This window comes from Stegostoma tigrinum, chromosome 17 (genome assembly GCF_030684315.1).
Source record: "Stegostoma tigrinum isolate sSteTig4 chromosome 17, sSteTig4.hap1, whole genome shotgun sequence".
Lineage (NCBI taxonomy): Eukaryota > Metazoa > Chordata > Chondrichthyes > Orectolobiformes > Stegostomatidae > Stegostoma > Stegostoma tigrinum.
In genome coordinates, this window is record NC_081370.1 from 50,516,606 (window position 1) to 50,801,736 (window position 285,131).

General features: G+C 40.8%; 2 protein-coding genes and 1 long non-coding RNA gene across 13 annotated transcripts; all 3 read left to right on the forward strand.

Moving 5' to 3' along the window:
- Positions 1 to 45,497: 45,497 nt before the first annotated feature.
- LOC125459358 (uncharacterized) lies at positions 45,498 to 50,958 on the forward strand. The gene is made up of 3 exons (XR_007249001.2): positions 45,498 to 45,947; positions 46,263 to 46,373; positions 47,241 to 50,958. It is a non-coding gene; the product is annotated as an uncharacterized LOC125459358 (long non-coding RNA).
- A 1,869-nt stretch (positions 50,959 to 52,827) lies between these two features.
- On the forward strand, positions 52,828 to 218,458 carry LOC125459355 (very-long-chain 3-oxoacyl-CoA reductase-A-like). Of its 4 annotated transcripts, none has more exons than XM_048545730.1 (12): positions 52,828 to 52,948; positions 64,821 to 64,964; positions 115,383 to 115,429; positions 115,732 to 115,807; positions 136,511 to 136,621; positions 143,701 to 143,765; positions 161,071 to 161,115; positions 202,067 to 202,101; positions 205,330 to 205,411; positions 210,969 to 211,034; positions 215,677 to 215,826; positions 218,157 to 218,458. In XM_048545730.1, exons 2-12 carry the CDS (start codon positions 64,916 to 64,918, stop codon positions 218,268 to 218,270), a joined length of 840 nt encoding a protein of 279 aa, XP_048401687.1. In that variant the 5' UTR covers positions 52,828 to 52,948; positions 64,821 to 64,915; the 3' UTR covers positions 218,271 to 218,458. The 4 variants fall into 4 exon arrangements, with proteins under 4 accessions (XP_048401687.1, XP_048401688.1, XP_048401685.1 ...); XM_048545731.2 differs by lacking the exon at positions 52,828 to 52,948 and adding an exon at positions 55,132 to 55,248; XM_048545728.1 differs by lacking the exons at positions 52,828 to 52,948; positions 64,821 to 64,964 and adding an exon at positions 71,486 to 71,692.
- Positions 218,459 to 227,192: 8,734 nt separating this feature from the next.
- alkbh3 (alkB homolog 3, alpha-ketoglutarate dependent dioxygenase) lies at positions 227,193 to 282,392 on the forward strand. Of its 8 annotated transcripts, none has more exons than XM_048545779.2 (12): positions 227,193 to 227,381; positions 229,506 to 229,628; positions 231,321 to 231,437; positions 236,496 to 236,593; positions 239,801 to 239,956; positions 242,944 to 242,978; positions 249,237 to 249,284; positions 252,636 to 252,739; positions 255,473 to 255,561; positions 255,656 to 255,865; positions 275,177 to 275,275; positions 280,316 to 282,392. In XM_048545779.2, the coding sequence occupies exons 3-12, from the start codon at positions 231,359 to 231,361 to the stop codon at positions 280,400 to 280,402; spliced, it is 1,005 nt and encodes a 334-aa protein (XP_048401736.1). In that variant the 5' UTR covers positions 227,193 to 227,381; positions 229,506 to 229,628; positions 231,321 to 231,358; the 3' UTR covers positions 280,403 to 282,392. The 8 variants fall into 8 exon arrangements, with proteins under 8 accessions (XP_048401736.1, XP_048401737.1, XP_048401735.1 ...); XM_048545778.2 differs by lacking the exon at positions 227,193 to 227,381 and adding an exon at positions 227,388 to 227,854; XM_048545781.2 differs by lacking the exon at positions 227,193 to 227,381 and adding an exon at positions 227,388 to 227,854 and having other exon boundaries at positions 229,506 to 229,615.
- Positions 282,393 to 285,131: the final 2,739 nt, after the last annotated feature.

A 285,131-nucleotide genomic window follows, 5' to 3' on the forward strand; every position in this document is an offset into this window, starting at 1 on the left:
AATTTACTTAAGGAAAGTCCAAATTTCTCAAACTTCAACAAATGCATGATAGTTATTATTTAGTAACTTGTGCTGTAAGTTTGGTGTGGTAGTAGTTGAATAGAATCAATCTAATTTTTTTTTATTCCTGTGGTTGCCTGAACAGTAATCATGTTAGCTTGAGGCAACAAACATTGTTACTGATGACACTTAATAGGCAGTGCAATGTTTAATTTTTCCTTATTGACTTCACTCCAAATGCTCTCTCCTTCAGATTGTACTCTTAAACTTCTCTTAAAAGTGCACAGTATTCTATCAAGCTTTATTTAGGAATAAATGAATTCAGTTTTCCCTTCCATTCATTTTGATTTTACCATAAAGCAACTTATTTTCTTATTTTTAAAATCTGTCATGTTAGTAGTAAATCATTGTTGCTTTCCCCATGTGAATACATTAAGAAAAAAACATGCAGAAAAATTTCCCATATTTCATGGATGTGTGTTGTCACCTGCAGGTAAAGGGAACTGGTTGAGAGACAAGAGAACTACTTAGGTCATAAAAACTTTCTCATCTAGAGATTGTAGATAATTATTCCTAAGGTGAAAAGAGAGGCATGTTGCCAAAGCTTTTTCTTTTGCGCTCATCAAGACTAATGCAAAAATGCCAAAATTTCAAACAACCACATCGTCTCCTGGAATAGGTACTGTCGTGATGATCTTTGCATTCTTGTATTTATCACTGATGTGCTTCAGCAAAATTATTGAATTGCTGATTCCCAGCTTCCATCCCACCCCCCGCAACACCCAAAACAATGTATATCACCACCTGTTAATCTCTAAGTCAGAAGGAATTTTGTATTCCTTGAAGGAAAAGGAACAATCGAACAAACCTATTAATGTCAAAAACAGAAATTGCTGGAAAAGCTCAGCAGGTCTGGCAACGTCTGTGGGGAGAAATCAGAGTTAACGCTTCGAGTCGAGTGAACCTTTCTTAAGATTGATGAGGAAGGGTCACTTGACCCAAAATGTTAATTGTGATTTCTCTCCACAGATGCTGCCAAACCCACAAGGCTTTCCAGCTATTTCTGTTTTTCTTTCTGATTTACAGCATCTGCAGTTCTTTTCAGTTTTTAAACCTGTTTTTTTTTGAGGTACTTTTTATTTTTGATACAATTATACAACCAAAATCACAAATGCTTCTCCCACAAATTAACTAACAATATGTACAGAGAATTGAAATTAGGAGGAAATAATTACCGGAGATTCTAGATGAGTGGCTCGTTGAATGACATCTTGGTATTAACATTTATTTTCGCAGCAAATCCTAAGAAATTGAGTTTAATGTGCATGCCATTAGACCTGTATTCAGAATGATGTAGTTCTGATGAAGAGAAATGCTAAGTTGCAAGTTGCCGAATGGTTTCCACCATTCCAATTTTATTTTAATCCAAGTAATTTGGGCTTTGCAGGCTTGGGCAGTATTTGTTGCCCACCACAAATTGATCTGCAGAAGGTGGTGGTGAGCTACTTTCTTGAACTGCGGCAGTCCATTTCATCTAGGTAGATCCACAGTGCTTTTAGGGAGGGAATTCTCAGACATTGACCCAGTGACGGTGAAGGGGCAGCAAGATATTTCCATATCAGGATAGTGAGTGGCTTGAAGGCTAGCTTACAATCACATAAACATGAACAACAGTAGGTCACTCGGTCCTTTGAGTTTGCTTTGCCATTCAATCAGTTATGGTAAGTCTAATTTTAACCCGAATTCTGCATTACTGTGTATCCCTGATGATCTTTCATCGCCTCACTCATCTCAAATCTATCTACCTCTACCTTAAAGATTTTTAATAGTTCTGAATCCACTGTCTCGAGGAAGGGAATTCCAAGGAATTTTAACCCTTTTGCAAGTGGGTGGAATATTCCCTTGTATCTGCTGCCCTCTCCTTCCAGATAGTGCTGGTTGTTGGTTTGGAAGGTGCTGTCCAGGGAGCAATGGTGAATTTCAACATTTTGTACATCATAGCAGTGAGTGCTGAATATCAGTGGTGGCGAAAGTGAATGTTTGTGGATGATGAAGTGGGTTGCTTTGCCTTGGATGATGTCAAGCTTCTTACATGTTGTTGGAGCAAGTTCAGTTACACTCCTGATTGTGCCTTGTGGAAAGTGAACAGGCTTGGAAAATCAGGGTGAGTTGTTCATTACAAAATTTGCTCTCAGCCACAATGTTTACAGGGTTTAGTTTTTGGTCAATTGTAAGCCCCATAATATTGAAAGTGGGGGATTCAGTTTCAAGGTGCACTGGTTAGATTCTCTCTTACTGGAGATGATCATTACCTGACACTTTGTGGTGCAAATTTTACTTCCTACACATCAGCCCAAACCAGAATACCATCTACGTCTTGCTATGTTTGATCAAGGACTGCTTTAGGCAGAGTTGCAAATGGTGCTGAACATGGTGCAATCAGTGAATATCCTCATTTCTGACCTTATGATGGAGGGAAAGTCATTGAAGAAGCAGCTGAAGATCCCTGCAGAGATGTCCTGGAGCTGAGAGGACAGACCTCCAACAGACACAATGACTTTCCTTTGTGCTCAATGGTGGAGAGCTTTCCTCCTTGAAATGGAAGAATGCCTTCAATCTCACTATAAGTTTCATTAAATTGCTGCATTTATGCTGTTAACACAGATTAAAATTAAAAATTTCAAAATTAGCACTTCTCACTCCAGTCTTATTCTTAACAGCAGGATGAGAGAAAACAAGCCTAACTATTATGTTAAGCCATGAATGTCCGCTTTAGAAAAGTTAAGGACAGTAACATGAAGGGGGAATATCTTGATACGACTATTATTTCTCAGAGCTTTGTACTCTGGACCTGCCACAGAGATGAAGTGATAAAGGTTCTACATATTTTTCCAGAAATATTTTGGAAATCCTATTGCAGTAGACTTAAATTCATAGTATAATTTAGATGGACAGTAAGTGATTACTGAACCAAATGCAAAGGGATGCTTCAATCAAAAAATAATTAAAAGGACTATATGCTAGTTCAGTGGTTCACAAATTGGGGTCTACACGTTCCTTTGGTCTGACTCAGACATCTCTTTTACAGGGTCTTCAAAAGAACCTCCTCGAAGATGAGAGTGAGGGAACTCAAGGGGGACATAGAAAAGGAAAAGAGGCCAAAGTGGCCACTTAGTATGAATTAATGTTAATCATTCCCATTTTTAGGCATGTTTTGGCTGTAGAACTGTCAATTGAAATAGAACATTGCCCAGAAACTAATCCTGTTCACAAACTTCACATATTGATTAAACTGATAGGCACATCTTTTGTTGAGACAGAATGCTCAACTGATCTTTTTAAAAAATATTTCTAATAATGAATTTTTGGATGTAATAATGTAGTACTTTTCTGAGAACTTTGACCTGTTGGAAATTAAATAAGCCACAAATGAGATTTATAAACCAACTTCAATCCATATTGTTTGTTTTCTCCAATAAAAGTGAGTCGTGACTTTTATACCAAATCTGTTCATTTTTTAAAAGTATCTGTGTAATTTGAATGGTGAGATTGGTTGACTGTAGACTTACCAAAAAAAACTAACATATTAAGCCAGTGTCAATCCTCCACTTATGAGTGACCCTATTTCAATTACTGATAATGACCACTGTTGTTGGGTAGTGATCAGTTTTGTAGTGTGTTATATTTGTTAAAAAAAAGTCAAGGCCATTGAAGATATGCTTACTAGAATCCTCATGCTCAGTAGTTCCAGCTTCATTTTTATAGCATTCCTGCAGGACTGCAAATGATCAAATTAGTGGAAACTCTTGATTCATCTGGGGTGGAGACTGCTGTAAGTGTGGTAATGTTACAAACTAGTGTAAAAGATTACTGAAACTCAAGTTATGCTGAGTTATGTACACAAGTTGTGCTTAAATTTCTGTCACCTTTTTACCAGTCATTGCTGATGTCAGGGACATTGTGGCATTGAAAAACAATACAATTAAGTGGGAACTCCAGGCCTTGTTCTTGTACTGCAGATACTAATATATTTTCTTCCACTTGATGTTAAACGAGTAAGTTGCTCATACCTGGATTCAGCCTAAATCCTTTCTTGAAGCAGAATCTGCTCCCTACCAATCTCCTGGTAGAAAGAAGGGAGAAAAAAAAAACTTCTTTTATTCTTCATTTATGCCTAAACTCAATGATGAACAGTAGTGATATTTGTTTGACCCCACTGCTACAATCTTAGTACGGTGGCTCAGTGGTTAGCACTGCAGCCTCACAGCACCTGGGACCCGGGTTCGATTCCAGCCTCCGGCAACTGTCTGTGTGGAGTTTGCACATTCTCCCCATGTCTGCGTGGGTGTCCTCCAGGTGCTCCGGTTTCCTCCCACAGTCCAAAGATGTGCAGGCTGGGTGGATCAACCATGCTGAATTGCCCGTAGTGTTCAGGGGTGTGTGGGTTATAGGGGGATGGGTCTGGGTGGGATGCTCCAAGGGGCGGTGTGGACTTGTTGGGCCAAAGATCCTGTTTCCACACTGTAGGGGATCTAATCTAATCAATTCCTTAAGCTTTCCATTTTGATACAAACCAAATTTATGCAATGAAGATTCAATCCCAAACAGTTAAAGGCCATAGAATAGTCTATAAATTGGCTATCCCAATGAAAAACCACAGAAAACCCAGTACAAAAATGAGGAGCTAAAATTACACTGGGTGTAATTTATTCACTTATGTTTGTTTTAATAATAAGGTCTTGTGCAGTAGATAGCAACCACCTTCTGGGTGACAAATTCCAAGTTTGTATCTCACTCCAGGACTTGGTAGCTTTGGAAGATATGTTTGGAACACGAGCAAACAGGTTGATCAACGTGCAACTTCTTCCAATTTTCCTATGGCAGGCAGGGGGAGTGTTTCCTTGGCAGCAATACATGATGTGAAGTGGTGCCCTCATGTTATAACCTCTGACAACAGTCTGTGACCTGTTCCAGTCAAAACTAGCTACTGAAACAGAGATAAGATTAGCCTACCTCATGGCACAAGACATGGTACAGCCTGGAAGTATGCCAACGCTTGTGGTTGTAAACTCATGAGGATGAACAGGGGAGAGTGGAAACTCAGTTAACTAAGATGCATTTCCAGAAAGCAACCTGAAGCAGGCATACGGAAAATCAGTCATGAGGTGCCCATGATGGAGCACTTCCAAGTAGTGCTTAACTTTATGAATATTAAAATTTGCCATGAAACACAGGTTTAAGAAAACAGAGATAATGGGAACTGCAGATGAGGAGAATCCAAGATAATAAAGTGTGAAGCTGGATGAACGCAGTAGGCCCAGGAGCATAAAAGCTGACGTTTCGGGCCTAGACCCTTCATCAGAGAGGGGGATGGGGTGAGAGTTCTGGAATAAATAGGGAGAGAGTGGGAGGCGGACCGAAGATGGAGAGAAAAGAAGATAGGTGGAGAGGAGAGCATAGGTGGGGAGGTAGGGAGGGGATAGGTCAGTCCAGGGAAGATGGACAGGTCAAGGAGGTGGGATGAGGTTAGTAGGTAGGAGTTGGAGGTGCGGCTTGGGGTGGGAGGAAGGGATGGGTGAGAGGAAGAACAGGTTAGGGAGGCAGAGACAGGCCGGGCTGGTTTTGGGATGCAGTGGGGGGAGGGGATGAACTGGGCTGGTTGTGTGATGCAGTGGGGGGAGGGGACGAAGTGGGCTGGTTTTGGGATGCGGTGGGGGAAGGGGAGATTTTGAAGCTGGTGAAGTCCACATTGATACCATTGGGCTGCAGGGTTCCCAAGCGGAATATGAGTTGCTGTTTCTGCAACCTTCGGGTGGCATCATTGTTGCACTGCAGGAGGCCCATGATGGACATGTCATCTAAAGAATGGGAGGGGGAGTTGAAATGGTTCGCGACTGGGAGGTGCAGTTGTTTATTGCGAACCGAGCAGAGGTGTTCTGCAAAGCGGAGGTTTCCCCAATGTAGAGGAAGCCACCCCGGGTACAATGGATACAGTATACCACATTGGCAGATGTGCAGGTGAACATCTGCTTAATATGGAAAGTCATCTTGGGGCCTGGAATAGGGGTGAGGGAGGAGGTGTGGGGGCAATTGTAGCACTTCCTGCGGTTGCAGGGGAAGGTGCCGGGTGTGGTGGGGTTGGAGGGCAGTGTGGAGCGAACAAGGGAGTCACGGAGACAGTGGTCTCTCCGGAAAGCAGACAAGGGTGGGGATGGAAAAATGTCTTGGGTGGTGGGGTCGGATTGTAGAGGGCGGAAGTGTCGGAGGATGATGCGTTGTATCCGGAGGTTGGTGGGGTGGTGTGTGAGAACGAGGGGGATCCTCTTTGGGTGGTTGTAGCGGGGGCGGGGTGTGAGGGATGTGTTGCGGGATATGCGGGAGACATCGTCAAGGGCGTTCTCGACCACTGTGAAGGGAAAGTTGTGGTCCTTGAAGAACTTGGACATCTGGGATGTGCGGGAGTGGAATGCCTCATCCTGGGAGCAGATGCGGCGAAGGCGGAGGAATTGGGATTGGGGATGGTATTTTTCAGGAGGGTGGGTGGGAGAAGGTGTATTCTACGTAGCTGTGGGAGTCGGTGGGCTTGAAATGGACATCAGTTACAAGCTGGTTGCCTGAGATGGAGACTGAGAGGTCCAGGAAGGTGAGGGATGTGTTGGAGATGACCCAGGTGAACTTGAGGTTGGGGTGGAAGATGTTGGTGAAGTGGATGAACTGTTTGAGTTCCTCTGGGGAGCAAGAGGCGGCATCGATACAGTCATCAATGTAAAGGAGGAAGAGGTGGGGTTTGGAGCCTGTGTAGGTGCGGAAGAGGGACTGTTCCACGTAACCTACAAAGAGGCAGGCATAGCTAAGCCCATGCGGGTGCCCAGGGCCACCCCCTTTGTCTGTAGGAAGTGGAAGGAATCGAAAGAGAAAGCAGCCTGACTGTGAATGTCAAAAAAAATTCTGGGGACTGTTTCCTCAAGAAACATTTTGCAACATTAGGAAATTATTCTGCACTGAACTGTCTCCTGCTTTATTTTAAGCCTTCACTGTAAACTGCTGTTTGACAAACTTAGAAGCTATAACTTGACAGAAATAAAAATGTATTGACTTAATATTCTCTTGGTCCACTAATACTGAAAGGACCATTATGCTTTTAGTAATAACAAACAGTATTAATTACTGCAATGGCCATATCCAGATCACAAGGCTATTTATGGTTATGTTTTGCACAGACTTAATGACTACCAAAGAGGCTTTGTCCTTAAAAGTCTCCAGTCTGAAACTAAATTCTGAAAGAAACCTCATTCATCATCTTCAATTAGAAAATTGGTGATTTTGAGAAAGGTTCATTAAGTACTCTCATTTTATCAATTACTATGAATCTGCCATTGTAACGGGTGGAGGTGTAGTAAACGAGGATAAGGACACACAAGACTATGCATTAAAGTGACTGCAACATTGAGAATTTGCTGTTCATACGTCTTTATTTCTGCATTAAAGTGGGTGGAGCAACTTGGTTCGGGTCATTTCAGATATTTTTGTTTATAATGGCATGGTAAGTGACACCACTCTCAAACAACTGCTCTGTTTTGAAAAAAAAAGTAAGTTTAGAAATGTAAAGTATCACTTGCTCCTAGAAGCTTGTTTTTTCCAAAAAAAAAGTGATTTTTTTTATAATCAGTTTTCCTGTCTGGCCATAATTCCATCTGTGTTTTCATAAGAAATAGGAGCAGGAGTAGATGAATCAGCCGCCAAAACCAGTCTTACCATTCACTCTCCATTCACTCCCGGCTAATCTCATTTTGGCCTCCACTGCACTTTCTTCAACATTTCTCATTATCCTTCAACCTATTACTAATTAAAAAGGTGGTCTATCTCCTTCTTAAATTTATTCAATGCCTAGCATCTATCATACTTGGTGGGAGGGGTAGTGAATTCCACAGATTCAGGACTCTTACAGAAGTAATTTCATTTCATCTCAGTTCTAATTTTCTCACCCCTTCTAAAACTGTGACTTCTTGTTCTAGATTGCCCCACATAGGTAACATCTGCTCTAAGTTTACTTTTTCAATCTTGTATACTGTATCTCGTATGTTATATCTCACATTCTTATAAACTCTGTAGAGGCAGTGTAGGCCTAAACTGCTCACTTTCTCTTTTGAGGACAAATGCCTCACCTCTGGAATCAATCTAGTGAATCTCTTCTGAACTGTGCCCAGTACAATTACATTTTCCAAAAATTTACTTGTGGATATGGGTGTCAGTGACAGGGCCAACATTTACTGCCCGTTCCTAGTATTATGAACCACACCAAACCCTCAAAACCAATCAAGGAGATAATCTTGACCCAACCTTTTATTTAAAGGTACCGTATTCCAGATGTGATTTGATAGGTCAAACCACTGGGCTTTAAGCAAAAGTGTATCAGTGATAATGGGAACTGCAGATGCTGGAGAATCCAAGATAATAAAATGTGAGGCTGCCCCTCCACCCACTGCATCCCAAAACCAGTCCAACCTGTCTCTGCCTCTCTAACCTGTTCTTCCAGTCACCCATCCCTTCCTCCCACCCGAAGCCGCACCTCCAACTCCTACCTACTAACCTCATCCCACCTCCTTGACCTGTCCGTCTTCCCTGGACTGACCTATCCCCTCCCTACCTCCCCACCTATACTCTCCTCTCCACCTATCTTCTTTTCTCTCCATCTTCGGTCCACCTCCCCCTCTCTCCCTATTTATTCCAGAATCCTCACCCCATCCCCCTCTCTGATGAAGGGTCCAGGCCCGAAACGTCAGCTTTTGTGCTCCTGAGATGCTGCTGGGCCTGCTGTCTTCATCCAGCCTCACATTTTATTATCTAGGCTTTAAGCAAAGCTCACTTCGTTCTTATACCACAGTTAAAACACACAAAAAGGGCACAATTTTCACTCTATCAAAAATACTTCACAAAACAGCGTATTATTTAACCACTACTCATCAACTATTCCAATATGACCGCATTCCAGAAACACACCGCTGGCAAAGGCAAATTCAGCAAAATAGGTGTCCCTTGTGCTATTTCTGGTCCAGAAGAAAAGATAAACTAAAGAATGAATCTAACAACAGAGAGACAGCTGTATCTAGCAGCTTTAACAAACATTCCCTGCTTAAAAAAAATGAACCATCATTATACAAAGATAGCCTCATTTTAAAATCCTTTAGTCTTACGCTATTAATACTGTGTGTACATAGCATGCAAGCATTTGATACTACAGTCCATCTCAGTCAGTTTCTACTGCCAGTGAACACCTCCATCTTCTTCCTTCAAAGTCGTGACAACATGTCAGCAATTATGTTCTCTTGTCATACAATGTGTGTCGTTTTCAACTTGAATGACTGTGACAATAAACTCCATCTAAATAATCTGGACTTACGTGTCATTCAAATTTTTCCAAAGACGTTAAGGGGTTATGATCAGCATACATTGTTTCATACTTTACTGGCAACACAAATGTTGAAACACTGCAATGCCAATACTCAATTCAAGATTAAAAACAAAGTTGCTGGAAAAGCTCAGCAGGTCTGGCAGCATCTGTGGAGGAGAAAACAGAGTTAATGTTTCAGATCCGGTGACCTTTCCTCAGAACTTCTGCAGAAGGATCACCGGACCCGAAACGTTAACTCTGTTTTCTCCTCCACAGATACTGCCAGACCTGCTGAGCTTTTCCAGCAACTTTGTTTTTGTTGCTGATTTTCAGCATCCGCAGTTCTTTTGGTTTTTACTCAATTCAAGATCACTTTCTCAATGATGGAATATTTATTTTGATGAATATTTAACATTTGGGTGAAGTACCCAATACGTCTTTCCGTTCTCTTGTGAGAGCACAGCTCCAACAACCACATCAATAGCCTCCTTGAATGGCTTTGCGTGGTCAGGTGTTGCTAACTCTCGAGTAGTAACCAGCACAACTTTCAGGCTGTCAAATGCCTTCGACATTCTGTCCACTGAAATTTTCTGCACTTCTTCAGCAGGCCAGTCAGTGGAGCAACTACACTATTAAAATTTGGCACAAATTGTCAATGAAAACCACTCAGTCCCAGGAATAATAATATTTCTCTCTTTGCCAATGGTAAGGAATACTCCCAAGTAAGTTTTGTTTTTGCATCCTGTTGGGACCATTTGTCCGTGTCCCAGGAATGCAACTTAGGAACGTGACATGGACTTTTGCAAACTCACTTCTAGCCAGATTTACCTCTAAGCCAGCCTTGATCAAATAATTCTGCTAGATGCTCCAGATGTTCCTTCCAAGTGCGACTAAAAATCATCAGATCATCTATGTACACCACACAATTGGTAACCCCTGAATATTGTTTTATTGGTTGATCTACAAAATGTGTCTGGTGTATTTTTCACACCAAATGAATGACCTTAAACTGGTAATTTCCATTCAGTGTCATGAAAGCCGAAATTTCCTTTGCTGTTTCAGATAAGATACCTGCCATAACTCTCTCAATAAGTCTAACTTCGAAACATAAGTTGCTTGTCCCGTCTTCTCAGTGTAGTGAGTTCCACATAAAGAGAAACAGTGGTTTCCCTAACTCAATCTAGATTGGAAACTCACTTTAATGGAAACTGGAAACAGTTCAAGAAATAGGATAGAAATTTCACTTCATAACTGCATTAATTTTGCAACTGTCCACAACAATTGTTAGGTACTATCTGGTTTCAGCAATATTACTATAGGTGAGCTCCATTTGCTGAAACTCACTTTGATTGTATCGCCTTTGAGCATGGGTTTCATTTCTTTTTGAATGTCAATCAATTTTAGAGGTTTAAGCTATAAGGATGTTGCTTAATTAGGACAGCATTTCCGAAGTATACATCATGTGTAATCAGTTTAGTATGTCCTAGCTTATTCCCACATTTCTCTCCATGTAATCGTAGTAACTCTTTCAGGTCATTTTTGTAGCATCCTCCTAGCTGCTAAAACACAGATTACTAACTTGGCCAAACAGCAGGGAATGCTAGGTACATTGGCCAAGTGAAACTCTGAAGTCACAAAACCAACACACCAGACACACTGCAAATACAACAAGCAGGTGCTAAAGATATTAACATAATGTAAAAGGCAACAGTTATTCTTGACAGACATACCCCAGCAATTTATCCACAAAACAAAGGAGAGCCCAGACTGAAGAAAACCTGGTCCTGTTATGCTAAGAAACTAACAGTAGTCTGCCATCTAAATGATTGACTCTGTTTCAAACTATTAAGTGTATCTTCCTGATTGCCTAGAACGATAGAAAGTTCCAGAAAACCATGTAACCATGTATCAAAACAGAGTTCACCTGCAGACCTTAGAAGATCTTGGACTCTCTTGAATTGTCTGAGGCCTTCTGAAGAGAGCAGCATGGCAAGTGGTAGAGACCTACTGACCATCCAGAGGAAGAGATGAAGAAAGCTGTGTTACAGATCCAGGGACAGAGCTACAGTGAGAGCAACTGCGTAAATTTACAGGTCGGGAAGTATTGTAACTTTAAGAGGCCAAATAGGATTAGGGATCATGTGTCCAGTATTAGAGATTATTATAATTTTGTTCTGACTAAAGTTACACTGTTTTGCTTTGGTACTGGCTAGTGTTCATGTTGATTTGGCTGCTTTGCAATTGTAGGACATCTGGGTAAATTCATTCATAACATTTTGGTTGAAGTTGTCTAAATTGTTTTAAAGAGACTCTAGATAACATTTTGATATTCCTCTGGAACGTAACTCAATAATTTATCCCAATTTTTGAGAACTTCCTTATTGTCCAATTTAATTTGAGGAATGTCCAATTCACAATCATCTTGAACTTGGTTCTTCACTCTGTGTTGTAACCGGTAACACATTCTCCTTTTGCTTTCCTTCTCTGTCAAAATACCATTTAAACATTTTCACATGACACACACAGCTTTCCTTCTAGCCGGTGATCTTATCAAATAATTCACCTCACTCAATCTCCTTTCAATTTGATAAGGCTCACTAAACCCTGCCTTTAAAGGTTCGCCTTCCACAGCTAGTAACACCAACACTTTAGCTCCCATAGTGAAACTATGGATTTTGATCTCGTCTGCTTCTTGTTTAATCACATGCTGTGCTACTTTTAAGTGCTGTCTAGCCGACTTGCCCTGCTCTATTTAATCTCTCCCTAAAATTTGATACATTATCCAAATATGTATTCTCTGAGCTCTTACTCACCAATTTCTCCTTAATTTATTGAATTGGTCCTTTTTTATCATGCCCAATGAACTGAATTTAGTTGACTCATTAGGTGTATCCATAACTGCAAAAAATGTGCAAATGGAACTTTATTCCAATCCTCTGGATAGTCTTGACTATAGGCCTTCAACATAGCCTTTAAAGTTTGATGCCACCATTCTAATGCTCCCTGTGATTCTGGATGGTATGCAGTTGATTTAACTTGATTTATTCCCCAGCAATCCATAACTTCTTTGAAAAAAATTCAACTAAAATTTGATCCTTGATCTGATTGCATCTCTGCAAGTAATCTGTATCGAGTGAAAAAAACTCAATATTTCTTCTATTTCTTTTTCGCCGTGATTCTGTGTAATAGAATGGCCTTTGGAAACACATGTATGCACATCCATTCCGATCAACAAATTATCTAATGGAACACTGCTCTTCTCAACATGAATTCCACCTTTTCTGGCAACACTTCTTCTGAATTATATACCTCTTCGTCTCACCGAAGATTGACTTGCTCCCGCATCTCTTAAAATCTTAATTTCTTCACCTACCCCTCCTGGCATACATGAGCAAACCTTACCCATGCAAGTAATTTACTTAAAAAGATCTACGACTTTCTTCTCAACCAACCCCTAACCAGGCAGTACATATTTTTGCAGGCTTTTTAGTGTCCACTGTGCTTTCCTTTACCAATTTAACAAAACCCACAGGCTTAGCTTGTTATCCCACATCAGTTTTCCCAGTGCTTTTTCTTAAACCCCAACACTGATTTCATGTGATGTGATAATGCGAATTGCAGATGCTGGAGAATCCAAGATAATAAAATGTGAGGCTGGATGAACACAGCAGGCCAAGCAGCATCTCAGGAGCACAAAAGCTGACATTTCGGGCTAGACCCTCTCTCTGATGACTGTGATAATCTGTGGTAAACTGTCTTTACCATCTTCAAAGAAATCACATTTTCCCTTACCACCTGAGAACTTTTCTCCAATTTCTATGCCCCCCCAAATTGAAATTGATGTTGGAGGCCAAACTTTGATTTGTGAACCAACTCACAATCATCTGCCATTTCAGCTTCTATTCTTGCAGTTGTAACTCTCTGCTCTTCCACACAAGTTCTCATTATGTCGGGAAGTGATTTTTTAAACTCTTTTATTTCAAGTCAATTTTCACTTTTCAGTTCCAATACCAAAGTTCAAAATTTCTCTCTTTCTCCCTTCTGCTTTTAATGACAATACAAAACCATTTCATTTCTTTTTCATATTCAAGTGTTTTAATTACTTTGATCTTTGTTCCACTGCAATTATCTCTCTCCCCCTCTTTTGCCTCCCTTTCTTTTTCTTTTTGTCTAATTTAAGCTGCTTCATTTGCAATTGAATTTTAGCTGTTCCTAGAGATTCCGATCGCATTTCTGGCAATTGTAAATGCTAAGCTGTTGGTGCAACTGTCTCCCTTCTCCTCATAGGCACAGGCAACCTCAAATTCAGCTTGTCTGCCAATTCTGAAAGCCTTGCCTTACCTTCTGTAAACCAACCCAAGGGACTTCTTCCACACCCAGGAAACTCAGCCTTTGAAAGAGTCATTATTATAAAAGACACACCCCATTTAAATCAACTAAATGCATCACCTGAAAAGAGAAACACCAGCACTCACCACTCACCACTCATTGTCTTTGAATTCAATAACTCTAAACACAAACTGCAATTTGATTCCAACAAGAGCCCCAGTTTGTTATGGGCCAGACCAAACCCTCTCAAAACATATCAAGGAGATAACCTAGACCCTAACTTTATCTTATTTAAAGGCAAGTGTAAAGTACTGCATTCCAAATGTGATTCAATTGCTTAAACTACCTGGGTTTAAGCAAAACACCCTTTATTCTTACACTACAATTAAAATACAAACAAACAAACAAAAAAAGTAACACAACTATAGCTTTATCAAAATACTTAACAAAATTTATATTATTTAACTGCTATTCATCAACTGCTCCAATATAGCAGCATCCCATAAACACACCCTTGGCAAAGGGAAATGCAGCAAAACACATTCATTCACTTGCTATCTCCAGTCCAGAAGAAAGGAAAAACTGAAAGAATGAACATAGCAGCAGAGAGAGAGAGCTATATCTAGCAGCTTCAAATCCAGAACCCCCAACTTTAATAGCTGAAAGCAAAACTAACACCCTGGGTCTGTGTGAGCCTGACTCCATCTACTCATGCTTCTTTTGTGTAACGAAAACAAAGTCAAAGCTATTTACTCTGCTTTCTATGGAGCAGACACCTCCGTACCAGGCTTATAATGCCCTTCTTCAAGAGAAATGGGATAGAATAAATCCCTCTTAAAAGGCACATATCGTGACACTAGTTCTCCTTCAGAAGGCGGTGGTCTTACTAATGCTTTGCACAGTTGCAGCTGGCTATCTAACATTGGCTATCTAATGTTTGTTAAATTATTGCACACCTAAAATTAATTACACATAGAATACCACAACCCAAGGGATCTTTCAATGAGTTTCCTCTTCACAGAAGCACCCTTGTGTGCATTTTACAATCTTCTGGTTGATAGAAATAAATATTTTGAGGAAAGAATTTTCATATACATTCAAGAAGCTTGGTTTATTTTTTTCAGAACAATGTAACTAAATAGAGTTGAAGGGTAATGTTTCCCATGATACACAAATAATCGAACAATTCAGGCAGTCAGAAGTTTACTTTCCAATTTTCATTTATTTCTCGTCTGTCTGTAATTGAGAAAAATAAATCCACTCTCATTTGATATTCAGTCCAACTCAGGGCCTGTTTCTTGGTAGAACTGACCAGAGCTAAAATTAGGTCCTGTCTCCAATGGATGTAAAAATGCCCTTTTAAAGGAGAGTGGATGGGTTCTCTTTAGCATCCTGGCCAATATTTATCTTAAAAATAACAGCACATTGCAGTCTGGGGGAGCTTTCTATCTGCAAATTGGCTGCCATGTCTATTACATTTCCATAGTCAAACACTTTGGAATATCTAGAGTTTGTGAAAAATCACTATATAAAGAACTCCTCCTTTTCTGTTATGGATTACTCCAACTGGCTTTGACCTATGCTAAAGTACAGTGTGTTTTATTGGATTTTAGAAGAGAGTAGAATAGAAAGGAATCTCTTTAGGGTGGAAACAGCCCAACAAATCCACACTGACTCTCCAAAGTTGCCACCCAGGTGGATAAGGTTGTTAAGAATGCATATGGTGTTTTGGCTTTCATTAACAGTGGGATCGGGTTTAAGAGCCGCGAGGTTATGCTGCAGCTCTACAAAACCCTGGTGAGACCACACTTGGAATATTGTGTCCAGTTCTGGTCGTCCTATTATAGGAAAGATGTGGAGGCTTTGGAGAGGGTGCAAAGGAGGTTTACCAGGATGCTGCCTGGACTGGAGGGCTTGTCTTATGAGGACAGTTTGACTGGGCTCGGACTTTTCTCTCTGGAGAGAAGGAGGAAGAGAGGTGACCTGATCAAGGTGTACAAGGTAATGAGAGGTATGGATAGAGTCGATAGCCAGAGACTTTTCCCCAGGGCAGGATTGACTGCCACAAAGGGTTCATAGTTTTAAGGTGTTAGGAGAAAGGTATAGAGGAGACATCAGAGGGAGGTTCTTCACCCAGAGAGTTGTGGACGCATGGAATAGTTTACCAGTGGTAGTCGTGGAAGCGGAGTCATTAGTGACATTTAAGTGACTGCTGGACATGCACATGGACAGCAGTGAATTGAGGGCAATGTAGGTTAGGCTATTTTATTTATGGATTAGGATTATTCCACGGCACAACATCATGGGCTGAAGGGCCTGTACTGTGCAGTACTTTTCTATGTTCTATGTTCTAAAGAGCATTCCATCCAGACTCACACCCTCTACCCTATCCTTGTAACCTTGCATTTTGCATGGCTAATCCACCTAAATTACACATACCTGGACACTATGGGCAATTTAGCACATCCAATCCACCTAATGGGAGCTGAAAATAAATACTGTGTTTAAAACATGAGCAAGGCAATCTATGGTTGGTTCACTCGCCGAGCTGGTCCATTAGTTCACAGACCATTCATTACCCTTCTGCATTCAATAAGGTCATGGTTGATGTTTACGTGCACTCGGTTCCACTTACCTACCCTCTCACCATAACCCTTAATACATTTATTGCTTAAAAATCCATCTTTTCCTTAAAAACATCCAATGAGGTAGCCTCAACTGCTTCACTGGGCAGGGAATTCCACAGATTCACAACACTTTGGGTGAAGAAGTTCCTCCTCAACTCAGTCCTAAACCTGCTCCCACTTATTTAGAGGCTAAGACCCTAGTCCTAGTTTCACCCACCAGTGGAAACAACCTCCCTTCTTCTACCTTATCTATCCCCTTCCTTATTTTATGTGTTTCTCTAAGATACCTATTTCTCTAAGACTTTTCTGCTGAAATTATTGTGTACTTAATAAAGATACAAAAAGACACAAAAAGATGAAAGATACAAAACTGATGAGTGGAATTCACAAAGTCTGCGATCGGTTATTCAAAGAACTGGTTAGGAACCAATGGAACGACTATTTGGGGTGTTTGTCAGTTTAATTTTACTGTGTTGCAAATACAGGGGGTAGAAATTCTGATTTGCTTTGGCTGCCTGCCTTCACGATGTAACACAATTGGGGGCTCAAGTCCGGGATCTTAAAATGCTGGAAGTGTTGGAATTGGTTGTTGGTACTTAGAGCGGGTAATCAGACACCAGGTTTGTACTCAGACTTATGATGGCGCTGGAAATTGCTGAGGGCATTTTGAACATATCGGAAGCTTTTCAGGCACAGGTCCAGGGTATGACTGAAGCTAAAAGAGCAGAGTTAGCCAGCAGACTGCAATAACAGGTAACAAGGTGCAAAGCTGGATGAACACAGCAGGCCAAGCAGCATCTTAGGAGCACAAAAGCTAATGTTTCGGGCCTAGACCCTTCATCCCAGCTCTACACTTTGTTATCTCAGATTCTCCAGCATCTGCAGTTCCCATTATCTCTGATGCAATAACAGGTGCCTGAGCAAGTTAAGCAGGCAAACATTATAGATTTAACAATGAAACAGTTGGTCATAGTGGAAATACAGCACTACATCAGATGAATCAGCGGACATTGAGTTTGCAGTTCAGGCAATGAAAGTGAGAAAATTGGAGATGGAATTCCAAAGGCCGAAAAAGAAAATGAAATTCAGAAGAGATTTAAACCCTAAAAAGCTGGAATTCCAAGAAAGAGAAAGAAAAAAAAGGGACGAAAGAGAGCGAGGAAGAAAATAGGGATTAAGATTAAAAGCGATACAGTTTCAGCAAGCTAAACCACAGATTTGGGAAAACATGGAAGAGCTTGATTCTAGTCACAAACTATGGATCAGACAGGAGATAAAGTTTAAGATTGTGCAGACTTGGCAAAATTTGAAAAGGGGGATATGAAAGCATTTTTCATTTGTTTGAGAAGAAAGCAACATAAATGAGGTCACCAAAAGCAGATTGGACCCTGCCCATGCAAAGTAAATTAACTGGTAAACGACAGAAGATTTATGCGACCCTGTCAGAGGAATGTTCTAGTGGTTATGACGAGGTGGAAAAAAGACATCTAAGCGCATTTGAGTTGGTCCAGAAACTGTACAGGAACAGTTTTGGGAACTTATGGAAAGAGCCTGGACAAACTAACTATTTTTTTTCTTTTATTCTTTATTCATTCACAGGATCGGGCATTGCTGGCCAGGCAACATTTATTGCCCATCCCTAATTGCCCAGAGGGTAGTTCAGAGTCAACCACATTACAGTGGGTATGGAGTCACATGGAGGCCAGACCAGGTAACGATGTCAGTTTCCTTCCCTAAAGGACATTAGTGAACCAGATGTGATTTTCCGACAATTGACAATGGATTCACCGTCTTCATTAGATTTTTAATTCCAGATACTTGTTGAATTTGAATTCCACCATCTGCCATGGTGGGATTCAAACCGGGTCACCAGAATATTATCCGGGTATCTGGGTTAACAGTCCAGCGATAATACCACTAGGCCACCAGCTCCACCTAATTTTGATAGGCGAATAAGGGCATTTAAGCCTCAGAATAGCTACAATACTATTGGAGAAATTATTCTTTCTGAAGAATTTAGAACATCTTTACCTTCCTTAATCAGAATTCATTTGAAGGCCACAAGGTAGCAATGGCAAGACAAGCAACTATGACGGCTGATGATTATGAACTGATCTGTACGCCTATTTTCCAGAAATTTGGGAAGAATAAAATGTGGGAGATTGAAAGGAAAGCAGGCAGCCAGGGTAGGGCATAGACAATTAGGGAACACCCAGAGAACTCCTCTTCGGTTTACAAAGGAATTTGCTGAGGGTGGAGATGAAGATCAGAAACTTAAAGTTTCTATGGTAATAAGTCAGGCCATGTGCATTCCAAATGTTGGGAGTTGAGAGGCAGATTCGTGGGAACTACAACAGTCAGTAAAAATGAGAAGAGATGATAGCATTGGAGGGACCTCTTCCTGGACCTCTCAGTCTCCATCTCAGGCAACCAGCTTGTAACTGATGTCCATTTCAAGCCCACCGACTCCCACAGCTACCTAGAATACACCTCCTCCCACCCACCCTCCTGCAAAAATTCCATCCCCTATTCCCAATTCCTCCGCCTCCGCCGCATCTGCTCCCACGATAAGACATTCCACTCCCGCACATCCCAGATGTCCAAGTTCTTTAAGGACCGCAACTTTCCCCCCACGGTGATTGAGAACGCCCTTGACCGCGTCTCCCGTATTTCCCGCAACACATCCCTCACACCCCGCCCCCACCACAACCGCCCCAAGAGGATCCCCCTCGTTCTCTCACACCACCCCACCAACCTCCGGATACAACGCATTATCCTCCGACACTTCTGCCATCTACAATCCGACCCCACCACCCAAGACATTTTTCCATCCCCTCCCCTGTCTGCTTTCCGGAGAGACCACTCTCTCTGTGACTCCCTTGTTCGCTCCACACTGCCCTCCAACCCCACCACACCCGGCACCTTCCCCTGCAACCGCAGGAAATGCTACACTTGCCCCCACACCTCCTCCCTCACCCCTATCCCAGGCCCCAAGATGACATTCCACATTAAGCAGAGGTTCACCTGCACATCTGCCAATGTGGTATACTGCATCCACTGTACCCGGTGCGGCTTCCTCTACATTGGGGAAACCAAGCGGAGGCTTGGGGACTGCTTTGCAGAACACCTCCGCTCAGTCCGCAACAAACAACTGCACCTCCCAGTCGCAAACCATTTCCACTCCCCCTCCCATTCTTTAGATGACATGTCCATCATGGGCCTCCTGCACTGCCACAATGATGCCACCCGAAGGTTGCAGGAACAGCAACTCATATTCCGCCTGGGAACCCTGCAGCCATATGGTATCAATGTGGACTTCACCAGTTTCAAAATCTCCCCTTCCCCTACTGCATCCCTAAACCAGCCCAGTTCATCCCCTCCCCCCACTGCACCACACAACCAGCCCAGCTCTTCCCCCCCACCCACTGCATCCCAAAACCAGTCCAACCTGTCTCTGCCTCCCTAATCGGTTCTTCCTCTCACCCATCCCTTCCTCCCACCCCAAGTCGCACCCCCAGCTACCTACTAACCTCATCCCACCTCCTTGACCTGTCCGTCTTCCCTGGACTGACCTATCCCCTCCCTACCTCCCCACCTATACTCTCTCCACCTATCTTCTTTACTCTCCATCTTCGGTCCGCCTCCCCCTCTCTCCCTATTTATTCCAGTTCCCTCTCCCCATCCCCCTCTCTGATGAAGGGTCTAGGCCCGAAACGTCAGCTTTTGTGCTCCTGAGATGCTGCTTGGCCTGCTGTGTTCATCCAGCCTCACATTTTATTATTATAGATGATAGCATGGAGCAGGCTGTAGCTTGAACTTTAACAAAAAGGCCGGAGGTGAATTCTGACATTAGTAAAGAATGTTGTAAGGTAGATGACAGGAATGCAGGATTTTTATCAAAACAGCTACTTTTCTTCAGATGAGATAGCTAAACTCGTAACCATACCAGGAAATACACAACTATTTTTACTGGAGAAAGAATTGAGAGTTTGATGGGAGCTGTGGTATCGATTAATGGTTTGGTGGAGAATATATTCCAGTTTCCTTATATAAAGTACAAATAGAATGTGATTCGTTATCACAAAAAGTCATTGCTAAAGTAGTAAGAGCATTACTTGTTGAGGGAGTGGATTTACTTCTGGGTAAAGGTTTGGCAGGACTAAAGGTAGTAGCTTCATCAATAATTACAGGACGCCCGAAGGGTAACAAGAAACAGAACAATGACAGGAACAGGTTCCTGGCATCTTTCTTTCATGTGTGCTAACAAGGGAAATGTTTAAACAAAATCCATCAATAAGGGTCGACGTGGCACCACAAGCAAGTGAAAGGATCACTGAAACTTTCCAAAAAGGGTGAGGATAATCCAAAGGGAATGTTTGATATGACATTCTAAATGCAGCACAAAAAGCAGAGACTGAATTAAATACATCAGTGCAGTCAGCTCATGCTGAGGCAGAGGCAAAAGGAGTTTCAGAGTGCTATTATCTTAACAACAGAGTGCTTATCATGAGGGGTATGGACAGGGTGGATAGCAAGAAGATTTTTCCCAGAATGGGGGACTCAATTACTAGGGGTCATGAGTTCAGAGTGAGAGCAGGAAAGTATAAGGGAGATATGCGTGGAAAGTTCTTTACACAGAGGGTGGTGGGTGCCTGGAATGCATTGCCAGCGGAGGTGGTAGACACAGACACGATAGTGTCTTTTAAGGTGTATCTAGACAGGTACATGGATGGGCGGGGAGCAAAGGGATACAGACCCTTAGAAAATAGATGACAGGTTGAGACATAGGATCTATCGGCACAGGCTTGGAGGGCCGAAGAGCCTGTTCCTGTGCTGTAATTTGCTTTGTTCTTTGTTCTTTGCTCTTATGAGGAGGTGGAGACCTCTCACAAACTTGCAGTTGGAGAACTGTCGGTTGTACATCAGGTAGTGGTGTGTGAACAACTATCATTCGTAGATGAGAGATAATGGGAACTGCAGATGCTGGAGCTACCTACTAACCTCATCCCACCTCCTTGACCTGTCCGTCTTCCCTGGACTGACCTATCCCCTCCCTACCTCCCCACCTATACTCTCTCCACCTATCTTCTTTACTCTCCATCTTCGGTCCGCCTCCCCCTCTCTCCCTATTTATTCCAGTTCCCTCCCCCCATCCCCCTCTCTGATGAAGGGTCTAGGCCCGAAACGTCAGCTTTTGTGCTCCTGAGATGCTGCTTGGCCTGCTGTGTTCATCCAGCCTCACATTTTATTATCATAGGTAGATGTTGCAAACTGCCCGAGATTCCTATGGCAGAATACACAGGGATTCAGAAAACTCAGACATCCAAAAACAGGTACTTTACTAGGTCAAACTTGTAACAGGAAGTGATGCAGTGTCGATACGGTGTGGAGCTGGAGGAACACAGTAGGTCAGGCAGTATCAGAGGAGTAGGAGAGTTGACATTTTGGGCCTAGGCCCTTCACCAGGGTCCTAATGGAGGGTCTAGGCCCGAACCATTGACTCACCTGCTCCTCCGATGCTGCCTGACCTGCTGTATTCCTCTAGCTCCACACTGTGTCGACTCTGACTCCAGCATTAGCACTTCTTGCTATCTCAAGATGTGGTGCAGTCTTGTAAAATGTGTCGTACTTGTCAAGTTGTAGGTAAACCTCAACATGTGATTAAACGCCACCCTTCCAACAGTTTTTGAGGAAAACCATTCAAATGTGTACTAGTGATTGTGAGGCACCATTCCTAAAACGAAGGCCAAAATTACCATTTCCAGAGGCTATTCCCTTAAGAACAATCAAAGCTAAAGTGGTGATGGAAAGACTCCCAATTTTTCACCTGTTATGGTCTACCAGTGGAATATGGTCTGATCAAAGATCAAACTTTATGACAATACCAATGATACCTTGAAAAGGTTGTGTGGGGACTAAACAATTGAAACCCACTGTGTACCATCCACCAAACTCTCACAATGACGATGAAAGCCTATTGTTAAGGGTGTCCAGAGGATTCGGTCATGGATTAGATTGCAACGAGAGATTCTGCAAAACATATCTACTGACACCAGCCCATTCAAGTTAGTTTATGGCCATGAAATAGAGGATGAGAAGAGATAAATTGCTAAGCCAGAAAAGGTGACATTTGATGTTACAGCTTGTGCCCATATTTCTCAGAAAGATTAGTAGGAACATGCATGGGAACATCTAAAAACTACACAAAATGAAATGAAAGAGTGGGCAGATAGGCACACATTAACCAGAATTTTCAAACCAGGAGATGAAGTTTTGGCACTGTTGCCTTCTCAAGATGAGCCAGTAAAAGCAAAATTTAATGGTCCCTACAAAGTAATTTCAAGGGTTAAATGAGTAACATATTTAATTGATTCCCCCCATTGTAGGAAATAGAATCAGTCACATCATGGGAACATGTTAAAACAGTTCAATCATCGAGAAGACGATGAGAATGGAAAGGCGTGTCAAGTAGTTAACAGTTGGTAAGAAGGTAAGAAGATAAAAATGGATGAGAGCCAAAGAGAATTGAACAATTCCCAAAGTGAACATCCTATTATTAAATTAACAGTTTCAGGGACAGAAGAGAATCTAGATGCTGTATTTTTGTATGTGGAAAAAGATCAACAAGAGATATAGTGAGATTGCTCAGAAATACCAAGACATTTGCTAATTTTTGGATGTACCACATTAACCAAACATGACGTGGATACACAAACCTAGATAACAAAGTGTGGAGCTGGATGGACACAGCAGGCCAAGCAGCATCTTAGGAGCACAAAAGCTGATGTTTAAAGCAAAATCCAGGCCCAAAACATCAGCTTTTGTGCTCCTAAGATGCTGCTTGGCCTGCTGTGTCCATCCAGCTCCGCACTTTATTATCTTGGATTCTCCAGCATCTGCAGTTCCCATTAGCTCTGATACACAAACCTATTTCAGTTATACCCAGGGACACAGGCCAAAGTAAAAGAGGAAATTCAATACATAATGGAGAATCAATTGATTGAACCAAGTCAGAGTCATTGGAGTTCTCCTGTAGTATTGGTCCTAAACCAGACGGTTCGATTAGATTATGCATAGACTATAAGAAAGTGAATACAGTTATAAAAATGGATTCATACTTTATTCTCCAATGACAGAATTGTATTGATAGGGTTGGAAACGCATCAATCCCATCAGAAATTGATTTGTTAAAAAGGACTAGTATCATTGACAATACAAACTAAGGGAATTTCCAGATTTATCACACCTAATGGACTAATGTCAAGTTATACCATTTGGATTTAAGAACTCTCCAACCACATTTCAACGATTCATGAACAGCGTTATAGCTGAAGTGCCTAACATTATCGTTTCCACTACTACATGTTAGGAATACATAGAACAGTCCTGAACCTTTTTTTTACAGAGTTACAGTCAGTCAGGCTGGTGTTAAATCTAGCGATAAGTGAATGTGCAAAAGTCAAGGTGATGTACTTAGAACGTGTTGTTGTGGGACAAGGACAGGTGTCACCCAGAATGGCAAAAATAATGGCTATATTTGACTTTTCCTCCCCTAAAGCAAAACAGTAAATAATGGTGTTTTTGCGAATTTGCAGAATGTATGATAAGTTTGTACCCAATTTTATTACAGTAGCCACACTTTTGACTGACTTGCTACAAAAACAAACAGACGATTTAGTCTGCAGGATGCCAGGCAGACTTCAAAATTGCTTTTAGCTTTTCAATGAATGAACTAGTATTAACTGCAAGATAACAAAGTGTGGAGCCGGATGAACACAGCAGGCCAAGCAGCATCTCAGGAGCACAAAAGCTGACGTTTCGGGCCTAGACCCTTCATCAGAGAGGGGGATGGGGAGAGGGTTCTGAAATAAATAGGGAGAGAGGGGGAGGCGGACCGAAGATGGAGAGAAAAGAAGATAGGTGGAGAGGAGAGTATAAGTGGGGAGGTGGGGAGGGGATAGGTCAGTCCAAGGAGGACAGACAGGTCAAGGAGGTGGGATGAGGTTGGCAGGTGGGAAATGGAGGTGCACCTTAAGGTGGGAGGAGGGGATGGGTCCCCCTCTCTCCCTATTTATTTCAGAACCGTCTCCCCATCCCCCTCTCTGATGAAGGGTCTAGACCCGAAACGTCAGCTTTTGTGCTCCTGAGATGCTGCTGGGCCTGCTGTGTTCATCCAGCTTCACACTTTGTTATCTTGGATTCTCCAGCATCTGCAGTTCACATTATCTCTGATGATAGTATTGACTGCAACTAACTTTAACAAACCATTCAAATTTGCTGTAGATACTAGTGAGTTTGGAATTGGAGCAGTTCTCTTACAGGGTGATAAGGCTGGAATGGAAAGGCACATGGCTTATTTTTGAAATAAATTAAACAGACATCAACAGAAGAGTTCCATGATTGAAAAGGAAGTGTTAATGGGGTTAACAGCTCTTCAACACTTCAAAGTTTATGTACAAAATAAAGACTTTGAAACTGTTGCTTTTATGGACCATAATCTCCTAAGATTCGTGGGACGATTTTAAAATATGTTTCCAAGATTGTTCAGATGGAGATTAGATCTGCAATTGGTGAACATAACAGGATAAACTGACCATAATTAACCAAGGAAGTTCAGAATAACATCAAACTAAAAGAAAAAACACACAATTTGGCACTAATATGTAGTGAACTCAAGGATTGGTTAAGTTTCAAAAGCCAATAAAAGATTATCAAAAAATAACAGAGTGAGACAGAAACCATGATGTCAAATTAACAGGTGACATTAAAAACAAGCAGTCAGAATGTCTTTAAGTATATAGAAAGGAAAAGTGAAGCCAATGTGAATATTGGCCCCTTACAAAATGTGGATTGGAGAAATAATATTGGGAAACCAGGAAATGGCAGAGGAGTTGTATAAATATTTTTCATCAGTCATCACCATAGAGAATTCTAATAGATTTCCAAAAGTACAAAATAAGCCATGCATTGGGGATGGGGGAGGAAGTCAACTCAATGGCTATTTTTAAGAGAAAAATACAAAGGAAACTAATGGGGCTAGAGGTCAATAGGTCCCCGGCCCTGATGGGCTGCATCATCAACTTTTGGGGGAGGTAGCTGTAGATGTAGTGAATGTACTCTTAGTAATCTTCCGAGAATCCCCAGGTTCGGAAAAATCCAAAATGTTTTTGAAAAAGAAAATAAGGCAAAAAATCGGTAGGTACAGCTTAATGTCTGTTGCTGGGCTAATATTAGAGTCCATTGAAAAGGGTATAACTGTAAAGCAATTATAAATACAGAACATAACCAAGTAGAGTCAATATAGCTTCATGAAGGGGAAATTGCGCTATTCATTAGAATTCTTTGGTAACAGGCAGGATGGATAAAGTAAACCAGTTAATGAGGTATAACAAAATGTGAGGCTGGATGAACACAGCAGGCCAAGCAGCATCTCAGGAGCACAAAAGCTGACGTTTCGGGCCTGGACCCTTCATCAGAGAGAGGGTCTAGGCCCAAAACATAATCTCAGTTGATGTAATATGTTTGGTCCCCTCCCCCCACTGCATCACACAACCAGCCCAGCTCTTCCCCTCCCTAACCTGTTCTTCCTCTCACCCATCCTTTCCTACCAGCTCAAGCCGCACCTCCATTTCCGACCCACTAACCTCATCCCACCTCCTTGACCTGTCCGTCTTCCCTGGACTGACCTATCCCCTCCCTACCTCCCCACCTATACTCTCCTCTCCACCTATCTTCTTTTCTCTCCATCTTCGGTCCACCTCCCCCTCTCTCCCTATTTATTCCAGAGCCCTCACCCCATCCCCCTCTCTGATGAAGGGTCTAGGCCTGAAACATCAGCTTTTGTGCTCCTAAGATGCTGCTTGGCCTGCTGTGTTCATCCAGCTTCACACTTCGTTATCTTGGATTCTCCAGCATCTGCAGTTTCCATTACCTCTGATTCAATAAGACCTTACAAGTAAGGTTACACAATATGATAAAAGCCCATGGTGTTGGAGATAGTCAATCTTATATCCAGGTAATAACAAATACAAGATGGAGAATTGGGATAAAAGGGCCATTTTCAGGATGGCAACCTACAACTAGTGGTCTGCCAGAGAGATCAGTGCTGGGGCCACAATTATTTAGAATATAAATGACTTGGGTGAGAGAAGTGAATGCACTGTAACAAGTTTGCAATGACACAAAAATAGATAGGAAGGCAAGTAGTTCCGATAACACAGACAGCTTGGGTACGTGTGGGTGAAAATTTTGCAGATAGAATGCAATGTGGGAAAATATAAGGTCTTGCATGGTGGGAAAAATAGAGGAGCTGCCTGTTATCTAGATAGGGATAGTCTACAGAAATGTGCAACTCAGGGGCCTTAGGAATCCTCATGAATGGATCACAATAAACTAGAATCCACATTCACTGTGTAACAGGGAAGCAAATAGACTGTTGGCCTTTATTTCCAAGGGACTGGAGAAAAAATAGCGGGGGGGTCTTGTTTAAAAACAATGCAAGGTCCTGGTCAGGCCACAATTGGAATACCAAGAATAGTTTCAGCCCTCTTATAGAAGGAAAGATATTTTGGCATTGGAGGCAGTCAGAGAAGTTTGACACAGTTGATTCAGATATGGAGGTATTTTCTCATGAGGAGAATTGGAATATGTTGGGCTTGTACTCATTGAAGTTTAGAAGAACAAGAGGAGACCTCATTGAAACACATAAGATTCGCAGTGGACTTGCCACGGTATATGTGGAGTGGTCATTCTCCCTTGTGGGAGGTCTAGGACGGGGTGTATGATTTCAGATTAAGGTGTTGCCCATTTAAGACAGAAATGAGGAGGAATTTCTTCTCTCAGACATTAGGGAATTTGTGGAATTCTTTACTGCAGAGGACTGTTGAGCCTGGGTGAAGGCTGAAATAGTCGGATTTTTAATCAGTAAATGCATGAAGCATTATGGGGATAAGACAAGGAATTTGAATTGAGCCTTATCAGGTCAGCCATGATTTCATTCAACAGTGAAGCAGACTTGACGTGCCACATTGCCTAGTTCTGCTCCTACTTCTTGTAGTCAGTAAAATGCCTTTTGTCTGCTCAGTGCTGCTGTCTTCTCAGCCTCCACCTTCTGTGTTATGCAGCATTGCAAAATCCCTTGTTACTCTGTTTAGGATAATTGATTGCATAATCATATTTCTAATCATATGAAATACATCTTGACAATTTCTAAGGTATTCCTGGGATCATTTTTGCCTTCTGTCATAACTGTCAAAGGTGTCTCTATCAATACCCCTTTTGGTTAACGATCTTTCTTACACAACCACGTGCCTCATGTCTGGACAATCTCAAAATGTTATGACCATTGAATTCTCTATTTCAGTGTTAATATCAAATGTCCTTCTTGATCCTCAAAGATATTGGAAATGAATGTTCCCCCGGAAATGTTAAGGAATAAGGATTATTCCCAGAAAGTGTTTCTTTCTGGGAATCTAACTCCAGTTCATACTATGAGTTATGTTCAACACCTTCACATAATTAAAGGCAAGTGCTGAATAATAAATTTCTAAATAGAATTTTTATATTCTTGTTTATTGTCTGTTAAGTTCCATTGTATGCTCTTCAGCAGAATAATGACACTGCTTTCTATTTTTATTAAAGTCTGGCTGCCCCATATGCATTTAAAAGGTCATCTGTTTTATAAACATTGTCCAAAAATTTGAATAAAATTTTCAAACCTTCTCTCATGTCCAATTGTTGAACCTCTAGCTCTGCGATTACTTCACACCAGATCTTATTTCTAGTAGGAAGCAACAGGCAATGGAATGCCTTCCTTTTCATCAGCTTTTTAAGTTATAACCTGATTTTTACAAGGTTTCCTGGACCCGGGGGAAACCGTGTAGTTAAAAGGAGGCGAGAAGGGACAAATCCTTGAAACAAGGGTTCTTCTGGAGGCTGCTTGAAACTGACCAACTTCACTCTCCATTCACTAACAAAGCAGAATGCCTGCAATCTCTGAACCTCAATTTCCTCTCGATCTATCACTGACTTTCCCTGAGTGCAGCCTCACCTCCAAATCGCCAATGCCCCATCCCAATGTTCCTCCACTTCCATGTTCTCCTCTGATGATTATTTCGCCCCTCCATGATATCCCCTTCTCGCACTCTCTTTCAGCCCCCTTCAGCCTCCCCCTATTAACTAAGAATTCCTTTTCCTTCCTGCTGCTAAGTTGTACGCTGTTGCCACAGTCCTTTCTGTCCAAATTTCAATCAGCTGGGTAACGGCATAAATCCTGACCTTTAAAAAGTTAAAAATGTATTTCCAGAAAATACATTATTCCAGATTTCCCATACCAAATCCCTACTTACCTCCCCATAAATTAATTATAATACCTATTTTAATTAGAATCTGGATTTCACATCATTTTTAATTAAATGGAAATTCATAATTTATTCTTAGTACAGTATATACATGATGTATATCTGTGCGTGTGTTGAGCATTTCCTCTAAATATCACATTTATATGGAGCTAGAATTTATTTTTGCCCTTAATTTTGTTTCTTAACTTAAATACAATCACTATGGCTGTGTAAGTAATGAAATATATATTGCGCACTATTACCAATAATATTCCAGATATAATACAAAAATGCTGCATATATAAATCTTCTCACGCAATACATTTGCAATGAGAAACACCTTCATCTGAATGCTACTGTAATGCTTCAAAGCATATACAATATTCCTTTATATGGAGATAATGTTACCGAGTTCCACATATGCTCAGCTGCACACATCTTGCATCAACACATTCTGAGAATCACTTATTGTATTATCTAATGGCTTTCTTGTAACATCAGCCTAGTTTTTTTCTATCTTGGTGTACACTGGTTGGAGTGCTATTGAGCTATTTATAGATGTTTCTATATCCAGCTGCTTCTTTGTAAGAATTGCAACCAACCTGAGTGCATTGCAGAAGTGAATGGCAATGAATATGTATAGCAATGAGAGAGAACAATGACCAATTAGTCACTGCATTAAAATTTTACTCCTGGTAATTTAGTGCATAATATAAAGGACTTCTTCTGTAACCTTTGTTGAAAATCGAAGCAAACACTTAAGACAAAGGACATTTGTTGAAAAGCAGATTTGTAGTGAAGATTTCTGTAATGTTTTAAAAATGTGCAGCTACTTTCAACTGTTTTTCAATTTAGTTTCATCAGAAGACAGTTTTCAAACCAACTCAAAAGAGGATGGATCTCAGCTCACTTTCTGTTCATTATCATTGCAACAAGTGAGTAGTGCCTCGTATTGACTGAGGAATATCTTGGGACAAAGTGTGAACTTACGAATTGTAAACCAAACACTTCCAGGTGCTTTGTTTGGGGAGCAACAACAACAACTTGAATTTATATTGTGGCAGTAATGAAGAAAATCATCACAAAATACTTCACAGAGGTTCCTTCTCAAAGTCGATGACTGCATTCAGCACTGACTGCTCCAGTCACCTTTGATATAGAGGAGGAGCAAGAAGGCGCAGGACTCAGTGATAATGGGAACTGCAGATCCCGGAGAATCCAAGATAACAAAGTGTGAAGCTGGATGAACACACAGAGAGGCTCTCTGATGAAGGGTCTAGGCCCGAAACATCAGCTTTATGCTCCTGAGATGCTGCTTGGCCTGCTGTGTTCATCCAGCAGGACTCAGTGGTGTCTGCTTTGTCTGGGGTCTCCTCTCAATCAACTGAGATTTTTGTTTCTGATCCCGTCATTAGGACATGAAGGATTGGAAGAGGCAATGGAAGGGAACTGAAATTAAGGCCACATCAGGTCACCCATGACCTCATTGACAGCCAGAGCAGGCTGAATAGCATCAACTCACTACAATTTCTTATATTTAATGTTCTTAATTTGTCTTCCAAAGGCTTTCTATCCAGTCAGTCTCTAGAGGTCTTGGCCATCAGCATATGCTCCACAGGCCTCTCAGTATTTTGTAAATTTCAATGAGTGTTCCCCCTCGTGCTTCTAAGTTCCATCATATACAGATCCAGACTCTCCATCTACTCCTCGTATGACAAGACCTTCAACCCCAGGATCATTCTTGTAAACTTCCTCTGGACCCCCTTCAAAGCCAGCACAACCTTCCTTAGGTGCAGGGCCCAAAAATGCTCACAAATTCTACCGCCAGATCGTAAATGTACAGTGTGAATATTTGTAGTCCCAACATTGGCATCTGCAGAAATTCACTAGCCATCCTGAAAAAAGATCCCTTTATCTGTGGTTTCTGCCATCTTCCAGTCAGCCAATCCTCTACATATTCTAGTATCTTGTTCTTAACACCATGTGCTTTTATTTGACAAAATGCCAGACAGGACGCAGCTTTTGTGCTCCTAAGATGCTGCTTGGCCTGTTGTGTTCATCCAGCTCCACACTTTGTTATCTCAGACGCAAAGGCTTTCTGGATATCCAAATTGATCACGTCCACTGGCTCTCCTTTGTCTCAATTGCCCACTACCTCCTCAGAGAATAACCGATGTGTCAGACATGACCTCCCCTGATAAAGCTGTCCTAATTCAGTCCTATTTTACCATGCACTTCCAAGTACTCTGCAGCCTCATCTTGAATAAGAGTCTAAAATCTTACCAACAGCCAAGGTCAGTCTAAGAAGACAATAATTTCCCCATTTCCTGCCTCACCTTTCTTAAACAAGGGCATGATATCAGTCATTTTCCAATACTCTGGGGCCCTCCCTGACTCCGGTCATTCCTGAAAAAACACCAATGCCTCCACAATCTCCTCAGCTGTCTCCTTCAGAACCATTGGGTACAGTTCATCTAGTCCAGGTTGTTTATTCACTTTCAGATTTGTCAGCTTCCCCAGTATTTTTTCCTTTATGATGATGACTGCACTCACCTCTTGAAGTTCTGATGAATGGCAAGTGTCTTCCACTGTGAAAAGTGATGTGAGTTACCTAGTCAGTGCATCTGCCCTTCACTACTTTTCCAGCCTCATATTGCAGCTGTCCAATGTCCACTTCTGGCTTTCTCTTATCTTTTTATTTGTCTAAAATTTATGTATCTTGCAATCCAATTTTATATTACTCATGAGCTTACCCTCCTATTTCATCTTCTTCCCCTTTACTTTTTTTCAGTCATCCTCCATGATTTTTAAAGACTTTCCAATTTTCTGGCTTCCCACTGATCTTTATTATATTGTATGCTTTTTCTTATGCTTTTATGCTGCCCCTGACTCCCTACAGTATGTTTTTTCTTCCTTGGAATGATTTTCTTGCTGTGCCTCCTGAATTACCCCCAGAAACTCTTCCCATTTCTGCTCCATCATTTTCCCTGCTAGGCTCCCCTTCCAATGAATTCTGGCCAGTTCCTCATTCATGTCTTCGCGCTTATCTTTACATAATTGTAATGCTGTTATGTCTGATTCCAGCTTCTCCCTCTAAAACGACAGGGTGAAAAGGTGGGCTCTCTTTCAGCTATATCTTTTATTCTTTTTATTATTAGACTACTCAAAACGGTGACGGTTTGTGGCAACAGTTGAAGCTTTTCACTGTATTTTACTGCATTATTTACTGTAAAATACAAGTGACAATAAATCATCATTCATTCATATTATGGCCACAGTCCCCAGGGGCTCTTTCACCTTAAGCGCTCTAATCAAGCCTGTCTTGTTACCCATCACCAAATCCAGAATTACCTGTTCCCTAGTGGTGTCTACCACAAGCTGCTCCAGAAAAAACAACTCGTAGACATTCCACAAATTCCTTCTTTTTGGGATCTGCTACCAAACCGATTTTTCCAATACATTTCCATATTGAGGTTCCCCATGATTATTGTAATAAAGCATTTCTTAAATATCTTTTCTATCTCCTACAGTGCAGTAATCGGCCAACTGATCCAAAAAGTCTGCACTGTCCCTCCAAACAGCACTCCACCCAGACCTACCCCCATAACCCTGCATTTCCCATGGCTACTCCATACACCCCTGGACATTACAGGCAATTCAGCAAGGCCAAACTATCTAACCTGCACACTTTTTGACTGTGGGAGGAAACCGGAGCACCTGGAGGAAACCCACGCAGACAACATGCAAACTCCACACAGACAGCTGCCCAAGGGTGGAATCAGACCCGGATCCCTGGTGTTGTGAGGAAGCAGTTCTACTATCCACTGAGCCACTGTTCTGCCCACAGGGGACTTTGCAGATTGGCTGCCTCACTCTACTAAATTTTCAATCTAAACTAAGCCACAATGAGAAAGTGTCACCCGAATAATCTCACAGTCCCCCCTTAAACTGCCTTCAAAAATCAATAAAAGATGGTATTGCCAAATGGGAAGATGTAGTGTGGTGGTAATCTCATTGGACAATTATTTCAGGGGCCCAAGTTAATGCACTGGGTATATGGGTTTAAATCCAATGGCTACTAGTAATTCACATTCAATTAACAAAATCTGAAACTGCCTTGGTAGTGACCACTAAGTTACATTGCTTTTTTTTTGGAAAATCACATTTGGTTCGCAAATGCTCTTTTGGGGAAAATAATTTGCCACATTTATCAATCTGGCCAAACACATGGCAACTTGGTTGAAATTTAAGTGTCCTAGGAAAGTCACTCAGTTCAAGAACAATTGTGTGCACTGCCCACATCCATAAGAAAATAAATTAAAAGCGAGGAAGCCTGGGCAATGTCTGATTTATAGAGACATACATAACACTAACAGACCCTTTAGTCCAACTTGTCCATGCTGACCAGATGTCCCAACCTGACCTGGCCAAACGTGCCAACATTTGGCCTCTACTCCTCTAAATCCTTGCTATTCATATACCCATCCAGGTGCCTTTTAAATATTGTAATTGCACCAGCCTCCACCACTTCCTCTGGCCACTTGTCCCATATGCGCACTACCCTCTTCATGTCATTTTAAATCTGTGCCCTCTAGTTTTGGGGAAAGACCTTGGCTAGTCACCCTTTCACTGCCTCTCATGGTTTTATAAACTGCTATAAGTTCAACCCTCAGCCTCCAACATTCCAGGGGGAAAAAGGTTTATTTAGCCTCTCCCTATAGCTCAAACCATCTAGTGCCAGCAACATCCTCATAAATATTTTCTGCATCCTCTTGAGTTTAACAACATCATTTCATAGAAGGGCAGTCAGAATTGAATGCAGTATTCTAAAAGTGGCCTCAGCAATGTCCTGTACAGCCGCAATATGACATCCCAACTCCCTTACTCAATGTGATGACCATTGAAGGCAAGTGTGTCAAATGTCTTTTTCACCGCCCTGTGTACCTGCGGCTCCACTTTCAAGGAGCTATGCCCCTGCACCCTTCGGTCCCTTTGTTCAACAACACTTCCCAGGGCCCTACCATTAACTGTATAAATCCTGCCCTGGTTTGCCCATGCACAAGGATATTTTTTCTGATTTACGTCTCAGATTTACTATTTGAGCCTGTCTTATTGTGAAACAGTTTAATTTTAAAGTGGTTAATTTGAATTCTAAAGCCACATGGCCTTTTCCTTGAGGCCTGTTTCTATTAACAGGTTGATCAATGACAGGCATTAGAACAGAATGACAATGTCTGCAGTTTAACATTGTAAATTTACTGTAGGTCTCTCGCCCTCTGACATAACATTCCTTTCTTCCAAGAGCAACTCCCTGAAATTTCAAGTTTGTTTAAAATGTACTTTTCCTTTTCCAAGTGATTTTTCTGGTTTACTATTTCCTGCTTATAGATTGTAGCATGAAAATTATACACAGGCACAAGAAAAAATGACCAGAAAAGGTGACTGGTTGTTCTCAACCCAAAACAGCGCTTCATTTTGTTTATAGACTTAACAGGATCCAAGAGAGATTTGGCAGCAAAATTTACTATCTGTTTACTAATGAATTTACCATTGTACTGTTAGCTAATCATAATGGAAGAAGATTTTAAGTTTGCGTTTCAGAAGAGACAAATTCCATGTGATTTCATTAGATGCGATTCCAAATTAATAAATCCACTCCTCCTGCAAATTGATTTTATTATTTAAAAAATTGAGAACCTTGTATTTCAATTAAATTTATGGAAAATGTATAATCTATTTTGTGAAATTTCACTGACTTTACTAAGGAAGTGATTTAATGCGTATGATTTTCCGAATGAATACAGACTGTTCTCAATGGAAATGTTGTGATTCTACTTTGAGCTTAAAAAGACATCCAGTGTTATTCTTTAATGAGTTGACTGAAGAAACAACTGATTGACTCCCAATTTACGTCACGCCCTACTTGATTTTTAACAATGTTTTCAGAAGAAAATCATATGCGCAAAGGCTCTGATAATCAATCAAAATGGAATAAAATCGAATGACAGCTTTAAAAAATGCCTTATGTGTAGTTACCACTGGCTGTAGACACCCTAGTGGTCAGATTTGAACTCAGTCAAAGCATATTCACTTGAACAGAATTAAAATTCGATTTGGGGTGTATGTTAGCTTGATGCACCTTCTTCCATTATGGGCAGCTAACAGTACAATGCTAAATTCATTAATGAACTGATAATAAAATGGTCTGCTAATTCCCTCTTGAATTCTGTTAAATGTATCTCAGATCTCTTAAACAAAATGATATGTTGTTTTAGAAAGTGATAATGGGAACTGCAGATGCTGGAGAATCCAAGATTACAAAGTGTGGAGCTGGATGAACACAGCAGGCCAAGCAGCATCTCAGGAGCACAAAAGCTGACGTTTCGGGCCGAGACCCTTCATCAGGGATGGGCAGAGGGAACTGGAATATATAGGTAGAGAGGGGAAGGTGGACCGAAGATGGAGAGAAAACAAGATAGGTAGAGAGGACAGTATAGGTGAGGAGGTAGAGAGGGGATAGCTCAGTCCAGGGGAGATGGACAGGTCAAGGAGGCAGGATGAGGTAGGAGGTAGGAAATGGAGGTGCGGCTTGAGGTGGGAGGAAGGGGTGGTTGAGAGGAAGAACAGGTTAGGGAGGCAGAGACAGGCTGGGTTGGTTTTGGGATGCAGTGGGGGGAGGGGAAGAACTGGGCTGGTTTTGGGATGCAGTGGGGGAAGGGGAGATTTTGAAGCTGGTGATGTCCACACTGATACCATTGGGCTGCAGGGTTCCCAAGCGGAACATGAGTTGCTGTTCTTGCAACTTTCGGGTGGCATCATTGTGGCACTGCAGGAGGCACATGATGGACATGTCGTCTGAGGAATGGGAGGGGGAGTTGAAATGGTTCGCAACTGAGAGGTGCAGTTGTTTGTTGCGAACCGAGCGGAGGTGTTCTGCAAAGCGGTCCCCAAGCCTCCGCTTGGTTTCCCCAATGTAGAGGAAGCCACACCGGGTGCAGTGGATACAATGTACCACATTGGCAGATGCTCAGGTGAACATCTGCTTGATATGGAAGGTCATCTTGGGGCCTGGGATAGTTTTCGGGATTTAGGAGGTGCAGGAATTGTCTTGTGGGTGGCAGGAGCCAGTGAGTTTGTTGTACTTACAATCTACGATTACACCCTGCCCACAGCCGACGACCACATCGCTCCACCCACAACCTCCACAGCCAGCAACCCCAGAGAAGACAGCCACACTGAGCCCTGCCGCATCTTCACCATCCCCCCAGACCTCCCACTGACTGAGGACGAATGGTCAGTCCAAAGCAAGGGGCTCACCTTTGTCACCCTCTACCCACACATCAACGAATACTAGTCACTTTTGGGCATCAAGCAGTTTTTCTGCCACCTTTGCCTCCACACTTACTTCTTTAACCGGGAGCCTAACCCTCCCTCCATTGACCCCTTCACCCGCCTCCAACACAGGTCCTCTTCCTGGACACCACCCCCAGGCCTCCTACCCTCCCTTGACCTCTTCATCTCCAACTGCCGTTGAGACATCAACCGCCTCAACCGCTCCACCCCCCTCACCCACTCCAACCTCTCCCCCACAGAATGGGCAGCCCTCTGCTCCCTCCGCACCAACCCCAACCTCACCATCAAACCCGCAGACAAGTGTGGCACAGTGGTAGTATGGCGCACTGACCTCTACATCGCCGAGGCCAAATGCCAACTCTCCGACACCTCCTCCTACCGGCCCACCTCCAAGCACCAAACCATCATCTCCAACAACATCCATGACCTCATCACCTCAGGGGACCTCCCACCCACAGCCTCCAACCTCACTGTTCCCCAATCCCGCACAGCCCGTTTCTATCTCCTTCTCAAAATCCACAAACCTGCTTGCCCTGGTCGACCCATTGTCTCAGCCTGTTCCTGCCCCACCAAACTCATCTCCACCTATCTGGACTCCATTTTCTCCCCTTTGGTCCAGGAACTCCCCACCTACGTCCGTGACACCACCCATGCCCTCCAACTCTTCCAGAACTTCCAATTCCCTGGCCCCCAACACCTCATTTTCGCCATGGACGTCCAGTCCCTATACACCTGTATTCCTTGTGCAGATGGCCTCAAGGCCCTCCACTTCTTCCTGTCCCGCAGGCCTGACCAATCCCCCTCCACCGACACCCTCATCCGCCTAGCCGAACTCGTCCTCACCCTCAACAACTTCTCTTTCGATTCCTCCCACTTCCTACAGACAAAGGGGGTGGCCATGGGTACCCGCATGGGCCCAAGCTATGCCTGTCTCTTTGTAGGTTATGTGGAACAGTCCCTCTTCCGCACCTAAACAGGCCCTAACCCCCACCTCTTCCTCCTTTACATTGATGACTGTATCGGCACTGCCTCTTGCTCCCCAGTGGAGCTCGAACAGTTCATCCACTTCACCAACACCCTCCACCCCAACCTCAAGTTCACCTGGGCCATCTCCAACTCATCCCTCACCTTCCTGGACCTCTCAGTCTCCATCTCAGGTAACCAGCTAGAAACTGATGTCCACTTCAAGCCCACTGACTCCCACAGCTACCTAGAATACACCTCCTCCCACCCACCCTCCTGCAAAAATTCCATCCCCTATTCCCAATTCCTCCGCCTCCACCGCATCTGCTCCCAGGATGCGGCATTCCACTCCCGCAAATTCCAGATGTCCATGTTCTTCCAGGACCGCAACTTTCCCCCCACAGTGGTTGAGAACGCCCTTGACTGCGTCTCCCGCATTTCCCGCAACACATCCCTCACACTCCGCCCCTGCCACAACCGCCCCCAGAGGATCCCCCTCGTTCTCACATACCACCCCACCAACCTCCGGATACAATGTATCATCCTCCGACACTTCCGCCATCTACAATCCAACCCCACCACCCAAGCTATTTTTCCATCCCCACCCTTGTCTGCCTTCTGGAGAGACCACTCTCTCCGTGACTCCCTTGTCCGCTCCACACTCCCCTCCAACCCCACCACATCCGGCACCTTCCCCTGCAACTGCAGGAAGTGCTACACTTGCCCCCACACCTCCTCCCTCACCCCTATCCCCCAAGATGACCTTCCAAATCAAGCAGATGTTCACCTGCACATCTGCCACCGTGGTATATTGTATCCATTGTACACGGTGTGGCTTCCTCTACATTGGGGAAACCAAGCGGAGGCTTGGGGACCGCTGTGCAGAACACCTCCGCTCAGTTCGCAACAAACAACTGCACCTCCCAGTCGAAGACCATTTCAACTCTCCTTCCCATTCCTCAGACGACGTGTCCATCATGGGCCTCCTGCAGTGTCACAATGATCCCACCCGAAGGTTGCAAGAACAGCAACTCATATTCCACTTGGGAACCCTGCAGCCCAATGGTATCAATGTGGACTTCACAAGCTTCAAAATCTCCCCTTCCCCCACCGCATCACAAAACCAGCCCAGCTCGTCCCCTCCCCCCACTGCATCCCAAAACCAGCCCAGCCTGTCTCTTCTTCCCTAACCTGTTCTTCCTCTCACCCATCACTTCCTTCCACCTCAAGCTGCACCTCCATTTCCTACCTACTACCTCATCCCGCCTCCTTGACCTGTCCATTTTCCCTGGGCTGACCTATCCCCTCCCTACCTCCTCACCTATACTCTCCTCTCCACCTATCTTATTTTCTCTCCATCTTCGGTCCGCCTCCCCCTCTCTCCCTATTTATTCCAGTTCCCTCACCCCATCCCCCTCTCTGATGAAGGGTCTCGGCCCGAAACATCAGCTTTTGTGCTCCTGAGATGCTGCTTGGCCTGCTCTGTTCATCCAGCTTCACACTTTATTCTCCACACTTTGTTATTTTGTTTTAGAAACTTCAGTTTTAAATGACTACAGAAATATTAAATCATAAACATTACAGAGATGGAGGTGCATCATTAAGATTCAGCAATATTCTTAAAAATTACAGTTTCATAGATGTAAGAATGATACAAGTGTAATTGGCCTTGATCCATAATAGTTGCACCAGTAAACTAACCAATATTTGGATTTGTATGTTTCATATTAAACATTCAGTCTACCTCCATGTATTTTGAACCCAACTTAGAACATAGAACAATACAGCGCAGAACAGGCCCTTCGGCCCTCGTTGTTGCGCCAACCTGTGAACTAATCTAAGCCCCTCTCCCTACACTATCCCATCATCATCCATATGCTTATCCAAAGACGGTTTAAATGCCCCTAATGTGGCTGAGTTAACTGCATTGGCAGGCAGGGCGTTCCACGCCCTTACCACTCTCTGAGTAAAGAACCTGTCTCTGACATCTGTCTTAAATCTATCACCTGTCAATTTGCAGCTATGCCCCCTCTTACAAGCTGATGTCATCATCTTCGGAAAAAGACTCTCACTGTCCACCCTATCTAATCCTCTGATCATCTTGTATGTCTCTATTAAATCCCCTCTTCGCCTTCTTCTCTCCAATGAGAACAGACCCAAGTCCCTCAGCTTTTCTTCATAATACCTTCGCTCCAGACCAGGCAACATCCTGGTAAATCTCCTCTGCACCTTTTCCAATGCTTACACATCCTTCCTGTAATGGGGCGACCAGAACTGCACGCAATATTCCAAGTGAGGCCGCACTAGCGTTTTGTACAGTTGCAGCATGACATCACAGCTCTGGAACTCAATCCCTCTACCAAAAAAACCTAACACACTGTATGTCTTCTTAACAGCACTATCAATCTACTTATAAAATACTTATAAAGTAAGCTTATAAAGTAAGCTTTGAAGTTGAGATCTTTTTTTGGACAGACAGTGAAACAGCTCCACAGAGGATTATACTGTCACCTAGTCATCCTTTATTTACATGTTGAGAAGCCTTGGGACTGACCCAGCTCTCCCAGAGACAGCTCTCAGAGTGAATAGAACTCCTGACACTCCTGTTTATATCTGTCAGCCAGGGCTCCCTGATGGGATCAGGTTAACTGCCCCAATTAGGGAACTCATATCCTTTGAGGTCTACCTGGCTGACCTCGTTACTATCGTGAAATTCCTCCCCCGCTAAGTCTGGGGATGTAGACGTGTTCTTTATCCTGTAGCCTCGCCTGCTATATTTTTACACTGGGTCTGGTTCCGTTGACTCAGCCTTAGATACTGAGGGCATATACCAGACTATGGTTCATCTCTTGCTCATGGAGAATCTCAAAAGAAATTCATCCTCATCTTCAGGCGGTAGAGGCATCAAGGCTATGATATCTGCCATGTCCATCTCAGACACTGAGGTTTCTTCGATGCTAGGTAGAGGGGGTAAACCCAGGGAATCTGCCAGCCATTCTGATTGTTCTGTTCCTGCCCTGTTTGAGAGTTTGCAGCTGGTCCACATGCCTAATCAGGACACCCGCACCTACCCAAACTTTGTATGTCACAGACCTGACCTTGTGACAACCAGGCCTGTTCCCCATGCAAAGCCATTTTTCTGGTTTCGGAACAAACTTCATCCCCTGCAATAAACTGTCCGTCTCGCTTACAGGAGTTTTATGTATGGCACTGGCATTCCTGATGCCAACTCACCCTCTCCCAGGTCCGGGAAAATCAGATTTAACCTGGTGCAGAATCTTCTCCCCATTAGCATCTCTGCTGGAGTTATCCCTGTAGTTGTACGAGGAGTGGTCCGATAATCAAGTTAGAACTGGGACAGTTTGGTGTGGAGTGAAGCTAAAGGCTCTTTCTTTAAGCCTGTCTTCAAAGTTGGCACTGCTTCTTCTGACAGACCATTGAATGATGGATGGTATGGAGAGCTGTTTTGACATGCCAAGTGCCATTCGATGTTAGGAAGTACTTGAATTCCCAGCTGGCAAATGATGGCCTATTGCCTGTGACGAACACTTCTCAGACCCCATGTATTACAAAAGATGCTCACAGCTTTTCTATCATTGCCCATGTTTGACAAATGAACACTATGCACATCCAACCACTTTGAATGGGCATCCACGAAGATTAAGAATGTTGAGACCATGAAAGAACCAACGTAGTTGACATGCAACTCAGTCCAGGGTTTACCCGACAATTCCCCTGAATATGATGGAGTTGCTGATGGTAATTTCTGTCCTTGCTGACACTCTGGGCATTGCCCCATTGACGCGGCTATGTCAGCATTCAATCCTGGTCACCAGACATAACTTCTCACCAACATCTTCATTTTGGAGACTCCTGGATGACCCTGGTCATGTTCAGCCAGTATCTGGAAGCAACCTTTGCTCGGGACAACCACGCTTGCTCCCCATAGTAAAATGCCATCCTCTACGGTGATCAGGTTTCGCCAGGTCCAGAAATATTTCAATTCTGGTTGTGATGGCCCTTTTGTTTCCTCCATCATCACGAAGTGTTTTAGTTTTGCCAGGACAAGATCTCTACATGTACACAGTCTGATATTGTTGACAGTGACCAGAACTGACTCTTTCAGGGGAAGCACCACTGGTGATGTATCTGCCAGTGGGAGGTGGCTCAAGGCATTTGGGACTTGACCTCCTGAACAGTGTTCCAACTTGTAATTGTATGCACTCAGAATAAGAGCCTACCACTGATTTCAACCAGAAGCTATGGGCAGCACAGCCTTTTTTTCATTACAGGGGTTTGAGGTCCACTACTATTACAAATTTACATCCATAAAGGTATTGGTGTACTTTCTCACACCAAAGATGACCACCAAGCCTTCCTTCTCTATCTGAGAATATTGGTGCTCTGCATCAGCCAAAGTCCAGGTATTCCTCTCCATTGGGCCATCTGTGAGCCAACGCTACCCGAAACTGAATGGGAGACATTGCATGTCAGCACCACATTTCGCTTGGGATCATAGTGTGCCAATGCCTTAGACAATGATAGCTGTTTCTTTACTTTCCAAAAGGAAATGTCTTAGCTACGAGACCATTTCCAACGCTGGACCTTTTTCAACAGCAGATGCAGAGGTGCCAGGATGGAGGCCAGGTTACACATGAACTTTCCGTAATAATTCACCAATCCAAGGAAATACCTAATCTCCGATACAGATGTGGGAACCAGGGCACCTTCGATAGCCTTCACTTTATGTTCATATGGGTGTAGGTCACTTGGCTCACCTCGAACACACATTTTTCCCCTCAGAACCAGATCTCAGTGTGAGCAGAACTCCTGGCACTCCTGTTTATATCTGTCATCCAGGGATCCCTGATTGGACCAAGATGATAGCCCCATTCATGGAACTCATATGCTGTGATGTCTACCTTGTTACAATCACGACAGAAAGATTTTGAGAATGCTTGGAGGACGTTGTCTGCATAATGAAGTAGTTTGACAAAGTTCATTTAAATACTCTCCTTGCCCAGCAGAAACGTCAAACACAAATTAAATATCATAAAGCTAAGACCAGTAGGGGAGGCAAGGGATTCTTCTTTTCAAATCATAACGAGCTTATAGGAAAAGTTCCCCAGGGAACCATTGCTGCATAATAAGTTGAGATGATCCAGAAGTGTTTTTTTGGGGAAGAGATTGACAGATGTAATGAGAAAAACAAGCAGGTTGGATCTGATGTCATCAGGAAGGGTAAGATGCTATTGCATGAGTGAAACACCTCAGGGTTAACTTGATGGAAAGAAGAGAATAGATGGTGAAATGCAATGGACAAGTGAAATCAACATATTAACTTCATAAAGAAGGTGCAAATTGCAAGGAAATGGTCTGTAACGTGCAAACAATGGGAGATAATTTATGTGACTTTTAGATAAGTTAAAAAATGTACTAAGAATCCAGGCAATAACTTACACTTATGGAGTGCAACCTGAAGAGGAGCAGGTTTCATCCCAGTGACGTTAGCCAATATATGTACTTCAGTTGACACCACTGAGGCAGATTGCTTTGTCATTATCTCATTGTAGTCTGTGAAAGCTTGCTGTGTACAATTTATTTGCCACATTTCTCTATATTATAATGGAGACTGTATGGTGCTCTATGTTCATAGGAAATAGCAGCAAAAGCAGACTTTTGCCCATTTAGCCCACTCTATTCAATATGATTATTGCTAATTATCCATCTCAATGCCATACTCTTGTTCTCTCCTGATTCCCATGCTCACAGCCTCCTGTGGTAAAGAATTCCAGAGTATTATTAGTCTCAATGAAAACATTTCTCTTCAACTCAGTCTGAAATGGATTACTAATGGGTCCTGAGATTGTGGCTCGTTCTTCCTGGCCACAAAAACATTATTCCTGTATCTTGTCCATACAGTTCTGTTAGGATTTTGTACATTTCAATTAATTTTTCTTCTCATTTTTCTAAACTCCAGTGAATGGAGATCCAGTCTACACAATCTCTGCTCATATGACAAACCTGCCATCGCAGGAAACAGTCAGGTGAACCTTCACTCTACTCGTTCTGTGGCAAGTGTATATTTTCTTAGGTAGGCCTTCATGGCAAGTGGATTTGAGTGCAGGAGTAGGAATGTCTTGCTGCAATTATACCTTGGTTAGACCACACCGGAATATTGCAAGCAGGTTTGGTCTCCTTACCAGAGGAAGAATGTTCTTGCTATAGAGGATTGCGGTGAATATCTGTAAACTGCCATTCTGTTTGTCCTACCTAAATGGAAAACTTCACCTTTATCCATGCTATACTGTATGTGCCACATATTGTCTCAATCATTTGACTTGTTTAAATTACCCTGAAGCCTCAAAATGAGGAAAGCAAAAATGGAAATTACAGATAGAAAAGTAGAAACAAAAGTGGAAGGAAGAGGGAACAAAGGAATGCAGCAAGTGGGGTTGGAGTACAAAAAAAAGTTACAACGTCATTAAGGCAAGTATAAGTGCATGGAGCATTTGCGATAAAAAGACAAATTAACAGCACAAATAGTTATAAATGGCAAAGATATGAATGCAACTATGGAGATATGTCTGCAGAGCAACCAAGGCAGGGAACGGAATTGGGTGGGATGCTCTTTGGAGAGGTCAGTGTGAACTTAATGGGCTGAATGGCCTGCTTCCACTCTGTGGGGATTCTCTGAATCCACATTAGCAACATTTCTGTGGTGGATGAATACCTGTCAGCGGGCATAAAGAGATGGGTCATGAAAGGTGCTATCGTAATGCAAGTTTTTCTTTCTTACCTATGAGTCATCTTGATGTTTTACTTAAAGAATTGCAGGTGCCAAAGAAGGTGGAAGTAAAGTGAAGTAAGGCCATACAAAAATCATAAGTTATCATTTGAGGTGAAGAGATTTAGGAAAAGAATTTCCTAGGTGCAGGAGTGAAGTACAGTAGAAAATAGGAAGGATAGGAAATCTGAAGTTCATTGGATCTTGTGATGTCTGATCAATTCACATGTCTAGCACAACCCACTGTGTCCTATTGCAAGGAGGTGAAAGAATTGATGCCAATCCACACCATGTGGATGTAACTGAAGCATTTTCAATGAGTTGGTCATCAGCCATGATCTCATTAAATAACAGTGAGCTCGAGGGCTGAATGGCCTACTCCTGCACCTATTCCTGATGAAATTTACAAACATTTTCCCAGTTGTTAGATAATGGAATTATTGTACAATATTCAAATATTGGTAATATTATATTGTTAAATTAAAGTTCTTAACATTGCCATTGGTTTCTGGCTTCTATTTGGCGTAGAAATTGGGCTTCACTGTAGATAAATTTCTGCAGCATACACTTCTCCGTGACAAAGATTGTCAGCAGGTTTACAGTGCGGGGCGTGTTTCAGTTGGAAAGGAATATTGGATCATCTGGTTAGACCTATAGGGGCCCCAGTTTATTTTTAGAAACAGATTGCAAGATATTCACCATCTTGTGGTCATTCTTGCTAAATAAATATCTGCTCCTTTGAGAAAGGCTGATTCTTTTTTGTGCAAGAATAGCAAGGAAGAATTTTAACTCCTGTGATTATTTGTTTGTGGATTACCGTAACCGTTACCTGTTGCACTGCTAACACCAAGAAGCATCGTGTTCAGCCTCCGTCTGGGATCGGTCAATAATCTTTCCCAATATTCCCCCCTCCCACACCACACCAACCCCAACCAAACACCCCCAGAAAGCGTGGGCACAGTCCCGTTTGCACCATTCACGGGACTTCCTGCAAATCGAGCTTTCTCCCTCGGCGTCAGGCTATTGATAAATTTCTGGCGTTGAGACAGGGAAACTGCACGGGACACAAGGAGCTCCATTTCTCAATGTATGTCTGCGCAAATCATTAATGGACCGCTTCACAGACTTTTCTGTGAATGAGCCGGAGCTGCTGCCAGATATAGACACGTGAGGCACGTGCTGTGCATTTTAGTTTTTTTTTATTAAGAAACAAAAGACAAAAGGAAAAGTAAAATCAGTTTTTTTCACAGTGGGAGAGATGATGTTGCATTGAAAGGAAATTTGCCACAGTGTAACCTTTTAATTGGTGACCCTCCTGCCGCCAAATTTGTATGTGGGTGTGTTCTACTTTGTCCTTTTCGATAATTCATTCATATTCTTGGTGGATCCCTACAGAGGTGAGCAAAGCCAGTGACGGGTATGCAGTCACTGACTGCATGTGCTATTCTTAGACCAGCAAAAAGGGGGAGGTCTTTCTTCAACAGGTATTTTTGGGCGAAAAAAAATCGATTTATTTTTGTTAAATATTCCTCTCTCGGCAGTCCGTTAGGGAAGTGGGTAGAGGGTTTTATGTCTGCTTCCAATTGCAGATGCGTGCAGCCTTTCTTCGCCCCTGAATTAATTTGATACTATTTTTGAAACTCACAGTGTTTCTAAGGGAGACCTAATGACGCAATGACGTCAGTGCAGGTCAGGAACACACTGGAAGAGCCGAGCAGATTGGCCAGGGCAAGGCTATTTGTGAAAAAAAAACAAGCCCCCACCACCCCCAAAATCCAGACACACACAGCACCACTGAGTATGGTTGTAATCTAGAAAATAGAATAGCTAACCCGGAGGTTGCTCTGAATCTGTTATTTGTTTATTTGCAGTTGTCGTCAACATGTCAGCAGCTCCTTCTAGTCAGAAATATCCCTGATTATTTATTAGTTAGCTCTCTCTCTCTCTCTCTCACTCACTCGAATCTGGCACCGATCACCAAATGTTCTGTCACTGTTAATTCAGAATACAGACTCTCACGTGAAGTGCAGAGCGTTTGGCTCTTTGCGCATAGAATATGGTATCTGGTGTATTTAAAGAAATATATATATGAAAGGTTGTGTAGAATTCGCATCGTCTGAACAGAACGCAGCTGCAAGAGAGAATTGAGTTAGTAAAAGGTAAGACACTTGATACATCGGGTGTAAGTGAGTGAGTGTGTGTTTCCTTGTGTTTTTTTTGTTTCTTCCCTACTCGAAAAGCCAAGAATGGCAGAGCGGTAGGTTACTTGCTTGCTGGTAATGTTTGGTGCATTCATTTTCTCTGTTTTGCTATTTCTTAAAATGACATTTGTGGATAATTTGGCATCAAGCAGTTTCGGTCTTATCCTCTGATGAGTGATTATTTTCTTTGCCAGTTATTGAATATCTGTGTCGTATCCTTGCTAAAGACTATTGGTTCACAGCTGTCTTTTGAAAATGTAATGTTAATGCTAGGTCGACGCTTGAATCATACCAGGGAAATGGGGTGGACATGAAGCACAAGCCAAGCTAAGGGTCCTTCAGCTAAATCCTCGATAGGATTGCAGCACAGCCATCCTGTTAGAGGTATGTAAATAGTTATTTTGTTTTTCCAGCCATTTGCAGCTTTAACAAGGATGCTGACTGGGCTCAATGTAAGCAGAACAGTCTCCATTGCCCGTGACTCACTGAAAGATGCCTTTGCTTAACACCCCCTCATGTGTTTAAGGATACCATACTCCTGCAGGCGATACTGCCTGGATAGAGTCCGAACACACTCAGAACATAACATGCCACACATTGATGTACTTTGTAAAGCACAAACAAACAAAGCATCCAAAACCTTTATGAAAACAATACAGAAAAGACAGGGCATAAAAAATGGGCAGAATTTAGGATATCTGCAAAAATCAGTTCAACACAATCTGTCATAAATTCTAGCCTAAACATGAACATCTCATGAGGCTGTGTGTTCTATTTAATCTAAAACAAACTTGCTCTAGTGTTAAATCTGCCTTTAATTGATATTCTGCTCTCTGCCACTTGTGAGGCCAACGTGCTTTTCATCAGACAGTGTCCCAAAATGCAACAAATTCCCTCGAGGTTTTGCCCTAAACTCTGTTTATCACCTTGACTATGGTTATCCATTGATATTGCTCTTGTGCTGTTTTCTCTACGTGCCAACTTAAGTATTACTACAGCTGGCAGAACCAGCCACAGTATTCCACTCAATGCTATTTAGATTGGAAAGAGCAGACGATTACATCAATGCTTTTCAATCGGAACAAAATTTGAGGTTAGTTTTTTTTTGTTTTCTACAGTCTGAGTGCACACATGTATTGACATCTGCTATATTTTTCACACCCTCTCTCCATTTTTGCAAATGTGTTCTATATTTATGTATCTATATATATATATATATTATGTATCTTTTCTTTTCTACTTTCCGTCCAGGGATAGATCTACGCAAGAAGACCTCAACAGACTCTTATCACATGTAAGGGCATCTGTAACAAAAGAATCTTGAGATGTTTTATAAGTTACACTGAAAATAGGCAGCACAACATTTAAATTTTGAAAATGTTATCTCTGTCAAAAATACACACACTTATTTGAGTCTAGATTGGTGTGAAACACAATCTATGGCATTTTCTTTCAACAGAGCTTTAGCCTATTAATATATATAGATAAGAGTTGCGATTCTTCTTATTTAAGAGCAACATTTGCATTTTTATAGCACTTGTAACAAGCAAAATATCCCAAAGTGCTTAAGATGTGTGTTATCAATTCATAAAAAGGTAGAGAGCCACAGAATGAGATATCAAATGATAAACAGCGTGTTCAAAAAGATAAATTCCAAGGAATGACTTAAAGAAGAATAGCTAGAGGGGAGTGAATTTAGAAGCAAATTCCTGAGCATGGAGTTTTAGCAACTGAATGTATACCTATCAATATTGGAGTGATTAATATCAAGGTTGTGCAAGATGCAAGAATTGGAAGAATGTAAACATTGAAACATAGATAATTGGAGCAGTCGTGGGGCATTTGGCTCTTTGAGCCTGCTCTGCCATTCAGTATGATCATGACAGATCATCCAATTTACTTTCTTGTTCCCACTTCCTCCTCATATCCTTTGATATGATTGAAGTTTGGATGTTTAGTGGTGGTTACAAAAATAGGAAGGGGTGAGGCCATGGAGAGATTTGAAAACAAAGGTGCTGATTTTTAAGTTATGTTGTTACCAGAATGAGAACGACTATAGGTTAGAAAATCATTGATAGGTAAAATAAATCAGATGTGAATTGACATATGTTTTTCCTGTTTCGAAGTTTTTGATGGACGCAGGTTTATGTGAGGTGGAAGATCACTTCCCAGGATGTGAATTATAATAGTCAAATCTAGAGGTAACAAAGAAATGGAGGACGGTTTCAACAGCAGATGAGAAGAAGCAGAGTAGGAAACCAGCCAATGCTAGAGGCGAAAGTAGGCAATCGTGATGATGTAGCGTATATGTGATCAGACACTGAGCTCAAGCTCAAAGATGACATCAATATTGCAAATGATCAAGCTTGTTATGTCTACTTTGTAGCAAGAAAGAATGGGCAAAGGCAAAGGGAGAAAGTTATGTTAAATTATCTCTTGATAGAACAGAATTTTGCTGAAAAGAGAGGCCTGTTGCAAAAGACAAAAATAGAAATTGCTGGAAAAGCCAACCTGAAACGTTAACTCCGATTTCTGTCCACAGATGCTGGCAGACCTACTGAGCTTTTCCAGCAACTTCTATTCTTGTTTCTGATTTACAGCATCCACCATTCTTCTGGTTTTTACATGTTGCCAAAACCTTTAATCTTGCGCTCATTAGGATATCTCCAAGAGTAACAATTTTCAAACAAACATGACAATTTTGATGTCAGGACTAAAGGGATCAAGTTGGCTGGCCAATCAAGTAGCATACCCTTTCTCTTGTGGCTTAAATTGTTGTGATAATTTGAAGTTAGGCATTTTTGCACTTGTCCAAATTAGCTTCAACATCATGCTTCCCTTATGCTGATCATTTATAAATCACTGGTTAGGCATCAGTTTGAATATTTTGGCTGATTCTGCATCCCACTCCTTTTTAAGAAGGAAGAATCTGTGAAGGTGATTTACTAGAATTATACCAGAGGTAAGATACTTCAGTCACAGAGAAAGACAAGAAAATTTGAGATTATTCTCCTAAAGCCGAGAAAGTTAAGAAGAAAATTGTGAAGGATTTTGAGAGCATATATCATGAAAATGTGTTTTCACTGCCAATAACCATTGGACATAAATTTAAGATAATTAATCAAAAATAGAATAAAAATCACTTTATACAGTGTCTTTAATATAAGACATCCCAAGTTGTTTTACAGGAGAATGAGACCAAGCTGCATAAGGACTTACTAGGTCAGATGACCAAAAGCTTGGGCAAAGAGTTTTAAGAAATATCTTAGAGGAGGAATGTGAGCTTATGATACAGAGGTGAAGGAAGGTTATTCCAGAACATAGGGTCTTAGATACTGAAGGCTGAACCACCAGTAATGGAACTCAAGGATGGTCAAGGGGCCAGAATTATTGGAGCACAGATATCTGGGACGGTTGTGGGTGGGAGGAGATTACAATAATGAGTGGGGTTGATAAGAATAGCGTATTTTAGAGTGTGTTATTATGGCCTTAAATGCATTGTCTGAGTCGGTTGAAAGAGTAGTACAATGAAGAGAGAGCAAGACTATGGGACCAACTGTACTTTCAAAGAACCACAAACACAATGAACTGAATAGACTTTAAGATCGAGCTGGATGAACACAGCAGGCCAAGTGGCATCAGAGGAGCAGGAAAGCTGATGTTTCGGGTCAAGAGATAGTAGGAACTGCAGATGCTGGAGAATCTGAGATGACAAGGTGTAGAGCTGGATGAACGCACACAGCAGGCCAGGCAGCATCAGAGGAGCAGGAAGGCTGACGTTTCAGGTCTAGAAATAGTAGGAACTGCAGATACAAGGTGTAGAGCTGGATGAACACAGCAGGCCAAGCAGCATCACAGGAGCAGGAAAGCTGACGTTTTGGGTCTAGAGATAGTAGGAACTGCAGATGCTGGAGAATCTGAGACAACAAGGTGTAGAGCTGGAGGAACACAGCAGGCCAAGCAGCATCAGAGGAGCAGGAAGGCTGACGTTTCGGGTCTAGACCATTTTCAGAAATCTATAACCTTGTGATGTATGGTATGCCCAGAGATCATCATTTTGTTATAATTGCCTTTATCACATGGAAAATTTTAGTGTATATGATGCACAAGTTATTATCTGCGCTGTTTACCCTCTCTCCCGTACGAGAAAACTGCGTAGATAGTTCTGCATTGAACTGCCTTGCTGGCAGTTATATTCTGAGCGAGTTTACAAAGTGGATTTGAAGATTTCAGCACCACGAACAGCTACCACGCTGCTGTCGAGCCTTTTCGAAACGGGCTCACATGCAAACAACAGCGGGCCGGCGGATCCTATCTCAGCACGAATCAACTGTTGGCTCAGTACAGAACGCCAACAAGACAATATTAAAAGTTTGCAAAGATTCAGCTTTGCTGGAAGTATAGTACTATCACGTTACTGACAGTAAGGATATATCGGCGTGACTGCATCTTCTACTGCTGAGTTGCAACCAGATAGGGATGACAAGAATTAAGAAATGATTTATAATAAATGAAAAACAGAATTGTTGGCATTTGGAAAAAAAATCTTAAAGTTCACTTTGTATTCATTTTGCATAAAAGCACGGGAGTTTGGTGACTGTCTGGATTCATTTGAAAATAATTCATCTTTCATGCAAGGACCATCATCGTTTCCACCCATTGAGACATGTTTGTGTTCCATGCATTGCGATCTTTGTTACTGGGATATAGGGATATACAGCTGGACCCAGGCATTTCAGCAAATGAGAGTTAATAAGGTAGCATTTCTCAAGATATGCTGCGCTGTCCAGGGAAGAAAAACGTCCTGATGTTGTATACACATTAGTAAAATTGATTGCAAACCAGCACAGGCATGTCAGTGTTGTGTGCACCTGTATGTGCTGTGGGTGTTCCTCTCAACAACACAGTCGGAGAATAATGGGGATTTTTTCTCTTTTTGCATTCATGTTTTTGCTTAGCTTTGCTTTAGAGTTTTCAAGAAGCAGTTTAGCTTGTGTCCATTTGGAGTAAGTAATGTAAAGTGCCTATAATTCAGGCAGCATCATTGCGTCTGTGTGGATTTTTTTTAATGTTTAAGTGTGATTCTGCAGTTTTTTTATCAACACTGATATGAATGTAAATGAATGATCTCATTCATCAAAGATCGTGCCTTCTGTCTGTTCCATTTTCCTTCAATGCGAATCTAAACTCCTGTAAAATGAAATGACCAAAACATACCGCCTGGTTCTCTGGAAATATCTGTTTCCGTGGTAGTTGCTTTTTCGTCTGCTGTAACTTTGCTCTGTCAGAACAAGGATTTCAGGTCCACTTGAGTAGCCGTAATTCCTCTTCCCAAGTTACCCTGAACTGTTTATTAGCAGTTGTGTATTTTCCCAACTGATCCAAAGATTGACGTGATAATGTGCTCTTTATATTTGTGAACGAGAAACAGATTTGGTGATGTAGCTATTGCTCGATTGAAGGCACTGCATTCAGTTTTCGGGAAACACATCAGTGTGTTTTATCCATGGTTTGCAAAGCCTTCTTCAATTACTGCACAGAAGGGAGACTTCAAAAAATAGCAAAGCGTGAGAGAATAGCTTTTTTAAAAGGTGCAGGAATCAATTCGAACGGTCAAACTGCACGTTGAGGAACACGACTGATGCAAACAGGAACATTTGTGTCTTTTTTTTTCAGAATTGTGTCTCCTGTTTCACTGGGATTGGAAGAGTAATGCTGGCCTGCTCCTTCCTCAGAGTGGACAGTTCAATGGGGTTTATTTCAATCACGGTGTAGTTTTAATTCTGGGTCTTTTCTGTGCAAAGCTGCACAAACTGATTCCGTGGGAGACCAGGCAGAGTGCGTGGGCACTCAAACTAGGAAGCCAGAGCCAGAGATTCTTGTTATTTGCGTCACTGCAGGAGACGGGGCTGTTTGCCTGACAAACAGAGAGAATTAACCACGCTTTATCAATATCTGGCTCTAGTTCGACGGGTAAGTACAAGGGGGAGAACGTGCTCCTGGCACAGGCTGGTTTCTGCAGTGTGTAAACCGTGCGTGGGTACACACAAGCCACAGCACTCCCCTGCTTTACACCCGTGCCTGATTACTAGAGGTTAATGCAATTGTTTTGGCTTTGGAGAACAGCCTTCTCCAAAATATAAAAAAAATCCTCATTCGGATTACCCCCGAGACTCTTAAGGAGACTGTGAACGTGACGTCAATGGAATAAGACTGACGCTTACAAACTCACCATTTCCACTCAAGCTGGAGACGATAGCTACAGTTTCCCTTATTCCTTTCCATTTCTAGCTCCAACCCCACTGCTGAAAAAGCCACCCTTTGCTCCTAATTCCTTAATTGCAGAGAAAACAGAAATAACATTTTAAAAAGAAAGGCCCCGGGGCAAGAAAAACACCCACATAATAGTGAGTGGCGTGTTAGAAAGCTGGGGCTGTATTATTTTTCTGTAAAACGTGTTGCTGCCCAGAAGTGCTTTGAAAGGATCTCTGCGTATTATCCAGAAGTGCGAAATTCCTCGCAAATAAAATGAAAGGTGGACCGCTCAACATATTTGAAAGCTGCTGGCACACGGGCAAAGACCCCCACACACATGCAACTGAGGAGATCTGTAATAAGATCGGAGAGTGTAGAAAGGTTTGAAATCTCTGCGATGATGTAACTAAAAGCCAGCTAGATACGAGTGGTGCAGAGATGGTGAGGGAACAAAATCTCAGTGTTCATTTCACGGTTTGTACGTCACGTTGCAGCAAAATGCCTTTGTGAGTAGTTTTTTTTGAGACCGCAAGCTAAAAATAGCACGGGGTTTGATCGCACTCCAGAAATAGAAGGAGGGATTTACTTGCATAAAAAGAGAGCGCGGGTGGAGGAGAACCTGATTTCGACTGCTATATTTGCAACTCAGTCAGAAAATTAATAGGACACTTTTGTTTTACCGAGAAGAGGAATCCTAAGCGACGGTAGGTTATATTTGTGTCTACAATGATACGAAGTTTTACTGTGCGTTTTATTTACAAATTGTCTCTCTGAATGTGCCCTCAAGTAGATCGCTTTGCGTGTGTTTTTTTTGTTTTTCTAAGGGGTACACATTGCGAAGAGTAGGCAGCAGGTGGATGGGGAATCACCCTGAGCCTTTATATTTCTGAATCAATACCAGTTGGAACCCGCTCTCTGTCGGCGGTGCTGACACTCTCAGCAAAAGTGATCCCGAAGACAAGCCAGTTTTAACGTGGCACTGTGTTATTACATCGGGGGCAAAGCAGATTCTGAGACAAGACGGATGGAGCTGTGAGAGTAAAAACATCGTAAAAATGTAATCCGTCCTTCATACACGCTGTGTAAGTCCATGCTTTAGAATCGCTGTATGGCCGCAAAGCCAACAACAATATTCATTTTTCACTTCCACTATTGACAGTCGATTATATCACCCATTCTGATTGGAATCCCCAATGCTACTGGGTGTGTTGGTAGATATTTGTATTTGGGAGGAGGGGGAGCAATGTCTGGGGAAATTCTGTACTAAAAGAGGTACTTGCAGAAACTTTGTGAACAGTTCTGAGCTCTTCTGAAGTTTTAAAAGCAATATTAACATACAAGGTGACTGAAGACTTTCCAGCTAAGCTGTTGCAGTACTCTCGTGTTTCCTTTACACCGGTTAAAGATAAACATCTAATGCAGCCTCTTGGAACTTCCGTTTACATTATAACCACTGTACTCATTGATACACGCGTGTATTTTTCAGCTCTTCCCGCCTGTTATTCCGGGTTTCCTACTGGATGAGTTCTGTAGAGTGAGAGGTTATAGGACGCTTTCCTATGCTGTTCTCCCACACATGCCTCTTTTTTTGCCATTTCGCTGCCCTTACCACGATCATCACATACTCCCTCTCTCACTTTTCTGCTCTTAGTCATGCTCCGTTTGGATGAGTAGGTGGAATCTCTATTTCAATTGTGTTGCTTTGGGAAAGCGGTGTGCGCTATGTTGAATAGTGCCGCCCCGGCTGACACTGCACCTGACCCGATATTCTGTCTGGGTAACGGTGCTCCGAGCAACACTGAAATGCATTATTGATATACATTGCAGAATGCATCACGTGGATACCGGCAATGTCAACAAATAGAACATAAAATAACTCTACCTTTCACCAAGAGGACATTCACTTTGCCAGCACGCTGTCAACATCCTACCGGGGTGAGGAAGATATACGGGGGATTGATGTAATGTCCCAAATACTTCTAAGTTAATTGCTTCGACATACACAACTTCGTACTGTGTGTTTAGACTAGATGAGTTCTGCGACTGATGGATGAAGATCTATCTGGATGTCAAACCTATACACGAATTTGTAGAGGCGACAGATGATGCGCATTCTGCATAGGTGCAAGCTTAAGATAGGCTCCTGTTTGTTTCCACTTTATCCAGTATCAGCAGCAGCCTTGCAATTAGGCACAGCGAGCAGGAACGTAGATAGGAGGATGATGAGATAGATGCGTCGGAGAAACACAAATCGAGCCGTCAGGCACACGCACACAGAAACATAGATACGCACGAGCAGACAGTATCAAGTTCGGTAAATAAACACGTGTCGATTAACCCTGTACCAACACCCACCTTTTAAAACAGACCTGCCACGTTTGCAAAGCACCAAGTGTGCGCCAAAGCTCATCAGTCGGTATCTGTGGGTTCCGTTGCCGAGGGCGCTGTGTTTACAATGCGACGGTGCAGACTGAAAATAAAACACGTGCAATAAAACTGGTATCCCCTCCAACTCAGAGCGCCGCTTTCCAAAGACACACCAAAAAAAGGTAGCTTTCCCCAGTTTTTGGCTTACTCCATGGCGAGATTGCGAGTCTCGCCTAGGATTCTGAGTGAATTAACTAATTCGGAGTGGCGATGTAATTTTTCCACAGCATGGCTTCAAAGTCGTGACTGTGAAGTGAGTAATCTGCGTGGATGCGTCATGGGTCCAGTCACAGTTCACTCGCAACTGAGGAAAATCGTGACTTACTCGCTACATCCCCAAATGAAAGACTCCCAATCAGAACTTTGCAAACAAGACTGCTGTGCAACCGGGCGATCCGCTCGCGTTTCTTTTATTATCCTCTATAGAACCAGAAGATTGGTCCTAGAATACCTAATTATCAAGATCGTGACCCTCCCACACAATATACTAACTTATATACTTTCTGTGGGTGAGAGGAATTTTAGTTTACAATTGTTGCCGAACGTGCGAAATCCAGGAGTGAAAGCGGAAACAGAGGTAAGTCAGATCAAGACTTTTCAAAACAATTACCCTATGTGCTCATTACCGTTTGAGGTGCAAATGTTAAAGGCTCACAGTCCACAGTTATATTATCATAATTATCTCGACAGTCGTAATTAACTGCGAAGATGTATTTGTATTGATTTGTTGTTAATATTCCTGTGGTTGCTTTGATGGATACACCTTGCACTATTTAGTGCTTTTACAAGCCTCCTAAAGTATTTTGGCGCTACACATGCTACCATTTTATTTGCTAAAGAAACAAATTATTAATACACCATTACCCAATCATGAAGTGAAAGGACAGCGTCCCGCAGCAAAGAGGATTCTTGCAAACTTCACCTTCTGTCCTGGTTATGACCATTGCTGCAGAAGATGCAGAGTTCCAGCAGGGGAACAAAACGCTGTTCCTCGACGGATCATAACAGGAAACTGAGAGAGCTCTCTCTGTACAATCAGTGACATCAGGCAGTTTTTCTGGTTGCACCCCGTTCCCTACCCTTCCCCAGATGCTACTGTGTGTGGGGATGAGGGTAGTTGGGGAAGGCAGAACGTAGTGGCCATGAATGCGAGCCAGGCAAATGTATTGGTTCTGGGGAAGGCGGGCTCCCTCACCAGGAGCTGTGAGGGGGCTTGTTTTTGGAAGGGGGGGGGCGGTGGCATATGTAATTCGAGTTTGGCCTGGAGACCTGTTTCATTGGGAATATGTCTTTCTCTGTCCATGTCTTTGCTACGTGTGTGTGTGTGTGTGTGTGTGTCTGTCTATGTCTGGTCTGTAGGTGTTTGTCTATGAGACTCTTTGTGTGTGTGTGTGTGTGTGTCTGTCTATGTCTGGTCTGTAGGTGTTTGTCTATGAGACTCTTTGTGTGTGTGTGTGTGTGTGTGTGTGTCTATATGTGTGCCTGTGTCTATGTGTGTGTTTCTGTTTGTGTCTGTGAGCCTGTTGAATGTGTCTGTCTGATCAGGTGCCTGTGTGTGTGTGTCTCTCTCTGTGTGTGTGCCTGTATCTATGTCTGTGTGGGTGTCTGCCTATGTGTCTCTTTGTGTGTGTGTGTGTGTGTGTTTTGAAAGGGGGGCCCCTGAAATGAGCTCTTTCGGGATTGGACGGTGACGATTCGATGGACACCAATAAGCTTGCGCGCCGGTTCTCTATTTATTTACTGGTCAGGTCAGCGTTGCCTCCTTTACGCGGCGACACCAAGTCTGCAGCACAGAATACTGTTGGAAACAGATCGTGAGGATTCAAGTCCGTCTCTCCATCACTCTCTGTAGAAACACCTTTCTCTCTCTCTTCCTCCCGTTCTCTTATCTACCCTTCCTCCCTTTCTCTCTCTATCTGTTCCAAACACCAGGACCCTGTTCCTGCCCCAGCACTGAGCGCAATGGATGAGCGGAAGCAGTGCTTCGGAGAAGATTTGTCGGAGGGAGGGATGGTGGGGGTGTATGGGGAAGGGGGAACCTGGATCTTTTCAGTAAGGCGATGGATGAGGGGGGAGCTCCAGACGCTTCGTGGAAGGAGGGAGGAGAATGGAAGGGGTGGGGTGGGGGGGTTGTTGGGGAGGGTGGCAGGCAGGACCTGTGTTGAGCGCCAAGGAACGGCTCCATCTGAAGATCGAGAGGACCATCTACAAAAAGCCCAAGATCTTCGTTTGCCTGCTGGACACCCTGGAGCATTGATCTTGTTACTGTGTCGGCAGATTCCCTCTCAACACGCCCCTTCCCAGCTGATTTTTGTTCTGTCTTCCTCGAATCTTTTTGCGGTCTGGGCTTGCTGTATGTGACTGTGTAACCGGGAAGCCCTTACCCCAAAAAGCATTTGCGGAGGACGCTTTCATCGAGAAAGAGACGTTCTGGAACTAAGGATGACCGCCGTACACTGGGAACGGGAGCGGCTTGTATCCGGCTCCTTATGGATCAACCGGCAGCCTCCTTACCCAGCTCCAGCGGGAAGCCATTGCAAATAGCACCCCCCCCCCCCCGCTTCGTCTCTCAATGCTGCCTGACTCCCAACCACAGCCCCGCCTCACCAACTTCTCACTAACTACCTCCTCCAGGCCTCACTCAACATGCACAACCCCGCTTTCCAAAATACAAACTTTCCTAATTCTACCATTCCCTTCAGTCACTGGGACTCTCGCAATAAATGAGAACGCATTTCTTCATTTTCAAGGTGGGGTGAGGGGAAGAAGCATACATAAAGTTCATGCAAACCCCGTCAATTCTGCTTCACGGCACCAATAAATACTCTGCGTTCAGTGTGTGTGAACTACGAATGAAAAGCCGACAAAATGGCTGTGTGAAGCATAAGAGTTGCGTCCTTTACTGTCAGCACTGCACGATAGTCTAAGTTTCTTTATTTTTGAAGCCTTTCTTTTTAGTCTTTTTTAAAAAAACATCGAGGAATGCAAAATAGAGTAATGCGAGAAAGGGCCCAAACTTTCTCAATAAATAGACGAAAGAAAGCGCCCGAGTAAACGTGGATACAGAGGCAGCGTGCGCGGCTATGTCTATAACACTCGATCATATTCCAGCCGTATTTCTTCTTAAAACTCCTCAGTAACTGTTACAGTGACGTGTTTCCCGGTTCCATTCTGCCTCAGTAGAGATAAAGGGACAAAATTAAAATATATTGAAACACGGTCCAGGTAAAGCAGGAGCAGAAGTATGCCCATTTCCAATTCACAACTCGCTTCGAGGGCAGCAACAGCGAGAAATCGTTCGCGTTTTTACCGGCAGTGCTATCTTAAAAGATCTGTGTGTGTGTGTGTGTGTGTGTGTGTGTACATGTTGTACACGCTTTGGCGGAGAAAACTTTCTTCCCGGTGGCGTTTCATTTTTAAATACTTGGAAAAGTCGAATTAGGAAGTTAAACAAGTGAGGCCATTGACCAATTGTTTCTTTTTCGCTCAAAGGAGATTAAAATTATGTACACGGAAAAGCAGATGTACGTGTTAGCCGGCTAACTAACAAGATGTGTGTTATTCCCGAAAATTAGCATTGAGTGCAGTGCTGAGATGTACCTGTTTCTGAAGTTCAGTAATATTACTTGTAAGAGATATAGACATTGCCAGACCTTCAACTGAATATCAAGCAGGGAACTGTATACGAAGGATCTAAAACAAAGAGTTTGGATGCAAGATGCATGAAATTGAGGAAAATGTTGTACCCTTCATTCGTTCCAAAATCCAACAGAAGGTGTATGATGAAGATTATTGGTAAATCTGATTTGGGAATAAATTACCAGATTTAGCAACAAACTTTATTTCAAATTGAATTGTGGCAAGTAAACATCTTTAAGATCACTCATTGTCCTCAGTCATTCTTGTAGCAAATCATTGCTTTTTCCAAGACCTTTCGACTTTACCACAATAAAGTTAACCATTGTAGATTCTGAAACTTTACATACATTAACATCACCAAGGTCCATAATTATGTGCACAAGGGCTGTGATTGCTCTTAAAATAAACCTTTACTTTCAAAATAAAGCTTTCTCTTTACAGCTTAGAGAGATTGGTTCCTAAGTAAGGCCATTTGATGAAGACCACATTAATAAAATAATCAAAATAATGCAGGAAGCGAGGTTAATATGACATAAAATGCTTTGCTCCTGGTACCTACCTTGTATCCATACCTGCAGTGAATTTCTCAACATTTATTTATTTGGTCTTATGACTTGAGTGTTTCTGGCTAGGTCATGATTTTGTTACTACCTCTGAGTGGCACTTTCTTCAACTATTGTCTATGTAATATGGTAAACCAAATGATTTAAATTTACCACAGCAAATACAAAGATGTGTTTTCCAGAAAATATAGTGAACATCTACCTCTGCATAGTCAATACAAACATCTTGATTACTTGACAAGAGATTATGTGCCAGTCATGATCAGACATTGAGTTTTGCATTCGTATAGCACTTTTTTAAACCATCTTGTGACATCCCTAAGGGGGTAACAACTAACGGAGTAATATTGAAGTTTGGGCATTGTTGCAGTGTAGGAATTGCATAAATATATAAAATAATCTCAAGCATATGTAAGCATGAATACAGTCTATTATGTTGTTTGTGTCAATTGTTTACAAGATATCACCCATAATCATCTAAAGAAAGATATTTAGCATTTATTTGAATACCAACAACCTTTATAGCCCTGTTCTGATGTGCTTGCTGGCCTGCTTTGGTTGCCTATTTTGAAATTTTTATCCTCGCTTTCAAATGCATTACATGGCTTTCCTTTGCTATTTTTGCAATCTTATTCAGTACACAACCCTCCACCAAGCCTAATTCTGGCCTCTCGTGCACTCCTAGTTATCATTGTTCCACCAATGGTAGCCATGTCTTCACTTATCCGGGCCTGATTCCTTCCCTACACCTCTCTGCCTCGCTACTTCATTCTCCTCCTTTAACAGTCCTTAAAACAAGCTTTTGATCATTTGACCTAATGTCTCATTTTGCGACTTGCTGTCTTTGTTTATAAGCCGCCTGTAAAGTGCCTTGGGATGTTTCATCCATTAGAGGAGCTACATTAAAAGTACATTAATTGAGGTATGTGAGATGTTAAAGACGATTGACAAAGTAAGCATAGGAAGGATAATTCCTCACTAGGGGCAATCTGGAATAAGACGTCATACTTTTAGGATAAGAGACAGCAGATGTAAAACAGAGATGAGGAGAATTTGTTTCTCTCAGATCGTCATGGGTCTGTCGAATTCACTATCCAAAAGTGTGGTAGATAGTACGATATTGGGTAAATTTAAGGAGAAAATAGATTTTTAATTTAGTTTTAACTTTAATGGGCTGAAGTGTTATGGAGAAAGTGCAGAAAAGTAGATTTGAGGCTGAGATGATGTCAGCCATGATGGTATTAAATGGCGGAACTGCCTGCTCCTGCTCCTAGCTCTCATGTTCTGAGAGGCACTCTATAAATACAGCTTTGTGAGGTGGTGGCACAGTGGTTTTGTCAGTGGACTAGTAATCCAGAGATACAAGCTATTGCTTTTGAGACAGGAGATTGAATCAGACCATGGCAAATGGTAAAATTTAAAACAATGAATATCTGTAATTAAGAGCTAGTGGAATGGTGACCATGTAACCATTGTCAGTTGTTGGAAAAATTCATCTGGTTCATTAATTTTTTTTTATTCATTCACAGGATGAGCATGTTTGTGGTTAGGCCAGCACTTACTGTTCATCCTTAATTGCCCAGCGAGAGCAGTTAAGAGTCTAGTACATGGCTTTGAGTTTATCCACAACCCTTCAACATATTACTTATTAAAAGTCTATCACTTCCCTAAATTTACTGAATGTCCCAATATCCATTGCACCATGGGGTAGTGATTCCGCAGATTCACGTCCATTTGAGAGAAATAATGTCTCCTCATCTTTGTTTTAAATCTGCTGCCCCTTGTCCTAAAACATGACCTTTTGTTCCAGATTTCCCTATACGAGGAGTTATCCTTTCTATGTTGTGTTTATCACGTAGTCACATGTAGGCCAGGCTCGGTAAGGATGGCAGTTTTCTTCCCTAAAGGACCTTAAAGAACCAAATGGATTTTTTTTCTGTCAATCGACAATGGATTTGTGGTCATCATTAGACTTTAACTCCACAATTTTAATGAATTCTGCCATTTTCCATGGTGGGATTTGAACCCGGGTTCCCAGAACGTTACCTGGGTCTCTGGATTAACAGCCCAGCAATAATGCGACTGGACTGTCACTACCCTCTTTCAGGAAGAAAATCTGTTGCCCTTATCCGGCCTTTTTGCTCATGATAAGAACTAGAGAGCGTAGATTTAAAATGATGTGCAAAAGAAGCAATGTTGATGTGTGCAAAAATTTTTTTCTTTTAGTGAATGAATGTCCGGAAATGTGACGGAGGCAGGTTCAATTGAGGCATTCAAGAAGGCCTTGGATGACGATTTAAATAAAAATGATGTTAAGGGATATGGAGATAAAGCAGGAGATTGACATTAAATAATGATGCTCATTTGAAAAGTCAGTGTAGGTATGATACACAATATGGCCTCCTTCTGCACCATGATGATTCTGTGATTCTGCAAGAATGAGAGTCCCGGACCACAGCAATGTGTGTGACTCTTAACTGCCCTCTGAAATGGCACTAACGAGCCTGTTAGATGAAGGGTCAGTTAGGGATAAGCATTAAATGCGGGGCCAGCCAGCAATGCCCACATCCAATTTATTATCGGAAATAAAATCCAACTTGTTTTAAAACAAATGCATCATGCAATGTTTGTTGCAAATATTGTGTTAAAGCTAATCATTTATATGTTTATATTTACTGAGGTAATATTTGAAAATAATAAATTTGAAACTGTTTTATGATCTTCTTAGATCTAGGTAAAATATATTTTATGATGACAGATCACAGTTATGAAACATTAACTCACTTTTTCTCTTAATGTTGCAGTCTGACCTGCTGAGTATTTTCAGAATTTTCTGTTTTCCTTTCAGATTTTCAAGATCCAGCAGTATTTAGATTGTGCTAAAGGATATAATGCTGCATTTTCATTGATGTCACAGTTCCATGATTTTTGAATTTCTAAACGATAATATGTAACATTTCAGTTTCTCTTTCTTTCGTATGAGGATGGGCTCATATTTTTAGAAATGGCATGGCATAGCTGCCGCAGGATATAATATCTGGTTCTGGTCAGGTCAGCTTTCAGAATATTGAAACAGTTGCCACTGCCACATTTCCAATTCTGTTTCCTGCACTGTCCAAAAATCCTTAGATTTTAGATTCAAAATGCTTGAAATTATGCAGGAATGATAACATGTCCCAACATTCTTTCTAAATTGGGCTCAGTTTTCTAGACCCTACAAATGATCTCTTCATGGTCCAAGTTTGTTTTTTAACTGTATACATTATACATCAAATTTTGCAGTTTTTAAAAATCCAGACTGTACGTTAAGTTTCTTTGACTGAGCTTTTTGAGGAGGTGACAAGAATGATTGGTGAGAGAAGGGCAATGGATGTTATCTGCATGGACTTCAGTAAGGCATTTGATATGATACCTCATGGCAGTTTGGTACAGAAGGTACAGACTCATGGAATCTAGGGTGAGCTGGCTAGATGGATACGTAACTATAAGATAGAGAGTAGCATCGGAAGGGTGCTTTTCAGAATGGATATCGGTAACTGGTGGTTTTCTTTGAGGATCGTGCTGGGACCTTTGTTGTTTGTAATATGTATAAATGGCCTGGAGGAAAATATAGGTGATCTCATTAGTAAGCTTATGGATGGCACCAAAATTAGCAGAGTTGCAGGTAGTAAGGAGTACTGTCAAATGATAGAGCAGGTTATAGATAGATTGTAGATTTGGGAAGAGAAATGGCAGACGGAGCTTAATCTGGACAAATGTGAAGTGATGCATTTCAGAAGATCAAATTCAGATGCAAATTATACTACAAATGAGAGAACCCCCAAGGAGCATTGACATACAGAGGAATCTGGGCACACAGGTTCACAGACCTCTGAAAGCGGCAACAAAGCTGGATAAGATGGTCAAGAAGGCATGTAGCATGCTTGTCTTCATTGGCCAGGGCAATGAATATAAAAGTTGGCAAGTTATGTGACAGCTGTGCAAAACTTCAGTTAAGCCATATTGGGAGTATTGCATGCAGTTCTGGTCACCATACTAACAGAATGATGTGGATACTTTGTAGAGGGTGCAGGGAAGGTTTACCGAGATGTTGCCAGGGCTGGAGAATTTTAGTTTTGAGGTGGGGTTGGATAAATGGGGATTGTTTTCACTGGTTATTCAGAGGATGAAAGGCAATCTGTTAGAGGTCTACAAAACTATGTGAGGCATAGGGAGGGTGGATAGTCAGAGGTTTTTGTCCAGGGTAGAGAGACAGCACAGCTTCAAGGTGAGAAAGGGAAAGCTTTGGAAAGCAATGCGTGGAAGAATTTTCACACAATGGATGGTGGGTGCCTGGAACCCACTGCCAGTGAAGGTAATAGAACCTCGCATGGTAGCAATATTTAGGGCATACCTTGGTAAACACATGAACAGGAGGTGAATAGAACTACACATGGGCAATAAGTAGTGGGTCTAAATAAGAAATAGGAATCAGCACAGGCTTGGTGGGCTGAATGGCCTGTTCCTGTGCTATATTTTATTGCATTATAAAATTTATGAAATTAATGCAGTACCTATCAGTCTTTTGTCTTTAACAATTCTTAATATTCAAGCTAACATTATTTACAGTCTGTGTTGACTAACTCTGAATGTTAGTGAAGTGGCCAGATATTATACCAGTTTTCAAAAGATACATGCTCACATGAATTAATATTGGATAAACATAATATACGTTGAATAATCATATTTCTGTCCAATGACCAGTCTAACCTGTACTGTATTTAATTATTAAGATCTAAAGAATATGATATTTGCCACTATTCATTCATGTCATAGTCCTGTAAACAATAACTTTCTATCCTAGTATTATCTCTGCATGCACCACAGGCTACCTTGGTAATACTCCATTTTGTTATTTTCCCTAATCTACACAATGGTGTACACATATTTACAAAGTTAGCATATCTGGAAGCTAATTCAAGGCATAAACATTGTGTGTTGTATTTAAACAATAATATTGGAGAAAGCTCTACCCAACTGAAATGTAACAGTTAATGCAATCTTATTTTCCAAACTGGATTGATCAAACAGTATAAACTATTTGCATGCAATAAAATAGATTGTATGACTTATCATTGTCAGAAGCTTTAGTTATGTTAATATACTGTAGAATTTCCTAAATTATTTCTTCTTCCCCATTTTATCCAACAGCATTTGAAGCAATATCTATTATATTATATGCATGTTATTACAATAAGATAGAAATAGAATTTTGAGGACCTAAATATGCAAAGATAATGGCAGAATGATAGTCTTAATTTAAGTTGAATTCATAAAGTAGTTTTTATTTGTACAAATGATTTACACTTTTTCAACTGGATAGTTCAAGTGATCAAGCAAATGTGGTGAGTGCATTAATACGTTGTATTTTCGAACCACCTGATGAGATCTATAAAATGTCAAGGATCATAGTACAGTATATGAATGGAAAATTAGTTCAAAACTGTAGCAAGTTGCTACTTCCTAATTCAGCCGGAATAATGCACTTTAGCATATTTTGTCAAAACTATGATACACACTCGCCACAAAAGGTAATGGAGTAACTGTGATAGTAAACATCTGATTGACTCCCCATGCAAAGGTAATGATAAAAATAAAATAACATGAACAATTAAAACCATTTCCTCATTTAGGCTACAAAGGGCTTACATTTGAAGTTTGTTGTTAATTTCACCAGAATAGGCACATCCTGAAGATAAATGTATCACCTTTTCTTGTTAGGTTATACATGTTAAAATCTTCTATTTTAAGTAAATCTATCAGAGAGTTTGCATTTTGAAACAAAACATCTCAAATCTGATTACATATTTTTGAAAGTAATTCTGTTAAGGTTTTATGTAGTATAGTTTATCTTGAACATTTGCTTTACTTTTCTGTTAACTAATAAATCTTCCCTTTTTCCATGCAGGATATTTATTTTTATCTAGCCATCTTCGATAGTTTCTTCAGATATCCCATATAATGACTTACATTAACTAATAGAAGAAAGGTTCTTACCTGTGCATGATGTGTTGTGACAACTTTAAAAGCAGAACATTGCTGGAAAATTCAGGTATGGTCAACTTCTAAAAAGAACGTGGTGTTTACGTGTTAAAATATAGCTATTTCTCATACAGTAAACAAAACAGAAACTAATTGGCACATTCCTGCCCTTGAGTAAAATGAAGAACAGTCCCCAGTTAGCCAAGTAATATCTAAATTGCTATCAAATATATTTTCTCGAATGAACCACAATTAAATACTAATTTTAACAGGACAGGAGCCTTGTTTTGTTTGCAAACTTTAGATGTTTGTATGAAATGAAGTAATTAGGATCAGGAAGATATTATAACACCTTGCTTAGAGTTGAGAAAAGTAGGACATATTTTAAAGTAGAGTTTTCTACAACTCTGCACCTATGATTGTTTTATGTTGTGAAAGGTGTTGATATATGAATAATGCCAAGACATAAATACTAACAATATATACGATAGACATAATTGAAATACATTTTTAAGATCAATTTGAATTTTTGAGGTATCTCAAGGAGTTAGAATATATTGACTGCTTTTTTTTCCCATTCAAATAGTTATTGTAAAAAAACTTTTCAGGAACGAATAAATGTAATGTTCTGCATTGCATTTGTTCTGCACATTTGTAGATTAGACAAGTTAGCTATTCTGTGCAGGAGTACGATTATTACCAGAGTAAATAATTAGTAATAAAATAATTTGTGTCAATGTATTAAAAATGATACAACTCAAAATCTATTTACAATGAATGCGTTGTTCTATTATGAATTATATAAATGCACTATTTAGCTAGAAGTTAGTAATTTATTAAGTACTTAATCCAGTAGTGTTAAATTTGACCACAACACAAACCAGAGAAAGAAAGAATGGTAAATTCATCTGCATTTTACAAAGTCCTGATTCAAAGGGCATATATTCAAGTCATAAGTCTAACAAACTACTTTGAATTAGAGAATGTTGGCTACTACCAAACATTGTGCTAGATAAAGAAGAAAACATCAAATTACAATAAAATGACAGATAATAAATGGCTACATTTTGCAATATCGGTGCTAGTTGTGTGGTGAACAGGAGGAAAAATTAAAGGTGAAACTAAAGCAGGGAGAATATAGGCTAGAATTCAGCCATATCACCAAATTGCATGTTTAACTTATATGATTTGAAAAGTCAAAGGAAGTATTAGTTAAGTAATATGTGGGGCCATGCCCAGCAAAGTTTGGTAGTAGTTTGAAGTTACTGTGTAGGTATTTATGACATTATTTAAAAAGTTCTACAGTGTAATCCTCCCGATAGGCATCAAATATATTGTTCAGAAATGATGTAATAATTAAGTCTCTGTCAATTATTGGTCTGGAATGCAAAACGGAAGATTGGTCAAAGACAATTCTTATAAAGTAGATAAAGCGGCTTTATTATATCTAATAATTGGTCATCCCAAACCTGCCCCAATTGTATGTTCAACCAAACCTGAAAAGCAAATGCATTCATTTTTGGATTACAAGTTCTTCAGAAACATGTCACTCCAAATTAGTTCTTCTTTGGCCTCAAGTAATCTCATATCAATTATAAACATCATGTTTGAGAGAATAAAGATACTTGCCCTCCAGCTGTAAAAATATACAAATAGTAGATATTGTTTTTTGAGAAGTACTTTTTGTTTACATCACAATCTGGCAATTGCGATCACATTCTTTCGAGGTAGGATATTTAGAGAGCATCCAGAGTGTATCAAAAATGATATAACTTATATTCTGCTGACAATAAAAGCTGTGCTGTCTTCTGGAATAAAAAAAACTAATTTGTTAAATTATTAATTCCGCAATGTTACTTTTTGGTCACAATACAAACCAGGGTCAGGAAAAAAATAGGGGATAGTATATTACTTTTTATGTGATCCTGGTTCTAAGACAATAATTTCTAACCATAAGGCCAGAAAATTGCTTGGAATTTTAAAAAGTCAGCCATGACCAAATATCATGCTAATCAAAAGAAGAAAATAACTTGAATCTGTCTGTCTCTCTATCTATCTATCTATCCATCCATCTATTGACTTATTTATCTTGGTTTGGTGCTGTTTGAGATGGTTTTGATTCTTAAATCTAACATTTCCGAGCACAACATGCACTTTTTAACACAACATGACATAATTTCCTTTCTAAATCTCGTTTGATAAATTTTCAGTGAATGCCAATCCTACATTATTTATCTTGATTTTTTGCCATCATTAGACGACGTTCTTTCCTTCAATACCCATTGTATAATTAACACTTTTGGTTGACAATGACATCAGCTGAAGTATTCTCATATGTCTTGAAAAAGAAATATTGTAAAAGTAAACATACGATGCAAAATACCTTAATATCCCACATAATGTCATGATAATACTTAACTGAATGGTATAAGAAATCAAATAATAAGCTGCACACCTTCTACTTGACTTTTGCATTGATTTGTTTCAACAAACCACATTGTATATCTGTGAATATCATTTTTTTTGGTGATAACCAGACTGTGAATGTCAATTCTGTACAAATTAATCTTTAGATAAAGTTACGTTAGAATTAATGCATAAACAAAGTGTCAACTTCAATAAACGTAACAGGAACTCCTCAAATCTAATTAAATATTCTAATATTGCAAAAAGAATAATTTCAAATACCTGTAGATAGGTGACAATAGGACAGATGTGTATTATAAGTATTGCAACATATATATTGCAGTGTTACTGTTTAAATTATTGTATTTAAAATAATGTTTAATCAGTAATTATCTTAAACATGATATTGCTAACCTCTGTAATTGATGAGAAGCCAACAACATCATATAGCTTGTTAATAAACTATGCAGAGCAGGAAGATCCCACCTATATATTTGTGTCCAGTTCGGAGTTGGCTGACCTTACAAAAAACCTAATGTTCAGATTGTCTCTAGTATGCCTGAAGTAGTGATGTGAATATTCAAATGAGGGCCTTACTGTTGATCATTGCCCATGAACCCCCACAAAATAATATTGTAAGTTTATAACGACAAAGTTCAATACAGGATATACATGTAATATTCCTTCTCATGGTCAAATGATCTCCTGGTGTTCACTGTCTTGAATCATGTACGGAGAATGACCCTTTGAAGGGGTTCTGAAAGGCTGGTAATATCCAACAAATGATACTTTAAAAAAAGACCATTTTAAAGAGACTAAATGAGAAGTTAGGATAAAACTGGAAAAGAAAATATTGAAATTTCCTCCTTTCTTCATCCTTTGAGTTTTATAAGTATGCAAATTATCATGAACGTCTTTATAAACAAAGAGATTTGAGCCTGGTACTACCAACCATCTTAAAAATGAATTTAAGAACAGATATTGTTAAAATGGCTTTCAATCCACGTGAGCCATGCACTTAATCTATCTAACCCGTTTGCGTTATTTTTTCTCTAAATATAGCTTGTTTAAAAATAACAAACATATGAAAGACTTCAAAAGATGGAATGAAAATATCACATACCATACTTAGCTCTAAGATAGGATAAAAGATTTTGACTTACATGTTAAAAGCATTTTTTTGTAAACTGTTTTCATCAAATATTTGGCTAAACAAATGATCAGTGTTTGTTTGTCCTCTTTACTAACTGACAAAAGCAAACAATTATGACTTCATAGGAATTTGTCAACTGTTTGGATATCCACTTCATTTATTAGTAAATTTAATACCCAATATTCATCTCCAGTAATAAAGATACTTTAATATTGGCCATATATACAGTATAAAAAACCCATACAGGATATAATTTATAAGCGTGTAATTTATGTGTAACATAATAATGTCTACTTCCTAAAATGAGATATGAATTTTGACTCACTACAGAAGTATTATGTTAAAGTGAAATTATTTCCTATTTAGCAGCAACAGAAAAAATGCACTTTCTTTTACCTCTCTCTTTATATAAACAGCTCAGATTAAAAAAACAATTTCAGCTGTTTGTTTTCCTTTGTACATGTGGATACCTTTTTCCTACTCCTGGCTAGATTTCATACTGTAAAAAATACACATTCATAAATGAAAACAGTGTGTGTCCTATAACAGAAAGACGTTTCTCTTTTATTGAACAAAGATTACAATGTCAAATTAGAATTTAAGTAACATTGCAGATTAAAGCAAAAGATCTGTAGACAATTGATTATATTTGAGCTGAGCATCTGACTCAAGCTGTAGATAAATATATTTGGTTCTAAATACTGAAATAATGACAGTAAAAAGCTATCAGCTTTAAATGAGGATCTGACTATTTATTCTACTGTAGCTTAAGGTTAAAATATGTTTAAACTAAATGGTTTATTGGGGTTGTAAAACAATAGTGTGAGTTACAACTATGAATAATGCTAAAATATTTGCTGTGATCAAATGGTAAATGAACTGCGTAATTTTCCAAATCTGGTGATTGTAAATGTTTAATAAAAAAGGCCTCACAGTAAAAGAAAGTACAAGAATTTAGAAAATGCAGGTAGAATATGGGCTTTGGGGTATACTCAACTACGTGTATTCAAAAAATGGAAATCTTCATTTGTTACTTTCAATTGCAAATAGAATACTAGAAGAGATTAAATACGATATTTATTAATGAAGTTGAGGTATGAAGCAATAATTAGCTACATTTTTCATTTATATTTCTTGCATGAACCACCATGAGGTATCAGAAATAGTTATTTCTGTTTTGGTTAGATGTGTTATGTTATCTGGAGAAAATGGAAAGAGACAGATTGAAAAACAAACTAGACATTTGATATAAAAGAGAGTACGTGTACGACAATGTTTGAGGTAAATTTTGGCAGGTATTTTCCTAAAAGTGGAATATACTTTTACGTATTTGTGGTTAACAGAAACATTTTGAAATGTTTTATTTTAGAAGTAAACAAATGTAATTGGACTGTTGGGCAACAGTTACTTTAAATTATTACTGTGAATTTTACACATGCAGGTTTTGATAAACAATACAGAACCATAACAGATGCAGTAAAATTCGATATTGTTCTGAATGTTACATTCCACATTGTTTAAAATATTTAAAAATTGCAGAATATGTCTTTGAGCCTATTTTCATTCAAAAGAATATGAACAATATTCTTGTCAAAAATCAAATCTATAAACCTTTTCATTAATAAGTTAATCAAATATACAGAATCAGTTTACTGTACACAGACAGGATTGCACTATATTAATTGGCAATTAAGAAAAGTACGCAATTTTTAAAAATTGTATAAACTATCTATATTTGATAAATTCTTGCCAATATTACTCTTTTGATAATATTAGTGAAAAATGGATGGCATACAGCTTGTGCTACATTTGATTAAATGCTGTGTATTAGTTGTTCTCAAAGTGCATAGATATTAAAAGTAGGACAAATTTATATAAAGCAGGATAATCTTGATCAATTAAATGTACATTTCTTTGTTACTTTAATCTTCATTTGTTAAATATAACGTAAACAAAAACTGGGTAGCTCAAAACTAATGAAAGTAAAAAAGCTCAGGCAGCATTTGGTTTCTGTTTTGGTAGTTTCAGAGCATTGTTTGTGGCAGTTGTGTTATTCTAATATTTAGTGAAAGAAATATAATTTACATAGAAACAAATAAAATTGCAAACAAACTATTTGAGTTTCTGTTGAATTAGAAAGATGATGAAACTCAAAAATGGAGATATATTTTCTGTAATGTCTTGCAATATCATGAAATGCACTAGAATAGAAGATATAACAAATGATATCAGAAAATAGGCTTCAAGGTATATTATAAATAATTATTTACTGTTTTAGAGCACATTATTTATGTCTCAACAAGTGCCCATGTTACAAAAAGCAGACAGGCGTTTTTCCACTAAAAAATAACATTTCACACATTATTTTTCTTTTGTTTTAGGTAGAATAGTAAGATCAGTGTATTGTTTGTTATAAAAGATTACATTTTAAATTTATACTGCAACTTTTTAAAATACTTGTAGTAACAGATAGTTGTAAAAATTAGTTTAAAATTATACCCTACACTTTCCAGACGATAAAATGTACTTCGTAAATCCAACAATAAACTTTCTAATTAAATAATAGTATTAATACTGTCTACAATTACTGTTGCAAAGCAATGTTTTTAAAGTGTGCTTGAATACGAAGGACAGATTGTTGGGCAAAATGACATTTATTGTGAAACGAAAATTGTTGACAAAAAATAATTTCTGACATGACCCCACATTTTTAGCCCAATTCTTTTGTGTGTATTTTAAATATTTTTCGTGAATGTAGCACATGTTGTGATTAAGACTGTCACTTCCGCGTTTCTGGGCTCGTGAAGTCTCGCGAGAGGATTGTTGGAGGTGTGTGAGTTGCTCTTTTCCTGGGATTGTGGGATTTGTAGTTTCCAGGAGCCACGTGGTCACGGTAACAAAACTGTAAATCCCAGGATGCATCGGCGGAGGTGGTGTTTACGCGAAATCATGCGCCGATTGATTCGCCTTCCAACCAATATGGTGCGTGAAATAAATCAGCCAATGGGAGCATGCCGGAAGTTGGGCGTGTGTTTCCGGTCGGTGCCAGGAGCAGCTCTTTGAGATGATGGTTTCGCCGGTGCTTCTCGGGTTGTTGCCGGCTGCTCAGGTATTTTACTGGCTCGGTGTGGCCACTCTGACCTGGCTGTCACTGAAGGCCATCTGTAGGCTCCTGAGTGGGGCCCAGGCCTTCGTGTTTGGAACAGGAATCAGGCTGCGAGAGTACGGTCGCTGGGCAGGTGAGTGAAGCTGAGGGAGACCCGGGAGGGGGCGGGGGAGTCAGGCCGCCTGAGTGGGGGAGTGGAAAAGTAGGGGGTAGGGGTCAGGCTCGGGGTGAGGGAGATAATGGGGTAAGGCTGGGGTAGGTAATTTGCATCTGGCTGGGCTGGGAAGGAGAGCGGATATTAGGCTAAGGGAGAAGTTAGGATAGGGATGAAAGGGAAATTTGGGCAGGCTCAAATATTTGGGGTGTGTGCAGTTAGAAGATCAGATCAGACCAGACCAGACTTGGGACTATGTGTATGGAGGGCAGGCTGCAATGGAAGTGGGTGGGTGGTTGGGGAAGGGAAGGTGTGGTAACAATGTTTGGCTGGTTTGCAAGTGAGGTGATCAAACTGATGTTTTTGGGGTGGGTAGTGAGAATGGAGGGAGCAGATCGACAGGCTCGTGCCTCGGAGCCCTTGTGAAGAAGTGTATTGTGCCTGGGGGTTTCTACAGCTGTTATCTGGCTGGTGAACTGCAGCCCATTTGGGGCACCTTGTCCCTAGAATGTATCCAAACCACTTACAGAAGTGCAGCTGCCCCAGCCATCCTGCTTACTGTTCAGTAATTTCATTCTGTGTTCATTCTTTCTGACTTCATAAATCTCCACTGATCCCATGTTATCTGAAAGTGGTGAACTATCAATGCAACTTGATGTCAGATTTTTTGGGGGTTGAAGGTAGAATTGGGCAGATGTCACTTGCAGGTTGTTGCAGGCTTGGATTTTTAGTTTAATAAGAAACAGCCAGTGTGAATTTTTAAAAGACCAACTTTGTCTGATTCTGTTCTTTAAGGTACCAGAAGGTAAATGATTTTTAGTGCAATAGGTGTAGTGCATAACTTGGACTTTCAAAAAACATTGTGGGTACTACCTAATAGCAATATGGTGCTAAAGTGATGGATGTAATTTGGGTGTCTGATTTGCTCAGGGATTTTGGGCAGAGTTTAGTGCTAAATGGAAACCCAAAGAACTGCCAGTGCTGTAAATTGGGAGCAAAAAAAGAAGTTGCTGGAAAAACTCAGCAGGTCTGGCAGCATCTGTTAAGAAAAAAATCAGTTAATGTTTCAGGCCTGAGATCCCTTCCTCACAACAGTTCTGACCTGCTGAGCTTTTCTAGCAACTTCTGTTTTTGTTTGTGGTAAATGGATATCCTCTTAACTGGAGACAAGTATGTAGTGGCTCATCTTAATATTAGAATAATTGCTATTGTTGTAATCTAATAATTTGAGTTTATGGAATGCAGTTTCCAACTTGAATGTTAAAAACTTGGTTATATTTAAGTCAGGAGCAAGTGGGTGCAGACATTTAGACACTGACGCTTTGTGTGGATAAGTGTGGAGTACTTTGGACTAAACAGACTGTACTGAGGGTGCATGAAGATGAGTGAGTTGTGTAAGTGGTAAAGGAAGAATGTGATATTTGACTCTAAAGTAGGGCATTGAATACCAAAAAAGGAAGTCGAGAAGCATTAATCAATTGGTATCCACTGGAGTATTTTATACAATTTTCGAAGATATGGCAGGCTTGGAGAGAGTACAGGGTAGGTTTGAGGATACCAGGGACGAAGCACTTGAGTGGAGAGTTGTTACTTTTTTTTTAAATAGTTGCATTTAAAAGTGAGGGTCTGTTTGCGTGACTAGGGAGAAACTGTACCCAAGGTGAGTGGATCAGTAATAAGAGATCACAGATTTAAAATAAGATTAAACATCTCTTATTTGTGATCAAAGATAATGGGAACTGTAGATGCTGGGGAATCTGAGAAAACAAAGTGTGGAGCTGGATGAACACAGCAGGCCAAGCAGCATAATAGCTGACATTTTGGGCCTGGACCCTTCATCAGAAAAGGGGGATGGGGAGAGAATTCTGAAATAAATAGGGAGAGAGGGGGAGGCAGACTGAAGATGGATAGAGGAGAAGATAGATGGAGAGGAGAGTATGGGCGGGGAGGTAGGGAAGGGATAAATCAGTCTGTGGAGGATGGATAGGTCAAAGGGGCGGGATGAGGTTAGTACGTAGGAAATGGAGGTAGAATTAGATATAGAACACTCTACCCACTCGTCCCAAAAAGACACCGTTTGTAAATTGAAGTGTATCCTACTTCAGATGCACTGTCACAGTATAGAAAAAAACATTTGATTTTTCCAACTGTGTGGGTGTTTCCTTCACGTGAGCCAAATCTAGTTGCTGCATCTATTAATTCTGTATAGTTAATACTGTTTCTTTGAAGCAACCCTCTAATTCTGGTTTAAAATGAATTTATGGGATCTTTTTCCACAACAGTTCAGATAAGAAACTGAAATTTTTAATCACCACTGTCTGCCGACTGACTTCTAATCTTTTCCTTTTCCTTGAATGTTTTTAAACCTCTTCTCACTGCTTTGCAGAAGGGTGAAAACAGTTAGTTTATTTTGATCTTAACTCCCACATCTATAAAGACTCTCAGTTGATGGCTTGTCCTTTCCTTGACTCTGTTAAAAAGCTCTAATATTTTTGGAGAAGAGTAACCTCTACTTCCAGCAAGATCTGTGACCTTGCACAACATGTACTGCCCTTTCTGTGGGTATGTGAAACTAAGCAATGTTCCAACTATCTGTTTTAATGTGTTGAATCCTGGGTGTTGCTGACAAGGTCAATATTTGTTATCTCTCCCAAGTGTCCTTGATAAAATCAACGAGAATATATTCCACATGCTGGAAGTCTGAAGTTATAAACAGAAATTACTGAAAAATGCAGCAGGTTTTGCAACGTTGAGACAGACCGAGAGAGAGAAAAGTTAACATTTCAAATCAATGAGTTATGGACAGAATAGTCGAAAGTTGTGGTGAGCTGCCTTGAACTACTGCAATCTGTGGTCGAGGAAATTCCACAATGCTGTTAATAAGTTCCAAAGTTAGCATGAACGAAACAGACTTCTGTTTGTGTTTTCTTTCCTCTAGATGTAAGTTAAAGGATTCAGTTTAACTTTTATGGCATGAAACTACTATGTCCAATTTTGATTGGCCTGCATACCAGTTCATTCTCCAGTTTTATCGATTAAGGCGTATGTACACTTCTGTTCTGAGTTCAAAATGTATTGTTCCTCTTTGTTTTACATTAGCCCACAACTTCCACCTTTCTACTCCGCTTGCCAGTTTATGCTTTGATTCATTTTTTCCCTCCCAGAATGCTGCCACTATGTTCCATCCCAGAGTCGTAGTCATACAGCATGGAAAACAGGCCATTCTGTCCAACTCGTCCACGCCGATCATATTCCCAAACTAAACTAGATTCACTTGCCTCCATTTGGCCTATATCCCTCCAAACCTTTCCTACTCAGAACTTATCGAAATGTCTTTGAAGTGTTGTAACTGTGTCTGTATCCACCGTTTCCTCTGGCAGTTCATTCCATGCACGAACCGCTGTGCTTTTCAAAAAAAAAAGTTGCCCCCCACCCCCCAAGTCCTTTTCAAAACTTCCTTCCCCTAAAAATGTGCTCCCTGATTTTTGAATTTTCCCCACCTTAGGGAAAGGCCCTTTAGTATTCATCCTATCTATGTCCCTCATGACCTTTATAAACCTCTTAGGTCATCCTCAACCTCCTACACTCCAGTGAAAAAAGTCCTACCTTATCCAGCGCCTCTGTATAAATCAAACCAACCTTTCCTGGCGGCAACATGTTAAGTGTTTTCCAAATTCACTCCACATTAACAATATCCTTCCTGTAGCAGGGCAACTAGAACTGAACACAACCCTCCAGAAGAGGCCTCACTGATGTCCTGTACAAATTCAACATGACATTCGCACTCCTATACTCAAAGGTCTGAGCAATGAAAGCAAGCACGCTAATACCACCTTAACCATCTTGTTTATCTGTAATGTAAAGAATTATCTACCAGAGCTCCTAAGTCTGTGTTTGACAGCACTATGCAGGGTCCTATCATTAATTGTATACGTCCTGCTGTTTTACCAAAATGTAATACCTCCCACTTCTCCAAATTAAACTCCATCTGCCACTCCTCAGCACATTTGTTTCCTTTGTGAACCCTTCCAGCTCATCACTTAGGTTCGTCAGCAGACTTCAATTTTGCATGCCCAGTTCTTAAGATTGATTTTATTATAGCTGCGTGCACTGTAGTCCAATGAAAAATGTTGTCTTGCATGTTTACAGACAGACCATACTATACAAGTGCATCAGGGTAACAGAACAGAGTGCAGGATACATTGTTACAGCTGCTGACAAAGTGCAGGGAGAGATCAACATTAACATTGTACAGCCCTATTTGAAAGTCTGGTAACAGCAGGGAAGAATTTGTTCGTGTATGCAAACTTTCTATATCTTCTGCCCAATGATAGAGGTTAGAAGAGAGTATAATTGGGATGGGAGGGGTCTTTGATTATGTTGAGATCGTAAGAACTGCAGATGCTGGAGTCAGAGAGAACACATTGTGGAGCTGGAGGAACACTGCAGGACAGGCAACATCAGAGGAGCAGGAAAGCTGACGTTTCGGGCTGGACTCTTCTTAAGGGTCCCAACCCGAAACATCAGCTTTCCTGCTCCTCTGATGCTGCCTGGCCGGCTTTGATTATGTTGGTTGCTTTCCCAAGGCCGCAGGAAGTACAGAAGGAGTCAACAAATGGGTTGCTAGTTTGTATGATGGATTGGCTGTGCTTACAAGTCTCTGTAGTTTCTTTGGCCTTGGGAAGAGCAGTTGCTATATTGCACTGAGATGCATCCAGTTAGGGTGCTTTCTATGGTGCATCTATAAAAACAAGTTTTTATGGCCATGTGAATTTCCTTAGCCTCCAGTGGAAAGAGCAGCATTGTTATGCTTTCTTGACTGTAGTTTCAATGTGCGTGAACCAGAGCAGGAGTTGGTAATTGTCACTCACAGGAACTTGAAGCTCTTGACCATCTCCACCTCAGCACCATTGATGTAGATTGGGGCGTGCCCTCCACTCCACTTCCTGAAGTCAATGACCAACTCCTTTTATTTTACTGACGTTGATAGAGATTGTTGTCTTTATGCAATGTCTTTCAGCACTGTCTCCTTCTTGTACTCCATCGACTTCCTGTTTAAGATCCAATCGTGTGTGTGTTTTTGTGGGGCACTGATATTGACAATCGTCATGGAGGAGACGTTATTGCCTTGCCTTACCAACGCTGGTATGTTGGTCAGGAATTTGAGAATCCAATTACAGAAGAGGAAGCAGAGACCTAGGTCCCAGAGTTGAGATGAGTTTGTTTGGAATTATGGCGTTGAAGGCAGCTCTGTGATCAATATATTGGAGTAGGTACTCTTGTTACCTGCATGTTCCATGGATAAGTGTAGGGCCAAGGAGATGGTGTCGGTTGTGAACCTGTTGCTGTGACAGGTGAATTGCAAGGGAACAAGGCAATCTAGGAGGTTCGAGTTGATGTGAGCCATAACCAAGCTCTTGAAGCAATCCATAATTATGGAAATCAGAGTCACTGGGTGGTTATCATTTGAGGCACGCTGCATGATTTTCCTTTGGCAATGGGATGATGGCAGTCTTCTTGAAGCAGGTGAGGACTTGAGATTGTAGTAATGAGTGGTTAAAGATGTCTGTGAATACTTCCACCCAGGGTCCGAGTGCATGGCTGGGGTCTCCAAGGAGGCCAATCACTTTCCGTGGGTTCTCTCTTAAGAAGGCCGATGTAATGTCTGTGGTGGTGACCGAGGGTATGGGTGCATCTGAGGCTGTTGAGACAGGCAATACCATTTCACTGATCTTCTGTTTAAAGTGAGCATAAAATGCATTGGGCTCATCAGGTAGGGACAATCCATTCCCCTTGATTTCTGTTCAACTTCACTTTATAGCCCATGATGTCATGTAAGCCTTGCCACAAACACGTGTCCATGTGATTAGTCTCCGTCTCAAGCTGAGTTTGATAATGCCTTTGGGCATCTCTGGCCTTGCAGTGGTCATACCTGGATTTCCTATATAGGTCATGGCTGCGCAACTTGAAAGCCTCAGGCCTGGACTTTGTTAAGGAGTGGATTTCGAGGTTCATCCATGGTTTTACTTTGGGGAACATTTCAGATTAAACTGTTTGGCACACAGTCATCTACACACTTACTCAAGTCTGTAATAGTAGTGGCAGAATCTATACATCGTATTGTAAATATGAGTATCACAACTTTGGGTTTTGCCCAATGCTATTCATCCGAATATGTAGCCTGAAACTTCTCTTCAACCATACATTATGTTTGTTTTGTAACAATCACTTTATCATGTCCAAATCCTTCTGCAGCCTGCCCACCACCTCAATACCACCTGTCCCTCCACTTTGCATCATCTGCAAACTGAGCCATAACGTCCATAGTTCCTTCATCTAGATGATTAATGTATAAAGTGAAAAGTTGTGGTCCCAACACTGACCATTGTGGAACACCACTTGTCACTGGCTGTCACCCTGAGAAAGACCCTTTTATCTCTGCATTATGCCATGTATGTTTATTGACAATCACTTTGTATTTGTGTTCAGTAGTTTCTGTGCACACTGTAGATTTTAGCATTGTTTTGTTGCGTTTGCGACAGAGATCCCCTGAATTTATGCTGGTGTTTGTTCCACGTGAGTCTCTTCCCGACCCATTTCTACTCACTTGCTCAACAAATTCTCTTCACTTGGTGCATCCTCTATTTCACGTACTCTAAGTGGTTACAGTGTTCTAATATTGAATTCTACATTTTAACAGTGAGTGAAGAAGTTTCTCTGGAATTTCTTATTGAATTTATTAGTTACTACTTTATATTTATTGCCTCAAGTTCTCATCTGTTGAAGCATCTTCCTTGTTTATGAGTACATACTTCTCTAGTTTACTAATAAATCTGCATTCATTTAAATATGAAGTCAAGAACTGCACAGTATTTTCAAGTCTGATCTCAACAAAATTTTGTAAGTTTAACCTAATTTCTGTTTTTGAATACAGCTTAACTGCTAAATCAAGGCCGTGTCACCAATAAATTACCTAGTTTATCCCTGCTTTTTGCTTTTAAACAAGCTGACATTTTCTCTATTCCAATTTTTCTTTGGTAGAGTTTCATAAAATTGTAGTTAGGATCTCTATTATTTCAGCTCAAGCTATTTCTGCATTACCCCACCATGTTCTTGTGACTTGTCTACTTTAACCTTAGTGTCACCCCTTGTGAAATCTATTCTTGACTGAATTTATTGTTCATAATCATGTAGACAGCTTTTAAGGCCACCACATCCATATCTATTTGGAGGTCAGTTTAGCTCAGTTGACTGTGTTGTGATGTTGGGTAGAGTACTTGTAGGAGGCAGGCAGTTAGAATTTGGCATTAGTGATAATGTTGGGGAGGGGGAAGGATTGCGTGGTCCCTTTAAAGGATAATGTGCTTTTTCTGTGCTTAGAGATTTAAAAGGGATGTCTGTGAGCAGCTGGAAAGTTTTGCAAAAACACAGCTACCAAATTGAAACATTTATATGAAAAGGTCATGCATTTAGCTGGCCAAGCAGCAGCTTTTTTTAACATGACAAATTTGAATTTAGCTAATCAATCCGAACCAGGCACTTGGATACCAAAAACCAATTAAGTTTAAATCTGATGGTTTTGACAACAGGACCAATCCTATGTAAGAAATTGATATGGCATCAAGGGTATAAAAGAGGTGTCTTAGAGAAAGCACCATCTAAAGAACAGAGGTACCCATGGCACAATTAGTAATATTCTTGATGGAAAAATTGATGGAGAAGGTCTTTCTGATAGAACAATCAATGGAAAAGGCACAGAACATTCCAGAAGGCATGAAGCTTGGCTGTAATTTTGACAGACTAAATCCTACTTTCTTAAAATAAAACTGAGACTTGTATTTATTGGAATACCATTAGTATGTTAGATTCCTTAGTGTGGAAACAGGCCCTTTGGCCCAACATGTCCACACCGCCCTTGCAGCATCCCACCCAGACCCATCCCCATAACCCCCACACCCCTGATCACAACAGGCAATTTAGCATGGCCGATCCACCTAACCTGCACATCTTTGGACTATGGGAGGAAACCGGAGCACCCGGAGGAAACCCACGCAGACGCGGGGAGAACGTGCAAACTCCACACAGTTACCTGAGGCTGGAATCGAACTCTGGTCCCTGGTGCTGTGAGGTTGCAGTGCTAACCACTGAGCCACTCTGCCATTTTATTTAGGAATAGTAGTTAAGGGGTTTATTCAATTTATTAATGGTTTAGTTAATTTGTTCACTGTTAGTTAAATAAATTGTTACTTGTTGATATTAAAGTGAGAGTTAGGGACTTATTTTGTTTAACAAGAAGTTGCTGAAAGGCAGATTGTACCACTTTTCACTCCTTTTACAGATTATAGGGTGAGTTACCCCTCTTTGGGTGTTTTGGTTTTAGCTCATGGGAGTGGGACACCTCAGCTCTAAAACAGGTGAGTTGGTGATACAGTGATCAGCGTTGTGGGTTCTATTCCTGCATCTACTGTGAAAGATTCTCCTCAACCTTTCCATTCACCTGTAGCATCGTAACCGTCTGGTTAAACCACCACCAGTCACTGCTCCCTAATGAGAGAACAGCCCTCTGGTTTGCTGACTTTACCTTGCCTTATTTGTATCCACTCAGCTGGTGCCCTTTTCTTTTTGAGTGGCAAGATGTTTAACACTGAATTTGTTATTAATATTGACAACGAAGTGTGGAGCTTGAGGAACACAGTAGGCCAGGCAGCATCAGAGGAGCAGGAAAGCAGACATTTTGGTTCGGGACCCTTTCCGAAGCCTAGTGAAAAAAGACAAAGAACAATTCATCACAGGAACAGGCCCTTCGGGCATGAAAGTCTTTGAGTGAAGAAAGGCTGGATCGGCTGGGACTTCTTTCACAGGAGCGTAGGAGATTGAGGGGTAACCCATAGAAGTTTATAAAATAATGAAGGATATAGGTAATTAATGACAGTTGTCTTTTCCCTTGGATGGAGGTTTCAAGACCAGGGGACACATATTTTAAGTGAGGGGAGACGTTTTAGAAAAAGACACGATGGGCAAATTTTTTAGAGGGTAGTTCGTGTGGAATGAACATCCTGAGGAAGTGGTGGATGTGGTGAACCGTTTAAAAGACATTTGGATAGGTGCAGGAATAGGAAAGGTTAGGAGGGATATGAGCCAGCAGTAGCCAGGTGCTACTTGTTTATTTTGAGATTGTTCAGCATGGACTGGTTTAACTGAAGGATCTGTTTCCATGCTGTGACTCTAAGACTGCACTGTCACGTCATGCCTTTCCAAGCTCGAACCTGTAGCCTCTACTAGGTATATTCACTGCCTATTCACTTATCTGTCAAGGTGTCTCTTAAATGTTGCTACTGTATCTACCTCCACCACCACCTCTGAGAGCGCATTACACCCTCCCAAAATTCTTCCCCACTACAGTTGGTCACCTAAGTGGGCTCATTCCCCAAAACCTGGTTAAGTGTGGCCTCATTCTCTAATTGGACTATTTGCAAATTGCTTCAAAAAGACCATCCTGGATACGCTAAACAGCCCACCCTTGTCCCGACTCCCAGTCCAAGCCCCAGACACTAAGCAAGTCCTAGCCAATATAGGGGATATTAAAATTGCCCACCAGAACAACCATGCTGTTTTTACATTTTTTTCCATAACCTGTCCACATATCTGCTAATCTAACACTTAACTGGCTGTTGGGAGGCCAAGAAGACAATCCCACAAGTGTTTTCACCCTTCCTATTCTTGAGTTCTGCCCTTGTAGTTTGCTGGATGAGTCCTCCAGAGAATCCTCCCTTAGTACAGCTGGTATTCTACCTTACCAGTACTGCAACTCCCCCATCTCTTTTGCATCCCCCTCTCTTTTTTTTGTTTTGTTTTGCTGAAACACCTAAATCCTGGAATGTTAAGCTGCCAGTCTTGCATTCCCTCAACAGTCTGTGTTAACTGCAACATTGTAGTTACGTGTATTAATCTGAACTCTAGTTCATCCACATTATCTGTTATACACTTTGATTTAAAATACATACATCTTAGATGGCCAGTCCTGGTGTGTTCAGTAATCTCTCCCTGTCTGTTGTTCTTCTTAGTAAGTGACTTCTCCTTGGCTATCTTACTTGCTGACCTACTGCTCTGGTTCTCAGTCCCTTGCCGTACTAGTTTAAACCCCCGAATGGTGTTAGAATTCCTCCCTGCCAGGGTATTGGTGCCCTTCCAGTTTAGATATGACCAGTCCTCCTTTGCCAGTCCCAGCAGACCTCCCAATGATCCACATACCTGAAGCTCTCATTCCCACACCAGCTATTTAGTCATATATTTTACTGTGCTATCTTCCTATTTCCTAACCTCGTTGACATAGCACAGGAGGTAATCTGGAGATTTCAGCCCTGGTATGAGCTCTTCCTTTAATTTGTTTAAAATTTGTTTTGTTGAATCACTTCATGATTTGATGTTTACCACAAGGGTTTTCTGATATTATTTCATATTTTATATACCAAAGAGTTTGCAGTTAAATATTTCTTTTTCCACTTACTGTGCTCTGATTGAGAGAAAATGTTTAAGCTTTTCTGGTTTGCAGGCACCTGTATTTGTGATGCTGAACTTTTAATATTTTATATTTTAACAGCTTAAGTTACCACTTCGGCTTAATATTTTTATGTACGTTTTAGTTTTTGGCTTTTAGTTTGCATCCTAACTTTTCATTTCATGAATTTGCCTATTTAACTTCCTTCAACCTTTACATCTCATTAATATCGACTTAGTTGTTTTTCTTTTCCATCTGTCTAGTGTATTGTTACTTGTGCACTCATTCTAATCAACCACCCACCCCAATCATTTAAATCTCATTCAAAATTTAAAATTGGTTTCAACACCATGTATTTTTGCAGATTATTCTGACCCAGGAATCTGAATTTTTCCTTTCATCCTGATACCTTTAGCCATATGTAAGGTAATGTTTCTATGTGGACAGTGTTGTGATGCCACTTATCCTTATTGTGAAAAATATTGTAAGATTTTGAGAATTTTTATGAACATTAGGGCGTGGTGTCTAATTTTTTAAATGAAACAGGTTATGAATTTGTCTTGGGTAGAAGGAAATATAAACAACAGCAATTCAATAGTTTTGCACTGCATGTGATGAAAATTGGGCTGCTAATTTGCTACTGGCTACAACTTGACTAATTTATACCCTACGTGTCTATGAGGTTATTAACTGTGTGTTTGGAGAATGAAGTATGTGTTTAAATGTTGATGAGTTATTTTTAAACATTTATAGGATGAAATTAGGTTACAGGTTACCAAAGGTATTGTTTGTGACAAGCAAACAGTTTTCCCCTCAACTTGGCTTTCATAATACATATCTGCCATCAATTTTTTTTTACAGGCCAACAATTGAAAGTATAGCTTTAACAAGCTGTCTTTCATTAGATGTTATAAGAGCCAATTATAGCTGTAATAACTTGTCCTTGGATGAGAAATTAAAACTCATTTTAACCAAACACACGAGCTTGTAATGCAAACCAAGAATTATGACCTGCTGTTAAGTGTTATTCACTAAGAGTGCAAAAGATAAGGTAAATGAGGATGAAGGGGTTAAGTTATGCCTGTACCAGCTGTGGCAAGGTTCTAGTTGTAAAGGCTGAGGGAAACATTCCAGTCAGAATAAGTGAATTTTCATCTTAACAGAATGACACAGAAGATGATGTGCAATCTGCTTGTGAAGGAACAAGGATGATTTTTAAGTTACTTAAGCGAAGATGTGATTTTCAAGGCTATTAGTATGAGCTGGATTTTCAATCATGACAAGCTTTAGTGGAACAGATTTTGGAGCCTTCCCTTAGCCTCATCCGTGTCATGTTTATACAGAGAGACAAGAATGGTTGATTAAACTTTAAAACTAAACTTTGGAATTCTATGGAAGCGTCACAATTTTTAGGAACTTTATAAATGGTATCAATTGGTGTCTACTTTTTAGTGAAACAAGCTATAAGTTCATCTTGGGTGGAAGATGATATAAATAAGTGAATCAATAGTTTTGCATTGTGTGAGATGAAAATTGGGCTGCTAATTTGCTGTTGGCTGCAACTTGAGACTAATTTACACCCTCTGGTCTGGATTCTGCAGGCAGTGGGTGCTGAGACAGTATGGACTTTGAACAGACTTTTTCTTGAAATTGACACCTCAACATCTGGGGAGCTCATCTTTGCTTGTTCGTGGAAGTTGTGGTGCATTTGAGCTTTGAGGCAGCCCATGTTGCCGACCTACAAGCTGAGGCAGGGTTTGAGATGGTAGGAGGTACATTAATAAAAATTAAAAGTAGAACAAATCTTAAGAAATTTATGTCAGAGAAGGCACCTACCTGTTGAATTGAGAATAGATCTGTGGGATAGGTCTGCCTTTAGTTTGTGACATTAGAGGGACGATGTCTTCAGGATTTAACAATGCCGCAAGTAACTTCATACTTCAGTCAACAAAGAAAGTAGGCACATCATTTTAAATGCAGTCAGCAGCCTACACCTTGGTTTACACTACTGATTGTGTGATCCCCCCCTCCGCCATTCTGTCTTGTGAACCAGATGGAACCTTTGCATTGTCTGAACCAGGAACTGCAAATTAGAATATTCAATTCCATGTTATATCATGTGTAGAATGTGGATTAGAGGAAAGATAGGATGTGGGAGAGATTAAAAACAAATGTTCTTTGAATTTTAAAAATAAATTCTGTATCAATAACCTGAAGACGCATGCCTCCGTTGTCAGATATTGTCTGGCAGTAATTAAGAACATAAAAAATGGGACCTATAACCCCTCAAATCAGTGATTTCATTCAGTAAGTTCATGGCTGATCTGATCTTGGCCTAATGCCTGTTCCCATGTGTTCACTATGACTTCCCAATCCCCTTAGTTCAAGAACCTGTCTGTCTCTGATTTGAAAATATTCAGTGATGTTGTCTCCACTGCCTTCTGGAGTAGAAAGTTCTAGAGATTTACAGCCCTCTGAGAGTGAATTCTGTTTCTGTCTTAAATAGTTAATTCCTTGTCCTAAGATTATATTCCCCAATTCTAGATTTCACTATCCACCCTTGAGAATTAACATTTAAGTAAGTTCATCTCTCATTCTTCTAAACTCCAATGAATATGACTCCAACCAACCTGAATTGAACTGCCCACATTGCAAGTGTATTCTTCCTCCAGTAAAAAGACTAGTTTAAATTAGATTCCCTACAGTGTGGAATCCAAGCTCAATGCAGTAAACTAGGTGTGGCCTCAATGCTCTATATTTATATCCCATTCTTTTTGTAATAAAGACCATTCTATTTAATTTCCTAGGCTCTTGTTTAATCTACATGCTACTGTTTTGTGTTTCACAAAAAAGAACATCCAAATTCCACTGCACAGCAACCTTTATTTTTTTTCCATTTAAATAAACAGTTTTTCTAGTAAAGTGAACATTCTGATGTTTTCTAAAATTGTATTTCATCTGCCACATATTTTGCACTTGCCTAACCTATCTGCATCCATTTGTAGACTTTGTCTTCCCAACATGTGTTTCCCAGCATAATTTGGATTTGTTGGCAAATTTGGCTGCAATATCCTTGGCACCTATATCCAAGGTTAAGATTGTAGACTTCTCTTTCCCTTGATCCCTTTCCCAACTGATTTTCACTGGGTGGTGTCTCCATCTCACCATCAACCCACTCACTCAGCAGTTCCTCTTTCGAAGCTCCCTCATCTCAAACTACTCACTTAGCTTCTTCCACCCTCCTCAAATTGCTCTCAATCAGCAGTTCCTCTACGTTGCCCTCTTCGGACTAGTTGCCAGTGCCTATTAAAGAAACGTTTACTATCCCCAAGTGTGAAGCCTGTTAAAACAGGCATGTAGGAACAATAACATAGTGAAGTGCTGATCTATTCTGTCTGAGCCTTATGGCTGCTTGGTTTTCCTGCACTTATTGCATGAGCTAATCTCTGCTTGTATTAACTTAATGGACAAACGTCCTAGGCCCCCTCAACGTTTGCTTCTCGGGTGAAAGGGATCCAGTGAGTTCTGGACTGCCCCGCCTGTGTCTTTATTCCATAGTTACATTATTGTTTTGGAGCGGAGGGAGCTTGTGGTCCCAGATGTTGTTTTCCTGTGGGAAAATTGTAACTTGACTTTGGATCTCCTGGCTTAATTGAAAGGTGAGGGTCTATACCTTGACTGTGTGTTGAGCTTAATTATCCTACAGCTGTGCTCCAAAGATAGAGGTCAAAGTCAAATAAATGTGGAAAACTAAAATAACAGGCTCCCTAAAGCTTGGGCCTTAAACTTGCAGACTGAATGAAGGTGTTTCATTAGGTGTTACCTAATCTGCATTTAAATATTCGAACCAGTTTTCCAGGTGAAACACTGATGTATGTCTGCTTTGAATTTAGTATACTGAATTTGATACTCTGTTTGCTTTACATTGATTAAACAATGACATTTAAATATTGAGAAAGACCAGGGAAGGACTGAGGAGGATGAATAAGAGTTGATTTTGGTGTCAAATATGTAGAGAAAGTAATTTTTTTTCCTATAGTGTAGCGATCAGAACTGCTCACTACTCCCAAGGTAGTTAAATTAAACTTTTATGTAGCTACAACATGATTTGCCAACTTTTATATTCAATGCCCTGACCAATGAAGGCAAACATGCTGCGCACTTTCTTTATTACCTTCTCCAGTTGTGTTGCCTCTTTCATGTAGCAATAGGCTTCTACCCAAGATAGTCTGTATATTGATGCTGTGATTAAAAAATAATTTACTTTCTTCTTTCATTTGACCTCCCAAAACACACGACCTCTCACCTGAATGGATCAAACTCTGCCATTTCTCTGCCTAACTTTCCATCTGATCTACACCCTGTTGATCCTTTGACAGCTGCCTTCTCTATCCACAACCTCACTGAATTTTGTCATCTGCACACTTGCCAATCAGACCAGTTGCATTTTCATCCAAATCTTTTTAAATATACTGCAAACAAGAGGTCTTGGCACTGCCTCTCAGACCACCATTGGCCCCTCATCTCCAATCAGAAATCTTTAGTCTATGACCAAGCTAATTTTGTATCTAACTACCAAGGATTCTCATGTGACTTAATCTTCTGGACCAGTCTACCATATTGGTCCTTGTCTACACAGAATTTCCTAAATTATTTGACAACAGCTACTGCCTTACCCTTATTAATATCTTCTTCGCTTCAGCAAAAAAACCAACCACATTTGAGACTAGATCTCCTTTGCATAAAGCCATGCTGACTATCCCTAATGAGTCCACTCTTTTCCATAGGTCAGTAAATCCTGTCCCCAAGAAGCTTCTCCACTCATTTCCTGACCACTAATTTGAGGTTTACCTACCTATAATTTCCTGGGCTAGTCATGTTGCCCTTCTTAAAGTCACAACATTGGAAATTCTCCAGTTTCTGGAACCTCACTTGTGGCTAAAGAGGATGCAAAGATCTCCCCCAGCACACTCCTTCCCTGCCACCTTCAGTATTCTGGGATCGATCCTACCAGGCCCTGGGAAGCTATCTGCCTTAATGTATTTAAAGACACCCAGCACCAACACCACTACCTCCTTAATATCAACATGTCCTAGAATGTCAACTTACCCCTCTGCAGTCTTCATGTAATTCTCGTTGAACACTGATCTGAAATACTCATTAAGGACCTCATCCACGCCTTAAGTAGATCTACCCTTTTCCTAGCTACTGCCTTGTTACTTTTTGTATAAAATGCCTTAGGATTTTCCTTGGTCCAACTTGTTAAGCACATTTCATGGCCCCTTTTAGTTCTCTAACTTGTTTAAGTTCTTTGTTTCCTTTATACTCAAGGGACTTGATTTGCATTCAGTTCCCTAAACCCTACATTTTTTTTTCTTTTTGACTTAACTTCCACTATCTCTTGTCATCCAAGGTTCATGAATTTTGCTATCCTTATCATTCATCCTTACTGGAACATGCTGGTCCTGAAATCTGGTCAACTGACCTTCTCTTCAAATAAAAAAACTCGCTCATATCAGGCATGGATTTACCCTCAAACAGATGTGCCCAAATATTATCTCCATTTCCTGCCTAAATTGTTAATGTTAGCCTTCTCCCAGTTTAGCAGTTTCACTTGTGGACCAGTCTTGTCTTTATCGATAACTGTCTTGAAACTTATGGGAGTATCATCACTGTTCCAAAAATGCTCCTCTGCTAAAACTTCAATCATATTGCCAGGCTAATTCCCCAGTACAGCCTCTTCCTTAATTAGACTATTTACATATTGTTTCAGGAACTCCTCCTGGATGCACTTAAATTCTGCCTCACCCAAGTCTGTGGCTGTAAGGTAATCGCTGTCGATATTGGGGAAGTTAAATTCATGCTACAACAATCTGTTTCTTTTGCATCTTTCCATGATCTGTTTACATAAGTTTCTCTTTCTCTGCCGTCTGTTGCGTGCGCTATAGTGTAACCCCAGCATAGTGATTGAGACTTGTATTATTCCTAAATTCTAACTAGGTGGCCTCTCTTGGTGAGCCCTCCAAGATCTCCTTTCTTAGTGTAGTTTAGACATTGTCTTTTGATCACTAGTGCAACTTTGACTTTCCAATAATGTTGTGGTGACTCAGGGTGTTAGTGAATCAATTGTCAAAGTTTTCACAGCCAAGTTGAGATGTCATTGCAAATGATAACAGGCTATTTAGAAGAACAAGTATTTAATTCTGAACACTACCAGGGATACAGAATTTGAGAAGTCAGAATCTGAGTACAAAAGTTTTTCAAAAGTGTGTTCAAGAGTATTAGAAAAATGTGTGGCAATATCAACATGTACTAACGTGTAACTTTATAGGAGTGTTAAGCTCTTTGCATTATAGTATACCTAATATGCTTCAGTGTTTTTAAGTCTGAGTCCTTGAGACTTGGTGTGATGTGTTCATATGTTAAACAGTATTAGAAATAGCTGGAATATGTTTTTTATCGGAAGTCATTTTGCTCTTTTGAGTACAAACCTTCATTAACAAAGAACAATTTCTATCATGGCACGTTGTAATTCAGCCTGCTGTGTCCATGTGAGAGAGGGGTACCTTATCTCTAAGGATTGCTTTCTCAGTCATGGTTGGTCCATTTGTACACCACCATGCCCACCCTTCTCTTCCTTGAGGAAGCAACACTGTTGAAATCTGAAACTCCATAACTTGTAGTTTGAGCTCATCTAGCATATGAGAAGTTTCTTCGAGTTCAGGATGAAGCAGGATGTACATAAGACTCAGGTTCTTGCTTTGTTTATTATTTGAAATAACTTCACCAGAAATTAACAATGTATTTAAAAAGAAGCTCACTATCTTCCACACCCAGTGCAGCTTTAGGTCCGGACTTGTCACCCGTAGACTGCTTGTGCAACTCTCTCGCTGAGGGTTTAATTTTAAAGTATTCACATCATGTATTTTCAAATGGGAAAACTGCATTTCAACTACACTTTGGAATGTACATAGTGTTACTGTTACTACTTAGAAATTCTGCTTTAAATCTCATTTTTTAAAATACGTTGAACGGCACATTTTCTATGTTTTTATCTGAAGACTGGAACATTTTATGTCCACGAGATTATAATGGGGTCCTGTTTTAACATCTGGTCCAAATAACACTTATGACAGTGTAGCACTTCCTGTATATTGCGCTGCATTGTTGACCTGTATTGAGGTGTGACTTGGACATATTATCTTGTCACTCAGGCAAATATGCTCCTACAGCATTTGGATGAAAACACTAGAGGAAATGTATGTGTGGTGGTCAACACTCTCTTTTTTTTTATTTTAAACCAGTCATTGACTTTACTGATGTGGTGCTCTAATATGTGCGGAGGAACCCTTGGTTTTTCACGCAACTTGTTCCTCCTGAATATTTTAGATACCTATAAATTATGCTGCAGAAGTGGAAGGGAAGATCTCACATCGCTAATGACTTTCTTTGAGGCAACTTCAGTTCAGTCAGTAGTGAATCTTCACTTTTGGAAACATTGAATGAGGTTCTTTACTCAGAAGATCTTGGCTGAAACCTTTGGATTTTAATTCTGTAAATTTCAGAAATTCCTGTAAAGAATTCTTAAGTATGGAAAACAGGGTTGGAAGGAAATTAATATTAAATGGGTTTGGAGTAAGTTGAATCAAATGTTTGGAGCAGTGGCACGTGCAATTGGTATTTCTACATTGAAATTCTGGATTGTGTAGATTGCCAATTATGGATTAGTAAAACCAGGTAACCAGTTAGACAAAAAGTTTTATTAGTGTAAAAAAGAGGTGACAGTTTAGGTCAGACAATGCATGTTAGGTGTGAGGCCTTGTTTAGAATCTGCTTTGGGTTGGAGTCAGACTGGTTTTATTTCTAAGGTAGGAATTTATAAAAGGCCACACTGACTGTATAAAATAGAACATTTCTGCATGTACAAATTCACCGTTTGTGCGCCTTTAGTTCTCTCAGGACAGTGACTTCAAAGGAGTTCAGGGATTTACATGTACATATAAATCAATTAAAACCTTCTAGCTGATTAAAGATTAAATGGCATCTTAGGTTTATCTATACATCCTCAAAGTTGTGACCCTTTTGATCTTTTACGTACAAATTCTGTCAGATCCTCCCTCCCTCCCTCCCTCCCTTGAAGAAGGAGTAAGACTCCAAAAGCTTGTATTGCTAAATAAACCTGTTGGGCTATAACCTGGCATTCTGATTGCTGACTTTGTCCACCCTAGTCCAACACCACTACCTCCCCATCATGGTTTCCAGATTTGTAAATGCAGTGTATATACCTTTTTCTGTGGTGATTTATGCACATTTTCGCTGCATTCTTATGGAATAGTTTAAATTGGTACCTTGGGCACAGTATTTAGAATGCATAGTGATGGAGATGCAGTTGAGAATGTATTGATGTGTATTATAGTTTTGAAGAAGAAGCTTGGTAATCATAAACTCCACTCTTATCTGCAACCTAGGATTGCACAGCTGAATTCTAGAATGAGACAGCAATGTATCAAAGGTCAAGGAGGTAGTCCAAGGATAGTTTTATGCAAACCCAAACCAATATGTATATAGATACCCTTGGTATCTCCCTCATACAAATTTGAAAAATGTTATTTGACTATAAAGATTTCTGCTCTACTTTTTACAATTCACATTTTTCAAATAATTACTACATTATAAACCCCTTTCAAATGAAGTGTTGAATGTATACAATTTACTTTAGAAGTTAGATTTTAAAATTAATACTTGTTTGACTTTCTCCTTTTAGCATTTTTGGATCATCTTGTACAATGGTCTGCAATGTCTCATTTTATCTGCACCTTTAAATTGCTGCAAAATTTTAAATAGGTTGCAATTAAATACAAACTGTTAAGCTTGAATTTACACTAGAGGACGATTAAGTTTTTTTAGGGAAAACCCCCAATATTTACACTGCACATTTTTGTAGTGCAATCTGTCCATTTCTTTTTGTTTCATAAACTGCTCAGCATTTTAGCTATAAAAATCCCATGACTATTGACTTCAAATATAACTGACTTTTCGTAGTTTTATTGTTCCCCATAATCTTCGAGTAGCTCTAAACTTGTTGAAATGTTGGTTGATTTGGCTTGTTGGAAATCAATCTTTGGAAAACCTAGACACAGCAATGTTCTGAAAAAGGCTTGCCTTGTTAATATTTACAATGCTGATTTTTGAAAATGGTTAACAGAATATTAGGCTATTCTGACAGCCTCCTATGTTTCAGGAGCACAAAAGCTGACATTTCGGGCTAACCCTAACCCTATCGCAGGCCCAAAACGTCAGCTTTTGTGCTCCTGAGATGCTGTTTGGCCTGCTGTGTTCAGCCAGTTTCACACTTTGTTATCTTGGATTCATGCTGTCTCTTCCCAGCCTCCCATGTTTGTACAGTTTTTTCCAGTGCACTAGTGTCCAGCCAACATAACGTGATCTTACTGCAAATGGTCAAAGCTTTAAGTCATTCCTCAATCTACATTGTTAAAGGAGGTAAGAGAATTACAGAACATTATGGAGGGAATGCCAGAACTTTGGATCTTGGCAGCTGAAGGCTGGCAACAGTAGAGCAATTAAAATTAGGTGTGCTCAGGAGGGCAGTGTTGGATGAATGAACCTCTATTCCTGAGGTTTGTGGTTCTAGATGTGATTAGAGCAGAAAGAGGAAGGGGCAAGGCTGTGGGAAAAATCTGAAAATAAGGATGAGAATTTTAATTTTGAGGCATTGCTTATTGGAGTCAGATGTACTGCCCGGAACCAGACCTTTGGTCCATCTCATCCATGTCAATGAGATATCTTAATTTAATAGATTCCCATTTGACCTGTATCCCTATCCTTCCCAATTCACATACCTATCCAAATGCCTTTTTAAACGTTGTTGTAATTGTATCAGCCTCCTCCAACTCCTGTGGCAGCTTGTTCCATACATGCTGCACCCTCTGCATGAAAAAGTAGCCCCTTATGTCGTTTTTAAATTTTACCCCCTTGCCATAAACCTATACCCTCTAGTTCTGGGCCCCCGCTGTCGCTGCTGGTCACCCTATCCATGGCCCTTATGATTTTATAAACCTCTAAGGTCACCCTTCAGCCTCTTGCACTCCAAGGACAATAGCCCCAGCCTATTTAGCGCCTCCCAACAGCTCAAACTAGTAAGTAATGGCAGCATCCTTGTAAATCTTTTCTGTACCCTTTCAGGTTTAACAACATCTTGCTAATAGGGAGATGAGAAGTGAAAGCAGCATTCCAAGAGTAGCCTAACTAATCTTCTTCACAGCTGCAACATGATGTCCAACGCCTATACTCAATGCACTGACCAATAAAGGTAAATGTGCCAAACGCTGCCTTCACTACCCTGTCTAGCTGTGACTTCTCCTTCAAAGAATTATGAACCTGCACCCCAGGGTCTCCTTGTTCAGCATCATTCCCCAGGAAGTGTACAAGTCCTGCCCTGATTTGTCTTACCAAAATACAACACCTCACCTGTATCCCAATTAAACACCATTTGATCAAGTCCTGTTGTTCTTTAAGATAACCTCCTTCATTGTCCACCACAGCATCAATTTTGGTGTCATCTGCAAACTTACAAATGATATCTCTTCTGTTCACCTCCAAATCACTTTTATATAAATGGCAAAAAGCAGTGAACCCAGCTCCAATCCTTGTGGCACTCCACTGTCACGGGCCTCTGGTCTGGAAAAACAGCCCTCTACCAACACCCTGCCTCTTATCTTCAAGCTATTTTTGTATCCGAAAGACTAGTTCTCCCTATAATCCGTGTGATCTAACCTTGCCAACCAGCCTATTTTGTGAAACCTTGTCAAATGCCTTACCGAAGTCCATGTAGAAAACGTCCACTGCTCCACCTTCATTAAGGTTCTTTGTCACTTCTTTAAAAAACTCAAGTTCATGAGACATGACTTCTCATTCACAAAGCAATGTTGACTCTCCCTAAGATAATAAAATGTGAGGCTGGATGAACACAGCAGGCCAAGCAGCATCTCGGGAGCACAAAAGCTGACGTTTCAGGCCTAGACCCTTCATCAGAGAGGGGGATGGGGTGAGGGTTCTGGAATAAATAGGGAGAGGGGGAGGCGGACCGAAGATGGAGAGAAAAGAAGATAGGTAGGGAGGCGATGGGTCAGTCCAGGGAAGACGGACAGGTCAAGGAGGTGGGATGAGGTTAGTAGGTAGATGGGGGTGCGGCTTGGGGTGGGAGGAAGGGATGGGTGAGAGGAAGAACAGGTTAGGGAGGCAGAGACAGGTTGGACTGGTTTTGGGATGCAGTGGGTGGAGGGGAAGAGCTGGGCTGGTTGTGTGGTGCAGTGGGGGGGAGGGGATGAACTGGGCTGGTTTAGGGATGCGGTGGGGGAAGGGGAAATTTTGAAACTGGTGAAGTCCACATTGATACCATATGGCTGCAGGGTTCCCAGGCGGAATATGAGTTGCTGTTCCTGCAACCTTTGGTTGCAGATGCTGGAGAATCCAAGATAATATGCAGATGCTTTATTATCTTGGATTCTCCAGCATCTGCAGTTCCCATTATCTCTTGACTCTCCCTAATCTATTCTTGCCTTTCTAAATACATGTCAATCCTGTCCCTGAGTCTGTTCCAAGAGCTTACCCACCACTAACGCCAGACTCGCTGTCTATAGTTCCCTGGCTTTTCTCTACCACTTTTCTTCAAGAAAGTTACCATATTAGTCAACCTCCAGTCTTCTGGCACCTTGCCTGTGGCTATTGATGATGCAGATATCTCAGTAAAGGGCACAGCAGCTGCTTCTCCAGTTTCCCACAAAGTTCTGGGATACACCTGATCATGTCCTATGGATTTATCCACGTTCATGTATTTTGAGATGGCAGGCATCACCATCTTTTTGTAATATGGATACTTTTCAAGATGTCATTGTTTATTTCTCTCAGTTCTCTAGCTTCCATATCCTCCTTCATGATAAATACTGACCCAAAATACTTGTCTAGTATCTCACCCATCTGATGCAGTTTCACACGTTATAAATCCTTGCCGATCTTTTAAGGGACCCCATTCTCTCCCTTGTTACTCTTTTGCCCTTCATGTATTTGTAGAATCTCTTTGGCAAAAAGGATTAGCAGAATCCAAAGGTATTTCACTTGCCCTCCTGATTTCCCTGTTAATTATACTCCTACGTTCCTTGTACTCCTCGGGATTCATGGTATCAGTTGTCCATTTGTTGATTGTTTTTGTTCGTTCCTTTGCAAGGTGGAGATCTAGTATGTACTGTCAACTTGTTTATTGGAATCATATGTACGGTGTTGCAAGAGAAAATAGCAACAAATCTAAATGGTCTTTTGTGGGTAAAACATGATGTGTTGAATGCAAAAGAATGCAGCAGCTATGAATGGTAATTTAAAATGGAAGTAACGTTAAAAAAGATCCATTTTAGAAATGTATAAAATGCTAGAAATTAAATTTTGAATGGAGAAATTTGTCTGCTGTAGCATGTATGTTTTTGTGAGTCGCAAACAATGCCATTCATGCAACAAGCCTTTGGCATGAATATGGACCTGCTGTGAGCTGCAGGTTTAATTTCTGTCACTCCAGTCTTTCTGACTGGAGCAGAGGCTTAGACACGTGCTGCTGTCAGGACTGGTGAATGTAGCATGCTGATGTTAGGCCAGTGCCCATGGACATCTCATGTCACTGCCCTTCCATTGTGGATGAAGTGAATTTTCTGTCAGGTTTGGATTCTTTGATAAATAAGGTGATTTCTAAATAAAGGTAGAATTTTTATCCTGGTACATCATTTTAGAGGCTTCTGTCCTATTGTAGTGCCTTCAAAAAAGTCTAAATTTGGCAAGTAAATTTTCTCCTAGATTGCTGGTTATGTTACTAAGCTAACACTTAATTTTGTACATAAGAACAAGGAGCAGAAGTAGGCAATTTAACCCGTCAAGCCTAATCCTGTAATTTGACTCAGTCATTGCTGATGTCGTGTTTAGTCTCAACACCATTTTCCTGATTGCTCTTCATAACCCTTCAAACCATTACTAACTAAACATGTATCCATCTTGAATTTATTCAACGTCCAGAAATTGATTGCACTCCGGGGCAGTGAATTCTGCATAAATTCATTTCTCTATCTGTTTTTAAATCTGCTACCTGTTGTCCTGAAACAATGACTTTCACTCTGGCTTACCTCATGTGAAAGCATCCTTTCTACATTTGCTTTGTCATTTCCCTTTAACATCCAGTGTACTTCAGCTAGGTCTCCTCTCATTCTTCCGAACTGCAGACTGTATAGGCCTAAATTGCTCAATGTGTCTTAAGACAAACGTCTCATCTTTGGAATCAATTTAGTGAACCTACTCTGAACTGCCTGCAACTACCTCCCTCCTCAGTTAAGGACCAAGCGGCAGCAGGAGGTGGTCATTTGAATCTGCTCACAATTGAATAAAATTATCACTGAATTTGTATGGAAACCCTATCGTCTTGTATTATTCAATTATTGCTTCATTTGCTTTGAATCCAAGAATCTGACTTGAATGTACTGAGCATTCACAGCTGTCTGGCGTAGAGAATCCCAAACATTTGTAAATGTTTTGATTTAGAGTATTGAATCTCATCACTAAATGATTGACCTATTATTCTGAGGTTTGATTTTCTAAACTCCCCAGCAACAGCCACCTATTGAGCCCCTTTAAATGCGTTTCTCTTGCCTAAATCTTGGGGAATATAGGCCCAAATGGTTTGTTGTTCCTTGTAAGGTATTATCATTATTTCAAGTCTGTACTCCCTTAAGGTAATATCTCTTTGCGGAAGCAAACTCAAGTTGTACACGCTGTTCCAGGTAAGATCTCACAGAGGTGCTGTGCAGTTGATGTAAAATGTCTTAACACTCATGCTTAGAGCGGTAATGTACAGTTTATTTCCTAATTGTTTGTTGCACATATTTCCTGTGATTCATGCACAAGGACACCAGGACTGCTGAGAAGGAACATTCCCCAGTTTCTCTTCTCTGATCTGATCTATTCAGATTGGTTAAAATGGAAAGCCCTGCCAAGAGATATACACAGGCTAATTGAGTGGGGAAAGAGATGCTAGATGGTGTACATAATGTGGGGAAAGCGCAGAGTAATCCACTTCAGGATGAACTGGAAAACAGAATCCTGTTTTACATTTTTTTTCCTTATTTAATTGTGGGATGAGGGCATCACTGGCTCAGCAGCATTTATTGTTCATCGCTAATTGCCCAGAGGACAGTTCAGAGTCAGCCATATTGCTGTGGGCCTGGAGTCACGATTAGGCCAGACCAGGTAAGGATGGCAGTTTCCTTCCCTAAAGGACATTGTTGAGAAACCCAACTGGTTCACCAATCAACAATGGATTCATGGTCATTATTAGATCCTTAATTCCAGATATTTCATTGAATTCAAATTCCACTGCTGTGACTGGTTTCAAACACTGGTTCCCAGAACATTGCCTGGGTCTCTGCATAACAGTCCATGGTAATACCACTAGGTCATTGCCTCCCCCGTGGAGAGAGACAACAGAATGTTGCAGTATTTAGATTAGATTCCCTACAGTGTGGAACAAGTCCACACTGCCGCTTGGAGCATCCCACCCAGACCCATTCCCATTCCCATCCCCATCCCCCTATAACCCACACATCCCTGAACACTATGGGCAATTTAGCATGGCCAATCCACCTAGCCTACTCACCTTTGGACCGTGGGAGGAAACCCACACAAACACGGGGAGAATGTGCAAACTCCACACAGTTACCTGAGGCTGGAATTGAACCCGGGTCCCTGGCACTGAGGCTGCAGTGAGCATCCCAAATCTGTTCCATTGTGTTGCTGGGAGAGAATGGATCTTCAGGTACTGCGGATGGCACTTCTCTAATGCTTTGAGATGCCTGTGATTGGTCCAAGTATTTGAAGCATAAAGGAGGGCAGGGGTCGCTGTTGTCTAGTGTCTCAGTCTCTGGTTTGACTTCCAGGTCCTGAGGTATTTTCCTCAGTTATTCAGTCAAAGGCTGAGCCCCAACATTGAGTGAAGAATTTTCTCCTTTGTTCGGACAAGATTCTCAAGGAATGGAAAATGGTCCATCTTTTACAGAATTCTGCTGTTGGTGATGGTTGCATTGTGGGAGCGTGTGTGTGCGTGCGCACACGATCTCATCTGAATCATGGAACTCAGTAATGAAGTTCAAGTGAGGAATTTCTCAACACACTATCTTTGATTTCAATATCCTTAACTGCATTCCCCCAGCAGGAACGGATTTAGCTTCACCCCATCTTGGAGCCAAGTTGAAACAGCAGTTTGGCATGTGATAAACATCAGCAGCCACTGGAGCATGTGGAATTCTTGCTGAAGTTCTGAAAAACAGCAAAGAATATACTCTTGGTACACCTCATCCCTCATCTGAAAAGTGTGTGCAGGGGTGCTTTCAGTGCTCACTGATCAAGGCCCTACTTGGTGTGGGGGGGGGGGTGCTGTTCTGGTATAATGTGATAGCTGCGTTACAGCACACCATCGTGTTTAAGAAAATTGGAGTATAGAAATAACAGGGTCTATGAGAAAAGCAGGGCGAGGGGCACAAAGGACACACTACAATTATATTTTTCACAAATTCTTCCTCCTCTGTGTAGCTTAATTCTTAAACTGTCATAACTGCAGCTATATCAGACAGGTGATCCTGCAAAGAGGTAATAAGTTTACAAATCTGACCATGTATTTGCAATAAAGTGACACCTGGGCTTTAAGTAGAGTGCTTGAATTTCCAGTGGTGGAAATGATCAGTACTTCATGATAGTGTGAATGTAAGTGCAAAATTGAGAGATAGACCTCACAACCAGCAATCCTCCATAAAGCTCTCCTGAAATTGAGACACTGGCAATTTTTGGTAAAACTTCCTACTCCATTTAAATGCTGATCTGATGTTCCATTGGTGCAGACTTCTGGATAGATTTTCAGATAAGTGAAAATCTGACCTTTCTTCCTATGCAGCCTGTTGGCATTGAAATTACAGGATTAAAATGCATTATAAACCTGAGTAAGAGTTCCTCATGCAGATGGCCTCAAGGCCCTCCGCTTCTTCCTGTCCTGCAGGCCCGACCAGTCCCCCTCCACCGACACCCTCGTCCGCCTAGCCGAACTCATCCTCACCCTCAACAACTTCTCTTTCGATTCCTCCCACTTCCTACAGACAAAGGGGGTGGCCAAGGGCACCTGTATGGGCCCAAGCTATGCCTGTCTCTTTGTAGGTTATGTGGAACAGCCCCTCTTCTGCACCCCCGCAGGCCCCAAACCCCACCTCTTCCTCCATTACATTGACTGTATCGGTGCCGCCTCTTCCTCCCCAGAGGAGCTCGAACAGTTCATCCATTTCACCAACACCTTCTATCCCAACCTCAAGTTCACCTGGGCCATCTCCAACACATCCTCACCTTCCTGGACCTCTCAGCCTCCATCCCAAGTAACCAGCTAGTAACTGATGTCCATTTCAAGCCCACCGACTCCCACAGCTACCTAGAATACACCACCTCCCACCCAATCTCCTGCAAAAATTCCATCCCCTATTCCCAATTCCTCCGCCTCTGCTGCATCTGCTCCCAGGATGAGGCATTCCACTCCCGCACGTCCCAGATGTCCAATTTCTTCAAGGACCGCAACTTCCCCCTCACAGTGGTCGAGAACGCCCTTGACCGCATTTCCTGCAACACATCCCTCACACCCTGCCCCCATCACAACTGCCCCAAGAGGATCCCCCTCATTCTCTCTCACCACCCCACCAACCTAAGAATACAACACATCTTGCTCCGAAACTTCAGCCATCTACAATCCGACCCCACCACCCAAGCCATTTTTCCATCCCCACCCTTGTCTGCCTTCCAGAGAGACCACTCTCTCCGTGACTCCCTTGTTCGCTCCACACTCCCCTCCAACCCCACCACACCTGGCACCTTCCCCTGCAACCGCAGGAAGTGCTACACTTGCCCCCACACCTCACCCCTATCCCAGGCCCCAAGATGACTTTCCATATTAAGCAGAGATTCACCTGCATGTCTGCCAATGTGGTATATTGTATCTATTGTGTGGCTACCTGTACATTGGGGAAACCAAGCGGAGGCTTGGGCACCGCTGTGCAGAACACCTCTGCTTGGTTCACAATAAACAACTGCACCTCCCAGTCGTGAACCATTTCAACTCCCCCTCCCATTCTTTAGATGACATGTCCATCATGGGCCTCCTGCAGAGTCACAATGATGCCACCCGAAGGTTGCAGGAACAGCAATTCATATTTCGCTTGGGAACCCTGCAGCCCAGTGGTATCAATGTGGACTTCACCAGCTTCAAAATCTCCCCTTCCCCCACCGCATCCCAAAACCAGCACAGCTCTTCCCCCTCCCCCCACTGCATCCCAAAACCAGCCCAGCCTGCCTCTGCCTCCCTAACCTGTTCTTCCTCTCACCTCAAGCTGCACCTCCATTTCCTACCTACTAACCTCATCCCACCTCCTTGACCTGTCCATCTTCCCTGGGCTGACCTATCCCCTCCCTACCTCCCCACCTATACTCTCCTCTCTACCTATCTTCTTTTCTCTCCATCTTTGGTCCGCTTCCCCCTCTCTCCCTATTTATTCCAGTTCCCTCACCCCATCCCCCTCTCTGATGAAGGGCCTAGGCCCGAAACATCAGCTTTTGTGCTCCTGAGATGCTGCTTGTCTTGCTGTGTTCATTCAACTTCACACTTTTTATTATTATAAACCTGAGTAACATTGTATTCAAAATAGAGCTGCAAAAAAGCAGGTTGTAACACAGACAATTTGGTATAAATGATATACATGAGCCAGTTCAAAAATTCTTGCACGTTAAATATGTAACAAAATCCAGGCAAAAACACTATGCACAAAGGTGTTTTACCAACTCATTTTAAACATGCTTCATTTTTTACTTGTACTATCAATTTAACACAGGAGTCCATTCTTTGATTTTTAAATGAGCTGAGTTTTTAAATAATGCTGAATTGTGTTTTAGCTTGCACTTGTTTGCTTTTTAGATGTAGCATTCCTCTCATTTGTCAATTGTTATCGCTGATTCACATTTTCAAAACACATGTTAAAGGAAAACCTCTGTATTCCAGAAGAGCGAGTAATCAACTTGCAGCAACTATCTGCCTGCCACAATGAACATTTTTTACAGGGTTTACACTCACTCCTGGTGAGTGAGGACCTCCTTCCCAATCTGGGGTGTATTTTCCACCCATAAAGAAGCACTGCAGAAAAGCTTTCCACTCTGACAAGTCCATGAGCATTGAAAGAAACATCTACTGCTGTATGTGCACTTTTTTGACTGTATGAAAGCCTGTGACTATTTCATCATGAAGGTTTATGAAGTGTGTGCCTTGAATTCGGCTTGCTATGAAATTTGTCACTATCTTCTACCCCACAATAAACCACAGGTCTTGTCTCAGTGCAGTCTGTGGTCAAATAGTGCTGTGTCATTTGCACCATCTGTTTTCTATATCTTGGATGCTGCAATACTGTACCTCACTTCCAGCAAGCCATCACAATTGTGAAGATAATCCGCAAAAATGATAGCAAACTCTTTAACCTGTGCCACCATCAATTTCAGACCAAAATTGCTTCAAAGTTAATACTTCATAAATTAATTGTGGTGATCTTAAAAGTAGCCTTATATATAGAAAAGGAATACAAGTCAGGGATGTTTTATGATAACTATCTGGAACACGATCTTTTTTTTTGCACCATGATGTACTGTGTTCTAATGAAGTTATTTGTAAAGGTATGACTATACATCCAAGTTTTAGACAACTGGGAGTAATTCACTTTGTGTTGTTTCTGGTGTAATACTTGAAATAATGTAGGTGAAACATACATATGTTAGCACAAGTACTGCAAGCAAGAAGTTTCTTTCACTTATTTGCTGTAACTGGATCAGAGTATGTTTCCCGCTCCCAACCCTCATCATATGAGTGTGAAATTCTTGACGTTCTGTGTCAATATACATTTTGGGGAGGGCAGCACTGCAATGTCATCGGGCATGCAATACACAGCCTAGACTAACATACTGGGAACATGGTTTTGAATTTTAGCGGTGGCAAAGTTTGAATTCAGTGAAAATTTGAAATTAAAATTTTATTGCACCTATGTCACCACTGTAAATTGCCATCTGATTTACTCGAGTCCTGCAGGGATGCAAATCTGTGCCTCTTACCTGGTCTGGCCTAAGTTTGAATCCAGATCATAGCAATGAGGTTGACTCCTAACTGTTTTCTGCATCTCTGGGCCATTTCGATCAGTTGAAAAGCAGCTGGGGATGGATAGCAAACTGCCAGCACTGCCTTTGTCCCATGAAAAAAATGAAAACAAACAATATTAAAACTGCACCATTAGTTTTCCTTCAGAATTTAAGATTGCCGTCAAGTTTTTCACTTCATTAATCAGGACCTATTTAGGTCTTCAGTTCAGTAAGAGTGGGATTTCTGTATCCTATGAATACAGATCTTTGCACTTTATCTAATCTGTATTACATTTCAGTAGATGTTGAATACCTTTTTAAATAAAAGTAAAATCCACTTGTAATAAAGAGTTCCAAGTGAGAGAGCATAGAAATTTTACCAAAGCATGTCAAAGCTTCCTTCGAGGCACTCAATCAGATCCTGTGTCCAATTTTCCTTTGTTCATCTTGTCCTTGGTAAATGTCTTCTGTGGTTTTGTTTTCATCTCTTCATTTTCTGCCCGACTGTGGGTTGTTGCCTAAGCTGAGATGAAATAGTGCATCTTCTCTTAACTATCTAGTATTGTGAAGTGCTAGGGGATATTATAAAGGCTGTTACACATTACATCCTATAAGTGAAAGGGCTCAATTAAAATATGAACTATATTTTTCCCCTAGTCTTTAGAGTAGTGCTGCTTCAGTTGCTAATTCCCTACAGTGCAGTGTTTGAAATAGGAACCTTATTGTGTGGGCAATTACAAACACAAACCTATGCCCCTACTATTGCAGCTTTCCTGAGTGGCCCTTGAGGAAGCTGTAATGAGACTTTGGCTTTTGACACAAACTTAGCAGTAATGTCAATAGGTTGGTAGCTGTTTGTATGGCTGTGTGGAATTGATGGTCCAATATTATAGAAATATACAGTATTGAAAGGGCTGGTTCACATTTGTTATGCCCGTACCAATACTTGGAAAGCCCCACTCCTCCTTGGAATATTTTCCTTTTTAAAGTTTTTCTTATCCCATTCTAATTTGTGTTACTGTTGAAATGGTGTCCACTATGTTTTCAAAGTATTTCAGATCATGTAACTTGCTTTTCAAATTCTCATGTTATGTCACTTAGTGCCTTTGTGAATAATCTGAAATTTGTCTTCTGATCATCAGTCCTCATACTACTGGAAGCAGTTATCATTCAATTGATCAATACTGCTTATGATTTCAAACAGCTATCAAACCTTCAGAGAAGTGTCCACTCCTAAAGAGAACAACCTCACTTCTCTAATCTTATTGTTTCAAATTGATGTTAGGTTTTGCCGGCCAAGTTTGATTTGCTGTTTGTCTCGCACCGCTGCTATATCTAGGCAGGAGTGAAAGGGTATGGCCAGAGCCCTTTATAATTTGCACCTTTTACTTCTGTCAGCAATTTCATTATATTCCATCCAGATCAGGTGATCAACTTTGCTCATCTTTTAAGTGCAGTACCTCTGCTTTTTTTAAATTCTGTTTCTCTTCTAGACCCTCACTTACTATTTGGGCAGCATCCTCTTGAGTGAAAAAGCTTTATCCGATGTCCAGAATTTTTAGTATTGTTTCCTATTGCACCAGCAAAGGGTTGTAATAGACAATGATGGTACCAATAGTTGAACTTTTACCAACATTGCATTTGAGGCTTGCTTACAGTTTTCATGAATAGATTTTGAATTGAAATCTTAAGTCACTGTTCATGGAAGCAGGCCATTCAGCTCATAGAGGCCACACCAGGGTAAATTTTACTCCCCACACAGTTGCCTGAGGGTGGAATTCAACCCGGGTTTCTGGCACTGAGACACCACTGCTAACTGCAGCCTTTGAATTATTAAATCCTCTTTTAACAGTTTATATCTAAATTGTGGTCAAATGTTTGCAGAAGAATGCATGTGAAATATACCACATTTTGCCTCTGAAGATGGAAGAATGTAACTAGGCTAACATGTACCATCTAATACTGTAGTTGAATTTAATTGCAAATCATAGATCATTAGAATCCCTGTAGTGCGGAAACAGGCCCTTCAGCCCAACAAGTTCATACCGACCCTCCGAGCATCCCCGCCAGACCCGTGGCCCTATACCCCATCTGTTCTATACATCCCAGAACATTACAGGCAATTTAGCATGGCCAGCCCATCTTGCCTGCACGCCTTCAGACAGTTGTGGGGGGTGGGGAGAGGAACTGGGGCACCTGGAGGAAACCTTTGCAGACATGGGAAGAATGTATGGTGTTTACCCTGGCAGTTGCCAGAGGGTGGAACTGAACCCAGCTCCCTGGTGCTGTGAGGCAAGTGCTAACCACTGAGCCACTGTGTTGCTCTAGATGAAATGGCATAATAGAGCAAAGTACACAGCAACCAAACCGTGGGTGCTATCTTAGTTTTCAGAAACTAGAACTTACCTTGAATTTTGGCTTGCTTTTTCTTCGGTAAGTTCTTACATTTGCCATTGAGTTTTAGACTAATAATTTGAGAGCAAAACCTGACTGCTTCATCTTGGACAGTCATCAGCAGCACATTTGAGTTTTCTAAAGAACTACCTGATTCCACCTGAAGTTGGCAGCACTAAACCATTTTTGAAACCATCTTTGGGGAGAAATTTTTTTTACAATTAGCATTGTTCTGCAACAAGCATTTCCAAACATCTTTAATATGTGATCCAAGATGGTAACAGCCAATACTGATAGATGCTTTTAACTAAGCCTCAATATCGAGACTTGTTTCGTATATGCACATGTATATAGCATACATAAAGCCATTGACCAAAATCTTGGTTAAAGATAGCTTTCAGGCAACATCTTGAAAGAGAGCAGAGAGAATTACAGAACGAATTCTAGAACTTGGGATCATTGCAGCTAAAAACCTTTCTGCCAGTGGTTGAAAAATTTAAAATTGGAGGTATACAAGATCAGAACTGAAAAAATCCAGAGATCTGACAAGAAAGAAGGCTATTTGGTCCCATTATCCTGTTCAGCTGTTAGAGGTTCTGCATACAGTTCTGGTTGCCCTGCTATAGGAAGGATATCATTAAATTGGAGAGGTTTTAGAAAAGATTTACCAGGATATTGCCAGGACTGGAGGGTTTGCCTTATGAGGATATGCTGGGATTGCCTCCTTTTGGAGTATAGGAGGTTGTGGGGTGACCTCCAGAGGTTTATAAAATCATCAGGGGTATAGATAAGGTGAATAGCAAAGGTCTTTTCAAGGGTGGGGGATATCCAAAACTAGACGGCGTTGTTTTAAGGTGAGAGGAGAAAGGTTTTAAGAGACTTTCAGGGCGACACTTCCAGACAGTTTGATTTGATGTGGAATGAACTGCCAGAGGAAGTGGTCGATGCAGGAACAGTTGCAATGTTTAAAAGACATTTTGGACAGATACATGATTAGGAAAGGTTCATTGGGATATGGGCCAAATGCAGGCAAACATCTTGGGAATGGCAAACCTGGTCAGCCTGAATGAGTTGGGCCAAAGGATCTGTTCCATGCTGTATGACTCATGACTGTTCTGACTGTAACTGTTACTCCACTTGCCTGTCTGCAACTCTTAAATTCCATTCTAGATGGAGAATCAGCCTATTTGAGCCTTTCACGTAATCTGTTACCCAACCCCCATTGCGTTCTGTGGAAGAGAATATCAAACACTCTCGATGGTGGAATAGAATTCATCCTCAGTCTTGAATAAGAGGCCCCTTATTTTGAAACTCCCTTCAGATTCCTGGTTGTCCTACGTGGTGAAACGCTGTACCTCATCAAGCCCCTTGAATACTTTGTTCCCACAAGATCAGTGCTCATTCTTCTGGTGTTCTGTTAGGATTTGAAAAAAGTTTTTTATACTATCTATCACATATAACATTATAAGCTATTAGAATTGTAGAATTCCTAGAATGCGGAAGAATGGCCCATTGAGTCTGCACTGATTTCCTCAGTGTTCTCCCCAGATCCAGCCCCCATTGTACTCCCATAACCCCACAATTGACAACACTAAACCACCTAGCCTACACATCATTGGACACTATGGGCAATACAGCATAGCCAGTACACCTAACCTGCATATCTTTGGACTGTGCAAGAAAACCAGAGCATCTGACCAGAAACCCATGCAGCCATGGGGAGAATCTGTGAACTCCACACAGACATTTACCTAAAGCAGGAACCAAACCCAAGTCCTTGGCACTGAGCCACCTGTGATCTCACTGGCAGGCATGGCAAATGCATGCAGCCAATTGGAACCCTCACATAGCAGAGGATAGGTTTGATCCGTTGACCTGTAGGTAATGGGCTCTGCACACTCTTCTGGTGCAATTGTGCTAGTGTAAGGGGAGATTGTGCCTGACAAACCTGTTAGAATTCTTTGAAGAGGTAACAGGTAGGTGAGACCAGGGAAACCCAGTGGATGTTATCTATCTAGACTTCCAAAAGGCCTTTGATAAGGTGCCTCACGGGAGGCTGCTGATTAAGGTGAGGGCCCGTGGTGTTCGAGGTGAACTACTGGCTTAGATTTGAGGGTTGGCTGACTGACAGTGGGGTTAAAAGGCTCTTTTTCGGAATGGCAAGTGGTGACCTGCAGGGCCCGGTGTTGGGGCTGCAGCTGTTCACTTTTTATATATTAATGATCTGGATGAAGGGACTGGGGGCATCCTGGTGAAGTTTGCCGATGATAGGAAGATAGGTGAACAGACAGATAGCACTGAGGAGATGGGGAGGCTGAAGAAAGATCGACAGTTTAGGAGAGTGGTCCATGAAATGGCTGATGAAATTCCATGTGAGCAAATGCGAGGTTTTGCATTTTGGGGCAAAAGAATACAGGCATGGACTATTTTCTGAACGGGAGAACATTTGTAAAGCAGAAGTACAAAGGGATCTGGCAGTGTTGGTCCAGGATTCTCTAAAGGTTAACTTGCAGGTAGAGTCTGTGATTAAGAAAGTGAATGTAATGTTGTCGTTTATCTCAAGAGGGTTGGAATATAAAAGCAGTGATGTACTTCTGAGACTTTATAAAGCTCTAGGCCCCATTTTAGAATACTGTCCAATTTTGGGCCCCACACCTCAGGAAGGGCTTACTAGCCCTGGAGCATGTCCAGCGGATATTCATACTGATGATCCCTGGAATGGTAGGCTTAACGTATGATGAACGGCTAAGAATCCTGGGATTGTACTCATTAGAGTTTAGAAGGTTGAGGGGAGGTCTGATAGAAACTTGCAAGGTAACATATGGCTTAGAAAGGCTGGATACTGGGAAGTTGTTTCCTTTAGGCAGGGAGACTAGGACCTGTGGGCACAACCTTAGAATTAGAGGGGGTAAATTTAAAACCGAAATGAGGAGACGTTTCTTCAGCCAGAGTGTTGGGCCTGTGGAATTCATTGCCACGGAGTGCAGTGGAGGCTGGGATATTAAATGCCTTCAAGGCAGAGATTGATAAATTCTTGATCTGACGGAGGGCTATGGGGGGAGTGCAGGGAAGTGGGGTTGACATGCCCATCAGCAATGATTTAAATGGTGGAGTGGACTCGATGGGCCGAATGGCCTTACACCATAAGACATAGGAGTGGAAGTATCGTATCCAGGAGGAGTTAAAACATCACGTGAAATTATCAAATTTCTTTTGCTTTCATCTGTGCTTTGTCTGAAGGCAGGTCCTTGGCTTACTGCCAGCCTATGCTTCATCCTGAGGTCTTTTTTCTTCTTGGCAAACTTTTCTGTAATGGTTCCTATTGCTTTTCACTGTCAGGAACAGGGTAGGGAGGTAGGTCCCAAGACTCTTGACTGGAAACCAAGTTTGAATTTGTCCACAAAATGTGAGGCTGGATGAACACAGCAGGCCCAGCAGCATCTCAGAGCACAAAAGCTGACGTTTTGGGAAGGGTCTCGGCCCGAAACATCAGCTTTTGTGCTCCTGAGATGCTGCTGGGCCTGCTGTGTTCATCCAGCCTCACATTTTGTCTTGGATTCTCCAGCATCTGCAGTTCCCATTATCATTGAATTTGTCCAGTTCACATTAATCTGAACCATGTGCCTACCCAACTGAGCCAAGTGCTTCAGAAATCCAAGTACACCAGAACTGTAGAATCTCCTTTATCCTATTAATTTCTTAAAAACCGAATAAATTAATCAAATATGATTTCCCTTTAACAAGGCAATGTTGTCTTTGATTTAGAAATTCATAACACAGTGCAGGTTTATGCCAACAGTGTGGGTTCAGTTCCCACACTAAGCTTATCATAAAGGATTATCCTGCTTAACCTTTCACCTCGCCTTTCCCCAAATCATCACCAGTCAGCTGTCTGTAATGCGAGCACAGCCCCATGTTCTGAAGCAGTGGTGACTTTACTATCTTTGGATTCTAGCATTTTTTTCTAACATGAGATGCAAGCTAACCGGCCTACATTTTCTTGCTTTGTCTCCCATTGCAATGCATCTTCTGTAAGGGCAGAGTTGAAAGTTTAATATCTCATGTCTGTCACTCCCTCTTTAACATTTTTTTCCCCCAAGGCTACTTCAGTTACTTATCCTCGTAATCATCTTAATTTTTATGACCGCAGTATAGGTTTTATGTCTTCAGACAGAATGTGAAATTTGCATTTTATGATCACTCCTTTGTTCTAAAAGATTACTTGCAGTGAAGTAATCAATTAATCCTGTTTCATCACAAACTTCCAGGTCTCAAATAGCATGCTGTCTAATTGGTTCCAGAACTTATTTGCTCTTTTAAAAGAAAATTCTTGCATAGTCTCTGTCAGAGGTTGTCTGGAGGATAAGTTCACAATGTGATTTATCCAATTCAGATCAAGATTGAAATGGTGCATGAGTTTTATAATGTTTTTCTTCCAAACCCCATTTTATGGAGGGAATTGTTGTAAAGATGAGAATTTTTAAAATTGAGGCATGACTAGACTGAACCACAGTAGGTCAGCAAGAGTGAATATGCATGAATTGAACTTAAGTGTTTTAGGTATAGGCTGCGGAGCTTTGGATAGGTGTAGAATGAACAGCAGATCATGGTTACCTTTGGGCATGTGACATGAATCAGTTTTAGCAGCAGCTTAGCTGACCTGAGGCAGTGTTTGAACTGGGTGAGGTTATACAGGTGAAAGTCCTGGTTCCTGGCAGGAATGTCATTGGAAGTGTCATGTGGTTGAACACTTGATTTGAAGTTGTGGTCAGTCTAATTCTGCTTCAAACAGTTGCTGGGGATGGAGTTTATGAATAGGAATGGAAAACAATAGATTGTTATCCTCCATTTTCAATACTTTTGAATGAAGTCCTTACCCAGTATTGGATGGTAAACAGTCATTAATCAGACTGGGAGGAATTCTGAGGGAGTGGTTGGATAAGTGATCAGCGTATCCTTGGCTTCCATTTGGTAGTTAACCTGTTTTTGAATAACATCATTAAAATATACCAATAGAACAAATAGGAGTAGAAGTTGGCCCATTGGGCCTGCTGAACCATTCTGAGATTTTGGGGGGGCCTCTCCCCGTTTGTTTATAACTGCATTTCCAAAATCCCAAATGCCTAGAGTTTGGCCCTTCATTCACTGACTCTGTTGCAGCTACTGAGCTCCTGGTCCTGCTCCCATGACTCTTTCCACAAAATATTTGAGACAACACGTCTCTTCTTTCTCTTTCTTCCCTCCACCACCTTTCACGACACTCCTGTTAGCAGTTATTAATGTTTCTTGCTCGTCCAGGTACTTTCCACTTTTCCCTTTCAAAACCACTTTAAAACCTCTCAAAAAATACCCTGGATGTCCTCTACCCCATCTCTAATTTCCCTTTCAAGTCCTTGAACAGCACTTGCTGATCAAATCCAAACTTGTCTTTCCAGTACCTCCCTTGTTTGAACGCCATCAATCGAGTTTCCATTGTACCAAAGTAACCAATTTTTATCGAAGTCACATGCTTCACTATTTTACTACAAAAGAGTAAACAATCCCATCTCAATTTTATATCCTGTCAACCTGAGACAGCCTTTAACGCCCTTGGCCATGAAGTCCTCTTCCACCACTTTGCGACTATTACTCATCTCTTTGGTACAGAACTTGTTTGTAGTCATAGCCAGCACACTACCTGTAATGGGCTCTCTTCTTGCTTCTATATTATTACATTGTCCTCCAAGAGCCCTTTTGCATATTTCTGATATTGGATGTGATCTTCAGCGATATTTACAATGGCACCTATTTTTGCAAGTGTGCTGATTAATCACAGCTCTACCCCACCATGCCCTTTGTAACCGTTACCCCTCAACACCACCACTTCCTTTTTGCTTGTCTTTTAGAAAGTGAAAGAACTGCAGGTAGAATCATCAAGTGTACATCATGGAAACAGACCCTTTGGTCCAACCTGTCCACGCTGACCAGATATCCTAAATAAATCTAGTCCTGTTTGCCAGCATTTGGGCCATGTCCATCTAAATCTTTGCTTTTCATGTGCCCATCCAGAAACCTTTTAAATGTTGAAATTGTACCAGCCTCTACCACTTCCTCTGGCAGCTCATTCCATACATGCACCACCCTCCTGAGTAAGTTGCTTCTTCCACCTCCTCTACTCTCTGTCTTCTGTGAGCCAGTTCTGTATCCAAATAGTTAGTTCTCTCTGTATTTCATGTGATCTAACCTTGCTAACCCAGTATACCTCGTGGATCCTTGTCAAATGCCTTCTTGAAGTCTGTATAGATCGTGTCCACCGCTCTGTCCTTGTCAATCCTCTTCATTACTACTTCAAAAAACTCAATCAAGTTAGAGACATGATTTCTTGTGCATAAAGTCATGTTGATTTACCCTAACCCATCTTGCCTTTCCAAATACATGTAAATCCTGTCCCTGAGGATTCCCTCCAACTTGCCCAGCACATATGTTAGGCTCACTGGTTAATAATTCCCTGGCGTTTCCTTACCACCTTTGTTATAAATGAGAAACAGATTGCCGGAAAAGCTCATTTTTGTTTGGCAGCATTTGTGGGGAAGAAATCAGACCTAATGTTTCAGGTCGAGTGACACTTCCTCAAGTCATTTGGAGGAATTATCACTTGACCCAAAATATTAACTGATTTCTCTCTACATGTGCTGCCAGCCCAGGCCGAGGTTTTCCAGCAATTTCTCTTTTCGTTTGCCTTTTAATATTGACAAAAAGACACTTTTTGGCTCAAGTTTGACCAAAATGAATTCCTTGTCATAGGAAGTTAGGGAGGGATGATAATTGCTGTCTAGCCAGTGATGCCTTCATCCTGTGAATAAATAAAGAAAACAAGTCACTGCCATAAGCTTTAGTTCCTGAGCCACTGACTCCCTTGCATCTCTGACAATGAGCAATGTGTTACGTTTCACCATGAATTGTGTTTCAGACATGCATCCATGCTATTACCAAGTCTTCCTATTTCTTCCTCCATAACATTTTATCTAAAACCACCACTGTCTCAGCTCATCTTCTGAAACACCGATCTCAGGACTTGACTATTCTCACAATGGCCACCCTTGTGCATTTTGTTTCCCTTTTACTTGTGAGCGTACAAAGCCCTGCTCCCTCTAACCTCACATGGACCAAGACCTCATAGAATTATACAGCATGGAAACAGACTCTTCAGTCCAACTCCTCCGTGCTAACAAGGCATCCCAATTTGGCCTAGTCTCATTTGTCAGCATTTGGCCCAAATTGCTGTAAACCCGTCTTATTCGTATATGCATCCAGATGCCTTTTAAATACTGTGACTACAAACCTTCACCACTTCCTCTGGCAGCTCATTCCATACACTTGATCCTGCAAAAAACAAGGATTTGGGACCGAAATGTCAGCCTTCCTGCTCCTTGGCCTGCTGCGTTCATCCAGCTCTACTCCTTGTTATCTAAGTTACCCATCAGGTCCCTTTTTTAAATCACCCCCTCTCACTGTAAACTTGTGCCCTCTCCTAGTTTTGGACTTGCCCTAGGAAGAAGACCTTGGCTCATGCCCCTCATGGTTTTATAAACCCCTGTAAGGTCACCCCTCAGCTTCTGACACTCTAGGGGGAGCCCAGTGTATCCCTGCCACCCAAACCTTCCTGTCCCATTCACATGTTACCCTGTGTTCACTGTTCTATATTGCATAATCAAAAGCAAATACCTCAACTTTTACATTTTCACTCTTGTTCTCTCATCTTTTTCAGACCCTGACTCTATTCACATGCTGCCTTATTATGGTGGCTTGTATTGTCTCTGATTCTGACATTTTGAGCAGCTCTGGTTTTAATTACTGTATGATTTGTTTTCCATGGTTTTAACACTTTTAGTCCTAAACTTTGGAATTTCCTCCCAAAACGTCTCTTTCCCAACTTCTCTTACCTCCTTTTTAGGTTGAGGCTTAGGTTTTGCCATGTGTACTCCAGTATTGGGGCACAGGAGTACAGTGAAAAGTGTGCTGTGTTGCTAGATATAAGAACTTAGTTGCAGAAGTAGGAAAATAGAGATAAATTAAGAAGTTTGATCCATCTCTCACCCCATTTCTAATCAATGCCTTTATATCTCTTTCTTTTATTCGTTTGTTCGTGGGATGTTGGTTGTCTCTGGTTTGTTGCCCATGCCTGTTTGCTCAAATGATAATTAAGTTTCAACCACGTTGTTGTAATCCTGGAGTGGCATGCAAGCCAGACTAGTTCGGGATGGCAGATTTCCCTTCCCTCAAGGATGTTCGTGAATCGGCTGGATTTTCCTGACAGACAATGGTTTTGTGGCTGTCATTAAATTCTTAATTCCTTATGTGGCTGTTTCGAATTTTGTTCAACAATGTTCCCGTGAAGTGCTTTGGACTGTTTAAAACTTATATTAAAGTTGCTCATTTTATGAGCAGGCACTTGTACGTTTCGATAGCTGAAAACTTTCATAGGACAAAATTCTGCTGAAGTGTTTTGTTTTCTTTTAATCGATACAGGGTTTTATATATAGACTGGCATAAAAATTTCTAAACTGCAGCGGAGGCATGCTAAGGTATTCCAGTCCAGCTCGCAGCCCCATCTGACAGGTCTGCAGTGGAAGCTATTTTTAGGCACATGAATGCCGTTTTTAACTCATAAAATATACATCCGCATCTAGCTGGCAAACCATCAATTTCTATAAATGTGACGGGGGCAAGATTTTTCTTTGTCTCTCTCCATTTCTTTATGGAAGTGGAACGTTTTGACATGCCACTGGTGAAACGAAAACCTTGATTTGCAGATCCTCACTGCGTCCCTTCACGCTCCTCTGCGCAACGGCTTACGCACCGTTTATTGTCGTCTGTCACGGATGGCTTGTACCTTTTGCGTCTGCTATTCACACGTGAGGGGAAAAGGGAGGGCATGGAGCAGTGAAAAATGGCTTGATTTTTCTCTTCGTGTTCTTTTCCTTCACTTTTCCTCTGGGAGGAGGATGCAGCAGGGCTTGTACTACTAGTCAGACCGTCCTTCCTTCTTTACATTTTGGAAACCTGATTTTTCTTGTTAGGAAATCGTACCTGTAGCTGGCGTATCGAAGTGGTTTTGTGACTTTTTTCAAACAAAATTAAAGATGCGGCAACACATGCCGGGCTGCGTTAGCGTGCGCGCCAGAGACTTGAGCAGTTTCTAAATCCAGCATTGAGAGAGGGCTTGTTTTGCTTGGTTTGATGGAATCAATCGGGATGTTCTATTTTTAGAAGCAGAGAGATTGAAATAGCAACTTGGTTTTTCATGAAACAGTTCGCCCCCTCCTCCCCTGCGGCAGACGTGCTGCTGAAGCCCTTGTCAGTCAGACCTTTGCTCTTGGATGGGTTGCATCTGTCACGATTGCAGTGGTATTAGCCGTTAATCAATGGCGTGTTACTGCACAGATAAAGGTCACCAGGACCTGCCCAGAATAACTAAACTCTCAGGCGTGGGCATTGCAGTCACAATTCAGGCGGGCGATGTCAGAAATAAAAACACAGGAGCTAAAAATATCCCAAAAACACACCGAGCTGTTAAAATATATATTTTCTTTCCATTTATAGTTTGAACAGATAAGATTAGCGCTGAAAATAGGACTGCTGCTAGCAGGTTGCAGAAACATTTTCTTTCTTCATTCATTCAAGTAGGAATATCTCCTGGTAGCAAATGTTAACAATTTGTCACTAACCTCTCAGTTAGTTAAAATAACTTGGTTTAAGTTTGTAGTTTGGCAGATTTTTTGAGAATCTCAGATTACAGGTTTACTTTTCAAAATGAAAACATTTTCATTTTTCTAGCTGGGTTCTTGGAAGTGCAAGATGCTGAATTTTCATTTTTAGAAGAAAATTACTCGCAGGGCTACAGGGGATTGGCAGGAGGTAAATGGCTCATGCGGAGACTGGGCACAGACATGGCCTGAATGGCCTCCTTTGTTGTAACAATTCTATTTGTAATGACGCTTGCCTGTTACAATCTATCATGTACATTAAGGAATGTTCTTTTACTTGGTGTTCTGCATGTGGATGGTACAAATATGACTGTGCTTGATAACAATTCTACATTGCCCTGCAAAACTGATAATGGATCATCCTTGCAATTTTGTTAACGGTTGAGGAAGTCATTTGACAATCAGACAGCATTAGGAGTTGAATACGGGATTTGCATGGAGTCACATGGACAAACCTGAATTGAGATGACGGGTTCCTTTTCACTATCGACGTGGAGCAAATAAATTGGGTGTTTCCGGCAAAGAGGCAGTTTGACGTTGGTGTCAATCCAGAAAATCAAATCTCTGAATAACAAAATCAATTCGATTTTTCACAAATTGGCGTGAGTTTTGAGTTTGCAAGGTTCTGGTTCATCCGATGCCAGAATCAAAGCCCTGCGAGTACTTAAGATGTCTGTCAATGATTTGTAGTGATTATAATGGATGTTATAAGGCATCTCTAGAGTACACAGGACTCAAACTTCGGCCTCCTGGTTCAGAGGTAGGGACGCTGCCACTGCATTAGATGTGTCCTCCCTTTTTCATCTTGTCCCATTCATTAAGTTAAACTTGGTGCTAGTTAACAGAACGTTTATCCAAGCAATTATTGTCTAAAGGCGCAATAGGAAGTGACATTTTAATTGTAACACCATTTATTGTCTCTCAATGTTCATGTTCCAACCAAGTTGTTGTTACAGTTTTGAGGAAGGGTCACCGGACCCACAATGTTAACTCTGATCTTTTCTTCACTGCTGCCAGACCTGCTGAGCCTTTCCAGCAACTTCTATTTTTGTTGTTATTCCAAGTTCAGATTCTTTTAAGAGATGGACCTTCTGTAATTTTCATTTCAGCAACTATGCAGCAGATGTCTCCTGCCTAGTTTGATGACCTAGATTCTACACAAATCCGTCCCAGTGCTTCCAGGCATGATCTGAGCACAACAGGCTCCCTACCAGCCACAGGTCCTATTGAAATAATGCTTTTATGTGATAAATCGAATATTTTAGTTCTCCTTACGCTCTATAAGCAAAGCCGGACTTAACAATGTTCCATCTTTTTGGTAGTTTCCAAATTCTGGAAGAGTCAAACCTCAATCATAGATTAGTAGAGCACAGGAGGAGCTGATTTTTGAATGTGTTCCTGCTCTTTGGTGCATTGTTTCAGTAAATCCCGCTTTCCCACTATTTTTACCCCATTGCCATACCAATTATTTTCCTTTGTGTTTATCAAATTCTCTTGAAAGTTGTTATTGACACTGTTTGTTTGCATGACCCTTTCAGCTAATGTATTCCAGATCACAACATGCTATTTGTATTTGAAGCATTCTTGAAAAAAAATTTATTTTTGGAATAATTGTGGAGGGAGCTAAATTGGCCATTTTACGTAAACTGTGGAGGAAAAGAACAAAAGTATTGTTATAAAATATTTCTTGGTATATTGTATTTTGATTTATCAATACTTATCTTATATTGATAGTGCATAGCAGATTCTTTAAGTTGTTAAATATGAACTCTTTTTGTTGCAGTTGTTACAGGAGCGACTGATGGAATTGGGAAGGCTTATGCGAAGGAGGTATGTCAGAAAATTAGTCACATTTTTAATTGATTTCTTTTCTGCACACTTTTAAGAAAATCAAAATCTTCACTTTGATCAGGATAAAATTTTGCAATTTTTTGCTAATTGACAGTCTTGGAACAAATGTGTCTATGTAAATATATATAATTTCTGTTGTATTTCTGCTCAGCCAGAAAGCATTTTAAGTAGGGTTCCTGAAAAGACTGAAGCAAGATTATATAGTTTGATTTCTTAAAATATTGTTTACCTGTAACCTTTTGACTTTGCTTGATTTTTGACATCTTCTCTCCACATGCTAGCTCGCCAAACATGGTATGAGTATTGTCCTTATCAGCAGATCCCAAGAAAAATTGGATCAAGTTGCTAATGAAATAAGTAAGTCCATATCTTATCTTCTGTCTTTTTTTCCTCCTTTTTCTGACCACTTCCTCCTGGATTACCAAATATTATCCATGAGCATACGCTTTCTGCAGTCATATTGGAATAAGTTCTGACCCCTATTTCAGAAAAATATAAATTAAGTTATATTTCTGCCAAGCAAAAACAAAACATTGATGTTAATGTATCAGAGATAATGGATTCTCCAGCATCTGCAGTTCCCAAGATAATAAAATGTGAGGCTGGATGAACACAGCAGGCCAAGCAGCATCTCAGGAGCACAAAAGCTGACGTTTCAGGCCTAGACCCTTCGTCAGATGAAGGGTCTGGGCCCGGAACGTCAGCTTTTGTGCTCCTGAAATGCTGCTTGGCCTGCTGTGTTCATCCAGCCTCACATTTTATTATCTTGATGTTAATGTAACTCTGTTTGGGGAAGGAATCTGAGGTGGAAACAAAAGGAGAATCTGGCTGTTGACTGAATAGCATTGACACATTCATTATAAATGAAGGATGAATTGTTTGAGAGCAGGTTATTAGGGTTGGTCAAAAGTACTCCAGCCTTAAGCTAATTACATTGGCTGAAATCAGCATTGAAAAGGTACTAACCTGGTGACGCACAACTAACAGTCTGTGAGGTAAAGATTTATGTAAATGTTAGTGGTGAAATTTTCTTACAGTAATGCATCAGAAATCAACTTTTTGCATTCAGCAGGTATGTTGGCTGTGGACTATTTTTACCTCCATTTTGTAAAAAAAGAGTTGAACCTAATTCACTTCCAAGACAGTACTCAAGGCAGAACGTTAGCTACATTTTCCTTCAACTGAGTTGATAACTAGAAATCTAAAGATACTTGCAGCTAATTTAGGGTCAAATTTGTGTTGTGCAGATTATAGGCATTTCCTCATCCAAACACACTGTTAAAGCCAGCAGTTGTTACTCACTCCTAATTGCTTTTGAACAGGTTGCTCGCTTCAGAGAACAGTTAAGAATCAGAAAAGTTGCTGTGGGTCTGGAGAAATATTTAGGGCAGACTAAATAGGGACAGGAGAATCCCAGAGATAGTAGGTACTGCCGATGCTGGAGTCTGAGATGAAAAGGTGTACAGCTGAATGAGCACAGCTGGTCAGGCAGCATCAGAGGAGCAGGAAATTTCTGAGGAAGCGTCCAGAACCAAAATGTCAGTTTTCCTGCTCCTCTGCCTGGCCTGCTGTACTCATCCAGCTCTACACCTTGTCATCTCAGGAGAATCCCAGGTAGTGTTTTGTTTTATTGCACCCTCAGTTTCATGGGGACATTACTCGTCAAGGTTTCAATTCCAGATTTGTTTTTCATTGGATTTGAATTCTACCAATTGCTTGATGTTGGCAACGGCATTCCAGAGTTCTGAACCAGTGGATTGATTGACTGAGAAATACATTGCCATTCTATGTGGTGAGTCGCTTGGAAGGGGATTGCAAGTGGTGGGTGTACCTATGTGTCTGCTGTTCTTGTCCTTTTTTTAGATGGTAGCGGTCATATGTTTGGGAAGCGCTCTCTAAGAATCAACGGTCATAGAATCCCTACAGTGTGGCAACAGGCCTTTGGCCCAACAAGTCCACACCGACCCTTGGAGCGTCCCGACCAGATCCATCCCCCATACCTCGCCTAAGCTATGCATCCCAGAACATTACAGACAATTTAGCATGGCCAATCAACTTAGCCTGCACGTCTTTGGATTGGGAGAGGAAACTGGAGCATTCAGAGGAAACCATGCAGACACTGGGAGAATGTACAAAAACCACAGTTTCCTGAGGGTGGAGTTGAACCCGGGCCCCTGGCGCTGTGGCAGTTATGCTAACTACTGTGCCACCCTGCATGAAATGGCATGATTTGAATCCATGACCTGACAGCAGTAGCTGGAGTCTCTGGATTACAAATTTAGTGTCATTACCACTGTGTCACCCTCTCTAAACCTTGTTGAATTTCTCCAATGCAACTTGGTACTGAGTTGGTACTGAGCATTGTTGCTGGTGGGATTAGATGTTGTGGTTCAGGTACCAGTCGAGTGAGATGCTTTGTCTTGGATGGTGTCAGAAACCTTCAAATGTTGTCGCGGCTACTCTCAGGCAAATGGTGTTTATTCCATTACACTGCTGACTTGCCTTTATAGATGATAGACAGCCTTTGGGGAGTCAGGACATCAGTTACTCAAGTCCTAACCTTTGACCTGATCTTGTATCCACAATATTTGTATGGCTAGTCCAGTTCAGGTTCTGGTCAATTGTAACTCCCACGATGTTAATAGTGGGGGTTTCAAAGCTGGTAATGCCATCAAATATTGAGGGGTGATAGTTGGATACCCTTTTGAAGATGGTCATTGCCTGGCAGTTGTGGTCCATGCCTGGATATTGTCCAGGTCTTAGTTGCGTTTGGACGTGGATTGTGTCAGTATCTGAGGAATTGCGAATGTTGCTGAATTTTGTGCAATCAGTAAATATCCCCACATGATGAGAATCAAATTGATTGACCCTAGGACACTACCCTGAGGGACCCCTGCAGAGATGACTTGGAGATGATTTGAGCTCCAACAACCACAACTGTCTTTTTGTGCTCAATAAGTCTCCAAGCATACTGGATTAGAAGGCATTGCCACCACCTTGAGGGCAATTAGGGATGGGCTGTAAATGCCTGTTGCTGTTAATGTTCACAATCCCCAATAAAAGGTTTAAAAAAAAACTGCCAGGCCTTGTGGTTACCATTGATCAGAAACTGAAATAGAACAACCAATTAATTGCTGTGACTACTGAGTTTTAAGTGGCCCCGTTGCTCACTCCCTAAATCTTTTCTGCTGCCTACAAAGCATAAAGTTGTCTGGTTGTTGGAATTGCACCTATCCAGCAACTATGTTGAAAAATTGAGTCTGCGTCACAGTGGATTGCTTTTTTGCATCCCATCCACCGACAGAACAGCCATTCGTTTCAGTAACCAACGTCACTGGTAATGGGTGCACTTTACAGGATTCACTGCAGCAATTCACTTTTTAAAAAAAATTTTTTGGCAATAATTCCCAAACCAAACGCTGGCATCACTGAATAACAAGTCTAGTGGAATAACATCGGTCTCTAAGTATTGCTGCTTCTAAACTGGTCGTGTCATTGCTTTTGGTTATTGAGGGGTTATTTATAATCTTGGAGATCCCTACCTAATGGGACAGTTGATATCACTTTGCTACATGGCCAATGCAAAAACAGACTCCACTCCCTTCTCAAGGCAGTCAGGGACGGGCAATATTTGTCAATGTTTACATCCAGAGAAGGATTAAATGGAAAAGGAAAGTTCTGTGCAGTTTGACTTTTGAATCCAAGTCTTTTCTATGCAAGGCCAGCTTCAGTCTGCATCCTGACAGACTTGCATAATTGTATCAGAGATAATGGGAACTGCAGATGCTGGAGAATCCAAGATAACAAAGTGTGGAGCTGGATGAACACAGCAGGCCAAGCAGCATCTCAGGAGCACAAAAGCTGACGTTTCGGGCCTAGACCCTTCATTGGAGCTGGATGAACACAGCTCTGCACTTTGTTATCTTAGACTTGCATAATTTACCACATTATAGGTAGCAGCATAGTTGTAATGATTGATTTTGGAAATGTTTACATTGGTTCAGAGCACTGTTGTAGCATATAGTTGGAGCAGAAAAGGAGTTTTATTTAAAGATAACTGTCTTATGCTGAATAAATATTAATGGGAAAGAAAGATTCATTGCCTGTATCTCAATTTTGGTGTGGAAAAATAGAGGGAAGGAAGGAATGTTTACACTCTGAATTGTAATATGTATGCAAGACTGAGAAAAAGTTACATGATTTGTGTGTGTGTGTGTGTATGTATATATAAATAAATAATCCTTTTGGCCTGGATTGAAGTAATATCCTTGTGAATGGTATTTAAACATTGTCATGATCTTACTTGCTCTAGCTTTAAATCTGCTCCAGCATTTGAAGTATGAGTTTCTATGCCTTTGTTATTGAGTTGATTTCAAACTGCTGGAAAGATAAGTCATTTTAACTGTTCCCTGTACTGTGCACATTGCTGCTATTCAGGCCCTGCAGTCAGGATGTGAATACAGTTTAACAAAACGTGTTCAAGCTATTAACTTTAATTGTTTAAACAGTTTGTGAGCAGGTACACTTATTACTAAAACACCAATGTATTTTTATCAGCTCTGCAGTGTAAATTATCTACCCCAAATATGAAAAAGAGCAATAGGTAAATCTACAGAACAGCTGTAGGAACATATTGCATAATATCCACAAACACGCAATGCTTTTCTAAAATGGTAACTTCCCTGTGCTCTTTCAGTCTTGTATGCAATGATCAGTGTTGGAAAACTTGCAGAAACTCAGCAGCAACAAGTAGAACTACAAACAGAATTATAAACAAAAAAGGTGGTATTCATGCTGATGGAGCTTTGGAAGGGGGTATAGCTGACCAGAGTTGCTGACAGAGCCTGTGGTGGGAAAGGGGGAAGACAGGAAAGAAAAAAAACCAGGGTAGGCAGACAAATGGATTGTTGTTGTTAAGCTCTGTCACATCACCAACTGACCATAGTTTAGGACCTAAGGGCATAGTCTGAGAATAAATGCATACCATTTTAAGACTGAGATGAGGAATTTCTTCTCCCAGGATTGACAGTCTTTGGAACTTCTTACCACAAAGAGCAGTGGGCACAGATTCCTTGCACAGGTTGAAGGCTGAGATAGATTCTCGATCAGCATGGACATTGAATGTGAGCATTGTTGGATTAGCCATGATCCTGTCGAATGGCAGTGAGAACTTAAGGGGTTGAATGGCCTACTCTTGTGGCCTAATTTCAGGTGGCTAAGATATGTTGCTTGATTTAAGACCCAAATGATGGAAAAAGATTTGGGTGAAGCTAAGTCCCAATTTTTATGCAGACAGTAAAATCAATAAAACTAATTTTTATTGATCTGAAAAGAAACTAGGTTACTTTTGTTAACAACCAACCATGACTGTGTGTGAATCCTGAGAAAGGAACAGTAGAGTAGGAACAGGCCCTTCAGCTCATAGGGTAGTAGTAGAGGGATTGTTTTTTGGGCTGGAGGCCTGTGACCAGTGGTGTGCTGCAAGGGTCAATGCGATTCTACTGTTGTCATTTATAAATGATTTGGATGCGAATATAGGAGGCATGGTTAGTAAGTTTGCAGTTGACTCCAAAATAGATGGTGTGATGGACAGTGAAGACTCTCATCTCAGTACAAGGGATTTTGATTGAGTGGGCCAAGGAGTAGCAGATGGAGTTTAATTCAATTAAGTGCAAGGTGTTGCATTTTAGTAAGGCAAACCAAGGCACGACTTGTATGCTTTAATGATAAGGCCCAGAGGAGTGTTGCTGAGCAGAAAGAACTTGGTGTACGTGAGTAGTTCCTTGAAAGTGGGTTCGCAGTTAGACAGCGTGGTGCAGGTGGTGTTTGGTGTTTGCCTTCATTGTTAGTGCATAGAGTATAGGAGTTGGGAGGTCCTGTTGCGGCTGTGCAGGATGTTAGTGAGGCCACTTTTGGAATATTGCGTACATAAGGTTTTGGAGTAGATTGTGGAACAACAAACCAGCTCAGCGAGCCAACCAACCTCCATTACTGCATACAGTTTTGGTCTCCCTGCTATAGGAAGGATGTTCCGAAACTCAAGGGTTCAGAAAAGCTTTGCGGGCATGTTGTTTAGTCCGCAGAGGATTTGAGTTATCAGGAGAGGCTGAAAAGGCTGGGCTTTGTTCCCTGGAGTGTCAGAGGCTGAGGTGAATTTATAGAGGTTGATGAAGGCATGAGGAGCATGGACATGTTTAATACCAAGGTCTTTTTCCTAGGGTGGGAGAATCCAAACCGAAAGGGCATGGGTTTATGGGGAAAGATTTAAAAAGGACCTGAGGGGTAACTTTTTCTCAAGTGGTGTGTGTCTGGAATGAGCTGCCAGAGGAGGTGGTGGAGGGAATATAATTACAACGTTTTAAAATGCATCTGGATGGGTGTATGAATAGAAGGATAAGAGGGATATGGGCCAATTGCTGGCAAATGGGACTAGGTCAGATCAGGATGTTGGATTGAAGGGTCTGTTGCCATGCTCTGACTGTGCCAACCACGATGCCGTTCTAAACTAGTCCCATCTGCGTGCACAAGGTCTGTATCCCCCTGTTCCCTGCCTGTCATGTGTCTGTCTAAATGCCTCGTAAATGCTATCATATCTGCTTCTACCACCTCCCTGGCAATGTGTTCCGCGCACCTTCCCACCCCTCTGTTTGGAGGGGGGAGAAAAAAAGACTTGCTTCACACAACCTTATACTTGCCCCTCCCACCTTAAACCTGCGTCCCCTGGTATTTGACATTTCCATCCTGACAAGGTGCTGCCTCTCAACGTCTGTCATGAATTTTATAAGCTTCTATCAGGTCCCCCTCAGCCTCTGACACTCTAGCGAAAACAATCCAATCTCTCCTTTTTAGATATTGTACTTCCAAACCAGGCAACTTCCTGGTAAGCATTCTGATTGTCTGTCCAACTGCTCTTCTCGCTTTGGGCTCTAGCCCCACCTATTGCTTACTCCTTTTTGCCCCCCTCCCCCACTCTATCTTCTACATGTGAACTAACCTTTTCCTGGTTACCATCAGTTCTGAGGAAGGGTCACTGTTAACTCTGATTTCTCTCTGCAGATGCTGCCAGACCAGTGGTAAACCGCTTTTTTCTTTGTTTAAAGAACAAAGAACGACAGAGCGCAGGAACTGGCCCTTTAGCCCTCACCCTGTCATTACATTTTTCTCTTCCATACTAAAACAGTGTTCACTTTTGCACCCTCTGAAAATCCTCCACATCCTTCCTATAATGTAGCAACCAAAACTGCGCAAAATATTCCAAATCTGGCTGAACTAAAGGTTTATACAACTGACTACAAAGCAGGTTGAATCAATCTGCATTATTTTTGAAATTTTAAAAGCTATAACTATCATCTTAATGTTTTCTTTTTGCCTAGTGAGAACACAGCACACTTTCATGTAATCATTCATCAACACCCAAGCTTTATATCTTTCAACTTTCCGGTTACCCATTATCTGAGACATTTTTTGGCAATTCTGCAACATCATCATTTTACGTGACCAGAACTGTACATGGCATGATCACTTTTGAAACATTTTTAAAAGATAGACTCAATGTTGACTTTTTAATGCATTTCAACACCTGATTTGGCTTACATTTTGCCACTGATCAGTGTCGTGATTTTCCCCTATTAGCCAGGACCATAGATATTTTCTCCTCTTTTCATTAAACTACTAGTCACTTCAGTTTTTGAGAAATATGTTTGTGTTCCATTGAATTCTATTTGACATCTGGTTACTCAATTGAATTATCAAATCCTCTCATTGCTTATCCTGTTTAGTTTTGCAGTCTACCAGCTTCATGAGCTTTGTAACGTCTGTGCATTTAACTATTGGGTTTGGGAAACTTCACTTCAGATTAGTTTGGAAGTGATGCTGAACAAAGATGGTCAACAAATGACATCCTTGCATGAATCTATATTGCCTTTACTATGATAAAAATTTTCCACTGCACAGATTCTGAGGTTTATGTTGTATTGTATAATGAAGCATGAGTAATAACCAATTACAATGTTCTCTGCACCCCAGTTATTTACTTGGTATTGAAGACTTAAGAGTTGATTTGTCAGCTTCAATTTCTGTTTGGTAGAGATATTTATGTCACCACCAGTACATGTACGCACATTGAGAAATTATTTATGATGGTAAAGTCATAGCTTACATTTGAGTTCTACATTTATTAAGTAAGTAGCAGAAAATAATTCATTTTTAAAAACCTCTTAAACAAGTTCACAATTCTCTTTTCCCCCCCAAATAATTTTTAATAGTCAAAGGCTTTTGTTAAATGAAGAGAAGTTCCACGTTCTCAGTTGTTTCAAAGTGCTGCACAATCAATGACCCATTTGTCATGAAGTGTTCTCACAAGTACCTGGTCAGCTTAAAAGTCATAAGAGTAGTTGGTGTACTGAGATGGGTATTCACTCCTCTCTCTCCTGTTCCTGTGTTGCTGCAGCCAACAGACTGTTGACAGGGTTGAGGAAAAGTCTGAAATGGAAACTCCTGTGTCCATGTCAGACAAGAGCTCCCAAGGTGGGTCAGCTCACAGATTAATTTGAAAACTGTGATAAGCTGAGATTTAGGAATATATTTTAAATGTCATTTATTGCAAATTTGACTCTTTGTAATTAGTTTAGAGACATGAGTTTTTGTGTTTGAAATTTATAGTTAACTTCTGAGTGTTGCTTTTAAAATGGTTTTTGAGGCCTGACTTTAGAATGAAATAGGCTTTCTGTGCACTGCTAATATTCTAGTGTTAATTTTGGATTGTTCTGTAACCTAACCAGGTAAATAGCAGGGCCTAAAAGTTTGCTAGAAGGAAAACTGCTTTAGAGAAGAGAGCTTTTGACTTCATGTTGAGTTTTGAGAAGTCCTGTAAAGTGCTTGTAATAGGATAGCTTTAAAAAGCCAGTGCTTCTGAGAAAGGAAGGATATGTCATGGACTAGGTTGGCTTAGTGAGGAATTAGTACTCTAAGACTGTAAGTGTTGGGATAAAACCCTGAAGAGGTTATTGGAGTACATTTAGCATGTGTATAATAGATCCAGGAAGAAGCTATTTGTTAGTCTAAAAGTTGAAGTCGCAACAAGTATGATTCCAGCAGGTAACAGGAGGGCTAATGGAATATTGGCCCTCATTTCAAGATAGAGTATAATAACAGGGAACTCTTACAGCAGCCTTCAAGATGCTGCTGATGACACTACATCTGGAGAGCGAAATAGTGTTAGACCCCTTATTTAAGGAAAGATACCATTTCACTTGAAGACAGTGCCAAGAAATTTGACCAGGATGAGCCATAGTATACAAGGATTGTCTCCTGACCAAGAGCTAAGAAGGTGGGGAATGTACTTGCTGGAGTTCAGAAGAATGAGAAATTATTTCATTGCAACAAATAAGATGCTTAAAGGGTTTGACTGCATAAATGTTGAAACAAAGTTTTCCCCTCATGGGAGAGTTCAGGACCAGTGAGCAGAGTCTCGGAATGAAGCAGTGCCGGTTTAAGACTGAAGAGTTTCTTCAAGGTAAGAGCCTTTGGGACTCCTTGCCACAAACAGCAGTGGAGGCACAGTCCTTGTGTATATTTAAGGCTGCGATAGATCCTTGGTCAGTAAGCGAACAGAGGGTTAGGGGGAAAATGCAGGAAAGTGGATGTGGAATATTGGATCTGCCGTGAACCTGTTGAATGGTGGAGAAAGTTTGAGAAGCTGAACAGCTTACTCTTGTTCACAGAACAGAGTAATAAGGCCTTATTTCAGGTGGCAAAGTCGGCAGCCTTGTAAGCTTCTGTTCTACTGAGAGACCACTTCATTAAAACTGAAATCAAAATACAATCTCATGTGAAGTATATGTCTGGGATCTGTTTTGTCTGGTCATATCACCTGGGATCATAATATGGGTTAAGCTTTTAACCCACCTGCCCTTATTTATGTATAGTTGAATTAATTTCATTTAGCACAGTAGCCTTTGTGAAAGCATGAGAATTTTTAAACCAGGGACAGATGTGTGCCCTTTAAACTTCTATTTGAATTGAATTGAGATTGTAAAGATTGTGTGCATTCTTTCACCTCCTGTCTCTCTAATTGTATGAGGGCTCCATAAATACATAGATTTAATTGTTTAATCCACTCAAGAGTTGAGACACAGTCTTAAACTTACTTTGCTGGAAACAAACCCTTTTAAGCCAGGTGATTTAGATTTATTGGTTTTATCATTCTTGGATTTATGATTCCATTGGTTCTTCTGCAATTGAATTTTTTTAAGTGTAGCCAGTGCTAGAAGGCTCTGTGTACTGTTTGGTTTCACACTTGTAATGTAAAAGGGACTTAACAGAATGACCTTTATGGTCTTCCATTGCAGTGCTATGTTACAGATCAGAACAAACTCTCTTGCAAAATATATCAAGGAGATAGGCTCCAGCCTAACTGTTATTTTATTTATGGGCAAGTGTAAGGCGCTGTGTTGCAGATGTCATTGATTAGTCGTCTGCTAGATTTTAAGCAAAGCACACTTTGTATTTTAACTGTGTTGTAAGAATAAACAAAGAGCTGACACAGCTTTATTGAAATGCTTAAAATAATATTTAACTATTCATCATCAACTGTTCCAATATAGCAGCAAACCATAAACACACCCTTGGCAAAGGCAAATTTGGCAAAACAGATTCTTCTGTGCTATTGCTAGTCCAGGAGAAAGGAACACCAAGAGAAACAGCCTAGCAGCAGAGAGAACTCAAGGTTTTTGCTGTAGCAGAGAGAGACCTTTATCAATCAGCTTCAACTCCAAAAACCCAACTTCATCTGAAAGCAAAACTAAAACTCTGGGACTTCGAGCCTGACACCACCAACTCATGCTGCTTTTGTCTAATCTAAGCAAAATGTTCAAGGAGCTTAAAGCTGTTCAGCCACTATTTCTGAAGCAGCACTGGCAACACTTCTCACTGCAAGAGAAACAGTACAGGACAAACCTCTGTTAAAGGCATAATACAGTCACACCTTGAATGTACTGAGTATCTGCTATAGCTGAACCCAATTCCCAGTGGAATTTGTGACACTTTGATTTTTGTGACAGGTTTCTGAGGATTTTTTGCTTATTGCAGTGTGCAAAGTGATAGAATAATAGCATTTTATAATACAAATGGAAGCCATTTGCCCCATGTCTGTACCAGGTACTGAAAGAGCTACCCAGCCAGGCCCATTCTTTAGCCTTCTCTCTGTAGCCCTCAAATTCATTACATTCAAATATATATCCAGTTCTCTTTTGAAACCATCTATGGAACCACCTCCACCACTCTACCAGGAAGCACATTCCAAATCCTGACAACTGAGTACTGTTCCTTCTCTTCTAACTCTTGGCTCTCTCGCTGATAATCTTGAAATTGTGACCCCTAGTTACTGATGTACCAATTAGTGGAAACAGAATATCCCCTTACCACCTCGATTATTCATAATTTTGAACATCTTAAGGTCATCTCTTAATCTTCTCTGCTCCCAGAAAAATAAGCCCAATTTCTCATCTTTCCTTGTATCTAAAATCCCTCATACCTGATATCATTCTCATAAATTTTCTTTCAACTTTCTCGAGAGTTTTAACATCCTTCTTTAAATGAGGTGCCCAAAACTGAATACAAATCCAAATGTGCTTATAAAGTGTAACATCTCTTCCTCGCTTTCATACACGCTCCCTCTAGTTATAAACTCAAGGATCCTATAAGCCACTTTAACAACTCTTTTAGCTTGCTTAGCCTCCTTTGGACAATTATGCACATGAACTCTGAGGTCCCTCTCCTCTTCTCAAAGTTGAGGATGTGTTGTCTCTGTCTTTCTTCACAGAAAATGCATCTATTCATATTTCTCTGCATTAAAATTAAGCTTCCGGGTGTCTGCCCATTTCATCTACTTGTCAATATCCCTCTGAAGTTGCTCGGTGTCATCCTTACAATTCACTATTCTCAGTCACTTTGCATCCTCTGCAAATTTTGGATTTTGCCCTTGGCACCCAACTGATGCAATTGATGCTGAAAATATACCAGGTGTTAATTCAGTTATACATAGACAAAATATTAAATTTAAGATATATTTTAATTGATTTAAATAGACATTGCCAAAACATTTTCCTACATTCCATATATTGGACCATTGCATGTTGAAGCAGCCATTGGGTGTGAAATGTTAAATGTTTCTCTCTCCACAGATGCTGCCGGATTTGACTTTTCTCCAGCACTCTCTTTTTTAAATTTTAGGATGTCCCTTGTGTTAAAAAACTTTATCAAATTTGGACAAATTTTATTGTAATTATTAACTTCTGTTGTAATTCTTTGATTAGAAGACCTCAGTTTTAAAATATGTATCGTGACAAGTGATTTTTGTTTTGTGCGCTGGATGACCATTTTGAAGAGACTAGCAAGCAAACAACCTGGTACCATGTAGGTTATTTACTCTTTGTTAACAATAGAATTTGTAATTGGTTTCTTGTAATTTTGTAATTGTTTTGCATTTGGTTTATAGTCTACACTTTTACTTTTGTTGACCCTATTGTAAGAGGAATTAAAACTCTCTCAAAATGTCACGATGCTGTCTATTTCAAGTAAGTTGTAATTTAACAACTGAGTAGATGATTCACCAATAGTATTCAATGTGGAACACTAATGCGTATGGCAGTATTTTAAATATAGAAAATCTATTTATAAATTAGAAGTAATTAGATAACAAGCTTGGAAAACAAATTTTATCAGGAAGAGTTGATCAGTCATTTGATGCCTTTGTTAACAGGCAAAAAGACAAATAAAATGTTACAAAACAATGGTACATGCACAGAATGGAGCCAGAAAGTGCTTTTTGAACTCTTGGGTGCTTTTAATGTTCTGCATTTACTGCTATACATGAAAGGAAAACAATGGAAAACAAACAGGGAAGTGTAGCAAGTGGATTTTAGTTCATTCATGAATTGGAAGTTAAATGAGAGACATCAGGTGAAATAAAAACAAGGCTGCCCTGAAGAAGAATCATGTTGGGCTTTACATTAACTTTTATTTCTCTCTAGGTGCTGCCAGACCTACTGAGTTCTTCTAGCTATTTCAATTTTTATTTCAGAGTTCTAGCATCTTTAGTATTTTGCTTATGTTTGAGAAATGTGATGTTCATAAGGTGAAGGGACATGATTTGGATCAGTTAAATTTTTTCTGTGGTAAAACGTTTTACAGACATGCTGCTTGAATCCATGAAAAAATAAACTGCCATGAAAAAATAATTAAGCAATGCTTCAATGTTAAGTTCTCCTATTTGACTGCATACTCCTCTATTACTTGCCACATCTTATCATTTATAATCTCTTCCTATATCATTACTCTGTTTTCCTCTGATTTCAAACTGCTCCTCCATTGGTGGCCATCTTTAACTGCAAGATCCTTAGATTTGGAATCCCTTGCTAAATTTCCACTTTGAAATGTCTTGAAAAGAAATAGCGTCGAACCTGTCTTTGGTCGAGCTTTTGGTTTTCTGCTCTGATATCTCCTTAAGTGGTTCAGTGTTGTACTCTTTTTGATAATGCCCCTGTGGAAGTGTCTTAGAATATTCTATTCTTGTAAAGGCACTGGCACTTTTTAAATGTTAATAGGCTTAATGATAATGACAATGTCATTGGTTTGACATGGCACAATGATTCAAATTGCACCATTCCTTCAGTTACAGATTTACTTATGAAAGCCAATTAATTGAATCTCTCAGCACAGAAACATACCATTTTAAGTCTATTCTAGAGTTTTTGCTTGACTTGAGATACTTGGCACTTCATCTCAGCCTATCAACATATATCCATCTATCACTTGCTCAGTTGTATGCTTGTATAACTTCCCCTTAAATACGTTGAGGATTCCTTGACAGTTCTGGCCATTTGTTTCTTGCAAATTAGCAATTTAGTAAGAATTTTAATGATGTGTTACTATGTTATGTTTCATTTTCTCTTATGCTTTGAAACTAGTCCTCAAAAAAGCAGTCTGAAAGAGTTGTGTGTGCATACGGAGTGTGGAATGCAAAAATATTTTCTTTTGTTGATTTAGATTCTGATTATATATGGAGGGTAGCTTCAGTGAGCAAGTATTTCTCAGCTAAAACTCCATTTGTTTTAATATTGTGACTGTGTAATGCCCTGGCCAAACTTCAGGGGACAGGTGAGAATAGGACTTGACTTTTTTAAGAAATATTTCAGCACCCATACATTTTCTAGAGAGCCTTCTAGCCAACATATCAGCATTGAGGGCTGGAGGCAGGAGCTCCAGGTGAGGCTGTATAAGAAACTGCCTACTGTAAAATCCCCAAGATTACAGAAAAAGGATGTATAATTTCATAAATGTGAAGATATTTTGATTGATAAAACTTTTTAAGTGTCATTGTAGTTTACAGGTCCTAGCTGCCCTAAACTAAATGCAACTCTTTTAGAATTTCATTTGTTACTTTATTTCTGCAAATAGCTCTTTCACAGTATAAAGCAACACTTAATGTTTAATTTTGCACTCAGTCGTTTCCACTGTAACCTTGAGAATCATGTATGAAAGAATGTGCAACTTGAAATTATCTCATTGACTACAAAGTTTGTGTATACTTTATGCTTTCAGTTTCAGTACAGATCTTTTCTCTGTTCCAAACTAATTAGTTGAGGAGAATGGATGTTTTGTTTCATTATATACTGAGCATATTTTGACTAACTTTACCATAAGCAACCATTTACTGCTTAAATTGTAGTAACAAATATGAAAGAATACACAACAAGATTTTAAGCTTGGCAATCAGTGAATGAGTTAGTACTGTTTTAGGGTTATGCATGTCATACTGATTGCATGAAATGAAGGTGTGAATGTAAATCTATTTGAATATCTCCGTGTCAGAAGATAAGGTGGAACAGAGGCTGGCAGTTGACCCATCATGCCAGTGCTGGCTTTTTGACGTGACTGCTTAGTCTCGCTCTTTTCACACAGACCTGCAATTTTCTCCTGTTCTGCGTGATGTCTCTATTCAATGAACTGTAATTTTGCTTTCCATGCAATAGTTGGCGAATAGTAATCCTTTGTTTTCCTTGCATTAGATACCTTTTAAACGATGTATTTGTATCCTTGGTTTTCTGTGTTCTTATCTGATTATGTACTACTTGCACACGTTGTAAATTTTTTGTGCATTTTTGACACATTTTATTTGTTTTAGGTTTATATTTTAGGCATTTTGAAGAATTCACTCAAGATGCCATCAAAATAAAACCAATCCCAAAATACATAACATCCTAAAAAATGATTCTTTCCAATTGTTTTTCCATGACATTCCTTCTGTGGTCAGAAACTGAAAATAATTTGAGGAATTGTTACTTAAAAAGGAACCTCTTAAGGTTACAGATCAGTTACTTTTTTATTATTGAAGCAAATCACTGCCTAAATTTTAGGCGTAGTCTGGTTTACTTGAAGTTTTGACTCTCAAGAATTACTTAATGTACCATCAATCTTATTTATAGAATCGCAAACTTTGCCTAGGTAACTTGAATAGCAACCCCTCATGATGTAACAGGTTTTTCAACTCTGGACAGCACCAAGATCAGGTTCACTCTAGGTTTGATTTCTTTCTCAATTTCTTTTTGACTTGGTGCTAGTGTTGCATTTCATTGGTCTTTAATAGCCTTGGGCTCTGCATTTAAGGGTGGATGCTGTGGTCTGGGAAGTGGTCCAGAGGAGATTTACAAGAATGACCTCAAGTATGAAGGGCTTGTCATATGAGGGGTTGTTGAGGACACTGGGCCTGTACTTGATGAGTTTAAAAAGATGAGAGTTGGAGGGGTGGGAGAGATTCTCATTGAAACTTGCAGAATACTTGGAGACCCAGATAGAGTGGATGTGGAAAGGATGTCTCCACTGGTGGGAGAGACTATGACCCAAGGGCATTGCCTCAGTGTGAAGGGAGTGAAGACCCTTTAGAACTGAAATGAGGCAGTTCTTCAGCCAGAGGGTGGTGAATCTGTGGAACTTGTTGACACAAGACTGTGGAGGCCAGTCGTTGAGTGTCTTTCTTTCAGCAATTCTTAAGTAGTAAAGGGATCAAGTGTTTGGGAGAGAAGGTATACAAGTAAGATGAGACATCTCAGCCTAAATCAAATGATGGAGCAGATTTGATGGGCTGAATGGCCTAATTCTGCTCTCTTATCTTACATCCTGGTTTGCAGGGTGAGGAGAAAGAAGTGACTAATGCTGAAACCACTCATTGTTATACTCCATCTTGATTCATAGAATTAAAAGTCACAAAGAGACAGTTTATGCCATAATAGCTGTGTTAACCCTTTGAGATTCATCCCATTTGTCTGGTTTTCCTCTGAAAAAACATCCCTGTTCAAATCTTAATTCAGTTGTCTCTTAAAAGTCATTTTTTTGATAATGCTTGTACTACTCTCTCTTGCTTTGCATGCCATGACGTTATAACTCTGTAAAAGTTTTTCCCCTTGTCCTTCTGTCTTTTTGCCAATCATCTTAAGCCAATGGAAATAACTAAAATAGAAAAATAAAACTATGCAAGACCTTCAAGATTTTGAACATCTTTTAAGTCTTCCCTTTCCTTTCTCAAGTGAAAGGAATACACTAATCTCGTAACATGTTGCAACACTATCTTTCTTCATACCGTTTTAATAAATTTTCTTTATGCCCTCGATAAGACCTCACCATCCTGCATGTCGTGGGATGATTGAAGTTAACTTGGTAACCCTGAAGCCTAATCTGAGAGTTACGTAATGCTTGGACATTGGTTCCTGTTTTATATTCTATATCTGTATTTGTAAACCAAGGAGATCCCATAGACCTTTTAAGTGGCCATGTCACTTGTACTGTCCCCTTCAAAATTTCTGTACATGGTGCCCAGGCCTCTGCCCATTTCGTCAGTGTTTTTCTGAAGCCTGGCCCTGTATCATCTTGCCCGGCTCTTACTGGGCTTGAGCTTTGCAGATTTTGAGATTATACTGTGAATCAGTCTAAGTCGCAATGTAAATGACAAAACAACAGTTCCATTGCTGTGATTTGATGCACAACAACACACTTCTTTCAGCTTTGATAAACAACCATTCACTACCACACACTGTTTCTTGACTTGAGCCAGTTTTGTACTCCTGTAATAAGTGCCCCATTAATTCCATGGCTTCAACCTCCGCTTGATTTGTTGTGTTGCTGTAATTGTCTCCTCCTATCCTCCCACTGTCCTAAAGTTGGTTATCCAAGTTGCCACTGTTTGATCCATGTATGAAAAATTCTGCAAATTCATCTGACATCAGCCACCAGAGAATTAAGCCCACTATGAAATGATGGCTTCACAAGAATGGAGAGAATATTTAAACAAATTTAAGTCTTTTGATTTCTTTTTGACTTTTGCCACTCATATCTAGCATCTGGGTATACATTGTTCAAACCTGTAACTATTTGAATGTGAGACATTTTTGAATCTTTCGTTTACATTTACATTTCAATAAAGACCTGAAGTATTGGTTTTCTTAACATGTAATGATATTTTTGATTGAACCTTTCAGCTAAAGGTGAAACAGTCCTGAGTAGTTCAATTGCATTTTGAAAATCAGCCGTTTTATTACGTCAAACTTATTGTATTGATTTAAATGTAAAGCTTTTTATGTAGGTGACTGCTTTGACTAGCTTTTAAAAACAAATGTTTTACATTCTGTTCTTCCAACTGAATGACTGATCACCACAGGAAACAGTCGAAAATTAATTTCTACATCTTGAAGCTAGCTTTGTTTAGTTCAGAAGTGCATAAAGCATAATCAAGAGAAGAATAAATATCTAGTTCTTTTTAACACAAACAAAGATTGTGCAAGGTTTTTGCTCCATTGTAACTTAAATCTTTAGTGGCTTCTGTGATCATTATGGTATCTGGTCCCTGGATGGAAGCTTGTATAGTAACATCTTTATCCCTTGCAAAATGCGCCTTTGGAATTCTGAAGATGAATTAATTCACCTAAATGGGTGCTTCATATGCACCTTAGACTTTAATACCAATGATTAGTTAAAACCAGGTATTTTGCAGTGCAGTGTAGTTAATGCAAGATTTTTTAAACCAGTAGGGCTACTGATTCTCCCCCCCCCCGCCAACGCACCCTCAATGTTGCACTCTAGCTGTAAATGCACAACATGATTTGTATTTATAGACTGTTGCAACTTTCCAGTGTACACTTTGTATTCTCTACAATGTAATTAACTAGTTTTCAGTTGCTAATTTCACCAAGTAAACCCACCGCATTTTAGATGTGGTGGATCATTTTTATCTTGAGCTGATTAAGATTGACCAGCATGGGTCTGGGTGCTGCTGGGGGAAAAAAAACACCAGCTTGTGACATAGCTGACCCTCTGCTCATTTCAAAATGTTTAATATAATTGAACCAGCTTCATAAGTTTATAGAAGCATTTTCCCTCCTTTTGGCAACAGTCTGCATTTCTATTTGCATCTCCACCTTTTCTGACACCACTGTTACAATTTTGAAAAACGTTAATATCAGGTATGATCTAGTCCTCTAGAATTATTTTCAGAATTTTGCACTAACTTGTTGCCTACTTGTGACTGTTGCAAACATATGCACTAGGTAATGGAATGATGAGAGTAGTAAAGTTTTTGGCTTTTTTTGAATTTTGTGGTATTTAATTTGTCATGTTCAAACTGAATATTAATATATTTAATTTCATGAATATCTGAATGCTTCTGGGTTATGAATTTCTCTGGAGTTATCCCTCCCTGAAGTCAAACATTGAGTATATTTAAAATACCAGACCTTGAATAACACCCAATGTCTGCTGTCCCTCGCAGGTTCTTAACTCCATCCAAACAGATCTCTCACGTTATTCTTCCAATCTGAGATCTTTGCTTCCTGATTGTAATGATTCCATCCCTCCTTATTAGCATGACTTACCTCTTCTGCCTGGTCTGGCTTTCCTAAACATCAAATATCTTTGAATAATTGCTTTCCAGTCCTGGTCACCATGTAGCCATGTTTCTGTCAATGCCGTTAGATATATTGCATATCTACTGGTTCCTTTAGAACATCTACCTTTATTGCAAATGATTATTCAGGTAGCGTGCCCTTAACTTGGACTTTTTGACATTATTCTGTTTTCAAGGCAGACTATATCTTCAAGTCTCTCTGGAGGTTATTTGACTTCCTGTTACCAACTTCCTTCTAATTTACCCCTGAGGTTATCCCCTCAGGTTCCTCCCCACCACAAACTGAATTTGAAAAACAGCACTAGAAAATCTGTGTAGGTATCCGTTCCAGTCCTGTGGAGGTCTCAACTGCCCCAGAACAGGTCAAATTCTACAAATCTGGTGCCCCTCCCCACCCTGTCCAGTTGCTTATTAAATAAATCAAACCACCTACTTTTAAAGCTCGCTAGAATGTGGCATTGGGAGCAATCCTGAGGTTACTGCTGTTGTCCCACTTAATTTCCCTACTAACTCCCTGAAATATGCTTTCAGGACTTCATCGCTGTTCGTTCCTATGCTGGTCATGCCAATGTGAACTATGATTTTTGGCTAATTCTCCCCCTTCCCTGAAGGATGACCAGGTGTTCCATGACCAGTTTAAACCTAGCGCTAGGGAGGCAACATAGTCACATTTGCCATGGAAATGCTTGTCTGATGTCTCTGTGGTATCCTCTGTTGTTCTTCCATCCTTTGTTGTCCTCCCCAACTAAGTAGTCCATTAGTGACATGGGCTTGACTTTAGCACTATGAATCTGACTCAGTACTTGACAATGACCCTACGAGAGCTTTCTTGTAATTTTGACTTGTTTAATCTTTCTTTAGTCCTTTTGTATAAATGGTATATCAGTAAATTAATTCCTGGAATTATTTTCCTATGAAACATGTTATATTTAAATGATGAAATATCCCAATATATTCTGGTCTACTAACTTAGCATTGGTAAGACCACATTTGGAGTAATGTATACAGTTCTGATTATCCTGCTGTAGGAAGGATGTTAAACTGGAAAGGTGAAAAAAGGATTTGCAAAGATGTCACCAAGAGTGGTCAGTTTGAATTGTAAGGAGAGGCGAAACAGGCTGCAACATTTTTCCCTGGAGTTTAGGAGACGGGTGACCTTAGGGGTTTGTAAAGCTGTTGAGGGGTATAGATAAGGTGAGAATAGCCGAGGTCTTTTCTCCAGGGCAGAAAAGTCCAAAACTAGAGGACATAGGTTTAAGCTGAGAGGGGAAAGATATAAAAGGCACTTAAGGGGCAGCTTTTTCAAAGAGGATGGCGTATATATGGAATGAGCTGTCAGAAGTAGACGCAAGTACAATTGCAACATTTTAAGAGGTACGCTGGTGGATAGGAAAGTTTCAGTTTTAGGAAATCTGTTCAGCATAGATGAGTTGAACTGCAGGGCCTGTTTCCATGCTGTCTGACTCTAAATTGAGTTCCGATTTGCCACTTGCTCTATACAGATTGACCTATGAAGGGATTTGAACCTGTTCGCAACCCAGGGACTGCCTATTCCATGTATCGTTCTAGGATTCATATTCTAGCAAGGATTTGAACACATTAGAGAGAGAGTGCAAGAGCAATTTGCAAGAATGGTTCCAGGGTTGGTGGATTTCAATTTGGGTAGATGCAAGAGGTTTAGACTGTTTGCTCCTGAGTGAAGGCTAAGTGGAGATCTAATAGAAGATTTCAAAATCATAAACAGACTTGATAGAGTAGATCAGTAGAAACTATCCCAAAGTGTTAAGAACCAGGTGGCACAGATTTAAATGGATTTGTAAAAGAAGCGAAATGTGAAGCAAGAAGATCCTTTTCTCTGAATCCAGAAGGTCTTGAATAGAGTGTTTGGAAGATGGGAAAGGCAAGTTCATTTGAGATATTTGGGGTGTATTGGATGATTTGGCTACAAATGGGAGAGGTTATAGGGAAAGAACAGGAAATTAGCACTAGATGGTTGCCTGCGCTGTAACACTTGACTATGTGGTTAATGCACCTTGAAACTGGTTCCATGCATGACTTTAAAGAGCCGTGGACTAACTTGTAATATGGACAAACATTCTCTTTTCTAGGGGAGCAGTTCAAAGTTGAAACGAAAACGCTTGCACTGGATTTTGGAGAAGGAACTGAAATTTACAAGGTTATTGAGGCTGGCCTGGATGGACTGGAAATTGGCATTCTTGGTAGGTACCCTTGAATAAAGTAGGTAGAATTCCTGCTTACAATCCTCGAGCCTCAACTTGCACTATTGCATGTACTTAAAAACAAATGTTTTCTGACTTCTGAAAAGCAGAATGCTGCTCTAATTCTGTAAGAGGGAGGGATTTAACATTGGATATTATGCATGCTCGTGAATCTTGTCTGTTTGTTTGCTCTGGGGTACAGCAAGCCTCCACACAGCAGATACTCGTTTGTTTCACTGAAAATTGGTGTTGCAATTCCCTACATTCCCTTGCTTTGAACTTTTTTGAAAAAAAATTACTACTTTTTAATGCCAGCTAAGTAATGTTTACTGAGTCCTACCTCCCATTTAGTCATCCTCTGACTCCAGTTGAACTACATTTCCTTTGAAATTTTCACTATAAAATATTGGTTGTTGCACTGATTTACCACTTTACTTGCAGAGACTTAGTTTGCAAAGGATTTGATGCAGCAGTTTTATTCACTTTTGTTTTTCATGGGTGTAAGACAATTTAGTTGGTATGTTTTTGTTTTGTTACTTAAGGTCTAGGTGGAGGAAATCTGTACAGGGAAGGGAGAAAAGAGAATAGAGTGGAAAGAGGTTGTTTTTGAGGAATGCAGTTGAGAAATAAACGGATGATCACTCCACCTGGGGGCTATTCCTTTGATACAATTTAAGGAGTCAAAAAGAGCTAATTTGCAGTGAACCTGAACATGTAAGACCAGTGTTCTGAGATAACAAAGTGTGGAGCTGGATGAACACAGCAGGCCAAGCAGCATCTTCGGAGCACAAAACCTGACGTTTCGGGCTTCGACCCTTCATCAGGAAACGCTTTTTCTTCTGGAAGGTCTAGGCCCAAAACGTCAGCTTTTGTACTCTGAAGATGCTGCTTGGCCTGCTGTGTTCATCCAGCTCCACACTTTGTTATCTCAGATTCTCCAGCACCTGCAGTTTCCATTAACTGAGAGCAGTGTAATGAGAAGGCTTTATCCCCATTGAAATTCAGGTAATTGATGTTAGTGTGAAGGGAAAAGAGAAGGGAAGAAACGGGTATAGGAGAACTTTGGTGACCTGTATGGTCTTGGTTTTGCTAGGAAGGAGACTTTGCTGGATGTGGTGCTGGTGGAAATGATCAAGGTGGTCTAAGTATCTTTGAGGGGATACTTGGATAAGAGTGATCATGCATCAAAATTTGTTTTTTGATTAAAAACAAGTGCAAGGAACGATTAAAGTAGAAATTCTAAGTTGGTAGAGGGCTTGCTTCAATGGGATAAAAAATTAACTAGGGTAACTGCAATCAGACTGATGGGAGTGAGGTGTGATATCAGTAGAATAGTGGGTAATTTTAAGGTTTTTCAGTTGCACCTAGTTACTTTCCAGCAACTAAAACCAGGGTTTTGTTGATGACTAGATGCAGAATATGAAGAAATGGAAAAAAGGTGCATGATGCATGCAGGGTGAATTTTTCAAGTGAAAACCAGGCTAAATATAACAAGTTGAGGGAGGTGAAGTTGAAATTAAGGTTGGCAGAAATAGAATATTTGAATGGAATCACAGTTAAAAAGAAAGTCAAAAATTTTCAACTGGCTTAAATAGTGAATGTGTAGGAAGAAATAGATCCTATTAGGGAGAAAGGATAATGTATGCTTAGAGGTGCAGGGCAAGACGAGATTTATGTTTACTAGGGAGTGATCCCTGGAATGATCTCTGCAGAAGCTGAAAGGGAGTGGAGAGAAACCTGTCTGGCGATGGCATCTCCACTGGACTAGTCCGCTTAGGATCATTTGAATGCAGAGGCTGGTGGGCTGGGAAGTGAGGAACAGAAAGGAGGACACTATGATTTGGGGGTGGGGGGGTTTGATCCTGACCTGCGTTTATTAATGCCCATGGGTCATTCTAGCTTTGCTGATTAATGCCATGAGTAGCAGGGCAGGAGACTAAAGTAAAAGTGGGGGGGGGACAGACTGTGTCTAGCAGTCACAAATCAATTAGTTTCAAAATGATTATGGTAAAGGATAAGCCTTCCATAATATTTTTTAATTGGAGTAAGGCAAATTTTAATGGTATGAGACAAGAGCTTTCAAGAGTTGGTTGGAGTACACTGCAGGTAAAATGTCTGACAAGTGGAAGGCTTCTAAGACCATGATAATGAGAGGTCAGAGACATTATGTTCCTGATACAGTGAAGTGTAAGGCCGGTAAGATTTAAGGAACAATGGATAAATAAGGATATTGAGGCTCTAATCAAAAATGAAAGACAACCTTATTTTAGGTATAGATGACTTGGTTCAATTGACTCTCAATCATAAGAGTGTAGGGGCATTCTTAACAAAGAAGTCAGAGAGGGGATATGACATAGCATTGATAGATAAGGTTATCGATCATCAAAAAAGGTTCTACAAATACACTCCGAGCGGGAGGGTAACGAGAGAGGGAGTATGGTTTCTTAAAATTCCTTTTAAAAGTCCTTTTTGTGTTGAACCCCGGGGTTTGGGAGGGATACTAAATGAATACGTTTAGCATCAGATTTTGCTGTGGAGAAAGAAGTGGAGTTTAGAGAATGCAGAGAAAGAAATTTTTGATGTTTTAAAAACAGTTCACATTACAGAAGAGGTGGTTTGGGAGGTCTTAGAATATAAAGTTGGATAAATCTCCAGGACGTGATCTAATGAAAATTGTAAGGAGGAGGGGAGTAAATTGTGAGACCTCTTGCAGAAATATTTGCATCATCTATAACTATAGGTGAGGTGTCTGACACTGGAGGATGGCTAACATTGTACCTTTGTTTAAGAAAGGTTGTCAGGTAAAGCCAGGGAAGTATAGACTTGTCTGACTTTGGTTGTGAGTAAATTGTGGGAGGTGATTATAAAAGATTTAAAGGAAAAAATTGCTTCGGGATAATGGATTTGTGAGGAAAATTGTCTCAAACACAATTGAGTATTTTTGAGGAAGTAATTAAAATTGACGGCAGAGCAATAGATGTTCATTTGGATTTTGGTAAGCCTTTGACAAGGTTCTACGTGGTAGACTAATGAGTAACGTTAGGTCATGGGATTCAGGGTAGGCTTGCCAACTGGATACATAATTGGGTTTAACAGCAGGAGACAGATTGGTGATAGAGGGTTGCTTTTCAGTCTGGAGGTCTATCACCAGTGGTGTTCCACAGGGATTGAATCTGGAATCTCGTTTCTCAGTTATATATCATGATTTGGATGACAGTGTAGAAGGCATGGATAATAAGTTTGCAGAAGATGCCAGAATGGTGGCATTGTAGTCAAGAAAGAAGGTTTTCTAAGATTACAAAGGGACCTTGATCAAATGGGTCAACGGGCTGAAAAATGGCAGATGAGTTCAATCTGGATAAATGAGGCATTGCATTGTAATGCAACGAACAAATGTAGGGCTTATACAATAAATGATAGGGTGTTGGGTGTCGTGGAACTGACCGGTGCAGGTGCATAATTATTTTGAAGTTTGCATCACATTTCGAAAGGATGGTTGAAAAGGCATTTAGCACACTCTCATTTATTACTCAGTCCTTTGAGTTTAGAACTTGGGAAATCATGTTAAGGTTGTACAGGACGTTGGTGAGGCCTCTCCCTGAATACTGTGTCCAGTTATAAGCAGAATGTTTTTTAGCTGAAGAAGGTTCAGAAGAGATTTATCAGGATGTTGCTGGATATGGAAGGCTTCAGTTATAAAGAAAGGCTGAATGGGTTGAGACTTTAACTGGAATATGAGGATGAGAGGCGACCTTAAAAGTTTACAAGATAATGAGTTTACAAGAGTTAATGATGGTATTCTTTTCCCCAGGATAGGGGATTTCAAGACTAGGGGCACGTTTTTAAGGTGAGAGGAGAGAGACTTTAAAAAAGACATGAGGCAAATGCTTTAAAGATGGTTCTTGTGTGGAATGAACTTTGAGGAAGTGGTGGGCAATGGATACAATTGCAACATTTTAAAAAAACATTTTGGTAAGTATATGTAAAGGAAAGTTTTGGAGGGATATGTTGAAGGTGGTGGATGGAATTTCAGTCAAATGGGCTGCTCTGCCCTGCATTATTTTTTGTTGGAGCTACGCTTATAGACCACATCAAACCCCGCTTCAGATTTGATGATGACATAGGGTCTAAGCTAACTTTTATCTTAAAGACAAGTGTAAGATGCTGTGTTCCAGATGTAACTTGATTGGTTACACTATTTGGCTTTAAGCAAAGCACACTTTATTCTTATCACCAATTAAAATACAAACAAAAGAAAGAAGAATTGGTATAGCTTTAACTCTATTGGAAAATATAACAGAAAAATAGATTATTGAACTACTAAAGAGCAATTGTTCCAAGTTGTTAACATCCCACAAATATACCCTTGGCAAAGGCAAATTGGGTAACATATTGTCTTAGATATGCACTGTTTCTCCATTCGAGGAGGAAAAACACCTAAACCTCTGGTAGAAGCAGAGGTATGGCTGCTTCCACAACCAACTTCAAAGCCCTAACAGCTACTGAAAGCTTAACTTAAAACCCTGGTTCTGTGACAGCCTGAAACACCCATGCTGCTTCTACTGTTCCAACTTTTAAAAAAACGAAATAAATCAATGACCCTCAAGCTCTTTACTACTTTGGCTTAGAGATGGCTTGGCACTTTTGGCTGAAAACTGCTGTTCAAACAAAAACCCAGGACAAAATACACTTCCAAAGCTGTAGTGCTGTTGCAACCAACAAACGGGGAAATATTCTGTCACATACCTGTGAATGTGCTTCTGCACGATGGAAGAATGGAGAGGTGAGTTAGTACTTTGTTAGTCCTTTCACTACTTTTTTTTCTTAGTTTAATCTACAACCTTATGTGAGCTGCAAGTTTGTGCAGCATGGTGGGGGGGGGGTGAGACTGATGTGGCGGTGAGAAAGGTCCCTGACATCGATGGTAGCTATCCTGAGTGGAGGGAGACCAGGGACATGCAACTTGACAAGGGGCCATGACAGCTGGTGGTGAGGGTGGGAACGTGCAGCCCGAGGTGGCTGGCGGTGGCGAGGGCAAATCCTTGTGAGGAGCGCAAGTGCAGCATGGCCAGGAGCTTATGGACTGTGGTGTTGAACTTTTAACAGTTTCTTTTTAACCTGGCTTCTTTACTTTCTGCTTTATACCCAGGAATCTGTACCCAGATACCTTTGTACCTAAGATGTACACTAAGTGGAGACTTGTAAACTTTTCACTGTATTCATGTGAGTACATGTGACAAAGCTAATTCTAATTGTCGCATAATTCCTAGCCTCTGACCTGACCTCCTGTTGGAGTCGCAATATTTGTATGGCTGGTCCAGTTTGGTTTCTTGTCAATGCTGACCCCTTGGGGCTTCAGAGATGGAAACAGCATTGAACGTAATGGGATTGATAACCAGATTCTGTCTTGGAGATGGTTATTGGCTGGCACTTCTCTGGCATGCACGTTACTTGCCACTAATTAGCTCAAGTTGGAATGTTGCTCAGTTCTTGGTGCATTTGGATATCAACCGCCTTACTATCTGAGGAGTCACAGCTGGTGCTGAACATTGTGTTCACCACCTCTATCATAGAGTGAAGGTCATTGATGAAGCAGCTGGAAATGATTGGCCTTGAATATTTATCTTGAGGAGTTCCTACAGAGATGCCCTGGAGCTGAGATGGTTTACTCTCTAGCTGTGAATATTAATTCTGAATAAGATTACTTTAATTTTGACTCGACTGCTCATAATCGGTGATTCCTGATTGTGCAAATTGCACTTAATTTTCAGAAATGAAAGTCCTAGCTTCATTTAAATATTTATTGAAAGACCTATACCAGCTTCAATGCCTGGAGCCTTATTTAAAAAGGATTTGTAATCTAACTGGCATAAGTAGTTCTCCTTTATCATCTTTTGTAGAATCATAAAATCCTAAGTGTGGGAGCAGACTGTTTGGCTCTCCGAGTCTGCACTGATCCTCCAAAGAATGTCCAAGCTGGACCCACTGTGTATTCTTGCATTTCCCACTGTGCCTGCACATCCCTGGACACTGGGCAATTTAACATGGCTAATCCACCTAACCCACCCACCTTTGGACTGAGAGGAAACTGGAGCACCCAGAGGAGGCCCCCACAGATGTGGAAAATGTGCAAACTGAACGTATATGGATAGTTGCCCAAAGGTGGATTTGAACCTGGGTCCCTGGTGCTCTGGGGCAGCAGTGCTAACTGGTGAGCCACCATGGTGCCCTTTCCTTCTCTTGTTTGTTTTCTTACATCACCTCAACCTACTAATTTTTTTGACTTTCCATATGGAATCTTTTTTCTTTTTTCCTTTTTCCCATTTGCATGGGGTCATTTCTTTTGCATACCCTACTAGTTTGATGCTTTTGTCATATGTCATTTTGGGAGGGGAAAAAAATTATGCTTTTTGCCCAGATGGCCACTGGGGGTAGCAGCTTATATTGAACTCTGACTTTGTGAGAGGTAGGTACAGTGCATCTTTCAAAGTTGAAAATGTTAATTGTAATAAAGCCAATTATCACCAGGATCCCTTTATTTAAATTTTATGGTACTGAGAACATCCTGCTAACCCATATGCACAGCTTTTATTGCTATGGGTGTACACCAGTAAGGAAATATTTATTACTAAGTTGTATATCTTCATAGAAATTCCCCATTCTTGCAAATATTGTTGAACTAATGAATAACTATAAACAAGTCCATGATTTTCTTCCTGCCTGTTAACAATGCATAGAGCTTAAAAACAAAAGTCAATTTATTTGTATTAATTCAATTAAATCTTTATTTCTGAAAAAGAGAAACATGCTGTTGAAGATTTTTGTCTTGCACACCTCAGGACAAACAACAATAACATTTCAAAGGGAACAGCAATTTTACACTGAGGGAATTGGGTTCAAAGTCTAGCATTCTGGCATCAATCCTGATTGAGTGCAAGTGTAGAATGCTTGTCTCCTTTCCTTTATTCCTCTTTTTTTCTACATTACCAAGCATCAGTTTGAATCTTTAGTAAAATTTTGCATTAGGAAACTATGATGGAGTTCAATGTAGTCTAATATGCTGTTTTAATTTTCTGCAGTGAACAATGTGGGAATTTCTTACAACTACCCAGAATATTTCCTGGATGTTCCTGATCTCGACAACGTAAGTATTCTAATTTTAATTGGTTTTTTTTTGCTCTTGCCTTGTCCTCAAATGAGAGTTAGAGACTGAATGACCCATTGGATCACTTTCTATAGAACAGTACAGTACAGCACAGTACAAGCCCTTCGGCCCATGTTGTGCCAACCTTCTATCCTGCATACCCAATGTTTTGCTATCTTCCATGTGCCTACCCAAGAGTTGTTTAAGTCTCAAGTATCTGACTCTGTTACCACTGCTGGCAGCACATTCCACATGCCCACCATGCTCTGTGTGAAGAACCTACCTCTGACATCTCCCCTGTACCTTCCTCCAATCAACTTAAAATTATGCCCCCTCACAATAGTCATTTCTGCCCTGGAAAAGATTTTCTTTATCTTTTGGGGTGCATTCAAGTCCATTTCAAATTGATGCATTACAAACTTGCTCTCCATACCACCCCACAGCATGGACATAACTGAGGTTAGTATTTGTCTTTGTATCTTGTGTTACCTATTCACTTAACTCGATGTTTATTTCTACTATATGGTTAAGTTCTGGACAAAACATTTACATCTTTTGCATCATAGGGCGGCTCAGCGGTTAGCACTGCTGCCTCACAGCACCAGGGACCCAGGTTTGATTCCACCCTCTGGCAACTGTCTGTTTGGAGTTTGCACGTTCTCCTTGTGTCTGTGTGGGTTTCCTCTGGGTGCTCTGGTTTCCTCCCCCAGTCCAAAGACGTGTAGGCTAGGTGAATTGGCCCTGCTTAAAATGCACATAGTATAAGGGATGTGTGGATTAGGTGGGTTACAGGGGGATGCTCTGAGGTTCAGTGTGGACTTGTTGGGCCAAAGGGCTTGTTTCCACACTCTAGGGATTCTATGATGTATTTCTTAACCTCCCCCAAAGTGCAACAGAAAAATACCTTTGAAAAGCAAAACACTGGATCCTGTAAATCTAGTAGTAAAGGCTCAGCCTATCAGGCGGTATCACTGGGGCAAAAGACGTAATGTTTCAGATTGACCATTCATCAAAACTGTTTACCTCTACAGATGGCGATGGATTGCTAAAATTTTCCAGCATATTTTTTGTACTTAACTTGAAGTACTTGCTCACTGAGGTGGAACAGAATATGAATTTCAACTGCTTTATTCCCATTGGGTGAACATACACAACTTTCAACCAGAACTTTTTTTCTCAATGTGGCTTTCATCTTATAAAATTGATGGTGGGGCCCAAGGGAATGTTGCTGAACAAACAGACCTAGGGCTGTGGAAGTGTAGTTTCTTAAAAGTGGAGTTGAAGTTAGGCAGGATACTGAGGCAGCGTTTGGCATGCTTGCCTTTATTGGTCAGTGCATTGAGTATATGTGTTGGGATGTTATGTTGTGGCTGAATGGGACATTTGTCCCTGTTATGGGAAAGATGTTGTTAAACTTGAACAATTCAGAAAAGACTTAGAAGGATGTTGCCAGGATTAGAGGGCTTGAGCTGTAGGGAAGAGCTGAATAGGCTGGGAGCTTATTCTGGAGCATCAGAGGCTGAGGGGTGACCTTAGACGTTTATAAAATCATGAGGGGCGTGGATAGGGTGAATAGCCAAAGTCTTTCTCCTAGGCTAGGGGAGTCTAAAGCTAGAGGGCATAGGTTTAAGGTGAGAAGGGGAAAGATTTAAAAGGTACCTGAGGGGCAACATTCTCATGTTTTATGGAATGAGCTGCCTCACGAGGTGGTGAGGCGGTGCAATTAGACATTTAAAAGGCATCTGCATAGGTATGTGAACAAGAGGAGTTTAGCGGGATAGGGACTAAATGCTGGCAAATGAAACTAGATTTACGTAGGATAGCTGGTTGGCATGGGCGAGTTGGATTGAAGGGCCTGCTTCCTTGCTCTATAACTCTGACTCTCTGGCTCTATTTGTGTAATAGAGAAAACAATGAATGTTTTGTACCCACTTCACTGTCATATTGTTCTGCCATATTTTGTCCCTATCACGGCTTTTTGATACTCACTGCTTTTGTTACTGTTTAGTTTTTAAAAAAAAAACTGTACTCATTTATCCAGACTTCGCTATCTTTTTACATATAGACCAGCAGCTTACGAAAACTACAGATGAGATATTTTTCAGTACCCAGGAAAGCTTAAAAGATTATTGGGGAGGAAAGAGGGCATTCCAAGAGCAGGGCCAATCAATCTTAAAATGAGATGTCAACCTCCTGCAGCTGCAACATGGCGATTTGCCTACAAATCAGCAGAAGCAGTTTGCAACAAACAGGGCTAAACAATCGCATTATCCAAAAGGTCAAATTTAAGCTCTGTAGTCCTGCCACATCCAGTTGTGAATGATCATGGGCTGTTACACAATAGAAGGACAAGGTTCCACAAATATCCCCATCCTCCGTAATGAGGAAGACCAGCACCACTAAGGTAGAAGCATTTCCATCCATCTTCCAGCCTGAGTGCTGAGTGATTTATCTCGGTCCCCGTCCTGATGACCCCAGCATCGCAGATGCCAGTCTTCTAATTTTAATTCATTTCACATGATTGTAAGTAATGGTTAAAGGCACTGGACACTACAAAGGTTAGGACTTGACAGCATTCCAGCAATAGTATGAAAGACTTGTGCTCTTGAACTAGCAGTACCAGTCGCCGAGTTGTTCCAGTACAGCTGTAACACTGGGATCTCCTGATATTGTAGAAAATTGCCCAGTTAAGACCAGTAAGAGATAGGAACAGAAGTAACCTATTCAACCCATTGTCTGTTCCATCACTTAATGAGATCATGGTTGATCTGAAGATCCTGAACTCCTCCTCCTTCCTGCCTTTTCCCCATAACCTTTGATTTGCTTACTAATTAAAATTCTGCCTCTAACCTTGAATATACTTAACCAAGTCTCAACAGCCCTCTGTGGTAAAGAATACCTCAGATCATAACCCACCGGAAACAGGACAAAGCTAACTCAGCCAATTACTGCTGTATAGTTTTTTACTTTCGATCATTAAGCAGCACTTGCTCAAGAATAAGCTGCTTGCTAACCTAGTTTGGGTTTGACCAGGGTCACAAAGCACCTGACCTCTCAATGGCCTTCGTCCAGGCAATGACGAGCTGATTTTCAGAGCTGAGATAAGCGTGATTGCACTTGACCAAGCATGGGATCAAGAAGCACAGTAAAATTGGAATCAATAGGAATTTAATGGGGAGGTGATGGCCTAGTAATACTGGACTATTAGTCCAGAAACACTTATGTTCTGGAAGCTGAGGTTTAAATCCCATCACGGCAGATGCCGGAATTTGAATTCAGTTTTAAAAAAAGATCTGGAATTAGGAATCCATGCTGATAATTGGGAAAAACCCATCTGGCTCACTTTCAGGGAGACAAATTTGCCATCCTCACCTGGTCTGGCCTTCATGTGACTTTAGACTCACAGCAATGTGGTTGACTCTCAATTGCCCTCTAAAATGATGTAGCCAACTCAGCTCAAGGGCAGTGAGGGATGAGCCAATAAATGCTGGCCGGCCAGGGATGCCCAAGCTCCGTGAGACAGTTTAAAAATTGGGGGGAAATGCTCCACAACTCTAAGTTGCTCCAAACCTGTTGCAAAGGATGTTGGGGGCTGTGGATGTTGGAGGTCAGTCACCTGAACTCCAGTATGTTGCTGCTATCTTCAGTTGCTTCATCAATAACGTTTGCTCCATCAGAAGATCGGAAGTGAAGCTGGTGACCGGTCCTTGTGTTTCATTCTTGGTGTCTCAAATATTGAAGCAGTGTCCATATGAGTCTTGATCTGGATGACATCAGGCTTGGGCTGATAAATGGTAAATGTCTATATCATGTGTCAGGAAAGGACCGTCTCCCCAAAGAGAATTTAAGTGGCACTGCCATTGAATAGTGGCACAGTGATATCACTGGATCAGTAATCCAGAATGCTAAATGAATTTTTGGGGATGCTGGCACTGGTTTAGATCCTACATGGGCAGCTGCTAGAATTTAAATTCAATGAAGAAAATGCTGGATTTGAAAATTGGTGTCAAGTATTTTGACCATTTAGAAATATTTTTGTTTTTGATTTTGTTATTTATTATAATAATGGAGGTTGACCCCCCCCCCCCACAACTAAAATCAAAACAGAGGAGCAGTTTGCCTACAATCTGTAAAAGGAATGTGAAAAGTGGTATAACCTGCTTTTCAGCAACTTCATTGGGGAAACCAAGCGGAGGCTTGGGGACCGCTTTGCAGAACACCTCCGCTCAGTTCGCAACAAACAACTGCACCTCCCAGTCGCAAACCATTTCCACTCCCCCTCCCATTCTCTTGATGACATGTCCATCATGGGCCTCCTGCACTGCCACAATGATGCCACCCGAAGGTTGCAGGAACAGCAACTCATATTCCGCCTGGGAACCCTGCAGCCATATGGTATCAATGTGGACTTCACCAGTTTCAAAATCTCCCCTTCCCCCACTGCATCCCTAAACCAGCCCAGTTCATCCCCTCCCCCCACTGCACCACACAACCAGCCCAGCTCTTCCCCCCCCACCCACTGCATCCCAAAACCAGTCCAACCTGTCTCTGCCTCCCTAACCGGTTCTTCCCCTCACCCATCCCTTCCTCCCACCCCAAGCCGCACCCCCAGCTACCTACTAACCTCATCCCACCTCCTTGACCTGTCCGTCTTCCCTGGACTGACCTATCCCCTCCCTACCTCCCCACCTACACCCTCTCCACCTATCTTCTTTACTCTCCATCTTCGGTCCGCCTCCCCCTCTCTCCCTATTTATTCCAGTTCCCTCCCCCATCCCCCTCTCTGATGAAGGGTCTAGGCCCGAAACGTCAGCTTTTGTGCTCCTGAGATGCTGCTTGGCCTGCTGTGTTCATCCAGCCTCACATTTTATTATTTCAGCAACTTCTGGTGGGCAAATAAAATAAATCCCTGACACTCAATCTAAAATCCACAAGTAACTATTTATCTATCTAACTGTGTAAAAGTGAACAAATTGATTAACTAAACTATTAACAAACAGAATAAATCCCTTTTAACACTAACCGTTACCAAATACAGCAAGGTTCTAGTGGTATGCTGTTCCAGTAAATAGAAGCCACCCAATCGTATTTAGTCTCTGGAAATTACAACCAGGTTACATTCCTTTCAGAACATGTTTTGCCTTCTCCGCTGATTTCTTCTGTCAGGACATTAACTAGCTGTGCCAGTGTTACCATTGTTATTTAGATAGTACTTTCTGTAAGACAGAGGAGGCTGAGAGAGCCAGCACTTCTCTCTGGAAAGCCAAGGACCATCAGCTCTGGCGGATGACAGCTAGCTTTGGGGATCTTCATCCGATTGTCCCCTTTTTATATTCTTGATGTATCAATATTTCTTTGAATAGGATTGGTTCTACGTTGTCAAAACCATCAGTTTTAAATTTAATATGTTTGTGGTATCTAAGTACCTGATTCAAATTGATTTGGCTAAATTCAAAAGCCTATTGTCTCGGCCTGCTAACTGTATGGCCGTTTGATACAGTTGTTTCAATTTGTGTGCTCTGTGTACTTGCAAGCTTTCAAATTGCTGCTCGACGACATCCATTTTAAATCTCCTAAGCACAGAAAAAGTGCATTATTTTTTAAAGGGATCATGCAATCCTCCATTGCTTCAGCTTTTTGCCAACACCAAATTCTAGCTTCCTGCCTCCCAATCTACGAGTACTCAAGAACAAAAACAAAATTGCTGGAAAAGCTCAGCAGGTCTGGCCGCATCTGTGAAGGAAAAAACTGCGTTAACGTTTTGGGTCCGGTGACACTTCCTCAGAACTGTTGAGGGTCACCAGACCCAAAACATTAACTCTGTTTTTTTCCTTCACAGATGCTGTCAGACCTGCTGAGCTTTTCCAGCAATTTTGTTTTTGTTTCTGATTTACAGCATCTGCAGTTATTTCAGCTTTTATCCACATGTACTCTACCCAACTTCACAACATTATTAAAAACCCATCTGATTCATTACTACCTTTATTAGGGAAGGAATCTGTCATCCTCATCTGGTCAGGCCTACATGTGACTGATTTGGTTGATTCTTAACTGCCCTCAAATGGCCCTAGCAAGTTACTCAGTTCAAGGAGCAGTGACACGCTGACCTTGCCAATGCCACTGAGAACCCAAACAATACAGGAATATAGAAACATACAATATAAAATGCACCCCCTGTATCAACATCTGAAGGTAGCCATTAACTAGAAACTGAACTGGACCAGCCATATAAGCATTTCCAATGGAAGAACAAGTTAAAGGTTCAGAATTCTGAGTGAGTAATGCACTTCCAGTCTCCCCAGTGCCACTTCACCACCTGGAAGGCACATATCAGGAGTGTGATGGGCAACTGTCTCCTTTTCTGGATGACAACCGCCCCAACAGCACTCAAAGCTTGGCAGAATCCAGGTCAAAGCAACCCATTGGTTGTCAGACTATTCATCGCCTTCAATGCTCACTACTTTTACCAACGAGCAATGAAACCATTGTATATAACTTAAAAGATAATGTTGCATTAACTCACCAAGGCTCCTTCAACACCTTCCATTGTGGAGGGCAAGGGCAGTAGAAACAAGGGAATACTGCCACCTGCAAGTTCCCCTCCCAGCCACTCACCTTTCCAACTTGGAAATTTATTGCTGTTTTTTTCACTGTCACTGAATCATGTTGGATCTCCCAACACAAGGACTGCAGCCATACAAGAGGGTAGCTCATTACCACCACCTCTAAAGCAACTAAGGACAGGCAATAAAAGCTGCCCAGCCAGTAGTGTCCACATCCTATGAAAGAGTAAAAGCAAAAAATCTTCTATTTGCTGTGTTGTAGTAAGGTGCACGTTACATTCTTTATTCTCTCTTCCTCAATGTATTTGAGAGATTTTCCAAGTTTAATTCTTTCACGGTGCAATTGAGGGAAATACAGAACTATTGTAAACCTAACTATAAGTCTCCTTATGTGAGAAGGTTAAATTACTGCGTGCCTTCAGTTTGACTGTCATAAATGTGTTCTGTTTGAGCTGCTTTTTTACTTAATGTTTGCTTTCCCAGAAATAATTTTTGATTTGTACATTAGTTTTGATGCTTCCTGAACATAGAATAGTGAAACCCACTTAGAAGGCGCAGCTGATGAAATGGCCAGTTTATCTCTGATGGTCCAGCTGGTGGAACACATTCTGCTGGATGTGACAAATTGCATCCTTCTCTAGTGACAAAGTGGGGTTCTCCCCCGCCGATCCATCATTGCGGCTGTTGGTTGCATTCTAATTATAATTAGAGAATTACTGAGCGCTCTGGAGTTTTTTCTTGGAAACTCCTCCAGTAGTAACTGGCATCCTACCTCCTACACTTTGACTCATGATTGCAGACCATGACCACCCTATCTTCCCCTCCGATTTAAAGAACAAAGACAAAACAGCTGTCAGCCTGAATCGACTGAATTAGGCCTGAATTGTCAGTGCAAACACTTGGCATCCAAAGAAAGTCTAGATGCACTGTTCTTTAAAACAGTATACAATTGAAATGCACAACAGCTTCATAAAAATCGAACCACAACTGTACACGATGTATAACAGACCAACTTGTCTCCCTTTTGTTGGACTTTTGCTATGTAGGGAAATTAAGTAGGAGCAACTAATGGAGGTGCTGACATCCTGTAGAAGAATTTTATAAAAAAAAAATTACCCATCTTATCAAGAGTTCACCTTGATCTCTCAGCTTGTTCCATTAGTCTACAGCAGCAGCATTGGGGCAGACATCAGTGCATAAAGACATCAAGGGCAGCAGAAGCAATTGCAAAAATCAATGCCTATTTGGTGCTTTCTTTGTAAACTGGCTGTTATGCTCATTGTGCTGAACTTTATTCTGGACAGAATTCAGACGAGAATTTGTGTGTAACAGCACCCTCAAGTGGCAAAAATACAGAAACATGGCAGAAGAAGGTCGTAGCAAAACAACTACACTGCAGAACCTTCCTAAGATTCATAGTACAGCAATTTATCTTGCATTTTTTTGCTTACTATTTATCAAGTGTTGTTTCTGCAGAAATGTTCAGCTATTCAAAATTGTGAATTAACAAGTAAAACTAGAAGCTGTGTATTTTAGAGTTTGATTTTGCATTTACAAATGACAGGCATGTATTTCACATGACAAGAACTGATACTGTAACCAGTGAGAGCCTGGTCTGAGATGGCAATCTCCCACAATAAAAGCATCTCTGACCTGTTAGCAGAAGTTGTGGTTATTGCCTTATTTCAATTCTCCATAGACATGTCATCCATCAGAGTACCAGTGGCAGGGGAGGTTTGAATTGCCTTGAAGACTGTTCTGAGAGGGCTCACCAGTGCTGTTGCAGAATTGCCACGGAGTTTCAGGGTCTTCCAGGAGCAGGTAGTGTAATGTTGTAATTTGACACAATTCACATGGTCATTAAGAGCCCCCTTTGGGGTTGAGAGTTCATACCACTTGCTGCTTGGGAACCCTCCCCATTTCCCCCTCTGCTTGGAGAGACTCCTTATATATTTATAAGGTCCTGAGGCCAACACGCTGTACTGATCTTTCCTTGGACTTGCATTTTGAGAGGACAAGTAAAACATTACAGGAATGTACTGTTGAGGCTGCATAAAGCTCTAGTTTGACAGCATTTGAAATATTGAGCAGTTTTGGGCCCTATATCTACAGAAGAAAATGCTGGCTTTGGAGGGGTGTCCAAAATGGTGATCGTGGGAATGAAGGGCTTGCCATATAAGGAACGGTTGAGGACTCTGAGCTGTACTCAATGGAGTTTAGAAAGATGAGGTGGAAGCTCACTTAACTTGAGTTCAATGGACATTTTCAAAATTTGAAGTGGAACAAAACTGGGAACATAATCTGTGAGAAGGATAGTTTGGAACTTAAAAAAGGGCATTGACTAGTTGTTGAGGGTGTATAGGTAGCAGGTGAATTTCATTGTGGAGAAATGTAAAGTGATGCATTTTGGTAGAAGGTAAATAGATGACAAAAAACAGGTACTGTCCTAAAGGTTTGCATGAGTTGAGAGACCTAGTTGTAACTTTGCATTAATCATCACTGTGGAGGAAACAGGACAAAATGTTCATGCTTATAAAGGATCAAGAAAGAGGGCATAGATTTAAAATGATTTGCAGAGGAATTAGTGATAAAACATCTACACATGTTGAGTGGTTTGAACTTGGAGTGTACAGCCTGGAAATGTGGTGGGAGCAGGCTCAGTTGAGGCATTGAAGAAGGCACTACGTGATTATTAAATAGAAAGAAAAGGAGGGGAGAACAGCATAAATGATCATCCAGAGAGCTGGTGCAAGCACAATGGGCTGAATTATCACTGTGCGTAACAATTGAGACTTTGATTTTTTATTTCCTTAATGCATATTGTGAATCTCTTTGCTTTCTTCCACTTGTTTAGGAAACACTCTCTTGACTAGGCCTGGGGGTGCCCATTTCTTTTAAGATCTGTTGCTAACAATAAAGTATTTTCTATTCTATTATCCTGGATGAAATACATATGTTGGTCATTGATGATCAGGTCTTGACCAGGATTATTTGGGTTGGACAACTGTTTGTCTTGGCTCTATAGGGGCTAGTTTACCATTGAAAAGGGACAGAACCAATATAATCTTGTCTGTTTCTCCTGGTGGGTGAGCCAGAAATGATGTTCTTCACACCTCCCATGTTTTCCCTTTCCTGGGTTAGTTTGGCTCTGTCCAATTTTTTTTCTGACTGACCCATTCTTAGGTAGCACTGACATAAGATAGTGCTTTTCTTTCTGTCTTGACTGATTCCTCACCACTCCTTGTGTCTGTCTGGGGCCCCTGATATGTCCCAGCTTGCCTTAATAATTTTGACCATGACCATCTTGTCCTTTAGAGGATAAGACGTGGGAGCAGAAGTAGGCTGTTTGGCCTATTGACTCTACTCCACCATTCAATGAAATCATGGCTGATCTGATCAACCTCAATTCTGCTCTTCCTGTCATATACCCACAGCCCTTGATCCTCTTGCTAATTAAAAATTGTAATGTCTGCCAGAAGTTCATTGAGTGATCCTTTGAGTCTCCGCTTTGAATCTTGGTCTGCCATAACTGAAGTTCCCAGTTGATAGATTTTTTGCGTTTCAGTGGGAAGCAGGCCTTTCTGTTTTACTGTACCATTTCCAGTGGAAAATGAGGGACTCTGTCTTGTTTTACACTCATTGTCTAGTTCACCTGGTTTGCTCTAGGATCAATACCACTCCCGTTTAACGACAAGCCTGTGATCCGCATTCTGCGCTACCTTTGATTAATTCACTTGCAAAATCCTTCTTTGTTTCGGAACCCCAAATTGGCCTACCAGCTTCCTGTCTGAAATACTGATCTCATTATCTCGTGAGGAATGAAGTAAATGCATTTGCCGCCTGATATTAGATCTGGTACTAGCCCCATGGATGCTGACAACCAAACCAACTGTTGAAAGTTGAAAAATCCTGCAAAATTTAAGGAGTTCAAGTAGGCAAAGATTTTATTCATTCGCATGCAAGGGAGCAGATGTTAGTTGCCTGAGAGTAAGGTACACAGTAAATGGTAGAACCCTTGGTAGCATCAACATACAGAAGGATCTAGACGTACAGGCCTACAATTCCCTGAAAGTGACAACATGAGTGGATAGGATGCTCAAGAAAGCTTATGGCATGCTTGCCTTTTGTTGGTCAGGGCATAGAGTATAAAAATTGGCAAGTCCTGTTGCAGATGTATCGAACTTTTAGGCCATATTTGGAATATTTTGTACAGTTCTAGTTGTCACACTACCAGAAGGATGTGGAGACTTTGGAGAGTGCAGAAATGATTTGCCAGAATGTTGCCTGGTTTGGAGGGTATTAGCTGTGAGGTGTGACTGGACAAACTTGGTTTGTTTTCAACTGTTGAGGGGTGACCTGTTAGTTTACAAAATTGAGAGGCATGGGTAGAATGGCTAGCCAGCATTCCTCCCCCCACCCCGGCCAGTCTAGAAATCAGTTATTAGGAGACATCGGTTTAAGGTAAGAGCGGATAAGTTTAAAGGAGATGACAGGTGGCTTTTTGTTTTGCACAGTGTAGTAAGTGCCTGGAATCTGTGGCCAGAGGTGATGGCTTAGGCAGGTACATTGGCAACGTTTAAGAGGCATCCTGACAGATCTGAAGACGGGGAGTGGAGGAACACAGACTATGTCGGCATGTCTTGGCGGGCCGAAGGGCCTGTTCCTGTGCTGCACTGTTCTTTGTTCTTTTTACATCCCAATTACAGCTGAACATGCACGTACTGATGGATCAATGTGGTTGTATTCAGCTTGGGAGCATATAGCCACTTCTTTAAAAAGAAAATTCATGTTTAAACAAAAAACTGAATCAAAAACTATCATCAGGGATGAGATATCCATGTCTCAATGTCAAATATATTTAATCTGTGCTTGATTTATCTATTCATAGAAATCTCTTCATTCTGTTACATCCGTGTTTCACTTCAGAGTACATCACATTTGCACCTAATTGGCTGATATCATTTTCATAAATTTTTGAAGAATCAATTCAGAGCACATTAGTTGACATACAGCAAGCAGGAACAAAATGTTCAAAAAATGCACCAATCGAGGAAAGGAAACAATGTACTACATCAGAACTTGCATTAAATAGAACAAAAATGATGGAAATAGGACTTGTAATAAAAACAGGTGGATGGATATAATCGTTGTAGATAGAGTCATTGTGTTTAAACATGTTTAGAAGCCTGCAACATCAAATTGTGACTTTCTAGATATTTAGACAGGATCCTTTTGCCTAAAACAATGAATTAATATTTAGCATAATTACTCAACAGAAGCTCATTTCATTGGAGACCAAGCAAGGGGAGCTTTCTACAACTAATTTGTTAAAGCAGCCATCTGTTTAAGGTTGTAAGACCATAAGATGTAAGAATGGAAGTAAGGCTATTCGGTCAATTGAGTCCACCCCGCCATTTAAATCATGGCTGATGGGCATTTCAGCTCCACTTCCCTGCACTCTCCCCGTGGCCCTTGATTCCTTGAGATCAAGAATTTATCGATCTTTGCCTTGAAGACATTTCACGTCCTGCGCTCCATGGCAATGAATTCCACAGGCCCACCACTCTCTGGCTGAAGAAATGTCTCCTCATTTCCGTTTTAAGTTTACCCCCTCTAATTCTAAGGCTGTGTCCACGAGTCCTAGTCTCCCCGCCTGTCTAGATCTGAGATACACTGTTGGATTTCAATGTAGTAATAATTGAGTATTTGCTCTGAGACAGTTTTGGAGCGCAGGTCCAGGATTGAGAGACAAACCAGGAAATTGTAGGATGTATTGGTGCTGGTGCAGTGGTTATGGACTGCTAAACTGGAGAGCAACTGGAGAAGAAATGCTTGAACAATTGCTGAAAACTATATATTGGTGTCACTTGGATTACTTTGTTTCTAACAATGGTACCTTTTAATCTGCATCTTTGTAATTTTTTTTAACGTTTCACCCTCTTTCTCTCATTCTCTTATTACCAAGTTCATGCTGCTTTTTTGTTTTGTCCTGGTGCCACCTTTTTGCATCTGCTTAATGCTGCCAGCTCTTTTTGTCCCATGAACCTAAAGATTGGGCATGCAGTTTGTAATACAAGCGTTTGGTTCATCTTTGCTTTCTCAAGCAGATTTGCATTGATCTCAATCTACACTTTATCCTGTGCTCTGCATCCAATCACATCAACAGGGCTTTGTGCACCATTTGAAAAAGATGGTGCAATTCAGAAACACTGGACGGAAAGCAATTTGCTGATGTCCGTTTAAAGCATTTTAGGAGAGCCATGGGCATTGTGGATCATGTGGCAAATAGCAGAGCCTGATGCTTAGCTTACTATTGAACATTTAGATTTCATTGGATGCTGTATTTTTAAAATAGTCGTTGAGCATTGTCCATTGAACGGAGCCAACTTTGCAGATAGAAAGCAGCTAATGCTAATGTGCAGATGATTGCCCCTTTTGAAGGTTTTAGCATTTTTTTGGCAAGAGAAACCAGTAAGTGATACTTAAAAGCAAATGCTCCTCAGGAAATACTGCTGTATTCTACGTAACAACGCTCAGCTATGAGCTGAGGGCAACACTTGTTTTTGTGAACATTAGCTTTCAAAATATTCATGTGAATGAAGTCTGAATGAAAGCAAACTTGGTGTTTTTGAAGTAACCAGATGCGATCTATCTTGTTTACGGTGAGTTGACTGGGTTACAGCGGGCAATTAAAGAGACTCACTTGATGCATGAGTAGTGCATAGCATGTAACACATAGGCTGGACGCTTTGCTTATTGCTGTTTTCTCCTCCTGTTTAAATAATAGCTGTACTTGAGAAAGGGGAGCACAATTTGGGGTCAGCAAAATAAAAATAAAGTAGTTTAAAAAAATCCAGGTTCATGTGTGCTAATCGATGTAGTCTAGAGGCCACTTAATAACACATGAGAGGTGGGGGAAGAAATATGTAAACAAGCCAGCGAATTGAGTAGGAGGAAAGGAGTGACACTCGTGGGAATTTTGACTACCCTGCTATTGGACAGAAAAAGGTAGGTTATAAGAGAATGAAGTTTGTACAGTGAGCCTAGGACTTTCTTTTTATTCACTCAATGGATGTGGGCTTCATTGGTGGACCTAGCATTTATTGTCCAGCTCTAGTTGCCCTTGAAGGTGGTCGTGAGCTGTGCATTGAACCACTGCACTCCATTTGGTGTAGGTAGATGCACGATGACGCAAGGGAAGGAATTCCAGGATTTTGACCCAGTGACGCTGAAGGAAAGGTGATATATTTTTCAAGTCAGAATATTGAATGACTTGGAGTGGAACTGAAACAATGTTAAGGCATAAAGGAAGATTTGCAATTGGATGTAATAAACAGGAATGAACTCGATCTCACAATAGATGTAAATGTGGGAAACCAGTCACCACAATATTCTTCAAGATTATTACTTGGGTTCCTAACTCAACAACATGCTTAGAAAAAATCTCTTTAAAATTTGAAGATAAGTTTATTTTTGACGGGCTGAGGTAGAACTAGTGTAAACTAATATATGCAGCAATATTAACTAACATTGCTAAACAATGAGATTTAAAATGATGTTCATCAGAGTGGAGGAACAACATTTTCTGCTGAAAAGGAAAGTACAAACAAAACACCAGTGGGACTCTGTGGATGACTATAAAAATAAGTTGCCATAGTCTCAAAGGACACTTTTATTTTCCTGAAGAAGGGTCCAGATCTGAAATAATCAGCTTTCCTGTTCCTCTGCTGCTTGCCCTGCAGTGTTCATCCAGCTCTACACCTTGCTATCTCAGACTCCAGCATCGGCAGTTCCTACTATCTCATACTTTGAGTATGTCGACTGCTAAGGAATGTATAATAGATATTATGATGAGATTAGAGTATCAATATGATTAGGAAAGCAAAGAGGAGCTGTAAAATTGTCAAGTAACATATGACAGTAGTATTTACAGCCGCATTAATAAAGGAAGCTGAACAGGAATATGACCGTTACGCTCAGACTGGATGATACCACCCATTGTGGTAGCTGGTCAAAATATTACATTTCACTGTTTACTGAGGAATTGGAACAAATATACATGATGCTTTTGTAATGAAGTAAATACATGGAAAGTCAGAACAAGATGATCTGTTGATTTAAGTTGAAACTCAGACACTAAGGCCTGCAATCCAGATGGATTACATGTAATTTAAGGATCTATGGGAGAGATGTCAGAGGCATTACAGCACTTTGTAATTAACATGTAAGAATCAAGGTATAGTGTGAGCGGTCTGACAAATGTAATTCCTATATTTAAAACAAGGGGAACAGAATTGTCCAAGGAACCAGTCAGCTTACAATTTGTGTGAAATAGACTCTCACTCCTACTAAAGGAAAAAATTAAAAATGTCTAGACAAAACAGTATATCAGTCAGCGTGGATTTGGAACATTTGTAAACTTAGCCATCTTGACTGGTGCAGAAACACAGAGCAGCAAGACTTATTTGTGAAATTTAATTCATCAAGTTAAAGTTACAATAGGTTTATTAAGTTTATCATAAACCCGAGCAGTAATTTCTAGCTTAATGCAGGCTCTACCACCCATACTTAGTCAGAACAGAAAAACTTGCATTTGTTGCTGCATTGGTCTTCAGGTTTTATTCTCTTTCCTTACATCTGTTGTTTCTGACCTTTTGGCTCTTCTCACTGCTGCATAGACCCAAGGGGAGCGTCTTTAGCGTCCTGGCTTTTACCTGTTATCCTCTTTTTATTGCCTGTCATTCTCGCACCTTTGCGGTGGTCATATCCTGGGCATCTTTTTCTAGAGCAGCCATGTAAATTCCACTATACCTGTGGTGACATGGCCATATAATTCCCTTACTTCAAGCTGCTGCAGCCCATATTCTCATTTCTAAATCTTCAATGCGTCTGCTCTTTTAGGTTGTACAATCAAATTGAAGTTGCTACAAAGACTTGGCTTTTTAATAGTTTATGCAAAAACTTTTGGAAATTAGAGGTAACCCAAGAGTGTTGATAAGGGCAATGCTGTTGATGTGTTACATGTGGACTTCAAAAAGCCATTGATTCATTGTCAGACAACAGAATTGTGGGCTGTATTATAATTTGTGGAACAGAAGGGACAGCAATTGCATCAGCACCAAGAGTAGCTGTCAATAGATGTTTTTAGGCCGGAGGAGGGTTTGTAGTGAAAAGGATTGTTGTTGGGATCCATGCTCCCTTCCTAATACGTATTAATAACCTAGACTGTGAGGAACACCAACAGGATTGATCACTGGATCGGATGCACAGGAGATTTAGTGATGATAAAAATGTTGGATATACCTGTCAAGAAAGGATTGATAGACTGGATAATGTCTCATTGGGGGGAAAAAGGAAGGCTGAAGGGTGACCTAATGGAAGCATTTCAAATTGTGTGAGAATGTTTTCAAACTGTGGGGATAATGCAAAGCTTAGGAACATAGTGAACAATGAGTTAGTGTAGACCAAAAGGACAGAGACATGTTGGTGGGTTAGCTGGACCGAGAGCAGATATGGAATTCGATGTGGAGAAATGTAAAATGATTTTTTTAGAATGTAGAGAGAGAACATTAGCTGAAAAGTGTAACTCTAAAGGATGTGCTGGAACAAAAGGACTTGGGCATGTATGTGCATAAAGCACTGGTAGCAGAATGGGTTGTTCTCTGGCTTCAAGACAAAGCTGAGAGTAAATGTTAGTTGTTCAGAGTGGCAGAAAGTGAGAATTGGTTCATTGCTGGAATCGCTGCTGTTCATAATTTGCACAAGCAGTTTTGATTTTGGAATTAAAAACACCAAATTGCAAGAGATACCTGTAGTTGATATTAAGGAGGACTGCAACAAAGCATAGGGCATCAATGAACTTGCAAATCGATTAAGTTCACAACAAGCATGAGTTAGTTTTCTTACCGAAGTACTAAGTAGGTTAGTCAATATGACTCGAGTTACAAATCTAGGTGAGGTAGAGGAACAAAGGGATGTCAAAACAAATATGCTATTTGCTAAAAGCTGTAAAACAAGTTAGCAAAGCCATTTAAATAAGTCAGTACTTGATTTTGTTTCTGGGGGAATAAAATTTAAAAAGTAGTGATTTTCCTAAGCTATGATGAATGTTTGTTAGACAACAAATGGTTCTGGTTGCAGTATTATAAAAAGGATTGACCACTGGATCGGATGCACAGGAGATTAAGTGATGATAAAAATGTTGGATATACCTGTCAAGAAAGGATTGACAGACTGGATAATATCTTATTGGGGGGGAAAAAAGGAAGGCCGAAGGGTGGCCTAATGGAAGCATTTCAAATTGTGGTGCATGTTTTATAACAAACAGAATGCTTCCACGTCCAGGGAATAGTGTACCAAAGTTTACCAATATAAGCTAGTCGCCAAAAAATTTAAGAATTGAGAAGAATTTTTTTAATCCAAACAGTGGTGAGCATGTGAAGCTTGATATCAAGAGGAGTGTTTTGAAGTGAAATCACATTTAAGGGGAAGTTAGGCAAACATATGAATAATAGAAAAAGGATAGATTTTAGATAATGAAGAATGGGTGAATGCCCAAATGGAGCATAAATGTAATATGTGACCTTTGGGCTGAATGCTCTGATCTGTATTCTGTGTCCTATGTAGCAAATAGAGTCCACCTCTTGTTAGTGCAAATGTCTCCCCCACCTCATTGTCGTAACATTGTGTGTAGAGGCTGAATTACCACAATAAGCTTTTAACAGATCAATTTTTTCTCTCAGGTTGTCAACAAGATGATAAACATCAACATCGTGTCAGTTTGTAAGGTAAAACCAGTTCATTTAATAATTTCTGTAAAAGTTTTAATTCTTTACATGATTATCCTGTTTATAGATGAGTTATACTACATTATTAGTTTAAGCTCTGTCCTTAAAAGTGAACTTATTACAGTGCATTATCAGTTGGCGACACAAATCAAGTTATTTCATGGCCTGTTACACTTACCCCTGAGTTTTTTCTTCAATTTCTTTCCCCACAGACATATGCAAGTAGGGTGTGGTTTCCTAGTGTTAGCAACACCTCACCACTGCTACTTTACTTGTGAGCCTACACATGGAAACAGAACTGCTTTTTGTTCATTGCATGCGAAACCTAATGCTGATTTCAAGCAGCGTCCAGACCTCTGGTTGATTTTCACCTTTCTCTAACTGAAGTCATTTACAGTTTCTGCATCCCTTTGCCAGCTCAGGTTGTAGAACCATAAAATGGTCACACCACAGAAGGTCACTATTTGGGGCAGCATGTCTTTTCTGGCTGTCTGCAATGGCAAGTCAGCTAGTTCTATTCTCCTCCACATTTCCTGTAGCCCTGCAAGGCTTTCCTCTTCTGGTGCTTACCTGGTTCAATTTTGAAATTTATAATTGAATCTTTCACAACAATCTTCTTCTGCAAGTGCTTTCAAAATTCTAACTCTCTTGTGCAATTTCAATCACTACATAAAACCTTTAAGTCTAAAGTCTTCCTGATGTGGTGTAATTGTAAACAATGTCTCTTTGTGGTTAGGAAGTCTTGAGCTAGAGCACTGTTCATGAATAGAGATGTTTTGAGAAAGGATGTTAAATTCAATATTAAAGCAACACGCTTGTTCTTTCTTTATATATTTCTTAGAAAAGTGCACTTTTTACAACATTACTGTTATTTAGTAAATCTGCTTTTGAAGGATTAATTTCCAATGTTACTAAACCTGACTTTATTTTCCTCTGCACTTTTGTAACTTAGGCTCAAACTCCCTATTATTGGCAGCCAATTCTTAGCCACGTTCTGTCACTAGTAAGGCTCTACATACATATGAGGACTGAAATTCCCATTTGTGGAGTTGTGACCTTAGCACTGATTTTCGGATCTGTTTGTTTCATCATGGTCAGCACTGAGCTTGGCTGCTCTCTTGTCCAGAGGATCCCAAAGATCAGACTATCCTGCAGGCAATCCACAAACTCTGGTGTGCAGAGTCTCATCGTACCCAGACCTGAACCCCAGCAGTCCCAATTGTCGCACTGAGCGTCGTGCCAACCTGAACCTGAGTGCCATCACTCATCCAGTGCTGCCTGTTGCTGACATTTTGGTGGAGCCGTGTGCTTCGGGAGGTTGGAGAGGGGTACAATAAGAAGAGCGAGCAGCGCAACTCCGGTCTTGACTGGTTGCTGTGAATAGGTTAGAGAGGTAGTAGGAACTGCTGATGCTGAAGAATCTGAGATAACACGGTGTGAAGCCGGATGAACGCAGCAGGCCAAGCAGCCTCGGAAGCAGGAAAGCTTGACATTTCAGGTCGAGACCCTTCTTCAGAAATGTGAATAGGTGCTGGTTTTCACTCAGTGACCTGACCATGAATGCACCTGTGTGGCTGCAAGGCTGGTTGGTGTTACTGTAAGGCTGTTGACTGAGTGGGAAGGTGCACACAGTGATGGTGTCATGAGTGAGTCGTTAGGAGGGATGTTCGGAAGAGGTCCTGCCAACTATGTATAGGGAGAGACCTTCGGAAGGCGGTGCACTCGGAATGTGTGCGCATGCATATCAGGAAGAGGCAGCACAGAGTGGGTGGAAGCGGGGGAGTAGGATTAAGGGCTGTCGAGTGAAAGCAAGTTAAGGCTTGTACTTGGGGTGGGTGTGGAGGCACTGATGAGAGACTGCATAAGTGAGTCAAAGACTTCAGAGGGCTCTTAATCATTCACGTTAATAGAGAGCCAAGAATGGTTAGAGGTAGTAAAACCTGTAGTACGTATAAAGCTGGATATGTAAAACTATTCAAAACCAGATGAATAGAAGCTTCCTCTGATTTTAATTATTAGTATGACTTTTCACTCACACTTAGTATGATTCTTTTCACTCCCTGCTCTAAACTTCACTTCCCACGTAGCAACTCGGTCTCTCTCCCTGACAGTAGCCCAAGATTAGGTAGGTTTTTGTTTTTGTTGAGTTAGTTCATCTGGTATCATCCCAAACTCTGCTTATGTATTGTCGCACTCGTTTGTGTCTTTTAGCTCTAGTCTAGACTATGAAAATCCATGCCAAGCTTGTCACTCATTTTACCCTCAAAATTGATCTTCAGAATCTCTGCTCGTGTCTTCACTCATACCATGTCCTGCTATCGGTCAGCCCTGTACTTAGTGAACTGTTTTTACCAGGCCATGCAATGATTTTAAAATACTTGTCCATTATTTCCAAAATCCTCCATGCTTGCTTCTACCTCAGATCCTTGAGATATCAACACTCCAGTAATCCTAGACTCTTGAGCATCCCTGATTTTTAATTTCTCATCCATTGGTGAAAGGGTCTAGGCAACTAGAAGCCTCAAGTTCACGAATTCCCTTCCTTATGTCTCTTACTCTTTTATACCTCTCTCTGTTCCTTTTTTTAAATACTTTTTTTAACCTCTTTAACAGCTTTGGGACATCTGACCTATTAGCTCCTCGTGTGGTTTGATATGTTCTGTTTCTTATCCATTCCGAAAAGCACTTTGGGCCATTTTTACTTTGGCGATGCACGTGAATGGCCAGTGCTATGGACATTGTGGTGCGAACTTGTCAGTTTCGTTGGTGTGTTGGCGGTGAATGCTAACATGAGATTCGGGAGATAAGCTTAAGCAGAATATTGTGCAAATCCACAAGCTGCTGTCACTGATTTTTGCCCCTCCTCTGGGTCCACTGTTGAAGTCCTGTCAAGAGTGCAATTTCTTAAGTTGTCAGTGAAGTAATGAAAAGTTCCGGTATTTCATTTGGTCCCGTTGCAAAACCCTTGAATCTTGTTGAATGATGTGTAACTACATAGTACTAACTTCAGAATTGAGGCGGAACGCCTTCACTAGCCCTGAAAAGATCATTTACAGTCAGGGAATGTTGGAATTCTGCAGCGATAAATTTCACACTTCTAACATAGTGTCTTGAAATTTGTTTTTATACTGATTGTATGTGGAATTTTAAATTGCAAGTAAAGGAGGGTTTTTAACTTGCTGGTTTAACCTGAGAATACCCGTGATTTCCCTGTTTGCTGATTATTGCTACTGCTGCTGTACACCAGAGCATCTCCTTGACTTGGTGTCAGATTTTAAACTGTTGCCAACAAGAGGGCTGTTGATGCCATGGCATCAACATTGAGGGCAGCAGCCCCCCCCCCCTCCCCCACCAAGTTAGTTGTCTGTACTACCACTGACTGAAAAATTTGCGCCAGTGTGTTTTTATATTAAGAACGAGAGAGATTATGAAAATGAAGATACTGAGATTACCAGCAGCAGAGAGGTTTACCCCTAATCAGCCGAGCTGGCTGGCTAACCGGCAACCATAACCAGAAGCATTGTAGGGCTCTTTTAGTTTGGATGTTTGACCACCAAATCTGTTGGTTCATTGACATAGTTTCTGAATTCCTCTATTGCTAGGGTGTGTAATCATGGAGGCACTCCAACACATAGCCTGTTTTTTAACTTGCTTCCCCAGTCCCTGGAGTGGATGGTAACCAGTTGGTCATTGGCTTGCTGACTAATGTGAATTTAAGTCCTTAATTTAAATACGCCAGGTACCAAGCATTGATTATAAATGGCACGAAGATCAATACAACCCAAGATATGGTAGCCATTTTTGAGCAAACCATGGTAGTGCATCACACTCCATTGGTGGCTGGTTCCTTGAATTGGATTTGCTGAATTTTACTTGATTTGCCTTCTGCAACTTCAGATAAAACCTAGCAACGACTGTTATCCAGTTTGTTTCTTAACTCTGATTCTCCATTTTTGGTAAAAGGGTTGCTGTAGTAACCTTTGCCTTACAAATGGTTCCTAAGCCAAACGGTGACATTTGCCCACCTTACAGCGAGTCAAATCCCCCCCTGCCCCCCCATTAGAAACTAATCAACAGATTGATGACAAGGCAAGATGCTTTGCTCTGTCTGCCTGTGTGCACTATTTTCTGCAATGCCTGAAAAACATTCTTCTGTTGAAGGTTTGAGTTCTGAACTGCATCTTTGTCACAAGCTTTAGAGGCAGTGTTAAGTGGGTTTCCCTGGGGTTTTACATAATCTTGTACAAAGCCACAACCTGTCTCAACACTTTTCTCTGGCAGAATGCAACTTTTTTTGATGTAATTTGTAGGTCCACGAAATGTTTGTATGCTTCACCACCCAAAGAAATGTCGTATTAGCCACAGACACTAGCAAAATTTATCAGTAGTTTTTGGTCATTGTTTCTATATTTTAGAAATGTAGTAACCATGTTGAGAGTTGCAACATCTTTCAAGCAGATTAATTAATTAATTTTTTTCCTCCATTGTGAAGAATGTTAAATGATTCCACAATTCCTGGATTAGTGCTATGTGACGCAGCCAGGGAAGAGAGGCAATTTGAACTTTCTAAATTCATTGCCATCCGTCTGTAAAGAGTAGTTTTCTTTGTTTAAAAAAAAACTGCAGTGTTTTTTTTCACAAATGTGTGTTTTGGTAAAGTCAATTGAGTGAATGTGACATGCTCCCCTGAGAGAAAATAAGAATTTGTTCAGACCTTCAAATCCAGAGCAGTTATTGTGTCCCCTCTCTTTTGCATGCACTCCTGCAAGAAAAATAGAGGAAAGAAAAAGGGTTTACTTGTCCAAATATCAAAACTAAACATGTAATTATCAAGTCACTGGTATTAGTGTCCAGTGAAGGTTCCTTCACTCGGAAGGTAGTGTTCAGATGATTTCATGTGGCTGAAGACCTGAGTCGCAGATTTTCTTTGAAGTTGTTGATGATATGCCAAGGTGATGCTTATAGACTGGAAACCAATTTACTTTGGAAATCTTTACAGCAAGCAAGTTTCAAGGACAGTGCAGCTTTCAGAATTCACTTTTTGGCTTTGAATTGTCCTGATGCTGTTGGAATCAGGCAAGTCAAGACTTACCCAACGTATAATTATTAGTAAAAGCAATGCTAGAGAAACATAGCAAGACTGACAGCATCTGTGGAGAAAGAAATAGCTATGTTTTGAGTTCAGTACAAATTGTTTATGGAGTCTAGGTGTTCTCAAGATTCATATTGTAACACAAGCTTTCTCTCACTTCAGATCCTGTCAGACCTGCTGAGATTCTCTGGCAGCACAGTTTTTATTTCAGATCTTCAATGCCTGCAATTTTTCTGTTTCAATTATAATTAAACCCTTTAAAATGCAGAGGAGGTTTGATCCTGTGGCATTAGCTATTGTTATGTCGTTTAGTTAGTGTTGCTTTTGCTGTGGCTAAAATCCATTTAAAATTGGGGATAGATTTTTGGCACCTCTGCAGCCGTACTGAGTTTTAAGTTGCCCATCTACATCTTGTTATTGGTCTAGGTCCAGAGGTGGAGTTTAAAGTTTTTTAGCCAAGACTTGTAGCTTGGGTTGTGGGTGAGGTTGTTGACTTGCTCACTGAGCTGGCTTGTTCTCGTTCACACGTTTCATCATCATGGCAGCTGATGACATCAGTGAGGCCTCTGAAGGGATGTTGTTCTATTCCACTTGGATTTATACTGTCTGGTCCGCTATGGTGGGTAGTGTCACTTCTGTTTTTGATCTGTATGGGTTTGTATATGGGGTCCAATTCTATATGTTCGATTGTATTTTGGGTGGAGAACCATGCTTGTAGGAATTCTTGTGTGTTTATGTTTGGCTTGGGCTACTATGGTTACCTTGTCCCAGTTAAACTGATGGCCTTCATTGTCTGAGTGTACCGATATTCAGGAGAGTTTGTTGTGCTGCTTTAAAAGGTGGAATGTCTATGTTCTGCTGTCCCCTTTGTTTTTTACAGTGTCCAGGAAGTTAATATTTGAGAAATTCCACCATGGTGATCAGGTTTGCCTTGCCCTTTAGTTATGCTGCTGAAAGTTTCTGAACTGTGACCAGCATGCGAATCATATGATCTGTAGCCATTCTAAAGTTCAACAGTATAATAAAATGTGAGGCTGGATGAACACAGCAGGCCAAGCAGCATCTCAGGAGCACAAAAGCTGACGTTTCGGGCCTAGACCCTGGGTCTAGGCCCGAAACGTCAGCTTTTGTGCTCCTGAGATGCTGCTTGGCCTGCTGTGTTCATCCAGCCTCACATTTTATTATCTTGGAATCTCCAGCATCTGCAGTTCCCATTATCTCTAAAGTTCAACAGTGTCTGGATTCGTAGCCATGTAGCACAGAAGCAGATCTTTCTGTCCAACTCATCTGTGCCAACGAAGTTTCCCAAACTAAACTAGTTCCATTTGCCTGCATTTGGCCCATATCCCTCTAAACCTTTACAATTCGTGTACCTGTCCGAAAGTCTTTCGAATGTTGTAACCGTACCTGTATTTTCCACTTGCTCTGGTAGTTCATTCCACATACAAACCACCCTGAGTGGAAGAAGTTGCCCCTGGGGACCTTTTTTAAATCTTTTCCCTTTTCACCTTAAACCTATGCCTTCTAGTTTTGAACTCCCTAGGTAAGGGACAATGTCTGAGGAAGGGTCACTGGACCCAAAAGATTAACTGTTTTCTCCTCCACAGATGCTGCCAGACCTGCTGAGCTTTTCTAACAACTTTGTTTTTTTTGTTCCAAGGGACAATACCTTTTGTTATTTACCTTATTGATGCCCCTCATAATTTAATAAATCTCTAAGAGGCCAACCCACAACTTCCTACTTGAACAATCTTTAAATTTTGTGGCTCATGGATATAACACTGATTCTTTTACCTTCCATCTTGCATCTCAATTTGTTGCAGAACTCCCAAAATTCCACGCTGAGGTTTTATCCAATATTATTTGTCCTAATCTTAGAACTGGGTGTTGCGCAGTTTTTGGATTAAAATACTGTTACCAGCAAAGCCCATATGAATCAGTAAATATATTATAGAACACCTTGGATCACAGTTGCTTGGTAAGAGTTTGAGTATTGCTTGAAATCTTCAGTTTTCACTTCATTCATCTTAGTTTATTAGAACAGATGCAAGAATGCCAAATTTCCAACAGAATACACTGTAACAGTTAATGTTGCATGAGAAATGAGCACTGATTAGTTGGCAAGTCGACTGTTTGAGGCTTTGCCATGTAGATTGCACCAAGGAGCTATTATTACCTATGCTTTTATTTGATTCAAATGAGCCACAGTGCCTGGGCATGTTCCTTTCCCCTGCAGAACTCCTTTCTGTACTTGTACAGCTCTCTCCATTGAAATGCCATGACCAATCAAAGTTGACTTGCCAACTAGTGAGTGCTTTTTCCTCATGCAAGATAAATTATTGTTCCCTTTGAAAACTGGTACTCTTGCATCTGACCTGATGAGCGCATGATGGAACAACATGTCTCATCTTAGTATTAATTTGGGAAATATCTTCCTCTATAAGAATTCTAAGCCATGGAAGGAAAAATCATATTGAATTGATAGTTCCTGGAATCTCTTCAATACTCTTTGAACAATGTATTCATCCCTTTCCACTCCTGAACATTATGTAACAACTCCTACTTTTCTTCTTGCCTTCTCACTGTATGCCACTATTTGTGAAGGTGCCAATCGGTATCGTTTGCTTAGTCATAAAGTGGAATTAACAAATTGAGATTGACAAAAACCTGAGGTAGTGTGCAGTGAGCTTGAAGATGAGGAGGACATAAGTAGAAAGCATGATGTTGGCTGAAATATTAAAAATATGTACTTGAAAATAAATGTTTTGAAGCGCTTCTCATTTTAGTGTTTAGAGGTAACAACAATTCTTTTTGTTCTCATCAAATATATGAACACATCAATATCTGTTTCATGGTTAAAAAGTCATCAAAATGTACAGTTTCTAAATAGACTTACTTTGCATAAATTGCTCAGTTTTGCAGCTTCAATTTTATTAAGAGCCTGTATTTAAAGTCCGTCAATTTACAATCTGAGGGAAGTAGTTGTAACATATTTTGCACTCCAACTTTAAATCTAATTGAGAGTTATGCTTCAGCCAACAGGAAACACGCTGTTAGATTCATGGATTTGCCCATGATTCCGGAAACAAATGGAATCCTTCACTGCATGGGAGATAGAAAATACTTCCTTAGAAAGATAGGAAGGGATGTAAATGATTTCAAAACAATAACATTACAGCCAGTCTTGTATTTTTTGACATTCTTTGCTGCTTTTATTTGCATTCTGTCTTATTTTTCTGACTGGTCACTCATGGAATTTCATACCTGTTCTTTCAATTTCGTACCACTGAAAACCAACATAGTTAAGTAGTAGATGTTGTTTCCTATCCTTAATTTTACCTTTTGAACAGAATCTGTCTTTGGGTATGAAATAGCTCCTTAAATGCCTGCATGTTTACTGACTATCCCATAACTTAATTTCCCAGTTCCTTTGTAGCCAGCACTATTTTCATGCTCTCAATCATTCTTATTTAAGTTTAAACAAAATAGTCTTAGACTCTGTCTTGTCTCCCTCAACTGGATGCAAAATTAAATCTTATTAAATCTTTGTTTCTTTCTCTGCTTCCTTCTCCCTATCTTACATGCACAGTGGCTTTCCGCCTCCCACATTTTATTTTCACATGCTTGGCCCTTTATTTGTAGCTGCATATTAGCTGAAGGGTGTATCTCTTTTTGTAAGAAGGTCCTATCTTCTGTTCCTGTCATTTTTGAATGTTTTTACATGTTTTTTTGGTTTGGGTGAAGACCCTTCAGCCTGTTGTAACTTGCTGTTTTCAGGGGTTCTGAATGCATAGAAGGGTGGTGAATATTTCGTCTTTGAATCCGTTGAAGTATGGGTAGACTGATAATTGGTGTGTTGGGGACTTGAAGGATTTGAGGAGCAGACTGGAATGTGGGTTCCAGTTATAATCAAGTTGAATCATAGAGCAGTTTCAATGGGGTATGGACAATTACTGCTCATGTTTCTTACCTCTTGTGTTTTAGAAAATTGGCCTTTCCATCTTCACAACATCTAGTTGCTGATCATCAGTGTAAATGTTTCAGTACTTGGAAAATTGAAAAAGCTTGGGGGAGGGGGGCAAAGATAAGTCTTGGTCTCCTCTTCCAGCCCTCCCACTTTCTCCCTTTGCACAGTTCTGTCTTTTTCCTAAGTGCAGTTGTTTTCAAGTCTTGGTAGTCCATTAAAAATTTGGCTGGGTGGGAATATTTACTACCATTTTTCTTCCCCTGATAAGAAATAGGGAAGGAATTATTTAGAATGCTGTGTTCTGTTTGAAACTAGTTATGCAGATTGTGAATTGGTATTATAAATTTGCTAGTTGTATACCTGAAATAACTGGTTTCAAGCAATTTGGGTTGAATGTTGACTAAAGGTTTCCATGGTGCAAGCTAATTGAGTGGGTGGACTGACAGCTTTCTTGCTGCTTCCTTTGGTTTATCTTTAGCTGTGGGACACTACAAAAGTTGACGTGCATCACAATTCTGCTGGAGCATTGCCAGGGTGCTCTCCTCATCACCTGACTCATGTACTGTTTAATGATTTGCTTCCCCACAGTTCTTTATCCATGTAAGCATCTTGAACTAAGAAGCAAAATAACATTCAGAGATTACAAAAATTAAGTTGCAAGGCATGTTAAAATAGCAAGCTTGTAGAAAGTGCAGCCTCATGTATGAGAGAATGAAATTGTGTATATATAATTTTCTGAATATAGCAGATTTATGCTAACTAGTCCCCCAAGGAAGTACATATCCATCTGTTTTGTTTTGATTTCCATTTACTCTGGGTTGAAAGCAACTCGGTGGTATTGGGATTTACTTCATGGAGCCTCCATTTTGTTGGATGTTCATAATCAAAGTTCTATAGGCCAAAATCAGGGTGTTAATGCAGGGCTTTAAACTTTTTAAACTGCCTAGTCATGGGCCGTTTAATCTGCTTGTGACGAACCTGGGAGGTTAAAGGTTTTGGTGTGAGATGGGTTGGACCTGGTTGACCCCTGTTGACGATGGTGCCGGGGAATCTTCGGTTGAGGAGGAAGGTGGATATTTTGGAGGCTCCCTTGTTGAAGGTGGCCTCATCTGAATGTATGCGATGGAGACGATGGGCTGAGAGAATGGGATCTTTACAGGAAGCAGGGTGCAAGGGTGTATAGTCCAAGAAGCGGAAAGTTAGTGGGTTTGTAGTGGATATTAGTGGCCAGTCTATCCCCAGAAATAGAAACATGTCGGGGAAGGGAAGGGAAGAATCGGAGACCAGGTGAAAAGCAAGGCAAGGTGGAAAATGAAAGCTAAATCTATGAACTTTCCATTTCTGGATGAGAGGGAGGCAGCACCGATGTATTGGAGACAATGTTGTGGGTGGGGGTGGAATAGGACTGGAATAAGGAATGTTCCACATACTCCACGAAGTGACATGCATAACTGGGGCCCATGTGGGTTCCCATGGCCACCCCGCTGACCTGAAGAAAATGAGAGGAGTTAAGAGAAGTTGTTGAGGCTGAGGACGAGCTTGGTCAAGCAGAGGTGGTGGGTGGGGACGGATCAGGTCTTTGCTCCAGAAAGAAGCGGAGAGCCCCAAGACCCTCCTGGTGGGGAATGAATGTGTGAAGGGTTTGGAGGGTGGGGGGTGTGTAGATCCACAGATGAAATGAGACCAGTTACCGTAGTTGATACAATGGCCTGAAGGAGATCTTGTACAAAGTCTTTGTATCGTTGTCTGTCACAAGAAGCCCTAAAGGACAGGAGGAGAGCCATTGTTCCTTTGCTTAAGAAGGACAATAATTATAATCCAGGAAATTACATGCTAGCAAGCCTTAGGTCAGTGGTAGGGGAAACTATTGGAAAAAGCTCTTGGGATTTACTCACATTTGAAAAAATATGGACGTATTAGCAATTGGCAGCAAAGCTTTGTGCAGGAAACGTAGTGTGTCTGAAACTTAATTGAGTTTTTTGAGGAAATGAAGGCAGGGTGATGGAAGTTGTCTGCTTGGACCTTAGCAAGGCTTTTGAAGGGGTCCCTTGTGGTAGGTGGATACAAAAGGTGAAGTTACATGAGATTTGCTGTGAGCTGGTAAGATGGATACAGAACTGGATTAGTCGTAGACTCGACAGCAGTGGAAGGAGGTTTTTTCATGGATGTGAGTTTGCTCGCTGAGCTGGAAGGTTAGTTTTCAGACGTTTCGTCACCATTCTAGATAACATCAGTGAGCCTCCGAAGGCTGCTTCGGAGGCTCACTGTTACCTAGAATGGTGACGAAACGTCTGAAAACTAACCTTCCAGCTCAGTGAGCAAACTCACATCCAGAACCTCAACCTGAGCTACAAATCTTCTCAAAACTCGCTAGGGAGTTTTTCACATTGGAGGTTTGTGATCAGGGTATTCTGCAGTAAGCAGTGCTGGGAGGAGAATGTCGGTGGCTTGATTAACTTTGTGGATGACAAAATTTGGGGGAGCTGTGGATAGTGAGTATTACCCAGAGGATGCAGCAAGATATAGATAGGCTGGAGACTTCAAAGTGGAGAAATAGCAAATCGAGTTTAATCTGGACAAGTGTGACATTTTGGGAAATCTAATGGAGGAGGGAAGTATACAATAAATGGCAGAACTCTTTAAAAGCATCAACATATAGAGGGATCTAGATGCACAACATCTAGTGGCAACACAAGTGGATAAGGTGGTCTAGGTGGCGTGTGGCATGCTTGCCCTCATTGGTCAGTGCATAGAGTATAAAAATTGACAAGTCATGTTGAACTTGTTAGGCTGCTTTGGAATATTGTGTGTGTGGTTCTGCTTGCTACAATACCCAAAGGATGTGGAGGCTTTGGACAGGGTACAGAAGTGGTTTGCCAGGATTTTGCCTGGTTTGGAGGGTACTAGCTAATGAGAGTGGACAATCTTGGTTTGCTTTCACTTGTGTGTTGAAGGATAAGGGGCAGTCTGAGAAGTTTACAAAATTGAGGGGTATGGATAGTCAGACAGTTCTCCCCTGCCCAGTGTCATTTACTAGGTGATAAAGGCTTAAAGCAAAAGGGAATAAGTTTTTAAAGAAGATGAGAGGCAGTTTTTCTTTTACACGAATGGTAAAAGGATGTGGTGAGGATGGATGTGATAGTAAGGTTTAAGATACATCCTGACAGATACCCGAACAGGTATACGGACTATGGAGGCAAAAAGTTTTTTAAGTTTAGGAAGACATACTGTTGCTGCAGTTTTGGTGGGTTGAAGGAACTTTTCCTGTGCTATACTGTTCTTTGTTCTTTTGTCTTTTTAATTCAAAAATAGTTGAGGCTGGACAATGACGCTGGCCTAACCAGTAACATCCAGATCCCAAATATAGTAAATATTTTAAGAGAAGACTTGCCGTGGAGAATAAATAACAGCATGATTGGTTGGGTTGAATGGCTTGTCTCTGTGCTGTATGATGATTTGTGCCATTCATAGTTCACAGCTTCTAAAATACAAAGCGGTGAAATTGCAAGCAGCATTCAGTTGTTGGGTTTTGATTTTATATGCAGTGGAGTATTGAGCCATAAAATCAAATTTTAAAACATAATTCACAAAAATGTTTACACTTAACAATACCATTTAGTTGACTGTCAAAAATCTCTTTGGTGATCTTCCTGTATTTCAAGGTCTGGAATTAAGATTTTTTATCTTTTCTGGTTCTTGAATTCTTCAGCAAGGCTTTATTATTATCAGAGCCATCAGTCATCAGCCAATCAAGTACGATTGGGGCCCGAAAATATATTTAACTTTTTTTACTAATCTGATCGTGATGAACTTAACCCAGGAATTCCCCACCAATTTTTAAATTCAGATGTTCATTTTGCGTTATTTTCTTGTCTTGTTCTATTTCTACGTTAATACTGCTTGTTTCAATAAAATATTGAAATTGGAATCATAGAATCTCTGCAGTGTGGAAGCAGGCCATTCAGCCCATCGAGTTTACATTAACCCTTCAAAGAGCAGCCTGCCCAGACCCAACCCCCTACCCTGTCCCTGTAATCCAATATTTCCCATGGCTAATCTGTCTAGCCTGCACTTCCCTGGACTGTATGGGCAATTTAGTGTGGCCAATCAACCTAACCTGCACATCTTTCGACTATGGGAGGAAACCCGAGCACTGAGAGGAAACCCACAGAGATGCAGGGAGAATGTGCAAACTTCACACAGACAGTCGCCCGAGGGTGGAATTGAACCTGGATCCCTGGTGCTGAGGTAAGTGCTAACCACTGAGCCACCATGCTGTCCTGGTAGAAGTATATTTGCGCAAAGTCATCAGTGTTTTTTAGGAAGCTTTTGATGGTTTTGGCCCATTGCAAGTTTTGACATTTATAATTCTTTGACAGTTAATTGTTTAACACTTTGCATGATATAAGGATGGTTAGTGAATGGTGCATTTTGCGACTTGAAGCTCTGAGTGTGGTCATGGGATTACAATTTGTAAATATTGTGATTTTATATTGAATATAATGTTTTAGGAAACTTCAGCTTGTTGGTGCATGTAACTGGGATGATGGGGTAAGACTGGCAGATATTCATAAGACCTCTTTAATTCTTTTGGTATTCTTAGGCATGCCAAATGGTTTCCCTGCCCAGTTCTTCTTTCTTTTGCATTGTGCCCTAATACAGAACAGGAAAATCTGTCACCTATCGTTTATTTTTTTTGTTTTCAAGCTGTGGTACAGACTAACACCAGTATTCCTGAACTACTGAAGTAGCTAATATTGTCCTCTTTTTAGCTCTCCATAATGGCAAGACATGCCTTGTGTGCTTTCCCAACTGCAATGTAGATTCTAACCAGTGATCAATGAGTGGATTTTTTATTCTGACTGCATCATAATTCTGCTGAAACACTTGAAATTGTACAGGCAGTGCTTGTGTGTAAATTCTAGATATTTTCCTTCAGTGCTAAGCGTTATTTATACAGTCCTTTTTAGTCTCCAGAAAATGCATTCTATAACCAAAGGGCTGATGACATTTTGTGTCCTTTTTTGTTTTTTGTCCCATGATTAAGCTTTTAAACAAACTGAGGCTGATGATGTTGGTTTACCTGGCATGGTAGTGGTGAACGTGAGCTCAAACTATTACCTTAAATTGAGGCAAGCAGCATTTACAGATGTCAGTGTTTACTCCAGTACAGAGGGTAATGTGCCACCTTTTGAAAACCAGGATTAAATGTGATTAGAACAATTTCATCACATGGAGAGTAACCCTGCATGCTGGCTGGGTCAAATGACCTGTTCTAATGTTAAAATATATATCTTACTTGCAATTCAAATTTATGTAGAATGCTGTTGGTTAAAATTAAGTATAGATGGTTTTTCTCTTCGAATGAATGTTTTTATTTCTCTGAAGTCTTAACAGGATTCATTTTCTTCAAATCTGTTTGCAGCTGCTTCTTTGACAAATATTACTTGATGTGAATGTTTCAATACCATTTATCTGAGCATTATTGTTGCTAACTTCCTGTTTTGAAACAAAATAGGGAGTATGAAATGACGTTTCTTCATCTTTTTAAAAAAAAAGTTTCATGGATTCTTGTTTTTTGGGTTTTTCTACAATGCAGTGATGTGGTGTGATTTTAATGTCTGGATATGTTGTATGTTTGGCAATTTTATTTTGTTAGTCCTAGTTTGATTTCCCTCATGCAGTGCAATAAATTGGGAGACCATTTCTGCACAGGAGCACAGTTTCTGATGTACTCAAAGTCAGTATGCAAAGGCAAAAATAAGGATTGAGAATGACTGACAGATTCTGAAATCCACATTTAGAGATGGTCTAAAATTCAACTGAACTCAAAGTTCAGGTTCTATATGTTTCAGTTCACTTCAGACATTTTGAGGTGTGTTGTAGTTATTGTTCTCATCTGCATTTGCAGAATGTTGAAGATGTATTGAACACAAAACTGAAAACATTGGTACTGTACAGGGTGGTCTTGGATGGGTTCTCTTTCATTTTATATATCTAGTGAGTGGTTCTGAATCCATGAGGTAAATGGTACCAAACGAAGAAAGGATGGCCAGATTATTGCAGACTAGGGTTGGACTACTCACTGGCCAGTAAACAAATTTCACCTTGCCCAGTTTCTTCAGTAATGTTAACACTATGTGGATCTATACAATGGAGGAAAGCGACTTTAAATTAAGCTTGCTAATTCACCTTGCATCAATGTAATTTCATTAGCTTTACTGCAAAAATACTCCTGGATATGTCCTTCAACCTCTGAGGAATGTGGTTAAATTTCAACAGTTACGTTGGTTTCTTTGTTTCGTCAGTCATTCATTGTTTTTGACACATAAGCAAATATATCTTACACATTAGGCACCTGCGTATTGGAGGGGCCTTCCTTTGTCTATGTATTGTGAACAATGAATGTGCTTAGCTGGGAATGCTGATTGGTTGTGTGTAATAATATGGACTATACATTGAAAGACTACTTTGAATGAAAAGCCATTCCCTTAACGTGAATGGCATCTCCATGACATTGCATTTGAAAGCCCTTAATAACTCATTCAGGCTTGCGTTGGCTTTGAGTTGTAGATATTTTGCATTCAAAAAACGAGCAATTCCAGGTTGACAAGAATAGGAACCTGTTCAAAATTAATTAAAAATACAGTGCAAATTCTAAGTGTGTTGTTTCAGTAGAATAATTCCACAAATAATGCCAAAGCGTGTAGTGTTAGCAAATCATTTGGTGGATGTTGCTTATAGTTTCTCACAATTGTAGGATAAGAGAGCACAGAAGGATGCCATTCCTTTCATCAAGTCTGCACTGGCTCTTTTTAAAGAACAATCCATTTAATCCACCTCACCTTTGCTGTCCCCATGTCTCTGCAATGTCTTCCCAAAACAAACAAAATGATGTTCCACATTGTAGAATCCATTGTGTTGTGTTGACACCTGACTTTGATCATTTCACACGTACCACTCCATGCAAGTCTGTTGCTTGTTGTTGTGCTTTGTTTTGATTAGTGAATCAAAATGCACGCAGGAACAGTGTTCTCATCGGTGCCTTGCAGCTATGTTTGTAAGTATGTTTGTTTTCTTCAACTATTTATTTTTATGCAACACTCCCTCCACCGCCTCTCCCTTAGAGTTTGTGACCTGGTTTTGGGTAGGGTCCCATTGGCTCTCACACCAGATCCCTGACCACAAGTTTATATGTGGATTGTAGGTAGGTTATTGATTTAGGCATTTGAAGTATAATAGAGATGTTGAATGCAAGAATACTAGGTTAATAATAATAGATTAGAGTCAGTATAAAACTATGACAAATCTTCTGGAATTAGTGGTAATTTATTGTGCTGAATTGAGATTTGGCTGACTGTAGATTTAAGAATTGATGATTTAGGTGTTTGGAATCCAAGGATGATTTACAGAATTTCATGTTGGCAACTTGTCAAATTAGTAATTTCATTATGGGTTTAGATGTAGACAGCGTGAAAATGTGTTACAAGTTCATGGGCAATATTTTAAAAATGTAAGTGACCACTTCACAGTCCTTGTGGAGATGAAGTCCTGTCTTCACATTGAAAATAACTTCCATTGTATTGTATGCCAGTCACCATGCTAAATAGGACAGACTTCAAACAGATCTAGCAACTCAAGAATGGGCATTCATAAGGCACTGTGGGCCATCAACAGTAGCAAAATTGTACTCCAGCACAATCTGTAATCTCATGGCCCAACATTTCTCCCACTCAACCATTACCGCCAAGCCAGGGGATGAACCCTGGTCCAATGTAGAGTGCAGGAGTACATGCCAGGAGCAGCACCAGGCATACCTGAAGATGAGGTGTCAACCTGGTGAAGCCACCATGTAGGACTACTTGCACACCAAACAGTGTAAACGGCAAGTGATAGACAGAGTTAAGTGATCCCACAACCAATGGATCAGATCATAACTAAGCTATGGAGTCCTGCCACATTCAGTCGTGAATGGTGGTGGACAGTTAAACAACTCACTGTAGAAGGCCCCACAAATATCTCCATCCTGAATAATGGAAGGACCCAGTACATCAATGCAAAAGGTAAAGCTGAAGCTTTCACAGCAGTTTTCAACCAGAAGTGCCAAGGGTATAATCCATCGCCAGTGGTCCCCAACGTTACAGTCTTCAGCAAATTCAATTCACTCCACGTGATATGAAGAAATAATTGGAGATACTGGATACTGCAAACACTATGGGCTCTGACAACATTCCAGCAATAATACTGAAGACCTGTCCTCCAGAAATTGATGTTCCCCAAGCCAAGCTGTTCCAGTACAGTTACAACACTAGTATCTACTTGACAATGTAGGAAATTGCCCAAGTATGTCCTGTACACAGAAAGCAGGACACATCCATCCTGGCCAATTTCTGCCCATCAGTCTGCTGTCAGTCGTCAGTAAAGTGATGGAAGGTGTCATCAACAGTGCTTTCAAGCAGCATCTGCTCAGCAATAAACTGCTCAGTGACACCCAGTTTAGTTCCACCAGGGCTACTCAGCTTTGTACATCATTACAGCCTTGATCCAAACATGGACAAAAGAGCTGTACTCCAGAGGTGACGTGAGACTGACAGCCCTTAACATCGAGGCCGCATTCAACAGTGCGGGGCATCAGGGAGCCAGAGCACAACTGGAGTCAGTGGGTATAGGGGGCAAACACTCTGGTGGTTGGAGTATTACCTGACAAATAGGAAGATCATCATCACCATGGTTGTTGGACTTCAGTTATCTCAGCTCCAAGATATCTCTGCAGGAGTTCCTCAAGGTAATGACCTTGGCCCATCCATCTTTAGCTACTTCATTTTAACAACATTCCCTCCACTGTAAGGTCAGAAGTGAGGATATTCGCTGATAACTGCACAATGTTCAGAACCATTCGCATCTCCTCAGATACCAAAGCAACCCATGTTCAAATGCGTCAACATCTGGGTGATAACCAGACTTGGGCTGACAAGTGGCAAGTAACATTTGTGCCGTACAAATGGCAAGCTATGACCATCAAAAATAAGAGACAATCCAGCCACTGCCCCTTAGCATTCAACGGTGTTACAATCACTGAATCCCTCACTATCAACATCCTGAGAGTCGTCATTGGCCAGAAACTCACTGGACTCCCTACATTTAACACAGTAGCTACAAGAACAGGTTAGAAACAAGGCATATTCTGGGAGTAACTCACCACTTGACCCCTCAAAGCCTGAGCACCATCTACAAGGTACAGGTTAGGAGTGCAATGGAATGTTCCCCACTTGCCTATTTGAGTGCAGCCCCAACAACATTCAAGAAGCTTGACTCATCCAGGACAAAGCAGCCTCATGGGCAGTACATCCAAAGAAGTGGCAGATGGCATTCAACCCAGAAAAATGTGAAGTGATTCATTTCGGAAGGTCAAATTTAAATGCAGAATACAGGGTTAATGGCAGGATTCTTGGCAGTGTGGAGGAACAGAGGGATCCTGGGGTCTACATCCACAGATCACTCAAAGTTGTGACCCAAGTTGATAGGGTTCTAAAGAAGGCGAATGGTGTGTTGGCTTTCTTTGGCAGGGAAATTGAGTTGAAGAGCTGTGAGATTATGCTGCAGCTCAAAAACTCTGGTTGGACCACACTTCTTGGAATATTGTATTCAGTTCTGGTTGCCTCATTATAGGAAAGATGTGGAAGTTTTAGAGAGGGTGCAGAGAAGATTTACCTGGATGCTGCCTGGAGTGAAGGGTCTTACAAGGACAGGTTGAGGGAGCTAGGGCTTTTCTCGTTGGAGCGAAGACAGATGAGAAGTGACTCGATAGAAGTTTACAAGATGATGAGAGGTATAGATGAAGTGGATAGTCAGACTTTTTCCCCCAGGGCAGAAATGACTATTAGAGGGGGCATAATTTTAAGGTGATTGGAGGAAGGTGTAGGGGAGATGTCAGAGGTAGGTTCTTGAGAGAGAGTGATGGTGCGTGGAATGTTCTGCCACTAGTGGAAGTGGAATCAATACTTCAGATACTTAAGCAACTCTTGTGTAGGCGCATGGAGGATAGTAAAATGTAGGGTAACAAAGTGTGGGGCTGGATGAACACAGCAGGCCAAGCAGCATCTCAGGGCACAAAAGCTGACGTTTCAGGCCTAGACACTTCATCAGAGGGGGGGGATGGGGAGAAGGAACTGGAATATATAGGGAGAGAGGGGGAGGTGGACTGAAGATGGAGAGAAAAGAAGATAGGTGGAGAGGAGAGTATAGGTGGGGAGGTAGGGAGGGAATAGGTCAGGCCAGGGAAGACGGACAGATCTAGGAGGTGGGATGAGGTTAGTAGGTAGGAAATGGAGGTGTGGTTTGTGGCGCAGTGGTAGTATGGCGCACTGACCTCTACATTGCCGAGGCCAAACGCCAACTCTCCGACACCACCTCCTACCGCCCCCTTGATCATGACCCCACCCCCAAGCACCAAACCATCATCTCCAACACCATCCATGACCTCATCACTTCAGGGGACCTCCCACCCACAGCCTCCGACCTCATTGTTCCCCTACTCCGCACAGCCCGTTTCTATCTCCTTCCCAAAATCCACAAACCTGCCTGCCCTGGCCGACCCATCGTCTCAGCCTGCTCCTGCCCCACCAAACTCATCTCCACCTATCTGGATTCCATTTTCTCCCCTTTGGTCCAGGAACTCCCTACCTACGTCCATGACACCACCCACTCCCTCCTCCACCTTCAGGACTTCCAATTCCCTGGCCCCCAACACCTCATTATCACCACGGACGTCCAGTCCCCATACACCTGTATTCCTCATGCAGATGGCCTCAAGACCCTCCGCTTCTTCCTGTCCCGCAGGCCCGACCAATCCCCCTCCGACACCCTCATCCGCCTAGCCGAACTCGTCCTTACCCTCAACAACTTCTCTTTTGATTTCTCCCACTTCCTGCAGACAGAGGGGGTGGCCATGGGTACCCACATGGGCCCAAGCTATGCCTGCCTGCCTCTTTGTAGGTTACGTGGAACGGTTCCTCTTCCGCACCTACACAGGCCTCAAACCCCGCCTCTTCCTCCGTTACATTGATGACTGTATCGGCGCTGCCTCTTGCTTCCCAGAGGAGCTCGAACAGTTCATCCTCTTCACCAACACCTTCCACCCCAACCTCAAGTTCACCTGGACCATCTCCAACACATCCCTCACCTTCCTGGACCCCTCAGTCTCCATCCCAGGTAACCAGCTAGAAACTGATGTCCACTTCAACCCCACTGACTCCCACAGCTACCTAGAATACTACACCTCCCACCCACACACCGTCCTGCAAAAATTCCATCCCCAATTCCTCTGCCTCATCTGCTCCCCGGATGAGGCATTCCACTCCTGCACATCCCAGATGTCCACGTTCTTCCAGGACCGCAACCCCCCCCCCCCCCCCCCCACACACCCCCCACCCCTCACACCCCAGACACTGGTTGGGAACGCCCTTGACTGCATCTCCCACATTTCTTGCAACACATCCCTCACACACCCACCCCTGCCACAGCTGCCCCCAGAGGATCCCCCTCGTTCTCCCTCACCACCCCACCAACCTCCGGATACAATGCATCATCCTCCAACACTTCCGCCATCTACGATCCGACCCCACCACCCAAGCCATTTTTCCATCCCCACCCTTGTCTGCCTTCCAGAGAGACCACACTCTCCGCGACTCCCTTGTCTGCTCCACACTTCCCTCCAACCCCACCACACCTGGCACCTTACCCTGCAACCACAGGAAGTGCTACACTTGCCCCCACACTACCTCCCTCACCACTATGCCAGGCCCCCAGATGATGATCCATATCAAGCAGAGGTTCACCTGCACATCTGCCAATGTGGCATATTGTATCCATTGTACCCGGTGTGGCTTCCTCTACATTGGGGAAACCAAGTGGAGGCTTGGTGATCGCTTTGCAGAACACCTCTGCTCGATTTGCAACAAACAATTGCACCTCCCAGTCGTGAACCATTTCAACTCCCCCTTCCGTTCTTTAGATGACATGTCCATCATGGGCCTCCTGCAGTGCCACAATGATGGCACCCGAAGGTTGCAGGAACAGCAACTCATATTCTGCCTGGGAACCCTGCAGCCTAATGGTATCAATGTGGACCTCATCAGCTTCAAAATCTCCCCTCCCCCACTGCATCACGAAACCAGCCCAGTTCGTCCCCTCCCCCCCACTGCATCCCAAAACCAGCCTAGCCTGTCTCTGCTTCCCGAACCTGTTCTTCCTTTCACCCGTCCCTTCCTCCCACCTCAAGCCGCACCTCCATTTCCTACCTACCACCTCATCCCACCTCCTAGACCTGTCTGTCTTCCCTGGCCTGACCTATCCCCTTCCTACCTCTCCACCTATACTCTCCTCTCCACCTATCTTCTTTTCTCTCCATCTTCGGTCCACCTCCCCCTCTCTCCCTATTTATTCCAGTTCCCCCTCCCCATCCCCCTCTCTGAAGGGTCTAGGCCCGAAACGTCAGCTTTTGTGCTCCTGAGATGCTGCTTGGCCTGCTGTGTTCATCCAGCCCCACACTTTGTTATCTTGGATTCTACAGCATCTGCAGTTCCCGTTATCACTGAGAAAATGTTGGGTATGCTGGGTAGACCGATCTTAGGTTAATAAGTCCGCACAGCATCTTGGGCCGAAGGGTCAATACAGTGCTGTACTGTTCTATGTTCTGTGTTCACTGCCTTCCACCACTGATGCTCTGTAGCAGCAGTATGTACTAGCTACAAGATGTACTGCAGAAATTAACCAAAGAGTCTCAGACAGCACCTTCCAAACCCAGAACCACTTCCATCTAGAAGGACAAGGGCAGCAGATATATGGTAACTCCACCTTCAAGTTGGTCTCCAAGCTGCTACCATCATCCTGATTTGGAAATATATCGCTGTTCCCTCACTGTCGCTGGACCAAAATCCTTGCCTTCTCTCCCGAATGGCATTGTGGGTCAACGCACAGCAGGTGGACTTCAGTGGTTCAAGGTGGTAGCTCATCACCACCTTCTCAAGGACACGCCCAAATTATTTATGTAAAAGATGAAAAGCAGTGGACCTAGCATTGATCCTTGTGGCACGCTGCTGGTCACGGACCTCCAGTCTGAAAAGCTACCCTCCACCACCACCACGACCCTGTCTCTTGTACCTTCAAGCCAGTTCTGTATCCAAATGAGATAACATTGTGAAACTGGATGAACACAACAGGTCAAGCAGTATCGGAGGAGCAGGCAAGTTTGACGTTTCGGGTCGAGACCCTTCTTCAGAAATGGGGGAGGGAAAGGAGATTCTGAAATAAATAGAGAGACGGGGAGGTGGATAAAAGATGGATAAAGGAAAAGGTCGGGTGAGAGGAGACAGACAGGTCAAAGAGGTGGGGTTAGAGCCAGTGATGGTGAATGGTGGGGAGTTAGGGACGGGATCGGTCGGTCCAGGGAGGACGGACATGTCAAGGAGGTGGGATGAGGTTAGTGGGTAAGAGATGGGGGTGGGCCTTGAGGTGGGAGAAATGTTTAGGGAAGCAGGGACTAGCTGGGCTGGTTTTGGGATGTGGTTAGAGGAGGGGAGATTTTGAAGCTTGTGAAGTCCACTACTTTATCCATTTTCTATCCGCCTCCCTCTGTCTCCCTATTTATTTTAGAATCCCTTCCCCTCCCCCATTTCTGAAAGAAGGTCTCGACCCAAAACGTCAAGCTTTCCTGCTCCTCTGTTGCTTGGCCTGCTGTTTGTCCAACTTCACACCGTGTTATCTCAGATTTTCCAGCAACAGCAGTTTCTACTATCTCTGCATCCAAATGGACTTTTTCCCTTTGTATTCCATGTGATCTAACCTTGCTAACCAGTCTACTATGAGGAACCATGTCGACTGCTTTGCTGAAGTCATTATAGATCATGTCCACTGCTCTGCCCTTGTCAATATCTGAGTTTTTTTGGAGAAGTAACAATCAAGTTACTGAGACACAGTGATAATGGGAACTGCAGATGCTGGAGAATCCAAGATAATAAAATGAGAGGCTGGTTGAACACAGCAGGCCCAGCAGCATCTCAGGAGCACAAAAGCTGATGTTTCGGGCCTAGACCCTTCTTCAGCTCTCTGAGACACATTTTCCCATGCACAAATCCATGTTGACTATCCCTAATCAATCCTTGCCTTTCCTAAAACACACACACATCAGTCCCTGAGGATTCCCTCCACACTTTGCCTCCATTATATGGACGTTTTTCAAAAGGTTTCTACTTAATTCCCCATATCCGTCTCCACAGTAAACACTGATGCCAAGTACTCATTAAGTATCTCCCCATTTCTTGCAGTTCCACACATAGGTGGCCTTGTAGATCTTTAGAGGCCCTATTCTCTCCCCAGTTACCCTTTTGTCATTCGCGCATTTACAGAATCCCTTTGAATTCGGCTTAACCCTATTTGCCAAAGTTATCGCACTTCCCCTTTATTGCCCTCTTGGTTTCCTTGTTTGGTATATTCCTACTGCCTCTACACTGTCCTGGGGAAGCACTTAATTTCTGCTGTCAACGTCTGACATGTTTCCTTTTTTATTCTTGACCAAAGCCTTAATTTCTGTGGTCATCCAGCATTCCCTACACCAACCAGCCTTGCCCTTTTGCCCTAACAGGAATGTACTTCTTTGGGCTCTTGTTATCTCATTTTTGAAGGCTTCCCATTCTCTTGCCGTCCCTTTACCTGCAAACATTCGCCAAGCAACTTTTGAAAGCTCTTGCCCGATACAGTCAAAATTGGTCTTTCTCTGATTTAGAACTTCAACTTTTAGATCTGGTTTATCCTTTTTCATTGTTAATTTAAAACTAATAGGATTATTTTCACTGGCCCCAAAGTGCTTCCCCACTGACACCTCAGTCACCTGCCCTGCCTTATTTCCCAAGAGTTGGTCAAGTTTTCCACCTTCTCTAGTAGGTACATCCACTTGCTGAATCAGAACTTTCCTATATACACTTAAATTCTTCTTCGTCCAAGCCCTTAACAGTATGGCAGTCCCTGTCTGTTTCTAAAGTTACAATCCCCTACCATAACCACGCTGCTATTCTTACAGATAATGGAGATCTCCATACAAATTTTGTTTCCCACCAACTCTTGGGAGGTCTATTGGAGATTCCCAATAAGGTGATCGTCCCTTTCTTATTTCTCAATTCCACTCAAGTACTTCCCTGGATGTATTCCCAGGAATATCATCCTCCCTGAATACTGCCATTGTTATCCCTAAACACCACCACCACCCCCACCCCCCCCCCCCCCCCAAACCAACCCAAATCCATCCTATTGCATGATGCCCTGGAACATTAAGCTGCCAGTCCTGTCCATCCCTGAGCCATGTCTCTGTAATGGCTATGATATCCCAGTTTCATGTTCCTAACCATGCCCCGAGTTCATCTGCCTTGCCTGTTAGGCCACCTTTTGATAAAATACTGCATTTATTTCAATACATCGTATCCCTTTCTCTGCTTTGTTCCTGCCTGCCCTGTCTGTTTAACTTACGCCTTTCCCCAACTGTACCAATCTTAGTAATTTCTTTCCTCACTATCTCCCTGGGTGAATCGCTGCCCATGTGGTCACTGCCTTTTGCCTGTCTTCCTCCTTTTAAGTGTCGTTGTTTAGATCTTACTGCGTGCCCCCTCAAAGTTCTAAAACAATGCAACAGCTTATAAAACAGCAATTACTGCTCCTAGAATTCAAAGAAATCAGCTCCAACACTGAAAATATCTCAAGGAGCAGCTGTTACAGCTACAATTTTTCATGCTCTCCATTTTGAATGCCCAGAATCCAAGCAGTGGAAGGCCATTCAGCCCATCATAATGCACCAGCTTTCTTCACTTATCATTCTCCCATTTTCTCCCTATCACCCTCTCCACTTACTTTTGAAATAAAAGTACAATTCCTTTTTCAGTCCCATAATTGATTCTGCTCTATGGTGTGATTGATCTGCAGCAAAGGCTGCAGAAAGATTCCACATCCCCAGCTCCAAAAGATGGTGGACACAGCAAACAGTCCCATTTTCAGATGGGATGACTTAATATGGTGTACCTTTGCTGATGGAAGTGGTGAAACTTGGAGAGACAGGTTCTACCGCAAGTACCATGTGTAAAGTTATCAAGTTTTGGCGGTTGTTTTTGGCATCTGTTACCAGGTGTTATAGCCACTGGTTGTGATACATGCCAACCCACAGGAAGTGTCACTATTTACCTCTATTAGCTAATGATTCATGGATGTGATCGTCAATGTCTTGAGCCTTCACATCACACTTTTATAGGGTTGCTTAGGCAAATGAAGCTGCTTCTGTTTGAATGTTAACAAAGTTGGGTGTTCTGCCATACTACACTTATGATTTTGCCCTGCCAGGAAAATGGCGATGTGCTGCTAACAGCAAATATGGAAATTTGTTTTTTCCTTCAAAATGATTTGTAAGTCCAAATCCAAAATGATTTGTTGTAAGTCATTCATGTTACGCAGTCAAACAGCAAGCTGCTGAGAATACAGGCCTTTTTAATCATAGTCACTAAAAAAAAACTCCAGGTGCTGACTGTCCCATGGAGAGAGCATGTAACTTGTTCTCCCTGATTAAGTGTCAAGAAAACTCCTGTCATGAAACAATGCATTGTATATTAGCTGCTGATCTTGCTCATCCTAATGGGACTGGTTAGCAAATTCCGCTGCCTTGGGTTTGCGGTGCTGGACAATCTGTTTCTTGCTGCAGAACATGATACAAGCAACTAGCATCTTGGCCAACTTGCAAAATATCAAGCTCACCGTTAGGACCAAGCTGGTAGTTTATAACACTTGAGTTCTCAGCATGTACTCTTGGTTATGATTCTGAAACTTGCTCCTCTTGCAACCCAAGCAGCAAGAATGAGGAATGACGCAGCAGTCACAAGGATGTCATTTCGGATTTTGATTTGGATCTTGTCATCACTCTGGCAATATAGAAACCCACTTGGAGAGGTTAAAGCAAGAAAATTAGCTACTCTTCCTTGGCAAGCAAAGAGGAAAAGGAAATGTAAACACGTTCTCAGCGTATTTTTGAATTATAATGAGCAAACTCAAAAACATATGCATTTGATTGTATTGCATTTTATATATACCAAATGTCTCCTTTTACTTCCTAATAGGCACATGTGGTATGATACTGAATTTTTTTAAAAAATCCATTACGTTCATCCAATTATGTTTTTGTAACAATAGTTTTCCAGCATTAAGCTATGGTATAGACTCTATTAAAAGTAACCTGTGTAAATTCAGTTTTGAGAAAGGCAGACAATGCAGTCTAACAGTGTTTTCCCAACGATATGTTCAATTAATAAGGCATTCTGTAAAGAAAATTTTGGGACTACATTCTGTTGGCGAAATCCAAACAAATTGCTGTTTCACAAATTAGCAGCATGGGGAATCATTCTCAACTATGTGTCTGCAGATAAATATACTCAATAGGTCGTGCTAGGTGAAGCCGCAGAGAAAGAGCGTGTGCCTGAGAGAGACTGTGTGGGTGTGTGTGTGTGGATGAACAGAGTCTGTGGGCGTTGGTAAGCGTGCTGCAGGGAACAGATGCCATGCATTCAAGATTTTATGCAACATACAAAATTAAAGTTTTTGCTCGTGCAGAAGAATGAAATTTCAAGACCAATTCATATTTTTTTGACCAGTTTTTGATGCGTTCACATTCCGGTTCAGATTCTTGACTGTTTCAATTATTCAATCTTTAATACTGCCAGCCACTATAAAACAATTATGAAGTCTGCTTTTAATTTAACTTAATAATTTGCAATAATGTACTATTAACAATTTGGTAAGTGAGTGATTATGGAAATTGCAAGCAAACTGTCTGGTGCGTAATGTTATTTAGAACATGTTATGTAGAATTGGTAAAATTGTTAGGTTATATGTGCCACTTATTTCTTTTATTTGTATCATCTAACAATCTCAAGTTTATTTTCTAGTCACAAAACAGGGATTTGAAAGATGTGCGAAAAATCAACAGCTTTTTTTTCCTGGCTAGTGTTTCGTGCCCGTTAAGATGACACATGTCCATGCGTAGGAGCTGGAACATTTAGTACTTTTGGAACTCAGTGTGCACATAAAGCATTGCCTGGTAGCATCACAGAGCACAGGCCATATTTAGACACAGTTCCATCTAATTTCTCAGTGTTTCCAAGTTCAGAGCGCACATTCTATTTTCTACTTTCGTAACCACTTTGTAGCACTGTTACGGAGAGAAATAGTGTAGATATTACAAGTTCAGCACACTAGGTAACGTCTGGAGTGTTATAGCTAGTGAAAGGAGATTTCTGCCAGCTTTCATGTTCCACCTGAAATGAAGCAATACTCAGCATAGTTAAACATATGTGGATTTCAGTTGTGCAATTTGTGAAAGTTTTGAAAATAAATAAGAAAATATTCAACCACCTTGTCAATTTGTACCCATATTAAAAATTCAATTTGCTTTTAAGCACTTTGCCATTAAAAAATCAATTTTAGTAACCATTTGAAATTTTACAAATTCTTTTAAAGATTTTACTTGAAAATTTTTAATGCAGATTTGGAGTCTTGGCTGAAGTAGAATCCACATTATGCAACTAGCAATTGTATTCTACGTAAACTAATTTTACAAATCGCAATTGTAAATTTTGCCTTGAGACTAGTTGGTATGTAAAACTTTCCAGTGAAAAATACTATCACAGTAATCTAAACACCTTGGATAATGGAATGATCAATACTTTCTAACTACAGTTGTTAATGGGAAAAATGAAATAAGAAGTTGGGAGACCATACTCTCTAGATTAGCATAAAATTCAATTCACTGTATTGTTAAAGTTAGTAATTTTATGTTCGAGGACCTGTAATCTGCTTATTAGCTGTCTTAATGTGATGGATTATTGCCCTGGTCTTGTGGCAGGATTTTCCTCCGAATCCTTTCTCGGAGATCACGTTGAACCTCTGCATGAGGAGATTTCTGAGCTGAGTACAAGATGCAGTGTCTGCTCTAGACTACAAATGATTCCAATTTTAAACACACATCCTCAAGGATTTGTCAGTTTGCTGAGCTAATTGCAGTAACTAGTTTGAATTCATGGACAAAATTATATTCATGGCTATCACTTAAAAGTTGTGCTACTGTTTGTGTGATATAGTCTGAGATTTTTGTGTATTTAATATCGTTTTTATTAAGGTTTGTGCGTATTTTTTGAATTAGCACCATGTCTGATGCCTCATTTATTTCTACACGTTCTCTGTCTGCTAGCCAATCCATCTGGGTACACTACCTCCTGTTTCCTGTGCTTGAATTTTTCGAGGCAGATTCCTTTGAGTAACTTGATCAAAAAACCTTCTGAAAATCTGAGTACGCTATGTTGATAGGCTCTCCTTTATCAATTTTGTTTGTTGAACCTTCAAAAAAAGCCCACATTCGTCAAACTCAATTTCCTATTCATAAATCTATGCTGCCTATGCCCAGTCGGATCGTTATTATTCATGTGTCTGTTTAGCATATTTATAATCACCTCTAGCATTTTCCCTATAATTGACGTAGAGCTAGCGGGTTTGTAGTTCTGAGATAGTCTGAACTGTCGATGCTGGAAAATCTGAGATAACAGGGTGTAGAGCTGGAAGAAAAAGTCCAGACCCGAAACGTCCGCCTTCCCGCTCCTCTGATACTACTTGGCCTGTTGTGTTCATCCAGCTCTACGCTTTATTATCTCAGGTTTGTAATTCTGTTTGCCCTCTCACTCCCTTCTTAGTAGAATGCCATTTGTTACTTACCAGTCTGTGGGAAATGTTACAGAATCTATATAAGATTGGTGATTTTCTTCAAAAATGTTAACTAGTTGTTCCTTCAAAACTCCAGGATGTAGGCCTTCAGATTCTGGGGATTTATCAACTTGCAGTCATTTTTCCCAATTCACCTCAGCCAATTTGTTCCTCATGTCTTCATAATTTCCCTTATTCCAATTTTGCTAGCACAGTTGCCTTACTAATATAAATTTTCCTTTCATTCTTCATTCTCTCTCACTACTTGAATCTCTTGTTCTGGAAGGTTTTTTGTTTTCTCAGTGCAAACACTCTGTAAGTGATCGTTTAACTTCACTGCCATTCTGATATTCCCTATTACCACTTCTCCTGACTTCCTATAATGGATCCAGGTTTGTTTTAGCTGAACATTTCCTTTTTATGTACTTAAAGAAACATTTACAGTCTTTATATTTTGCTAGATTGCATTGGTATTCTATTCTCATTTTTTGGTCAATTCCTTGGCTATATTTTAACCTCCCAGTCCTCAGATTTATTGCTTTTTTTTTGGAAACTTTAAAGACCTATCTTCTACAACTTTGAACTTCTGTTGTTAGTCGTGGTTGACTGGCTTTTTTTTGAGTTTTTTTAACTTTAAAGGAATATGTGGTTTCTGTAAGTCATGCAGTATGTTTTTTTAAAGACTATCCATTGCATGTGTGCAGTCACTTTCCCAATACACCTCAGCCACTTTGTTCCTCATGCCTTCCTAGTTTCTCTTATTCCAATTTAATACCCATGCTTCAGATTGAACTGCCTTACTTTCAAACATAATGAAAAATTCCATCATGTTTTTCTTGCTGTATCTACTCTCGTAGCTGTGGAGGAGTCCAGAAAAGCCCTTATCCAGAAGAGTATCTTGGTCCCAACTATCAAACTCTCAAGAGTTTGACAATTGCTTGGGACTATTTGACTTATTAATAAGCAACTAAGAAGGGGAAAACATGTGTCAACATGATTGTTGCGTACACATGCTCATGTGTTTCCAATCTTGATGTTTGCATGAGTTGCAGCTCATTCACTTTGTGCATTCTTTGTAGAACAAGAAAATGCTGTTTTTTTTAAAAAAATATAATTGAATCCTGTCAACGTGACACGTTTGTGACCTGTCTTTATCTTTAAGTAACAGGAAGGTGTTTCATTCAGATTTTGGTTCATTGGGACTAATTGTCAGACATACTACGTGCTGACAACTATAGCTGTTGCACAGCAGTCACATCGATCTGCCCTGAAAATAAAATGGATGAAGTGTGATCAACTTTTTTTAGTCCTTGTTTTAAGTTTCTTTCACTCATGCTGTCATTCTGTACTTATCAAAATATTGCAAAGTAGTTCACCAACTTTGATAACAATTAGTTTTTTAATATGTTTCTCCTGTTTACTCCTATTAGTTGCGCCTAAAGGTTTTACTTTCCGCAACACTGGTACGGTAGCTAGGCCATTTAAACAAATGGTCTCTAATTGATATTTTAAATTAGTGACCAAAATTCTTGTACAGTTTGGCACTTCAGTCAGTGCAACTTGTGTTTGGGCCTTGCATGTGTCTGTCAGATTTGGTTTGGTTTATTGTGGTTTTCAGTGAGGCGGGGGGTAAATAAAAGCTATCTGCCACCACAACTCTTGTCCTCCTAAAGTTGTTAATGATGACTTAAGAGTGAAGTCAATCCATTTAATCAACAGTGAGCATCTAAACTCTGAATTTGCTAATTCAAATCCTGGAGTTGATTCAAGAAATCACCTTGTGGATACACAATTGCTTAATAGTCAGTGCAGCATAACAAGTGGGCTTTGATCTATGAACCATCTCACTTTATTTGCTCTGATTTGATTTTTTTTTAAAAAATGTTCTTTGGCACCACTGCTTTACAATAGGTTATGCAGAACATGACGTTAAAACAGCATTGATATCATTAGTGAAAGCAGGAGCTTGATCTGTTTGCCATTAGGACACACCTGTAACTTGTGTGCCTTCAGACCATTTTAAGCTTTCAATGCACAGATAAGTGGTCATTCTGACAAATAGAATGTAAAGTAATTATGGCTGATAGAATACTAACATTTGAAAATCACCTTTTAAAACAAAAGCTTTGGGTGTGTTTGTGGAGCAAATGGCTTCTAGCTGGTTCTTATTTCTTCTTTAAGACAAGTTAAAATGCACCAGTGTCTGAACTCGTGCCTGAGAAATTTGCTAGCAAACCTCCACAAATTGAGATAATTACACCAGTGTGGTGATGTCAGCTTTTGTGTATTTTAAAGCAAGGGTTAAAAGACATGAAGCAAATGAAATTATAAGAGCTATTTGTGGAAGGATGTTTGTGCTATGACCAGTTATTGGAAATTAAATTAAAACAATTATAAGGCACTGCCTTTTTAATTTCATCCAAGAGATAGATATTACAGGCACTTCCCTGGATCTCCTTTGATCATGCTATCATTAATATTTTGTTGCATCTGTCTGGAATGAAAAAGCAGTTTCATTGAGCATGTCAAAATATAAAATTGAGATTGGCAAAGCCCTGCAGTTAGTTTGTAGCCACTAGTGCTCAGTAAGGGGAGTTCCAGGAATCGGATAAAATGATTGTACTTCAGCTGCTACTGGTTTCCCAATGGAACTGGTAGCTCACTCATAAAAATCACTCGACTAATGAAAATGCTGCAGACCTTGGCAAACATGAAGTTATTGCTCTGTATGCAAGCATAATGAGGCTTACATTTCATTGCCAGCCCCTGAATTATCTTCTGGATCAACATTTTAATAAATTTAGTTCAGGAGGCCTAAATTCTGCAATTGATCACCTAACCTAACTGACAGCTTTTTAAAAAAGTGCTAGTTTCATATAATTACAAGATCTGTTTTAAAAATCTCAATGCTACTAAACAGAAATTAATTAACACCACCTCCCCATTACCACCATGAGCATCCAGTTTCTAACACAGGACAAATGTCATTTGCAAGACAGTTGAAATCACTGAAACTATATACCCTGTACTTGTGTGAAAACCACTGCATGACTTGTTCACAAATTGTCAGTTTGCATTACAATTTTGTCTTTAATCTGTCTTTATTTCAATAGTGTTTACATTTTGCAGCTGTTCCCATAATACACACAAATTCAATGATGCTGATTTTATTTTCAGAGGATCGTTTCAATGAAGCTTCCTGCAGGTGTAGGTTTATTTAAATAGCAACTAAGGTTCGTGGCAACTAAGAAAGCTGTTAATTGCATAATTTATTCAAATAAGAAAACTAACAGTCCTGTTGCACTTAATTAGGAATACATTGGTTTACAAAATAATTCCCTCACATTTTAGAGTGTAATCTTAATAGCAAAAAATCTCCTTCAACACTAACATTACCTTGGTACTAATGCATTTCAGTGAATGATCCTTGTCTTTAAGTTGTAAAGTCTTTGAGTGGCATGACATTTCTGTACTTAAGAAAATCAAGCTATTTGAAATGAATTTTAAAATTTCTAGGGCAACTGATTTACTGAATAATTAAAATTAAAGCTGTCATTGCATTGTTAAAACAATCAAATGGTTAAAAACAATTGTCCAGCTCCACACTTTATCCTGTCACAAATAAGGGGCTGATGAGAGAACAGACGAAATGGTGAAACTAAAGAATTTTTTGGACTAGTCAGTACCTTTTCATGGTCTCTATTTCGGATGTTGAAACGGACCAGGGCCATAAAATATCGCTTTGGGGTGTGAGGAAACAGAATCTAGATTTGATTGTCAAATTGAGGAATTAGTAAATGATGAGTGTGTATAAGACTAATGAATGGCAGAGGCTAGCAGGATGCTTGATCAGAGATTGCTGCAGTTCACTCTAAGCAACTGCATGAAAAGATGGGGAGGACGAGTTCATCTGTAATGGCTAGACGTTAGCAGATGCACCTTGTTGAACAGATATGAAGACCCCTAAAGGCAAAAATAAGGCTAAGAAAGGTGAACAAGATTTGGCTGCTGTTGGAGTATTGTTTATGGTTGGGCCACGTTTCATAGGGAGGATACATTGAGTTAATGAAGTTGAATGTTATAATTCATTGCATGACTGAGTCTTTGAGTGTAGCATCGTATTGCCAGTCTTTGGTAGTCTTAAATTAGTGGGCCACTTCTTTGCAGTAATTGTTGTATAATCAATTGACTTCAGTGCATTTCAGAGATCGTACAGAGTAATGCATGTTGTGTAGGTCTGGAATCCTGTCAGCCTCTCTGTAAGTGTAGCACATTACCTTCCTTAAACTCCTTTTTTAAAGCAAATATGATATTTTGCTTGGTTTCTTGATATAGGTCAACAGATTAACAGATCTACTGAATTTGCAATTTATTGCAGTGGACTTGATTTGCTGACTAGGATTGCTAGTCAAGTACCAAAACTAATTTCACATTCTAACAGCAGTAATTAGGATCATACTTCCAGGATTCCATAACGGTGAAGGCATGCCTGTATTTTTCCAAGTCCAGATGGTATGTGTGGTTTCTAACGGAGGTTGCAGGTGGTGGAACTCTTGTGCATTTGCTGCTGTTGTTATTCCAGTTGCTAGAGTTTCCACATTGGGAATGTGCTGTTGAAGGGAGGTTGGTGAGTGTGCATTATGCATTTTATCTTGGATGGTTTTGAGCTTTTTGAGTTGTTGAAGCTGCACTTATCTAGGCATGTGAAGAGTGTTGTGTTCCACTCCTGACTTGTCATGAAGATGGTGAACAGGCATGAGGTATTGGAAAGTGAATGAATCACCTCAGAATTCCTAGCCCTTCAATTGTTCTTGCAACTATTCTATGTAAATGACCAGTCCAGTTCAGCTTCAGGTCAATGCTAACTGAGTATTGGTATTAGAGATAATGGGAACTGCAGATGCTGGAGAATTCCAAGATAATAAAATGTGAGGCTGGATGAACACAGCAGGCCAAGCAGCATCTCAGGAGCACAAAAGCTGACATTTCGGGCCTAGACCCTTCATCAGAGGGTCTAGGCCCTCTGATGAAGGGTCTAGGCCCGAAATGTCAGCTTTTGTGCTCCTGAGATGCTGCTTGGCCTGCTGTGTTCGTCCAGCCTCACATTTTATTATCTGAGTATTGGTATTAGGTAGTTGATAATACCATTGAATATTCAGTGAAATGGTTGGATTCTTTTGTTGGAGATGTTTATTGACTGTCGCATGTGACATGAATGTTACTTGCCAATTATCAGTCCGAATCTGGATGTTGGCTGTGTTTTGCTCTAAATGGATAGCACCAGTGTCTGAGTTGCTGCAAATGGTGTTCCATGTAATGCAATCATCAGCCTTTTGGTCATCTGGTGCAAGGAAGGTAATTGAAGCAAGTGAAGATTGTTACCGTAAGGAACTCCTGCAGTGATGGAATGGGAATGAGATAATTGGCTTCCAAAAACCCCAGTCATCTTTGTGCTAGTTTGACTCCCAATAATGGAGAATGTTCCCTCTATTCTAATTGAACCATAGTTTTGATGTCGTACTATGTCAAATGTAGCCTGGATGTTGAGGATAGCTATGGTCTTCTCTCCAGAGGGGAGCATCTGTGGTTACATTAGGCTGGCTTTTAATTCCACATTTACCCATTCAATTTAAATCGAAGCAGCCACAATGATGGCATTCAAACCTAGAGCGTTACCCGGGCCTCTGCATTGCTAGTCCGTTAAGATTACTACTACTGCAGCAGCATGTTTTATTTACATGATATTAAGGAAGGTCTGTGATTCTAAAACATTTAATTAGACCACCTTGGTTGATCTGTTTAAAAACTTCCAAGTGGAGTTTCCAGCTTTGTTTCAGTATCAGTGATAGATGGGTCACATTGTTGGAATACAGGCCTAATATTTATATTAGTCACAGATTTAAATTCCCACACCCAAGAATACTGACATGTATCAGGTTTGCACCAGTATTTAATGTTAATAGTCAATGGATGTAAGTTCAGTACTATACAAATAAGATACTTGATAAAGATACCAATTTAGTGAATATCCTAATTCTGAACCAACCACACACTCGTATATAGTCGTTCTTGGTGGGTTCTTGACGTCATTGAGCATGCAAATCAATACAAATTATGTGTCGTCCTGTGTGAAGCATATTCTCTTGTCATGGAAAATGTAATACAGCATGATTAGTTCAGAGGTTAGCACTGTTGCCTCACAGTGCCAGGGACGTGGGTTTGATTCTAGCCTTTGGTGATTGTGTCTGTGGAATTTGCATGTTATCCCTGTGTTGGCATGGGTTTCCTCCCAGGTGCTCCAGTTTCCTCCCAAAGTCCAAAGGTGTGCAGGTTAGATGGTCTGGCTGTAAACAAATTTAGCAATCATACATTTGGTTCTTTCAACTGAGTCATTAGTGTAAACTATAATTATTTGACGACTGCTTGATTTTTTTTGGACATTCTAGTCATCACGCCTACTGTTTTCTTCTAATGAATTAAACAATCTTCTGTCCACATTATTATTGTTCCTCACATCATAAGCTTTCATTTTGTGTTGTAATCTTTAACATGATACCTTGTCACATGCCTTGTAGAAATCAAAATACACCACATTCTTTGTTCCTCATCCATATTTCTTGTTACTTCCTCAAAAAACTCTAATAGTTAGTCGAGTAAGACTTCCCTTTCATTAACTTTTTGAGATTGACATTTTTCAAAGCACCCTGCTCTTCTCCTCAATCAATCGTTTTCCCTATGTCTGATGTCAAGACAATTATCTAATAGTTTCTGGCTTTCATTCTCCACATTTCTTGAATAGAGAAGTTGCATTTGTTATTTGCCCATCTCGTGGCACCTTTTCACAATCTAGCGAACTTTGGAAAATTAAAATTAGTGCATCTACTATTTCAGCAGCTTGCCTCCTTTAAGACAATGGGATAAGGTCCTTTAGGACCTGGAACTTTAAGTTCTAATAATTTATCACTGTACCCTTTCCCTACTAAACCAGTTTCTCCCTTCCTTTCACCTTTTGTACTCTCAATTCTGAATTATCATTTATATCCTCTAAAGTGAAGGCAACTGCAAAATATTTATTTTGTTGTTTTATTATAGTTCTGTGCCATTTCATTATTTTCAGTCATTAATTCTGTTGAGAGACAGTCTCAACACTGTCTCGATGATCAACACTCATTGCCTTTTTTCCTTGTATGTACCTCTTTAAAACCTCACTTCTTGCTAGCTTTCTCTCTCTTTAATGTTTTTGGTCATGTGTTAACACCCTTAGTTACAAATGATGCATCCTTCCCTTAAGCCTTTTTTCTCATGAGAAAGTACCTTTACGGAGTATTTTGAAATACTTCCTCAAATGTTTATCACTGCGCCACTACTGACCAGAAGTCGTAAGAGTACATTGAAGCCACTTTGCCCTTTGCACTCTGCTCCTCTCGTCACCATAACCCTTGATTCTCTTGCTGATTTAAAAATCTATGTATTCTCAGCCATTAAAATATACATGACCCAGCCTCGACTGCCCTCAATGTTTTTATTAAATTAATGGATCCACCACTTTTTGGGAGAAGAAATCCTCCTCATCTCCATCTTAAATAGATGACACCAATTTGGAGATTGTGCCCTCTGGTCCTAGAATTTCTGATAAATGGAAACAAACTTTCAGTGCCTACCCTATTGGGCCAAATGTGTCCTATGTTTTAATAAAGTTGTCTTTCAATCTTAACTCTAAGTACAGACCCAAACTGCTCAACTCCTCATAATAACCTTCCATGTCCAGGATCGACCTAATGAACCACCTGTGGACTGCTTCTAATACTATTGTATCTTGCTTAGATAGGGGGACCAAAACTCTTCACACCCTAAGTGTGATGTAGACTGATTAGAAAACATACATGCACGATCTATTCAACAATACAATTATATATCCCTGGAGCTGGTGGGATGTTAATGTGGACCTCCTGGTCCAGAAGTAAGGGCACTACCACTGTGTCACAATGCCTAGCCCCTCCCTCACCCAAACTAGTGCCTTGTATAGTTTTAGTAAGATTTCCCTATTTGTGTAATCCCTTTGATTCAAAGACCAAAGTTTCACTCACCTTCCCTATTACCCAGGGAACTTGTATGCTAGCTTCTTGATTCAAAGAACAAAAGAGAAGTACAGGACAGGAACACACCCTTTGGCCCTCCCGACCCTGTGCTGAATATCATGCCCTCATTAAACTTTCTAAAAAAAAAACTGCTCTTCTTTGGCCCATATCACTTTATTCCCTCCCTACACGTTATCATCCAGATGCCTCTGAAATGATGCCAGTGTACCTGATACCACTACTCCTGGCAGTACTTTGTAGGCTCCCACCACTCTGCATTAAAAGCTCCCCTCACACATCACCTTAAACTTACTCTTTCACCTTGATCCTGTACTCCCTTGTAATTGACACTTCAACCCTGGGGAAAAAGCCTCTGACTATTCACCTCTATCAGGTCTTCTCTGAGCCACCACATTCCCAGTGAAAACAATCCAAGTCCTTTTCACCTTTCCTCATAGCCAATGATGTCAAGACCAGGCAACATTCTGGTGAACCTTCTCTGCACTCTCCCCAAAGCTTCCATGTACTTCTGGTGATCTGGCGACCAAAACTGCACACCATACTCCAAATGCAACCCGACAAGGGTTTTATATAGCTGTAACATGGTTTACCAACTCTTGTACTCCATGCCCTGGCCAATAAGGCAAGCATGCTGTACATCATCTTAATCACTTTGGCCACCTGTGTTGCCACTTCTGGGGAACTTTGGACCAGCGTGCCCACATCTGGGTTAATATTCCTAAGGGTTCTGCCATTTACAGTATCATTCACACCTAAATTTGATCCTCCAAAATGCACCACCACGTCTTTCTCCATTAAACTCCATCTGTTATTTCTGTGTCCAAGTCGCACATCTACCTATATCCTGTTATTTCCCTTGACTATCATCGGCACTGTTAACAACTCCATCAATTTACATGTCATGTGCACTTACTAATAAGACCACCCACGCTTTCTCCACATCATTTATGTATACTACAAACAATAGAGGACTTAAGACTGATCCTTGTGGAACATCACTAGTTACTAGTCTCCATTCTGGTAAAAACACCCTTCCATCACTACTGTCTTCTGTTACCGAGTCAGTTTTGTATCCATCCATCCATCTAGCCCACCCTGAATCCCATGCGATTTTCATTTTTGTACTAATCTTCCATGTGGGACTTTATCAAATGCCTTACTATAGTCCACATAATCTACATCCAAAGCCTTTCCCTCATCAATTATCCTTTTCACCTCTTCAAAAAAAATTGGGTTAGTGAGACATTATCTTCCCTGTACAAAACCATGCTGCCTGTCACTAACTAGTCCATTTTCTTCCAAATGTGTATATACCTTGTCCCTCAGTATCTTCCCCATCTTAGCTCACCAGCCCATAATTTGCTGCATTGTCCCTGCTTCCTTTTTTAAACAAAAGAGCAGCATTGGCTAATCTCCAGTCCTCCGGAACCTTGCTGTGGTTGAAGAGGATGTGAACATATCCGCTAATGCCCCAGCTATTTCTTCCCTTGTTTCTCTCAGTAACCTTGGATAGATCCCATGATTCCTAACCTGTAAACCAATTTCCCAGTTGACTTTAGCTGGCTGTGTCTTCATGCCCTCAAAGTTAACTTTATTTAAGGCAAAAACACTAGACTTGGATCCACTCTTCCCTCCCTCAATAGTATCCCAGCGTTGAGTTGCATTATTAAATGTGGATCTGGAAAAGCACAGCAGGTCAGTCAGTATCCGAGGAGCAGGAAAGTCAACGTTTTGGGCTGAAACCTTTTGTCAGGGCTGGGGAGGGGGAGGAGAGCCCAGAAATAGATAGAGGGAGGGGTTGGGTCTGGGGGGAGGGGTAGGTGAGATGGAGGTAGGTGATGCACATACGGGATTATTGTGGCTCAGTGGGAAGGGTGGAGCTCGGATGGAGGTGAGGGGGGGGTGGGTGGTGGTGTTGGGGTAGGTGTAGCACTTCCTGCGGTTTCAGGGAAAAGTGTCGGGGTTGGTGGTGAGTGTGGAGCGGACAAGGGAGTCACGGAGAGAGTGATCCCTCTGGAAGGCACAAGGGTGGGGAGGGAAAAATGTCTTTGGTGGGGTCAGATTGCAGATGGCAGAAGTGCTGGAGGATGATGCGTTGGATCCAGAGATTGCTCGGATGGTATGCGAGGACGCGGGGGGATTCTGTTTTGGTTGTTATTGCAGGGAGGAGGTGTGAGGGATGAGTTGCAGGAAATGAGAGTCGCGGTTGAGGGTGTTTTCAACCACTGGAGGGGAAGTTGCAGTCCTCGAGAAACGAGGACATCTGGGATGTCCGGGAGTGGAATGCCTCATCTCAGGAGCAGATGTGATGGAGATGAAGGAATTGGGAATAGGGGATGGCATTTTCGCAGGAAGGTGGGAGAGAGGTGGTGTATTCTAGGTAGCTGTGGGAGACGGTGGGCTTAAAATGAATATCAGTTTCCAAGTGGTTGCCAGAGATAGAAACAGGTGTCCAGGAAGGAGGCAGAGGTATTGGAGATGGTCCAGGTGAACTTAAGGTTGGGGTGGAAGATGTTAGTGACGTGGATGAACTGTTCGAGTCCTGTGGGAGCACAAGGTGGCACCGGCACAGTCATCGATGTAACGCAAGAAGAGGTGGGGGTGGGGGTTAGGACCAGTGTAGCTTTGGAAGAGGAATTGCTCCATGTAACCTACAAAGAGGCAGGCATAGCTTGGGTCCATGCGAGTACCCATGACCACCCCCTTTGTAGAAAGTGGGAGGAATTGAAGGAGAAGTTAAGGGTGAGGACAAGTTCAGCTAAGCCGATAAGGGTGTCGCTGGAGAGAGACTGGTCGGGCCTGCGAGACAGAAAGAAGCGGAGGGCCTTTCAATCATCTGTATGCGGAATGCAAATGTATAGGGACTGGATGTCCATGGTAAAAATGAGGTGTTGGGGACCAGGGAATCGGAAGTTTGAGGTGTTGGAGGGTGTGGGTGATGTCATGGACGTAGGTGGGCAGTTCCTGGACCAAGGGGGAGAAAATGGAGTCGAGATGGGTGGAGATAAGTTTGATGGGCCGGGAGCAGATGGAGACATTGGGGTGACCAGGGTAGCTAGGTTTACAGATTTTGGGAAGGAGATAGAAACAGGCCGTGCGGGGTTGCGGAACGATGAGGTTGGAGGCTGTGGGTGGGAGATCACGTGAAGTGATGAAGTTGTGGATGGTCCAGGAGACGATGATTTGGTGGTTGGGGGTGAGTTCACGATCAAGGGGGCAGTAGGAGGAGCTGTCAGAGCTGGCGTCTGGCTGGAAAGAAGGCAGTCAGGTTAACATAACCATCAGTAAATTTCTGGTCCAATTAAATCATGGGATTGTAGAATCCCTACTGTGTGGAAACAGGCCATTTGGCCCATCGAATCCACACTGACCCGCAGAAGAGCATCCAACGCGGACCCACCCCTGACTCTCGCCCTGTAATCCTGCATTTCCCATGGCTAACCTACCTAGTCTGCACATCCCTGGACCCTGGGGCCAGTCTTCCTAAAGGCACATAATTGGACTGTGGGAGGGAGCAGGAGGACCTAGAGGGAGCCCACGCAAACATGGGAGAATGTACAAACTTGATGCAGACAGTTGCCTGATGCAAGGATCAAACCTGGGTCCCTGGTGCTGCAAGGCAGCTTTGGTAAGCACTGAGTCACTGTGCTGCATATCCTTGTGGATGTTTGAAGTTTTTCACTACCCTTTGCAGCCTGTTCTGCTATAACTACTCTACCTGATGCCTGCTATTCGCTTACTGTGAAGAAACTGTACCACCCTTGTTTTGCAGCTTAAACACTGAATGGACGCTGTTTGTCATGCTCATACAAGATTTTTCTAGCTCGTATATGTAGGAGTTTTTCAAAGAGGATTATGCTAAAAGAAAATATTTATGCTTTGAATCATGTAAAGACCTGTCATATTTTGGTTTTATTTCTTTCGATAAATTTTAGGATACAACACAATTCTTAAATTAGGTTTACAATTTCTTTTGAATTTTCTTTTGATATTTCACTTATTTTGCTCCTGCAGATGACTAAGATGGTATTGCCTGCGATGGTGAAGCGGTGAGTCACTCAAGTCATTATTATTTATAAGGGAGAATCCTTCCTTCAAGAATTCATTTAGAATGACTAATGAACCTTGTCGCTCTGTTTAAATGATTGAGTAACAATATATGTATCATAGAGAATGATTCATAGGCTCAAGGAAGTCTCCCCTTTTTGATATTGTGACTATTTCTTTCTGTAGGTGAACACACTCAAAGAAATGAGTCATCAGTCTAGCACAACCTAGTTTTCTGCAGTAGGTTTTTGACATTTTTAAAGGCAGTTGCTTTGGTGTTTCCCAAGGATAACCTCACCAGCCATAAACAGCACTGAAAGAAATGAATACAGAGCTTTTTATTCACTGGTCATTTAAAAATGAAATATTGGCCCTGTGTGAAAGAAGCTGAACTCCTGAGAATCCACAACTAAAACTTCAGACTTATTCCATAAGTGAGAACCACGTTAATTAGCTCACACGTTTGCCACTTATGATGTCTTTCATAGGTTAAAAGGTCAAATATTTTGCTGTTTTACATCTTGTCGGATTTTAAGGTTTTCCAACCTAATGTGAACAATTTAAAGCTTCCATATTCTTACATCATTGCTCCTGAAACTGTCATTCAAAGTCTAGCTTTCTTTCCGCAGCCTGGGGCATTGCAGGGTCAAAGATAAAAGTGTAAACGTTGGTCAGAGGCTGTTTCAAGCCTATAAAGAACACAGCCCACTCGTCAACCAGGATTAGATTAGATTAGATTCCCTACAGTGTGGAAACAGGCCCTATGGCCCAACAAGACCACACCGCCCCTTGAAGCATCCCCCTCTAACCCACATGCCCCTGAACACTGGGCAATTTAGCATGGCCCATCCACCTAGCCTGCACATCTTTGGACTGCGGGAGGAAACCAGAGCACCTAGAGGAAACCCACACAGGCACGCGGAGAATGTCCAAACGGCGCACAGACGGTTGCCCGAGGCTGGAATTGAACCGGGGTCCCTGGTGCTGTGAGGCTGCAGTGCTAACCACTGAGCCACTGTGCTGCCCATAACGGAGACCTAAAACGCAACTACATGTGAGCAGCCAAATTGATTTGAATAAATTGGGTGGGTTGCTGGTGCCTGTCACAGCTTCTGAGCCTCCTTGTGCATCGTCAGCCGTTAAATAAGAGTTGCCCGTTTCTCTGCCAGCTGTCCAGTGACAAGTCCCAGAAGCAGAGGAATGCTGTGAATGGGAGACAATCTCAACTGGCAGCAACCTCGCGCTGTGGAACGGGGTCATGCGTCAAGCTTTTAACATTTCTTTTTCCTTGCTTCTTTAGTGGCTTCCTAGTACAGTCCCACATAAGGAATGCTGCTCTGGTTTGCAAACAAGTCTTAAATATGGATTGTTAATCTATACAAAACAGCCCAGTGTTAGGGATGTTAAAAGTTGGACACTTAAGAGGCCTAGTAGAATTAGCATTGTGCAATAATCCTATCTGTTTGTTGGTATGAAATTTTAAGTGGTTCCCTACGAAAGTATGGACTTGCATTTTTTTAAGGAAGTCATTGTAAACAGCTAATGTCACAATTGGACCATCACTAGTGAATAAGATTTACAAGACTGCAGTTTATAGTTCTCTGGATGTCACTTGGTTGTGGGTGGAACCCTAGTTAATTTTCCAGTAATGCTGCATTACATTGTCAATCAATTTAAAAACTATGATCTTTTACAGACATCAATAGATTTGAGATTACTTTCGTGTCTTGCCTGGAATGCACCTTTGTTTTTTCTCTTTGTCTCCATGAATATTTGTGTTCATTAGAGCCCTTAATTAGCTATCTGCGGAAAGTAAATTTTGTAAACACATGGGGAGTACCATCATTTCCTTGCAGCAGCATCATTGTATCTGGTGATCATGAGGCAAAAGTAATTAACAGACATTTTAAGTGATGTTTAATACTATTCAGCACCTTAAATAGGAAATAATCTCTTGATCCTGTGTTTTAAAAAAAATTCTACCAATCTAGCTATACTGTAACTGACTTAAAAGCAAGGATCACATGCATTCTGCATGTATTCTGAATTGTTATTTAAGGCCCTGGCATAAATCCATGTGCTCCGTATGAAAGGAAGAAAGCTGTGCATACATCAACATGTTTACTATTAGGTGCACTGACTGAGGAACATGACATGTACCTTGTAAATATACCTTATACATGGGTAAGAAATGCACAAGTATCAAACGGGATTATGAAGGCCACAGGTGTAGTTTGATCACTGAAAGAACGTATTTAAACCGTCACAAGTACTTGGCCCTGAGAGAGGACTGGGGTGAAAATAGTGTTGCAATTCTGCTGTTTTTGTATCTCCTACATTGGATTCTCTGTGTAGTCTTGATCTTTGATTTGTAATGGGGACGCCGTATAGCTTTCCATGAGTCTGTGTTCCTGTTCAAGGATATTCTTGTTACTTGTAATGCAGAAAATAGTATTTTTGTTCAGGTTAAACGGTTCAATCAAACAAACAAACATTGTGAAAATGTTTTCAAACCTAACTACTTCCTGAACAGGAGGAGTATTTTGCCTGTCATTTCACTTCAAAATCTCAAATATGATCCCACAATTACACATTTTTACCATTGTCCAGAGCTTCAGACTGTGAATAAGTGTACAGATTTGTGCATTGTATTGCCAAATATCTATTCTGAAATTGTTTTCTGATCATCTGTTAGTGGATTCACTTGAGCATATATCTGTTTCCTCGAATATAAATTTGCATTTGTTTCATCTGAAATTTTCTGTGCACCTTTTCTCCTTGAGATTATGGTCAGTTGTGTAATAGTTGGATAAATATCCAAAAGTCCACTTCCTATTAAATAGCAGTGCAGTATCCACATTTTTCATCAGTTTTGATTTCTGAAGTCAGGTTATAGGCATGCAGTTATGGTTCACTCATCATAAATTCAAAATAGTGTGAAATAACTGTTGGAGAGAGTCACACCTCGTGGTTTCAGTGTACTGAGCATATCATAGCTACTGTCCTATTGCTCAACGTTATACAACCACCTTCATGGTGATGACAACTATACCCTTACAAAATCTTCCCAATATGCACATGAAATAATCCTTTTAATGATTTATTTCAGACCTTCTATTATAGCAACTTCAGGGTTAAACTTTTTGTGTTTATAATGTTACTTTGAATGTTCAGTATAAAAATCATCCTTGTTTATTCCAGTCGTTAATTGTATTGTGTATTTTTAACAGGTCAAAAGGCATCATCCTCAATGTGTCATCAGCTAGTGCACTCTATCCTGTACCTTTGCTGACTCTGTACTCTGCCACCAAGGTGACGTGTTGCCTACCCTTAGGGTTCTTTTGTGTTTATGTTGGTACACATGTAGAGGGGCAGTTACCTTGTAAATTCCCATTGTATTTGTTTGTTTCTTTGTCTTTCCCACAGTTACCATCTGAATTTTGCCCAATGTATCAAATGTATGAATTGGATGTTGTTTTTAAATCATAGCAACAGCATGTTAAATTTTTGAAAAAAGTCATTCAGGCCTCAATATTAACTGTTTTTCACCTTCAGATGCTGCCAGTTTCTCCAGACTGCCAGCATCTGCAGCACTTGGCACTTAATGAATTTTAAGACTTTAATGTTATTATCAATATTAAGTTTTTTATGACATTAAGAAATATTAATAAGTTTTGCAGAAAATACACTGAAGCTTACGACACAGAAGTTAGTTAGAGCTACCTAGTATCTGTACAATGCTGTAACTAAATTAGGAGTGAATAATGCTGACACCTAGTAACAAAAATGGGTCATAGATATTTTCATTGGCATTTGCTTCTGTAAACACAGTAAAACAATGGGAATCTCAAAATTTATTCAGCGTACAGTGAAAGTTTGGCCTCCACTTATGTCTCAGTTTGTAGCCTAAAAAGCAGATTCAACTTGACTTTTGACAGCTTGCCTGAGTTACAACTTTGGTATGTCAAATTCTATATTGTGAAATATTTGTGATCCCAATAATACTTGTTCAACTGTGAATTTAAGCAACAGAAGTATTGTGATATCCCAAACAAAACGTTCCTGGCAGGGAAGTCTGCTTTGTGGAAAGTAGTTAAATGTGTCGTCCTTAGTACAATCATGCATGTTCACTTCTCTAAGCTCCCTACAGAATAGGATTGTAAACAATTCTCATCTGTCTCTTCAGTGTGTATTTGGAAGAGACGTAGATGCTAAGACAATTTGAACTTGAGGTGCTGCAACAGCAGATTATGGCTAATTCAATTCTTGTAGAAGATTTTGTTTAGCTCTTGTGGAATGAAGAAAAATCTGGTGGCTTGCCAGCGATGTTCATTGTCAACCGTTTTGAGTTACGTTTGCTCATGTTTTGATGATTTGTTCTTGAATATTCTCATCATCCTGACTTGCCATTTTTTACTGTTGTTGGGTCAAAATTTTGGAACTCCCTCTCAATGACATTACAGGCCTTTCTGCGTCAAACAGCCAGCAGTATTTGTTGAGGCCAGCTCACCACCACTTCTCTGGATGGGCAATGAATGCTGGCCTAGCCAGTGACACCTACATCCCATGATTAATAACCATTTGTGTTTATAAAGTGCCATAAATATAGTATATTTCAAACATCATACCCCAACTGGAAATCGAGCTCCACAATCCCTGGAGTTGTCCCAGATGTGAAAATTTGATTCAAAATATTGAGTTCTCCAATTCTATTAACTGTCTAATTAGGTTAAATGAATGTACACACCAGTTCTTTTCAATTAATAAGAAAATAAGTGTTTATTGTAATCAAACTGCTTTCTATCAATGGCAAAAAACATGAATTGCAAACTTAAGACTCAATAACTTAAACTCTACCCTTTTAAAAAATGCCTGCTCTCATGAATGAAGAAAATTGAGTGGCGGAGGGGGGAAATTAATCAGAAACAGTTCTGGCACAGATCTGGATCAAAGACATGGATGATTTGTTTTATTTTGTCTTGCAGTTCTTTACTAATGATGCAACATTGTAGCAACACTGATTCTCAAGCATTCATTCACTGTTTGAGGATTCATCCTTTCACTATCTCTGAATAGAAACTAACCAAGTGCTTGTTACTATGCTGAATATGTAACAACTGGTTAATTTGAAAACCAGCCAAAGTCAGTAGACACAACTGCCTTGAATACACGCGCGCGCACACACTTCATTCAGGTCATCGGACCCCTACACTGTGGACGCAAGCCCTGCAGCTCACCAAGTCCATGCCAAACCTCGGAGCATCCCACCAGGCCCATCCCCCGTAACACACCTAATCTACACATCCTGGAACACTACGGGCAATTTAGCATGGCTAATTCACCTAGCCTGCAAAACTTTGGACAGTGGGAGGAAACTGGAGCATGTGGAGGAAACCCATGTGGACACGGGGAGAATGTGCAAACTCCACACAGTTGCCTGAGGGTGGAATTGAACCCAGATTCCTGGTGCTGTGAGGTAGCAGTGCTAATCACTGAGCCACCGTGCCGCCTGAAATGTTTCTAGTATTCACCCCCACTGTTTAAATACGGCAACATTTTTAGATACAGCTTGCAATGAGTTTTCTTTTTGTTCATTCATGGGATGAGGGAATCAGTGGCGAGGCAGCATTTATTTCCCATCCCTAATTGCCCAGAGGGCAGTTAAGAGACAACCACATTGCTGTGGGTCTGGAGTCACATGTAGACCAGACCAGGTAAGGATGGCAGTTTTCTTCCCTGAAGGACATTAGTGAACCAGATGGGTTTTTCTGACAGTTGGTAGTGGATTCATGGTCATCATTAGACTCTTCAGGTATTTATTGAAGTCATATATTCCACCACCTGCCATGGTGGGATTTGAACCCAAATCACCAGGATATTATCTGGGTCTCTGGATTAATAGTCCAGCCATAATACCACTGGGCCATCATCTCCACAGCAATTTGTTGGTAAAACTGCAACATCTTCCACAGTTTCCTTGATTTAAGCAGCATCTTTTCCCATTTTTAATTCTACAGTCCAAAAAGAAATGGTCCTTGCGCAGGCATTTGACAGTTGTGTTATGGGACAACATCTGACATTGAGCCGCGCAAGGAGATATTATGGCAGGTTGTCAACAGCAAATCAAAGAGGCTGATTTTCAGAAGCACAATAAAGGAAGTGGAGAATTTTGGGGAGAAAATTCTAGATCCTAGATATGTTTCACTAGTGGTGTGCAGGAAACTGGGGTGCGCAAGAGGTCAATTGAAAGAAAGCAGAATACATGAACTGCTGTAGGAGATGACTGAAATGTGGGGTGTGGGGGTAAAACTACAGATGGATTGGAATACAAGACTAAGGATTCTAAATTGGAGTCATAGCTGTACAGAGAGTGGCTACAGGTCAAAAAACATACAGGCATCGGAGGATGAGGACTTGAGGCAAGCCGCAGCTGAAATTTGGACATGCAGAAGTTATTTGAGTGGAATATGGGAAACCTGGCAGTTGGCTTTTGGGATAGCAAAAACATTGGTGTTGCTGCTGAAACTAGTGTCTGGCTTAATCCTGTCCAATCAGACAAATATGACCAATTCTGTAACTTCTCATTCTGTGTTCTCTTTTAACCTTAAACCTAATAAAATAAATATTGTTTCTTCAGGCAAAGGTGGGACAGCCAGGTGTGGCTGTCCAATATATTCCCTATTGTTCACACAATTGAAAATCTTACCTCCCTTCAACCTGTCATCCCACAACACCTGGGATGTTACAATGGTATTTCAGAACTTAACTGCTTCAAACAGGACAAAAATATTCTATTATCAGGACAGTTGATGCAAATGAAATCTAAGCAGGTAGTGTAATTATTCTTTTGTGCCAAGGTAGATATTCCACCTGGTGCCTCCTAATTATAAGGTTAAGACTTGTATGAAATCTTGCTTGTTGATTTAATTGGTGCCAGTTTTTTCAAAAGAAAATCTGATTGCTGACAAAAGAGACAACCTGTTGGAGCATTCTGACCTGCAATTATCAGGACACAGGCAAGAATGCTGTTTGTCAAAGGAAACAACAATTTATACCCCATAGGAAAAGGTGCTGATTGGCAGTTGGACTCTGAGGTATTACCATCTGAAATGCATCAAGGAGCAGATTTTGTCTGAGTCTTTAAGTATTGCCAGCAAGACCACAATTATTGGCTATTCAAAGTTACCCTGACGGGAGGAGGTTAGACTTTCATAACAACCATGTCCAAAGACTGAAGGCAACTGTGATTAGAATCACATGCAAGACTGAGTAAAGAGAAACTTGCATTTTATTGCATCTTTCACAACAACTAGACACCACAAAATGAAGTACTTTCAAAGTGAAGTCACGGGTGTGATGTTTGAAAATATGCCAGGCACTTTGTTTGTGGGAATTTGCTGTGCACAATAACATGATAGTGACTGGATAATCTGGTCTAATGGTCCCTTTGAGGAACAAATATTGGTCACACACTAGCATTCACTTACCTGCTCTTCTCAAATATGGGATCTTTAAACTCCACCTGAGAAGTCAGATAGGATCTACATTTCTCTCATCTGAAAGGTGCTAACACCGACCATGCAGCAGTCCTTCAGTACTGCACTAGAGGGTCAGTGCAGAATTTTTCCTCAAGTCATGAGTGGGATTTCAACCCAGACCAAAGAAGTTTGTAATCCAGCAGGGAAAAAAAATTGATAAATTAACTGATTTATTAAATTTAGTTTCATAACTACTTACTACAATATCCTGTTGAATGTAAAGGAAGCAGTCCAAACAAACCCCACAGTTTATACTTCCTCTCCCACTCAAAATACCTACAGGGAGCCCCCTACTTATGAACATTTGACTTTTGAATACTCTCACTGACAAATAATATCCCATATTGCTTTGATTCTAATAATTGAATATGTAAACTTCTAGTCATACTTGGAGCAGATATTTGATTGAATCCCTCCAATAAGGAAGCAGATCTTTCGGCCCATCAAGTCCATACCTACCCTCCGAAGAGCATCCTACTCAGACTGACCCCCTACCCTCTCCCTGTCACCAGTACCCATGGGTAATCAGTCTAACTAACACATCCCTGCACACTGGAGCAATTTAGCATGGCCAATCCACTAACCTGCACATATTTGGACTATAGGAGGAAACCAGAGCACCTGAAGAAAATCCATGCAAACACGGAAAATGTGCAAACTCCACACAGATGGTTGCCGAAGGGTGAATCGAACCTGGGGCCCTGACACGGAGGCAGCAGTGCTAACCACTGAGCCACTATGCCATCCCAAATGGCTAAAGGTGATGAGGCCACTTTGCTGCCCATTTCCCAATTATCCTCAATGTGTGGCTTGCTTAGTCAATAGTATGTTCCAATATGCTTATAAATTGACTTACAAACTTGGGAATGGAACATGTTTGTAACCTAAGGACCGCCTGGATGTTTGCTGAGCTCTGGCTCAAATCAAGGCTGTTTAAAGTCTCATAGTTTTTAAAAAAAAATAATGTTCTAATTTTGAGAATGAACAGCAAGATGATTGACTTGACTATTATTTTCACTCAATAGTAGATTTCGTGAATTTTGTGTCCTGGCACAAGGCTTTTCCCACTGTGATCACATTCTGGCAGTTTGGGTACGAGGTTTGGGCTGAAAATCATTTCTATTCAGGACTGAAAATCATGCAGGACCTACTCGCCTTGTGCCTCAAATTACTAATCTGTGCTCCTGGCAGGTGAGGTTCTGCACCAAGATTACAACCTCCAAGAATCTAAATGACTGCTTTACAGTTAAACCTCAAACAGCATACTGCCAAACTCTCTCCCTCTCCCTCCCTCTCTCTGTCCTGACTTCATTCCTGTTTATTTTCAATAGTCTTTTGTGGATTTCTTTTCGCAAGCGCTACATGTTGAGTACAAGAGCAAGGGAATCATTGTCCAGGTAAGTAGAGCTTGGAGAAGTATCCTTGTTACTGTATGGTTACTATAGGAACTGTTGTCATGGCAACTACAGTAAATTGTATTTGCATAGCTGCCAGTATGACGCAAGCTGGAGGGTGAAAGCAAAAAGATGGTGTTGCTGAGAAAAAGACAGAACTGATCTTCGAAACAAAACTTGTAAAAGAAATTACAAATTTGATATTTTCTTAAGCATTGCTGTATTTGTGTACCCAAGGTTAAGTAAATTTGCCTGAATATTTTAGCTTTTCCCTGACTTAAATTGTGAAGTTATTTTCAATCTCGATCCACTTCTGTGGCAAAACTTTTAATTGAAAGTGGTGAAACATGTAGTTTCATGCACCGTTTTAGCACGGTTGGTGAATAATTATTGTTCCTAAGGTATAGACATACCTGCTTAAGAAATCTTGAAGGCAATGTATGAAGTGAATATTAGAAAACCCTTCTAGTACATTCAGCCCCTCCAAGCCTGCTCCATCACTTGATACGATCACGGCTGATCTCATCTCTACCTCAACTACACTTTCCTGTCACACACTCCATAACCCTTCAATCCATTTACTAATTTAAACTCTGTCTATCATATGTTTTTTTTCCAATGTCCCAGCATCCATTGCAGTCTGGGATAGTGAGTCAGTTGGATTCACGACCCTTTGAAAGAACTTAGAATAGTACAGCACAGTATGGGCCCTTCGGCCGACAATGTTATGCGGACCTATTATCTGACGAAGAGCAATCTACCCTGCATACCCTACATTTTACTAGCCTCCATCTGCCTATCCAATAGTCGCTTAAGTGTCTGACTCCATTACCACTACCAGCAGCACATGCCACGTGCCCATCGCCCTCTGTATGAAGATCCTACCTCTGACATCTCCCCTATACCTTCCTCCAATCACCTTAAAATTATGCCCCCTCATAATAATCATTTCTGCCCTGGGAAAAAATCTCTGACTATTCACTCTATGCCTCATCATCTTACACACCTCTCTCAAATCACCTCTCATCCTTTTTCACTCCAATGAAAAAAAGCCCCTAGCTCCCGTAATCTTTCCGCATAAGACCTACACGCGCACGCGCATGCAGGCAGCATCCTGGTAAATCTCCTCTGCACCCTCTAAAGCGTCCACGTGAGCTGACCAGAATTGAATACTATATTCCAAGTGTGGTCTGACCAGGGTTTTGTAGAGCTGTAGTGTAACCTCACGGCTCTTAAACTCAATTCCCCTGCCAATGAAAGCCAACACACTGTACGCTGCCTTCACAAGCCTGTCAACTTTGAGGGATCTATGGACATGGACCCCAAGATCACTCTCTTCCTCCACACTGCCGAGAATCCTGCCATTAACCCTGTATTCTGCATTCAAATTCCACCTTCCAAAATGAATCAACTCAAACTTTTTTTTTCTGGGTTGAATTCCATTTGCCAGTTGTTTGCACAGCTTTGCATCCTGTCAATGTACCATTGCAATCTACAACAGCCCTCCACATTATCCACCACTCCTCCAACCTTTGTGTCATCGGCAGACTTACTAACCCATCCACCCACTTCCTCATCCAAGTCATTTATAAATATCACCAAAGAGCAGAGGTCCCAGAACAGATCCCTGCGGAACATCACTGGTCACCGAGCTCCAAACTGAATACCTTCCATCTACTACCACCCTCTGTCTTCTATCGGACAGACAAGTCTGCATCCGGACAGATAACTCCGTATCCAGACAGCCAGGTTTCCCTGAATCCCAGGCCTCCCTACGTTCTGAATGAGCCTACCATGGAGAACCTTATCAAATGCCCTGCCAAAATCCACATACACCACATGCACTGCTCGACCTTATCAATGTGTTTTGTCACATTTTGAAGGTAAGAGGAGGAACCTGAAAAAGGGACTAGAGGGGCAACTTCTTCATATACAGGGTGGTTCATACTTTATTTGGATCTGTTCATTCCTCTTCTCACAGTTGTAGATTCAAGCAACATGGAAACAGACTCTTTGGTCCAACTTGTCCATAATGACCAGGTTGCTCAAACTAAACTAATCATACTCTCCTGTGTTTAGTCCATATCACTTTAAACTTTTTCTATTCATGTACCAGTCCAAATGTATTTTAAATGTTGCTACTGTATCTGCGTCTACCACTTCGTCTGGCACTTAATCCCACATACGAACCACTGATTGAATCATGATACAACAGGAAAGGGGCTGGGCCTATGTCATTGGGAAAGAAAGGACAAGTGGTAATCTAAGTGGCCGAGAACGCCATTTGACCCACCTGAAATATCCTGGAGTTTACAACTCAAAGCTCACTTCCCAGTTTACTTAGTCACACCTTTAGAGCCAAAGCCCTATACTCTGTAATTCCTTCCCTAAATCTGCACCTCCCTACCTCACGAGGAACATTTACAAGCCAGGTATTTAACAATCTTGTTGAAGGATTTTAAAATTATTAAAATGCTTTGTTTGACCGGATACAGAGAGGTGGTTTACAGAGTGCAAAAGATGAAGGTCACTAATATGACACGAAGAAACTCGAGGGAATTCAGAAGAAGCCTCTTTATTCAGACAGCAGAAAGGATGTGGGACCAATTGAGATGGACAATAGTGATGCATTCAAGGGGAAGCTGGAAAAACCAGAAGGGATGGAAGCATATGTCAATAATGAGATGAAATAGGATGGGAAGAGGCTTGGGCGGAGCCTCTTACCTCTCTCCAGTGCAAACCTACGTTTGAATCCCACAATAAATTGGCCAAATTCAAATTTGCTGTCTTGGAAAAAAGTGCTGCTTGGCTGATCTATACAAAATGTTTCCATTCGGGCACTCTCTGCGCCTGCATTTATAAACTTCCAAGCACAGACAAAGCAGAAGCTCTTAAAGTGACTACAGCACTTTTTTGATTTTTTTTTCCCCTGCAACCATTTTCCCAACAAATTCTAACATCCTGCCTTCCAATTCATGAATACTCTATCCAACTTTGTAACAGTACTGTCTACAAGATGCACTGCAGAAAATCACCAAAGATCCTGAGGCAGCACTTTCCAAACCCGTGACAGTTTCCATGCCGAAGGATACAGGAAGCAAATACATGGGAACATCACCACCTGCAAGTTTTCCCTCCACGCTGCTCATCATCCTGACTTTGAAATATATTGGAGTTCCTTCACTTGCTGGGTCAAAGTCCTGGAATTTCTTCCCTAAGGACATGGTGGGTCAACCTACAGCACATGGACTGCAGCGGTTCAAGAGGGCAGCTCACCACCATTCAGCAATTCCCATGTCCCACGAATAAAAAAATTGTCTGCTTTTTTTATAAACCTACAGTGCTGATGTGCAGTGCAGATCAATATACCCTCAATAACTTGGGATCCATAAGTCTTTCCTAAGCTTCAACCAAATTACAAATTAGTAAAATAGGAGCAAATTATTCAATACCTACATTCAGTGACATATGTAGGCCACTGGGCTAAAAGAACAATATTTGCTGAAGTAGGTAGTGTTATTTTGTAGTCAGAGTGCAATAAATCAGACTAAGTTTGGATACAAAATTCATCAATTAGACTTTTTGAAATAGCTCCACAGAGTCTGATATCCAGTCACCAAGTCACCCTTTATTTAGGCACGAAGAGGCCTTGACTCCAATCCAGTTCCCTCTGAGCCAGCTGTTCTCTTCCCACCCCCTGCTCTTTTTCTTCCCTTGTTTTTTGTATTCTGTCACCAAGTCGCACTTTATTTATGTGTGCACTGTACATGGGCTGTAACCAGCCAGTCCCTAGACTGAGCAGACCTTCTGAATCTCCTATTATTTTTGTTTTTATATTTCCCCTACACTGCCACAACAGCCAAAAGGGGTTCAGCGGCTGTGCTTAATTTTCCCCACATCAATCATGTGCTAAAACTTTATTCTAAATTTTGCTCACCAGGAAAACACCATGGTCCTTATGTCAGCCGGGACTCCCTGATTGGACCAGTTAATCTAGTCCAGTCAGGGAATGCATTCTGTGGGGTCGACCTGGCTGGCCTTGTTACAATAACTATACTGTTTTAAAAAAAAATTGTTGAAGAGTTAATGTTTTCAACTTGTATGTTGATGTACTGGCCCCTTTGTGCCATCTAGTGGTTAATACTTAAACTTCCCTTCCCTGGTACAGTATTTCCATTCACTCTGTTCTGGTAACTTGGGTAACTAGTTCTGTACAAACCTTAAACACAAATTAACAATCAGAATTACTACAGTGCAAAACTGGGCTATTTGGCCCATTATACCCGGACTGGTTCTATTACCTTGTGCTAATCTCCTGCCTATCATGCCTCAAATTGCAATATCTATTTGATTTCAGACAATTTCTGATCATAAACTCCTATATGCATGATAATCAGATAATAAATTTGAAAGATCTTTGCTCCTTGCATGAGAACTTGAAATAACTTACTACTGTTGTGGGATGCGCCAAAGTTGTTACCATTTTAGATTTGAATTTTCTGTGCTATTCAAAATTAAGTCATGATCATGAAATAGCAACAATGTACAGAAATGAGAAAGTTGTGCTCATAAACAGTAACCTGTTTCTCAGCAATAATGTTACTACATTCTACTGTATTTTTCCCTTTTCACTTGCTTTTATTAGAGTGTGCTGCCATTCTACGTGGCTACAAAGATGAGTAAGATCCGAAGGCCAACCCTAAGCAAACCGAGTCCTGAAACGTATGTGAAAGCTGCCTTAAAAACAGTTGGTCTTCAGATGCAAACTAATGGCTACCTACCACATGCCATTATGGTGAGGAATGCAAGTTCTTCTTTTCTTATCAGTTTTAATCTGTCACTTGGTTTTGGTGCAATTTTTTTAAGTTTTCTTTAGTTTCAAAGAGCTGACATATTATGGATGTGGTTACATTGGTACTGGCAGCCTCTCGCACAACTTGGTCTACTGTTGGTATGAACCAAGTGATTGTTGGGGGAACTTCACAGTCTTAGGTGAGAAGGAGCATCCTGTTGGAGACATTAAAAGCAACCACCAGTTTTTTATTATATCTGAGAGGGAGGAAAAGGATAGACTGTCCAGTGACTACTCTGGATTTTAATTGATCCATGCTTCAGTTGTTGTGGAGATTAGTTTCTGGCTGTTATGGCGGCTCTGGGTTTGGTGGAGCCCCTCCCCTCCGTGCTCCCCTCTATGCACTGCATTCCCCCCCCCACCCCCTCAGCAACTGCCCTACCCCAAAGGCTTGGCAAAACACCACCCGCTCCACCTGCTTGCACCTTGTCACCGTCCTCATTGATGCCACAGGTATTGGCGAACGCAAACACCACATTTGGTGGACCTCCTTAGCCTTGTCCATGGTCCCTTTCTTTGACAGCCTTCTCTAGCCTTGGAGGATTGTATGTGACTGACACAGTGGATTGTTGAACATGGTAAATACTTCGGCAAGGATGGGAGATGCTCGTAACTTCTGTTTTGAAACCCAGCGATTTTAAGTCTGGGCAGCTTCCTGATATCATCCTATCTTCCCACTTTTCAGTGTCTTCCTGTCATTCTTCATCCGTCCTTGTATATTCTTTATCACTTATTTCATGCCCTTTGACCCCTTATGCATGCTGTTCATATCCTGAATCTGTGTTGTTTTTGGCCCCTTCACAATCGCCTTCCCTCCATCTCTTCCCCCAACCACCCATCACACTCTCTCATTCCCTCCACTGTACCCCCTTCTAACTGTCAGCTTCCCTCTGTTGCACCCCCTCTCTCACTCTCTCTTGCCCTCCCTTTACTGTAACTCCCTCCCCCCCTTCCTTCCCCCCCCACCTCGCTCTTCACCCCCCCTTCCCTCCCCCCCACCTCGCTCTTCCCTCCTTCCGTCCCCCCCACCTCGCTCTTCCCTCCCAATCTATCTCCTTCACCCCGGCATGTAGAGGTTCATAAGCCACCATTTCCACCATGTGTTTTTGTATACAATCCCCTGCACTCTGTAGGGACTGTTCCCTCTGGGACATGCCTGATCCATGCCTCCTTCATTTTCCACACCCCCTCAGGTATTTTCCCATGCACACTCAGATGGTGCAACACTGGACCGTTTGCCCACTCCCCAAGGCCCCAGACACAATTTCCAGGTGAGGCAGTGATTTGCCTACTCAATCTAGTTTACTGTATCCAGTACACTCAATGTGGCCTCCTCTACCAGTGAAATGAAACACAGACTAGGTGATCACTTTGTGGAGCATCTACTTCATCTGTAAAAATGACCGAGTTTCCAGCTGCCTGCCACATCACTGTGTTTCTGCACCAAATGTCTGTTTCAGGCCTGGTGCAGTGCTCCCATGAGACAGAGCAAACTGGGGGAGCAATATTCTGTCTTTGGTACGTTACAGCTTTCAGGACTCAGCATCAACTTGAACAATTTCTGAACATGAACTCGACCTCCTTCCTTGTCTATTACCCACTTGCTCAATCCCAGATCCTGTCATGAAGTCAGTTGCTTTCAGCACAGCCAACTACTCGATGCTCTCATAATCACCTATTTAACTTTTTCCTGGTTTAATATTAACAGTCCCTTTGTCTGCCTACCATCCCACTAAGAAGTTGGGATTTAAGTTCTGTTCCGACATTCTTATGTCTATATATAATCACTTAGTTTTTTTGTATTTTATCATTATTGTAGAAAACATTTTACTTAAAGGAATAAAACTTCACACTGAATAAACATTGAAATAAAATCAAGTGGTAGCTTTGAATTCACCGTTATATTCTGGAGACTGTTCAAGTCTAAATTTATCAGGTCAGAACAAAGTACACAACAATATAAAGTAGCCATTCATAAATAAGGAAAAGGTTGTATGTCCAGTCTTTTACAATCTCACACAGTGGTGCAATTTTATTTGTAAGTCAGGGACCCCCTGTATTGCAGATCCTGGGAATCCAAATGTAAAATAGTGTTGGAGAAACTCAGCAGGTCTGGCATCATCTGTGGAGAAACAGAGACTTAATGTTTTGAATATCATGTGACTTCCTTCATCTTTGAAATCCCAGATTTTGGCTTAGAATTTTGACTTTTGCATGAGAAACCTTGTCATAAAAATAATTAAAATGCATGTCAATATTCTAATATCTTTTAGGGTTGGATTACAACATCCCTACTTCCAACATCTCTAGTCATTAAGCAGTCCATGAAGATGAACCAAAGTCTGCGTGCCCGTCACTTTAAGAAGCTGAAGGAGAAAGGGGATTGACAGGATTTGCCTGCTGACCAACGTGCTCGAAATAAATGTGGTTCTTTATCATGTAATTTTCAAATTTCCTATGAGCCATGTACCATGATTCACTGAATTTCTTTCTTTCTCAAAGACCAAGTCAGGAGATTGAAAACACACTTGTTCCATTTTTGCTGCACTGTTCATTAAAAAAGAATTGCATTGGGGTTCAGTAGCTTGTGTTTTATTTTCCTGGTTTTGGTAAAGATTAGTCAATACTATCAGTTGTTCACAAACCTTATACTAGTAAGCAGAGTTCTGTGTCTGCATTGAAGTAATGAAACACTAAGCTTTGCTATGTTCTTGGCTTCAGACCTCAAAATTAGTCAACACTGGCTTGTACCGCTTTACAAATTAGTATCAATTTTAAACAATACCTGCAACACTAATTGTACTGCTGATCAACTTTGAAGATTATTTTTGACTTCCGTTTTTCCTCTTTATGGCCTTATGACCATAAGATGTAGGAGCAGAAGTGGGCAATTCAGCTCATCGGATTTGCTCCACCATTCAGTGAGATCATGGCTGATCTGAAAAATCCTCTCATGGACATATGTTCTTCAAAATGCAGTGGTCAAATACTTGGGTATAAACCGATGCAGTTATGAAAATAGGGTTTAAACTACCTAGAGATAATGGGAACTGCAGATGCTGGAGAATTCCAAGATAATAAAATGTGAGGCTGGATGAACACAGCAGGCCAAGCAGCATCTCAGGAGCACAAAAGCTGACGTTTCGGGCCTGGACCCTTCATCAGAGAGCTCTCTGATGAAGGGTCCAGGCCCGAAACGTCAGCTTTTGTGCTCCTGAGATGCTGCTTGGCCTGCTGTGTTCATCCAGCCTCACATTTTATTATCTTTAAACTACCTAATTCCTTTTCTTGAAACCAATGAAATTGAGAGCAAATGTTTCCAGAATTCTTTCCTCCTTTCCAAGATTATAAACAAGTGGATTTACTTTCAAAACAAAACCATGGCAGATCCAAGATGGGGTTAATCAGAAAACTAATGTGATAAACCAAGACTTGGTTTTTTTTGTAGTTTAACCAAATAACAATGAGTGATCATCCCAGGACAGTGCTGCCATTTTTGAACTTTGGAACATGACTTACAATTTAAACCATATGTTATCAGGCTATCCACATGTATTTTCCTGTGCACTGTAACCATTTGTTCTCTTAAAAAGCCTGTTGTAGCTAACTCCTCAGGTGTGTGTACCTTTAATATATTTTCTTAAATTGGGGGCTGCATACTCCACTTTTGTGTTTCTAGCACATCCTGGATGCAGACATCTCATTTTTATTTTGCATACTGCCTGCTCTTGAGATTCCATCCATTCATTTTGTGTGGTTCAAGAATTGTGGATTGGTTTATTTCCTAATGTCTCTTTGCTAGAACTGCAAAGAACCAATTGGCATGACTTTAAAGAATTAAGTTCTTTTACTGTATTCAGAGGTGAATTATAAAACTGTGACAAACATATTGGCATAGTTTACTGATCGGTATATCTGATTTCAGTACAATTGTTGCCATCTGTATTTAAATAGTTCCAACACGGAGCAGTTAGTAGTTACTAATTATTCATTGAGGTACTTTGGGTAGGTTTAAAAATCATCTTTAAACATATCTGATTTGAATCCCATATAGTAGTTAATCATTGTCTAGGTTGAACACTGCTTTCCAACATATTCTGGGCAAAATAACACTTGCTTTCTACCATTTAATGTTATTTTCCCGGATGTGATCTTTGTAAAACATTTCATGCTTTAAGCCCAACTTCTTCACCTGCATGACAGAAGTGAGGAGCTGTGAAGACAAGTATCACTGGTATCCAAACAGTTATCCATGCTCCTAAATATGACATTAAAAGCAATTTGGACATCAGGCTTGAGGGGTACATTCCACTTCCAGACTTTTGTTTTGTTTCACAGTCAGTAGACTATAAGATTAGTACTGGCAGCCTTGTATTGCAACAACTAATGCATGAAAATAGATTTTGAAAATATTAAAAAACATCCTTAAAAGATGATTTAGTCAAGAAAAGTAGTCAACACCTACTGTGCTGGTAGTTTTGTAGCAACATAAAGCTGTTTTTCAACAATTGTATAAGCAAGATTCTACAATAAAATTAATTCGATTGGAGTTAGTTTATAAAATATTTTGTATCACTTTTTATCAAAAATACCGATTTTAGAAACATTCAGGGTTGTCCAAAGTTCTGTAGTTCAAGTTGCTTGTAGCAAGAGTAAAATAACTTGGTTTTTCATACGTTTGCTGAGTGTTATTGAATAGTAGTTACTTTATACATGGGATGTGGGAAGCAAAGCGTGAAGAATGCTTTATAAATTCAGCGCACACTGATTGTGTCGAGTTTTGCCTGTACAGAGTCCTGAGTTGTCTGGAGTTGCCACCAAACAATTTGAATTGATCAATTATGAATTAAACCAGTTTCATTCACAATTAACATTCTGAAGGTGATGGTTACAGATTGGGTTGCTTTAGAATTGGGTGTCAAAAACAAATCACTAATTGGCATTCAAATTCTGTAAGCTGCCAGGAAAGGTTGCCAGTTTCCAAACACTTGCTGCCAATTTTAATGAATTTGATCTGAAATGCCCAGAAGTGAATGGGTGAGGGCTCGGGGTGTGCACCAACAGTGTGTGGTGTGGTCTCTAACCATTTGATAGGGTGGGGAAACATTCTGGAGTGAAGCAAGACACTTTGATCTGAAATTATTTGTATAAATCAGTATAATACTGCTTTGAAGCTGACTTCTTAGTTTACAAGCCTTTATATCCCACCTATATTTAGTCCCACATTCCATATGATTAAGATTGCAGGTCCTGATTTTCTGCATTTAACTCTAAGTGTGTTTAGGATCAATAAAACCGCCCACATAATAAAATGTTGTATACTTAGGCAAACTTTTCTTTGCAGGATCTGTTGGCTGCTGTATCAATTTTCCTGTTCTGTATAAATGATTCAGGATCCACTTAGACCACCAGTTTAGTGTCAGAGTAAATTTACCCTTTACATCTGTTGATGTTGTAATGTAAATCACGCTTGGAGATCTGAATTACTACGAAACAAAAACTTCACTCCAGCTTCTTTCTGTCTTGACCTTAGATGAATACTGTATCAAAATTGGAGCATCAAAGTTCTCGCTGTCCTATAAATGGACTCCAAAATGGCTTCATTTTAATGTATAACTATGGCTTGTTTGTGCATTTTGCATTCCATACTAATTCTGAACTGGAGAGGAGAGGACTCCACATCTCCTAACCTATCATCTCTTTGGTCAAAATTAATTTTAAAAAGTATGAATATTAGAAGTAAAATGTGTTTATGGGTGCTTTCATCCAGATGTGTACACCACCCTTAACTTTCTACATATGACAGATGTACTTTTTTGTATTCAATAAACAAATAATCTGTCATTATTGCATTTTCATTGGTCTTTATTACTCAGTTTCTAAGGTTTAGGGGTCTCTGTTAAAAATGGGACACAATGTTGTCCAATACAATCTGCTAAATTGCAAACATAAATCATAAACTTGGTGACTTAATTATATCTAACTCAACCCTAATCTAAATTTACCCCATCAGTTCAGCATGAGCATACTACCTAAGTATGGCTTGCTTTGTTATATTTAAAATAAATTCTAGTGGCATTAAAACTGCATGATATTTTTGAACATAAATATTGATTCAACAGTGCTGAACTGATTCAGTATGAAGCTTGTGTCCTAATTTAGTAAGCTGAATGAAAATATTGTAGGATCTTGCCCATTTTTTGTTGGTGTTTAAAGGTGCAACAGAAAGGATGAGATTAATTGTCAGTCCACAGTTGTGTGTTAACTAATATTGATTGCTTTCACTAACCAGAAGTGATGCTGTTCGTTAGGTGTGGCGAACAAATAAAGTTTTGTTTTTGTGAAATTCTACTTTTGAAATTCTGATTATTGTGATAACTGGTCTGTTAAGTTGACTCACTGAATATTAAAGATGAAGGCTGATAGGGGGCTTGAATTAGTTTATCACTGGATGGTTTAGTTTTTCAAAGTATGTGCATCCATAGGTTTAAATTCTTGATTTTGCACCCATAGTATTGGAATATGGGTAACTGCCGTGGGTGCAGACATTCAATATCAGTGTGAAGACTACAGGAAGCTTCTTGTTCATCAAAGTTTACTTGCATTTGGATCTACTGAAAAACAACTCACTAGAGTTGTACAGCACGGAAACAGACCCTTCAGTCCAACTTGTCCATGCCGAACAGATCCTAAATTAACCTAGTTCCATTTGCCAGAAATTGGCCCACGTTGCTCTAAATGCTTCCTACTCATATAACCATCCAGCTGCCTGCCTTTTAAATGTTGTAATTGTATAAGTCTCCACCACTACCTCTGGCAGCTCATTCCGTACATGTACCACCCTCTGAGTGAAAACATTGCCCCTTAGGTCCTTTTTTAAATCTTTCTCCACTCACCGTAAACCTAACCTCAACCTATTCAATATCTTGCTATAATTAAAATCTTCCAAACCTGGCAATGTCCTTGTATATCTAAAGTGAAGGTACTAGGGTCGTTTGACTGAGTCAAAATGCCCCTACAGTTCCTACCTACTGTGTCCAACCAGACCTCAGCACGTTGAAACACAGCTGATGTTCAGTCAAGGTGTCTGTGTAAAGGGGCACTAGATTTGAACTGGAGACCTCTTGATCTACAGTCAAATACTCTACTGCTGAGCTATACCTCTACCTCAAAGGTTTTTTTAAAAAATAAGATTTCTGTATTGTAACAGGAAGCTTTCGTGGAACTATACAACATTTTAAACACCGGAAGTTGCTGAAAAGCTCAGCCAGGTCTGGCAGCATCAGTAAAGGGGGAAAAAAAGTTTAAAAATCAGTTAATGTTTTAGGTCTGGTGACCCTTCCTCGGAACTTAGTTAATATTAAGTCTGTTTTTTTCTTCACTGATGTTGCCAGAGTGGCTGAGCTTTTCCAGCACCTTCTATTTTTGTTCCTGATTTACAGCATCTACAGTTCTTTCAGTTTTAACATTTGAATACTTTTGGTCACTAAAAATGAACAGGCATCACAAAATATAATACCCTATTTCCTGTCGACAACGGAGGGTGATGGTCTCTCCAGTTCCTCTACTCCATCGGACACAGCAAATGTCTAAATGTTTTACAGTGACCAATATGGCCACTTATATGCTTTTATCTACATTAAGATATAATTTTATTATTCATTTAGGTTTATTAATGTACTACAAATTTTTTTAAAAGCCGTTCGACAAAGATGTAAAAAGAATAATGGAAACTAGTACAGCTATCTTAGTACTCAAAATAAATGAATTTTCAATGAGGCTTTAAATAATTTTAGTGTTATAAAAGCACCTTCATTGAGAAGACAAAATCCTTTTTAAAAAAAAATTAGTTTCTTTAATAGTTTGAAAAATAACAATTACAAGTATCCCCTTCCCACCCAGGGACACCACAACACCTCCAGGTACTAAATAAAGCAACCGAAACAAAATAATGTAAGAGAAAAGCTGCACAAACAGGCTCTGGAGGAGGATATTAAGGACACTCTGTTAACAAATAAGTGAGCTATGTTAGCACTTTAAAGGTCTCAGGAACAGACATTAACTAAACAACAAAAATAGCACCAAGCGAAAGAAGAAATTTGTTTACATGAAGCTGATTACAGTTCTGAAGGCTGACTGGGGGACTCGGTTACTAGGGGCCACGAGTTCAAAGTGAGAGGAGGAAGGTTTATAGCAGATATGCGTGGAAAGTTCTTTACGCAGAGGGTGGTGGGTGCCTGAAACGTGTTGCCAGTGGAGGTAGTAGACGCAGAAACAGTAGTGTCTTTTAAGATGTATCTGGACAGGTACATGGATGGGGAGGGAGCAAAGGGATACAGACCCTTAGAAAATAGATGACAGGTTGAGAAAGGATCTGAATCGGCACAGGCTTGGAGTGCCAAAGGGCCTGTTCCCACGCTGTAATTTTCTTCAATGAAACCATGCTGACGCTTCCTTAATGTTGAGTACGTGCCATTCAAGAAGAAAAGGAAACTAGAAAAAGCTGAAGATGTTACACTGTTAATCAACAATGGCATTTGAACAATTGAAATAAACTGGAAAAGTCAGGACTCAGATTAACCTGGATGAAGAGCTCCTCAAATTTTTTGAGGTAATTTCTCAAAGAAATATGATCTGGAACTGATGACAGAACAGGTTACATTAGACTTTGTAATTTATAATGTAACAGGATGCATTCATTACTTCAAAGGCATCCCCTGGTAGCACTGGCCACAATATAATTGAACTTTAAATCCTGTTTGAAAGGGAGAAGACTAGATGTAAAACTTGTATTTTAAACAATATTAAGAAAACTGTTTGGGCATGAAAACTGAGCTAGCTAAGTGAACTGGCATTCTAGGCTAGGGAAGAGATCAATAAAGATGCAGTTCATTTAAGGGGATATGAAAGAATAGTCAAAATAAGTGTATTCCTACCATAAAGAAAAATTCTAGATAGGGTCCCACCATTTGTGGTTAACTAAAGGAAAAAAGCATGTGACTCTGCAAACTAGAATGGCAGGTCAGATGATTAGTTAGAATTAAAAGAATGGCAGCGAATATGAACTACGAAAAAGTTAATTAGGCAGAATAAATGAAAGTATGAGCGGATACTAGGTAGAAATATAAAATTCGGATTGTAAGAGCTTTAAGAATATTTAAAAAGCAACAGAGGAATTAAATTAAATGTTGATCCTCTAGACTGCAAGAATGGGGTGTTAATAGTTTCTCCCTTCACTAAGGTTTACAAAAAATGTCATTCCAGTAATAACTGTAAAACAGGAGGTGGAAGGGACATGAAACTTTGTAAAATTTCAATCAAGACAGAACTGTTACTGATAGAGCTATGAGCTGACAAGTCTCCGGATCCATGTGGATTACCTTGGGTCTTTAAAGAAGTAGGTATGAACTTGCCAACATTCCCTCAATTCAGGAATGGTTCCATCAGACTGGAAAGTAGCAAAAATAAGTCTTCTATTCAAGACAGGAGAGAAGCAGAAAACAGCAAATTATTGGCCAGTTAGCTTGACATCTGTTGTGGAAAAGGTGTTAGAATCAGTCACTAAGGAAATTATATCTATGCAATTAGAAATATTCAAGTTAATCAGGAAGCGTCAGCATGGCTTCATTAAAGAGGAATCATGTATAATCTTTTTGTTGCTCTTCTTTGAAGAAATTACTTGCTGTAGGTAAAGGGGAGCCTTTAAACAGACTACACTTGTTTACTATTTATTTAAATCAATGACTTGAAATGAGGAGCTTGAAGCTATAGTAGCTCGGTTCACAGAAGGCATCGAGATAGGTTGGAAGGTATGCTGTGAAGTTGCAGGTGGATAGAGATAGGTTGAGTGGCTGGACCAAAATCTGGCAGAGGGATTAAAATGTGGAAAGTAAAGTTGTTTACTTGGTCAGGAAGAATGAAAAGGTGCATTCTTGTTTAAATGGAGAATGACTGCAGAATTCCAAGACACAGAGTGGCTTAGGTGTTCTGGCACACGAGTCACAAAAATATAGCATGCAGGTACAGCACAAGTAACCAAGAAAGCTAACAGGATGCTATCTTTTATTACAAGAAGAATTTAACATAAAAGTAGTTACGCTTCAGTTATAGAGGTGAGGCTACTTCTTGAATACTGTGTGCAGTTTTTTTTCAGAAGGATGTATATTCACTGAAGGCAGTTCAAAGGAGATTTACTAATTGAACAGATTATTTCATGAGAATAAGTTAGCTGGGCTGGGCTTTATTCCACTGGTGTTTAGTAGACTGAGGAGTTGCTTGATTGAAGTATGTGACATCCTGAATGGTCTTGACAAGAGAATGAAGTTTTTCCTTTGAAGGTCAGTCCAGAACTCGAGAGTTCTGTTGAAAAATCAGAGATCACCTATTTAGGATAGAGAATAGAAGAATATTTTTCCTCTGAGGGTTTGGAACTTCCTGCCTCAGAAGGCAGTGGAGGTGGTGGTGTTGAAACATTTTAAGATGAAGGCAGATAAGATTGTTGTTAAGCAAGGGAATCAAAGGTTATTGTAGGTAGATAGGAATGTGGAATTCAGAATACAAATAGATCAGTTCTGATCTTATTGACTGGCAGAGCATGCTCGCGAAGCCAAATGGTCTACTTCCGCTTCTGTTTCATACCTTACATGACCAACTGTGGCACCAGCAGCCCTAGCAAAACTGGAGTCAGTGGGGAGTGGGAGAAAAACCCTTTACTTGGATTCAAATGTAGCACAAAGAAAGACGTTTTTTGTAGCCAGTGATTAATCTCAGCCATAGGACAATGCTCCAGAAGTTCCTCAGGGTGGCATCTTAACCCTAGCCCTAACCTTCAGCAGCTTCAGCAATGACTTTCGTTGCATTGTAAGGTCAGGAGGATGGATTTTGACTGATAATTCCACAATGTACAGCATGATTCATAACTCTTCGAGCTGAATCAGTCCATGTTCACATGTGGCAAGAGCTGGATAACATTAAAGCTTGGGCTTTTGTGTGGCAACAAACGCTCCTTGCTACCTAAATACCAGGCAATCACAGTTTCTAATCAAGTCAGAAGTCACACATGACACCAGATTTATAGTCCAACAAGTTTATTTGAAATCACAAGCTTTCGAAACCTTCCCTTGACAATCAATAATGGCATTTCCTTGGCTGAATCCCCACTATCAACATCCCAGGGGTTGGCATTGTTCAGAAACTGAACTGGATCAGCCATATATATAACATTCTGTGGCTGTACAAGAACAGGTCAGGACTTGAGCAGTGAATGATCCACCTCCTGACTCCTCATAACCTGTCACCACTGTGAAGGGAAAGTCTCCATTTGCCTGAAACAATGCAGCTCCATCAACATTTGAGAAGTTTGACACCACTCAGGACGAAGGTTGCCTGATTCACATCCTATCCACCAACTTCCACGTTGACTAGTGCCCCCCGCCCCCAGCCCCATCACTGACAGCAGACTGTACCATCTACAAGATGTAATGTAGTAACTTACCAAGGTTTGTCTGTTTGACAACATATTCTCCCTCTGTCTCCCCTCCATCTCATTTCCCATTCCTCCTGTTTGCCTCATTATTTCTTACCCCTTACGTTATGCTCGTGTTAAAAGCCCTTCTAAATCCTTAAAGAGGTGAAGGACACTGGAATATCCTTGAGGTTATTTATCATTCTTGGGGGACGTGTGAGGGACAGAATCCTCAGGAATACCTGGAGACCTCTCATTGGATGTGCCTCTGGGCTCCGAGGCCCACACTTTCTCGGGCTCCGCTTTTCCGGCACAATTTCCCAGGGCCCAGGCTGGAGCTCCGCGGCCCTAAAAAGGCGGCAGATTCCCGGGTGAGCCTCTGCTGCCCTCAGCCCGCGGGAGCGGAACCGAAAGGAGTGTCCGGAACGATTCTCCGGGGCTCCCTGTTGCCGACGGAAACCGACCGGAGCCAGAGGGTGGTAACACGACCGGAAATCAGGGCCTGAGGTGGGAGCGCGAGCGGGATCATACCCCATAGCAACCGGACAGACCCCTTTAACAACCGGGAATCCCCATAGCAACTATATTGACCCCCTTAGGGATCACCGTAGCAACTGGAGAAGCCACCATTAACAATCAGGGGAATCCCCTTAGCAACCATAGAGACTCCCTTAGGGATCCCCATAGCAACCGGAGCGACCCCCTTAACAATCGGGGAATGCCCATAGCAACAGGAGAGACCCTCATTAACAACCGGGAATCCTCATAGAGACCCCCTTAGGGATCCCCATAGCAACTGGTGAGACCCCCCTTAACAACTGGGAATCCTTGTAGAGATAACAAAGTGTGGAGCTGGATGAACACAGCAGGCCCAGCAGCATCTTAGGAGCACAAAAGCTGACGTTTCGGGCCTAGACCCTTCATCAGAGAAGGGGATGAGGAGAGGGAACTGGAATAAATAGGGAGAGAGGGGGAGGTGGACCGAAGATGGAGAGAAAAGAAGATAGGTGGAGAGAGTATAGGTGGGGAGGTAGGGAGGGGATAGGTCAGTCCAGGGAAGAAGGACAGGTCAAGGAGTTGGGATGAGGTTAGTGGGTAGGAGATGGAGGTGCGGCTTGGGGTGGGCAGAAGGGATGGGTGAGAGGAAGAACAGATTAGGGAGGCAGAGACAGGTTGGATTGGTTTTGGGATGCAGTGGGGGGAGGGGTCGAACTGGGCTGGTTTTGGGATGTGGTGGGGGAAGGGGAGATTTTGAAACTGGTGAAGTCCACGTTAATACCATTGGGCTGCAGGGTTCCCAGGCGGAATATGAGTTGCTGTTCCTGCAACCTTCGGGTGGCATCATTGTGGCACTTGAGGAGGCCCATGATGGACATGTCATCTAAAGAATGGAAGGGGGAGTGGAAATGGTTTGCGACTGGGAGGTGCAGTTGTTTATTGCGAACCGAGCGGAGGTGTTCTGCAAAACGGTCCCCAAGCCTCCGCTTGGTTTCCCCAATGTAGAGGAAGCCACGCCGGGTACAATGGATGCAGTATACCACATTGGCAGATGTGCAGGTGAACCTCTGCTTAATATGGAAAGTCATCTTGGGGCCTGGGATGGGGGTGAGGGAGGAGGTGTGGGGGCAAGTGTAGCACTTCCTGCGGTTGCAGGGGAAGGTGCCCGGGTGTGGTGGGGTTGGAGGGCAGTGTGTAGAGACCCACTTAGAGATCCCCATAGCAACTGGAGAGACCCCTCCCTTAATAACTAGGAATCCTCATAGCAACCATGGAGACCCCCTTAGGGAACTCCGCAGCAACTAGAGAGACCCCCTTTGTAGCTGGAGCGACCCCATTAGCACTGAACAACCCTTAGTGACTGGGGCGACCCCCCACCCCCAGCTACCTCTCATAGAAATATAGAATCCCCCAGTGCAGAAAGAGACCATCTGGCCCATCGAGTTAGCTGATCCTTGGCCTCAGCACTGCCACTAACTCAATTCAGCAGCCACCACCTCAGACTGACTCAGTCTGTTGGAGCCCAAGGTGATGGGTCAATATAAAAGATCTCATAGAACCGTTTTGCATAAGAGAAGGGGTGTTATACTGGTGCTCTGGTTGATATTTGTCTCTCATTCAGCATCATGCAAACAGATTTTCTGGACCTTGTTGTTTGCAGGACTTGCATTGCAAAAATTGCCCGTTGTGTTTCCTGCATTACAAAATGATGTCCTCTCAGTAAAAGTACTTGATTGTGAAGCACTTTAAGACCTGCGGTTAAAAAAAAAGGTGCTGTATAAATGTAAGTCTTTCACTGATACTGCTCTTCAGTCATATTAAGCCACGTTCCAGTCTCCCTCCATGGATGCATGTAGGCAACTATTTGGGCCTGTTTGGAAAATTGATGCTCTAGCTGACATCAACCTGAAATCAGATCACATTATTGATTTTTGTGTTTTTTTTTCTGGATTCTCACTCTATGCAACCTGTCTAACCCATTTGCTTCACTAGCAATAATAAGGTTTTCCTGAAGTAAAGTTCTTGACTGTTAAGCACCTTGAAAAACACTGAACGTAAAATGACCCATTTTAAAGTACTTCTTTTTGCTTTCTATTTGCATCCTCAAGGCCACAAAAAATCTATCTTCAGTAAAATGTGCTGAGCCACAGATAGTATACTTAATGCACTGAGCCACCAGATCCAAATCCAATGATTTCTGCCTGTTCCTCTGAGTGCAGCAAAATATCCATTATGTTTGTATACTGGATAAGTGTACTTGTTTCCTGTGTGACAGGCTGCAGGAAGCTCTGGTGGTTAAGAACACTCCATAAGAAAGATCTCCTGGTCTATAGCTGTTGCTTATTTTAGAGTAAGCACTGTGACTGCTAACCCTTTAAACTTACAATGCCTGGAAAATAAACTCAGTGTTAACCAGTAGAAAGACCAATTTTACTAGATAGGACATAAGTAGGATTTTAGGAAACCTAGCCCAGAAAATTTACATGGTGTGTGAAAACGCTGCAGTTTAGTTGGATTATCATTGCACAAAGGAAACTTTTGCCAGTCTGGTGAATTAGTCCCTTGTGTTTGGCAGTCGTCTGTTGTTTGTTGTCTAAACATTTCTAAGTGAAAGTTCAACATTTGAAAGTGTTTCAATTTCTGGATTTTCTTGCAAACAAAATGTAATCATTCAATCCTCTATTCAATCCAGACCCATTTTCTGCCATAACCCTGTTAAATTTTGCACTTGTTAGAAGTCGCATCCTAATTAGTTTCCACAGTGAGATGCAAATCAAAATTCCTTCCTTATAATATAATGTCCCTTCATTACCAACTGTATCTCCCAATCTAGCTATTCTTTGATGATTTGTGACTTGGCATCCTATTTGGCCCTGGATTAGTATCCAACTACATATCCACTCTGTGGCCAGGAACACCTACTTTTACCCTTGTATTATCAATCTCCATCCCTGGCTCGTCCCTGAGGTCAACTATAGCTGTAAATGTTATCTAGGCCTTTGCTACCTCAAGGCTTTCACTGTACCAATGCTAGGCTGTCCGTTTTCCAAGCTCCATAAATGTGAAATTATTCCAAAATTGCTGCCCATAACTTGGGTTGTACAAAGTTCAATTCGCTTGTTACCCCTGAGCACACTGATGTGTAATGCTACTGGTTTGACAGAACTTCATTTCTATAATATTCCTCCAAGTTTTCTTCTCTGATTGTGACTGTACATTTCTGCAATGACCTGCAGTCATGCAATCTTCAAGGAGCTCGACACTTCTCTCTTTCTGACCTCTTGCTCAATCCTGATATTAGTCATCCCAGCAGTGGTAGATCAGAACCTGTTGTATATTCTTTTGTGATTTGATGTCAAATTTTGTTTCATAGCACACCTTTGAAGTGCAGTGGGATGCTTCAGTACGGCAATGTGGCTATGTAAGTGTAAGTTGTTGGACTGACAACCTGAATTCAAATTCCTTTTTTTTCCAGTCAGTAATGGTAGTGAAGAAGTGACATTTACAAGACTCATGGCAGACAAAAGACAGCGGGCAAGGGTGCAAGGTGCATGGGCAGACCACAATAGGACCACTGTAAGATCACATCAAGGTACTGAAACTCTTTTAGAGGAATGGGTTTATTTGTGATGCAAAATGACCACAAGCACGGGGAAATCTAAAGATGTGTTAACGTATTGGGATGAATGAAAGATCTGTGGTTAACCAAAATAAATAAAGTGGAGAGAGCATAATCTGAGTTTTGTCGCTGTTTTGCTTGTTTCAGTGAGGAAAAATTCTCTAGCCAGAGAGTACTGAGCTTATGGAATTCTCTGCCACTGAAAGTGGTTGAGACCACAACATTGAATATTTTCAAGAAGGAGTTAGATATGGCTCTCAAGCCTAAAGGGATCAAAGGGCATGGGGGAGAAAGGGAGAGTAGGTACTGACTTGGATGACCAACCATGATCATATTGAAGGTGGAACAGCCTTGAAGGACCACACGGTCTATTCCTGTTCCTGTTTTCTATGTTTTCCATGTTTATGAAACTACTCCATTCCAGTGTTCTTATCTGCTCACTGACTGCAGTCTAAGACTACTGACAAATAAGGAACATTCGTAGTGATGTGGAGGTGCCACTGTTGGACTGGGGTAGACAAAGTCTGAAATCAAACGACAGCAGGTTACAGTCCAGCAGGTCAGACAGCAAGGAGCAAGAAAGTCAATGTTTCGAACCAAAACCCTTCGTCAGCACTGGGGAGAGGGAGGGGGAGGCAGAAGTAACTAGAGGGACGGGGGTAGAGCTGGGGAAAGAATAGGTGAGATGGTGATAGATGGATGCAGTTAGGAGGTTATTGTGATTGGCTGATGGAAAGGATGGATCTGATAGGTGAGTGGGAAGATGGACAAGTAGGTCAGGGAGGCAAGGAAGAGGGGGAGGACTGGACATGAGATAAGGCTGGGGGTGGAGAGATTTTGAAGCTGGCCAAGTCAATGTTGAGGCCATTGGGCTGTAAGCTCTCAAGGTGAAATATCAGGTGTTGTTCCTCCAGTTTATGTTTGGCCTCACTCTGACAGTGGAGGAGTCCAAGAATGGAGATGTCACCAGGGAGTAGGAGGGAGAATTAAAATGGATGGCATCTAGAAGGTCAGATGTGTTGATTAGTGCAGAGCGCAGATGTTCTACGAACTGGTCCCCAAGTCTGTGTTTGGTCTCCCCGATATCGAGCAGACCATATTGGCAGCAAATGATACAATAGATCAGGTTGGATGACGTGCAGGTGAATCTCTGTTGGAGCTGGAAGGATTGTTTGGGCCCTTGGACAGAGGTGAGAGAGGAGGTATTGCTGCTCTTGCAGCTGCAGGGAAAAGTACCGGCTGTGATGGAGAAGTTGGTTGGCAGTGTAGAGCTGACAAGGGAGTCATGGGGTGAATGGTGTGTGTCGAAAGCAAATAGGAGTGGGAAAGGAAATATCTTTTTGGTGGCGGCGTCTGATTGTAGGTGGCAGAAATGTCAGAGGATGATGCATTGGATTTGGAAGTTGGTGAGGTTGTACGTGAAGACTAAGGGGAGTCTATCATCATTGTTGTTGGGGAGAGGGGTTTAGAGGGCAGAAGTGTGAGAAATTGAGAGATGTGTTTGAGGGCATCCTTAATTACAGAGAGGAAAGAATGATCCCATCCTCTGTAATTAAAGATTCCTACTTTAGGGGCCTTTGTGCTTTCTAGATTGAATTCACCGGTCTTGCTTGGATCTCCAGAGGAACAGGAGTCTATTTCCTTTCCTCTTCTCTCCACAGTTCTTTCTTTGCTTGAGGACAGAACTTGCCCAGAATGTTTGAAGCACTGATGTGTAACAATGTGCACAGGATGGAACACACAGGCTTCCTGGTCAAAAATATCAGATCGCAGTTGTGGAGGAGAAGAAATGACTGGAGCAAATTTGAGACTAAAATTCTCAAATCTTTTATGACAAGTGATGGGATGTTTAACTTGCACAAGTTGCCCAGAAGAGGAATATATTTTGATGGGTTTTAGTACTCAAATAATTAATGATTTTACTAATGTTTTGATGTCAGTATAATTTTTTCATGGTTTGTGCTGTCACATCTACCTTTTGTTGCTTTTTGGACAGCGTATATGTTATCAAGTGCCTTGTTTAGCAAAATATGACATGGAGAAGCTAGGTGGAAAGGAGACAGGTCAAAGAGGCGGGGATGGACCCAGTAAAGGCGAGTGTAGGTGGGGAGTTAGGGAAGAGATAAGTTAGTTCAAAGAGGCAGGATGAGGTTAATAGGAAGGGGATGTCTACGTTCAGAAAACGCCAACCGTGACATTGTCTACGTTCAGAAAACCTGCCTATGAAACCGGATCATTCCCAATGGACTACAGTTCACATTTAGGCCTTCCCAGTTTGGCCCCAACCATGACAATGTCTACATTCAGAAAACATCTCCTACCTACTAACCTCATTCTGCCCCCTTGACCTGTCCATCCTCCCTGGACTGATCTATCTCCTCCCTAGCTCCCTACCTACACTCACCTTTATCGGCTCCATCCCTGCCTCTTTGACCTGTCTGTCTCCTGCCCACCTATTTTCTCCTCTATCCATCTTCTATCCGCCTCCCCCTCTCTCCGTATTTATTTCAGAACCCCCTTCCCCTCCCCCATTTCTGAAGAAAGGTTGAGGTCCTAAATGTCAGCCTTCCTGCTCCTTTGACGCTGCTTGTCCTGCTGTGTTCATCCAGCCCTACACCTTGTTATCTCAGATTCTCCAGCATCTGCAGTTCCTCCTACCCCTATCAAAAGAATATACTCGGTTTCTCGATTTTCAAACATGCTTGAAATTATTCAGTGCAGCAATTGTATTTTAAATCATCTTGTTTTGAAGACTTTGTTCCCCCTCCCACTCCTTCCTTGAGCCTCCCACACAAGGGATCTGTTCCAGCTCTCTGATAGATGGTAACCCAGAATAAATCATTTTTGATTTTTCCTGTAGGAAGGTGGTTAGCTATGGCTTTGCCCTTCTCCTCCCTTTGAGTTTTGTATTGGAAATGCAAACATTTATTCTACAGTTTTAAAGCATTGTTTCTTTTTTCATTCATTAACAGGATGTGAATGTTGCTGGATAAAGCTAGCATTTATTGCCAGTCCCTAATTGCCCTTAAAAATGGTGTAGCTGAGCCACCTCCTTGAAGTGCTGCTGTTGATGTCATGAAAGTGCACCCAGAGTGCAGTTGGAGAGGGAGTTCCAGTATTTTGACCCAGTGACGATGAAGGAGCAGCGGTGTGTTTCCAAGTTGAGATGGTGTGTGGCTCGAAGGGGACCATGCAGGTGGTGGTGTTCCTGAGTATCTGCTGCCCTTGTGGACGTACTGGGAAATTTTCAACATTTCTGGGTAGATGCCAGTGTTGCAGCAATACTGGAACAGCTTGGCTAGGGGTATGGCTAACTGTGGGATGCAGTCTTTGTTACTATTGTCAGAATATTGTCAGGATCCCCAGCTGTTACACCTAGATCAAGTATCCAGTGCCCTCAGCCATTTCATATGGTATGATTTGAACTGACTGAAGCCTGGCATCTTAGATGTTGCAGTCCTCAGGATTGGATCATTTACTTAGCATCTCTGGCTGAAGATGAATATAAAGGCAGCACTTATCTCCATAAGGAATGTGCAGTAGTCACTGTTACTAATGTTGTCATACTACTGGTAGATTAGTGGGGATGAGGTCAAAAACATTTTTCCCTCTTGTTGGTTCCTTCATGACCTACTGTACACCCTGTATAAAAGCTGTGTCCTTTAGGACTTGTCAACTTGGTCTTCTAAACTATTCGTGGTAATAGATATTGAAGTTCTTCACCCAGATTGTATTCTGCAGTCTGATCACCTTCAGTGTTTCCACAAAGTGCTGAGGCGAATTGATGCATTAGCAGTGTGCTAGTTAGCAGGAGGTTTGACCTGATGCCATGTTTTACCTGATACCAGGAGATTTTATAGACTCCTCATCCAATGCTCGGGGGCTCCCTATCAACCATAAACCACTATGCTACCACCTCTGGTGGATCTGGCCTACCGGTGGGATGGGAAATAGCCCTGGATGGTGCTGTGGCGTCTGGGATATTGTAATGTATGATCTCACAAGTATGGATATGTCAAGCTATTGTGAATCATCTCTCTCAATTTTGGCACATGCCCCCAGATGTTGAGAGGGAGGCCTTTGCAGTGTCATAGATTATAGAATCCTCACAGTGTGGAAAGAGGTTTTGCAAAGCTGAGTAAAGTAATTGTGAGGTGAAATGCAGGAAGCTAAAATGTGTGGTCGGGGATCTGAACAGATTTGGACAGATTCACATTGACTTGAAAAAGATGTGTTAATTACTTTCTTTCTTTCTAGAACCCATAATAATCCCTGTTCCATTTTGGTTGTCAAAGTGATTAAAGCCTTCAGTGTTCCTCATATTCGCTCAAGTTGCATGGTTATAATGCATATCCAGATGAGGGCACCAAGTGCTTAGCAACACCAACGACAGACTTGGCAAATCAAATTTTTGGAACAGTTGTTGCTGCTTGTTGTTTGTGTCTGTGAACGCAACACTATTGTGTCTGAAACAGACATTTTTGCTTTGATTCATGAGTTAGTGTCAGGGGTTGGGAGATCTAACATCTTATCCAAAGAAGCACACTTTTCTTTTGTTGCTTTTGTGAGAATAGCTTTTAAAAAAAAATGTTGTTTTCTTCCCTCAGTGGAGTTGGTGGGGGATGGTTTGTGGGTAAGAGGTCAATTGAGGAAGATGTCACAAAATCATTTCTACTGACTATGTTCCCCCACAAAGAAGTAGTTGAATATGTCTACTGAGATAAGAACAAGTCATTGATATGAAAATAATTGGCTTGAGGCCCTTTTTGAAGAAAAAAAAATTTGTCATAGAAACTTTAATATGAGACTGGACAAAAAGAGATCAATTTTCTAAACAGAGATATAATCTTGTAACAACGTACATTTTCATGGGTGAGTGCATGCAAACTTTTGACTTTTGAAATGTTGTCTTTATGTGACTCCCTGTACCTTTGGTGTACTTAGAATAGAAAATGCCAATTTAGAATGTCAAGGAGTATCTTGTGTTTGTCATATTTGCATTTTAAAATGTAGTGTAACATTTACTTTTAGTTCACAGAAATTCTTCAGAAAATGTTGCTGGAATACACTGGCTACCAAATCAACAAGCTGCAGCTGATGGAAGATTTGTCTTTCAAAATCCAACAGAGGTAATATAACAAATGGAATGTGTTTTTAGGTGTGTGATCCTATCTTGCTCAGTACATTGCGTCCGATTTTTCAGGCGTTATGTGACAAAATCTACTGACGTATAGTACGTACCACTAATAACCAAAGTCGATGGGAATCAAATGTGTCTTTTGTGAGTGGAGACCAGCTTTTTATTTTGCTTGATGCAGATCAGCTACAGAGTTACCAGGCAGATCTCTACATTCACTCCACAGGTAAACCATGTAAGAATGAACACAAGGAAAGTACTTACTTCTGTAGAGAGATAGTAGGAACTGCAGATGCTGGAGAATCTGAGATAACAAGTTGTAGAGCTGGATGAACACAGCAGGCCAAAGAGCACCCGCGGAGCAAGAAGGCTGACGTTTCGGGTCTAGACCCTTCTTCAGATTTCTGAAAGATTTCTGAAGAAGGGTCTAGGCCCGAAACGTCAGCCTTCCTGCTCCTCTGATGCTGCTTTGCCTGCTGTGCTCATCCAGCTGTACACCTTGTTACCTGCACTTACTTCTGTAATTCACTTCTGAAGACCTGAAGCATTAATTTTGCTTTCTGCCCACAAATGCTGCCAGAACTGCTGAGTTCTTTCAGTAATTTCTGTTTTTGTTTCCAACAAAAACAGCATCTACAGTTCTTTTTTTAAAAATACTTACTTCCTCAGGCAGACAGGTTTTTGCAAATGCAGGCACACTTTTCTCATGAGGAAAGAACATTCAGACATATTCCTCTTTGGATATTGTTTGATGCAAGAAGAACATTTTAGAAAAGTAATGTATTTCATGCATTGACATCTCAGTCCTGTAGCATATTAATATTTTAATTCTGGGGCAAATCAAGTCAATTCATTCGTAACATGTTAGCCACTGGCTTTGGTGTTTTACAAAGTGCTGAATATTTAATGGTATAATTTGTTGAAGTACAGTAGTTGCTCACCAATTTTTCTGTTTCAAACAAACTGCAACTGTAAATCCCACCAGAGTAACATTTCTGCCATGTGTTTACAGGGTTTATGATGCGCATCCTAAATAAGCGAATGCTTTGTGTAAAGCTTTGCTCATCACAAAAGGATGTAAAGGATGAAAAGGATGTAATCCAGACGGATACAGAATGTTCAATTCCAGCTGTGTTTCTTTTCAAAGCATGTAAAATTGCTGGCTAGAATCACTTGCAAGAAAACACAAATGTGACTTATTAGAACTATTACAGTGGGAAGATTCTTAATTTTGAAATTCTTTTATGGCACTGAATTTTTCCGGAAACCGTTCTGATCTTTAGAATTTTTGTATCTCAGCTGGAAGAAACACGACGTGTTTGTGTTTTATATTTTTACAATCTTTGCCTTGGCTTTTGATACTGAAACCAAAAGCAGAAGCAACATTTGTGCTTTTGACATTTAGTAAGCCTTCTTTAAGGTGAAGAAAACAAATCAAACACATTAAAATAGATGAAACAAAATAAATAAATTGATTTGCTGCTGGTATTAAAGAACTATAACTGTATGTTTGGGATAATTTTATTGACTTCAAAAATCAAGGTGTAGTTTAGAACCTATATTCACAATGGGAATATTGAAAATAATAACATCAAATCTTCTTAGATCATTACCTTGCCTTTTGTATTTTGCTTCTTATATAGTGACTATACAATGATGAAAGACTGAGATAACTGTGTGAGTGATGGGGATAATTAATGTTTAAATACATTGTTGTAACAATTGGGTGAGTTCGGGCATAGGTAACTTCAAGTGAGTAACTATGTTGTGTGGGTGTGAGTCTGTGTGGGCGATCATGATGCATTGGAGAGGTAACTGTGTAGGTAGACTGTGTGTGACTTATTTACTTATGATTCAGAATAGAGAGAATATAGTTGTGTCTTGAGGACTGAGAGACCAGGACAGAGAATTTTTTCTGTTACTTGACCTGTGAATATGTTTGATTTGTTTTATTCCTCATGTTTCTGTAAAAATACAGATTTAAAAGAAAATCTTCTCTGCCAATTTAACCAGGAGAACTATCATTTCCCTCCTGTTGCTTCGAGGTTATACAAATGATCATTTGCTGGTGCTAATGTTGAAATCAATTTCTTTTGCATCTCGCCCTTCCTCCTTGTTCCGGAACTGGTTGTCTAGCAGAAGGAATTCTCATTGTAAATCTACATCCTAACAAATGTGACATGCCTATTAAGCTTGCCATTGTGTCGTAGTTCTTGATGACACTCGATTTAATGTTTGTTTTTCAATTTTGCTTCTTTGTACTCTTGTGTTTTCCCAAGTTTTCAGAAATAGCATGTGGGGCTTGAGATGATGTGGTGGCTAAGATACTTCATTTCTGTGAGGAAGCACCTGGCTGCCACTTGACTCCATTCCTGTCAACTGGCCAAAATTGAAACCAAAGCACCATTGGAATTAGTCCTCTCCGTAGAGAAATGGTGCACACTGTGGAAAGACTCTAAAATGGAAAAAAGTTAATTAAGGATGGAGTTGTATTTGAGTATATAAGTGCACATTATTCTTGATTCAAAATCATTTAATTCAAATTCTGGTTGTAGAAACCTTTTGCTACTAACCTACATTGCTGTGTACTTAAGGGTCAGCAGTCATCTTTTTTTCAATGTTCTTACTGTACAAATTTAATTAAGTTAACTTTGTAAGTTACATTTTTGAATGTTAGACATACTTCTGGTTATGAACTTATTATAAACTTAAACTTGGATATATGGTCAGAAATTTAACCAAAAATATAATAAAACCAAAATAATGATGTGTTAAAGACAAGATCTGCCAAAAGCTGTGAATCTAAAACTTGCTGATCAATTTAGGCCATTGTACCTCTCACACATAACTTGCCAAATTTGTGCATTAAATTGCCCATTAAACTCAACACTAAAAGTTAGGGCTCATAATTAGCATTGTAAGAACCCTGTTAGCAACATGATAATTGTTGGCGCAATGTGAATCAATTTCTCTGGCCCAGAAACTTAATAATTCAGATAGTTGCATCTCATTTTTGTGCATAATAAGTTTGTTGCAAAGCTGTTTAAATTTAAAATTTTATCTCTTTTCTTATTTTGAATTTCTGTCCCTTTTCTTTACTGTCTCTTAATCAATTTTTCTTTCCCTCCCTTTCTTTCCGACTGTGTAACTGATGATTCTATTTTGCCCTCCTTTCTCTTGGTTCCTGTTTCTTTCTCAGATCTTAATCTCTCTGGTTAAGATGATAAAGGTCCAGTGTCTACATACCAGCTACCTTGGGATCAAGGCAGTGTCAGATTTTGGATCCTGCCGTATTTTGGTTTGGGCAGTTCGGGTGGGGTCAAGAGTTACTCAGAGCACAGGAGTAGACAAGCAGGTAACTAGTCTGGATCTGTACCACACCATAAATTGTTCAAGTAAACCTTTCTCCCCAATTTTACTCAATTAAAATTAGCTACCACATTCTAAATTGGTGCGTTCTGAAAATGTATAGTTCTTTGGACAACTAGTATAGTGATTGTAACGAGGTCAGCCAGGTGGATCTTACAGAGTATGAGTTCCCTGATTGGGGCTGTTAATCTGGTCCAAGCAGGGACCCCTGGCTGACAGTTAAGACCAGGAATACCAGACATCTGTTAACTCTGAGAGCTGGCTCTGATGGAAATGGATCAATGTCAAGGACTCACCCTGTATAAATAAAGGGTCACTCAGAGATTGGGTACAAGCCGCTGTGGAGTTATTTCAGCTTGGTTTCTGGACAGCTGGATGTGAGACACCATACCTGTATACCACTGATCCACTGTTCACTAAGAGCATTAACTGCCTAGTTGGCCCCATGGCATCTTATTAGCTAATGCTTCCAGCAAGTGTGCCATAAATTATATCTTTTTTTTCCATTTATTTATTCATGGAAACGAGGGCATCGCTGGTTAGGTAGCATTTATTGCCCATGCTTAATTGCCTAGAGGGCTATTAAGAGTCAACCACATTGCTGTGGGTCTGGAGTCACATGTAGGCCAGACCAGGCTAGGATGGCAGTTTCTTTCCAGATGGGTTTTTCCTGACAATCAACAGTGGATTCATGGTCATCATTAGATTCTTAATTCCAGATGTTTATTGAATTCAAATTCCACCATCTGCCATAGACCTGGATCCCCAGAACGATATCTGGGTCTCTAGATTAACAGTCCAGTGATAATACCACTAGGCCATCACCTCCCCCAGATATCTGAACTCAAGAGTGCAGCAAAAGGCCTAATTAATGATGCCACGCAACAGTGAGGTTTACCTTTTCGCAATACAAAGCTGCACTAGCTCAGTGAGTTTTTCAGGAGAATAACTGACCCATACCTGCCAACAAGATTGATTTGTAGAATTATGGAATACTTATATCCATAAAAGGCTATTCAGCCCCTCAAGTCTGCACCCATTCTCCAAAGAGTCCCCGCCTAGATCTAGGCACCCCCCGTCTCTATTTCCATAACTTTGAATGGGGTTTTTACCATGGCTAACTCATCTAACTTGCAAATCCGTCGACAATTTGGGGCAATGTTTAGCATGACCAATCCATCTGACTTGCACATCCTTGGACTGTGGGAGGAGACTGGAGCACCCAGTGGAAATCCATATAGACACAGGGAGAACGTGCAAACTCCACACAGACAGTAACCCAAAGTTGCAATTGAACCTGCATCATTGGCACTGTGAGGCAGCAGTGCTAACTACTGTGGCAGTATCCTGTGGTACCTCATGTGTATGTAGCTGATCCAAGCCAGGACATTACATTTTGGGTTCTGAGCCATGAATTCAGGGAGAGTAAAATTCTCACCCTGCGACTGTGCTCTGTCAGCCACCTCAAGAATTGATTTGTAGATGTTCACTGAGAACTGGCCTAGGTTTGCCTGTTACAGTATAATCTGTCAAGATCCATATGAGTCTTACGAAGATAGTGACTGGTGCTTATAAAAGCAAGTTATAATTTGGAAGTTAAGATAACAAAGTATGGAGCTAGATGAGCACAGCAGGCCAAGCAGCATCTCAGGAGCACAAAAGCTGAGAGGGCCCCTTTCTGATGAAGGGTCTAGGCCCGAAACGTAAGCTTTTGTGCTCCTGAGATGCTGCTTGGCCTGCTGTGTTCATCCAGCTCCACGTTTTTTGTTATCTTGGATTCTCCAGCATCTGCAGTTCCCATTATCACTGATATAATATGGAAGTAGCTTTTTTCAATATTTCTGGTGTTTCAATTGTGGTATTTTCATTCCAGCTTCACTTAGCACCTGCAGTCAGGAGACAGTGTCCATTGGTCACTTTTCATGACTCTAGCAATCTTAATCTGAATTTGAGGTTACCTCTGAATGTTTTTTAAGCAAAGATAGAATTTTTGAACAGTTAAGGAGTTGAGGGTAAGTGAGCAGGCAGGTTAGTGGAGCTGAGTCCACGGAAAGATTAGACAATGATCTTATTGAATAGCAGAACAGGCTCGATGGGCCAAATAGCCTACACTGCTGCTATTTCTTATGTAACCAGTAATAAACAGATATTTGAGGCCATGGGGAGTGCTAGATGAGAATTGAATGGCATGTGTGTATAATGGACCATGGGAGTTGGCATTGGTCAGTGTGCAGGATGTGGGGACTGTGTTGTGACTGCAGGGAATTAGGTAGCATGGATAAGACACAGATGAGGTATGGAGAGGGAGGAGTGTTTTGTGTTTGAGTTTTTACATTAAAACTTTGAATACAACACTTGAGTCCTTAGTGAGGCCTCAGAAACCATAGCCTGCTCTTCCCAGGCCATTCAGCCTGGAAACGATATAGCACAAACGGGAAATGCTTGCTGGCATTTTGAAGTCCAGGTTTTTGAATTTCTTCTGACTTTGTGCACTTGACCTGAGAATGAAAATCTGATGCTATGAATAGTCAGGTCTGGTGATAGCAAGGTCTGGTGTTATTCTGCTGCAGAAAAGCTAAGCAAGAGCAGAGTTAGGCAAAGTTACAGGAATGGGAATAAATGATATTGATGACAGCACACAGATATGTGGCTGAAAACTCATCTTTGGCTCAACAATGACATTGAGGTTCAGAACAAAACAGTTTCATCTCAGAAGTTTACAAGCCGAGCCTGCCACCTCTTCCTACCCACCCAACGAGAAATGGATTTTATGGACTGATCGGTGCTGTCATGATTTATATTTGTATAATGAATTAATAGATGTATGCTATAGTATCTGGAAAAGATTTTTACATATTCTCCTCCATGCAAAGGGTCTTTCCTGATGGTTAATATCAGATTAATGGTCCAATTTTACTTTATCAGACAAATGTGCAGTCCCTCAGTCTCTTGTGTAACTTATTTCTTCTTTAGGTTCAGCGTAAAGTTCCAGAAGAAAAGACCATTGAGTAAGTACATAAGATGTTGTTCTGTATCAATCCACATAAGTGAAAAGATTTAGAATGCTGCATTGTAATGTTTCTTGACCTGATGCAGAATACAATCATGGCTATGATTTTTTTGTTTATGCTGCAAAAGAAGTGAGTGAGAGCTGTTTGAGAAGACCTAAAACAGCATGTATCTTGTCTCATCAGCAACTTGCAACTCACTTCCTGAAAGACTAAATGCTTAATTCTTCCATAGAATTAGCATCACAATTTCTTTCTTCCAGGGAAAATAACAAGGAAATTACAAGTACAAAATTCTAGTTTGATGATAATCCCAGGGCTTCCACATCTATTATAAACAACTCAAAATGTAGCTTGTGGCATCAGCTGTATTCCAAGTTGATCTTGTTGGTTATAGAGTGATTTCTCATTGACCCTACTCTCTTCTTCACGTCTTCTACTTTTCTGTAGATGTACATAGAATTAAAAACAAAATCCTGCATCTCGAGGCACCTGAGGCAAGCAAAGTACAAGCCTCACTTTGGTTTCCTATCATTGGAACAGTTTGTTAGTCTGAAGCCAGGAGCTATGGCTTGAGAGGTGCCATTCACCATCAAGCATGGTTGACCAGCGATCTTTGTGCTCTTAGTGCTTGCCAAAAGGATTGTTAAAAGGATTTGCAGCTTGACATTCAATCTGTTCGACTATGTTCTGAATGCACATTTTGTGGCCTTTTGATCCCAGAGTGGAACTGAAATCCAGAGCTTCTGGCTCTGAGGTAGGGACATTACATGCTGTGCCACAGAACCTTCAGAGATACACATACCTAGACTGCCATTAAGTACATATATTGCATATTACTTAGGGGTCGTACGAATGATCACTGTTTTTAGTACTTATTTCGTAAGCTTATTTCATCTATGTGCATCATTTCAGATTTCGTAAAGGCAGTTTGCCTTTTTTTAAGATAATTATGAGATGTTCTAGATAGACGAGGCTTTCCTGATTCATGAACAAAAACAAAGTTGCAGGAAAAACTCAGCAGGTCTGGCAGCATCTGTGAAGGAAAAATCTGAGGAAGGGTCACTGGACCCGAAACGTTAACTCTGATCTTTCCTTCTCAAATGCTGCCAGACCTGCTGAGCTTTTCCAGCAACTTTGTTTTTGTTCCTGATTCACAGCATCTGCAGTTCTTTTGGTTGCCCTGATTCGTGGCTGCATTTTAGTGATTAACCTGACTGACAAGTGGTCACATGAATGCAGCTACAAAAATCTGAAACTGAGAATTCTCATTATATGAGGAGACATTGGGGCTATTGAATGCTGTCCCCTCTCAAAGTGTACTTAGTGTCATGGTGAGGTCTGGTGGTATTTAATTGGGCAGAAAGGGACCCTGTATAGGCCTCTACCGAAGGTCCACCTTCAAAGACACAAGCATCAAGAAGTGGGGGGATGCTGGCTGATAGTCATTCTGCTTCCTGTGCAGCTGAGCCCGATTACACCCCCACCCCATAATCTCCCCCTAGTCGTTCACTTGTGAATTGGTATCCATCAACAATATGGGGTCTTACTGCCAGTATCCACCTGTTCCTGGTCTTGCAGCTCTTCAGCAGGACTCTTATCTCTAACTGGCAATCGGTCGGATTCTGTTGGGGCCTTTCATTGGAACATAGGAATAAGAGTAGGCTATTCCGCCCATCACACTTGCTTCACCATTTATGACAATTAATTTTGATCATTCACTTCAGGGACTTTTCCCCACACTATTCCATAACCCTTTTTTTTCATTGGTATTTGGAAATCTGTCAATCTCTCTACTTTAAACATACTCAGTGACTGAAATTCCTCAACCCTCTGTGTAAAAACAGATTCTCTTCACCTTAGAGATAGTAGAAACTGCAGATGTTGGAGAATCTGAGATAACAAGGTGTAGAGCTGGGTGAACACACAGGCCAAGCAGCATCGGTGGAGCAGGACGGCTGACGCCTCAGGCCTAGATCTTCGTGCTCCTCTGATGCTGTTTGGCCTGGTGTGTTCAACCAGCTGTATACCTTGTTCTCTTCACCTTGGTCTTAAGTGGCTTTGCCCTTATTTTAAACTGTGTCCCCAATCAGAGAAAGCTTTTTCTCTACATGTACCCTGTCTACCCCTTTAAATATTTTGTTGCTGTGGAGAATACTGCTTCACTTTGCCCAATTTCTCCTCAATCTCTGAGAATACCCTGGTGCTGGTCTCCTGCTCACCAATTTGGGGCTTTTTTCCTTAAAGAGATGGCATGGGCCTCTTGCTAGTTTTCCAGCCAGCAGGTAGGATCCCTTTTGCCTACATTAAATATTGCTCTTTACTACTATGAGAAGGTTATTGGTGGTAAGTTTAACTTTTAATCTTGAAAGGGAGTCCTTAAGTGAGGTGCTTCCCTCTTACCCTCCTTAGCTACTCCTCGTGGGACCGAAAGCTCTCCCTATCAAGGGGCAAACGTGATGATCTGCTAGGTATTCTCCCTGCCCCTGAACTCTTCCCATCAACCTCAAAATTGACGTCATATGTGTAGCTTTTAGTATATACCTACCCATGCATATTTCCAGTGTGTAGGCAGTACATTTGCTAAATTTGAATCTTTATATGCATGCAAGAATTCCCTTACATGTCTAAATTGCTCTGTGCTGGATTCAAATTCACATTTGAAATGGAGCTCCCTTTCCTTGATTCCTAATTAAGAAATCACTGGATGTTCTCTTTCAGTGTCTACCACTAACCTTGGCTGGCCAATGTAGGCGTTGGGATATTACAGTTTCATTCATTTAAGGTCTGCCTTATTTGCAACTTTCTAAATCGGGGTCAAGTCATTTGTTTAGCACTTGCTTATTTTTATTTTACTTTCTCACATTTTCATCTCTATCTTGAATGTCTGACTTCTTTTTCTGAGACTATGCCCTGAGTTTCTGAGATTTTCCTATGAAGGGAATTGTCCCTTCTGCACTTCTGCTGCCTAGGTCCCTAAGAATTTTGTATGTATCAACAAAATCACTTCTTATTTTTCTATATCTCAAAGACCAAAATCTAAATTTACTCAAGCTGTCTTAAGAAGACAGACCTTCCATACCTGTATCAACCCAGTGAACCTTCTCTGGACTGCCTCCAGTGACAGTCCTTTATTCCTTAGTTAAGGGGCTGAAAATTCTTCACAGCATTCAAACTGTGGTCTGACATGTGCCTTGTATAGTTTTAGGATTCTGTTTCCTTTGAAATGAACACTAATATTACATTTGCCTTCCCCATTACCTGCTGAACTTGAATGCTAGCTCTTTGTGATTCATGGAAGCAGACTCCATCCCTTTACAAATAAAGATGTTATATGGCAGTTTTCCACTTCTCTGCGTCTTTCCCAGAATCAAGAGTTTCCTAGAAGGTTGCTACCAGTGCACCCACATTCTTAGGATATTTCTCACTGGGTACAGGAGACTTATCGGTCTTTAGCCCCATTAGTTTTCCAAGCACTTCTTCTCTAGTGATTGTTATTGTATTTATTTTCTGTCTTGTTTTTGCCCCTTGAATATTTAGTAATTTTGGAATACTGCTACTGTCTTCTACTGTGAACACTGGTACAAAGTATTTATTCAACTTCTTTGCCATTCCTGGTTTACAAAATGAGACGTTTGCTGGAACTTGTGAGGGAAGGCTGTGGAACTTGTTAGGGGTTGTAAGAATGTGGCCCAAAAGGGAATTTAAGGAAAATGTCATTGATCAGATTGGAGCTTTAGCTGCAACTAAGAATCTGCAGGTAAACAGCAATATGAGTGCCAAAGAAATGAATTGGGTAGATGAGACATGCAAAAGTTTTTTTGTTTAAAGGTAAAATGACCCATTATTCTTCAAATGAAGCACAAATGTCCATAATTATATTAAGGGATAAAAGAGCTACTCAAACCCTCTTGCTGAATGGTGATGGAATTTTATGTTTCAATGGAAGCGAAAGTGTTAATGAGTGGAATAGTTGGAGTGTAAATCCTGATTCCATTGTATGAATATCCAAATGGCATGTGACTTTGTATGGACTGGTGGTAGTCAGGGAAATTTAGAAATTACCCGTGGATGAAGTTGACTTATTTCTGGAGAATGAATCAGCTGGAGTAAAAGTTACAGCTTCACCTGTAATCATGGGTAATCTGAGTAAGGTTGAAGTGACAGAACAGTTGCAAGAACAGGTTCTGGGTATTTTTCTATTTTGTGTGGTGACCGGAGCAATGGCTAAACAAAGTGCAACACCCAGAGGTCAAAGTAATACCTCAGATGGATGGTAGAGTAGCCAAAACTCTCACTAACAATAAGGATAATTCAAAAGAAGTGCTCACCATGTCTTCATTAATTGAGGCTGAGAAAGTAGGCCCCAAGTTAAGTAAGTTAGCTGTAGGCAGTGAATGGACAGTTCATCAAATAGTGGCACTGCCCAAATCATAAGAAGGTATTGAGAGTAACACTATTTTTGGAATTCGCTCATGAGATGTGTTTATTGGCCAGTATTTATTGTCCATCCCTAGCTGCACTTTAGAAGGTGGTGGTGGTCAGCTGCCTTCTTGAACAACTGCAGTCCGTGTGCTGTAGGTACAGTTACAATGATGTTGGAGGGGGAATTCCATGATTATGGCCAGGCCACACTGAAGGAACAGTGATATGTTTCAAGGTCAGGATGAAGTTGCTATTGCAGGGTATGAAGCAATACTGAAAAGGTAATTATTTAGGTATTTCACCTGGCAGTGACCTCAAGGCAACATAGTGCAATTCTGGAAAACATACCATACCTGTCAGGTAGTAGGAAAATGTCAATATACAATTAAACTAGAACCTTTGATTCTTCAAAGACTGAGATGAGAATTGTTCAGTCAAGTGTCAATGAGTTATGTAGGGCCATTATGAGTAACAAAATCAGTATGCTAGTAATATGATATGAATTCTAAAAACTATTCCTTTAAGTACCAATGTAGCTCCTGCTGGAGTGTTTAATCAGCTTTTTGCTCATTATGGCCAGCCAATTGAAATACAATCTTATCGAAGTTCTAACTTACATCAGATATTTTTGAGGACATCATTAGCAGGTTAGGTATAAAACAGTTGAAGTCAACTGCAAATCATTCTAATAACCATGATGAAAGCATGTTGTCATGAATATCTCCAGGATAGGAACAAGGGATTATATTTCTTATTGTTTGCCTTCAGAGACTCCCCTAATTAATCCACTGGGTTGAGTCCATTTGAATTGGTCTATGCCCATGGGATTTGTGGCTCGTTAAAGTTGGTTAAGGAAAAGTTCTCAAGACTGAAAGACAAATCCTCAACGTTTGAAGAGGGGCTCATGTTTTTCGAAAGTCTCACAAGAGCAGGTAGAACAAGAGAATTTAAAAGTTTCACAGGGAAGAATAAAGAAAAATTGGGCTGATAAATATTCAGCAACTAGAACATTTCAGGCAGGAAATGAAGTGTTGGTATTGTTGCCTTTGCAGTTTGAACTTGTCTCAACTAGTATGCTAAGGCAAACAGTAATAAAATTTAAATTTCTCACCCCCTCACTCCTCCATCTATCACCCTGCCACTTAAATTTGGCAGCTTTATGGCATTTTAGCATTAGCCCCCCACCAGTCATAAATGTGAAGGCTCCATCTCCTTCCAGGAAAGAAGATCTAATTAATCTCCACTTAAGGCTAATGATTATTTCAATTACATTTGTTTTATTTGCACTCTGCTGGCAGTAGTAGGCTGCGTAGACTTGTGTTATTGACAGACATGGAAATGTCTGCAGTTTTCGCTGTTTTGCATCTTTCACCAAAAGATATCAAATATTAAAACGTTGAAAGCAGAAAGAGATGTTAAAATTAAAAGTATTGCAAAGTTATGCTCTTAGCTGCAAAGGTTGTTATAAAGACTGCTTGTAATATTAACTTTAATTTTGATGCTTACTTTTGGATTGTCGGTTTCTTAGCCACAGAACCACTCTGTAGAAGGGTCATTGGATTCAGAATATCAACTCTGTTTCTGTCTCCATAGATGTTGCCAGATCTGCTGAGTTTCTCAGGCAATTTCTGTTTTAGTGCCATAAAATAGAGTTTCACCTATAATATAAACTAAATATCAATGTGAAAAGCAGTAGATTACTGAAACTGAACAATGCTGGTGGTGTTCCTAAGTTATGCATGTAATGCTATTGACGCATTTTCTGCATTGTATCAACACATCCTGTAGATTTCCTCCCCAGATTTTAAAACTGTCTTTTTCTTTGTTCTGAAGCAAAGAAGGTTTTTATGAAATTAGCAGTGGGCCAACAGGAGTTTCCAGGTAAGAATTAAAGATTTTTCCTGCTATTCTTCATGTGAAAAATCAACGGAGGTGATTCATTTGATGATTTTCTTATCTTTATACATTTTTCTTTGTGAAGAATAACTAGTATGAAAAATCCTGCTATCAGTGCTGAATCATGATGTTCAAATTTAAGCAAATATTTTTCCCCCAAGACTCCTGAAAGGCACGCCTCAAATTGCGATGTAATGTCAGTGGTACTTTATGCTTTATTGCTTCATAATATCCAATCAAATTGTTCAACCATGATGAATTTCACTTATGCCCATTTCTTCTTAATTAAGGAGAGTTTCTGAGAAGAAAAAGGAACTATGATTGTCAGTGGCCTGAGAAGGAATTTCTTCTCTTGAAGGGTTGTGAATCTGCAGAAATCTTTACAACAGGAGGACTGTTGAGGCTGTGTCATCAAATGTATAAAGAGACAGATTTTTAATCAGGAAGGAAGTCAAGGATTATGGGGAAAAGAAAGGCAAGTGGTGTTGTGGAATATCAGATCGGCCATGAATGGCACAGCAGATTTGATGGACTGAGTGCTCTGAATGCATCTTACTCATCTACACAATGCTTGTTATCTTAGTTTGGTTTCTTAGTGCTCACTTACTGTGCGTTTACTTGAGGGCTGCCAGCCTCTGAGGCTAGCGTTGCTTTTTGCCACAGTGAGAGTCAGGTAGCTTATCACAGCAGTGAGCCTTGAACAATCAAGAGGATGGTCATGTTGCTGTATGGTACTGTGCTACATCAGTGTCACAGCTACAGTTTTTGCCAACACCTTACCTGGTGAATATACTGCATGTGCTTTAAGTAAATAGCCATACGTGAATGTCAACAGGAAGCTTGAGATTAAGGAGAATTACAGTCACAGGTACATCTACGATCCACTTAAGGGCCTAGTATGATTTCAGGCCAGGTTTGAGGCTGTGTTAAGCCAGGTGCTTGGTTTTCATTGTGCGAGGATTGGGCCACAGTCAGTCCTGCAGAAGAAATGCAACCAGTCTAGGAATTACAGAAACGTTATTTGATGTGTTATGAAGACATTAGTCCTAAACTGATGCCAATCCTGCAGTGTGACAAAAGGAGGGACCTGGTACAGTTGATGAAGTGGAACTTTTTAGTGGTGATGCAGGAGCAGGAGAGTGGTGAGGTTTTCCCAGTGAGTAAGTAGAAAATGCAGAAAGGTAGGTAATGGTTAGTAATTTGGGAGATCGAGGTGGGTGACAGCTAATGGGTGGATATGATGCATGTAATACTGAGAGTTGTGATCCATAAGCCTTAGTGAGATGTGTGTGCAGTGGCAAAGCGAGAGTGAGTTATGGCCCTCTGAGTATGTGAAGTGCCAAAGATCATTCACTTTCTTCATCCACCGCTGTGAGTTATTTTTTGCTTTGGCCGCACTCTGACCGAGGCAGCGACTGGGATATAGGCAGGCTCGAACTCTTTGACAGTCAGCAGGACACAACACTGCCTCCTCTCCAAGGGTCTAGGCCTGAAACGTCAGCCTTCCTGCTCCTCTGATGCTGCTTGGCCTGCTGTGTTCATCCAGCTCTAAACCTGGTTATCCCTTTCTGGCCTATGTCCTGAATATAGAGCCTTGGGCACCAGTATGTGAGCGGCAGTTTCTAGCTTGTAGCATCTGAAGTGGTGTGCGACTGGAGCATATGACATCAGTCAGCGCTGGCTAGTCTCCTCCACCTTGATTCCCTGAGATAGATACCATTGAGCTTGTATGTACAATTAATAAGGTGAAGAATGAGAATTCTGCATGAGAAAAGTCACCAAGAGCCATGGCTGACTGGGTGTCATGAATCTTCAAAAGAAAATCACTGGCTGAAAATGGGAAAATTCAGATCAATGTATGTACCATTCAGTTTGACTGTTTTCTGTCTGCACTGTTAAACACATGTCACACTGCCCTGCACCTAATTTAGAGCAATAGGGAGGGGATGTGGATGGTAACCCTCTCTTCCTATTTTGGTTTTTATACCACTGCAATTTAACTGTAGTGCTCTGAAGAGAATATAAATGCAAATTACATGAAAATGAATAACATGACCTCTGCCCTCAAACTTCCTTTAATATCACTGGGTGCATTTCAGGGACAGATTGTTTCCAGTAAAACAACAGTGCTACAGATTGCTAGAGCTGTCATTTAGATACTATTTGTCTGAAGGAAGAAAAGTTTTTACTTACGGCTTTTTGAATGAAAAATAGTTTTAGTTCTTCTGTATAACAGTTTACACTTGTGATGAAAACAGTGTTTAGAAAGCATCTACCAGTCCAAAAATGATGGTTGATTTGACGGGTGATTTAACCAGCTTTGTACAGACCCCATGAAACATGGGAAACAGCTAAGAGTGAGATGAAGAGCGTATACCCCACCTGCATTTATTGACTTATTTGGAGGGAGCAACCAAAGTTATTTGCCCTGCTCTTCCCTGAGCACAGGTCTCTACTCAGAAACTAAGCCTCTAAAGAAGTCTGTGTACTCGGTTCTTTGGTTAAGCTGTCTGTACCTCTGCTGAGTTTCATACAATTTAAACGAGGAGTTTTTTAAAATTCACTCATGGGACACTAGGTATCACTGGCTGACCAGCATTTATTGCCCATCCTTAGTTGCCCTTGAGAAAATGGCAGTGAGTTGCTTTCTTGAATCGCTGCAGTCCATGTGTTAAAAGTGTCGTTAGGGGGACAATTCAAGGACGTTGACTGAGTGACACTGAAGGAATAACGATGCACTTCAGCATTGTGAGTGGCTCAGAGGGAAACCTGCAGGTGATGATGTTCCCATGTATCTGCTGCCCTTGTCCTTCTAGATGGTAGTACACAATGGGCGTTTGATTTTTATTGTTTCTACTTTTAATCCTTCATTTCTACAAAAACAAAAAAATTGAAACTGCTTCACACCAAATGGATTGTAGAATGGCATCATTCAAGTAAATGCTTACAGTGGACTGAATAGCTAGGGTCGATAATGGTCACCATAAAACTACTGGACAATTGTAAAATCCCAACTGGTTCCCTAATGTCCTTTAGGGAAGGAAATCTGTTGCGCCTGATTGCTTTGGCCTAGATGTGACTGCAGACCTAACGCAATGAGTTTGACTCCAAACTGCCCTCTGTCCTACAAAACCACTCTGTTGTATCCAGGAGTCTGAGTCACCATTTCCTTCTCAAGAACAATAGTGGTAAATAATAAATATTCACCTTGCCAATGAAACTCACTCCCCATGAATGAATAAATAACTGAAAATCGAATCGTTAAATGTCCACTTCTTATAGCCTGTTCAGAGAATATTTTTCCTACTTTTAATTCATTTCTTTTTCCATTATCAGACTGCATCTAAAGCCTGGTTTTATTGATCCAAAAGAAGCTGATTGGATGTTTGAACAGCTGTATGCGGAAATACCCTGGCAGCAAAAATCAAACATCAGAGAGGGTTTGTTTCATTTAAGAAATATTGTAATTTTATAGCATCTTGTATTTGTGAAAGAAATATTTCATTTACTTCAATGCCTCAACATTTAGAAAAAGAGACATTTTGTTCATTTTCTTGTATGTTTTTCAACTTCTTTGCCCTGTGTAAGTTTTCTGTCTATACACTTGTGAACCAGCCAGCAGAAAGTGTTAGTGATATGATTTCTCACTTTTCTTCTTCGGGAGAACTAGCCTCAATTAGATACATTTGTCAAGAATTTAGAACTTGTAACTTCCGAGCATCATAGTACTCTGTGTCATTTCAAATCTTTGACACCTTGCCATGCCACCTGAGTTCCATTCCAAAGATCTGTATTGATCCAAAAATATTCTTTTGTTTGACTTCCATTGGGGTCACTATGTCACAAGAAAAGGTAATCAGTAGTGTTCCATGAGTGCTCGGGAATTTCAGATCTGAACTGCATAGGACCTTTCAGAAACAAAAAGCGATAAATTCCTTCCAATGAGCTGCAAGAATTGGAAGCCATTCACCTGACCAGAATTCACAACTGGAATCTGATAAGTTCTATTCTAAACAATCTGGAAACTCATGCGATGGAGCTGATTCTTGACCAGCTCAGGAATTTCTCAGCTTGCATATCGGATAAGGCAGGTGTTTACAGTACTGCTTTTGCATTCAGTGGAGAAAGAAATCTAACTGGGCATGGACCAGCCTACAGAGACACTGTGCAGAAACACCAGACACACTGTCAGATTCACAGATCTTAAGTTGTAAAACCTGCAACCGAGCCACTGATATCTGCCTCTTGGAACAGTTGTGGTGAAAAATTACACAAGTGTAAACAAAAATTTCCTTTAAGTTATTTTACATCTCCAAGCTCATTGGTTTATGGTTAATGATGAGCATGTAAGAATTTGATCTGTGGTATTTCTGGAGCCTTTAAAGCTCAATGCAATTTTTTTTTGATTTGTGCAGTATCTCATTTGACTTGAAGTTGGCATTTTATTTGTAGCAATTATTGATGAAGTGTAATGATAAAATTCTAGTTTCTGACAGAAAATGCTTGCTGAGTTAACGTTAGAAGTGCACCTATTATTTTTAAACTGGCAAGCACAGAAACTACACGTTCTGAGCAAAATGGCTGAGTAGCGATTTTAATAGTCACTGGAACTGTTTTTTATTTTAATAATCTCAACAACATGTTGATCAAATTGATCACTTATTTGATTTATAATTTAAAATCACGCTTACTCACTGGTTCTAGTCTTATTATTTTTTATTGTTGAAAGTTATTCAGAAATTTATTTCAACTGAACTAATAGCTAAAATGTTTGCTGGAGCATTGACACTGTGCTTTGGAATCTGAAAGATTTGGAAAAAATTTACAATTGCTGGTCAGCTGTTTTCTTATACAGAGTACTGAACCTACATAGAATTGATTCTTCTTGCAAGGAATACTTTAGTACTGTGCCTTTACTCAGACATATCTTTTAATTCACGAACTGCAGTAAAGGTATTTCTGTGCTGATTGTGCCAGCTTCCTGACCATTTAAAACACTGCATCCTTGCAGTTCTGTTAGATATCCTTTTTCAGCCTACAAACTTGGATGCATGCCTTAATAATCCCTGTCTTATTTTATTATACTATAACTTATTCTGTAAATGTAGATTTATTGTTCCTCTAATACTTTGTTTTAGCTGTAAAACTCACATTCCAATCCCAATTCTCATTTGATTTTAATCTAATGTAAGTGCAATTTGATTTAATGCTCAATCTAATCGCAATACAAGCCAACTTTCACTTTACATTGGTAAATATTTACCTGATCGAAAAAATTAATGTCCCTTGATATGTAACACATGTACAGTTAAATTTGTCTTTTTCCTACTGCTACATATGCAATGAGCAAACAAAAACATTCTCATTGTTTCTTAGTAAATTGGCTACATCTTCTGATAAAAGAACACCCAACACACACACACATGCCTGACACTTAATTGCAAATGACAAACTTCTAATCGGCATGTATTTGTTGCCTGGTACTCTACAAAGATGCCTCAACACTTATCCTGTCATTGTAGATTTGGGCTAAATATTTTGATGTCCAGATATTTACATTATTCTGCCTTGAATTTTTAATCACATGCTTAAGAACGGGATGAGAAGTAATTTTCACCAAAGCTGTACTGGGCATGCCTTGTTCTTATACAGATTATTTTTAGAAGTAGACTTGTTGAACAACCCCTGACTGGTAGCCATTTCAAAGAGGGTGCCATTGTCTTAACCAAATTAAATTTTCTTGTAAATCAGTTCTTTCTCTGATTGTTTTGTGAAGTGATTCTAGTATGTTTAAAAAAAATGATAATGCCTGAAATGATAAAAGAGTAATGCAGATTTTGTTTCAAATTCCAACCAACCTGAGGGGGCTTGTATTGGTTTCATGGTTGTTTGCTGATTTCTGATACCTTTATTGTGTCAGAAGAGTGTTAGATTGTGGGGGTGCCACAACAAAATTTAATCCTGTCCTCGATGGTCACTCATATTAACATAGTTTGCAGTATTCATAGAATGATCTTGAGTGAAAATTGTAGCTGATTTTCTTTATGACTAACTCCCACTTGTAATTGTGAATGCCCTGTTTTAAGTGTCAGTACAAAAGACCATAGTGTGGTATATTTGAAGCTATTGGTGAAGGGACTTACTTTTGCCTGTGAATATTTTATGTGCTCCAGGTAGATCATATCAAGAGCCGCGACTCACAGCCTGGTATGGAGACCTTCCTTACACGTACTCCCGCACAGCTATGAAATCAAACCCTCATGTATGTTATTTCACCTCCTTTAACTACCCATCTGTACTGCTATCCCTTGTACACAAGTGTTTGGTGATAATGGAGGCTTTTGTGTTCCATTTAGTGGCACCCTCTGCTGATTATGCTGAAAGATCACATTGAGAAAGTAACAGGGTACACCTTTAATTCTCTCCTTTGCAATCTGTACCGAAATGGCAAAGACAGCATTGATTGGCACAGTGATGATGAACCATCATTGGGACAGAAACCTATCATTGCATCACTTAGCTTTGGAGACACCAGAAACTTCGAAATGAGAAAAAAGCCACCACCAGTAAGTATGGCTATGTTTTGAAAAGTGCTTTCGAGTCATTGTAAGATTTTGTTACTGTATTTCATTGTTTCACATAGATGAAGTTAAATGTTCATCATATGGATGTAATACAGTGTCAATTATTGCCTATAATAGAGGAAAACCCCAGTAATTAATGGTAATTTTAAAAAAAGTTGGCCTTTCAAGTATGATCAAGCAATAGTGTAGACTGTGCAATAAAAATGAAGCATTATATTTGTCTAATAAAAAAGTAGGCTAAAAATTATTGAACGAACATGAGTTAAAACACCAAACCGTTCATGTATGATTTTTGTCTAGCAAACATTTTCAGATAATCAGAAGTCAGATAATCAGAAGTCAGCTAATCAGAATGTAGATGATAGATATTCCACTTATTAGAGAACAAAACATGTTTCTGGCTATTTATATTACTGGTAGATTGCCATAAGCCTATTTGATGTAAGAACAGAAGTAAGCCAGTCAGCTGATTGAGTCTGCTCCACCATTCAAAGTGATCATAACTGATCTGATAATCCTCAACTCCACTTTCCTGCCTTTTCCGTACAACTCTTGATAACCTTACTGATTAAAAATCTGACTAGCTCAGCCTCAACAATCCTCTGCAGGAAAGAATTCTACAGATTCACTACCTTCTGAGAGAAAAAAATTTTCCTCATCTCGGTCTTATATATGTGACACCTTATTGTGAGGGAAGAAAACCTCCATATCCACTCTGTCAAGCCACCACTCGCTAAAAATCTTGTGTGTCCAGTGTCATGTTTAAGAAGTGTCAAAAGGCCATGGTCAGATATGTGAATGGGGAGAAGGTGTACATGACCACAGCACAAATTAAAGGAGGGAGTTGAGACTTTTGCTTGGCTTGTGAGACATGTGGCTGGATTTTCAAAGTGAAGTTCAGGATAGGGTGTGTGAATGAATTTCAGGTCTAACATCACTCCAGGACTGCCCTGACATACCCCATTTTCAAATGCAAAAGGACTAATTAAGCAAGAGGAGAGCTCGGATTTCTGACAGTGGTGCCAAGCTTCTGGGATTCCGGGAGCTCTCTGCCTGACGCCCAGCAGCAAAAGCAAGCATCAGCTGTGTCAGGTTCAAGTGGGCAGCCCCTTGGAAATGGGACACAGCAGAAAGGGGTGATGGATGAGAAGTGGAGGACATGTACTTGTGCTGGTTCCTATTGGACCTTCAAGAATAAATTTTAATGTAAAGCAATTTATCAGGACTCTGTGAAAAGCCCACCTGAAGGCAGATTGGGTTCACCAGAAAAATAATCCAAAATTCCATTCTCAAACCAGCAGGCCTCTTAGAGAGCTCCTTAATAAACTGAAGAACCATGAAAAGGCAGCTGATGCATTTCCTGCTCCCTCCATCCACATACCCCACTGGACCTTTGAAAATCTAAAACTATCCTGAATGCACTAGATTCCTGAAATAACCCTGAGACTGTGATTATTAACTTCTGTCCACATTACATCCTGACAATGTAGCCTTGGCCCCAGGAGTTAGGACAAAGGGACACACATCAGAACCAAATAACAGGGGCATTGTGCTCTAGGGAGCCCCTCTGTATTCAGCTCAGGGTGGGTTCAGGAGCCTGATTTAAGAGCAGCATCGGGGCCAATGTCCTTTCCCTGGCCTTGCCCTCAGTGTTTTGCTTCCAACTCCAAGCAGTTGAAGATTTGCTTATTATTGTGCAATATACGAAATATCTACTCAAAGATAAATCAGCTTTACTGGTAATATCAGAGAGCTACTGGCTGTTCATTTCTCTGAGGTGGGGTTTTCTGCTCTTCAGGGGGCAGTAATCCTACCTCCAGCATATTAATTTGCCAACCAAGACAGACACAGGGACCTCAGCACCCATGAAATCCAGCATCGTCGTCTGCTACCTTATTTGAGCTTCCTTTTGATGATTATGAAAGATCTGGGAAGTCCCAATACTTCAAGCATGATGCTTCTTTATATTGGAGATATTTCAAACACAAAAGACAATTTGGAGTTACAGGTGGGGTGTTAAAGATACTCTTAGATAAGCACATGAATATACAAGGAATAGAGGGATATGGACCAAGGGCATGCAGAAGGGATTAGTTACATTTTGCTTCATGTTCAGCATAATATCATGGCATGAAGGGCCCATTCCAGTGCTGTATTGTTCTATGTTCTGTTCCACACTCAAATTCAGCTTACTTTTCAGCCTAGACTTTGTAACTTGAAATGGCTCCCTGACAGCCCCACCCCACCAATGCCCATGTTTGGAATTTAAAATCCTCAGTGTTGTCTTCTTACTGCAGCCTTATATTCCATTCACAGCTTTTTGTTTTATGGTTTGTCCTCTTGTGGTCGTATAATGACTGTACAGGTATTTCCCTGGAACTTCTACACTGAGCCCTTGTATCTTTTCAATTCTTCCTTTATGAGCCTTCTTGACATCTTTTTTTGATTGAGCTTCTGTTCGTCGAATTTAAACTCTCTCCTGTAGATGAGAATTTATTTCTCTGCTCTTGCACATTGTAAAGTGCAATTTTTTAAAGCACAATATGAATGCAAGCTGCTATTATTAGCTTTTGGTTGAAAAGTCAATTTATATATTTTCAAAATTCTTCAGCAATTTTATTACTTGTCTTCCCCATACTGGATTTGTGTTTGTGTCACAGCAGCAACACCTCTGCTTAAAATTTAATCTAAACCTCATATTAACTACAGTCAGATGGACTCTGATAGAATATGAGTTCCCTGATGAGGCCTGTTAACCTGGTCTAATCAGGGACCCCTTACTGACAGATATAAACAGGAGTGTCAGAGGTTCTGTTCACTCTGAGAGCTGGCTCTGAGGGAGCTGGATCAGTGTCAAGGACTCTCCACGTGCAAGTAAAGGCTGACTTGGTGATGGAATACTGGCCTCTGTGGATTTATTTCTTTTAAGGCCCCAGTTGTCTCATCTTGATCAGATGTGCAGAGGAAAGAATTCCTGGGTCTGGAAACCCAACCTCTTAAAAATGACCTCCACAGTGCCTACTTGGGATAACAAGGTATTGAGCTAGATGAACACAGCAGGCCAGGCAGCATCAGAGGAGTAGGAAGGCTGACGTTTCGGGCCTTCTTCTCTGATGCTGCTTGGCCTGCTGTGTTCATCCAGCTCTACACCTTGTTATCTCAGATTCTCCAGCATCTGCAGTTCCTACTATCTCTGCCTATTTGGGATTGCTAGATTGGAGGTCAGGCCAGGTGGCTTGCAAAGATCCATAGACTCTTCTAGTTGCTAAGATAGGCAGGGAAGATTCCCTGCTTTGGGACTGCAGCACTGTGTCCAAAAATTAAGGTAAAGGAATTAATTCTCCTAGTCCTGACTCTTCATACCACTCTTCAATCCCACACATTCTCCATGCTGCATTCATTGCAAACCATGCAGCCTAATGCCCTCAACCCATCCCCATAGTCATATTTCCCCATGCCACTCTATGCACCTTTATCCATCTCAATGGCCCCTCAACTCCCCTAAACCAACTTACTGCTAACTCATGCCAATCTATTATTCAACTTTCCCCCATGCCACCTTACCTACTACCTAAGCACATGAAAAATGTAACATTCCACAATTCAAAATTTTATATTTCAAGGTGTTCTTTGTAGAGAGATCCGCACCCATTCATTAAAAAAAAGTTGACAACTGTTCACAGGTTTGATCGTTCTTGACATTTTTGATAGTTCTTGGCAAGCTTTATTGTTCTTTCACAGCCTTTCAGTTCCAAGGGGTTTATGCACCTTTCAGCACTATCTTTCCTGCTATTAACAATTCCAAAGGATATGTGACCCATCCAAGGAATCCTGACCAATCTGACCAAGGGTACTTGATCCCACCCTTCCAGACTGCCTCAAGATCATACCCAAAGAGGTGCATTCCCTTTCAACAAAAGAGCAGCCTGGCTATCCAAATGAATCCACAAAACTCAAACCTGCTCTAATGAGGTCTAATGTGGACATGCTGGGTTCAGTGCTCCAGGGAGGTCAAAATGCTGCTTCAGTGAAGGCAGCTAGTGATTTAAATGGCTTACTGCCTCCTCAAAAAGTGCTTGTACAAAACGCAATCTGACATCACTCCCAAGATTATCAGTTATGCTGAAAATCTGGGCCCTAATTGGCTAAAATGTTAGCCTTTGGAACTGTTATCCAGGCACAGTGGCAATTTTGTAAATTTGTTTTTCATAGTCACACAGCGTAGGAACATGCCCTTCAGCCCAATACAGTCAGCGTGGACAAAATAAGCTGAATGGCCCTCTTCTGGGCTGTTTCATTTCTATGGTTCTGTGTCAATGCTGACCAATAAATTATCCTAATTTCATTTACCTGCACTTGGTCCAGAGCCTCCTGTGCCCTGGAATTTTAAGTGCTCAACCAGGCGCTTCTTAAATGATGCAAGAGTACCTGATTCCGTTACCCTCACAGGCAGTGTGTTTCATATTTCTACCACCCTCTGACGTTCCTTCCAGCTTCAACATGATGAAAACAATGAGTCCAAAATGCAAAGCCAGGAATGTACATTTAACCTGATATTATTTTAAAGGCTGAACTATTTTAAAGAGCATGAATAGATTGTATAGAAATAACTTGGAAGTAGAAGGATGAAGAAAGTAGTGGAAGAAAATGAAAATGAAAAGCTAGGTCGGTTCATACTCCTGGAAGATGCCAGGCAAGACCTACAATTGGTATGTATGCCAAGTAAACTAAGATAAAGGGACATGTTTAAAATACATCATAATATTGGAGATGAGGAAGAACAGCTCCTTCCATAGCCATTAAAATGACCTCAATGACTCAAAAACAGAAGATGCACACATCCATCAGCATCTGGAAAAAAAGTTCAGTCTGCTTCTTCATAGAAACCATAAGTGAGGAAGCATTCAGCCCATTAAATCCAAATCAACCCACTGGAGAGCATCCCACCCAGACCCACACGCCTCCCCCCTATCCCTGTAATCCTGCATTTCCCATGGTTAATCTACCTAGTCTACACATCCCTGGACACAATTAGCAGTTTAGAATTCTACCTTACCTGCACATCTTTAGGCTGTGGGAAGAAACCCACACAAATGTGGAGCGAATGTAAAACTCGACACGGATAGTCACCCAAGGATGGAATTGAACCTGGTGCTGTGACAACCTTTTTAAGGTTTTCTCTTTTTCAGTTTGTTGTATTTAGTCATCAATGATTCATATCTAAAATTCATTGTGAGTGCCACAGAACAGCAACTTTAATATTAATAACCTCTACTCCATGTATTAGAAGGGAAACCCTGTCATCAAAGTTCCACCCTAGAGTTTAAGCACATAATCTAGGCAGATGCTTCAAAGGAAATGGTGCAGACAGTGATATAATACTAAACCAATAACTTGTTTGCTTATTCAAGTGGGAAAAAAAATCAGTGGAACTATTCAGAGACAAGTTTAATTTTTCCATGATATTCCTGGCCAACTTATTCCCTGAACCTGCAATGTCAAAAATGTAATCGTTTGGTCGCACAGAACTTCAATGTTACTTAAAAAAACACGCAATTTATTGAAGCATTTTTTATTGTACTCATCAGACAACATGTACATGTTCATTCTATTTGCAAAGAATAGAATCCTGTGTCTTAATATGTGTAGCTTCCAACAGTGTATCTATTTTAACTCCACAAACTAGGTGTCAGCCATTCTCTGGTTCATTTCTCAGGTCAATGCTGTGACAAATCAGAGTCAACCTGCTTAATATAAAATTTAAACATAGCTTGAAAGTTAAATGTCAGTCATCACCTAATTGCTGTATTTTCTTCGGTAATGCCATCATCAGTCAGAGCCATTTGCCAATCAGTCTTTTCTCTCGTACAATAAAAATGTTGGTTTCCTTTCACTGCGAAATTTCTTGAAATTGTCCTGAGTGCAAGACAAAGAACTTCAACAAAATATGTCCTTTTTATGCATTACTCAAATACAAATTCATTGCTAATTTATTTCATCGCTGTCAGGAGGATATTGCTTTGTCTTTATGAGTCTATTTTTCGACAAAATAGTGACAGCCTTCAAACTAATTCACAGGATAGTTGCTCATGTTGTGTTGAAGGTATAAAACAAAGTTGTTTAAGTTCAATTTCATTCTTCATCAGAGCTCATTTCAAACTCATCATTCCTTTTTGAATTGAAATTTTTGAATATTTTTGTGTTGAAACTTGACGACTGATGACTTGCAGAACCAGCAAAGACATGCACATTGTTTTGATATTTGTGAGCAACATTTATGTGCACACCTGAATTGACTAGATCATTGAAATATTCAACCTTCTAAGGTTCGCCGCCTTCATGCTATTTAGTTCTTTATCCAAAGCAGCAATGTCATCAGCTCTTAAATTTTAAACAGAAGAAACATGTTTAACAATTCAATACCACATGAAACAAACAACTTTTTAGTAAGAAAATAATTCCAATAGCACCACTCCTTCAGCAGCAACCAAAATTTGTGTTATGGCTCATTAATAATGGAAGACTTATAAAAGGTTCTTGAGTAATTGTATTTTTGCTAAATTTCTAATATTATGGGGCATTTATAAGCTTTCTTTTATTGCTGTTTAATGCTGTTGACAAGAATTTTCCAAAACTTAGTGCAATTACTAATTGAGTAATAAAAATTGTAGCCAAAGTTATGGTAATTTTTCAATTCTAAAGTATAGCCAAAATGATTAAGTTTTTTGTTACAAAGCTGACTACAAGATTTCAGTGGTGATTCTGCATTGTCATCTGGCCTTGAGACTAGTAGTACTTGTCGAGCCAGGTCTCTGATTATATAACTAATTAGAGCCATTCTGCAGAAACATGAACAAAGATTGTTCAATGAATATCAGAATTTAGTGCAACTTGGTTTTATTTCTAGATTACAACAAAGGTCTTAGAATAGCAGATACAGCATATGGATTTTGTTGCTGTAAAAAAAATTGCCCTCAATGCATTTGTCATCGTGGCCATCCCTTTTGAAAAAGAGCTTCATTCATCATAAACTAATATACTGACTCTCCAACTATTTTTTGGAATCTTTCAGCACTTTCAGAGATAAGTCCAAACCTGGCCCATCTCTTTTCCATTTATTTGAGCAATCATTAGGGATCTACATAAACTTAAATTACACTTGCAGTCTTATTAACCTGGTGAACAATTTCAAGCATAGGATTTGGATTTTGGCTTCTAAACTACTCTTAAAAAATCTTGAAACATTTATAAACTAATAAATAACTTGCAATTAATACTATCCAATTGACTTGTACAAAGTAGAAGTTCTGAACCCTAACATCTAATCCTATTTCATTTCCTAGTTTTGTGCTCAGGTTGCACCCAGTGATGTACAACCTTAGTCTCCTTAGGGAAGAGTTTCATTCCCGTACCCCAACACTAACTCACATAGCATGTTGCTATTTGCCAACTCAATTGATCTGACATTTCTCATGTCATTTATGGGTGAGTTGTTTAGCTCAGTTGGCTAAATGTCTTGAATGTGATGGAGCATCAAGATAACAGCATGGATTCAATCTCTAATGGCTATGGCAGTTCATGAAACCCTACTTCCTCACTTGAGCCCAGACATGGTCACCCTCAAACTAGGCATAATTAATTGTCTCTTTGTAACAGACCAAGATGTCTATGGTCTTTTTTGGACATTGTCACCTTATCATACTGATATACACATATCTTCACTCTAGTTAGTTTCTGCCAACTTCTCACATTTCCGCAGGTTTTTGGTACTGCTATTATCTGTGACCTTTTGTTCAGTTGTTAGCAGAGTTATCCACTACAGTTTGATCTCTGGAATTTCCTTCCCCCAAAGGTGCACATACACATTTACTTTTTCTCTCTACTTTTCTCTTTCTCGAGTTTTGTTCTTCATTTACATCTGCCACTTAAGGTTTGCAGTGGTAACGTTTTGCCCCTTTTTGTCACACTATTCATTTGTAATCAATATATTTTAAAAGCAGATGGACAACTTCCAACAAGTCTGGTACACTGATAAGATCTAGGCTAACAAAGAATTTGTTACTCACTGACAAAGATGTGGATTTGAATCCAGATTCTAGAATTTTTTAATGATCCGTTTATATTGAGAGATGGGGCGAAGTGATTTTATTTTTAGAATGTTGTTAATTATTTCAGAACATTGTGGATTATCTCAGCTGCTGTGGTGCAGTTTGTCACAGCTATAAAAATGTGAACAAGCAGTTGGATGTGAACATTGCTCAGTGAGATGGGATCTTGTAACAAAATTATCCCTTTTTCCGGATTTATAGTTCTGTGATATTAACCAGGCAGGGAGAAATCTCCAAGGAAAGCTGCATAATTCTGCAGAAGGGTCTCGGCCCAAAACATCAGCCTTCCTGCTCCTCTGAAGCTGCTTGGCCTGCGTTTTTCATCCAGCTCTACACCTTGTTATTGCTAATTAATGTTGAGTTAACACAGAGTGGTAGAGGGATGTACTGTACAAAGTGCCCTCTTCATTTGCTTTCTTGCCTGTTTTACTTAACTTCTTTCCTATTTCTTTTCCCATGTTACTTCACAAGTTTATTCATTCTTTATCCCATATTTTTTCACCCTTCCTTCTCTCCATAGACCTTCGGTAAATCTATTTCTCCAAACAGGCTTTCGGGATCCCCCAGATTTCTATCTGAAATCAATCCCCGTTTTAACGTTCTCTTCCTTCTCCTCCACCCCCAGCACTTCCCAACTGAAGCACCCTTGGGGAATTTAGCTTTATTGGAAATATGTTGTAAGTAAAGTTTTCTGCTTGCTGCGACAGTTTTTTCAAGAAGCAGTGATTATATGTAGACAAGTGAAGGCTCAGTTATATTGCAGCTCAGTTTTTTTTATTCACTCATGGGACGCAGGCATTGCCAGTTGAGCCAGCATTAATTGCTGGTCCCTAGCTGCCCTTGAGAAGGTGTTGATAAGGTGCCTTCTTGAGCTGCTGCAGTCCTCATGCTGTAGGGAAGTAATTCCATGATTTTGACCCAGCCACAGTGAAGGAACAGTGATATATTTCCAGGTCATGATGCTGAGTGACTTTGAACGGAACTTGCAGATGGTGGTGTTGCCATATATCTGCTGCCCTTGACTTTGTAGTGGTCATGGATTCTCAGGATCTTTGGTGAATTTTTGCAGTGCATCTTGTAGGTAGTCCACAAATGTGCTGCTTTGTCCTGCATGGTGTCAAGCTTCTTTGGTGTTGTGGGAGCTGCATGCATCTAAGCCAGTGGTGAGTATTCTATCATATTCTTGACTTATGCCTTGGAAATGATTGACAGACTTTGTGGAGTCAGGAGGTAAGTTGTACGCTGCAGTATTCCTAGCTTCCAACTCGCTCATGTAACCAAGTCTGTTTATGTAGCAAGTCAAGTTGAATTTCTGGTCAATGGTAAACCCAAGGATGTTGATTGTAGGGTATTCAACACTATTGTATATCAAGGAGCAGTAGTCAGATTGTCACTTATTGGAGATGGTCATTGCCTGACATTTGTGTGGCATGAATGTTATTTGTCAGTTGTCAGTCTAAGCCTGGATATTGTCCAGATTGTGTTGCATTTAAGGATGGACTGTTTCAGTATCCAAGGAGTCATGAATATTGCTCAACATTTTGCAATCATCAGTGAACATCCCCATTTCTGTCCTTATGATTGAGGGAAGTTCATTGATGAAGCAGCTGAAAGTGGTTGGGTCTAGGACACGACTCTGAGGAACTCCTGCTGAGATGTCTTGGAACTGAGATGACTGACTTCTACCAACCACGACTATCTTCATAAGTGCCAGTTATGACTCCAGCCTGGGGATATTTTGTCTTCTGAAATTCATTGATTCCAGTCTTGCTACAGCTCTTTGATGCCACACTCCGGTCGATTGCGGCTTTGATGTCAAGAGCTGTCAATCTCACCTCACCTCTGGAATTCAGCTCTTTTGTCCATGTTTAAACCAAAGCTGTAAAGAGATCAGAAACTGGATGTGAGTTTGCTCGCTGAGCTGGAAGGTTAGTTTTCAGACATTTCGTCACCATTCTAGGTAACATCATCAGTGAGCCTCCGATGAAGGCTTCGTCGGAGGCTCACTGATGATGTTACCTAGAATGGTGATGAAACGTCTGAAAACTAACCTTCCAGCTCAGCGAGCAAACTCACATCCAGAACGTCAACCTGAGCTACAAATCTTCTCAAAACTTGCTAGATCAGAAACTGAATGGCACTGGTGGAACCAAACAGGGCATCTGTGAGCGGGTTATTGCTGAGCAGGTATTGCTTGGTAGTGCTGTTAATGACATTTTCTATCCTTTACTCGTGGTTGAGAATAGACTGATGGATTGTTAACTGGCCAGGTTGTGTACAGGGCATACTTAGGCAATTTCCACAAGGTCAGGTAGATGCCAGTGTTATAATTGTACAGTGTGACCTGGGGAATGGCAAGTCCTTGAGCACAGATCTTCAATACTATTGCTGGAATGTTGTCAGGGCCCATAGCCTTTGCAGTATCCAGTATCTCCAGCTGTTTCTTTGTATTTCATGGAGTGAATTGTCTTGGCAGAAAACTGGTATCTGTAATAATAAAATGTGAGGCTGGATGAACACAGCAGGCCCAGCAGCATCTCAGGAGCACAAAAGCTGACGTTTCGGGCCTAGACCCTTCATCAGAGAGGGGGATGGGGTGAGGGTTCTGGAATAAATAGGGAGAGAGGGGGAGGCGGACCGAAGATGGAGAGAAAAGAAGATAGGTGGAGAGGAGAGTATAGGTGGGAAGGTAGGGAGGGGATAGGTCAGTCCAGGGAAGATGGACAGGTCAAGGAGGTGGGATGAGGTTAGTAGGTAGGAGATGGAGGTGCGGCTTGGGGTAGGAGAAAGGGATGGGTGAGAGGAAGAACAGGTTAGGGAGGCAGAGACAGGTTGGACTGGTTTTGGGATGCAGTGGGTGGAAGGGAAGAACTGGGCTGGTTGTGTGGTGCAGTGGGGGGAGGGGACGAACTGGGCTGGTCTTGGGATGCGGTGGGGGAAGGGGAGATTTTGAAGCTGGTGAAGTCCACATTGATACCATTAGGCTGCAGAGTTCCCAAGCGGAATATGAGGTGCTGTTCCTGCAACCTTTGGGTGGCATCTGCAGGAGGCCCATGATGGACATGTCATCTAAAGAATGGGAGGGGGAGTGGAAATGGTTTGCGACTGGGAGGTGCAGTTGTTTATTGCGAACCAAGCGGAGATGTTCTGCAAAGCGGTCCCCAAGCCTCCGCTTGGTTTCCCCAATGTAGAGGAAGCCACACTGGGTACAGTGGATGCAGTATACCACATTGGCAGATGTGCAGGTGAACCTCTGCTTAATATGGAAAGTCATCTTGGGGCCTGGGATAGGGGTGAGGGAGGAGGTGTGGGGACAAGTGTAGCATTTCCTGTGGTTGCAGGGGAAGGTGCTGGGTGTGGTGGGGTTGGAGGACATTGTGGAGCGAACAAGGGAGTCACAGAGAGAGTGGTTTCTCCGGAAAGCAGACAAGGGTGGGGATGGAAAAATGTCATGGGTGGTGGGGTCGGATTGTAGATGGCAGAAGTGTCGGAGGAGTGCAGTGCCACAATGATGCCACCCGAAGGTTGCAGGAACAGCAACTCATATTCCGCTTGGGAACCCTGCAGTCCAATGGTATCAATGTGGACTTCACCAGCTTCAAAATTTCCCCTTCCCCCACCGCATCCCAAAACCAGCCCAGTTCGTCCCCTCCCCCCACTGCACCACACAACCAGCCCAGCTCTTCCCCTCCACCCACTGCATCCCAAAACCAGTCCAACCTGTCTCTGCCTCCCTAACCTGTTCTTCCTCTCACCCATCCCTTCCTCCCACCCCAAGCCGCACCTCCATCTCCTACCTACTAACCTCAACCCACCTCCTTGACCTGTCCGTCTTCCCTGGACTGACCTATCCCCTCCCTACCTCCCCACCTATACTCTCCTCTCCACCTATCTTCTTTTCTCTCCATCTTCGGTCCGCCTCCCCCTCTCTCCCTATTTATTCCAGAACCCTCACCCCATCCCCCTCTCTGATGAAGGGTCTAGGCCCGAAACGTCAGCTTTTGTGCTCCTGAGATGCTGCTGGGCCTGCTGTGTTCATCCAGCCTCACATTTTATTATCTTGGATTCTCCAGCATCTGCAGTTCCCATTATCACTGGTACCTGTAATGCTTGGGACCAATGGAGGAGTTCAGGATGGATTATCCATTCAGCACTTCTGCCTAAAGATTGCTCGCATGTTTCTGCATTATCTTTTGTATTGATGTTTTGGGCTCCTCTGTCATTGAGGATGGGGACATTTATGGAGCAACCTCGTCCAGTGAGTTGTTTAATTGTCCACCACTGTTCACAACTGGATGTAGCGGGACTAAAGAGATTATATCTAATCCATTGGTTGTGGGATCACGTAGCTCTATCTATCACTTTCTGTTTGTGCTGTTTGGCATGCAAGTAGTCCTCTTTGGTAGCTTTACCAGGTTGACACCTCATTTTTAGATATACCCGGTGCGGTTCCTGGCATGCCATCCTGCACTCTGCTTTGAACCGGTTAACCCCCTGGCTTGATGGTAGTGGTTGAGTGGGGGATTTGCTGGACCATGAGGTTACAGATTGTACTGGATTACAATCGTGATTCGTGAACCAGATGGATTTTTTTGACAATGGACGATAGTTTCATGGTCATCAGATGATTCCTAATTCCAGATATTTTATATTGAATTCAGATTCCAGTTCTGCCCTGGTGGGATTCAAACCCAGGTCCTCCCAGCAATACCTGAGTTTTAATATCACTAGACCATTGCCTCCCCTTAAATATAAATTTGAAATTAGGCCTCAACTGAGAAATCTAAGTACCCAACTTGGGAATGATGTTGAGATGGATCAGAAAGCAAAACCTGGGATCAGAGTATTGAATTTTGAAGGAAAGTTTTTAAAAACTTCAACTACTTCAACATTGAAAACAATAAATTGGATGGAACTTGCTGAAGTTGATGGAAAAACTCAGCAGGTCTGGCAGCATTGATGAAAAGAAATCAGAGTTAATGTTTCGGATCTGAGGACCAGTCTCGAGACCCAAAATGTTAATTCTGATTTGTCTTCACAGATGTCGCCAGACCTGTTGAACTTTTGCGACAACTTCTGTTTTTGTTTCTGATTTACAGTATCTGCAGTTCTTTTGTTTTTTAATAAGTAGGAGGTGCAATAGAAGGCATAAATCATGGTACATTATTTCAAGTTAGATCGTGATTAGATGACAAAAGATAAGGTTTAAACTGCTCTGAGGAAAGTTCAAGACTTAAGTATTGAGGCTTTTCTTGCAAAATATGATCAAGAACTAAAATATTCTTTCAGGAAAGATACTGGAAACGAAAACTTTAGAATCACTAAAGAGAGAATTGAATGGAGTCAATAAGGTTGAGTTTAGGTGGTTTGAATGGCATCCCTGCACTTTTCCTCATGAATGTTGCAGGACAGCAGTAATTGAAATCAGGTTTCTTGAACCTGTCAATATGCCAGCAAAGCCTCAATCCCACTCGGTAGTTATTACTTAAGGTGAAACTTGAATCAATGCACTTCTGAGAGGTCCCATCCATCTTGTATACCACTTGCTTGTTGTTTTATAGGTGTATTAAAATAGCAATTGATTTGAAAGTTCACCTTATTGTACTTAATGCAAAAGGAAGCTAGTGTTTGACTTTTACCTGTTTCTCTCATTTAATCAATTCTGAATTTATGTCATTCAGTTATCGTGATTAGTTAGCAGTCTACCTTGGTTTGTTAATCCAGATGAGAAGGCTCAAAGTCTTACCAAAGGCACAGCATTTCCACCATCTGTTGGACCTCAATGGAATAAACTGCCCTACTTGTAATCAGAAACACAACTCCCTCACCTTCACTTTATAGCATTAGCATTTTTTTAAATGAAATCAACCAACAATTTAAAGTACGCCAATAACAAGAATATTGCTTGAATGTCACGTCCTTGATATCAACTAATTGTTCCAAGGCTGTGGGATATCTCTATAAAATCAAAAGTAAAGATTAAATCAGTTTATATGGTTTGAGAGTCCACATTTCCAACCCATTATTTAAAACTTTAACTGATCAAAATCTGAAACTTAACGTTTTCATGACAAAGCTGCTTTAAAAACAATCTAAAAAATGTATAGATTTTTATTAAATGCCTGCCAGTGAAAAGTAGTACTGCTGCTGAAAATTGTGTGGGTGGCATTACATAACAGGGAATATCTAACTTGTGATGCTGAAGGTTCCCATAGCAACTGGATTAAAGTGCTGGTTTAAAATATATGTATTAGACATCTCTGAATAGTCTTTCTGAAGGAAGAAAATAAGAATATGTTCCTTCCCATAGATAACTAAATAATAGTAATCTGCCCAAGAATTTAAGTATTGTATTACGAACAGCATTTGTTTAGTTTTGCAATTACAATAGATTCCCCAACCTAGTTTAAGGTAACTTTACCAGATACTTGCGTTAAAATTTTGCATTCACGGTTTGCAAGGGTACATGACGTGCAAATATTCATTTTTATTATTTGAATATGTGCCTAACACTACTTATTATTTGATTTGAGTGGCTCTGTGAACTGAGTTCACACATATATAGTCTGCCGTAAACTCTACGATTGGAAAAGAAATGATTTCACACTGACTCTACTGCAGAATCTGATATAGAAGGTGATCCATAGAGTGGGATGAAGGGGTCTGGTATAAGGGTAGGAATTGTTGGGCATATTGGAGCTGTTCTCAGATTCATTAGTAACAGAGCACACCCTTATTACTGAATGGCTGCTCTCTCCTTGGCCGAGCAGATTAGTTTTGGTAGTGAGCCATGTCCACCTGACATTTAAAGCTTTGTAAATGTTGGATACACAATGACTTTTTTGGAACTTGTTATACTAGTTTTTCTTTCTCAGGGTGGTGAGGAGAATTTACTTCTTAATTTACTCATAGGATGTGGCTCTCACTGGCTGAGCCACCACGGGAACAGCTGAAGATGTTTAATGTTGGTAGATCAAAAATACCAGTGTTGTACTGTAACATGTTAGTGGTTAGAAGAAGTGCTGAATGTCGATGAAACTATTAATAAACAATGTAGGAAAATTTAAAGGGATAATAGAGTGGAAATGTAATGCAGAAAATATTGAAAATGCATCAGGCTTTAACATAGTTCTACATCATTCACAAACTTCTATTTTGTTTAGGTTGGTACTCCTTCAATTGTTTCTTGTATTGTTTTTGGTCTCCTACAATATGCACAACCTGTCTTAGTGGCAGGTTCCTGTTCTTAAGCCTTCCCCGTGTAATTTTGAAGTGTCTGTTGGAAGTCAGATGGTTCTTTCTGCATTTTAAATCAGCCTCCTTATTAAGAACTGCCAGGCTCTCCCCATGGCAGAATAACTGAGTCCTTTTTTTTCTCATTGGATGTAGATTTTTGCTGGCTAAGCCAGTATTTGTTGCACATCCCTAATGATCCAGAGGGCAGTAAAGAGTCAACCACATTGCTGTAGTTCTACGTATTGGTCAAATCAGGTTTCCTTCCATAAAGGGCATTAGTGAGTGAGATTGAATTTTAACAAAAAAAAGTGACCAGGCTGGCTTTTTATTCCAGAGTTTTCAAAATTAAGTTCAAATCCCACCATTTAACCTAATGGGATTCAAACCCATGTCCCCAGAGCTTTGGCCTGGAGTTCTGGATTACGACTTCAGTAGCATTAATATTACCACTGTCTTCCTATGAGGACATGTATGTGGAGGTTTGGGTACAAAACCTTATATAGTACATTATATCTTCAAGTATTTTGGGTAAGGACCAGAATGATTATTTTCATTTTATTTTTAAGAGATGATTTGTGTCAGTGTGAGTGATTGGAATTGATTTTTGTATAATTTTAAACATGCCCATCATTTGGGCTTCTTACCCAAATTATTTGGCAACTACCAGCTTAATGCACTGAAAGCTACACCTTTTTCATTGTTAACTATACCAGCAGTTATCAGTAACACTGTGGATTATAACATAACTGTATAATTCTTGTGGAAATGAAGCCAGAAAGTATTGAATGAAAAAACCCACTTCATGCAGACTAAACCAACAGAATGTCTGTTTTAATTGACAATTTGTAGAACTGAAGATATTGATACCATGCAGTGTAAGTTGTAATTTACAATTGGACCCTGTTGTTATTCAGAAAAATCCACTGTTCTTCCAATTAAAAGTTTCAGCCTCTTGCAACACTTAAGCCACTGCTCACAGAGTTTGATGCACCTGATTGTCGATCAGGGTACTCACTCATTAGAAAAAGAGAGATGTTTTGGAGAGATATTTGTCATTCCACGGACACAAAGCAAATTTAACTTGATTTTCCAAAGGGACAGCCAAAGCTGTGGCCTGTTAGCTGCATCACCCACGCAGTGAATTTGAGTGATATCATTGAAGAATTCCTCACATAGCCACTAGCACCACTTGTCCTTGGGAATAGAGGGAGCACTACATAGCCATGTGACCAAACTTCTACCTCGTTAGCTTAACTAGTTATGGATAAAAGAAAACCGTGCTCGTGGCAAACATTTTTTTTTATCTTGGTTTTCAACAAATCGAGTATTTAACTCAGGTTTCATCCTCTAGCTGAAGAGGGGCCAACACTCCCACACTGGTTTCTATTGGGAAGGCCCACCATAGGTTGGGGCATCTAAGTGGACAGAGCAGGTATTTGCTAGGATCACGGATCGGTTGCAGGGGCTTTATTGCTCTCCTGTGGGACACATTTGGCATATCAAGGGACCCCTGACCACAGGTTAGTAATTAAATCAGAAATTGCTGACAAAACACAACCGATCTGGCAGCATCTGTGGAGAGAAAGTAGAGTTAACTTGTAGGGTCCAGTGACCCTTCTTTAGAACGCTTTGAAATGTTAACTCTGTTTTCTCCCCACAGATGCAGCCAGACCTGCTGACTATTCTGATTTTGTCCCTGATATCCAGCATCCACAGTTCTTTAGTTTTGTGCAAAGCTGAGTAACAGTGAGTTAAGGGTCACAGATTTGGGATGATAGAGGGGGTTTCAAATAGTAGCAATGGCAGGGAGAGGTTCTCAGCTGTCCTCACCTTCTGACATTGGTGGCCCCTCATTCAGGAACTGAGCACCTTTTGTACATGGAACCCCCTCACCCAACCATCTAAGAGTCTGCATTCAGAACTGACAATGTTTTGCTTCTTAGCCTTCCTTCATGAATATTTCCCCACCTGCTACTGATTGACTCCCCCGTGGGATTATTTGCCTACTTAGGGACCTTCATTGACAGGGTGGGAGGACTATCCAATCAAGCCTTCCATCCTTTATCAGGGCAGAGGCAGGAGGACAGCACCACCCCTAATTGCCACCATCCTACCCCATTAATGCCTTGCTGCCTCCAAACTCACCATAGGGGACAGCATTGAAATCTGCCAATTTTGTGCAGCTTGTAAAACCTGAGTTACTAAAACTTTTAAGAGATGCATTAATAAATCTTGTGTTGCTTTGCATATCATATGTCTGACCCGTCTGTCATTCTTGTATCAATTTTATTTGATACTTTCCCTCTTTTTTTTTTCCCTATCTTCTTGTTCAATCTTTTTGTTTTCTGCTTTGTTTGGCTTTTCCAGTTCAGTGACACAAAATCCTCGGTGGACAGTCAGTCTTAGTCTTCAGTGAGTGATTGCCGATGACAATTCTCTTACATATTTTCTTTATGGGCTTGGTTAGCTCAGTTGGCTGCTTGGATTGTTTGCGATGCAGAGAAGACGCCAACAGCATAATTTCATTTCTCACGCTGGCTGATATTACCACAAAAGACTCTCCTACTCACCCTGTCCCCTTGTCTGAGGCATGATGACCCTTGGGTTAAACCACCACCAGTCTGTAATGAGAAAGTAGCCCTGCGAGCTGGTAGGACTTTGGCAACTTTATCTTCACCTTTGATGCATTGTCTCTTCCTTCTGTTCTTTGGTCTGTAGTTCCACTGTTCAGTCAGGTACAGACCCTGACAAGAGGCATCTCGTCAATGAGGTGTGCATGCTTTTCTGCCTGTTGATGACTATAGGAAGATGGATTGTGGCCGGGAAAGATTGAGGTCTTTCCCAGTTTATGCCTTTGTCAAGAATGGATGCAGTGTCCCTGGGAGGGAATTGCTCTTGGTGAGAAAAGAAACTGAAGCCAGTGGTGAATTAGGTCTTCGTATTCTTGGCTCACAGACACAGTGCCTGAGTTTTGAAAGTAAGTAGTAAAATGATTTGGCATAAAGGCAATGCAGTATCCTATCTGTCTTTTTATTTACATTATAAACTACATACTCTTCTGGCAGGATCCGTGGAAAAACAGTTAACCTTTTGAGACTACTTTTTCTATTTTCCGTAGATGCTGTCAGTCCTGTTCCTCCAACATTTTCTGTTTTCTGTCTTCTCAGTCTTTTTTTCCATTAATTTTATCATTTTGAGGTAACTTTCTCGTTTATTTCCCATCCTTGCCATTTATATCTCCCAATTTCACTGTTTCTCCATTTTTTTTCTCCATCCTAATCCATTCTGATTTGTGTAGAGTCTGCGGAGTTCGTACCTTTCGAAACTTTCCCACAAGTGAACACCCAAAACTGGGTATCTTTGAGGCTATGAAGTGTCAGAATGCCAACAAGTAGACAGGCAGTTTTTACATTTGTCACACAGTCATAGTGAAAGTGGGAGGTGTTTATTGCCATTATTTTGGTTGGATCCAGATAGCCTGAGAGAGCATAGCATTAACTTTCCATGACCCCATGTGTACAGTGTCCTGTTGCTTGCTGAGAGTGAGATTTGGTATAGTGAGCAGGAAGCTGTGATGGAGGAAACTAAAAGGTCAATTTATCTATTAGGTAAATAACAAATTCCACGTAGAGGGATATAGTTGTGGGCTGAGAAATTCAGGGCTGGGCAGTACCGTAAGTATTGTGTATCTCTGGAGTTTCCAAAAGTGTTCAAAAAGTTGGGACTTGAGTTTGCCAAACTTGCCGAATTGCCCTGAAGTATCCAGCAATTAACAATCCAAGAGAATGCAGGGATATTGAGAAAAGTTAGTATTTTCAATTATTAATTCTAATATTGGAAACAGGGAAAACACTTTTTGAATAGTTGTAGGTGACTATTCATCAGATGAAACTGTAATCCATATTCCTGAATGCTTATGATACAACATCTTTTGCTTTGTTCCACACAGGAGGATAAAGGCAGTTATACATATGTAGAAAGAATTCGGATCCCACTCAGCCACGGGTGTTTGTTAGTAATGGAAGGAGAAACTCAGGAGGAGTGGCAGGTGAGAAACATACTTAGATCTTCTGAGTGATACAGCAGTTGAGAATGTTCCTCAACACAAAATTTGTACTTTTTCCACCGGCGACTTAGTGTTTGCTCGCACAAGACTCAATTATTGTGGTCGCTGTTTTCTCAAGGCCATAAAAAGAGAGATTTGCATTTATATAGTACCCTTCATGACCTAAGGTTGCTGAAAAGCCATTTACAACCAGTAAGTACAGCCAACGTGTTAAAGTAGGAAACATGGAGGTCAAATTGTGTACAAGCTCCCACAAAAAGCAAATAAGGGAGAAGTGAATGGAAGACTGCAGTTCCTGATGCATCTTTGATGCACCTTCATGTACCATATGCCTGTAAAATAAGAGACTTATAGTTTTAAAGGGCAGTGACTGCTTCTTATATGCTTTATTTAAAGAAAACAGGATGTGGGTCAGAGGCTGGGAGTTCCAAGGTAAATAACTCAGATGTTGACTCCCATAGCCTGTCCATCATCTATAAGGTACAAGTTAACGTTGTGATGGTGTATTTACCATTGCCTGGAAGAGGAAAGCTTAAATAACTCTCAATAAACTCAACACCATCCAGGACAAGGTAACCCATGTTTTTTGGTAACAGATCATAAACATTTAGTTCCTCTGCCACTGATGTAATTTAGCAGCAGTGTTTATCAGCTACTAGATAAACTGCAGCAACTGACCAATGTTTCTTTGACTGCACCTTCCAAATGTGTGACCTCTGCCCTCTAGGAGGACAGGGGCAGCAGATGCTTGGGAACACCACTAGCTACAAGTTCCCTGCCAAGCCACACGCCATCCTGACTTGGCATCTCTTCCCTACAGTTTTGTGGGTGTACCTACGCCACATGGGCAGCATTAAGTGCTGCCCTAGCCAACAAGGCCCACATCCTGTGAAAGAAGAAAACAGAAAAATGAGTGAGGAATTCATCCTGCCCCTTATCACATGTTTTATTTCAAAGTCTGTGATCACACCTTTCTGTGCTAATTGTGATGTTATTCATAGCTGTTAATACATGCTGTGCTCCAACAGGAGAATTATGTTTTAATTTATATGTATATTAGTTATCCACCTGCAAAGTTATTATAAAACATATCATAGATCATGTGAATGATGACAGCATTCTCATTGAATTTTATGCCAACCAAGCTTCATTGAATAATAGTTAACATGCCTCATTACCATTATTTCACTGTTGGACTTAGAGTGTCTCTGTCTCTGTGTCTGTGTTTGTGTGTGAGAGTAAGTGAGAATTACATGGCCAGTTCTTCGGCTAAGACCCTTTTTGAATGTCACATTTCAAAACAAATGACTATGTAAAAGCAACTCAAATGTACCTTGTATTTGCCAGATCCTGCAAGACATATAAAATCTCACTCAAATAAATTAATCACAACTAACTCCAATGATTAATGCAGTGAATTTTGCTTAGTTTAATATTTTTTATTTGCATTAAGTGCAGAAATTCTGCTGTAATATCTTCAGGACTGCCAGCAACTTTCAGTAGAACTGCTCTAAGCCTCTGGGCATGTGTGAAATTTACCTTCTGCAACAGTAAGCTGGTTGCCAGGGAGATAGCTGAGAGTTACTGCAGCACTGTCTGTCAGTGGCATTGATTATTGATCCTGAGGCCAGCTGCAGACCATCTCTGTTTGTCTTGGGCCCCAGAATGCCTGCTGTTCCGTGGATCACTAATTTTGGCTTGCAAAGTATGTTATTGGTGCAGTTAAAACCCAAGATTAGTTATTATTAAAATTTTTAATTGCAAGGTTAACCACAATGAATTTTTCTAATAGATTGACAGCTATAATTTATGCCGAACCCTTAGCATAGAAAAATATCCTGATACACTTCATAGAAGCACAATCATTTGATAATGAACCAAAGAAAAGTATAAATTAAAGGTTAATCAAAGAAGTCACTTCAAGAAGGATCCTAAAAGAGGAGAAGGAGGTGACTCTTTTCAGCACATAGGCTTTTAGTGGTGAGGCAGAGGGAATATGGGATATTTACGGCCCAATTTGGCACAACCCCGATTGCTCCTGTGGCTTCTTTCTATGCTGTACTCGTCTATATGTGCAACAAGAGAGAATCAAACCACCTCCCCTTGACATGCAATTACTATCGCAGAATACCCTGCCAGCTGTAGTGATTGTAACAACGTCAGCCAGGTGGACCATGTAGAATATGGAAGAAACACAAAGTCGCTGGAAAAGCTCAGAAGGTCCGGCAGCATCTGTGAAGGAGAAAACAGTTAACGTTTCGGGTCCGATTCTGAGGAAGGGTCGCTGGACCCAAAACGTTAACTCTGTTTTCTCCTTCACAGATGCTGCCAGACCTGCTGAGCTTTTCCAGCAACTTTATTTTTGTTCCTGATGTACAACATCTGCAACTCTTTTGGTTTTCATTTAGAGTATGGGTTCCTTGATTGGACCAGATTAACAGCCCCAATCAGGAAGCCCTGGCTGACAGATAAAAACAGGAGTGTCAGAGATTCTTGCATTCTGAGAGCTGTCTCTGAAGAGGCAGTTCTAGAGTTAAGGACTCACCACATGTAAATAAAGGATGACACTGGTGACGGGATACTGGCCTCTGTGGCGTTACTTCACAAGCAATGTCCTAGGGGTCACCATTGACTCAGAAACCTAGCTGGACCAGCTAATAAGGAGGCAAAAACAGATCAGAGTTTGGAATATTTTGTGGATGCATGTGGCTTCAACACCGCTTAAGAATCTCAAAATTATCCCTGACAAGCATTCTGCTTATTCAACATTTCATTGACTGCCATCAACTTTTGTATCCTTTGTTACTCCTGCAACATAAATGCAGTGTGAATCAAATGTAAGATGTTTTGCAGCAAATCACTAAGGCAACTTCAATGGGACTTTCCAAATCAGTGACCTTTACTGGAAGGAGAAATTCATTACAGCACATGGGGAAACCATCCAATGCAACTTGTTTTCCAATTTACCGATTATTTTAACTTAGAAACATTTCACCTTTTCTACCCAATCAACATCCTCTAACTTCCTTCCCAACCGCAGTGCAGGAGTTTCCATTCCACGTGGACTGTTACAGTTTAAGGAAGCCGTTCATTGACATCTTCTCAAGGACAGTTAGGAATGGGCAATAATGCAATCTCAACATCCCATGAAAGAATAAAAAGAAATGGGGTTGGAGGTAGCTCTGAAGGAATTTCAACACAGGGATGAAAATTTTAAAATGGAGACTTTGGGCGACAGAAACCAGTTTAGGTCAGGGACCAGTGGGATAAGCATGATGTACTGAGAGCTTGGATTAGGGCGGCAAAGTTTTTGATCAACAAAGTTCATGAAAACCAGTCAGGAGAGTATTGGAAAAGTACAGGCTGGACTTGACAAAGGTATAGTTACAGCAGCAAATAATTGATGTGGATGTACCGGCAGGCGTCCTCTGTGATGGATATGAGATTAGAAACTCATTCTGAACCAAATAGGACAGTGAGAACACAAACAGTTGTCTTCCACCTGAGATAGTATCTGCTATTGGCCAGAATCAGTAACAAGATTGCAGTATTGAAAGGGCCAAAGATCTTGTTTTTGATCTTGCTAGTGTTCAACTGGAGGAAATTGTATCTGATCCAGAATGTTAGACAGACCAGCTGACAACATAGGCACAAGAAGGTTTGGGAGAGGTGATGAGGAAGGATAGATGGAATTTACAGGATAACAGCTTGTTGAGAGGAATGAGATTAAAAGTGAACATGAGACAGTGATTGAGTAGATTGACAGGCAGCTTTTTAGTTTGGGATAGCAGAGTATAGGGAGTATCAAAGTATAATTGTAAATAATTTGTTGGGGGAAGGGTGGGAATGAGAAGAGATTTTTTTTCCATGTTGGAGAGGCTGTGATGTTTGTCTTTTTAACTTTGCTTCTTGTTTTCCTGACCTATGTTTATACTGGGTATAGCTGTATTGTAACTTTCTTTTCCTTCACTTCTGTATTCTCTACCTCGGCATCTTTGTATCAATGATAGTTCTGTAAGTGGCGACTTATAAACTTTTCATATTTTCACTTGAGTACATGTGACAATAAAGTTAATTCAATCTGATTGTGCCTCTGAGATGGTCCTAACAAGCCATTGAGTTAAAGGTCAATTCAGAATGGACAACGAACACAGGCCTTGCCAGTGACACCGACTCTCTGAAGAATACATTTTACAAAGATGCAGTGGGAAGTGGGGTTATAGAAAGGTGAATTGTGGTGGACACAAACATGAAAGATAACTGGTTCGTCTTGTAAATGTTGGGAAAAGAATGACCATATGAGTTATTAAGATCAAGGGTGTAGGCATAATATGGTTAAGGGAGTCTATATAGAGGGAGAAGGGGCAGAAAGTAATGTTATCATTTGGTATTACAGAACTTGAATATTGTTGAAAAAAAATGTGTTTTGTGAAACTGTTCGTCCTCCACACATCTGGACAATTCACAAGAATATTGATGAAAGAGAAAGCCAACATTTATATGTGAAAAGAATGTACTGTTCAGTTGCCAAATTACCTCTGATTATTAGAGGTATTGCCATAGAGAATACACTAGTTAATGATGAACTACTGGCCAATAACTGCCAGGTTTTGTATAAATTTTAACCTGGGCAGGTTAACTTTGATTGGTAAAGGCATTGCCCGGAGAAAAGAACCAGCGAATAGTTGTGCCTGTTGTTCATTCTGACTTATTCTGATGAGTGCAAAATTTAAGCTTCGACAAAATGTGCCTTTTCCCAGCTGTATGAAAGTGAGATCATTGAAGAGCATGCACGGTGAATTGAGATAGATATCGAAGTCGAGGATAAGGACTTGCTAAGGTGCAAAGGCTAAGAGTGGAAATGAATGAGGATATCTTGTAGAGAAGTATGAGGTGGGACTTAGCAATTCATTATCTGGAAACCATGTAAGTGTGAGAGGGGATGAGGGTGTTATTGGAAATTAATATGCATAAATTCATGGATTTTGATATTTAAATATACCTTATTAATATTGTTTACAGCATCGAGTGCCAAAAGAATACCATGACAGAAATCCACGAATAAACCTGACATTTCGAACAATTTACCCAGAAACACAAAGGAGTTGAAGATGAAATGAATACAGCGGATAACAATGTGCACCTAAATGAAGAACAAAAGACCTCCACCAGGCTTTGTTAGTTTTTGTTTGAAAGTTGAACATTTGAATTGTACAATTGAAATAAAAGAAAATCTTTAATAGGCCAGTGTTCCAATTGAAGACATAGCCAAAGGAAAACTAAGCAAATGTGTTTAGACTGTATTGATAATAATACCATGAAATAATTTTAATGCTTTGACTTTAATTTAAAGTTGAATATCTGGATAATTTCACTTTTATAATTTAAGGAAAAAACTTGCTCTGGATCTGCTGTAATTTACCTTGACAGGAAGCTAATCTGTAGAAAATAGGTACAACAAAGTTGCGTGTGATGTTGGAAAACATTTGTCACATCATATTGTTTATTGATCTACAAAAAGTTGCTTGTCTGGTAATATACATTGGAGTGTTAGATTGGCATACCTATTGTTTCAAGGCTGAGGAATTTGTTCTAAATAAGAATCAAAGGTACATGAAGCATGTGAGTTGCACACGCATAGTTGTGACTTGAGCCAGAATGGGAGCAGGGATATTGTTGGAAAAAAAAGCTTCAGATTAAAATCAGTGGAATTTGTGATATAAAGATGTGCAATTGATGCACACTGAATAAACAGAAGGTCTGTACTCTGGTGTTCGGTAATGAGTTGAAAAAATGAATCAAAATTAATTATTCTTGTTGCATACAATATGAGCAATAGTTGGCAGTGAGTTAACTTGCCAAAAATACATTTGCTCAACTTTGAAATGCAGACTAAATTTTTGAAAAAAAAAACAAATTGAGAATTCAGCTGTAGTCTTTAGTGGTAAATATTATTACGTTGGATAAGCTTTATTAGGAATTTGCTATTTAAAACAAGTTGTAGAAGTTCATATGTAGACCAATGTCAAACATGATTAAGAACTGCATACTATTTATTCATTGCTTCATTTTGAAAGGACTCAAACTTTATTGACTTAATTTAGACTTCTAAAAGTGGTAGATTTGGCAGCCAAAAACCGGCGGACAATGCCAAGTTTCGAACGCTTCACCTCATTTTCTAATATGCTTTCAAAGTTTAAAAAAAAATGCAACAGACCATAAGAAGACATATTAAGGAATGCAATGCAGTCACTTATTGAAGGTTTAACTCGGGTGTTCTTTTTTTATATAAGGGCTTATTTACTGTATCCTGCAGCATTACTTTTTAAATTGTATTGCTAAGCTACACAGCAACTTTTAGAACATAGAACAGTACAGCACAGAACAGGCCCTTCAGCCCACAATGTTGTGCCGACCATTGATCCTCATGTGTGCACCCTCAAATTTCTGTGACCATATGCATGTCCAGCAGTCTTTTAAATGACCCCAATGACCTTGCTTCCACAACTGCTGCTGGCAACGCATTCCATGCTCTCACAACTCTCTGTGTAAAGAACCCACCTCTGACATCCCCTCTATACTTTCCACCAACCAGCTTAAAACTATGACCCCTCGTGCTAGCCATTTCTGCCCTGGGAAATAGTCTCTGGCTATCAACTCTATCTATGCCTCTCATTATCTTGTATACCTCAATTAGGTCCCCTCTCCTCCTCCTTTTCTCCAATGAAAAGAGACCAAGCTCAGTCAACCTCTCTTCATAAGATAAGCCCTCCAGTCCAGGTTTTCTTGTTGGAGATGACTTTTGTACATAACTAAAATATTTATCATCTTCAAACAAAATATTATCGCCTGTTGACTCAGTGAGTACCTGGACTGTTCAGTCCAAAAAAGATGTGGCTCCTGATTTGTGTTGCGTTAGCTAATCTTAGCCAGGATACAGTGGAGAAATTGCAAATGACCTCTGAGCTTCTCGATTAGAAAGAGAAATATTTGCTGGGACTCTGCTGGGTAGCCCCACCCCCCTCCCCCAATGGAAATTCCTCCTGTGGGCTACGAGAGGACAGAGACTAGTTTGACTGCTGTTGAAGTACCTGTTCCCAGCCACTGTTGAGAGTTGCACACGCATAGTTGTGACTTGAGCCAGAATGGGAGCAGGGATATTGTTGAAAAAAAAAGCTTCAGATTAAAATTAGTGGAATTTGTGATATAAAGATGTGCAATTGATGCACACTGAATAAACAGAAGGTCTATATTAAACCAAACTGCAGTCTGTTTACTGCAATTATTTTCAGTAGACATTTACCAGTCTGTACTCTGGAAAAATGCTGCCCGAGGCAACAACAGTAATGTTTGGTTTTTTGTGCTTGTTGCCAAAGAACAGGGCTGTCCTATTTGATTTCAGTAGATTTTCTGTGTTCAGAAGCCGTGAAATATCTTTGCTAATAAAATGGGTGTAAACTTTCAACAGACTGCAGTTTGGTTTAATATAGACCTTCTGTTTATTCAGTGTGCATCAATTGCACATCTTTATATCACAAATTCCACTAATTTTAATCTGAAGCTTTTTTTTTCAACAATGTCCCTGCTCCCATTCTGGCTCAAGTCACAACTATGTGTGTGCAACTCTCAACAGTGGCTGGAAACAGGTACTTCAACAGCAGTCAAACTAGTCTCTGTGCTCATTAGCTTTCGGTATGAATAAAAGAGGGCTGACCTATGATGAAAGGCTGAGCAAACCTGGTTAAATTCTATGGGCTTTAGCAGAATGAAAGGTGATCTTAATGAAAATTTGAAGATTCTGAAGGCGCTTGACAGTTCAACATAGATGCTGCTTGGCCTGCTGTGTTCATCCAGCTTCACACCATGTTATCTCAGATTCTGCAACATCGGCAGTTCCTGTTATCTCTGTATCAACATAGAGAATGTTTCTTTTGGGCTGGAAAATTCAAAACACCGGGCATTATTTCAGAAATAGCGGGTCACAATTTAGGACTGGGTGGAAAAATAATATTTCTACTCTGATTTTTGTGAATCTTTAGAATTCTACCCCAGAGAAACACGAATGTGCCATCATTGAATATATTTAAGACTAGAATAGTCGGAATTTTGCTCACTTGTGTAATTGAGATTTATGAGAAGTGGGCATGAAATTAAAGTTGAAACTGAAGATTGGCAATGATAACTGAATGTTGAAACAGAATCGACAGGCCATGTGGTCTACTCCTCCTACTTCTTATGGTCTTAAGCTATGAGAGGAGATTAAGTTACTCCCTGCATATTTCAGTGATGGTAAACCAGCACAGGTGAATATATGAATTAGGGCAGGTGTAGGCTATTGAACCCTTCGAAACTGCTCTGCCATTTGATAGGATCATGATAGGTGATCTGATTGTGGCCTATACTGTAATTTCTTGTCCACTCCTTATACTGTTTAACTCCTTTATTAATCAAGAATCTGTCTACCTCTGTCTTACAAATATTCAATGCTCCTGCATCCATCATTTTCTGGGGAAGAAAAATTCCACAGTCTGTCAGCCGTCAGGAATTAAAATCCCCTTATTTCCATCCTATTTTGGGAGATCGTTTATTTTTAATCAGTCCCTCCTAGTTCTTTTTCTCCTGCATAGAGAAACATCTTTTCAATATCCAACTGACAAGACCCCTCAGGATCACATGTGCCTAATAAGATCACCTCATTCTTCTAAACCCCAATGGGTACAGCCCCAACTGATCCACCTTTTTATCATAAGACAGCACCTTCATTGCAGGAATTAGTCAAATGAATCTTCTCTGATCAGCTTCTAATATATTTATATTATTCCTTAAATAAGGAGAACAAAACTGTACATAGTACTCCAGACATGGTCTCACCAATATCCTGTACAACTGAGGCAAAATATCCCTACTTTTGTATTCCATTCCCTCTGTAATTAATGACAACACTCCATTTGCTGGAAACTCAGAAGCATAAAAGATAGATGCAGTAGGCCATTTGGCCCTCTGGGTCTGCACCATCATTCAATATGATCATGGCTGATCATGCAACTTCAGTGTCTCGTGTCCTAAACTTTTCTGCCAAAAATATACTTTGAACGTACAGTCTTTGTGAGTTTACATACTCAATATTTCTCAATTTATTTGAAACTTTCACCATTTGGGCAAAAGGAGACAGTCTAGTGATGTAATTTCAGTGGATGTTTATTAAGTAACAAGCATAATACTTAAAGCTAGGTAGTGACTTCACTGATAGTAGGAACTGCAGTTGCTGGAGAATCTGAGCTAACAATGTGTAAAGCTGGATGAACACGGCAGGCCAAGCAGGATCAGAGGAGCAGGAACGCTGACATTTCGGGCCTAGACCCTTCAGAAAAAAAATGTCAGCTTTCCTGCTTCTCTCATGCTGCCTAGCCTGCTGTGTTCATCCAGCTCTACACCTCGTTGTCTCTAGTGTCTTTAGTGGCTTAGTACAGGTCTTGCTTCCCAATTTTGGCCTAGGGTGCAGAAAATGTCTTTCTTTATGTCACTGTGTCTTCTGCTTCTCACTGGAGAACAGTCTTGTCTTCAATTTCAAACTCAGCATGTGCTTTGACGACTGAGTGCTGGTACTTATTAATTCTTGCAACAAACTTCATTAAAAACTGGCATCATAGCTAAGTTATGCACAACCTTAAAACTAAGACAGACATTAAAAGTTGGTAATACATAAAAATCTATGCAGAGTATGTATAAAAATTGCATAAAGAGAATCCATCTGTTAAATCTGTGGTAAGGAAATACACAAAAGACTATGTATTAATTGAAGGTTTAAAAAAGGAAAGAACTTGACACCTACAAAAGC

Excerpts from the sequence above, each read along its gene's own strand:
- LOC125459355 (XM_048545728.1), top strand. The coding sequence starts at position 71,518 with ATGATGGTTTCGCCGGTGCTTCTCGGGTTGTTGCCGGCTGCTCAGGTA. Across the intron at positions 161,116-202,066 it reads ACATCGTGTCAGTTTGTAAG|ATGACTAAGATGGTATTGCC; the intron begins GTAAAACCAGTT and ends TTGCTCCTGCAG. Across the intron at positions 215,827-218,156 it reads ACCTACCACATGCCATTATG|GGTTGGATTACAACATCCCT; the intron begins GTGAGGAATGCA and ends AATATCTTTTAG.
- alkbh3 (XM_048545776.2), top strand. The coding sequence starts at position 228,736 with ATGGAAGGGGGAGTGGAAATGGTTTGCGACTGGGAGGTGCAGTTGTTT. Across the intron at positions 252,740-255,472 it reads AAAATCAAACATCAGAGAGG|GTAGATCATATCAAGAGCCG; the intron begins GTTTGTTTCATT and ends TATGTGCTCCAG. Across the intron at positions 255,562-255,655 it reads CTATGAAATCAAACCCTCAT|TGGCACCCTCTGCTGATTAT; the intron begins GTATGTTATTTC and ends TGTTCCATTTAG.